This window comes from Candoia aspera, chromosome 17, assembly GCF_035149785.1.
Source record: "Candoia aspera isolate rCanAsp1 chromosome 17, rCanAsp1.hap2, whole genome shotgun sequence".
NCBI classification, from domain to species: Eukaryota; Metazoa; Chordata; class Lepidosauria; order Squamata; family Boidae; genus Candoia; species Candoia aspera.
The window spans coordinates 854,067-1,126,664 of record NC_086169.1 but is presented as its reverse complement, the minus strand read 5'-3'; the positions used below and the strand labels follow the sequence as shown (position 1 = coordinate 1,126,664).

At 52.6% G+C, this 272,598-nt stretch overlaps 17 protein-coding genes and 1 long non-coding RNA gene across 26 annotated transcripts; 8 read left to right on the top strand and 10 right to left on the bottom strand.

Moving 5' to 3' along the window:
• The first annotated feature begins 16,473 nt into the window (after positions 1–16,473).
• LOC134506446 (hepatocyte nuclear factor 6-like) lies at positions 16,474–27,629 on the top strand. Its single transcript, XM_063316653.1, has 2 exons — positions 16,474–17,431; positions 27,331–27,629. The coding sequence occupies exons 1-2, from the start codon at positions 16,474–16,476 to the stop codon at positions 27,627–27,629; spliced, it is 1,257 nt and encodes a 418-aa protein (XP_063172723.1).
• A 6,498-nt stretch (positions 27,630–34,127) lies between these two features.
• Positions 34,128–40,431, bottom strand: GOLPH3L (golgi phosphoprotein 3 like). The gene is made up of 5 exons (XM_063316900.1): positions 40,359–40,431; positions 39,031–39,310; positions 36,137–36,268; positions 35,930–36,044; positions 34,128–35,148 (listed from the first exon to the last, which is right to left on the bottom strand). Exons 2-5 carry the CDS (start codon positions 39,211–39,213, stop codon positions 34,721–34,723), a joined length of 858 nt encoding a protein of 285 aa, XP_063172970.1. The 5' UTR covers positions 39,214–39,310; positions 40,359–40,431; the 3' UTR covers positions 34,128–34,720.
• A 1,538-nt stretch (positions 40,432–41,969) lies between these two features.
• HORMAD1 (HORMA domain containing 1) lies at positions 41,970–51,359 on the bottom strand. Its single transcript, XM_063316995.1, has 14 exons — positions 50,811–51,359; positions 50,580–50,724; positions 49,853–49,916; positions 48,925–48,961; positions 48,795–48,815; positions 48,679–48,705; positions 48,005–48,072; positions 46,846–46,991; positions 46,498–46,742; positions 46,255–46,321; positions 45,569–45,642; positions 45,033–45,116; positions 43,426–43,506; positions 41,970–42,176 (listed from the first exon to the last, which is right to left on the bottom strand). The coding sequence occupies exons 1-14, from the start codon at positions 50,841–50,843 to the stop codon at positions 42,096–42,098; spliced, it is 1,173 nt and encodes a 390-aa protein (XP_063173065.1). The 5' UTR covers positions 50,844–51,359; the 3' UTR covers positions 41,970–42,095.
• Positions 51,360–52,662: 1,303 nt separating this feature from the next.
• LOC134506566 (cathepsin S-like) lies at positions 52,663–58,248 on the bottom strand. The gene is made up of 8 exons (XM_063316803.1): positions 58,120–58,248; positions 56,855–56,987; positions 56,623–56,745; positions 55,857–56,012; positions 55,555–55,779; positions 54,421–54,586; positions 54,137–54,242; positions 52,663–53,423 (listed from the first exon to the last, which is right to left on the bottom strand). Exons 1-8 carry the CDS (start codon positions 58,125–58,127, stop codon positions 53,324–53,326), a joined length of 1,017 nt encoding a protein of 338 aa, XP_063172873.1. The 5' UTR covers positions 58,128–58,248; the 3' UTR covers positions 52,663–53,323.
• Positions 58,249–60,693: 2,445 nt separating this feature from the next.
• On the bottom strand, positions 60,694–67,617 carry CTSK (cathepsin K). The gene is made up of 8 exons (XM_063317213.1): positions 67,528–67,617; positions 65,848–65,980; positions 65,104–65,226; positions 63,750–63,905; positions 62,679–62,897; positions 62,052–62,217; positions 61,656–61,761; positions 60,694–60,950 (listed from the first exon to the last, which is right to left on the bottom strand). Exons 2-8 carry the CDS (start codon positions 65,977–65,979, stop codon positions 60,851–60,853), a joined length of 1,002 nt encoding a protein of 333 aa, XP_063173283.1. The 5' UTR covers position 65,980; positions 67,528–67,617; the 3' UTR covers positions 60,694–60,850.
• A 4,456-nt stretch (positions 67,618–72,073) lies between these two features.
• ARNT (aryl hydrocarbon receptor nuclear translocator) lies at positions 72,074–89,703 on the bottom strand. The gene is made up of 22 exons (XM_063317214.1): positions 89,620–89,703; positions 86,405–86,510; positions 86,214–86,258; positions 85,424–85,468; positions 84,043–84,087; positions 81,816–82,029; positions 81,334–81,547; positions 81,122–81,221; positions 80,699–80,764; positions 79,924–80,009; positions 79,663–79,739; positions 79,378–79,512; positions 78,125–78,199; positions 77,515–77,666; positions 76,545–76,655; positions 76,348–76,423; positions 76,142–76,265; positions 75,927–76,026; positions 74,943–75,102; positions 74,357–74,516; positions 73,648–73,781; positions 72,074–73,232 (listed from the first exon to the last, which is right to left on the bottom strand). Exons 1-22 carry the CDS (start codon positions 89,642–89,644, stop codon positions 73,143–73,145), a joined length of 2,340 nt encoding a protein of 779 aa, XP_063173284.1. The 5' UTR covers positions 89,645–89,703; the 3' UTR covers positions 72,074–73,142.
• A 3,202-nt stretch (positions 89,704–92,905) lies between these two features.
• Positions 92,906–110,421, top strand: SETDB1 (SET domain bifurcated histone lysine methyltransferase 1). Of its 2 annotated transcripts, none has more exons than XM_063316611.1 (22): positions 92,906–93,038; positions 94,277–94,502; positions 94,860–95,020; positions 95,450–95,487; positions 95,982–96,081; positions 96,797–96,925; positions 97,075–97,276; positions 97,853–97,926; positions 98,882–99,072; positions 99,417–99,546; positions 100,182–100,320; positions 101,326–101,487; positions 101,960–102,562; positions 103,475–103,591; positions 103,885–104,054; positions 105,252–105,871; positions 106,485–106,510; positions 106,993–107,125; positions 108,272–108,437; positions 108,994–109,196; positions 109,432–109,520; positions 110,081–110,421. In XM_063316611.1, exons 2-22 carry the CDS (start codon positions 94,288–94,290, stop codon positions 110,196–110,198), a joined length of 3,786 nt encoding a protein of 1,261 aa, XP_063172681.1. In that variant the 5' UTR covers positions 92,906–93,038; positions 94,277–94,287; the 3' UTR covers positions 110,199–110,421. The 2 variants fall into 2 exon arrangements, with proteins under 2 accessions (XP_063172681.1, XP_063172680.1); XM_063316610.1 differs by having other exon boundaries at positions 101,957–102,562.
• Positions 110,422–111,286: 865 nt separating this feature from the next.
• CERS2 (ceramide synthase 2) lies at positions 111,287–195,282 on the bottom strand. Of its 3 annotated transcripts, none has more exons than XM_063317139.1 (11): positions 195,263–195,282; positions 124,045–124,218; positions 118,497–118,614; positions 117,868–117,986; positions 116,899–116,956; positions 116,725–116,775; positions 115,991–116,083; positions 115,290–115,418; positions 114,547–114,653; positions 113,783–113,936; positions 111,287–113,051 (listed from the first exon to the last, which is right to left on the bottom strand). In XM_063317139.1, exons 2-11 carry the CDS (start codon positions 124,215–124,217, stop codon positions 112,884–112,886), a joined length of 1,170 nt encoding a protein of 389 aa, XP_063173209.1. In that variant the 5' UTR covers position 124,218; positions 195,263–195,282; the 3' UTR covers positions 111,287–112,883. The 3 variants fall into 3 exon arrangements, with proteins under 3 accessions (XP_063173209.1, XP_063173207.1, XP_063173208.1); XM_063317137.1 differs by lacking the exon at positions 195,263–195,282 and adding an exon at positions 135,084–135,399; XM_063317138.1 differs by lacking the exon at positions 195,263–195,282 and adding an exon at positions 134,386–134,487.
• LOC134506796 (uncharacterized) lies at positions 134,565–137,632 on the top strand. The gene is made up of 2 exons (XR_010068830.1): positions 134,565–134,648; positions 136,566–137,632. It is a non-coding gene; the product is annotated as an uncharacterized LOC134506796 (long non-coding RNA).
• Positions 140,069–146,892, top strand: ANXA9 (annexin A9). Its single transcript, XM_063316691.1, has 12 exons — positions 140,069–140,173; positions 140,843–140,939; positions 141,443–141,537; positions 141,842–141,955; positions 142,426–142,510; positions 143,363–143,442; positions 143,660–143,719; positions 144,042–144,141; positions 144,552–144,647; positions 145,288–145,346; positions 145,818–145,940; positions 146,438–146,892. The coding sequence occupies exons 1-12, from the start codon at positions 140,108–140,110 to the stop codon at positions 146,498–146,500; spliced, it is 1,038 nt and encodes a 345-aa protein (XP_063172761.1). The 5' UTR covers positions 140,069–140,107; the 3' UTR covers positions 146,501–146,892.
• On the bottom strand, positions 147,211–152,257 carry MINDY1 (MINDY lysine 48 deubiquitinase 1). Its single transcript, XM_063316769.1, has 9 exons — positions 151,700–152,257; positions 151,534–151,591; positions 151,200–151,264; positions 150,875–151,033; positions 149,965–150,067; positions 149,573–149,715; positions 148,804–148,983; positions 148,310–148,444; positions 147,211–148,192 (listed from the first exon to the last, which is right to left on the bottom strand). The coding sequence occupies exons 1-9, from the start codon at positions 152,198–152,200 to the stop codon at positions 148,112–148,114; spliced, it is 1,425 nt and encodes a 474-aa protein (XP_063172839.1). The 5' UTR covers positions 152,201–152,257; the 3' UTR covers positions 147,211–148,111.
• On the top strand, positions 156,134–168,575 carry PRUNE1 (prune exopolyphosphatase 1). Of its 2 annotated transcripts, XM_063317135.1 has the most exons (9): positions 156,134–156,333; positions 159,355–159,462; positions 159,772–159,876; positions 160,420–160,625; positions 160,976–161,160; positions 161,292–161,450; positions 161,860–161,954; positions 162,754–162,912; positions 167,373–168,575. In XM_063317135.1, exons 1-9 carry the CDS (start codon positions 156,295–156,297, stop codon positions 167,844–167,846), a joined length of 1,530 nt encoding a protein of 509 aa, XP_063173205.1. In that variant the 5' UTR covers positions 156,134–156,294; the 3' UTR covers positions 167,847–168,575. The 2 variants fall into 2 exon arrangements, with proteins under 2 accessions (XP_063173205.1, XP_063173206.1); XM_063317136.1 differs by lacking the exon at positions 159,355–159,462 and having other exon boundaries at positions 156,138–156,333.
• BNIPL (BCL2 interacting protein like) lies at positions 172,907–180,105 on the top strand. The gene is made up of 9 exons (XM_063316640.1): positions 172,907–173,030; positions 173,505–173,563; positions 173,697–173,906; positions 174,068–174,247; positions 174,383–174,485; positions 175,204–175,335; positions 176,114–176,200; positions 176,305–176,403; positions 179,756–180,105. Exons 1-9 carry the CDS (start codon positions 172,972–172,974, stop codon positions 179,766–179,768), a joined length of 942 nt encoding a protein of 313 aa, XP_063172710.1. The 5' UTR covers positions 172,907–172,971; the 3' UTR covers positions 179,769–180,105.
• On the bottom strand, positions 180,627–195,221 carry CDC42SE1 (CDC42 small effector 1). 2 transcript variants are annotated; one of them, XM_063317143.1, is made up of 5 exons: positions 195,029–195,221; positions 185,059–185,324; positions 184,772–184,882; positions 183,312–183,413; positions 180,627–182,900 (listed from the first exon to the last, which is right to left on the bottom strand). In XM_063317143.1, the coding sequence occupies exons 2-4, from the start codon at positions 185,182–185,184 to the stop codon at positions 183,342–183,344; spliced, it is 309 nt and encodes a 102-aa protein (XP_063173213.1). In that variant the 5' UTR covers positions 185,185–185,324; positions 195,029–195,221; the 3' UTR covers positions 180,627–182,900; positions 183,312–183,341. The 2 variants fall into 2 exon arrangements, with proteins under 2 accessions (XP_063173213.1, XP_063173212.1); XM_063317142.1 differs by lacking the exon at positions 195,029–195,221 and having other exon boundaries at positions 184,772–184,879; positions 185,059–185,273.
• A 2,138-nt stretch (positions 195,283–197,420) lies between the features above and the next one.
• Positions 197,421–200,082, top strand: MLLT11 (MLLT11 transcription factor 7 cofactor). 3 transcript variants are annotated; one of them, XR_010068811.1, is made up of 2 exons: positions 197,421–197,700; positions 199,249–199,323. XR_010068811.1 is itself a non-coding variant. In XM_063316635.1 (2 exons), exon 2 carries the CDS (start codon positions 199,598–199,600, stop codon positions 199,874–199,876), a length of 279 nt encoding a protein of 92 aa, XP_063172705.1. In that variant the 5' UTR covers positions 197,437–197,700; positions 199,592–199,597; the 3' UTR covers positions 199,877–200,082. The 3 variants fall into 3 exon arrangements, 2 of the variants coding, with proteins under 2 accessions (XP_063172705.1, XP_063172706.1); XM_063316635.1 differs by lacking the exon at positions 199,249–199,323 and adding an exon at positions 199,592–200,082 and having other exon boundaries at positions 197,437–197,700; XM_063316636.1 differs by lacking the exon at positions 197,421–197,700 and adding an exon at positions 199,592–200,082 and having other exon boundaries at positions 199,231–199,352.
• Positions 200,083–203,372: 3,290 nt separating this feature from the next.
• Positions 203,373–208,061, top strand: GABPB2 (GA binding protein transcription factor subunit beta 2). Its single transcript, XM_063316850.1, has 9 exons — positions 203,373–203,433; positions 203,534–203,673; positions 203,893–204,060; positions 204,199–204,393; positions 204,889–205,034; positions 205,188–205,300; positions 205,680–205,862; positions 206,416–206,570; positions 207,062–208,061. Exons 2-9 carry the CDS (start codon positions 203,566–203,568, stop codon positions 207,284–207,286), a joined length of 1,293 nt encoding a protein of 430 aa, XP_063172920.1. The 5' UTR covers positions 203,373–203,433; positions 203,534–203,565; the 3' UTR covers positions 207,287–208,061.
• Positions 208,062–209,570: 1,509 nt separating this feature from the next.
• LOC134506680 (cortexin-3-like) lies at positions 209,571–210,111 on the bottom strand. Its single transcript, XM_063316957.1, has one exon. It carries the CDS (start codon positions 209,938–209,940, stop codon positions 209,707–209,709), a length of 234 nt encoding a protein of 77 aa, XP_063173027.1. The 5' UTR covers positions 209,941–210,111; the 3' UTR covers positions 209,571–209,706.
• A 5,449-nt stretch (positions 210,112–215,560) lies between these two features.
• SEMA6C (semaphorin 6C) lies at positions 215,561–260,132 on the bottom strand. 2 transcript variants are annotated; one of them, XM_063317132.1, is made up of 19 exons: positions 259,815–260,132; positions 239,199–239,360; positions 238,742–238,856; positions 238,013–238,070; positions 237,185–237,241; positions 236,997–237,098; positions 236,750–236,840; positions 236,131–236,253; positions 235,907–235,995; positions 235,124–235,341; positions 234,816–234,947; positions 233,909–234,064; positions 233,316–233,489; positions 230,930–231,067; positions 230,276–230,353; positions 229,395–229,450; positions 228,813–228,863; positions 226,593–226,739; positions 215,561–218,124 (listed from the first exon to the last, which is right to left on the bottom strand). In XM_063317132.1, the coding sequence occupies exons 2-19, from the start codon at positions 239,296–239,298 to the stop codon at positions 216,896–216,898; spliced, it is 3,114 nt and encodes a 1,037-aa protein (XP_063173202.1). In that variant the 5' UTR covers positions 239,299–239,360; positions 259,815–260,132; the 3' UTR covers positions 215,561–216,895. The 2 variants fall into 2 exon arrangements, with proteins under 2 accessions (XP_063173202.1, XP_063173203.1); XM_063317133.1 differs by lacking the exon at positions 226,593–226,739 and having other exon boundaries at positions 259,815–260,131.
• Between the last annotated feature and the right edge of the window lie 12,466 nt (positions 260,133–272,598).

Sequence of the window (272,598 nt, the reverse complement as noted above, 5' to 3'; positions counted from 1 at the left end):
CCAGCTGAGGAAGACCGATTCCCCGCCAGCACGCTAAGCCACGGCCTTGAATAAACCACAGTCATTCGGGTTCAACCAACATGGTGCCCTGCATGGCAGGCTACAAATCGCCAGAGTGGGGGATTCCTCATCACGATGGGCCAAAGCTCAACAAACAAATGCTCTAAGCTTGGCTTCTCTATCCAGCCAACCCTGTGGAGTAGAGCAGCCGAATGTTCAAAAACAGGGACTAGACTCTTGAATGTCTCACCAGCTCGCTCACAAAGATCTCAAGGCAGCTCTGGGCAATAAGAGAGAGGCGGGGTGGACCTCAGCAAGGAGAAGGCTTAGGGAAGGGAAGGGGGAAATGGCAAAAACGGCCCCCAGAGTGGAGAGAAAGAAACCAGAGATGCCTGAAGAGGCTCCTGGTTCGAACGCCAGGTCTGAGCTCCCCTCAGGCATCTCTGAAGAGCTGGCAGATCCCTCTCTGATGGGCACAGACGCTTGCAGTTTGTAGCATATCTACAATGATTGGCACCACCGAGCCGAATGTGGGTGATCTCGAGATAAGCGAGGTCACCTAGTTAGTAATTGGATGGGAGACCACTAGGAAATCCTTTGCTGCAGACATACTTCCCAGAGGAAAGTGACAGGAAAAAACACTTCTGTATTCTTGCATGGAAAATGCAGCAAGGTCTCCACTAAGTTAGCAGTTGTTGAGGCTGAACTCCAAGTCGGCTTTGCGTTTTGGGTCTCTCTCACGTGTGTGTTGAACTGACTCAGTCATAGGGTGACTGCTATTTCTCACCTCAGCAACGCAGGGCTCCTTTATTTATTGGCTGGCTACCGTGCTTCTATCCTTCCCCATTCCAACTGCACCAGGCCATTTCAGGTGCAGGGACCTCGGTCATCCTAGCGAAGCTGCTGAGTCCCTCCCAGGCAACGTTTCCCATTCCCTGAAATGAAAGAAATTGCTCCTTCCACCCAGGCTGAGGATGCTGCCCCAAATATTTTGAAGGAAGTAAAAGAAGAAGGAGAGATTAGTACTCCGAGAGCATCGTAAGCCACTAGGAACTTCCCCAGAAAAGCGGATTTTTGTTGCATCATTTATGTGGTGCTTGCATTTGAATTCAAGACGTTTATTTGCAAAGACGACGAGGAGCTGCCATGTTGCCCTTTCAAAGGAAGGCCACTGGTAGTATGCTAGGACTTTCTCACTGCTGAGAGAGGAGGGTCCCGCGGGCTTCTTACCTTCCACCGCACCATCTTTTCAAGAAAGAAAGAAAAATCCTGTTTTCCACCATCGTTTGCCAGGTCACGGCAAAAACAGCCACGCCACCGTAGAAAAACGTGGGTTCCCGTTTATGGACTGTGGCTTAGGAACAGCCGGAAGGTGGTCCTGTGTCAAACAAGGCCAACCCCATTTCCAAAACAGATGAGCGATGGGGGGCCACCCCGGAGAGGGTCGTGAAGGAAGAGAAGGCGCATTTGAGTCCCCTGCAAGATATGGCCCGAGGCCCCGATCTCCTACTGGCTCGCAAAGTAGGGGTCAACAGCAGCTGACTTCAAAACACTTGTCGCTGCAGGCCAGCTCCGCAGAAGAACAGTGGCCAACTCTGCAAGGCTGTGGTGGCACGGACAAGACCCTGGATATCGGTCCCTCTGGATGGCTTCTGGTGCCCCCTGGGGCAAAACCTGCTCACCCCCCCATCCCCACCCCCCCGGCCGGCCAGCTCTGCGTGAGCCCAACCCCTCTCCCTCCCATCCGGGCGGACCAGAAAGCGAGACCCCCTCCAAGATTGATATGGAAATGGGCCCATCGCTGCTGTCCATTTATTATCTCTGCAATCGATAGGGCCAGTCCTTGGAGCCGGCCGGGGTCAGATACGGTTGCCTTGGATACTGCAGCATCGGCGGGCAGCTGATTGGGCGGCACGCGGGAGAAGCAGAGGTCACTCCAACTGGGATTTGGGTGGAGAAGAGAGAGGCAGCGCCATGAATGGGAGGGGGATCCGGGAATGGCCCAGGGAGGTCCACCGAATCGCAGCCAGCTGCCCGAAGGGTCGAAGAAGCCAACACCTGGCAGAGGTATCCAGGAGCTGGGGGAGGGAGGCACGCAATGAGAAGGGCCGGCCAGGGCTGCAGAAATGCCACCTTTCCAGGACGCTGCGGGTGGCCCAGGATGGAGCTGGGCAGGGGCCACCCCAGCTCGCACACTAACCCTCCTGCTTGCCTTTCGGGTGCCTCCGGTGGGTTTCCCCTGGTCCAGGGTGGGAAACCTGGGCCATTGCCAGGAACAGCTTTTTCACAAGAGGCTCAGGCAGCCCTGAAGGCGATTCAAAAAGCGTGAAATGGAAGCGGAAGTTCAGAGAACACCTTAGATCTCTTTACCGGGCACGGTCCTGGGAACGGTGAGGAATTTCCAGCTGGCCCAGTGGGATGGATCAGGGGCGAAGGAAGCGGGATGCTGTTCTGCTGGCAGGGCAGAATTCACCTCGATAACTCCCCACCCCATGAAGGAGGGACAGACAATGGCAGGGTCGGGTTTTGGTGTTCAAATGGAGAAGTCCTTTGGCGGGGTTTAGCCCGTCCTTTGGAGATGGGAGAAATGCCCCCATCATGAGCTACGGGAGGCCAGCAAGCCAACTCAGAGTCCTCATGGTGAGATAACTATCATGGGTCCGCCCCAAGGAAAGGTAGCTGGATGTTGTAGTCCAACCACCGGAGACAGGGAGAAGGTCCAAAAAGCAGGGGGAAAGGTGTCCACACATCACACAGAAGGAGGAGGAAGGAAGGGAATTCATTCCTGAAGGCCAAAATGAGGCTGAAAACAGAAGTAGCCTTCTGGATATTCTCTTTCTGTTAGTGGCCAATCGCTCGTGCAAATACAAGAGAATTCGGTGCACGCTAATCACAGATTCCAGGGTGTCCTGGCACCAAAACACACTCAATTCTTAAACTGAAACTATGTCACCAAAAGGCAAAACACACAAATAGGCCTGTACGCTTCAGCATCGGAGCAGGTTTCCTGGGCTTTTAAAGAACCCCTGCCGAGCAGGGCCACCACGCCTCCGGCGGCCTCTGGAAATGCACCCCTAAAACAGAGAGAAGCCAGCTGACACTCGCCCCTCTCTGGGCCAAAAGTCGTCAGGAGAAGGAAGCGAGCGAGGCCGGAGTGATGAATCTCCCTAAATTTCCACTCTGGAAATGCTCATATCTGGTTTAGGGAATAATTAAATTGGATTGTCAAATGAACTGATCAGGCGTATTTGTTTTCATTAGCTGATCGGGCGAAGGGGGGGAAACGGAATCGCTTCCCGAGGGGCGGGCAGGAAGAGGCGAAGGGAAAATCTGGGGAGCCGGAGCAGGCAAGGATCCTCTCGCCTGTCTGTCTTGATTGAACCTATTAATTAGGCAGCTTCCCATTAATAGGACTGCGAGCCAGCAAGGACTGGACAAAGAGAACGGCTGGAGGCTGGTGTTCTGCATGAAGCACATGGGCCTCCCCTTCGGGTCGCCCCTCGGCTAATCCAGGGAGAGATTAGGAGAAATTAATCACATTTTTAACTCTCTGCATGTGTGTTGTTGTTTTAAACAAAACTCAAGGGAAGTGCTGTATAGGCAGTGTCTAGAAACAAAACAGGTTCAGGACTGAAGTTTTCCATGCCTGCAGCACCCCATAAATGCCAGCTGGGATGATGGGAAGGGTGGCGGATGAAAGAGGACACGGGGAAGCACGCAGCCGTGGGAGGCACACACCCACAAAAGTCTCTGAGATGGTGACGTTAATTTTTCCATTTGCACTCCCTGCTTTCCAGCCCCGCCATGATTACCCTTCCGCCCACTGTTCAACCCTTCTGAGCTAAGGGTGGCCTATCAGTCTGCAAGTGCCTTGTCTGGGGGCCACACGTAGGTGGGACCGAGCAGGAAATGGTGGTGGGCAAAACAGGAAGGGTTCAAGATTTCAAACCCGGGCATTGTTACTCTCATAACCCCTCGATTCGGTCTCCCCCACCAAATTTCATAATCATTTACCAACATTTAGGAGGCCAGCTATAAAAGGATATTCTCCTCGCAGGTCATTGGCCTGAAACCGTCTCCATAACTGAGGCTGGATCTGCCAGCCCTCTGAGTTCCAGATTCAGACGCCGAGGCTGGATTAGGGCAAGCAAAAATGTCCACTTTCAACCAGCAACTGGTGCTGCAGAGGCCGAAAACGGATTTATTTCCACCCCGTTTCTAACTCTAACCGCCACGGTGGTAGTTTTGGAAACTTTTGAGTTGGGATTCAAACGGGCTTAATTTGGTAGCTTTCCTATCTCTGGCTTTTCAACCCTACCTACCGAGGGGGCGGCCTGTTTCCAAAACCTCATTCGGGGCTCGTAAAATATGGGGAATGCATCCCATTGATTTCCTTTGATGATCCACCTCGACAGCCGCGCGGGTGCGTTTGATGATGTCCTCCTTAACAGCCCAATCACAGTGTATCTACATGCAATTTCATAAATTTCCTGGCAGAGTTTTGCATTCGCAATCCCTTCAGATTGAGAGTTAATTGATAGAAAAAAGTGATTGATTTGGGGATGGGGGGACACACCTCTTCCTTGCTCTCTCTCCTGCCTCTCAGACAGCTGAATCTGCAACTGGAGAGTAATTGCTGCATTCCGCATCCAGCCATCGATACACCGAGGCCCAACTTAATCTGTCTTGAAAGGTGAAAAGAGAGGTCTTTTTATTTGCTGCAACAATAATAAACCTTTGGAGAAGACCTGTTCCTCTAGATTATCTGTGAACCAGCGTTCAGAAATAGAAAGCAAGCTTTCCAATATCGTCTTCCCATCTCTTGTTCAGTGCTTAAAATTACCTCTTTGATTTCTCAAAAAGCGGAGGAAACGTCACACGCAAACAGATGCCATGTCTTTTTTCAGTTTTTTTTTTTTCCAGGAACCTAAAACACAAAGACACATACAAAAATATGTTTTAGTGTCAGAATTAGAGGCAATATCTTTCTACGAACCCAACCGGTTTTAAACTTTCTTCTTTTGATGATTAATGCCTTTAGCTCAGACGGAATCAGGAGGGAGGAGAATCTTGACATTGTTTTCTTAAAAGCAATGTCGATGATTGTGGGATGGGGGAACTTGAGTAAGGGGATTTGCAGCACTGCAAGTGGAAACCTATCCTGTTTCTTTGTTCTGGTACCCACCTCTGAATTTGGTGTTTTGGAGTGGGAGAGCCGAGTGAGAAAATCTAAGTTGCATGCAGATAGCTAACTATTTTCTCTCCGGGATCTCATTTGATTTTATTAGTTTATTCATTGTTTTGGAAGTGTGTTTTAGTATTTGCAATGTGCTGGATGTGTTCATCCTTCGTTCCTTGATAGATATACCAGCCACCCCAGGAAGATTTTAACTCCTAAAGCTGGCCTAGAGATAATTAAAGAGAGATTTATGTTAAAAAAAAACCCCAACCCTAACATATTGCTTCTTGTATGGTTTGTTAAATATGCAGATGCCCTCTTTCTTGCATGCACAATAATATCCATGCTTCTGGGCACAAACAAGAGAAAAATGCATGTATGTTTTCAGTGTGCCAGGTGAAAGGAAGGGAAAAGGGCATCAGACTTTGTTTAGAAATCCATCCAGTATGGATTCTTGTGGACAAGGATTAGCGTTCTTTTTATATAGCGATCAATAAAGAGAAAGACAGATCAATATGGGAAAACAAAAGCTATTGGGAGTGGGGATGGAGGTGGGAAAGGCTTACTTGCTTGCCAGTTAATCAAAAAAATTTTTTATTTTAAAGCAAGTTGCATTAAGAAGCCTGTTTGAATCCTCTTTTCCATTTGACAATTAGAAAATCATTCACCGTAATACTCAGATCTTTTGACTACTGCCTGTTCATGCATTAGACATGCTTACTCTGAAGTAATTTTTATAAATTCAATGAGCCTTCATCCTCCTGCTCTGGGTTTCAGATTATAATTTGGTTTTCTCCTCCAAGCAGTGATCTTTACAAATAAAATAAAATAATAACATAAAATAAATTGAGAGCATAACGTCCGCTAGATATTTGTGTGCATGTGTGCTGAAAAAAAATATGAATGCACTAGAATAAATTCATCCTGGCTTTGGGTTTTATAAGGCCTTCTCTCCCTCCTTCTCTCTCTCCCTCTTTCTCTCTCTCTGTCTTTCTCTCTCTCTCTCTCACACCCCCCCTGTTTCTTCCTACCATAAATAATAAACCTGCGCTTGCAGCCAGAAAAATAAAAGAAGAGTGGAGTTTTACAGGTCCAGAGTGACAAGTCCACAAAATTTATGGCTACACTAAAATGTGAAGGCGCCACAGAAATCTTGGAGTGTTTGGGAGAGGCAAAGGAACAAAAAAAAAAAAAAAAAAGGAAGGAAGGAAGGAAGGAAGGAAGGAAGGAAGGAAGGAAGGAAGGAAGGAAGGAAGGAAAAAACCCTGAGATTTTTCAAGAGCCCTAAGACTCAGTTTCACCCAAAGCTGGGGAAGGAAAAAGAACAAATTATTTATACAGGTACATTTAAACGCAAAATCATTCACCAAATCCTCTGGATTTCTATTTTTCTCACTGCTTTTCCCCCCTCCCACCCTCCCCCCCTTTCCGCCTGTCAGGCAACGGCAAATACAGGAATTTAATTCAATTTCACCATCTTCCGCTTCCCTTTATCTGCAAAGTAAACTTCATTGGGGGCAGTCTCCTGGGAATACGTCAAATAACGTTAATCAGGTTAAAAAATTCCCTCTGCATCTCCTGCGCCCACCCTGCCGCGTGCGCGTGTGTGAGCGTGTTTCACAGCCCTATTTATAGCTCCCCAAAGGTTAAGGGGGTTGTGAAAAATTCCTCCTGTGCGTGTGAATGATTCGCTCTCCGTGTCGCTAATGTAATGGGGACGGGGGGGGGTCAGAAAAAGTGAAGGAAGAAGCAACTTTTGAGGAATAGCGCGGGGCCAAAGATCTGGGTCTCTGCAAGGAGAAAAATCGGCGTGGCACTGAAGGAGGGGATGGCTCCTCTGCTCCACCCTCTTTTCAGCAAAGAATTCAGATTATTTTAGTTAAGGCGGGGAGGAAAGCAGACGCCTCTGGGGATCCCAGTTTGGGGAAGGTCCCCCCCCCCCCCGCTCCCCGGCCAAATATTGAAACTCATTCGCTCCGTGGGAAGCTAGATCCAAACAGCCGATCACTTTTATTCCCCCATCCGTGCGATCCACTTTCAAGAGGGGGCTGCCTAGCTCGGCCTGGCTTTCCCTGGCGACCCCCTCGGGGCAGAGTCTGGGATTGGGGAGGGGGCGGGGGGGGGAGAGACGTCGGCCTTTCGCTTGCAACCTCTTTCCAAGCAAAGTGCGGGGCGGGGGCGCCAGCTTTTGAGCCTGTATTTTCTCCTTCGCGGGCGAGGGGGGGCGGCCAGGGGCGCTCGGCCCTGGGTGCAACGGGAGGAAAGGAAAGAGGCGGCTCCGGGGCGCGCCCTCCGCGGAGGAGGGAGCTGCCCAAGCGGGCTGGCCGGCTCCGGGTGGCCGGCCGATTTCCGCGCCTGGCGCAGCGCTCCATTCTCAAAGCCGGTTCCTCGCCGGCTCTTTTGCGTCCGTTTTGCGTCTCTGTCGCCCGATTGTGGTCTCAGCGGGGCAGAGTCTGTCCCGCTTCCCCTCGGCCGCCTCCTCCGCCTCGAACGGGCGCTGCCAAAATTAATCCCAACACTCTTCCGCCCCCACTCCCCGGCCCTCTTTCTGCCCCGCTCAGCCGACAAACCCCCCCGCCCCCCCGCCATCCCCTTCCCTTCCCCGTTTCCTGCAGGGAGGGGCGGCCTTTTCCACGGAGCACAAACAGCTCGGGGGTTCAGGCCTCCCCGCGGCCGGAGGAGAAACCCGGGGGCCAGCGCTGGCCTGGCGCGACCGGAGGGCCTCCCCGCAGGCGCCAATTCCACAGGTCCCCTCATCCCCGGCAGCAGGAGGCAGCTGCCACCTGTTGGTTTCCCGCCCGCCAGGCGCAGAAAGCGCGGCCGCCGAGCAGATGCCTAATCTTCACCACATTTGCCGCCCAGGGAAAGCGGTTCAAAGAGGTGGCCAGCAGGGTTTTTCAAACCAGACCCCCCGCCCCCCCCCGCGGGCGCTCCCTCCGCGTCCCGGGTTGCCAAGTGTCCAGCCCATCCTGCTCCAACGTGCTCTTCTGCCTTGGAAATCCCCCCCTCTCTCTTGCGCGCAAGCCGAACGTCCGGAAAGGGGGACGCCGTTTCACTCTCCGGGTGTTCCCCAAATCTCCCCAAATTCCGCCCTCTCCTCCGCCACCCTCCCCCCTCCCCCCCTCCAATCCAAACCAGGAATAACTTTTCCTACGAGGGATTGCAAAACCCGGAAACACGGACGAGAGAAAATTCAGATTATCCCAGACCTCGCGCGAAAGATCTCGCTTGGTTTTCTTTCTGCCGGCCTGAACTCAACCCCGCAGGGGGGAGGAGGAGCGCCTCCCTTCTCCCCTCCCAAACCGGAGGTGTCCCCTCCACGCAGGACCCCCCTCCCTCGGCCCCTCCCTGCCTGCCTTCCCTCCCTGCAAGGCGCCGCTTCGCCTGCGGGCCGCAGAGCCCCGACTCGGGGACCTGCTGCAACTGCTCCCGGTGACTCCCAACCTTCAGAAATGTAAAATGTATTTTTTTTCCCTTATAAGGGGATGGAAGGGGAGCCTTCGGATGCCACCGATTTTTGCCCCGAGAGAATGAACTGCGCGTTTCTCCCCCAAAAAGAATTCGGAACAGGAATTCGGAATTTACAATTAGGGAGGGAATAACAGTACAGCCGCTTCCTGAATTCGTCCTGTGTGATGTATGTGTATGTTGTACGTGTGTGAATCACACACACACACACAAACATATCACATACACGCGCGCGCACATCTCGGGAAATGTCTTTCTCCCACACAGGCAAAATCTTTGTATGCCACCTAGGCTCACCTAGGTGAGACAAGTGGCTGTATAAATAAAATAAAATAAAATAAAATATAATCAGAAATAAAACAATCAGAAACCCCGTGCAATTGCACGCCCGCCTCTCTCCCACCTTCTCCTGGGTATCTGCTACACCCTAGGTCCTACTCTAAATTATCATAAGTGACACCAGCTCTCTTACACACGCGCGTGCACAAACACAGCATTCCTTCTCTCTTCCGGTATTCAGGTATCCTTTTCAGAAACAGATCTGCCAGAGCGCCTCCTGAGTGCTGGGGGGGCGGGGGGGGCTAGTATTTGCACAACCAAGATCCCTAGGAATGAGGTAAAACTACCTCCTTGGAGTTACAACTAGTCGGGTGTCCCGTCCCCTCCCTTAATTTTTAAAGCCTCTTCTTTGGATTCCTAGGAAATTTTTGAGGTTGCCCTGAGGGTTTTTTTTTGGGGGGGGGGAGGTGAGTGAGGTGAGAAGTACCAGGACTTCTAAACAGGAAGATAATTTTAATAGCAATAAAAATAAGGCTGCCAAGCTCCTCCTAACCTTAACCTGAGGATATTCTTCCGGGAAGCGAGACATTTCCTCAGCTTTCCTTTACACATTCGTTTTCATCTCCCTGTCTGCTAAAACTCCTCCATCCCTGAGAAGGATAAAAAAATAGATGTTACTACTCCATCCTAATAATTCTAATAGATAAATAATAAATCATATCCCCCCACCCCCAAGGAATCCCAGAATAGAAGCAGGGTGGGTTAGAACATTGCCTTGCTGGCGTTTCATTGGCAACTTCCCTTCCCTTCAGCTTCCCTAAAGAGGAAAAAGATTAAATTTATATAATGCAATTTCCATGTTGTTAAAAAGGGCCCATCCCATCCTATTGCATTAAAGGTGTCTTTATTCCCTCGCCGTGAAAGATGGGAGCGGGGGAGAATCCATATTTCTTAGTCCGCTTTCTAGCCGACAGAGAACAGGGGAAATCAAGCTTATATGTGCGTGCTTAAAAATCAAGACCATTTTGTGCCTTTTAAGGTTGGGAAACGTATTGAAATCTATGCAGCCAAAGGTCCACGGCTTCTGCCAAATAGGAAATTGATCAATAAAAGACAATTAATCAACCAAATGGTGTTTTAAACTCCTTCCAAGGGGGGACGTGGGTGGGTGGGTGTTTGTGTATGAAGATAAAATATCCGACTGATGTGACAAGGGTGTTGAAAGACTTATGGCAAAAATTCTAGGAAGGCGGGAGGGTTGCAAATCGCAAATTAAGTTAAACTGGAATATGGACTCTAACAACATTATTCTCAAGTTGTTCAACAGCATTTTTGTAAAGTTTGCAGCCACTAAAAATGAGGAGGGGGTTGGGGAATCCTTTTGGTTGTTCATTTAAACACACACACACTGCCAGAGTTTCACCACAGACTGACTCTACATTTTTAAACATCTGCATCATTAAACATTTTTTTTTAAACCGAGGGCTTTAAAAACTCCTAGCTCTGAATATTTTTAGACGGGAGGGGGTTCCTTTCATTTTTTAAAAAAATGCCTCCTTCATTCAGAGATGCAGTTTATTCGGAGCGTAAGCGAAAAGGGTGTGCTTTTCGACTGTTCTCTCTTGGTGTGGGTCCTGCAAGTGGACAGCGGTAGAACTGTGTCTTATATTTGTCCGGAGAGATCCAGTATATTTAAGAAAAATGTACGGTTCCTACTTGTGGCAAAGTTAACCTTGAGAACATTTCAGCAGAAGCTGGGGCAAGGCTTGTCTTAATGATATTTAATCCTGGGCGAATTATCTTCTTCTTCCACTCCATCAGAAAAGTAGGTCTGATACTGTTTGCAGACGAGGACCGGTGCAAGTATTTCCTAATATCCTGTTACGTTGTTTTTTTTAATCTGCCAGTCCAGGCACAATTTTATTTCACTAAATTCAGCCTTTGGAAATACAGTTATTTCCAAGTTAGCTGACTTGTTTAAAGAGGAGGAAAATACGGTGATTTTCCCCTGCTCCAACTTTTCTATTAAATTCTACATATTTTAAGAAGGGATCAAACGGAGCCATTTCAGCACCGAAACGCCCGGACAGCTCCTTCGAAAAAGAAACCTTTGTTTTTCATTGCAGTTGAAAAAGATTTGTAGGGGTTTTTTTCCCCCTCTTCTTGAATTTCCAACAGATTCCTGCGAAATATTGATTAATTGGCATGGAGCAGGCTGTTGTGAGCCATTTGTGGTCAAAAGATCTCTAAAAACAACCCAACTTGTGTTTAATTATTATTCACCTCCGAAAGTCCTTTATTCCTAAATTCTCAGTCTACAGGATTTATTTATTATTTATTTATTATTCAAATTTAATTACCGCCTATCTCCCCCAAAGAGGGACTCTGGGCGGTTTACAATAAAATTTAGAACTGAATGGACTTTCTGTCTCCAACTTCACTCCCATTTCAGGGTTTATCATCAATGTTATCGTTATTACTATTCTTTTTACAAAGAGGATCCCCGCTCCTGATCATTCAGGTTTCTGTGAAAGCCTCAGTGGCTTCCTTGCTTGAAGAAGGTTTTATATATTTAGTGAATATTGCAACAGAGCTAGATTTTTGGCCAGGATGAGACTCAAGTTTCTAGGTTCCTGTGCCAAGGAGCATACAAATTAATTAAAAGGTGCAGCAGGCACGGAAGGAGAAGCCAGGGAATATCCTTTTTCTCTGAACCAGGATCAAACATTTTGGTTACCGATACAAAATGCTGCTTAAGATTCATTTTTTTCAAAAATGCCAGGTTACCCCCTACGTGCACCTATACAGATGTAGCGTCTTCCACTGCCTATGTAATCAGCGTAGAAGGAAATAAATTCATTTTTTAAAAAGATGTTTGAAGTCTTTTGACTCAGCAAATAGGATCGCAATAAGCCACCCTAACAAAAATTAAGTGGGCAGTGAGGTGGCAGTATATTAAGAAAGAACCTCAACATCAAGCTCTGAATGTAGGCCAGTACCTTAATGTAAAGCCTGCAGTGTCTCAGTGACTTTGGGCTAAATCAGCCTCAAAGCTGGCATCCATTGCCACTTAGCTACAAGCTGATGCTTTTATATATAACCAAGGACAGCATTTCGAGGAGGAAGCCTCAGGAAGCTGGTTACAAGAACAGTAGCCATGTTTGGCCTGGGTGTTTCTTTCTTAAGATGCTAGTCCTCAGCTTAACCACCCAAAAGGAGGATGCTGACACTATCACAACTTGGAGCAATTCCAAATCCTCAAAAAACCTCCCATTTCTCTCTATAATGCATTTGAGTTTAATTGGAAAGATGTCCCTGTATTACGGCATTTTTGTTTTGCCCGGCTCGTCCAAATGCTACATTTTTAAACATCTGCTTTTAGGATTTAATGGCTCAGAATTTCACATGATGAATATTTAAAGAGTTTGGGCTTGTTTTCCACTTTGATTTAGCTATTATGTTTCTGTGGTTTTTGTATTTTCTGATGCTATGTTGCTATGAACTCATTACGTTCCTGTGGCAGGAACCACCTTAAGAGGGCAGTATATAAATACTGAAAATATATATAAAATGTGCAGAATATAGCCAACCTCCCCAAATCACTCCTCCTTTTCAAGGCAATTAGCTGTGTTTCAGAACGAGATTCCTACCCCCAGCATTCATCCAGCCTCAGATACGTGACTTTTTTTTTTCATGCCTAAGCCAAAGTAGTTAAATTTGGAAACCCTTAACCATCAGCCTGGAGCTTAACAAAACACCGTCATGAAATCGTAAGAGAGATTGACTGCCCTGCACCAGGCATCACCCCTCAAGAAGCACTTCTGCACAAATGTTGTGGAGATAATCTCTCTGCTCAAAGCTGGAGCAGAGTATTTTTTAACCAAGAGCCTTGTGTAACCAGAAAGTTGCCAACTTCCCATAGTTCAGTTGTTTCTTTTTCCTTTCTTTTATTTTAAAAAAAGGGGGTTTTAAAAGAGAAAAGTGACCAAAAATTGGTGATTATTCATTGGCAACCCTTGGGCAGACATAAATTTTGCAATTCGTAAAGAGACAGAAGGCGGGGAGGCCAGAAAGAGCTGCCCCTTTGCACAACAGACAGGGGATTTTTTTCTGGCTTGGTTATGTGCCTGATCCTTCAGACTGCAGCCCAAGAAGGAAGTGGTTATGTTTTCCCGACGTCTAATGGCTTTGTTTTTGAAAGTCTGGGTTCTCACAAACTCCTTTTTCTTTTCACTGTCTCCCAAGGACTGTTTAGCTGCACTTTCCTCCCCACTGACTCCCCTCCTCACTTTCCGATATTTTGAAATTGAAATATTGAATCTTGAAATTTCGAAGAATAGTTTGAAATTGAAATATTGAAATTTTGCAAATGGGCTGCCTCCCAAAGCAGGGAGGCAGCCCATTTGCAAAAAGACCTGTGAATGGCTCACCTGTGCTTACCTGTGTGACAAAGGGCAGCTGCAAGCCGGAAGGAAGGAACATGCAGGAACGGAAGCTCAGAGGACGCTGTTCCTCCTCTGGCGCTGAATATCCAGGCCCTTGAACTGTGTCCAGAAAACAAGAGGCAGCTTGGGAGACCAAAGGAGCCTTTCTGACCTCTTTCCGTATCCGTGGGGGCCCAGACACTCCAGCAGTTGGAGAGAAGGACCAGCTTTGCAAAAAGGCCAGGTCAGGCTCCTTGGCCTCAACTCCCCTTCTTCTCAGGCCTGTTGCTGGCAAAAAATTTAGAGGGCATCTGGGTTTCTCGGATGCTGCTTCTGTTCATCAGATCCTAATCTATCCAGCATGGGATCATCAATGCTCTCCAGGGAAGATGTGTCCCCCGCAAGCTGCACGGCACAGCCTCTGCCTTGTGATGGCTTCTCGATTTCTGATCAGCCCGACCTCTGAGGGATCCACCCTGAGGAATCTAGAAATCTAGCCGTTCACCTAGAAGGGAGTCCCAAATAGCTCTGGATACCAGGGTCATCATTTTTCCAGGAAAATTCAGATTTTTGCTATGGAAAGGAAAGGGGCAGGGTGGCGTTAGGCTCCTGTCTTGCATCTGGGAAGTTTTCTTAGTCCAACGAAGTTGTCATAGCGTTGATGGGCAAGACATCCCTTGTTAAGATATTTGCAAGGATCTTGTGGGGCATCACAACAAGGAAAAAGTCCTCAGAAAAATTGGAAGGAGGAGAAGTCTTTTTTATCCCGTGTAAACATTGAACAGATCATGAAATTACTAAGTGGTGACTTTAAGTGGGAACTGAAGCACAAGTTGTCAGTGCTTCAGTTTTCTTGCATTTCTCTAACTGGACTGTCTTTTCTGTCTGGGAACCTGCCGATTCTTTTCCTCTTTCTCCATCATTCCCACAGACAATCTTCACCCAAAGCGAATGAGGGAGGCCCTTGTTTACAGGGTAAAGAAAGGTGGGAAGTGCCAAGGCAATGTTTCGGCATGGACACAATTTAAATACATTTTCCCTCAAGCTTATGTTTATGAACAATAAACTCAGGCTAGGATGCAAGTGAATGGGCCAGAATTGGAGGAAAATAAATTACTACAGAATCTTGAGAAATAAAATAAATATTGGTCATTTTTTAAAAAAAGCCTCTGATTTTCTTTTTTCAAACCTTTAGCCCACTGTTCCCTGCCGGGAATGAGACTACGGAGAAATCTGTTTCGCCCTCTCTGCCGGTATCAGAATAAATGAAATTCAGAATAAAGGAAGTAAAGAGCACCCTCAGATATAACTGACAGCCATGGTGTCAGTTGGTGCATTGGTTTGAACAACCAATTCCAGGCAAAGATTAGAAGGTGGATCAGGCCCGTCAGGAGAGGACAAGCTGATGGTGAAATGTAGATATAGACAGGCAACACCCCCGAGCCAGCCTTGGCTGAACTTGAAAAAATGAAGCTGGATCAGTAAATCCAGCTACTCCTGGATGGGAGGCCAAAAGGAGATCCTACAGCTGTAGGCTAGACAAGGAAGTCAGAGAGAAATCTTGAAAGATGACAATGGCCAAGCACTTCTGATGGGTGGATGGATGGATGGAAATAACTAATGAAAATCCATTGTTAATCTCTGCCTTCTCTGCTATATGTCCCCATCCTCTATTGAAAACCTTTTGACTTTTTAACGGCGTCCAGCTTCGGACACGCCGAGTAAGCTTCCAGTCAAGGCAAGTCAACAGACATTATAGATCTCTAATGGCATATCTATAAATGTCTCTTTTCCTCCCCCCCACCCCGCTTTCTTTCCATGCACTGCAGCCTGCTGCCCCCCCCCCCACACCCCCGTATTCCTTTCCCACCCACCCCAGATCCAGGGCCAACTGGGTTAAATCCGATTGGCTTCTGATTGCAATCCGGCAGATTTTTTAGGCTGGTGACGTGGAAAAAGCAGGCAAGCAAAGGGTTTAGGCTGCATGGAATCAATATCAGTGCCTTCAGGGCTTGAAAGAAGAAAGGTGGGGGGGTGCTGGAGAGGAGAGCAACGGGGGGGGGAGGATTGAGATTGACACACTCACACACACAGACACACAGACACACACACACAAAGAGGAGGTTAGGCAAAGCTGGATGGACTTAAAGAAATAAAAATTAAATGGACATCAGCAGCAGCAGCAGCAGCAGCAGGGAGAAAGAGGCTGGGAATTGATGCATCTTTGCCCGCCCAGACGCTCGCCAGCCAGTTGTGGGAAGATCTCAAAAGTGGGACTGTTTCTGGCTGGGAGGGGGGAGAAGCTTCTTTCTCTCTTTCTGCTTCTCTCTCGGATCAAGGGAGGGAGTTTTTGTCGGTCTCCCTGGGGTTTCTATCTCAAAGACGCCCCTTCAAGCCGGCGAGGAAGGTAGAGGAGACTGGTTCGGTGCCCAGAGTAAAAATAGCATTTCTCCTTTCTCTCTCATCCAACAGTCCTATATGCCTCTAAAAGGACAAAATGCAACAATAGGTAAGCCACCTCCTTTTTTTGTGGGTGTGGAGAGAGAGAGTGTGTGTGTGTCTGTGTGTTGCGTGCCTAGGGGAAATGGTTTGGACTTTGCATCGAAAATGGCAAAATTTTCTCGCCTCCCCCTCGGCTGCCCCTTGAGCTTTCCTCTCTCTCACCCAGCCCACTTTGGGCAGGGGGTGTTTTGCATGCAAAGGAGGGTAGGGTGAGCCCCCCCCCCCGCGCTTTAGTCGAGGGCAGGGTCAAGGAGCCTTTGGAGATGGCTTGGCTTGGAACGGAGGGCTCCCAAAACAGGTATTTCCCTGTCTGAGGAGTGCATAAACACCAATGGAAGTTTGGTCCATGTCGGTCTAATGTGGCCTGACGAAATTTCAGTGCGTGAAAAGAGGAGGAGGAGGAGGAGGAGGAGGGGGAGGATTGGCTGTGTCTGTCTGTCTTTCTCATCTCTCTCTCTTTGTCCCCCAACTCTCTCTGAAGGAACGAAGCCAAGATCAGGCTTCCCAACCGGGACCAGGTGCTCCTCCGTCTCGACCTCTTCCTCCGCCCACTGCCTCGCTTGCTTCAGCGATTGAGGCCGAATTGCCCGCGGAGAAGATGACTGCCTAGGAGGTGGGACCATGAACGTCCAGCTGAGCTTGGAGAATGGTGGGGAGATGGCCGTTCAGGGGCAGGATTTCATGCACAGCGACTCGCGTCCCCTGCACTCTGCACTGCAGAGGCCCTCTCTGGTGGCCTCGGTGCTGGAAGGCAGCGAGTGCCACCGGGCAGAGCACACCCTGGCCGCCGCCCTGCACCCTGGACTCGGTTTTGGGGGGGACTCGCCCACAGCCGGCGCGGGGAACAGCTACACCACTCTGACTCCCCTGCAGCCCCTGCATGAGAAGTTCCAGCACCAGAACCACCACCACCACCACCACCACCAGTGTCTGCCGATGGGCAACGTCATTGGGAGCTTCACCCTCATGAGGGAAGACAGGGGGCTGGGCACCGGTGGGCACTTTTACAGCCCGTACCACCACAAAGATCTGGGCATGGGCCAGAGCTTGTCTTCCCTGCCCAGTCCGCAACTGGTCCCCATGCACAATTACCCGGGGGCCTCCGTCACTCCCCTGGGCAGCGAGAAAATGGTGATCGGCAACGGCTTCGAGGGCCACTCCGCCGCCATGTTTGGCCGCATGGACCAGCACTTCCAAAGAGAAATGTCTCCCACCCAGAACTCCACCATGGCCTCTCCCAACCCCATGAGCCAAACCCCCTACGGCCACCCACGGCCGGAGATGAATTCCCGGCCCAACCCGCCCATCGCCACCCAGACCACGGTGCTCTCCAGCCAGCTGGAGGAGATCAACACCAAGGAGGTGGCCCAGCGCATCATCGCAGAGCTCAAGAGGTACAGCATTCCCCAGGCCATCTTTGCGCAGCGCGTCCTCTGCCGGTCCCAAGGCACTCTGTCTGACCTCCTGAGGAACCCCAAGCCCTGGAGCAAACTCAAGTCCGGCAGGGAGACGTTCAAGAGGATGTGGCGATGGCTTCAAGAGCCCGAGTTCCAGAGGATGGCAGCTTTAAGGTTAGAAGGTAAGATAATATTTCCTTAGCTGGGATCGAGGTGGGAACCATACAAGGGATTTCGGATGCCTGTGACCTGGGCCTGCTTCCTCAGAAGTACAACCACTGCAGGCCCCAAGACCGGCTTCTGAGTAGACAGACCGGGCGTTGGGGTGCATTGACCTCGGGCTCCTGATGCGTGATTTGTTGGGAACGTGCTATTAATTACTTCTAAGGGAAGGTAGTGCAAAAGGGTTAGGGGCACGGGGGGGGGGTGTCTTAAGGACCACCGCTGACCCTGTTAGGGGTCTGCACAAGCCAACATCTGGTATTCCTCCAGCCTCAGATCAATAGTGAACATTCGTCTACTAGGACTGGAACGTCAGAATTAAAATCTAGGCCAATGTCCCTCCAAGGCCTGACCCAGTTTTGTCCTTTCAACAACCTTGTGGGACAGGCCAGCTCCAAGAAGAAGTCAATACCGTGGTGGGTGGGTATGTAAACCCTGGTGCGAGTCCGTTCTGCACACCGCGGGTTCCCACCAACCTTCTGCAAGGCCACCCACCTGCCAGCCTTTTGTCAAGGTCAGGAAGAAAAAGGTCATGCAAAGCCAAAGATTTCATGCTGCGGCAGACCTATGCCAAAAAGTTCCCCCCCCCTCACTGACACACAGGGCTCCTTCACCAGAAAACAGAGAGGCAAGGGAAGGGGTTTTTTACAAACTTAACCCTTGCAAACTGAATTAAAAGGAAAAAAAAACCCTAGCGGGAAAGAGGCGTTAAGGCAATGTCTTGAAATTGTTAAGCCTTGAACACTGGGATATAAAACGAACAGTCCCTTTCTTGGATGCATGAGGCTCAAGTCATATGAATCTCGACGGATCAGGGTTTTTTATTTTTTGACATAGGGGTTTCTCGTGTCTATAACGCAAAAAACCATTCTCTGGATTATTTATAGATATATCGGTTTTGGTTTTCCTTGTCTGGTTCCACGTTTCTTTTGAACCTGTTTTCCTAAGGGTTCGCCTAAATGTCCTCTGCTTAAACTTGCCCCCCCAAAATTTTTCCTCAGCTTTCTTTGTTGTTAAAAAAAACAACAACCCTGTCTGTGTTGCATATGATACTTGGTTCAACAGCCCTGTTTGGAATTAAGATTTTCCCTTTTGTGTTCCTAAAGATGGAGGCTAATGGGTTTAAGGTTGCTTCCTTGTTTCTAAAGGACGATATTTAAGATATTTAACCGTGGTATAAGAAGGGAAAACTGACATAGCGTTCTGACGCTGATTTTCAAGATTTAGCCTACAATCGGGGTCAGATACTTTAAGCTTCTAAATCACCGAACTGCTTTTAAACTTAAGGCATCTCACTTTTGAGTATTTCTTCTCTGTGGTCACCTTGGTAAGCTGATCAGCATTCTGGAAAGTTTCAGTTTCGTAAGACAATAGATAACAAGGGATGCAATTTAGAAATGAAACCTTTAGATTCCAAAATTTGAATTTGTACAGGTTTGTTTTTTTTTCCTCCCAGCATAAACTGTGCTCCAGGGGGGGAAAAAAAAAGGCTAAAGGGATTGAGGCTTTTAGCTGACCAAAAAAATAAAAAAATTAAAAGCTGAAGCGCAGGGGAGACGTTTCGAAAGCTGGCTCCAAAGAGCCTCCATGTGCAGAAATAGTCTATCTCTGAACAGCAGTTCCCGAGGCAAGGTGGAAAGTGGTAACTGATGGCAGACTAGAGGTATCTCACGCTGCATCCCAGTTCCTATCCAGCATAATTTTTGTGAGGTTGCCAAACCAGCCAAAGGAAAAGGCCTTGCGGTTCTCTTTGCGCCAGCTACTGGAGCCCAGCTGGCTTCTTAAAGAGGACAATAGGAGCCACGGAGGACCACAGACCCGGGGATGCCCCACGGCACCGAATGACGCCAGCTCTGTGGCTGGGCCTGCATTCCCCCAAGGCTGGCAGGTCCGTCCGTGTCTCCTACTGACCCAAAACCTCAACCCAACAGGGGCTCCCAGTCCTTAGCACAGCTATTCTGATGATTATTTATAAAAATAATGAGGCCGGGGTAGTCAGTAAACAAACAAACAAGCAAGCAAATAAATAAATAAATAAATAAAACATTGCCAGCACGGTGATCGTCCTATCAAAGCAGGACCATAAACCAAGGGTTGGTGCCCTGCTGATCCCGGACTTGATGGGAAATTAAAAGGTAGACCCAACCAGACCAACGTCACACTTAGCTCTCTTGCTTTCAACCGATTCCTTCAAAGAGAGCTCTCCAAGAGAGACACGGAGGTTGCCTTGACCGAGCAAGGAAGAACTCTGTTCCGATGGCGGAATACAAAAACATCCGTCTCTGATGAGTTCCTGCAAGAGGGAAAAATGAAATTTAAAAACTCGGAATGCGGTTGTACCGCCGTAGCTTTGCAAGGCAGAATGGGCCCGACCCAAGGCCGCCCTGTTAGCGTGAGCCTTAATGCCAAGAGCGGATCTGAATTCAGATCTCCCAGATCCAGCCTGGTTTTGGAACCCCCCATGGGCCACAAAGGCCCCTCCAGGTCGTTGCGTTACAGCTCCAACCATCCTTTGCTGGGGGCGATACGGCAACGGGAGTTCAGAACTAAAGTATCCGAAAGAGGCCCCTTCCTCTACCCCCTTCTCAGCCCTCCTTCCTGTTTTTGCCAGGGCTAGGCCATGCAGGGTGACCTGTCCAGAGACCACGTCGCGCATGCTGGAATCATCCCCGTGCAAAGATTAGAGAGAGCACAGAGGATCCACCTGCTTGCTGGTGGATTCAAGCACGTGGATCAACTAGATCACATTCCCACCTGCTCTCATGCAGCAGGGAGTTCCAAAGTCTCCTTTGGAAGGGGGTTTCCTGGCCAGAAAAAGCAGTAAAATTACACCTCGGTAATTGCAAGAGGTGGAATTTTGTGGTGGTAATTGATGTTGTGGATTTCCTGGCAGGCTGACTTGGGAGGAAGTCCCACTGAATTCAGTGCAGCTGGCTTCTGATTTGGAAACTATAGGGCTGTCCCTTGATCTTCCTCTTTTCCAGAAAAAGAAAGGACATGGGATGGGATGGGATGCTTTTTAAAACATCTGTTCCTTTGCTGAATTAGGCATGCTTCCCCCCCACACACCCCAAAGGCACTAGTGTTTATTTCCAAATTCATGTTAAGGTAATATCTTCCTTTGGCCAACTGAGAGCAAATCAAGCCAAATTTTTCAGTTTTTAAACAAAAGGAAAAGCTTAAAGAACTCCAAAGCTCACAGTCTGCAAAACTTCTGTTGGGATTTTAAAAGGCTAGTGCTTGTAGGTGTATTTGAGGCTTTTCCCCCCACCACTCCACACAAGTGACATTTGTTTTTTTGAATGTCAAGTGCCCATTCCCCCTTTTTTCTGCCTTTCACCTCCACAAACGCCGGGGACTGGCAGCGATTCATTTCAAGCTTCAGAATGATCCCTGAAGCATCGCCATCTGGTGCAGGTCCAACGGGAAGCCCGAAACACGATGCTTTTAACTTTGGTCCAGGTCAAATCGACAGGATCCAGGGAGCTGTGCAGTTGTGCTAATCCGTATTCATTCCAAGAAGCATCATCCAGTTGCCTAGCTTTATTTCTGAGTTAAGAGTCCCTGGCATCAAAGAGATGTCATACCTTTGGCTTGATTTACTCTAGAAATGGACGACATCAACAAGTAAGAAGATTCAGAGCAAGCAGCTACTACTGCTTATTCTGCGTCAACAAAGATATTGGAACAGGAGCTGAGCACCGCTAAGACCTCATTGTTAGCTCACGGCCCACTTCTGAACCGATCAAAAAGGACTGAATTTAAAATGCAAATTGAACGGGCCTGTTACAGAATCCTCCAGAGCGGTACTTGCTTCCATTTGAATTATTGTGAGCACATACACCTCAAAGATGGCTTAGCCTATGGGGCGAAAAGCAGAGTCTGGGAAGGCTACCTTGCACAGATTAAAATAGCTAAAATTGTCTCCTGACAATTTAAACTTGGGGATGCCATTATCACTTTGCCACACTTAGAGAAGGAAGATTCCCAGCGACTTTGACTGGACTTGCTTTGGGGGGAAAATGGGTCTTGCTTTTGAGTAATTAGCTGGGGCTGACTGAAGTCTAATCTATCCAGTCCCATTCTACAGATGACTATTTTAAAATTTCAGTGAATGGAAACGTGGGGTCATAACTGAGTGGCAGGAAGGCTGTTAAGAGGCTAATCTACGAACTCCATTAATGAGATTAATTGGGGTGGGTGGGAAATACTCTGCTTCTGAACCACAGGGGCAGGGTGGTCTGCCCAAGGATGCCTGAGGCTATGTTTTGAACCAGGTTGCAAATGTGCAAATGGGCACAAAGGTCAACGTGGGCTGTTGGCAAGGGGCCACCTCGGTTAGCAGAAGCCAACTTTAAGGCAAAGGATGAAAAACCCCTTCCTGAAGACAACCGTCTCCGATTCAAGGGATTTCTTTTGTTTCCCTCTCCGTGGCAATGCATCTAGTGGGGAAAGAAGTGGGGTGTGGAAGGGAAAAACCCCTCCCTTCTCTTCCAGACTGCCCTCAACCTACTGAAGATCTTCGTGTAAGAGCATCATTGATTTTTCTGAAGCAGAGCTACCAAGCAGTGAACTCCCCAGAATCCCTTCTGTTGTTCCCTTGGGCGTTCTGTTTCAAACAGAACATTGATTTTTTTTTGTGGGGGGGAGATGAGGTTTCAATTGCCCCCAAAGTGCCCCTTCTTGGTTTCAACCCTGTGGGGGGATTTTCCCCCCACCAGCAAAGGAAAGAAAGAGCGGGTGAGCTTAAATTCCCAGATGCTGCAGCACCCATTTGACCCAATTCTTGCTTGCAAAAAAATGGGGAAAAAAATAACAACCAAACATGCAAGTCGTTTTTATATTTCACCACTTCCTCTGCCACAAGTACATGGCTGAACGTGGACATGATTCTGCCTAAACGGAGGATTATCTAGGAAGCCCCATTCATCTGGGAAAAATTGTTTTTAAAAAAGGAATAAACTGAGCTGGGGAAGAGATGAATGAGGTCCTTGATTTCCAGGTGTCTTTTTTTTTTAAAAAAAAAAATCAGAATCAAGCTCGGTCTCCCTGCCCAAATGAAAAATTCCACAAAAGAACAGGGGGAAAGCATTTGCTGAGTTAGAGGCAGCCAAACTTGGTCCAGACACAATTAAAACTAAGCCAGGAGACTGAGACCAATCTGAACCAATAATAAATGGAAGATATTTTGATTGTTAGTGGTGGCGACTCGATGGGCCTTCCAGCGTTTAAAGATGCACGGGCGAAGACTGGGTCTAAGCCATCAGTAAACACAGGTGCACCGTGGTGGAGGATTTCCTAATTCGTCCTCTGGGCTCAACGCTCCTAGAAAAACCTAATGCATAATTTACCTGATAATTTTAGGCATGCTCTGAAGGACGAGAAAAGCAGGCGATGGAGGGCTTTCTGTTTTGAATGAAGCAGCTAGGACGCCCACCTTTTCTGCACGCCAAGGAATAATCTATCCCCTCAGTGCCCACGCAGAGTGGCCAACTCCATCGGACCACCCCAGGATAGATAAGAATACAAGTAATACATTAAAGAGAACCAGCACTTGCACCGAGGGATTTTGAGAAGCTGCACCTCTGCAGCGGGGCTCCTTCCTGCCCCCCGCAAAAGGAATTCTCCCCTTTCTGAAAGCTTCTGCCCAGCCCCTCTGTTTTCCCGAGCTCCAGGGCCATCGATCCTGCCCTGCAAGGGTTAACGCAAAACTGGCTGTTCTTTGCAGCCATATAGTTGGGATCTGATCAATATTTTCTATCAGCGTGCAGCCACAGCAGCGTAGCAAAGGCAGCGAGTTGGGGGGCGGGGGGAGAGCCCTGCTTGGGGAAGAGCTGGAGAGCAAAACAGGGCTTGTCACGTTTCACAGCCACAAGACAGGAGCATAGATCAGAACTTTGGAAGAAAAACCCCACCGCTTCGGCGCAGGGCGATGGTTACTACAATTTGGAAAAATCTGCATCTTCCTTTCTTTCCGCTGAGGAATATTGACCCCGCTTTCCCTCTAGGCGATCCTTGGCCTCTGACAGCAGGGCAGATTTCCTGCACACAAAACCGTCCTATGCATTAAGGTGATTAAAAAACAGCAGTTAATTGGATGTCTCTCTGGCTCAATTCAACCCACGTTTTACAACAAAAAGTAGGCAAAGTCGCTCACCGAAAACAGAAAGTGCCAAGCGGTTATCTATTTATACAGGGCCATGTGCGCATATCTGTATTTATAACAGTAATCACCATCCGCTAGAAATTAGGGTGCTTTAAAAAAACATAAAGAACGAGACAATAACCAAATTAAAACAGATCACTTGTGCAAAATTAGCCAGAAAGTTTAGGAGTCCTTTCCATCAAGGTAGAAAAAGAGGGACCCCACTGGAAAAGGGGATTTCCAAAAATCCTGGTGCCAACACCAAAAAGGCCCACCTCCTGATCATGCACACAGATGTGGCTCAGCCTGGTTTCTGAAGCCAATCTCTCTCCTTTCAGCCTTCTGCAAACGGGCCACCATCTTATGCGCAAAGCTGTTCGAATTCAGAAATGCCTAAAACAGCAGCGACAGGGAAAATGGTTTTATGGCAGTCTAACGTCAACCCAAACAGCAAGCGGCGACAAGACCAAACAGCACGCCATTTAGGACAGGGGCTTAGACCCCCTTGGGGTTGGGTGCACACACCACAGTGCGATTTTCAGCACAATGGGAGGAAATTCGCAAATGCCTGGGAAGCAACTCCATCCATTATATTTGAATGGAATTAGTCATGAAGCTTAAGTTAAATCTATTCTAGTTTTTATCCCGATCCTGCCCGATTTTTTTTTTTTAAAATTCTGGCTTTAGCTACCTTTTTGGAACGCAGCTGTCTTATCCCAGCCCTTCAAAGCCAAACTGTGGAACAAAGGAAGCTGTGCAGAGATTCAGACGTCCAAATCGCAACCAGGGTTGCTGTTGCGAAGAACATAAAATGCAAGGGGGATGCGTGCCTCCCAAGACCTTTGACACAAATTTCTACATTTACTTCAACATCCTTTCTCTGCTGGAGCAGAGAAATCTACCCTAACCCTAAACTTTTGAAATTTAGGGTTTTCCCTACTTCCCAGTACCCCCGCTATAAAAGCTGAAATTTCTAAGCCAGCTTCAAACATGCTCCTGGCAACTTCCTCATTCAAGTAAAAGGCTTGTTCTTTACAAAAGGTTTTAACACTGGGTGATCAAATCTTAGCTCATTAAACATAAAACAGCGACCCACAGTCTGCTTATAATTTAGGTTTGCAAAAATTACCTCTTGTTCTAATACTGTATCGCACCCAAGCGGTCGTTTCTTCACTCCCTAGCTATGGCTTATGTAGCTATGCGTTATTTTGATGTTCACATCCACCCGCGTGTCAAGAGAAATAGTCAGGGAACGACCTGCAAGGCCTGGCAACAGACGAGAAAAACAATGACCTATTTAGTCAGAATTTGGCAGGATGCTGCTTTGTAGAGTGTGGAATGACTTGATCGTGGTCCAGCTACAACCTGGCTTCACACACACCATCCTAAGCCTTGATGAGGTTGGTTGGGTTGGGTTGATCATGTTGTGTGAATTGGGGCACTTCAATAAACCAGTTAATCAATCAATCACTGAGTGGGGCATACCAGCTCAAGAAGGCCCAGTTACTTTCCTTGGCAATTATTTTCGGAAAACTAAGTGGGGTTCCCATGATCCAGCCAGAAACACAGAAGATCTCTGTTTACAAGTACATACAGTATTGTTTCCCTTGATATTTCAAAATTGTTGCCCTCTTTTCCTTCAGTGTTTGAAGCCTTACTAAGCCTCATCTCAGAAGGAGGTGTCTTAACTGTAATTTTTGGCTCACTTTGCTTCTCTCCAAATACTGTATATTCTTCATTAATTTAACGCCTTGCTTCTTTCGGAATATATAAACCTACCACCACCACCACCACCACCCCATGCATATTAAAAGAATTGGATTTTCCAACTCAGCATTGTAGGAGGAGAGCTGTGTTAGTCTACAGTGGCCAAAAAAAAAAAAAAACAGGAGTCCAAACAAATTTTAGCTCACAAAAACTTACGCCTTCTAATAAAATGTGTTTGTCGGAAAAGCAGCTATCGGACTCCTGGTTTTTTATCAGGAGGGTTTCTAAGAGGCCCCAACGTTGCATGCCAGCTGGTCAAACTCCTTTTCTCCAGCTAGGGTTAAAATGGCACCATCAGTAAGAAGGCGGTGCCAAGTTTAGGGCTTGCCCAAACGCCCCTTGCAGAGCTGCTGAAAAACCGGCCGCGTCAAAAGGTCCAGCTCCCCAGTCCTGTCCTGCAAGCTTCTGAATTTGCTGGAGGGAGAGGGTGAAGGACGGATAAAAAGACTTCGGGCTGTCCTTTGAAGGAACGAACGGGCAGCCCCGCCCAGTAAGCAGGGCTCCCTCCGGATGCCAAAATGGGTTTCTTGCTGGGGAAAGCTACCCGATTCAACGGTGCCAAGAAAGGTTGGCTTTCTGGGAGGCAAGAGAGGCGGCGGAGGATTCCAGTCACCAGAGGTATTGATTTGGCATTAAATGTCTTGCTCCCCTCTCTGTCCTCCTCCACCCTGCCATTAAACAGAGGCGTAAAAGCAGAGAGCGGTGCAGTTGTGTGCTTTAAGGTCATCCTCAGGCTAAAGAGCAAACTTTTATTTTTGATTCCTTGGGCTTCAAGTCAAGACTCATTCCAAGGGAGGGAAGCAAAACAGAGGGATATATAATAAACACACACACACACGTACATGCACCTACATTTAAAGAAATATAGATACACACACAGAGATCGAACACTCAGCCACGGCACTAAGGTGTGGCTGGATCGGGGCCTGTTGTTGCAACTTCCTAGCTCATAAAATTGTTAGGTCGGTGCCACGTGGTACGGTCTTCGCAGCCCAAATCAGAGGGGTCGGAGGGGGGGATAACCTTCTCTCTTCTACAGACCCCCGTCTCCCCCCCGAGCCGTATCAGTGCAAGTTAGCCCCAGCATCTCTGATGTATTTTCACAGCAGCCAAGTTATTTTGGCCCAGAAAGTTAAAAAAAAAACTCACCAGCTGGCAGTTCAGACATAATAGCTGAGGAAATTGGGTGTCTCCTAAAAGACCTACCCAAATGGCAAAGTTGCCCAAGTTAAAAAAAAAAAAAAAGCTCTTTTGTGCCAGCAAAGAAATGCATTTGACCCCAACCTGGCTACTCCACCTTCAGCTCAAAAGATGAACAGGAGCCCAGCCGCATTACCCCCACACCCCGATAACGCAGAAACCTTCTTTGTGGCTATAGAAAGGAGACGGGATGATGGCTGGGGCGGAGGATGATCTCGGGATGCCTCTTTTTGCTCCATGAAACCTCCACCGAGAGGGGCAGTCTATCGGAATGCCAGTGAGACATGGAGCCTGGCAGCCTCACTTGAAGGCTTCGCGGGGCACTGGCCTTACCTCCCATTCAGCTGAACGTCCAGGAGCCTGGGGAGGGAGCCAAGCTCTGGAGGACAGGTGCAGGTGAGGAACTTGGGAATGCTACATGCAATGGTCCTTAGTCCGTCTAGCATGGCCCTCTGCCAAGGTTTCCAAGCCTGGTGACTCCAGATAGTCTCTTCACCTGTCTTCGGCACAGGGGATCGAACTAGGAATTCTGCAATCATGGTGGGAATAATAATAAATAATAATGATAATAATAATAATAGAGCGTGGGGCAGAGAGGCAAGCTGATCATCTGTCAAGGCAAAAGGCCATCCGCAGTGCAATTAGCATTTTTGTCCTGATTCAGAGCTGGCTTTCTGCCCCTTCGGGGCCCAGGCTGCACAACTAACGGCTTCTTGTCGTCCCCCCCTCCCCGCCTGTCCCCCCCAGCCTGCAAAAGAAAAGAGCAAGACCAAAGCAAAGTGGACCGGAACCACGTCCCAAAACGCCACCGGCTGGTCTTCACGGACATCCAGCGCCGCACCTTGCATGCCATCTTCCATGAGAACCAACGCCCGTCCAAGGACCTCCAGATCACCATCGCCCAGCAGCTCGGCCTGGAGCTGTCCACCGTTAGCAACTTCTTCATGAACGCTCGGCGGCGAAGTCTGGACAAGTGGATGGAGGAAGGGCGGTCCCCCTCCTCTGGGCCGACCCCGTCCTCGGCCGTCACCTGCACCAAAGCGTGACGGCCGAACGTCCCCCTTTCTTGCACCAAAGACGGAAGGCGAGCACTTCAGCCAGGCAGGCGTTAGAACGGCCAAAGGAGAAGGGACTTCAGTTCTGAATCCTGCTCTGGAGTTATGGCCCCCCTGAGACTTTAGCCCCGGCCCTAGGCGAGGGGGGGCCCCTTCCTCAACCAGACTCCCTGACGGCTCCAGAAGGACCTTGAGAAGGACAGCCCAGGCCACCGCCAAGAACTTCTGGTTCCATTGTTTCATTCCACAAGCTGTCCTGGGTGTCCGAACGGGGGTGCGATGCCACCTAGTGGTCCAAAGCAGGGGAAAGAGGGGAGGGGGAGGAATGCCCAGAACGGGACCCTCGGTTTCCTTCCACCTGGGGGAAGGAGAAAAGCCCTACCCTTTGGAGCAGATGTCCTCAAACCATCCCAAAGCGGGCCATCTCCTTCTAAACCCTCGGTCCCAAATACCGCTCAACGCGGGTGGGTTTAGCCAAATCCCTCAGCCCCGATTAGGTCCATGAAGCGTAAATGACTGAGACCCCCCCCCAATTCTCTCACGGGTTCAAGCAAGTTTCCGAGTTATGGAGAGCAACTCTTGCAAGCAGGACCAGTTTTAATCCAGGTTTCTTGCCCAGGACTCCTCCGCCCTTTTTTCTAAGCCACTGCAGGACAGACAGCAATTCAAAATGAGCACAAGTTCCACCCCCCCACCCCCACCCCCCGTGCAGAGATCCACCAATGGCTAATTTCGCATCCTGGACACCCCCCTGCCCACCCTCCCTTCCCAAGCATCTTTGGGCTGCCTGCTTATTTTCTGACTCCCCTCCCGGACCTGATTTGAAAGGGGCCAGAACGCAAAGCGGCCCTCTAGGCCAGAATATTTGTGATGGAGACGGCCAACTGGGCAGGAAACAGGAAGAGAAAAATCTGGCTTGCCTCCTCCGGGCCATCAGCAGCACTTAATTTGCAGGAAGAAGCAGGTGCAATTGTTCATGATGCGGAAAACAGGACACTGCCCCTATCCATAGAGCACTCAGGCACCTTTCTCCTTTACCGTTTTAAATGTATTTAAAGTGCCGTCGAGTTCAGCGCTCTTCCCTGTGACGGCTGGCAGTGGCCACTTTCCCATCGGGCCCCAAAGATCGTGCGGCTCTTCCCAGGACAGTCTTGTCACCCATTTCATTTCATCCCGCCTCGCCCCCCTCCTCTTCCCACGGCCTTGCTGGTCCCAGCCCGCCCCAAATGCAGCTTGAGAAAGGGCACCCGGCAGAAGGAAGCTGCTCAAGAGCATTTCTGGACGGACCCACCTCCGCCTCGCCCCCGCCCTTTCCTCTGAGCTTTGCGGCAGGCAGGCAGAAGGGCCCAACTCGGGAAGTAAGCCCGTTGGGTGGGGGGGTGGCCAACTGCCCCAAAATCTGGCCTCTGAAGCAAGGATGCGCTCCTTTATCAACTTTTGCAAATGGAGACCCCCTTCCGGATTCTATCTTAGCGTAGTTTGGTTCCCGACCCTTTTCTGTTTCAGCTTGGGCCGGGGTCTTCTTCCAGCCAGATTTGGAAAGGGGGGGCCGCCTGGCAGCAGGAACGAGGGAAAAGAGGGTGTGTTGGGGGGGCCGCACTTATCACGAGGGAGAAGGTAGTGCTGTCTAGGGAGGAGGCTCCATTTTAGGTCCTGAATTTCTAGCCCAGCTCTCCCCACCTTCCAAAAAATCAAACAAAACCCCCCTTTCGGGTGGCAGCGGGTAAAATGCCAACTCTGAGCCGACATGCTTCGAAATCGCCTCCCAAAGCCCCAACCTTTGCTGTGCGGAAAATAGACCAATTACCCGAGAAGTCGTTAGGAAGAGCTAACAGGAAGAAACAGCTTGCAGGGAGCAGACCTGGGCAGCCCCCAAGATCCTTTTCAGCCGTGTAATTCTGTGGCTTGATGGCCTTTTTCAGGCTGCGAAGCAAATCTCTCTCCTGGGGGGCACACCTCATCCTAACGGGAGCCTCTCCCCAGTTTTTCCGAAGGAAAACCACCGGGATCCAGCAGCACCCCCTTGATTCTAGTAAAGCTAGCCGAACCTCACGGGTTGTGCTTGTAAATTCCCTTCAGCAACTTTTTGTTGGTCATTACTCTTATTTAAAGAGAGGTGCTTGCCACTGCAGCGGTAAATGGACAAAAAGCCTTCACAGCAAAGCCATGTTATATGTTGGCAGTGCCTCTCGAGATGGGCCTAGGAGCGAGGAGGGACAAACAAGGCTGGCATCCTTCCTCTGCCCTAAAACATATGTGCAACCCACAAAGGCCACTGAAAAACACGCTTCAGTGGCAGGGGCTAAATGCTAGAACGCCACTTCACTGGGAGATGGGAAGCAGGGATCCTGTAACATTGGGGAAGCCCTTTTGCTCCCCCACCCACCCAGGGCTGTACCAATGCAAATTATTCACTGCCCGCCTTGGAAATCTGCCTTTGTAGAAGTGCCGTAGCCGGCTCGGCTTTTACTGGGTCTGTGGCCAAAGTCGTGATCTATGCAGAGGACACCGCCTTGGCTACCTGTGGCCCTTCTCCCTGCCCCTGCCGTCGCCTCCTCTTCCTCCCCTTCCATTCCTATTGGGTGTTCCCCATGTCCAAAACGGTCTCAAAATTACCGAAAAATCAAAAAAAGAAATTCTACCTCACTTTCTCTCTTGCACCAAACGATACCAAAGACGGTTTGTTTTCATTTTGCAAAAGAAGTATTTTGTGCGCCTGCGTGGGTGTGTCGGTGTTTGAGGATGCGTGGATGGGTGCGTGCGTTGTAGTATATATTCCTCTCTATTTTTAATTTTTTGAATTTTTTGCATGGCTTCTCTAAGTACTCGGTTTGCGTCAGAACTCTCAGCTTGCTCTGGGCAGAGAGGGCACTAAACAGAAACGGCCTTCCTGTTTAGTGGGGGGTCTGGAAAACCCAATTTCTCCCAATGTGCTTCCCCCCCCCTTTCCTGCCACCGTGTTCCAGGTGGGAGCTAAGATAATGCACTTTAGTGATTGAGCTGTTGGGACAGAAGTTTTGAAGGCCCCTTCTGAACATGTCCTGAGCCACAAAGTGAACAAACAGGAAAAAGAAAAGAAAGGGGGGGAAATGTGGGGGTGCATTGCTTGCCAATTCCAAATAGAAGTTAATGGAACTGGGGGGGGGGGAGATATACTCCCACCTTCTTAGAGGCTGATAGGTTTCCTTTGCTTACTTTTCACTCTGCTGACACTGTATTTTTAAAATGTTCTAGTTTTTTTTTTTTTTAATGCTCTGGCCAATTAAGCAGGTCTCTAAAACTTCCAAGTTTTTTTTTCCCATACAGGTTGACTGCCTGCTACTTACAACAGGCAGACCCTGTTCGTACCAGCAATCAACATTAATCATTACATTTTCACCCTACAGTTTTACCAAAGAAGGGGTTGAGGTGACTCACAATAATAAAATATTGTTCAAATGCAAAGTAACCATGCAGAAATAGAGATTTAAAAAATCCATAGATTTTTTAATCATTCAGGTACTAACCGACCATGCATTTTCCAAATGAATAAACGAGTGGCTAGTATTTATTTCTGACTGGAGCCCACTCGCTTTTCAAAGTCGTTAGGATAACATTCCCATATAAGTGTTACCATCTTGAACACGTCTCACTTTTTAAAAATTATTTTCTCACTTGGCTCTGGTCTCCCAGGAATTATGGTTGAGATATGCATTCCTCATCTAGAAAACTCCAAAATCTGCATGCCTTGCCAAATTGGAACAAAGCAGAAGACAAGAGAGATCAATCTGACAGTGGGGGAAAAACAACAGAGCCCTTGCCTCACTTCTTCAAGCATAGATGCAGCTGGGTTCACAAACCCTAATTTGGTTTGTTTCGTTTGGTGTAGGGTGCTGTGTGAACCCATCCAGGATGGCTTAATTTCTATGCAAACCAAGCTATTAAGGCTTGTTTAAAAAACCATGAATACAAATCCCAGCTTAGCATTTGCTTAAGCACAACACTGCTTGCTCACTCTCAAAAGAAACAAATCTTTGGCACCATAAATTCTGCTGGAACAAAAAGTTAAAAAAAAAAATTGTTAGCACCCGTCAATATGACCTTAACTATCAAAGACTCAAATCAAAAGGGGAAGAAAAAATATATGTATTTCTTACCCTTATATTTAAAATGTATTTTAAAAAATGGGTTACTTCTAAAATCTCACGGTTTGTCAGGCGGGCAAGTCCATTCAAACCAATTTCAGCCCCGCAGAAAAGCAGGGCCTTTTCGCCGAAGTGTTAGGCTCTGCTGAGATTTCTTTTCACCTGCCTCAAACGCACGTCGTAGCTTGTGACATCTGCAGCAATGAGACCTGGGAGCTAACAAACCAGCCTCTCACCTGTTTGACAGGTGGAAGGTGTGGCAAGGAAGGATAATAGATGGCTTTAAGGAAATACTTTGCTAAACTCCAGAAATTAGTTCCAAAGTCCTTGTGCTTCTTCAAAGAACCCGCCTGGTAGCAACAGGTCCTGGAAAGACGTCTGTACCTAACCGTACAATTCAGCTCTGATTTCCTAGCATGAATCTGCTGCCTTATCAGTAACTATTGTTCGCTTGTCACACATTCTATGTTTTCTGCAGAAACCAAAGCTTTACAACGTTGCAGGCGTAAAAATTAAAGACCGCCACGAAAAGCCATTGGCGCCTGGGCTTGGACCAAGCTCACGCCAGTGAGACCCCTCCGTGGGTTAGGCGTTTCTCTCCGTCAGCCCTCACACACGTTCCTTAGCCTGTTAAGTATTTTAAACGCATCTGGAAACCCTTTCAGCCTGGGAAGACCATTAAACAGAACCAGAAATAATTATTTGTATTACCAAATTCAGACCCTCAATAGGAATAGCAGTTCAAAAAGAGAAAAAAAAAATCCACTGCTTCTGCCCAATTTAGGTTCTACTGCAAGATCAGGCTGCTTACTTTTAAAATGGATCGCTCTTCCTGTGCTTTAAGTACGGCTGGACGGGCAGAGGTAAATAGGAAAACCTTTTCTACAGGATAAGGGATCGTTAAAAAAAAAAAAGGCCTACCCTATCATTCAAAGGTGGATATATTCCCCATAAAAGACGCCCCTTTCTCTTCACTCTCTGGCCAGTGTAAGCTGAGTGATGTGGTCATGTTTTAAATCAAAGCAGTGCATTACTATCTATTAATAAATTGAATGTTTCTTCTTTGTTTGTCAACCGTGCTAACTTAAAAGAAAAACCAAAGTCTTTTTTGCCTGTAAACAAGAAAACGAAAGGACCAGAAAAAAAAAAGAAAAGAGTTGAAAAAAGCTGTACATTTTATACCAAAGTTTTTCTTCTTGGATACCTCATCCTGTAGCTGTTTGTGGTGAAATGTTATTCACAGAAAGTAAACATCCTTAAACTGAAGCACAGTGGGGCTCTCTACTTCGTGCGCAAGGACAGTGGGGAGGCTGTGGGAAAGTGGGGTGCGTTTTCTGGTTGGTTGGTTGGTTGGTTTTTAAAAAGGCAAACTTTGATGTCAAAGGCATCTCAGAAGGGCGCGAAGGAAACCAGCACCACACAAAATGAGCGACCGGTTCTAAGCACCAGGGATTCTCGCTCACTCACCCGCCCAGCCTCCGCAGCCCTTTGCTCTTCCCGTCCGGCCAGAAGGATCTTCTGAATTTTCCCCTCCAAATTTCTTCTTCCATCTATGGCATTTAAGGAAATGTTCAGCAGGCTTTAAAATCTACTTAAATGGCCTTAAATTGATCCAGTTTGTATGTCAGAAACCTCCAGTGATTCTCTAACTTAACCAAAAAAAAAAAAAAAAATTGCAGGGAACACAATCCACAACTTTCAAAGGAGGGGAAAGAGTTTAATAGCAAGGTGGTGGCCTCCACACCTCTCAAAACCCTGAAACACTGCAGATTCAGGCACTGAGAAACCAAGGCCTAACTTGAGTATTGCAGCTTCATAGGGTCAGTCCTCCCTAGCGGCACAGCTACCCTAAACACACCTCTGTGATCTGTGAACTCATGGCGAGGCATTAAACTAAAGTACACTGAGTTGTGAGCAGAACCACAAGCGTTAAGGTACAATTTTATGCAAGTCTGGAATTTGGCTTCCATTTCGTTACCTTCAGGTTTCTAGTCCTCAAGGTTGTGAAAATACGCTCAGAAGGACACCATCAAGGCCAATGGACATCTTAAAAGTCTCACAAAATAGCTGAAGAAAATATGATTTTTCTCACGGGCTTCCACTGTCCCTCCCACTTCCAGGAGAAAAAAAATTGTACAAAGGAGGAAATTATGCTAATCTAACCAGCTTGTATAACGTATGCTGGCTTGAGAATTCAGTGGTGGTCAGTACAGGTGTTCAGGGTTGAATCAGACACACTTTGATCTCACTGAAGCGCACATTAATGGTTATACCAGTGGAAATCGGCCTGGAGTGTCGTTGCTAATTACAAATATTCCCTCCACAACCTTTAGGTTCAAAAAACACAAACAAAACACACGAGAGATTGCATAGACACCTGTGGTGTAATGGTCTTTTCTAAACAAACACAAGAAGAACAGCACAATAAAAAAGCAGAGGAACTGTGATTGAAAAACGAGGCAAGACAACAACCGAGGTCGGAATCGTGAGGTTAAAAAGTAGAAAGGAAGGCAACGATCGAGCACGCTGAAATTAATTCCTCCCCGATGCGGCAAAAAGAGGAGGATTTGAACTCAGAGGAAAAGTGGGGGGGGGGGCAGAGGGAGAGAACGACTGTTCAATCCTTTTGCACCAGACACAGGCCCTCCTTCATTTTAACTCGGGATCTAGGAAAGAAATCAGCCCGGGATCAGGGGGAAGAGCAAGGCGCAAACTTCTTGGCTCATTCCCAGATCCAAAGAAGAGGATGTGATGGCGGCAGTGGCGGTGAAGGTAGGGCTGTCCCTGTAACAGAGTGAGCTCACCGGGCCCAGCGTCAGTGGCCGGCGGTGGCCATGGCAAGCCGAAGTCCCCGAAGGCTCTTGCTCGGGAACTCGGGAAGATTCCAGCAAGCAAAAGCCTCGCTCCCGGAGGAAAACAGCTGAACCCCTTGGAAACGCTTCGCTCAGCCGGGAGGATTTAGGACTTGTTGAAGGCTGCCAACACAGCCCAGATCATCTCTGTGCCCCCTGCCTTGGCAGCCTCCGCCTCAGGGTCCCTATCCACCAGATCCTTGGACCTATTCATAGCCACATCGTACTTCTCATCCACCAGGCTGGCAAAGACGCTTTCCATGACGTCCGAGGCGTGGGCCAGGACCAGCAGCGCCAAAGTCCTCCGGTCCATGCGGTGGGGGTCGTTGACCCACCTGTCGAGGACGCTCTCCTGGAGCCTCTTCACCAGGCGCTGCTTCTCCGTGGTGTTCGTGACCGGGTGGGTGGTCATGTCGAAGAGGAGGAAGTTCTGCTTCTCGGTGGTCAGGATGCCCTTCTCCACGAGGTTCTTGGCAATCCGCTCACGGACGTTGCGGAGCTGGTACTGCAGCTTGAAAGGGTTCCAGGTTTCGCCTGCGAGGGAGGGAACCATTTTTAGCCAGGGTTTTCCCCTCTGCCGGGACCCAAAAGCTCACTTTGCAGGCAAACGGGAAGAAAGCCGGCCACAGCTTTGGGCCGGCCAGCCTGAAACTGTTTCCTCTGCTTTCCTCTCTTAAGTCCTAGATTTTGGAGGAGGAGAACTCCAAAATACGTGCATTTTTATCTGGGAGCTGCCACAAGTTGATTCCTCTGTCGCCTCTGGGTAACGTCGCACCCAACACTTGGGACAAAGCTTAAAAGCTGACTGGGAGCTCATCAAAATGAGACAACGGCCAGAATCCTAACCTGATTTCTTCCTTTTGGGCTGAGGAGCCTAGCAGCCACTGCAGCTTCTAAGCCATTATTTATGGTTTAGCGTGTCTGTGAACCTAGCCAATGCTGGCTTCTTCAACCGTTTAATAATTCGCCCGGTCTTCATTCTGGCCAAATCTACACATTGTACTAAACCATAATGGGGTTGCTTGGTTTTCTGCTGTTTTGATTTGGACTGTTGTGCTTCGAGCCCAGGATTTACAGCTGAGCGGGCTTTGGCCCATTCCAATTTACTCGACAAAACCGGGGCTCCTTGCGAAGTGTGACCCCAACCACAGGAACCGGCAGGGCCAGTGACGTACGTATGTTACCTGCACAGCTGCTTCCACACATTCCTCAGGGGCAGCTGCATGGTGGGCACCTTGCATCAGGCCACAGAATCAGCTGCAGTCAGAGAGGCGAAGACGGCAGCCACGCAACGCAGCCGTCCCCTCTCCCTTACCTGTGAGCAATTCAATCCAGGTCTGCACCGTCTCGGCTGGCTCGGTGGCTTTGAGATGGCGGAGTGTCTCATCAAGGAGGACGTCCCCAGTCGGGGCATCGGACTTTACGAGGACCTAATGGGAGAGGAAAAGGGGGCCCGTGCACTGAAGAGGTGGACTTCAGAAAGCCCTTAAGGGTGTGGGGAAACGGAGAAGGAAAACCCTACCTTTCGATCCAGCAGCCGTTTTTTCCTCATGGACTGTGGCTCAAGCTGTATCCTTCCTCGCATGGCTAGCTCAATGAGGATGCCGCCTCGCAGCCCCGAGGAAATGCAGTCATTCCAGAAAGATGTGTAGCCCTGAAAGGAAGAAGGAAGCAGAGGTCCACGGAGGGAGCTCAGCAGTTCCAAACGCACACACCCAGGCTTCCGTGTTTTACCACAGGCCCTGCCGGCCCTGCCAGGTTTTACCCACAGACGAGGACTCCCCAGCACATTTAGCAAAATCGTTATACATCTTGATACAGAAACGCATCCACCCTTGGTTGTCAATTTAATAAGGTGAGGAAAAGGCCGGACACCGGTTATTGATAAAAGGGTGTAAAAATAGAGAGCGGCATCTAACAAAATTGCCATTAGATTCAGGGGGGGAAGCGGTTTTCAGAAAACGTGCATTGACTAGGACAACAGTGTCTATAAGCCCAGAGTTTAAATTCAAGATATTAAGTCTTGCCACTTCGGCAGTCTGAATTCAGGGTAATATTTTACAACCTGCATTCTTGCATCAGGCAAGTGTGAAACAAAAATCAGAAGTATTGCTCTAATCTGCTAACTTTTTTGGGGGGGGGCTGGTAATTCCAACATACTATACTTCCCAGTAAATTATGATAGTGACTAAGATCTCTGTAACTATGCCTAGCAACCAAGTATGCTGGCCATAATTACTTGCTTTTTTAAAAAGCCCCAGCTATGTCAATAATACATTTCTTTAGATTACTACTTCCAACTTTGACAGCACAGATATAAGGCATATACTGGAAACAATACCGTACTTCATTCTGGCCGGGAACCTCTGGCTGACTAGTCTGACAGAAACTACTCATAAGAAAAACCAACAGAGATTAGAGTTCCTGTGTGACCAGGATACACCCATGAATTACCAGCCCAAATTTCTCAAATGTGTGAACATTTCTAAGACACCAACTTCCTTTTCCTTCTCAATATCCAATTAAATCATTACGCAGTTCCTGAAAGTAATGGGGAGGGGGAATGGGACTTTAACAACAATCTGCAGTTTTTAAATGATGTAAAACATTTAAATATGTAGAACTCGGTGTTACCTTGAAAATGTTTACTCAGTTTATTCAATGTTATGATACTTATAAATCTCTGGTCTATTTAGTCTGTGCTTTCCCTACTTTTTTCTTTTTCTTTATTTTGCGTCTCTTCTTTTTCCTAAAGCATTTATTAAAAAGAATAAAAGGAAAAGAAAGTGGACTTTTCTACCACTGTCGCAACGTAGCAAGTCCAGCTTCTGTCTTAAGATTTGAGATGATTTCCTCTTGACTCCACATCAGGCCGAACACAACTTTACTACCCATCCTACCCTCTAAGACTTCTGACCGCAATACAGAGATTTCTGCTACACCTTTTTTACCAGGAAGAGAGGCATTTTAAAACCCAGCTGGAGGTCTTTGGAATCTTGTCCTTAATTTTGTTTAAAGTACAGTAAAAAGGTGTTTATCCCACCAATTGTTTGGTGATTTAATCAGGAGTGTGGTTTTCCCTAATGTAAAAAAATCCAGGCATTCGTTCTACAGTCATGCAGCTCAGAAAGGCCCAGTTCTCCATTCAGTCAATTACAATTAGCTTACAAGGAGATCCCGGATGGGAGCTACATCCGGCAACCATTAGTAGAGATCCAAAGGCTTAACGAGCCATCAAGAAAAGCCAGCACCGATTTCTCCCTGAACAAAACCGGTAACGTGCCATGCGTGTTCGGTGTCACCAGGGAAAAGTGGGAAATGAAGCTCCTGAGAGAAAGTCACAGAACAGGTGCAGCTGGAATTACGATGCCGTAAGTTAATTTAAACTGTGTCCCCAAAGGGCAAGGAGTTACGTACATAACATACCAAGGTTAACTTGCTGCTTTGTTACGAACAGCCTCCAAGTATAACTTACGGAAGCAGCAGCAGCATTTTAGCACTTTAATCTGTGATGTTTCAGTTGCGGATCCCCAGAATTAATCATGGGAGCTTCTCGACCAAGAAAGACATGGGCACTGATTTTCTATTGTTCCTCTGTGGAGGAGAGCCAAGCTGGCACAGACTGCTGGTCCCTGGTTTTTCATTAAATTGGGTTCTATTTGTTGAGAACTCAATCAAGATAAAGCTTCTCTTCTCCTGCCCATGGCATTAAATTAACATTTCAGGGCTTAACGTTACATTTTTGACTGATCAAGCCAAGAATACATTCGTGGCTTGGTATCTTGATCAGTTAAGCTCGTGTGGCACAGCAATGCCCAACAATATTCTTGGAAAGCGTTGTTTCCCCCACACCGCTTCTTAATCCCCAACTTTTCTAACCAGGAGAAAGATATTAGACTTGATGTTGGCAAAAAAACTTGGCAAACTGGTTTACTGGTAAAAAGAAAAGTGCCAGAGGGATTAGTTTACCCCTGGCTCAAAATGCAAACTGCCCATCGTAATAAACCCCACCCCTTTGTAAAGCATTGTTAAAATCCCAGCTGAATCACCGATGACCTTTGCTGAAAAGGAACTAGTATCCGACACTGCATTTGAATTTTCCTTCTGAGGACTCAACTTGATTTAATCTTTCTGTCCCCCTTAATACAGCGTTGCAAATGTTGTTTTCCTGACCGCTGCCGTTGAGGCTTTGTTTGTTCAGGCAACTTGTTTCGGTTGTGATGAGTTGTTACCAAATTGAATCACTGTTGAGGATGTTTCTGAATAGGTTTTGTTGCTTAGAAGGCGCCAAGAGACAAATCTGACTGCCGTGCACTGCCAGGGGCCCGGGGCGATCTCGCCAGAAAAAGGGATGACGCAGACCGTTTTTGCAGGAACCGCTCTGAATAGGAAAGGGCCAAAAATGAGGGATCCTACCTCTTTATCCTTCAGTCCCAAAAGCAAGATCTCTTCCATGAGGGTGAGGCGGATCTCTTTGGAGTCTCCCGGGTCTTCCTCGCCCAAAGTCTTGTCCACCAGGGCATCTTCGTCACCCTCCCCCCGCCTGTCCGCATCCTGTCCAGCGTCCACGCGTCTCCCTCGGCGGATCAACGTGGTCATGGCTCCTCTGCTGCCTCTGGAACCCAAACCGGAACGTCGCTGTGCAAACAGCCGCAGGTTGTGCCATCCGGGCCCGCCCGCCGGGCCTCTCGACAGCCTGTGTGAGAAACCCGTCAAATCCCAGGCAGCCTCCAGCAAGCAACGCCCCGACAGGTGACGGGCCTGCCCACACTTGACCTCCTCCCCACCGCCTAGAGTGGCTTCCAAGCACACCAGGAAGTGCCCAACGGAGACGCTCTTCCCTCTCACCGGACTCCGCAGCCTTCAAGAACCCACTCCTCTTTGGTGCTAAACCACTGTTTGCTCAACCATGATTTAGTGAATCAACCACAACAGGTAGCTGGGACAGCAAACAAGGACGAAAGGGACTTGAAAACAATAGCCCACCCATTTTGTAAAGCAACAGACAGGTTTTAGTTGATCAGCCTCCCTAGGGTTGTTTGCGAGCAGGATCTGAACTTGGTCTCCATGGGATCCGGATGCGTTGGGACCACCGTTCCCAGAATTCCTATGCCGGTGGGAATTCTGGGAGCTGCAGTACCAATATAATCCGAAGGCTATTCCCCCTCCCCCTTTTTAAACGCTGACCACGCAAGAGATGCTGTTTCAAACATCTAGCAGAGATACCAGATTAAAGCTGGAAAGGGCTATACAGGATTCTAGTCCCTGCCGAGTAACCATTTCGCCAAAGATCCCAATGCAAAAAAATAAAACCCTTCCCAGCCGGGCTTTCAGGGCAAACATAACGGAAGAGCGGGGTTTTTAAAGCTGTTCGAGGTCTGCGGGGCAGGCAGGATCCACGTCAGCAGCACCGGGGCTCGTTCCGTGCGCGTTTCCCCGGGGGAAAGGCGGATCTGCGGCCTAACCTGGAACCCGCGGGAGCCCGGCTGCCGCGGGCGATAGAGGAGGAGGAGGAGCAGCCGGGGCGGGGGCGGGGGCGCTCGGGCGCTGGAAACGGCGGCCTCGCTCCCGCGCCCCCGACCGAAGGCGGAAACCAGGCTGCGGGGATCCGTCCCCAAGGCGAACCACCGCGCCCGCCACCCGGGAAGCGGCCCCTCGCCAGGCGGCCCCCCCTCTATTTCCGCGGCGGGTTCTTCGTTCCGGGGGGGCGGAAGAGGAGCCCGCCCGCCGCCGCCGTCGCCTACCTGCGGTCCCGGCCCCGCTGCCCGCCCGCTGCTCGGCCGCCTCCCTGCTCCCGGGCAGCCGCAGCCCTCGGGCGGAGCGGAGCGGACCTCGCTTCCGGGTTCACCTGCGGAGAGAGGCGGGGAGAAGGGATGACCCGCCGCCGCCGCCCCCCCCGTCGCAGTCGCATCGGCTTCCTGGTGTCCCCGGGAAACGTATCCTGCTGGCCGCGGCAGGGCCAATGAGGGCGGCGGCGGCCCGGAGGAGCGCCAATGGGCTGCGAGGGGAGGCGGGGCTTCCCTCTCCCTGCCCCCCCCCCCCGCCGGCAGCCAGCGAAGTCGCCAAGGGGACACGATTCCCGGCCCGGGAAGGGTGGGGCGAGCCCGCCTGATTGACGGGCGAGGCGGCCAATGGCGGTGCGGAGAGTGGCTTTCTCGCCGACCCGCGGGGGGGGTGGCGGGGGGCTTGCGAAGGGGCGGGGCGGGCGAGGCTCAAAGAAATGCTCTCTCCGAAGCCCCCCCCCGCGGCTTCGTCTAACGCCGGTAAAAGGCAGCGGAGACCGCCGAGGCGCGGCGGCCCCTGCTCGGCCGTCTCGGGAAGGCCCGGCCCGGCCGTCGCGGCGGGCAGACCTAGGGCCCCAAGGGCTCCGTGGAGCCTCCAGCTGCAGGGGCAGTCCCCCTCACTGTCCGATCCCCGGCAGGGCTGCCGCGCCGGCGGGAGGGACGCGGCCGAAACCGAATTCGGCCGGGCCTTGGGCGGCCTGCTGGGGTCTAACCCTGAACCCGCGAAACCTACGCCGCGGCCGAGGCGGCGGCTCCACCGGCCCCCCGCGGGCGCACCTGGCGGGGCAGAGGCCGAGCGGCCGCCCTGAGGAGAAAAGGCGGGATTGGGCCGCCCCGGCCCGCGAGCCCAACCGGGGCGCGGGGGGCCTTCCCGCTCGTTCGAGCCCCGGCTGTTTTCGAAGCGGAGGGCCGGCGCTGCTGCGGGAGGAGGGCGCTGGCCCGCGGGTCCCTTGTCCGCCGAGCTCCGGCCCGCTGCAGTTGCCTCCTCCCGTCCCGAAGACCCGGACGCTGGTCCGGGCCAGGCAGTTCGTCGGAAGCCCCCCTCCCGCGCCGCGGCCTGCCCGCGCCGGGCCCCTCCTTCCCGGAGCCCCTGGCGACCGTCTGCGCGGATTCGGGGCACGGGCGAACGGGGCGCTTCCGGCGTTTCGCCCGGCCGCAAGGAGGGGCCCGCTTGCCGGCCGATCGCCCCAAGTCCCCCCCCCCCAAAGGCGAGGCAGCGCCGAAGCTTCGTGTCGGCCGCGCGGCGCCCGGCTCCCCGCCGCTCCGGGGCGATCCGAGGGGGCGGGACTGCCTCGACCCCAACCTGGCGCCCGCCGGCTCCTGGCCTTAGAGGTCCCCGCCCGGCCCGGCGTGGCGTCCCGGGAGAGGCCGGGCGCTCGGTCGGCGAAAGCCGCGGAGAGCGAGGGGCTCCGTCCCCCTCCGTCCCCCTGCCCCCGCTTCGCCGGGCGCGGCGGGACCCCCGGGGCCTGGACGGCGCTAAGCGCGGCGCGCCCCGCCCCCTCGTTGCCCGCCCGGCCGCCTCCCCGCATCAGCGGCGCCCCTCCTCGGCGGCGAATGAAGACAGGAGCCGAATCGCCCTTGACGGCCTCAGCCCTTTAAAGCGAGCTCCACCTCGACGTCCGTGCGGCTTCGTTGCGTGCGTGTTCTGTCTCGAACTGCGACCCTCGGGGAGAAGCCGGCGGGGGGCGAGCGGTGCGCCTAGAGCCGCTCCTCAGGCTCGCTGATCTTCGCCCGCTTGGTCCCGCAGCCGCGGCTGGGAGCGAAGTCCAGGCGGGGGACCTGCACGGAAAGCGACGGGGCTCTCCTGAGATGTTCCTCGCCCGCCCCATCCCGGGACCGGCCGTTTGCGCAGGATGCGTCTGCTGCCCCCCCCGGAGGCGCCTGGCTACAGCCGGGCGGGGGGGCCTTGAGCAAGCCGGGCAGCGGACGGGGACCCGCGGTGGCTTTGGGCGGAAGGCTCGACGGCTGACGAGGCAGAGCCAACACGGCCGCGATCCCGTCAGATCACGGAAGAGTGGCCGGCTTTGCTCCGGCAGGCCCGGGGGCCCGGAGCGTTGGCCCACTGAAGGCCTGGCGGCAAGTGCCGTGGTAGCACAGGCTCCGGCGGGGTCCCGCACTTCTTTGGGGGTAACCCGTCTGCCATCGGACCAGGAGCCCCGGGAGCAGCCGCACGCATGCACCCGGGAGTGCGGGCGCCTGACGCCCCGCTGAGGCGGGGTGGTGGTGATGAAGGGCCCGGAAATGCTCTTCGCCTGCGGCGCGCACCCTGCGAGCTTGCTGAACTTGCGGGGTGGGGGCGGGGGGCTCGTTCTTTGGTAAACGTGGAGACTGGCGTGAGGTCCGTAAAAACATCCCAGGGGTTACCCCGAGCAGGTGTCTCCAGCCAACCCATTTCAGAGCCAGGGCGCGAGTTCAATACACGTGCGTTGGTTTGGTCAGGAATTAAGCCCCACTGAGGTTGACGGAGGCGGCGGTGGGGTGGGTGCCGTTGTCCAGAGCAGGCTGACACCCCGCCGGCACCCCTTCGGGACGAGGGGCAGGGAGGGTGCTGGGACCGTTTGTTATTGCGCGAAGATGCACGTGGCGCTGGCCTATGCCTGCCATCCCGCCCCCCACCCGGTACGATGCACAAATGCGCGGCTGTTCACCACAGAGCAAGGCCCGGAGCCGTGCTCCACGCCATCGTGTTGACTCTGCCCCATCCCTGGCAGGGTCCGTGTCAACAGCCCCAACTCGGCTCGCTTATTTCCCAGAATGAGTTTATTCCTACGGCTGTGCTCCAGTGCACGGTTCCCCAGGAGTAAGGGTGACCGAAGTGCTGCCAGGCAAACACGCACGGGCTCTAACGGGACGGGCAACCGGGAACACGTGTCGTCCCGCCAGCCACCTCCCTCGGCTAAGCTAGCTCAGCTTCCAAGGCCGAAGCCGTCATTCTGAAAAGATCGGACTTTCCATCTGTTCTGTGAAAGTCCTGTTCTGGGGGGGCTCGCTGCGTCCTGCCTAAGCGTACGACGACGTAATCACTTACTGGCTGCTCCACTTCCGAGCTACTCCTCTTCTGGGCTTCGGGAGGCCCTGCTGCTCCCCGCTTTATGCTCCCGGCGTCACCCTGGCCAGAGACAGAGGCACCGTTAGGCTCGGAGAGGGGCCTGCGGGCAGCTATGAAGAAGCTCGCTGGGCCTCTGCGGGCTGTTTCTCTCCCGCCGCTTGTGTTAAAAAATTAATGAGGGGCTCTCTAAGAGTGGCGACGGTGAGGGCAAGCCGTGGCTTGGTCCTGACGACATGGTGATTTACTTCCCCTGCTGTACATGCTAAAGGGCATCTCTTAAGTTGCTGATTCTGGCAGAATCTCTCCCATAATGCTTCTAGATGGATAATTTTGTATCAGTCAGGCATCCGGCTGGTGCAAAGGGTTTTTTGTTTGTAGCACTTTGTATGATGGATGAGAGAATCTGTTAAAATTCAGGCTGACCCAAAGGTTCTTCCTAGAATGTTTTCTGCTGGAAACTGGGGATTCGGGGCAGTAGCTTTTAGAAAACCTGCCTCCCCGCTGACCTCCGCTCCTGCCGTGTACCCTGAATCCGAGGAAGGTGGCACCGTTTCTGTTCGCCTTGCCGAGCGTCAAGGGCGAGAGCCGGACGCCTTCCTTGGTCTGATATGACTTTGTGCTTTGTCATTAAACCGTCCGTGGGAAGGCAGGCTTTCCTGGCCTGGCTCCAGGGCCCAGCAGCAGCATTTCCGGGCCAGAAGAGCTGCTGGGCGCTGCTACCTAACTGCACTCCTTTTGGATCCGAGCCGTCCAAATTGAAAGCATAAACTATATAACAGTGGCTGTAAAATAACAGGGATTTTTTTTTCCCCTATTAAAAATGTATTTAACTATCGGGCTCTTTTTAAACTGGGCTACTCACCAGGGGCTGAGCTTGATTCAAGGCAGTCTTTGCCTTTACCTCAGTTCGAGTTATAGCCACTAACCCTTGTTCTTGACTAAATTATCCAGCGTTTTACTTTTAAAAATATTCAAGTAACATTTGAGTTACTGCTGAAGTGTGTGAAAAGCAGGGAAGAACACCACATGGTGGTACGGCCCCTGGAGGATGAAACGCGACTTAAGCATCTTGGTTCGGGGCGTTTGTGTCCATCACACCAGGCGGCTGCCTGTCCAGCCTCGATCGTCTCTGTGCACGTGGAAAACCCCAACCGTTTAATAGGCATTCCCCTTCCCCATCCCACCTTGGTCCAGGAAACCAAGGGTTTCCTGTATGTCCCCAGGGTTCAGTATGACACTGTTGATGGAATGCTCTGGGCTGGGATGTGAAGAACGGCTCATGCAACTTAGCACGCGGCCTTAAGGAATTCACAAGAAAAGATCGGTGTGAGGAGAAGATCACGTCCTGGATGGCTCCCAACATTTGTTATGGGAATTAGCATGTTCATTAACAACTAATTGGTAACAAAGTCAACTCCAGCTATGGTAACAGTAACTAAATGGAGATGCCAGAAAAGTAACTTAGATTCAAGGTAATAAATTAAGAACTGCTAGTACTGCAAATCAATGCTATGCATGCCTGAATGACTGTCAGGCTGATCTTTTAAAAGAATGCACATTTATCCTTCTAAGAATAAAACACTCACTGTATAACACTGAAATCTTTTTCCGCTTCGGGTCTTGCCCTCAGTGACTTCAAGTTCCGATGTCTTGTTTATTAAATGATCCACCTAAAAACAGTTAAACAGCCAAACGGTTAATTGCTGAACAACCTTTCTGCTTTGGTCAGGCTCGATAGATCGGGTACCGTAAGCAAGTTTAAGAGCAGGGATCACAGATTTTCTGTCCATAAAAAAGGCTTGTTTCCCCTTGCCTGTGCGATACAATCCTCAGCTTGGCTGAGTTCAAACACTAAATACAGTTTTGTTCGTAAGCTTCAGTTGGGCTGTCTGATGTTTTGTTCCTTAAAACGCGTTTGCCACACAGCAAATAAAACAACATTCAATTAATTAAAAGTTGAGAAGCTGCCCCAGCGTGGCATGGTTGGGGAAACAGATTTGTAATGGCACAGGCAGCAGCTGGGGTAGGCAGCCCGCTCCTGCATTGCACGTAGCAGAACCAGCTTTCCTCCTCGGCCCTGTGGGAAGAGGGGGATGTCGGAAAAGAAAACAGAGCTTTGTACCTTAGAATTACCGATGGTACCGTTCTGGCGTTCCTCTGTTACTCTTCCTTCATCTTTGCAAATTAGATTTTGTTCTGTGAAGGGTTATGCAAGTCTTCAGGAAACTGAATAAACAATAAACTTTTGAACTGCCTTAATACACTTTCAGAGTTAGACTGACAGTAGTAGTCCCAACTGGTCTCTGTGCACGAAGCAGAGCCCACGACGGAGAGGCTGCACTGTGGCAGCGTTGCTCCTCTCCGTTTCCCAAGGCTAGTAAAGTACACGGGATACCTTAATGTCACCCTGTCTACGTGTTTAGTCTGTGAAAAACCCATCCCAACTTAATCTGCACCATCCAGAGTCACACACGTGAGATGGGCAACTATATAGACGGAAACAAATAAACAAACTTTATTGTGATGAAATGTAAGCAAAATGCTTTCCAGCCAGAAGGACTTTTAATAGGATCAGAATTTTACCCCTTATAACATTTGTATCATCTTTCGGGAGGTGAAAAGAAGTAACAAGTATTTGTTTCACTATCTTTTTTAATCTCATGCTTATTCGTCAAACTTACTAAATGGTTAACCTGTCCATTAAAAGCACAAAGTTCACAACTTCATGAGATGTGCAGAAAAGGTAGGGCAACTGCGATGAATCCCCCAGTTGTTTTGATACAAAAGAAAATTCTGTGCAATTTGTACCTCTGGGGTGCAGCTTCCTGTTTGCATTCTTCTGCTCTCCTGTTTTATTTTCTGCAATAAAATCTTCCTGTGTGAAGTACACAAACAAAAATATCTTCAGACTGAATTGTTTTGACATTTTTAAAGATGGGCAGTGCGAATGATGCCGTTGCGACCCATAACATAACACAACACAACACAACATCCCATCATAATACTGGTTCCTTCAAGCATAAGCATACAAATAAATTCCAACGTTCTTACATCCATTTTCTGGTTGTGGCCTTCATGGAAGTGCCAGCCCTGTGCGGAACCAAGGGAGGGGTCCTCCTTTAGGATGGCTTTATCGACGCGCTCCATGCGATCCTTCTCGGTTGTCACTTTCACTTTCAGCATATGAAAAGGGGTGGGAACTTCCCCAACATTGAGGTGCATTGGCTCCCCCTCAAACGCCATCCCTTCACAATCGCCCTCTTTGAATCCTGGGGGCTGGTAGTCAGCCGGGGTCACTGAAAAGAAAATGATCCGTGTTCTGTGGTGAGCAACATTACTTGGCCGGCCATGAGTTTGACACATCTAACCCATTAGACAACATTAAGATTTTAAGGGTACCTTCATCATAATAGAACAGCTTCATCGTCAGGCAGACGTTATCAGGCAGTGGTCCCAGATTCTGCATCAGGATATAAATCTTCCGGATGAGCAGGATACTTGCTTTCTTAGTATCAGCGCATGTGATGCTCGATTGACTCTCCTGACTTTTTTTTTAGGAAAGCACAAAATAGCCAAAGTTGTATGACGCAGGCCAGATCGTTCATCACCACCACCCCCGCAACAAAAGGATGCTGCTGACGTTTTCGCTTCCTTCCCAAGGCCAGTCTGTTCACTCACCCTGCTCAGCTCTATCAAAGCCCTTCCTTTGCCTCCCAGCTGTTTCTGCAAATAAGTGTTCCCCGCTGCATTTGAAAGAGAGCGCAGCAGGGCCCGCAAAATGGGACACCTTCTTGACAAGGCGGTTTAGGGAAATTAGACACAGTGTGGGGGGGACAGAGATGTTTATAACATTATGCAAGATGTGGATAAAGTACGGAGAATTGTTTGTCGCTCTTGAATGGGGCGTCATCCAATGCAAATTGACTGGCAGTGATTCAGGACACACCAAAGGCAGGATGTTTTCACAGAATGCCGGGATTAATTTATGACAATTGCTCCATATGATGTGGCGTTGTTCTTTCCACTCGCTTAAATAGCTTTAAAAGGGAATTAGTCAGATTCATCACGGAAGATAAATCCATCAGTGAGGACAAACCATGATGGCTGGATGGAACCTAAAAGGTCAAAGGCCACATGGTCATGAATGCCAATTGTGGGGAGTAGGAAGAGGGGACGGTTGCATCCACGCTCTCGTTCCGACAGCCTCGGGAAGCAAAATGCTGGACTCAATTCATCTTTGTATGATCGGTTAGGGGGTCTTCTTAACTCTGGAAGGTAAGTCTACGTTTGCATTTTTAGTATTTGTGCAGAGTTTGGGAGCTGATAAAAGATGTCTTTGATAACATTTGTTGCAACCACCCTCTTTAGAAACTTTGTAACAAGCAAACGTTTAGTGAGCAGTTGTTATGAAACAAATGTGCGTTTCCCTTGTTCACACACAGGCCCGGGTTAAAGTTCTCTTTCCGAAATCAAAAAATATATTCCTCCACACCTTGCTAGGACAAATAGCTAGAGAAATGTCTTACTGAAGTTCTTGATGGTTAAAATAAGCTCATACCTTCTGAAATCCACTGATGGTCCTTTGTCTGTGTATTTGAACTTAAACTGGTAACATTCTGTAACCGTCTAAACACAAAATGTAGCAGTTATTTATCTCGCATTAAGAGGGAGACCTGTGAGTGAAATGACAGGATCAAACCTATTTGGCCATGCCAAGAAATAAATTTCAAAGCATCCTCCACAGAATCCATTTGGGAAACAGTGTTCTGCTCGGATAAGTCAAAAAGTAAGAGGCTTCCCAGTGCTCCAGCTAAAACTATAAGGATGAAAAAAAGAGATACTCTTAAATACATTATGAGAGTATAATATAATACAGAGGTAGGGTAACCCCTAGTGGGTTGCGGCTTTGTCATTTTCTGTGTCAAGAAAAGTACTTTTGGTAAAGAGAAAGGAATTATTTTGTTCCCAAATAACAGAAGAGCTAGCTCAATTCCTTCTAGCTGCAATGGTAAGGGTTTCTACTGGAGGCCTCCTTTCGTCTTGGCCAAAGTCCCTCTTAGATTCCATGCAAAGATCTAAGTATCCACCTTTATCAAAAGGTCCTTTGCAGTAAATGCCTTTATAAGAACTTCAATAGGCATTTTGATCTATTTGATACCAACAGATATTCCTCCTCCGACACAGCCTCCAATCACAAAGCTGTGAACGTAAGAAATGTCACGAAGGACATACCTGGGGGTCCTCCTGATTGGTGTAGACCTGAATTCAATGACAAACAGCAGAATGAAAACCAAGCAAAGGTTCCTTTGTAGATGAAATCGTACCGAAGCGATCTTTGCCAAACTTACTGCTAAGACGATTAATCTGAGCTGTTTAAAAGACAAGCAAGACGGACATAGGTATGAGGAGGATTTTCATACCTTTATGCATAAAGCTGAGACTGCTGCCCCTTAAGGACAAAATCACATTGCAACTCACATATTTCTTCTGCAGGGCGTCGTAACATCCTAGCATCCTGTAAAAAAAAAAAAAATCCAACGAGACTGTGGGTTTAGACTCAGTTTTGGCGGGCATTGGGAAAGACTTGGTTTGACGTGTGTTTACTGAAACAGGAAGCGCCCAACAGTACCAGGTGACAGAGCTCTTTCCATACAGTGTTTGGGACGGTTTGCCAATGCATTTGGTTAGGAGACCCAATTGCACCCACGCAAAGTATAACCATTGATTTAATTGAAAAGACGCCTCTTCTACAAGACGATTTGTTTAATCTGTACGCCGCCCAGCTCCCAGCGGTTCTGCTGCCCGGAGCATTCCTCTCCTCCCGGCTGATCAAGTCCACCAATGCCTTCATCTCCATTCCTGACACTGCCCCAGATCTCGGGGGCTTTGCCCTCCCATCTCCTCTGCTTCTGCCAGATGCATCCCAGCCTGTCAGCCCTGGGCCTCCAACCACGCTAGATAAACAAGGGCAGCCTTTTCCCCCAGGCGGCCTCCCCCTTTGTCCTTTGCTGGCCCAGAAACCAGAGCTGGTTTCAGGAGGCCTCCGTGACCTTCCATCTCTTATTTCCCTGGTTCCCGCTTTCTCCTTCCGTCTCTGGCCACCATGCTAGGGCACGCAACCGTCACGAATGCTCACTGAAGTGCACCAAGGAGATCTGGCCTGCACTTCCCATCACCTCGTCTGCCGCCAGGTTGGTCCTCGACTTCCTCCCTCATCTCTTCTCCATTAAAAGCCTGCGGGGCGGCAACCTGTCCTTCTAAGCTTCGAAAAGCACAGGTGGCAGGTTATAAATATGAACAGGACGAATCAGGGAAGCCCGGGCGTTTGCAGAAGCGCCGCTCATTTTCTGCCAGCCACCCCTGCCAGAGGACGCCAAGCAGGTGGACGCGGCAGAGCGGGACGTACCATTTCACTAGCTGGCTGGAACCAGGGCAGTTTTTATCTTCCTTCAGGATCTTCACGCAGAGATCTTGAAAGACACAAGCAAACCGCCTGTGAGGAAAGCTGAGCCACAGCCATCATTAACTGCAATTAATTTTTTTATCGGCTGATCTCAAGCAGCGCCGCTTGGCTTCTGTGGAATCTGAGAAGTCGATTGTCTGCTTTGACGGCTGTCGTGGGGGGGATAAGCAAGCGGGAGGCAAATGACATCACACTCCCGACATCATTGCGCAGTGACATCATTGGGCGATGGCATCATTGCGCAGTGACATCCATGAACCCCTTGCCCGCTCTGATGGCTGTCATGGGGGCAAGCAAGCGGGAGGCAAATGACATCACACTCCCAACATCATTGCGCAGTGACATCATTGGGCGATGGCATCATTGCGCAGTGACATCCATGAACCCCTTGCCCGCTCTGATGGCTGTCATAGGTGCAAGCAAGCGGGAGGCAAATGACAGCTGACATCATTGGGCGGTGACGTCATCGCGCAGTGACATCCATGGAGCGGTGACATCATCGGGCGACGTCATGCCCCCCCCCCCCGGTGACGGCGAAGGCCTTCTGCCCCAAGGCCCGCCACCTTCTCCAGGGCCTCTTCCGGAGCCTCCGCGTTGCCCAGGGTCTCCCGCGTCCCCCGTGTGCTCCGAAGCCCTTTCCCGGAGGGCTCCTCCGCGGAGAAGGCAGTACCGTCCAAGTAGCGCGTCCCGTAGGCCCGTTCCGGGAAGAGGCCCCGCAGGTACGTGATGCAGGAGACGGAGACGGCCAGCAGCCGTTTCACCAGGACCAGCGATTGCTGCTCCGTCGCCGCTCGGGCGGGGAACAGCGCCGCGCCCTGGAAGAGAGAGGCGGCCGTCGTCTTCCCGGCCGAGCGCCCCGGCTCGCGGCCCCGCGGCCCGGCCTTCAGACCCCCAAGCCTACCAGGGAAGGCCTTTGCCGCTGCGCGGTCGCCATTCTCTCCTCGCCCGCGGTGCTGCGGCCCTGCGAGGAAGGAGCTTGGTTAGTCCCGCAGGACCCGGGCGAGCGGCGGGGGCGGCGGCCCGTTCCCGCGACGCCCGCGAGCGCGGCTCCAGCCGCCGAGCCGCGAGGGGGGACGCGGCGGTCAAGGAGAGCCAGCTCGGAGGGGAGCGGCTCGGCGCCCCGGGACTCGGTGGCCGGGAGACGCCACACTGGCAGGGCGCGGACCGCCGGCTCCTCCCCGCGGGAGCCCAGCGCGGCTGCCGTGGGAAAAGCCAGCTCGCGGCGCGCGCCAGCTGGGTCCCCGCGGCCCTCCGGGCCTTCCTCCGCTTGTCCTGCCCTTCCATTCCCGAGGGAAAGGGGAGGCTCGGCCACCGGGCTGGGGAGCCAAGAGGGGTCGTCGCCACCTCGGGTGCCCTGAGCCAGGTCCAAGATGGCGGCCGAGCGGCGGTGGATCAAAAGCGGGGCCGGGACCGGGGCCAGAGCCAGGCTGGGGGGCCTTCCAGGCCCCGTCACGCTCTTCGGGCCCAGCAGCCACGGCGGACGCGGGACAGAAGCGATCTGAATGCCTGGCTGGGGAGGCCTGGAGAAATATCGCAATGGAGCAGTGAAATAAAGAAGTAACACGTCTTTTCCAAAAAGGACATTGAAAAGCGGGGGAGAACGCACACCGCGAGGGGGGAAATGGCCACCTCCGGCTGCTCCCTCTCAGGCGCGCGGCCCGTTTTCGCCTTTCCCGCCTTTTCCCCTCAGGCGGCCCAGCGGCCGCCCCTTCCCCCGCCCCTCCCCCTTCCCGCCTTTTTTCAAAGCAGGCTGCTGCGGGGACCCCAGTGACGTCACGTGGGATGATGTCATCGCGCCTATGACGTCATCCACCCCCCTGTTCTCTTGGAATCTCTCTCTCTCTCTCTCTCTCTCTGGGGGCAAGGGAGAACAATCTGTCGATGATTTTTAGCCATCATGTATTTAAACGCATCGGCCACCCATCTCCAGTGTTGGTGTGTGTGTTTATTGATTGGATAGATTTATAGAGCCGCCCGTCTCGCATATGTGACTCTTAATAGAAATGTTTAACGATAATTGTAAAGGCTTCCTTGCAAACCAGAATGCAGCCTTTGCCAGCCATCCCCTTCCAGATGGGTTGGGACTACAAAACCCATCTCCACCCCAATCAGCATGGTCAATGGACTGGGGAGGATGGGTTGTCGAACCCCCAGCATCCTCCTAGCTTAAGGAAGTGGGGGGGGGGGAGAATAAGGCCACGATGTTGGATTACAATTTCCATCATTCACGATGGGGATAATGGTTAACGTGCCATTTTTTTCAGGGCCGGGGCAGAATTATGCTCTTTTCTATCCCCTCTGTTCTCCTTTTTTTCTTCCTTTCTTAAATTGAACCACCATGCAATCAACAAACACATCAACTGGGTTTTCACATCGCACCAAGCCACGCTCTTAGAAAAAAAACCAAGCCAATTCAATTATGCTTCCCCGATTGGTGTGAACCCAATCCATGGCTTGGAAGCCACGGTTTATGGCTTAGCATGTCATGCCAAGCCATCCTAATGTGGGCTTATGCAGCAAATGATGATGAAACAAACCATGGTTTAGTGCGACATGGGATCTTTTTGGCATGCCTGGATACAGAGGGAAGGGAAATAGTGGCTCAGTTTGAGTTTGTGAGCACAATAAAGAAAAAAAGTCAAATGGGCACCCTTTCAAAATTGGGAGGTGCTAAAAATGGCAAAATCCCTGTTTTGGGTGGCTGCCTACTCTCAATGGTAAGAAAGGAAAAATGGGGGGGGGGGAACCATGTCTGCAGTGCATTGCATTTAACAATCTTTAATAGAGCCCAGGGTTTAATCTGGGTTTTCGAATCAAGTTTCAATCAGGTTCAGAAAGGATCAAGCATAAGTTACAAGAAGAAAAGGCCACTGTTGATAAAATTCTTGCAAACCATGTCTCGTTCTGTGCAATGATTCTTTCCTCCATGAAAAGGTTCTTTCCTTCTTCACGTTAAACAAGACCAAAGTGCAATTGGGATGCGTCCAACTCTTTCCAGAATGTTTAAAGCCAAGCTTGAAAGATGTCTTTGCTTTGCACGCCTGAATGCAAATTCTTGACACTGCTTGTATTCCAACCTGTTTTCAGGTGGCCAGAATGGAAATCCTCGTCAATTACGCGGTGCTCTTTAGTTGTTCAAAGCAGATTGGCAGACATTCCCTTGTTAACCAATTAAGCCTGGCGGTGCCCTTGGGATCGTTAGCAAATACCGGACTAAACCCAGATAAACCCTCATTTGGGCTGCTTGTCTCAGATCTACCAGGTGGAGCCGAAGGAACTGCAGCATCTGGGTCTTCCCAAATGCAACAGTTGGATTTGTATATATATATCCATATATATTTAAGAGGCTAAGATTAGTTGCCTAATAGGACTCCTCAAGAGAAGAAAATATCCACTGCAAACTGGAGATGCCATCTAAATTCGTGGATAGGAGCAATAGCTGGCAACGCCGCAGCGATTTCCTTGATTTCTCGCAACTTTAATGTAGCCTTTGTTGCCAAAAGTGGTTCCCCAACTGTTGGAATAAAGGACAACACGGGAGGAAAATAATTAATATATGCTTTATGAATGTAACTTTCTTAAGTCCTGGGTCTAAATGAGGTTGTGGTGCTGTGGGTGGGGAGGAGGGGAATGCAACTGATATTCACCAGCTTACATGCCAACGATTTCTCTGGCATCTTTGGATGATTAGATGGTTTGATTGACACGTGGCAAAAATGGTTAAGATGCCGGTGGCAATCTAGCAAGGAACGGTGGCCTCTTGCAAGCTGGGTCTTCACAATACAGTAAGCCAAAAAAATAAAACAAATTACATTTTGGTTTAATGCAATGTGTGAACCTAGTCTGCATATCAGTGATGGGCAGAAAGTTACTTATTTCCGTGTATTTATTTTTAAAAAATAGTTTGGGTCCCCTTTTCTACCTGAGAAGCCCTTGAAACAGCTTATAAATCAACAGACCTGCAAAAACATTCCCCATTTTAATTAGAATGCATTTTTCCCTGTGCAAATGTGGATCTCACATCATGCAGAATCTCCCTCCTGCTCCCTTGCAAGCTGACAGGAGCAACCAAATATTCAGCTGTCCCTAAAATTAAGTCCTGGGGATGATGCTTGTTCGTAGAAGAGAATGCCTACACTGACATTTAAGACCAAAGCATCTTGAAACAGCTTTGCCTGGGCATTCGTCCTGGTTTGGCACCTGGAACTGCCCAAGGGCAGGGCGTACCTGTTCTTCAGAAGCCAGTAATCCATGCCATTCTCCGTTCCGTATCCAACAACAAGGACAGCGTGATTTAAATGCCGAGCGGTGCATCTGGGATCATTGTAAATGCCTAGTTGGAAAAGAGTTGGAATGACTTCTAGGTGCATATGGGGAACCTAAAACCAAGTTTTGCTCATGTAGGTCAACGAAAATGTAGAAAAACTATCAGATTACCACTAGCTTGTCACCTTGCATGCAAGCAGGCAGATTTCCTTTTCGGGCCATCTGTGTGAACATCAGGAACTCACCCTGCTTATATAGAAAGAATGTTGGCTGGTTGGCATCAATGGCAACTGACACCGGCCCAATCCTGGCTACAGCATCCTTCAGGAAGGTCTCATTTCCAGATGGAAGCAATACGTATTGAGAACAGGTAGCAGCCCGCGCAGCAGGATTATAGCGACATAGTCCGTCCTGGGGGAAGCAGGAAGAAGATAAAACTGGTTTTCCTCCTCAGTAAACCCACAGAATTGTGCTCCATTCAACCCCAGGGCTCCTTCCTCCGGCTTATTTCTTAAAGAACCCTTGTTTGCTTTGCTTTTGAAACCATAGTGTTCTTGAGATCATAGGTAATGGGAGGTGCTAAAATTTATTGTTGGGACACGGCCCAACCTCAGTGACTGCACGACATGAATGCATGCTGCGCTGGGAGTCTGGAAAAAAACAAGATTTTAACCGAAATAAAATAAATGTGCCTGAGATCACGGTGAGCATTTCTCCACCTCAATTTGGTCAGCAAAAACCTGATAAGGGGTAAATCGTTTTTTAAAAGCATGCTATTTTATTTTATTTTATTTTATTCGTATTTCAAAAAAAAAATTTTTTGATTTGTTTTGTTTTGTTTTGTTTATATTTCAAATTTCTGTCACTGCCCATCTCCCCCCAAAGGGGGACAATTTTCATAGTGGCAATACTGGATTGAAGAAATCTGTGAAAATATCACCGCTTATAGTTGATGGGTTGGTTCATTCATTCATTGATTAATTTAACTTCATGACACAGCTGCACCTTTCTTCGCTTTGAATGGTGCAGATGCCGTCTTGATAAAGCAGTGCTCCGTTTTACGTGCAGCTACTCATCCTCATTCTGAATGATTCCATTTTTTTTCTAACGCAGGATGCATAGACAGAAGCACCAATGGATCTGATGGCACAATCCTACACATTTACTCCAAAATAAGTGGCAAGGGCTCAACAGGGCGTATTTCTGTTTGTGTGCGTGGGACAGCAACTTCAGTTAACGAAGTCAGTGAAATGATTAAATGTGCCAGCTTTGGTTGCAACACTCCCCACTTCTTGCAAACCATCATGAAAGGAAACAAAAGAGGGACAGAGTTTAGAACAAGTTTGCAAACAGTTTCCTGCATAAAGAACCATACAAACCTTGGCTGTATATGGATAGTAAGTCTCCGAGTTGATGCCTTTATTATCTATGATATACTGGAAAGCAGCCGGCATGTAGCCTCCATTGCAGCCATGATTTCCGTAGAAACTGGAGCAGTCGACAAGATTCTGCGGGCTCAGCGACACCAGCTTTCCAGTCTTGCTTTTTAACTGTGCTTCCAGGGCACCAACTGCGCTAAAGGCCCAGCAGGCGCCACACGCATACTAAAAGACCGAGAGGACCAGAATCAGTGGCGAAAAATGTCCTGAACAGACCCGGGTACATTAAAAGACCTCCTCACCTGGTTTTTAACACTTGTGACAGATCCCTTCTCCCTCCAGTCTATGGAAGCAGGAATGCTGCCAGCGTCTAAGGTCGATTTGTGGGATGTAGAATTTTGGTTCCACCAGGACGGAATTTTCAAGCCCGTCAGCCGCAATGTGACTTCCTCGCTGGTCTGTATAAAGATCATATATACATTTATCAAGTTAGCTAAAAGAACAGTTTTTTTAAAAAGCTTGATTTCCCCCTCTTTTCCTGCAATACTTCAGAACAGGGTTGCGGCGTCCTTACGGTGCATCCATCCACAGGATGGAAGATCTGAAAGGGGACGTTGTTCCTTTGCACTTCAGTTTCCCGTTGTGTGAAAGGGTCTATCCACGGGGATCAGTGTGCAGATTCTTCAACTGTTTAATGCATTCAGTGAAAATAGCTTTGTAGTTCACTTTCGGATTTAAGAAAACAGACCCTTTCCTTGTTTGGACAGGAAATACTGGAAATTTTCCTTCAGGGAGCGAAGAGGAAGCTAGCAACATAAAGAAAGCTACGTTTCTCAAATTGAATTGGCTTGCATTTTTTTCCCCCCGATTGCAGAAGTCTCTCTCACTATGAAACATATCTGAATATTTTTTCTCCCCCTTAAGAAAATTCAATCCACTGTACCCTTTAATCTTTACCAACCACATTTTTAAAAATACGGTAGTATCATTTAGCCCTGTCCGACATGTAATATTCATAGTTACCAAGCATATTTAAATATAAATATTTATATAAATATAAATACTAACCATATCTCCTAAGTGATTCATGCCAAGCTCATAAGAATGCAGGCCCAGCGAATATTCGAGATTGTGCAAGGAGATAAATTGTATGTTCTTTTCCCAATTCATCCGGCGCTGATCCTCCTGATTCTAAGAATTAAAGCAGAAGTTGAAATTAGCCACCCCAGAAAACCTTCCTTATAAAGAGAATTGTTCATTTCTTATTTTATCTCCAGGAGCTGCTGCTTAGTGCCCTTACCTTATTCTGATATTCTTTGCCGTATTTTTTCTTCCACAGTTCCCAATACTTGTTCAGCTTGGGGTCCTCGTGCCACGTTTGGGCAGATGCGGCAACAACGCAGAGTGCCAACAGCCAAACGTACAGCTCCATCCTGTTGAGATGTAGGATTATTGGCCAAGATGGCTACTCAGATCTGAAATGACGAGGTAAGCTTGAGAGAAGACTGGCTTCCAACCACCACTGGTGTCCATGGCTAATAGGAACCCTAATGATGATCTATCGCGCTCTGTAATCACCCTGGATTTCTCGTCAGGACATGCCAGAAGAACTATTATTTAATTCTGATTGCCCAATTGCCAGGAAGTCATGGAAGGAGCCAATTAATTCAGTCTGAGTGGCGATTATTTATGCTTGTAAGAACATACCTTTCCGCCACGCAACAATGGCGTTCAGTTGAGAACTTTGTACAATCTTGGAGCGACAAGTCCTATTGCTCGTCACGGTCAAAGTACGGAAGACCTGCTATAACTCCCCAACACCGTTCCGATAAACCTACTCCGAAATATACTTTTCCAAATGCACACCACCACCACCGCCGCCAAAGGAATCTTCTTTTGCTTCTTACAAAGAATTCAGTGCGGTCCACGATACAGAGCATTGCCACACTTTTAACAGTGCAGCTGTGCTGGCTCACGGTGCAAGGGGGACAGAGAGATAAATAGAACGCTCAATGGAGAGACTGTACCGCAAATAAATAATACGTGTTTTTTTTAATGATATGGAACGGTTCTTATAAACCACATTTCTGCAAACTCTGGTGTTGAGTTGGAGGATACCATCCGGAACTAGGCTGCTTGGAAAACATGGAGCCTTCTTATCCCCAGTTTCTTAACCCTAATGCACCTTTTCTAAATTTACTTTTACCCCGCCTTTATTATTTTGGCGAATAACAAGGCGGCGAATTACGCTTTGCTAATCAAGCTTGTGTTTCACTTTTGCAAAAACTCATACACTAAAAACAGGACTCATTAAGAATACGTGCATTGTGTGAGTCATTTGTAAGTGAAAGTTCCTGGGCTGCGATTTCCTGTTGGACCAATGCTTGGGAGCAAACCCCTCGTCTACTGACTCGTTACATGGGAAGCACCTTACAAAAAAGACATCCGTGTGTTACCCAGAGAACACAGAGCCTGGAACCTAAAAGTTCACATTTGTAGAACAAGCAAGTTTCACTTTGCTAAGAGTGAAGAGGGACGCAGGGAAGAAAATGGCCTCGCTCCTACCTGAACATCTTTGGGCTGGCTGACTTTTCCAAAGGGGGGTCATCCAACTTCTGGCCCCTCGAATCCCCAAGAATTTTCTCTCGTCTGCAACTTCCCAGTTGCTCAGCAAAGTAGCAGCACACCAGTGCCAACAGAACACCACCAATTTATTACCCTTGTCACATGAGCCTCCCCCAAACAAGGAAACAGCTGTGATTTTCACTTTCATTCTAACCGTAAGTAATCCGGGTCCTCCCTGTTGCTGCTTGCCGGGTTTTGCCAGATCCTCCGCTCATTCTTTAAGGGGATGAAGCTTTGAAGGAGGTTTGCCTGAGATTTTGCCCACCTAGAGCAGGACCATCTGACCCTCATTTCGAAACCCCAGATGGCCGTGCATTGGCACATGGTTGGTGAGCATCATCCCACAACGTTATAGACTCTTTCTGGGTCTCCTCCTTGCAAAGTGTTAACGGGCCTCAGAGTAGATTTATCCCCGCCCCAAAGTCTAGGTAGAATCGAAGATATTTCTTGATCAAGGATATTCTCGCTCTGATTTCTGCTTGGCTGACTTTGTGGACTGGGCCCCTGTGTTTGCAAGCCACGGTTTGCACCTGGGTGTGTGGTGTGAACCTGACCAATCGTGATTGGTGCGATAAACTGCACTTAAGTGTTCGTGCGCAATCTGGAGCCTTAGTCGCTGGGGTGCAACAAGGGAAGAGCACTTCCAGGCCACGAGGCTAGAAGCCAACTGCCGTTGCAAGGAGGAGCAGGAGAATGGTGGTTTGTCACGCAAACCTTGCTTTCAGCAAAATTGAAACAGGAGCTACAGACTCGGACACACTCTTGGCCAAAGACAGTCCTGGCCAGGTCAGTAAGAAGGGCCAAAATCACAATTGCCCCAGGCCTTTCTGCACCTGTTAGTTGAAACTCAAACTTCCCTTTACTCGGAAGATATGGCAGCTGGTCTTCTAGCAAACACCAAAAGAAGAACAGAAAATAGGAACGGAATTAGCAACTAGATCCTCCCTCTGGCTGCAAAACCAAAAAGCAAACAAGGGGGTCCTGGCTGTGATCTAGAGAACTGTCTCTCAGGATGGGCAAATGCAGCATTTAAGGAGATCCTCCACTGGAGCAGGTGTACTTATTAGTCATGGAGGGATTTTGAAGGGGGAAAAAAAGCCACACTTAAGCAAAAATATCCTATTTTAGAGAACTAGCACAAATGAAAGAACTCCTCTTTCTTTGCACCTGGGGAGCCTTTCATCTTTCCTGGGGCAGGGGGCAAATTCCTTTATCCATTTCATCATTTTTGGTGCCCGCTGCTGGACCTGCCAACCCAGACTCACTTGCCTCCCAAACCTTGTGACCTCCATGATTTCCTCTTGCCGCAGATCCATCCATCCCTTTCCTCCACACAAACCATCCCTTGGGGGGTTGGAGGAATTGCCTGGGGTCTTGTGATTAGGGATCTGTGCTGCTGCGTGCCCTGGGATCTGCCTCATGCCGCCGTGCCCCACGGTGATAATCTTTGTGCTTTCTTGGGGTATGTCCTGGCATGCTCTTCCCCAAGCCTCATCCAGCTTACCCAAGTATCTTACCCTCCTCCATTTCATCCCTGCCTCCTCTAGTCCAACATGTCAGCAGCTAAACCAATTCCTTCCGCTCGTGTTCATCCGAAAAGGGGCTACCAGATTCCTGATTTGGGGGCTCACGCCTATTGCATATTGCAGTGATAACAGCAGCTAAGATGGGGTGCTTCATCATACTTTTTTCCGCCATTACTCCCTTTGTGTGGGGGTGAGTCAGTCTCCCTTTGTGTGGGGGTAATGAGGCAGATGACTTGTGAACAGGAGAAAAAAAAAATTAAAGTACTTCACTAAATTTCCTGGCACTTGCCTCTCATCCCGTGCCAATATTTTGCTTTTAAGTGAATTCTGTGCCTATTTGGACAATGGGCTTCTTCAGGGCAAGGTTTCTGCGTTGGTACAATCGAACGCAGGTATGTAAAAGCCGCTCCCCATTTTCTTAGGGGGGAGAGGACCCATGCATGTCCCAGGACCAGTCACCCCTTCCCCATATAACAACTTCCATTGCCGGAGAACATGCTTCCTCTTTCTCTGCTAATCGGAGTGTAGCCCCAAGGCTGGCTTCCTTGGCTGATGCCCCCAATTTCTAGCAGGGATCAAGATACATACATTCAGAGGAGGAGGACGATTGGCATCGGATACCCACATTCTGCAGCCCCGAATCCAGTTCCACCGAGAGGCTGGCACCCACACATTCAACCAAATTTGCAAATCTTATGAGAAATGGTGGGGAGGTGAAAGACTACCACCTCAGCTTAAGGGTTCTCCTATACCCTCCTCAAATTATTGATTAAAAGAGACAGCAGCGCACTTAGATGCCCCCCTCTCTCCCGCAGGCACCTCAATTCTTGCTTTGGAAGCCACGAAAATACTTCAAGACCAAGGTCCTTTTTGCGGGGGGCCGGTTACACCTGGGTTTTCCAATTCGCCATTAAGTCAAGGCCATGCCTCCTGGGAACACATTTCTCCAGTCTTTGCAAAGAACAAATTAAGCAACGTTTTGTGTAAAAAAAAAAACTGGAAGGAAATCTTTTTAATACGCGCTCAGCCCCACATATGAAGCAAAACAGCTCTTTTCTGTGTCATTGGTCCCTCTCGTCAGCTCGGGAGCCCAGCCGTTGGCCAGCCAAGGAGCAGGCTCTGGTACCAGATCAGGCCGCCACTGGTCACATCTTTGGGAAACTGGCTAAGTTGGCAATTCCACAGGCGTTGTCCATATTCCGGGCCATGAGGACATAGCCTTTGTCACCCCATTCTTCCCCCCAGCTGTGGGTGGAAAGTGAAAAAAAAGGGTTAGAATTAGAAGCCTTCGTTATACTTCTGCATTTGGACTTCTGGCTTCATGGTGGAAAGTGCAGCTGCTCCAAAATGCCAGTTAAGTGACACGTCCCTCATCTGCAGAGGTCACTTCACTGTTTTCCAGGAAGAATTCAAAAGGCCTCTTTTGAATTCTGCTTCTTGCCTGCCTCTGAATCACGGTCTCTGAACAGCATGCCACCCCAATGTGGCACTGCAGCTGCCCTCTTGCAAAAAACAATTCCCAGGAAAATCAAATTTGTTCGTTTGTTTGTTTATATTTCAAATTTCTGTCACCACCCATCTCCCCCAAAGAGGGACTCTGTAACTAGGCACGCTGCAAATTTAAAGAGCCCTCAAACTTCCAGAATATCCCGTCATTTGGGGAAACAGATATTTAAGGATCTGTCACAATGGATCCTGGGACAAACTGATTTCCATAACGGGCCTCCCGCCATGCCATTTTCCCTTGAAATATGAAGTTTTTACTTTTGACAAGAGCTAGCTTTCTCAGTGCATTTTTTCTTTTTTAATTTTGGGCAGGTGTTTTTTTTTTTTTACAGGGAGCAGCTGTTGCATTATGGTTGGTCTGTGGCTACCAACAGCAAAATATAGGGTTTTGTGCCCCAGAATATGATTCCTCACGTAAAGCTGGGGGAAAATATTGAGTGGTACCTGTTTTTCACGATCCAGTGCTTGGTGCCCTTTTGCGTTCCATAACCCACTGCCAGGACGGCGTGATTGATGTTACTAGCGTTGCAGTTTTCGTCGTAATACACACCTGAGAAAATCGGAAAGAGAAGTCAAATCCCTTTTTACTGCTGCTTCCTGAGCCAGGCCATGGTCATCTTTGGTGTGTGGTGGGATGAGGCTTCTCTTGACCTCTCAGGATGAGCGAAAGGAGGCCTTTCTCCCATGACAATGAATTAAGATCCTTGGATGGCAGAGAAGAACATGGACAGAAGCAAAAGGCAACCTATGGAAAATACACAGCTGGTTCAAGAGAAGAGGATTCCCACGTGCTTCCTCACCTCACCACGCTCTGGACTCCCAGCCTCCTTCCTGACTCACCTCGGCTGTAGAACTGGAAGGAGGGCAGACTGGCATCGATGCCCACGGATACGGGGCCGATCCGGGCTATGGCCCTTTTCAGAGCCCGCTCATTTCCTTCCGGGATCTCTCTGTAACCACGGCACTTGGCGGCCTTGCCAGTGGGGTTGTACATGCAATTTTCATCCTGCAGAGTGGGAAACGGGGTCGCACGTCAGCTTTTCTTTCCTCTAGCAACCAATACCCAAACGCTGCTTCCGTGTGCTTCAAGTCTCCCGGCTGTGGCGCGTTCCCTCTCCCAGCCAAGCCGTCTCCTCACCGACTGTTTGTCCAACTCCCCAAATCCTGCACCAGCATATTCTATTAATTGGGACGATCGGGCAGTTGCTCGGCCCCTTGGACAGTCTCAATCACAATACCGGGCCATTGTTTTTCCTATTTGCCCCCTCTGAGCAACGTGCCACCGACGTTTTAATTGCTCTCTATTTTGTCTACTTCAGTCACACGGTTGCACTTCTTAATACGCCCTCCTTTCTGAGCAGAGGGATATTTTACCTGGAGCTGCCAGCCATCTTGGGGACCCCCCTTTCCAGAAGGCCAGCAGCACAAGAGGCAGCCATGCTGGTTAAAATCGGAGAAGGACCGTACCTGGCCTATGTAGGGATAGGAATCATCCGAATCGATCCCCCGGTTCTCCTTCACGTACTCAAAGGCGTTGGTCATGTACCCCCCGCCGCAGCCGCTGTTGCTGGTGACGCAGTCGACCAGGTTTTGGGGGCTGAGGTTGAGCACTTTGCCCGTCTTCTTCTTCAGCTGCCCCTCCAGAGCGCCAGCCGAGCTAAACGCCCAGCAAGAACCACACTGACCCTGCCAACAGAAGAAGAACAGCTGCCAACGGCGGGGATAAACCCTGCACCTTCTTTCCAAGGGTGGGGGGGGCAGCTTGGTTTTTCTGTTTTTTCGTTTGCACAAGCACCGAGCAGAACGACTGGTCTCCAGTGGTGTTGCAGCTAAGAAAGCAATCCACCAAAGGTTTGAAAGGCTGGTGAAATTTTATTCTTTCCCCTTTCCTGGTCAGTTTGCTCTCCATCCTCCTCCTGGCTCCTCGCTGCATTTCGCTCTCTTAGTCTAAGCTGCTCGCTTGCTTCTTAGAAGTTTATTTTTATTTTACTTCCCTCCTACTGGGCATATACGATGCTCTCATCCCGTCCACAGTCGGGTTCTTTTGCCCCTGTGTAATTCCTGATCGCCCGGGATGTCCAGGGGAATGTCCTAATATATGTATCGGTTGCAAAATCTGGTTTGTTTGTTGGTTTATTATTCAAATTTTATTACCGCCCATCTCCCCCAAAAAGAGGGACTCTGGGCGGCTTACACTAAAATCAAGCTACAACCATAAACATTGAAATCCCATTAAAATCAAGCACATTACAAATATAAAATGCAATAAATAAATATAAAGCCCAAGCGGCTATAACATTCCAAGCTGGTGGGAGGGGCTCTAGGGTGCGAGCCACCCCCAAGAATGGTTCCCCACGTGTAACAATGGTTCTGGTTTGAACTCAGAAAGCACGCCTTGGCGAGCGGATATCGGGGTCCGTGACTTCAGCCCTAGCGAGGGCCAGTCCCCAAAAGGATTAGATGAACAAGGGAGTAAAGTGACAGAGATGCAACTGAAGTTTCATCCAACAAGCTTGAAAATAACCCAAGAGGCATTACCTGGTTTTTGACCGGGGTTACGTAGCCCTTCTTCCGGTAATCCACAGCATCAGGGACCTGCTTCTCCCAGTCGGGGATGTAAAGAGTCTCATTATTCTGGACACGGGATGGAGGCACTTTAAGCCCAGTCATGGTCTGGATGACCTCCTCGCTGGTCTGCAGAGGTGGGAAAGAGAAAGAGAGAGAAATGGGAATATGGTCAAGCAGAGTGTTGGAGGCTAATCTCCCATTTCCCCTTGATGAAGCAGGGAGCAACTGCTGCGTTCCAGTTCATTTTTGACTGCTTTTACATCCATTTTATCCCAAAATGACCTTCTCCAAATGGATCCCGCCACCCCCAGCCTGCTGGAAGGCCTGTGGTGGGAGAAGGCCACCAGGAAAGACAATCCTTAAAACAATACAAAGGGCCAATGTTCTGGAGACCCACGGTCCATATTTGTGAGTTTCTGTTTAATGCTTCTCTATGGTTGATCTACTCACATGCAAATGTGAGTAGATCAATAGGTACCGCTTCGGCGGGAAGGTAACGGCGTTCCGAGTCGTCATGCTGGCCACATGACCCGGAAGTGTCTATGACAACGCCGGCTCCAAGGCTTAGAAACGGAGATGAGCACCGCCCCCTAGAGTCGGACTCGACTGGACTTTACGTCAAGGGAAACCTTTACTTTACTATGGTTGGAAGACTAGGGAAAAGAAGGGCCAGATGGCACACATCTTGAGAGAGGGGGACAGAAAATGCAAATGAAGGGACCCAAACTTTTGAGCAGCAATAAGAAGGTATAATTAAGTGCACCAAGGCTGGATGGAAAATAAGAGTTTTAACAAGTGTGAGTCACAGCTTGGGAAATGCTGTCTTGAATGCATTGTAGTGTCGATGCCAAATGAGAGCAAATGCATTTTGGAAAGGAAGGAAGGAAGGAAGGAAGGAAGGAAGGAAGGAAGGAAGGAAGGAAGGAAGGAAGGAAGGAAGGAAGGAAGGAAGGAAGGAAGGAAGGAAGGAAGGAAGGAGAAAATCATCTGCTTCGAAATTGGCTCGGGCATCGCAACCAATAAATAGGAAAGTGCTGTGGATTTTCCACGTCAATGTGCTGAATTTCACAGCAACTCCCACTCTGGGCTTGAGCCAAGAAGTGATATGCCCAGATCAGATGGAGCCTTTTCAGTACATCTGTGAACCTGGTTTATTCTAGCGTGCAGCTGGCAGAGGAAAAGGGCAATGAGAAAACAAACCCCAGTCCTGCCACAGCTAGCACAGGGGCTTAATTTTAAATCTCCATGCAGCATCGTACCATTGAGCAAGCCACACCATTTTTCCCCATTTTGATTATTTAACAGAGGAACGGTCGCCTCTTACCAGGTCCCCCAGGTGGTTCATAGCCAACTCAAACGTGTGTCTTCCCAGGGAGAATTCCAGGTTATGGATGTTGATGTATCTCAGGTTTTTCTCCCATATGACCCTTCGGGGAACTTCTTCCATCTGTAAGATGCCCAGGGAAAGGGGAGGTTCAAAGATGCAACCTTCATCCACGTGGCAAGACCGTTGCCGGTCTTCCCGGCTTTGCGGGGAGCATTTCTGGGCCCGAAAATGCTGATCGCTTGAGGACGAAAACCCCAAATATTCTTTTGCTTGCCCAGGGGTTTGTGCAACACCCTTGACAGGCAGAAATACCAGATTTGATCTATAGCACCACTCTAGGTAGACTTGGGTAAGAGTTTGCAGGACGCCTCCAACTGCTGTTTTCCTCCCCCTGGCAGTTCTATAAATCAGAATTAGTCTTAGTCTTTTTAGACGGGATCCCCTGAGATTTCAGGCGGGGATCTTTTCCAGCCCAGCCAGGGGATGCTAAGAATTTCACTTGGACTTTCGGCCTGCGGTGCAGCCAAGCTGCTCCGTTAAAGCCTTTTGTCTAAATGTGATCTAAGAGTCTAGTCCTCGTCGTCCTGAATTATAGGGCCCACGGCTGGAATAGGAAATTAAGTCTGCCGACTGCTGCCGCCAGCTGGCTCTCTCAGAGGTCACAAAGAAGCCGGTAGCAAGTCTTGGACACAGGAGGAGTGAATCTGGGCTTCCCGGAGGCTTCCCGCTCCCTGTCCTTACCTTGCCACTGTACTCCTTCCTGTGGGTTTTCTTCCAAAGCTCCCACTGAGAGTCCAGCATTTTGTCTGGAGATGATGCCACCGCTGCCACGTTGGCCAGCACTGTGGCTAACAGAAGGATGACTGACCACATTCTGGAAGGAGCAAACGGGGGACACCATGGAGAAGTTCAGAGATCATGCCAACCACGGTTTACTGGGCAAGGGGTGTGAGGCACCAGTCAACTCCAAACCAATCACAGAGCCGCTTAATGCACGTGGACACGAAGCCGGGATCAGAGACTCAAGAGTAGGATGGGGCAGATCCTGAATGCGGACATTCCCAGTCAATTTGGGCTAGTTCCTGTTTTCTAGCCTAGCCTAATTCTTTCCCAATGAGCTCAGCAAGTCCTCATTTTTTCCCCTTTGCAACGCACAGAAGAAACTGCTGGGAACGCTCTATGGTGCTTTGCGTTAAAACAACGAGGCCTCTTGCGAGCAGGCAAGCTGAACTATTTCCCCAAACTCTGTGGCTCACAACATCCCTTCCCAGATCTAAAGAGGGAAAAATTTCCGTGTTAAAAGAAAAAAATTAAGAGGTTACATTGCCCAAAGGGAAACCGAGTGATTTAGGTGAAGCGTTTCCATGACACCGGGTTTCCTAAATGTTGTTGAAAGCTCCCATTTGGGCATCTCGCCCCTGCACGCCCCAGCCTTCTCTCTTCCCCCCCCCCCAATCCTTTTTTTCAAAAGGAGAACCACAGCTGGTTCCTGTTAGGAGAGACGCTTTGCCCTTCTCAGGAAAAAAGACATTCGTCCGCCAAGTCAGCAGAATAGAAACGTAAGCCACAAATTGGAAGCCAGAAATCAAAACTGTTGTCTCCAAATTTACTGCAAAGGGGGTAGGCAGTTGGGGAAATCTGCTGTCCAGACAGGACAAGAGGGTTTGTTTTCTGACATAAAATTCAATAGCTCCTCCCATCTCCTCTTTTCCAAACTTTTAACGGTGGAAAATTGTTCCCCAGTGTCACGTGAAAGATCACTCCCCCCCCCCCCTAAAAGCATGAAAACTCGACCGGTGCCAAAGTGGAATGGAGACAAGAACGCCTCTGAACGCTATCAGACAGAATTAGGAATTGAGAAAAGCAGAAAGGCGTCAAAGGATGCACCGCTATAGAGCCTTTTGACCTGTGGTTTACGCCTGATTTTAGACAATACTTTAGAACTTCTGAAACTCCTGCAGTCGGACCAGAGGACTCGACATCCGCCTCGCAGAAGCGGGGTGCTGGGTGGGGGCAGACTGGATGAATTCATTCTGCACCACACCTGAAACCAAACGGACTTAGGATCCAGCAAGGGGTCCTCATCTGGCCGCGAGTGCACCAAGGACTGGATCAATCCACCCAGCTCCCTTGAGAAGGATCTGGCTCGCATTTGGGGTGGGGGGCTAGAAAACGTTAAAAGCAACGGACAGCCCCGTTCAGCCTGAAACAGGCTGCACACTGAATTGTCACTAACTGTTCTCAAGGATCCCACCCACCACCAGGTCGTGCGCTCGGATAACCCAGCAAGGCCCCCAGCAGCTGAGACCATGGCTCGTGAGTGGCGAGGGCAGGTAATCTGAAAGCAGCCTGGCTGGGCTCCAAGGAAGATCCCCCCACCCTCTGGAAAGCACCCAGCCCTGAAACCCACCCCCTCCTTACCTTGCGTGCCCCAGGTATTGGTCTTTCCCCAGCAAATACGAGGTCCTGCCCCGCCGAGAGCAAAAAACCAAGGGCCTGGCTATTGCAGGAGCAGATACCCCTCGTGCGGTCAGCCCCCGAACAGGACAAATCCCAGCCAGCGGTTTGTTTTTATGCTGAGACGCTTTGGGGGGGGGGGGGAATCCAGCAGGCGATGGAAAATCTACAGCACTGATCTCATGCAAATTACACTCAGATCGGCAGGATGAGTGAGGCGGTGAGAAAGACGTCCTGGGGGGAGGCCCGGAAGGGGCACGCGAGAGGCTTTGGGGGAAGGGCTTGGCCCCCTCACATGATCCCCTGGCAAAATCACATCAGGCTGTTTCAGAGGGAACCGGAGGGGAGAGGAATCAGCCCGGGCCGACCTCCCACCTGAGGCTTGGCGGGATGCTCCACATTTACAGGCCAGGCTTTGCTTTCGGCACACCGCTCGCTTAAAATGCCCAGCAGCTTGCCCCGCCCGTTACCGTTATAAGGAACAGGAAAGGAGAACAGTGCCAACTTGAGAACTAAGGCATGCCAAGATGTAAAGCATCGCCATTTCCCACACTTGCAAGATCGTCTCCCTTCTTACGAAATCGCAGAACTTTTGAATCCTGTCTGACCTGCACCTATTAATGCTCAGCTTTATGTGCGCACCAAGCCAACAAATCCTTATTTAGGCACAATTTTTGAGGAGGGGGGATCGCGCTCAGGGAGCCTTGGGTAAGGATGGGGAATGGAGAAAGCGAGCCAATTTTCAAATGGGGCGGCGGCGGGGGGGAGCTTTCCTTTCCTTTCTCTTCGGAACCTTGGGTTGCTTTTGAACTTCTGTTCAAATGCTCTGTGAAAGATGCTTCAGGGACATCCTTATTTGATCTGTTTCCCTAATTTCCTCCTTACAAAGAAGGATCTGTATTTCCTTCTCGATCTGCAGGCTGTTTCTACGAAACACTTTTCCCTTTCAGCCCATGCACCAATTTCATCAGATTCTTTGCGGTTCTAAATAAGACCCGAGACTTTCTCTGATTTTGAATGCAGATTTTGGTTTATTCAACCCTTGAGCGGCTGGTTTTTCCCCACTGCCAAGTTTTGGATTCGATTATGGAGGACAGAGTGCAAGGGATTCTGCTTCTTAAGTTCTGTGGCCTGCAGAATTTGAGGGGCAAAAGACCTCCCTTCAGTTTCACTTGCAGAAAAGGATATTTCTCATGTCTCCCTCCAAGGGAGAATAAAGGATGGGATGGGGTTTCCAGCCAAGACAGAACACTGAAGCAGAGGAGGTTCACAGGTCCTGACATGATACTTATCCAGGAACCAAAAGTTATTTCATTTCTTGCCAGGTTGAAAAGAAACTTGGTTTCGGTTGGTTCAGTCAGACTGCTTTAGGACCTCACATGACGGGGTGAGCATGATTTGGCTGCATGACACGCCAGGTGCATACAAAATGCAGAACCGACTCAGTCGCTTAGGCCCAGCTTTAATTAGGCCAGCAGGATCTCGAAATAAACCTGTGAACCTCAACACAGACGCGTAGGATTCTTCTTCTTGCAAATGTTGGGTTACCAACCTCGGCAACATCGTCAGCGCTTTGACCGATGGGAGTGGGTTTTGCTGGCTTTTGCTGTGCGGCAGCCCATCCTACCTCTCTTGACCAGGGTTAGGGTCTCCGTGTTGGGAAATAAAAGGATGTTCTTCATGACTTCTACCAAGCGATAGTGGTAGGGAGGCACTGTTGGAGGTCTGGTTTGTGGATTAAAAAGACATTCAGCACTACAGCAAGGTCTTCCCTCCTGCATATCTGTAGCTTCAAAGAAAAAGCCGTTTTGCTCCATTCAAATCTTAGCCAGTTTTGCCCTAACTAAGCCTTATCACCCCTGTTTACAAATAAGATCAAGTTTGCAGACTGAAACCCCTCTCATCTCGGAAGGAATCTGGAACAATTTTAGCCATCCTTTGGCATTTCCAAAATACTAGCGGCCGTGTTAAATCTTTTGCGGGAAAAGCAACTAACAAATTTGCACTCCTTTCTTGTTCCATGTATTGAATGACCTGGAGTGTAAAAAAGACATAAAAAGAACAGTGCCTTTAGGTGGTGGTGACTTTCAAGGTGACCCAGGATTCTGAGTTGTTTTTCCTACGATGACTAAGGAAGCTGAGAAAACTTAAAAGGAAAAATAATGACGGGGAAGAGAAAAAAAATAAGTAAAAACATGTGACAAAGTCATGCGGTTCTGACTTTGGGGTGAAGATTTAGTTCACAAAACCCATTCCCAGAAAACTGCAATTCCTGACACAGCAGACGTGCAAGAGATCTGGATGTAATTTGGGGAGGGGGGGGAGCTTGCCAAAATCTTCTGCTGTTGCTCATCAGCTGATCCAAAAGTCTTCCAAGAAGGCGTTTCTCCGAACAGATTTCTGAATCAGAGCCAGTTTACCCTTTTAAGGCAGAGAACTCAAGTCAGAGCGACATTTACAACCACAGATAGTTTAATCATAAACAGTCAATCATGTGGCCTATTTTTCCCCATCCTTCTGGATATTCTATGAATGCAAACAGTGCAGCTTTTCCACAACCCGATTCTCGTTCCTGGCTGATAAAAAGCAGATTCTTTTTTTGCAGGCCGTGCAGATAAGCCTTTCCAACTAGTCAGAGACACGTCTGCAAAGAGAGCGCCCCAGAACTTACCCACGTGCGCCAGTACGCTTTAGGGGCTGCTGATGCCAGGACAGACTTCCCACAAAATGGGCTGTAACCGACACCCTTCACGGTCACAAGGCGTGGCAACAGCCATCAGCTTGCTGAGTCTTTTGAACGGGAAGAGACAATTGTACAGGGTGCAAGACATTACCTGTGACAGTGGGAGGTAAGAAAGCCCCTACGCGCAGCACAGTCTATCTTTAAATATAAGTTGCAACAAAGTATAGTGGAGTTGCAGCCAGTGTGTTCTGCTTGTGGGATTCCTGGACGTATCTCTTGAGCAGCAGGCAGCCAGGGAAGACACCCTCGCCTTGGATGCTCTTGAAAAATGGAACTAGCCCTGTTAGGCGTGTCAAACTTCTGTATCCAGCCACACTGCCTCATTAGGAACACGGGGAGGGGGCAGTTTAGCCCCTGCGCTAACTGCCAATGGATATTTCCTCTAATAGGTTATCTGGCCTTGTTCAGAAGTGGTCTAAACCAGGGTTTCTCAACCTCAACCCCTTTAAGAAGTCTGGACTTCAACTCCCAGAATTCCCCAGCCAGAACACCGGAAGAAGCAGAACCTAGAGAAATCACTCGGCTGCCAGGGCAGAGAGCTGCCAACAGGCCTTCTGCGCCACCCAAAGGCAGAGGAGGGATGGCAGGATTGCGGGTGGCTCATTTCCCAAAACAGGTGGGGGGTGATGTAAGGCAGTCATAGATCAGCGCGGTTCACCAGCAGCACCCAGTCAAGGAATGGGAGGGGCGGGCACAAAGGCGAACCCTGGGTGTGCCAGGAAGCTGCAACCCAACCATGCACCTTGGTCTTCAGGATGTGGTAAGCCATGCCTGGCCCCAGACAAACCCCACGAGGGCTTAGCTTCTAACAACTGCGGGTACGGATGTGGTCAAAGAATCTGACGGAGACGTTCTCAAGATGTTCTGGACCTGGATCCCTCACCCATCCCGTTCCGTCGCTCAGGAATCCCAGCAGCAAAAGCAGGGGCGAGCCAAACCACAGCAACGCCACATCTCCCTCCCCTCTCCACTAAGTTAAGGATCACATAAACTAAGGGCAGGGGAGAAAGTCTGGATCTAAACAGCAGCAGGGATAAGATTCGGTCTTGGGAACGAGGCTCAGCAGCCTCTGCTTACTCCTTGCGCCTGGAAACGGATGCCTAGCGGGGCCTTCCTCAGGCTGCGAGGGAGGGGGAGACCCAGCGGTACCCTCAGGAACCAGGAAAAGGCAGTCCCTTGCCACCGACGCTGCAGAGGCTTCACCCTTGAAAACAACACCGAACGTCACTTGTTTCACAGCACCGATTCTGCTTCCGCAGGTGAGGGCCCAGCGCAAAACCGTCGGAGATTGCGCCCAGGGAACTCTGAGCTGAGCCCCTCCGACACCGGGGCTAGGAACTTGTTCTGTCTCTTCCTGCTTTAATTTGGAAAGAAGAGGTTTTCCAGATCCACACCCAGGACGCAGGATCAAGTGCAGGGTCGCAGCCTCCCACCCCACCGCAGTTCTGAAAAGAGTAATCCGGCTCCCCCTTCTGCCCATTTCAAGAACTACATGACCCCCAGAGAGGTGCCTGCCCCCCCCCATCTTCCTGCTCACCCCCTAAAAAATGGGGAGGGGAGGAGGAATTTACAAGCTTTCAATAAAGGGAGGAGGGAAAAAAATCTTTCTTCTCCCCCTTGGAATGAAAGAAATAAACCAGCGTGCTTGGAAAAACCTGCTCCGGGGAAGAATAGTGCAAGCGTTTGCCTCTGCCGCTCATCGGGACAGCGAGACGAAGCAGGGAACCGCGCGAGGTTGGCGCGCTCAAGGAGGACAGACGCGGCGTGCTCTTTGTGCAATTTTTATGGCTTTTAAGTGTCCCCATCGTAAAGCGCATAAAGAAAAGGCCTTAGCGCAGACGGGGAGGGGGTCACTGGAAAGAAGCCCAGCCCACGTTAACCGTGCGGGTCGGAGGGTGGCCAGCGGGGTCTGGATGCGACTGGCGCTGAAAAGGGCAGGCCATTCCGACCCGCTTCCCTTGGCAGCCTCCGCAGTTGGACCAGAGTTCTCTTCGTTCCTTCGGAGAGTGGAAAAGCTGCTTGCAAAGTCGGGGCTCTAAACCTCATTTTCCCCACCAGCAAAACAGGGCCCGTGCTCCTCCTGGGCTCCTCGCTGTCGCCCGGGGTTGCCAATCGCTCCATCCCCAAAAGCCGGGCTTCCACGAAGGAGACTGCGCCCGCACATTCTCCAAGCGCAGCACACAGGAGTGGCAAGACGGAGGCGCGGAAAGGCAAGCGAGCCAACGAAGGGGCCGGAGGGGGAGGCGGCGGCGGCACGCGAGCCCTCCACCTTTCATTAATACTGCTTGTGAGAGGGGCAGGAGACACGCGTGTGCGAGCGTGCAAGGGAAGAAATACGGGGCAAGGCGTCCTTAGATACCCCCCGAGTTCACAAGTCACAAAAATCACATCAGGAGCAGCAGCATCTCGACAAAATTTGGCTCCCCAACGTGTATAAACGAGAATACAATGTAGGTATAAAAGATTATGTCACAGAATTAAAAACGAAACAAAAAGACGAAACGAAACAAAAAACCTGCCGAGCCTTTCCTTGGATGCAGGAGGGGAAAAATCCCATCCGCTCCTCCCTCCAGTTGCCTGAATCCCTCTCTGAGGTTCCGAGTTCCGTTGCAGGGCTGACGAGGAGGAAGTGTCTTATCCCGGGGCGTCCCCAGAGGCCGGGCGAGGAAGCTGAGTCCGAGACGGCCCCTCCTGCGACACCCCGACGCTTCTGTTCCCCCCGACGGGAAGACTTGGGCGCACTTTGAAAGGGGGCGGAAGGTGAAGAAGAGAGCCCGTGGCGCTCCCCACGCCGCCGCACCAAAAACTGCCCCTCACGGCAGGCTGCGTCCCTCTCTTACTCCGAAAAGGGAGGAAACATGTTCAGTTCAGGGAACTCCTCGTTGCTGTAGCTGGCGCCCTGCTCCCCCAGCATAGACAACATATCCTGGAAATCCAAGGAAAGTAACAAATGTTGACCAGAACGAAACCATCACGTGCATTGAAATCGGGATATGTTGCGACAGCAGCCAGGGTTAGCGGGATTAGCAGACCGATGCCCGGTGCGACACACGCTGTAAAAACGATCTGCGTTTTTCCAACCCACTCTTCTTTTTGGGGGGTCAAGCCCCTATAGGCCTTGTAGCACCAAAATATCTTTTTTTTCCTCCCAGAGGGCCCAGTGCAGATACGGTCTCTACCCTCGCATCTCTCTGACCTCCCCCTGCCCTGTGCCCAACACAGGGGCCACGGCGCCAACGGGAGAACAGCTCTGGGGGGAAAAAAGCAGAAAAGCCACCCAACCGCCCATCCCAGGCTGCTGAAAAGGAAGGAAGGATGTTGCTGAGCAGGGGCGGACTCACCGGGAAGACCTCCGGCTGGCTAGACGGCTGCTGGACGTGGGACTCGCCGGAGCTCTGCCACTGTGGCCAAACGCCGACGCCTTCTGCCGTCCGCGCCTGGAACGGGGCCGGACTCTGCCCGCTCTCCCCCGCCGCTGGGGAAGGAAGGAACCCAAGGAAGAGACAAAGGCTGTTTGGGCGCCTCACCAAGAGCCAGCTCTGGGTTGGGGAGGCTCCGCTAAAAGGCCCTCAGGATCCTTTCCAGCTCCCCACTGAAGATCTCTCAACAATGATCTGCTGAACGGGCCCTTTGAGGTTGGCTTGGTCAGGAAACTCTGCTTGACTGAGAAAGGCTATAGCAGTGTTCCTCAGCCTCGGCAACTTTCAGACGCCTGGACTTCAACTCCCAGACTTCCCCATGGCTGGCTGGGGAATTCTGGGAGTTGAAGTCCAGACGTCTGAAAGTTGCCGAGGCTGAGAAACACTGGGCTATAGGAACACCTGGCAATGTTTTCCACCCCCTCCCCCTTATAGGAAGAAAGCCATTTAATTTTCTAACACATTCTTGTTCTCTGGGGCTTAATTCTTTGAACAACGAGGCATCCGCTGATCAGGGTCTGGTAAGATTGAGCAGCATCAGTATCGGGAGGCCCGTGTCTAAATTTCTATCTACAGGCTGCACGAGGGTCCCGAGCCCGCTGGGGGCTCGAAGGGAAGCGGAAGGACTTACCGAAAGGGGCATTCCGGCCGGCGAGGTTTGGGTAGGGAGCCCCGGCCGGCGAGGCAGCGGAACCAGGATTTGGCATGGGGCTGAAGGAGGACGGCGTGGCCTGGAAGCCCCCCATGGCAAAAGAGGGCGGCCGAGTCTTCACAGGCTGGGAAGCTGCCGGCTGGAGAAGGCGAAGCACCAAACAGAAGAATTGACAAATGCAGCGAAGAGGAAAGAGAAGGGGTGTTTATCGCAAAGACTGGCACTTTCATCTCGAGTTACCTGCTTTCTGGTTTTTCACAAGGGAGGCAAAGGCCCTTGGGGGGGTGGAGAAGGGCCAAAACCAAAGCCCCAGAAATGGGGGGCTGCCTTAGGATGGAGCCTGTGCTCAGGAGAAAGCTCCCGGAGGATTTTTATGGGCCGGGACCCCTCCACCCCCAATCCCCGCTCTCTCCAGGGATGCTGCCAGTCAGGAGAGAAGCAGGTCAGAGGTGGGTCTTGACTTCTCAGCCAGCTGTCCCTTGTGTCCCAAGGCACCCTTTTTTGGGGGGGTGGAGGGGGCAGAGGGAGAAAGAAGAGCTGAAGGGAAGCCAGAACGCAAAGTTACTTGGGTGGTGAAAGGCGGGCGTGATCCCGAAGCCCAGGCGGTTCCAGAGACCTGACTGGGGCTGGCGTGGCGGGAGAGGTGAGCCAGGATGGGTCCAGCTGTGGTCGCGTGTGCCTGGCCAGGTGGGAGGATGTTCACAGGGGGCGCCAGGGTGCTGCTCCTAGAGCGGAAGAGCGACCCCAGTGAGGAGCCGAACGGAAGGAAAACCTGCCCCGGGGGGTCTGGAGGTCTGGTCCGCCAACAGCAGCTGCCTAGGGAGAAACCGCCCGGGAGCCCCTTTGTAATGGTTGCCTATTCTAAAACACCATCAGACTCATGAGCAGGAATTCAAAGATATCTGATTTATTAAAGAATAGTATGCAGGATCACAGAGAAAGCTGAGAATGATGAAAGCGCGCCAAATGCAAACTAAAAACCCTCGGTGCAAACCCTCCCCCCGTAGAATCTTCCCAAGCTCACAATCCCAGGTGCTCCTAACGGTTTCTGATGGTCCGCGGGAAAAGTCCTTGAGCAGAGCACATAACCCAAACACATTCCATTGAAATGAACAGAGATACAGAGCTTGGCACAAAGTCTCACAGCAGCTCCCTCCCAAACAGAAACACGCATCAGCACCATGGCTTGTGAAACCTTACGATGTATAAACTACATTGAAACAGTGAACATGACACCCTTTCTCGCCCATCCCAATATTCTCAGCCACTCGGGGTGGGGGATGTTACCGCCCCGCAGGAATGGCTGCTTCACCGTAAAAGGACAGCGCTCACATCAAAAGGCCGGCAGGCAAATGCCGAGCTTCCTCACTCAGCCTGAATCTGCAGAGCAGCCCAAGCCTGGTTTGGAAAATCATTCTTTTTCTATCCAGTCTGACCAACGGCCTGGTTCCCCCAAGCCCTAGCGAGCGCTGGGGGGAAAAACCAGGATGGAGGAGGGAGGAGCCCGCTGAAGTGTCCCAGAAGAAATCAGGGTGCCTCTGAGCCTTACCGGAAGCCCTCGGCAGGGCGTGAAGCTGCAAAGCTATTCCCCGGGGAGAAGAGGGACTGGCTGGTGGGCACCGAGCTGGCCGAAATGGGCTTGGCCTGGTCTGCAAAAGAGAAACCCCAAAAGCGGGGAACCAGGAAAGTTTTATACAGGCCTATTTTGGAAACCGTCCTGCTGAAGGGAGGCCCTGAGAACCAGGCTCCCCTTCGCCCCCGTACCTGGGCTGATGCTGCTGTAGATTTCACTGAAGCGAGGGTCCCGCTCCTGACCAAAGAGGGCCTCAGTCTTCTCCAGAGGCTTGCTGTGCTCTGGACCAGGGGCGCTCACAGCCTGAAGGGTGGCCTGGGGAGACAGCAGCCCGAAGGCTCGTCAGCTGCCCTTGCCTCCTGCCCACACTGGTGGCTGGTACCCTCAGTCCCATTACCTGCGGGTGGTCGTAGCCGGCTAAACTTTCTCTTCCGGGGACCACGTCAAGCTCTGCTGGCTGTGCCGGCTGCGGCCTAAAAGGCAGAGGCCCGGATCAGAAAATGGCCCTGTCCACCCCAGCCTAGGGCGTGGGCATGGAGCCAAGCAGGCCGAGCGGCCCGAGCCAGACCCTCGAAGCAGTCCTGTGGCTCTCACCTGGCCGCCAGGTGCCCCGGGCCCATCTCCAAAGGCAGGCTGACGCTGGGGCCCAGCTGGGGCCTCTGCATCGGGTTTGACCCGGCCGGGCGGGCCTCCTGGCTGGCGTTCCTGGAGGGTTGTTTGGAAGGAAGGGGAAGGAGAGCCATAAGAGGCAGGCAGGCAGGCAGCCCATTCGGGGCCAGGGACGAGTGCAGAGGGAGGGGGACGGAGGTTCTGTGCTCAGGAATTAAAACCCTCCCCTCCCCAAACCAGCTTCCACTGCTTTGCAAAGCAGGCAACGCTACCAACATTCGGAGACAGAAATTCCCCAACAGCCCCATCTGTGCCCTCGGAACAGCGGCTTTTCTCTTTCCAGAAAGAGCCTCGTGCGATTAAGAAGAACGGCCGGGAACTCTGGGAGGCAACGCGGCCACCCTCGGTGGGTCCAGAAGCCCCCCGTCGTCTCTCCCCCCCCCACCCTGGTGTGGGCACAGAGGCCTTCCTGCCCCTGGAGCATGAGATGGAGATGGGGACGGAGATGGGTTTGTTTCTTCTGAGACGGTGAAGGGTCCTAATTCTGGAGCGCTGCCTTGCCCCACACAAGGAATTTATTTTTTTCCCCAGCGGGCCAATCAACAGGAAGGTGGTAACCCTGGTTTTCCTGAGGGCCCCCCTCGCTCTACCTGAGCATCGCTCAAGCTGTGAAATGACAGGACTTCCCTCCCCGTGAGAAAGCACCCGCCCCCTTTCCCTGACATCACTGCAGGCTGGCCAATCGCAAACGGGCAGGGCGGGGCCTCGGCAGAGCTAGCAGGCAGCCGAGGCCCCCCTCTTCCTCCTTGGGGCGGGATTCGGCCGCATTTTGGGCCCCCGCTCTGCTGAAAAGGGCGCGGAGGGGAAAGGGGAGGTCGCAAAGCCCTGCTGGAGCCCCAGCCCCGTCGCCCTTCCTGAGGGGCAGGGAGGGCGGGGGGGCGCCCCGAGTACGTACTTCACGCTGGTGGTGGTGCAGATGATGTACTCGATCTCGTCCGAGTAGGGATTCTGGAAGGTGAAGGAGCTAGTCCGCATCCAGAGCCATTCCCGGTTCTTGGACCGGAAACGGAACATGATGGAGAGCACCTGGCCTTTCAGTTTCACCACCTGGAAAAACGGTTCGGACCCCATCAGCTGCAAAGCCCTGGAGGGGACCCCCACGTTCGGAAGGGCCAATGGGCCCTTCTGCTGGCACCCAAACTGGGGGGGGGGGAGGACGTGCCCTGCCGCCGGACCCTACGAAGATGGGGCCCAAGGAGACCACTGAACCTCTTAGACTGACAAGGCCCAGGGATCCACCTCCTCAAGGGACTTCTGGGCCCATTTTTGACAGGCTGCCTGGAGAGTGAGGATGGTTATGGGGTGGAATGCAGTGTTATGGACCCTTTGCAAGCCGCCGGCGCTCCCAAGCCCCTCTGGTCTAAGCTGGCAGCAGGGAGGGCCCCGGGCCTCGAAAAGCAGAAACGGAGAGCTCATTTCAAGAGCGTGCATTAGGCGGCCCCGACTCCAGCATCTGGGCATGGCTCGGCGGGCGCCTGACGTTGAGTTGCCGGGAAGTGGGCTACCTGCTGGAAACTGTCCCTCAGAAGCTGCTGGTCCTCAGGGTGGCAGAAGTCAACAATGTCCTTCCCCAAGAGCTCCTGGCACAGAAGAGAGGCACCAGTTGGAAGCCACCCCACCCACTTCCCAACCTCCAGGCTGAACAGCTGCTGCCGGAGCCGGGAGGGGTCTCTGCGGGGCCAGAAGCGGCCTTATTTTGTCTGAGTTGGCTCTGGGGATAGCGAAATGCCGCTTAAAATCTCACTGCCACCATGTCAAAGTGAGAAACCTCGATTCTCAGAAGCTCCTTTCTTACTGGGGAAAGGAGGGACCAAGTCAGGTCTTGGGTATATTCGAAGCCACTTGCATCCCGCCCCTTAATGCCACATCTCGGATTCATTCAGGGAAGTGGGGCGACCTGAGTCGAAGCAGGCATCCTCCCTTCCCTCTCTATCCTGGCATGCTGGCTGGGGAATTCTGGGAGTTGAAGTTCACCCATCTTAAAAGTGGCCACATTTGAAAAACGCTGCTTTAGAGCATTCTGGCTGCTGAAATAATTGATATTTGTATTGTGATTTATATTTTAGGGTTTTGTTACTGTGTTGTAAACCGCCCAGAGTCCCCCCTTGGGGGAGATGGGCGGTGACAGAAATTTGAAATATAAATAAATAAATAATGGTACTTAACGAACACATGTGTTGCTCGAGCGGCTGGAGAGTTTTTCCAGCCCTCCTCAGGTGAAATTAAATTTGGTCCCACCTTCAACCCATCCGTCTCTCGCGCATTTCCATGGTTGTTTCCGCCACCCTGCCAGACTCCCCGATCAAATGTTCCCAGAACATCTTTATCGGACTCGCATCCATCTTTGTAAAACCCGTGTCAGCAGACTGCGAGTCGCCAGCAGGGAGGGGGAGCTGGACTGGAGTGTGAATCATTTTGTTTGGGCTGGACGCTCTTTGCCCAAGGTCAGCGGGCCAAATACCGTTCAGGCCATCTGCTGGCATGGAAAGGGGAGCGCATACCTCTGTGGGTAGTGGGGGGGGATTAGAGGCTTTGTGATTTTAAACTGTAGAACACGCGGGAAATGCCATTCACAACTTTTACCTTGTATCCAACGCTACGCTTCATTAAACAGTTAAATAAGCAAAACGCTCGAGTGTTCTGGTCATTACACGCCCTCTGGCGTCCCTTCCTTGCAAACCTGGGATGCCTCAATTCTGAAGCAACCCAGGACCCTCCACCTTGGCTGAAAAGCACCTCCCCGGCTTGGGGGTCGTACCTGGGGCTTGTAGCCAACCGTGGCCATGCAGCGGTGGTCCACGAAGGTGAAGAGCCCGTCCGTGTTGTGTCGGGAGATGAACTCGGTGGGCTGACACACCGTGTTCATGTCCGTGCAGCTGGGTGAGCTCGTGACCTGGGGAGGAGGGGAGAAAGCCCAGGTGAAGGCCAGGGGCTTCCTGTCCTCCAGGCAGCCAATCATCCCCAGGAGCTTCGGAGAGCTCGGGGGACGAGCCAGGCACAGACGGGCACCGATTCTACCCTGAGAAGAAGGCAGCTGGCCTACCTGCAACCGGCCGATGGCAACCAGGCAAAATTTGCTTCCCTGTCCGGCATCTGGGTCGTCCTCAGGCAGCGAAATTCCTGGAAAGGAGGATTTGAATTCAAAACCACCTCTAGAGGCAACCGTTTGGGGTATTTTTCCCCCCCTTCGGGGTTTTTTAATCACCGCAGAATGTCAGAAACGAGGGGAGGAAGCCGGGGGGGCTGAAGCTCTGCTGAGCCACGAAAGGATTGTCAAGGCGAGAGAGAGGCTCGCGTGGGTTACCTGCTGGTGGCCAAGCTTTGATGTAGCCCGTGCAGTGGACAACCACGAAATGGGGTTCGCCCTCTTTGACAGTGCCCAGCCCGTTCCTAGAAGGAGAAGGAGAGGCTCGGTGAGGCTGCTGTTGTATAGGCCACACAGGGGGGAAATTTACAAAGAATTAAAAACCAACCGACCAACCAGCCGGTTCTGCTTCAGAGAAAGCAGCAATGTGGACACAGCTACCTCATCAAGGAGGGAGAAGAGGTCAAAACCCGTATCCTGGAATTGCCCCTTGCCCCCCGCCTTCTCTCAGAGGGGAAGACGGTCCTGCCACCAGGCCTGCATCTCATCCGCAGCCAGACGCCACAGCAGCTTTTTAACTCCTTAACTTCCAGCCAACGGCCCAGTTAGCTAGTGAGCCCTCCAGGCATGCAGACGGCGACCCGACCCTCATCCTCTTGGTCCGGCGTGCCCACTAAACTGGGGGGGGGGGTGCCCAAAGTCCCTCAAGTTGCAGGGAGGTGGGCGAGCACAAGCCACAGCCTGCACAGCCGCACGATCTAAAGCCCTTCTCCCGAAGCCTGGTGGCCAGGCTTTCCTTAAGGGAATCCCAGGAAGACGTTTGATTTGAAACGCCCTGAAAACCCATCTCTCTTTGCAACCGGCGCTTTAAGAGAAAAAGAGCCCCATTTGCTCTTTCCTCCTGCTGCTGTTGCATTCCGACAGATAGGCAGGCAGGCAGGCATTTTAATCCTGTTGTGGCTCCCCATCATCCCCCACCCTCCCCGTCAGTTACCTGCACCTATTCCTCATGAAGCTGAGGCGGTTCATGGAGATGGCATCAACTGCCGCATTCCCGCATCTGCAACACAAGGGACCAGGATAAAAAAAAAACTGATTTCAGCTTTCTGCCGGGACAAGGCGTTGCCCGCAGAGGCCTCCCCTAAATCGGCAGCTGCTGGCGGGCCCTTCCTCCAGAAGAGGCGTCCCAGAGAGCCAGAGTCACGCAAGCACTTTCCTTGTTCTGCCTGCTTTGCTCACCGAACGGCCCCTGCACCAGGCCCAAAAGCAGAGCCGTCCCAGCCTGCCGTGGCCAGGTGAGAAACCACGGTTAAAAGAAACTGCGGCTTAAGTGAAGCAGGCTGCATCCTTCGGCAAAACGAACGGACAAAGAAAAGAGTTCCTTCCACTTCCTCCCCAATGCATGCTTCGAACTTACCTCATCCGGCAGATGAAGGACCTGCGGGACCCCATGCACATCCTCATGGACTGCTGGCCCTCCTTCTTGACCGTCCCCGTCTTCAGATCGAGGATCCGGCCTGAGGGATCCAAGCCAGAAGGTGAGGGCGGGGGTGCTCCTGGCCAGCCCACGAAGAAGGCAAGCGGCGGGCGCTCCACGGCTTGTCCCGAGGCAGGGCTGGTGCAACGTACCGGTCAGCGCATTCTCCGAGGTGGACAGCTGTTCCCGCAGCTTCTCCACGTCGTCCGGGTGCACCTGATCGTAGAGGGTACTTCCGAACCACTCCGACTGGGGCTGGTTCAGGACGGGCGTCACCGAGTCGGAGATGTAGACCACCCGGCCCGTCTCACAGGAGACGATGAAGAGGAACCCGTCTGCGGCCTCCAGGATCAAGTGTTTGAGCTCCTGGGGAAAGGGACAGGTTGACGCGAGAGGGCAGGACATGCGCCGTGGCGTCCAGGACCCTCTGCGGAGGGCACGTAAGGCTGCAACTCTCCTGCCCGCTGGCCACCGCCTGGGCATGAGCTGCCGGTTAAAGGCAGAGCCGGGCAAATTCACCCGAGATCTGTTCCTTTGCCATCTGGCTCCTGACGCGGGAGACTAAAAAGTCACTACCGTCCAAAGCCATCCCTCGCCGTCCTCCCCCCAGGACAGAAACGCAGGGGACAAAGACCTGGTCGGTGAGGAACGAAGGTTTGTAGGCGCCGTCTGTGGAGGTGTTCCCGGTGCCCCGGAGAGACTTCATGTGGGAGACGGCCATGCGCAGAATGGTGAGCTTGTCCGGCTTGCGGGCCAGGGCGCTGCAGGTGGGCACCATGTCGGAGAGCTCCGTGATGTAGGCGGTCATCTTGTTCCGGCGCCGACGCTCGATCTCGCTGTGGTTCTCCCTGGGGGTGGAGAGCGAAGCAGAGAAAGGGAGGCGGGTTTCAAGAAGCTGCCGGGAGGGGGCCTGACGTGTGAGAGAGGGAGAGGCGATGGGCAGGAAGAGAGGAGGGCAGGAAAGGGGCCGGAAGTGATTAGGGCTCCGAAAGGAAGCACGTGCCGGGCATGCAGCGGAGAAAAAGCAGAAGGGCCTTCGAGGGAGAGCCGCGACCTTCCTGTTTGAAACAAAATGTGCCCGAGTGACAGGGAGCGATCGCCTTTGGGAAGCCCACAGAAAGGGCGTGGACACTCAAGGTCCAGCAGGGTCTGTCAAGCTTTGCTGGCTGGGGAATTCTGGGAGTTGAAGTCCACCCATCTTAAAGTGGCCAAGGTTGAGGAACACTGCTCTAGACACTCTGGGCAGGGGGAAAGCTAATAAAGGAGGATGTCCTGAGTAAGGATGGCGGGCAGGGGGCTCCCATCCAGACTGTCAAGCGCATGCGTAGCACTGAGGAATTGTTCAGCCATTCCAAGAGACACAGATCGGGACCGCCTTAACCCTTGGGGGTTATATGTCTGGGTTTTCCCACGCTTCTTCAGTTTGTTAGGATTCCTGTTAAGTACTAGCAATAAATACTAGAGACCAGTTCCTTGTCTCAGCGTGTTTCCTGGCTGTTAGGACAGAGGGGGACCTGCTGCTTTTCCTTGCATTTGCGTTGCAGATCATACCCACTGGGGCCTAGTTCCTTGCAAATGAATTCTAGAACGCTGAGGCACACAGCAGGGTAGGACCCTCCCAGCAAGAGAGCCCACTGAAAGAAGGATTGCTACAGTTTGGGGAGGGGAGAAAGAAACCCCAAACCAGCTTGGATTTCTCAGCGCAGAGATGCACTCCGACGGAAGCACGGCCCCAACCCCAACCCCTCCCAGAGCGAGATCCTCATTTCCAGCCGCAGATCTTTGTGGAAGCTCGCCGAGCGCCTGCCGCAGAGTCGCCACCCACCCCAAGCCTCGCCCCAGCTTTCCAACAAGGGAGGAAAGAAACGAGTTGAGAAAACCAGCACCTGGAAGCGTGGAACGGAAGATGGATCTGGGTGAAGGAAGAGAAGGTTGTCGGGCATCGCTTTGGTTTTTTTAAAGAAAAAACAGAGTTTAGGTTGCTCAATCCTTGCTGGAGGGCTAAGGTGTATTTGTGGAAATCTCCGCCTTCCCGGACAAGGCGTTCAGCCGGCTGGGGGGTTATGGGCTAGGGAGGCAAAGAGGCGGGGGAGATGGTGCTGGGGAGGAGAACATGGGAGTCCGGGGGCGCTCTACGTATCTGCCCTTGGCAGGCCACTGACGCTAAAACCTGGCCTTTAAAGAAGTTTGAAAAAAGCGGGGAAGAGGCCTAGAGAGACCCTAAAAGCGCTTCTTGCTCCTTCTAGAACACGCCTTTTAATCGAGAGGCTCTTTATTTTATAGCGAGACACTAGAATAACTCAAACGTTATTGTTTCACTTCGCGCTTTATTCTACGCCCAGACGGCACTTCGTGACGGAAGCTGCGGCTGGTCTGCCCCAGCTGGGAATGCCAGTTCCAGCCGGGGCATGCTCAGCCCAGCTCCCTGTTCAGAAATGGGGCCCAAAAGGCAACTTTCCGGGCAACGTCAGACGCCAGCAATTTAAAAGCACTTTTGCGGCGTTTCTGGCCTTGTCACCGACAGAGGCAGGACCCCCCTCGCCCGCGGAGCCCTTAAAGGGAGAAGTGGTGGCTTTAGTAAGACCCTGGAACCCCAACTAGCTTCAGCAACAGCCCAGCCCTGCCTGCCTCCCTTTCTGGCCCACCTGCCAGGGCTTCCCGTGCCCCTCGCCCAACCTACAACCACGAGACCGATTCCCCGAGACCTCTGTCCGCTTTCAAGCCCCCGATTAAGGAAGACAACGGGCAAGGTGGAGGAACGCTTTAGAGGTGGTGGGTGGGGAGCAGTAGAAGCAGGGGGTGCACAAACTGTGCTTCGCCATGCGTAGAGGGACAGAAGGCACATTTCTCTGTTCTCCTACCTGGCCAATCTTTCCTTATCCGCCGAGCTCTGCTCGTCATCAGACCTAGAAATAAAACGGGTGAGCTAAGCTAAAACCTAAGAGGGGGGTGGGGGGGGTTTCGCCTCACGGGGCAGGAAAGAGAAGCGGGGAGCAGCGCGGGGCACCCGGGCTATCTGCCCGGTTCTCCCCTAAAGAAGCCCAAAGAGAGGAGAGAGGACTTTGTCGGCATTACTGAGCAGCCGTCGAAAAGAGACCCTCGCTGAAGGGGCTTCCGAACCACACAGCAGAGGAAGAAGAGAGAGGTTGATAAAGGAGTGGAAGGGGGAGGGAGGGAGGGAGCATGGAAAGAGCCAGTTGTCCAAAGGAAGCGGCTTCTCAGCAACAGAGAAACCTGTCACGGGATGCGGTCGCTGAACCACGGAGCCAAGCTCTCCCCCACCCTGAAAGGCTGAACGCCCCTCCAGGCAGAAAAAGATACAAGCAGGGATCTTTCCAGCACAAAGCAGACCCCAGAACAGAAGCTGTCTGCCAAGATCCAGCCTCAGCCTTTTGAGTGCCAGGCACTCAGGTTAACACCTGCTAACGTAGAAATTTTATGCCTCTAATGCAGTGTTTCTCAACCTTAGCGACTTTAAGATGCGTGGACGCCAACTCCCAGAATTCCCCAGCCAGTCATTCTGGGAGTTGAAGTCCACGCATCTTAAAGTCGCTAAGGTTGAGAAAGACACTCTCATGGCTACAGCTAACCAAGTTTCAGTATTCTATTTTCACTCCAAGGGCCTGGCTGCAGCCTTGTTGCGTTTTCTGGGCGCCCCGAGGCCCTCAGATTTACATTTTGCTGCGTTATTTGCTGGGTGTTTCAATTACGATCTAGCAGATTAGACTAACAGGTGGCAAATTAATTACAGAAGATAAATAAAAATGTCAGTAACGTTCAAAATGCTTCACGGTGATTCGCAAGTCTAGCTGCAGCTACGCAGAAAACGGGGGAGGGGAACCCTCACCATTCTCAAAATCCCAAGTGATTTCCTGAAACTGACAAATGAGGAGGAAAAAGATTTGCAAGGAACTTTAGTTCAAGGTGCAAACAAATCATAAGCTGCAAAAACACACCAGGATATCCGTCGCCCCTCTCTTTCTCTACCAGTCAAATATTGAGATTAAAGCTTCCTGCAGGGTTTAAATTAACTCAGATTAAATCCAAGACCGGGATTATGCCAAGATGGTCTCCAGTGGGGACTTCTGCATTCCTATTTCAAAGCTGGTACTTTGCAAAGAATTGGGAAGAAGGCCAGCTGCCTGCTCACATCCAAACACACACAAATGCCATCCCTAGCTCTGCAAAACAGGTCCACGGGTCCCCCTGAAGCACTTCTCCTGGGCATGCACAAAGTTTTACCTGGCAAATCGCTCTTTGTCCGTGGAGAGCTGGTCATCATCACATCTAGGAAAACAACCAAGGGGAGGGGGAAGCATGTCAAATGAAAGGGTTTGAAACGGCCAATAGAGTGAATAAAATGCGAAAACCCTGAAGCAAACTGGGCACATTAAAAATCCCAGCTTCCTGCGATAACGTTCTTGAAACGTTAACTTTTCTCTTAATCAAGTTGCTCTTAAGAGTGCACACTGTTCTTTCTCTCCTGTGGTTTGACTAAAACTATTACCTACGAGAAAAGGGCTAAATTCAGAGATGGCAATTCCCCCCCATGCCCCCAGCATGGGTTTTCATTTTAAAGAAAATTTAATCCACCCACCCACTTCCTGCCACTATCTTCTCACGGGTCCAGTTCACACCATCCCCATCACTTGGGGAGGGGAGGGGCGGAGTTCAGAGGGTCACCCGAAAGGGACAAGAGGGTGGATTGGTTAACCCCCTGGCCAGGATGCCAGGAACAAAGGGACCTCCTAGAAAGGCCCTGCAAAGTGGGGGATTCTCTGGGGATACCACCTCTGTTTTATTTTTTACAGCCTTGTTTCTAGGAGAGGGAAAAACGGAAGGGGGCAGATTTATTTTAGCCTATCAGGGGTCCCTGTCCCACTTAAGCCACGTTCAAATGATTATTAGCTCTTCTCTTAAAAACTGTCCCCTCCCCCAAAATCCTCTCCAGGCTTCTGATGCACACATTGGCAACCTGTCCTGTCTCTGAGGTCCCCCCCCCCCATTCCTTGCCAATGGAAACCAAGCTCACCTGAGAAACTTGCTGTTCCCTTCGCCATCGTCATCAAAATCGAGCCTAAAGGGCAAGAACAACAGTGATTGCAGGTGAGGGGAAGTCTTTCCTGAATGAAGAGAAGGCCTGGCAAAGTTTGTGAATCGGGAGAGCTCTTCCTGGCCTACGTTACGGGGCCAAACCCCACCGTATCCTGGTTCCTAACTCACCCCGTCCTCCGCTTGTTGGTTCTCTGGGCGAGGCTCCCGCCCGGATGTGTGCCTGGTCCTGACGTTCCAGAAGCTGCTCCCAACGAAGGGGCATCCGATGCCATTTCTGGGAAGATGGAGAAACAGAAGAGTTTCAGAGGTGCTGGGCTGGCAGCCCGTCCTCCCCGCTAAGCCACAGGTAGACAGGAGCATCAGAGGGGATGCGCCTTCGAGAGGAGGGGGAAACTCAGCCACACCCGCGCATTCACAAACGCCAGGCCAGGAGCGCCAAATTTTCTAGTGCGCAGCTGCAACGGCACAGACTGTTTTGGCACGCTTGCTGGGGGGGGGGGCCTCCAACAATAATTCTCAGAAAAGAAACGCTTTTAAGGGGGAAGGACGGGAATGGAAGCTGAGCGGAAAGGAACAGTGCAGCACCGTTAGGATTTCCCCAGAGCCTCCCATTTTTACCAAGCGTTAAACCTCCTAGTTCCACGTTACAGACTTTATAGGCAGAAGACCCCAATCTGCTGCCTACGCATCCGTTCAGTCAATCGCACTAGGAGAAGAAATCACGAGAGACTTCTGGCTTATTGTTATCATGCCACCTCCGAAGCAAGACCTAACTTTTTTTATGATCCACTCGAGTCACGCCCATTCGTTTGGACTATGCAGATGAGGAAAAGAGTCTGCAAATAAATGCAATAAATGCAAAGAGTCTGACTGACCACAGCTTTCGCTAGAGACAACAGGTTGCTGCACTCCAGCTTGAATCTGAGGAAGAAAATGGATGCCACATGGAAAGAACAAAATACTGCATTGAGTTACGAAGCACAGATGGAAGAACTTTGCAGCGTCGAAACACAATTTGAACAGGGCACACTGCAGACTGCTTTGCTCATCAGAAAATATCCCCAGCGATGATTTAAAAGCTTGCTGCAGCGTTGCAAGGTTCCCCATGCAGAAGGCCCAGCCTAATTAATACCACAAGATTGTAAAAGCAAAGAAACAAGCCAGAAACCATCTGAAGTACTCTTAGAGGCTGCCCGCCCCCTTTTTTTAAACTGCTAAAAAGCTCATATTTATGCATAAAAGCCTGCAGAAACTGTCTGGAACCAGAAGAACACAGGTGATCCAACCCCAAGCTAAGTTCTTTCTTCTAGCGTCTGTAAACTGAAAAGCAATATTTTCCCACCAGAAGGATTTTGGGGGAGATGGGTGGTGACAGGAATTTGAAATATAAATAAACAAACAAACATTTCCTTCACTGGCAGTAAATACCTCCGTTGAATCCCCCCCATTGGGGGAAGGCAGAAGGAAAGAATACATCCTATTTTGTTAAGTTTAACAATGATAAACATTTGCAGGAGTGCTCCACTCAGTTCTTGGTTTCAAAACTGAAGCACAATGTGAAGCCAGAAGCATTTAGCTCAAGACTAGCAGTTTTACGGCATAACCCCTTGGTATAATCTGAAGAACCCTCAGGATCTTTGAAAATGAAATATATCTATATTTATTATTTTAGTATCCTGGCTGTTTACTTTGTAATTTTATACCTTGATGCTTTCAAAAGGCTAATTTTATTGTAAGCCACCCAGAGTCCCGCTTTTTGGGGGGAGATGGGCGGTGATAGAAATTTGGAAAATAAACAAGCAAATAAATAAACAAAATACAGAGGCGCCAGTCCCCCTGGCTGCAATCACACCAGCTTCCACACCAAGCTAAAAGACCCCTTTTTAAAAAAAACTACAAATCCTCAGTCAAACATGGGACTTTCAGTCTGCAGCTGACAAGATTTTAAGCTGTGGCTTCTTTTCCAGAACAAGTGTATTTGCAAAAGAGTCTGTTTCAAAAGCCAGACTACAAGAAACAAAACCTCTGGCGTCTGCCAAGCGATGACGTATTCAACCTAGGCATTTCCAAAATAATTCTGTACATAAAGAACGCTGAGGGAGTTATCTCACAAGGCTTTCTTGAAGGCTTTAATCACAAAAAGCTAAGCCAAAGTTCAGCGTATGTTAAAAACCCCATTTTAGTTCCAGCAACTCAGAGATTCAGAGATCCTTTCTTAGGTCCATCAAAAGTTTTGCTAAGCACGGAGGGTGAGTTACCAGTGAATTATGCTTCTGTTTGTGCTTCTAAGGTTCTCAAAAGTTTCTGAGAAAGGCAAAAGGCCTGGTGAGGGAAGCAGAAAATTTGGCTTCCTTTACAGATATACATGCGAAACGCAGCTCTCTCTAATTTCTCTCATTCCAGATGCTGGGCCAAAACAATCTCAACTTTGCTTCCAAGAGAAAAGTACCTCTTTAAGAGGCACTTTCTGCAAACTGTCTGGACATTCCATTATTCGCTGTACCCTGCGTGAAACAGCAACCGTACTGACTCCCAAACTGAACCACCTCTGGGGTGGGAGACAAACAGGCAGCTTCTGCAGTTGGGGCTTGCAAGGACAACATGATTTAATCGCACGGCCTTCCCTGGCAGGCCACCATCCGGAGGGACCAGGTGGCAACTTCTACTCTGGCCGAGAGGGATGGGAATTGGGATCCCCCATTGGGATAACGTGCAAAGATAAACTGGATCAAGGGAGTTTGGGGGACGCCACTTCCAGCCTGACCGTCCCTTTCCCGGGTCGCCTGCTGAACGTGGGCACCCTTGGCCCTTGTCCTGAGGGCCCCCCGGGGCTGGGGCCCCTTGGCCAGGCCCCCCGCCCCCCCAAGCAGCAAGGAGCCGGATCGCTCCCACCAGGCTTGGGGGCCGGCTGCGGGGAGCCTGGGCGGCAGGCGCTCCGGATCAGGCCCAGCTCCTCCGACCCCCCTTCAAGGGCAGCCCCGCACAGCAGCAGTCTAGCCCGGGCCACGGCTGTGCCTGTCCCCCGGCAGGGGCCACCGCTCCTGGGGCCCCGCCAGCGCCAGTGCCGGCCCCGGCGTGCTCAGCCGGCGGGGGCACGGCGGCTGGGGATCATGGGAGGCGTCTGGCAGGGCATCCGGAGGCCCCCAGCTTTGCTGGCGGGGGATGATGGAGCCGGAGCTCCCTCTAGCTGGGAGGGAGACGGCAGCCGTGGCTGGGGAGGATGGGAGGGGGAGTCTGGAAGAGCCACGGGCGCGCTGGCTGGGGAGGATGGGAGGGGGAGTCCCAGATGGGACGCAGCAGGTGGGGGGGACGTGCGCCTCCCACAGCCCCCTCCGGCCGCCCCCGCGACCGCCCCCCTCTTTCCCCGAGTCCCCCCGGCTCACCCTGCCCCGCGGCGGTGGTTGCCATGGCTGCACAGGCGGGCACCCCCCCGCCCAGACTCCGCGACCCCTCTCGCACGCCAGATCCAAGATGGCGTCGGCGGGCGAGCCCTGCTTGGGGCGTGGCCGAGGGGAGACGACAGAGGCAGCGCGCACGCCCATTGGCTCACCTTCCCCGTGGGGGTGTGGCCCGCCTCGCCGTCCCTGCGAAAGGGGGCGTGGCCCAGAAGTAGGGGAAAAGTGATTCCGCGGGACTCTCGAGTGGCGGGAAGGGGCGGGGCGAAGGTGACGTCATGGACCTGCTCGTGACGTTGCTTTAAAGGTATCCGCTCGGGGGCTTGTGGCGTGTCGTCACGGCGCCGTCATTTGGGGGCTGTCAGCGAATACGACTCCCATCATTCCCAGCCCACCTTTCACGTCGCTACAGCGCCCATCTTCCCCTGCCTAACCGTCTGGCTTTACCTGTTGGACTGCAACTTGCATTAGTGCCCTGCAACACCACCAGGCTAGAGCTGATCTCCTGGACGACAAACCCCATCATCCTGCGTCAATACGCCCGGTGCTGCCTGAGCGGGGAAGGGCCTGTGCTGCCCCCCAAGAGAAAGACAAGCCAGCTCTGCTCACGTGCCAAGGAAGGGGATCCTTTGGCCCGGCGAGGGGATGATGGGAGGTGTAGTCTAGCCCAAACTGAGGCCTCTCCCCCCCTCCGCCGTGGCTGGTCCTCAGACTGCAGACACCGCCGCCGACCCGCGTGTCGGAAGGTCCGGCAGGATGGCTCTGCCGCCTTTTCCTTCCGTCCAGTCGCCGCAGCAGCAGCAGCACACAAATTGCGATCCCAGACCGACTCAGAACAGCCGGGAAACCCCTGCCAGCCACATCCCGGACAGAGCAGGCAAGGTCCCGGGGCCAGAGAATGCCCTTTGCACATGCTCAGGAGCACAGCTTGAATTTCTCCATCCCGCTGGGCCTGCTCGAGAAACCCGGGCCCTCCTTGGACAGCAGTGGGGGAAAAAAACCAATTCCCCGGTGGACGGACCACCTCCAGTTCATTCCCTCCATAAGGGATCCCTTCTCTCCCTCCTCACGGGACGGCAGGAAACGCGATCCTGCCTCCCGCGTTGTGAAGTATTCATGATATTTCCAGGGGCAGCACAGAGAAGCCGGAGCAGCCCGGTGGACAAGGTAAGTTTTGCTGGCGTGGCGTGGAGCCAAAGCAGAGCGACCTGCCAGCTCTTCGGAAGTGCAAGGAACAGCTCTCTGGATTCCAGGCGTGGAGCAGTGGCTAACCCTGTGGACTGGATTGGATCCCTGCTCTTTCCAACGTGTGTGATCGCTGCCAGGGTTCCTCTAGCAAACCACCCTAATTTCTTGCAGCAGGGCCCCAATTCGCTTCTCTCTTTGGATCCTGAGCCTCAGGCTCAAATTTTCCCTCTGCCTGACGGAAACTTTCTGGCCCCGAGCAGACCGACGTGTCCAGGCCGTGGAGAGTCCCATGACAGAGCCCTTTGGAGACCTGGACAAAGGCATCTGCCTCGCCTTCCTCTCCCTGATGTGCATCTTCCTGCTGGTCATGATGGTGAGATGCGCCAGGCTGATCGTGGACCCCTACACGGCCATCCCCACCTCCACCTGGGAGGAGGAATCCCTGTGTAAAGATTGCCTATTCTAGAACACCATCAGACTCATGAGCAGGATCACAAAGATAGCTGACTTATTAAAGAACAGCGTGCAGGATCACAGAGAAAGCTGAGAATGATAAAAGCGCGCCAAATTCAAACTAAAAACCCTCGGTGCAAATGAGATCCCTCCCCCCGTAGACTCTTCCCAAGCTCACAATCCCAGGTGCTCCTAACGGCTTCTGATGGTCTGCGGGAAACGGCCTTGAACAGAGAAAACAACCCAAACTCGTTCCGTTGTCCTGATTTCACATACAGAGCTTGGCACAAGGTCTCACAGCAGCTCCCTCCCAAACAGAAACGCGCGTCAGCGCCATGGCATGTGAAACGTTACGATGTACAGTGCACATTGAAACAGTGAACATGACACCCTGGACTGACCGCTTGACCATGGCGGAAAGGACTGGGGGGGTGGAGAAATCAAGATCCCTAAGTGGGTTCTTACAAGTCTCTCCTGGGTTCATCATCACTCCGTGCGGCCTCCGCCCGCAGGAAACTCAGGGCAAAATTTACTAGATTCAGGAGCACTGGAGTCATTCACTTACAATCATCTTTTCCAGTGGGGAAAGCTGGTCACCTAAAAAAGTTAGATGGTGCTTGTCTGTGATAATCCACGGTTTATCAAGAATGGTCCCTCCGCTTTCTCTGCTGTCTTCCTCCTCTTCTGCTTCCTCAGCTGAGGCAGGCTTTTGTGGCCCATCATCTGCATGTATCCCACGCCCAAAGTACATGAGATTCTCCTCGCTGATCATCTTCTCCAGAGAGGCCTCAGCCTCGGTTTGGTCCAGGAGGGACCAAGTGGCTCTTGTCACCCTCTCCAAGGGCGCCGTAATTTGGCAGCGTTGCCTTCTTCCTTTTGCCCACTCCACTGGAAAGACTTTAACCGTCCTGACCATTTTCCTTCAAAACCTGCAAGTAAATTCTGCGCCTGCTGGGGCTGCTGGAGGTGGGGCGACGGGGGGCAGGGGATGAGCAGGGGACGGTAGGGTGGGAAAACACACCAGGCAGGGAGATGCTAAAATGCACGGCTTCTGTTCTGGGGCTGGGAGACGTGAGATGGAACAGCAAAAATGAATGATAAACTTCCTTTCCTCCGGCAACCTTCCATGGCACTCCACGTCTGCTGCCTTCTTTCTCTTCCGACCTTCTTTTCGTTGATAACTGAAGTTTTCTTTGTAAGTTACGGGATTCACGTATAAAAGCATTCACTGAACCACCCTCCGGACTTTGTTTCCTGTTCATTTGTGCGTCCTGTGACCCCAAGGACATTATAAGGTGTCAATATCTCCTCCCCGCCCAGGGGAGCCAAACAGCTCTGCCGAATTAAATTAAAACTTTCCTCTCTTTAAAGCGAGGCTACTGCCTTAAAAAAAAAAAAAAAAAAAGGCTGGGCATGCGTACTTTCTCCTCTTAGTAAGGGGCGGAGCTTCCCCGCGCTTTCATTCTTTCGCCTCGAAGGACTCTGCGGTGCGCCTGCGCGCTTCTCGCGGCCCGTCCTCTTCCCCGAGGCACATGCGCGATGGAGGAGCAGTCGAGTTTCCCTGCGGCCTCGCGCCCGCCTTCCCGAGGGCGCGTGCGCGCCACGGCGCCTGGCCTCGTCCGGGCACGAGCGACGTCCCGCCCCCGGAAGCACGTTGAATGGATTTCCCGTCCTTCTTAAACAGCCCCCTCCAGCCCCCCCAGCAAAGCCTAATTGGGTTCCAGGCAAAATAAGCCCCCCTCTTCTCCCGCCCCCGAGGGGGAGAGGTGAGTTTGGGGAGGGTCGTAGGTGGGGGGGCGGAAGTGGGGCCGGGGGGTCTGCTTTGAAAGGGGAGGGGTCGCAGGGAGGGGCTGCAGTTCAGGAAGGAGGTCCCCTGGGAGGGGGGGCAGAATGGGGAGCAGCTCCCCTGCCAGGGAGGGGTGGAAAAAGCTCAGGCTTGCCCCACCTGGCCCTGCTCCTCCGGGCTTGGACTACAGTACCCATTAGGCTCAGCCTGCATGGGCACAACCATCTCAGGGGGAGACCTAGCATATAACTAACCCTGGTTCGTTTTAATCTTGGTTAAGGGGGTTGTGGCTTTGGGTGTGCCAAGCCAAGGGACAGCCGGAGACGTTTGACCTGCTGGCCGGACTCCCTGTTGCTGCGGGACTCTTACCAGTAGAGCAGACCAACACGCGTGACTTACCTGCCGCTTCGTTTCTGGGGGCTGAGCAGCTTCCCGTGCTAAAAACAAAACTATAATAACAACAACAGCAACAACAACAATAATAATATAATTTACTACCTTCATATGCTGCCCGACGCCCAGCGACTCTGGACGGTTATTTATTTATTTATATTTCAAATTTCTGTCGCCGCCCATCTCCCCCAAGGGGGGACTCTTAAAACCTATCAGTCCAGCGTGCTGCTCTTCGGGGTCCTGAGATCTTACCCGTCCCCAGTTGTCTTAACAGAGAGCCAGCCGTTTATGGCTCTCCAAAAGTGCAGTAAGGAAGGGGTCATCCTGGGAAGGGGCCATATACATCTGTACCTTATCGTTTGTACGTGCTTGCGTACGTATCTAGCCTGTTCGTCTTCTCTTAAAGATGCTCAGACTTAAAACCATCCTATTCGTGGACAAAATAGAAAAATAATGGTGAACAAGCGGAAGGAAAAAAGGATAGAGGGGAGTCGATAGTTATAAGAATAGCTTACTTGGTAGCCAGAGGGCTTGGCATGGGTCTCTAGAGTTGAGACAGTAGAATACCTAGACGAGGGAGGTTTAGGAATACCTAAACGGGCGTTGCTGTGAAGGGCTGAGCAATGAGTGAATTTGCTGCCTTGTCCACAACCCTTTTGCGCCACACAGACTTTGCCTGTTAGCTTTTGTGGCCCGTATATCCCTCTCAGATGGTTGGCGAGGTCTGGATCAGATGCTAGAAGACAGCAGGAACCTCCACCCGGCTGGGACGGAAGCGGGTGTCAGCTGCCGGGTTTCGTTTGCTCTTCTTTTGAACCGTTCCAGGTTCTGCCACCATGGCAGAGTCCCAGGAGATAATCGAACTGCAGCGAGAGGTCATGGAAGAACTGGGCATCTCTCTGGAAGACCTCAAGCAGTTGATTGAAGAGGAGTTGGAGAAATCAGAGTGCATCAGGCAGCGGAAGGAGGAACTGGAACGCTTGGAGGAGTGCGTGAAGAAGAAAGAGGCTGAAGTGGCCCAGGTAGACCAACTCCTTGAGAACGCTGTGAAGTAAGTAGAGTGACTTGGGCTCTGGTGCGTCGTTACATTTCTAAAAAGCTAGCCACTCAGAGTGTAAGTGATCATGCCAAGTGGGGCGGGGGGATATTTCTAATTTCTAACTCTAAGGTCTTATCTTAGTTGCCTAAGCCTGATTCTTAACTCACCATAGGTGAGTAGCTATTTGTAAATCAGGCTGGTTCATCAAAGGCGTAACAGCTGAGAAAGCACACGTCCTGGATTAAACATTCCGATGCCTGTCAAAAATATTTGATCGAGCATTTCACGTTTTCTAGAAAGCTCGCATGACCCCTGACTTGCCGGTTCTGCCTTAACCGCCGAGCTCTTTCCCTTTCGGTTTCGTCCCAGGGCGGTGGATAAATGCGAAGTGTTGGTCAAAGATGTCTATGCCAACCTGGGCCTGGAATATCGAGAGACGGACTCAGATGAGGATAATGACTCTTGCAAACCGATGGAAGTGATTGAAATTCCTGATGAAGATGACGACGACATCATGAGCGTAGATTCAGGTTGGGGGCCCGTGGGATCAGCCAACGTCTGCTTGACTTTATATTCATAAGTTACTGTCTGACCAAGATAGCTTAGAAACCATTGGCTCACCGCTGTCCAAAGCACATTATTGGTTTTATTGAAGTGGACATGCTGGGTTTGGCCGCAGGAAACATCCACCGTATAGTGCTTTAAAAGCAAATAAGTGCCTTCTTTGCTTGCCCACTTAGTTTGTGACATTAGAACAGAGCAGCTGAGCGGAGATGCTGATGGTGGGTTGTCTTTGATGGGCTTTCATTGAATTGCAACTAAAAATGCAAACAGCAATCCGTATTCAAGTTAAAAATCGGGCAACCTATTTTAAACGTTTGGTTTTAAATTATGCTTCAATATGTTTTGCTGGCAAACACTGTTTTTTACATTATATATTTGTTTTTTTGCCATTGTAGCAGATACAAGTAACAAAATTGCAAAGGACCAGACACTGGTAAGTTTGTGGGACCGGAGTGGGGGGTGATAGCTCGAAACACTAGCCTGTTTGTTTCCTAGTTAGGGAGGATCGTGGGAATTTTAAACAGGTAAACTGAAGCCCAAATTCCAGGTGGGAAGGCATGAAACAGCCCTTCTCTCGGAAAGGAACTAGTCCTGTGGATGTAGCCAAGAAAGTGAGGCAAGGACTGTCCAGTCCCGAGCTGAAATCCTGCTTTTAACCAGCTCTTGCTTGCAAGCTTAGCAATTATTTTTCTGTAATGTGAAGAATAATATTGAGTATCCGGTGAGGGACATGGCAGATTGCAGACCTTGTCTTCTCCCTGCTGAGATTTAACCTGCCACCATCTAACAGCATTGGGAACTTCCAGTTAAACATCTCCACTTTTCTCTAAGATCTTGTCTGTCCCTAGCTTAATTCCTCTCAGCGTTTGCCTTTTTCAGTGAGGAAATCAAAAAGGCACTTTCCGACATACGTTTCCCTACCTGCAGCTCCGGGAAGCCATGGCGGCCATGCGGAAGTCTGCCCAGGATGTTCAAAAGTTCATGGATGCGGTTAATAAGAAGTCGGGCAGCCTGGATTCCCAGAGAGGTGCCTATGCAGTCGCCTGGGGGCAAAGCAGTCTCAGGGTCTCTTTGATACCCAGATATCCTTGGGAAAGACGTTGGTCTGAAATGGAGACCAATAATAAATCACATGATGCAGGACAGCATATATTTTTACGTACTCTTGATAGCAAACCCTGCAGCAGAATGAAGCCCCATCCTGGGAAGTCCTAATTCTGAAGTGCAGGTTTTGCCCCCCCACAACTCCACTTCTTTCTAACATACTTTTGAAATCATGAGGACTAGAAGCTAGCTTTAATTTTGGGTGGAAAAAAGGCAAAAGTAGAAATTGTTCTAAATTTTTACCCAGTTCTTGTGGCACTGGTGTAGCAGTTAAGGCACCTGGCTAGAAACTGGGAGACCGGGAGTTCTAGTCCTGCCTTAGGCGTGAAAGCCATCTGGGTGACCTTGGGCCAGACACTCTCTCTCAGCATTAGGAAGTACGTAATGGCAAACAACTTTCGAAATCTTGCCAAGAAAACTGCAGGAACTTGTCCAGGCAGCCTCTAGGAGTCAACGCTGACTCGAAGGCACCCCCCCCCAAAAATAGTTATGAGCACCGCCTCTGTCCCTTGCCATTCCCAGTGGCCTTATTGGCCTCTTTAGCACAGGTAGGGATTGTGGCTTCTGGGCTAGAAAGACCTAAGAGAAACAGGATCCCTGGATCCGCAGAGGGCAACTGGATTTATTTTTTCCAACAGGGTTACAGCAGGTCAGCCCAGGCTGTGAACTCACCCACGATGGCGACCTCACGGTCGGCGACCGCATTCTGGGCAAGAAGCGGACAAAGACCTGGCACAAGGGCACCTTGATTGCCATCCAGACAGTGGGTAAGGGCCCCTCAACCCCCCCCCCGAGCATCTTAGCAGGCCTGGCCGGCTCTCATACCATTGTGAAAAGACTCCTGGTAAACCGAAGTACATTTCTGCCCACAAGAAGTCTGCTTTAAATTAAAAACCAACATCCCTCTCTCGCCCAGGTCCTGGGAAGAAATACAAGGTGAAGTTCGACAACAAAGGGAAGAGCTTGCTGTCGGGCAATCACATCGCTTACGACCGCCACCCACCGGCTGACCGGCTGCACGTCGGGAGCCGCGTGGTGGCCAAGTACAAAGACGGCAACCAGGTGTGGCTGTACGCGGGAATCGTCGCCGAGATGCCCAACGTCAAGAATAAGATGAGGTCAGGGCCACGCTTTGCTGTGTTTTAAAAACAGCAGGGAAACAATTGCAAGTAGTCGTCAATTGGTGAAGACCAGGAATACCTGATCTAGAGCCAGTTTGGTCTAGTGGTTGAGGCAACGGGCTGGAAACCAGGAGACTGTGAGTTCTAGTCCCACCTTAGCCATGAAAGCCGGCTGGGTGACCCTGGGCCAGTCGCACGCTCTCAGCCCAACCCACCTCACAGGGTTGTTGTTGTGGGGAAAATAGGAGGAGGAAGGAGTATTAGGTACGTTCACCACCTTGGGTTATTTATAAAAATTATAAAGGCAGGACAGTAAATAAAATTAAATAAATAAATAAATACCTTAACGAGAGAGAGGTCCGCAACCTTACTCTGGGCTTATGAGACCAACCGAGGAAATGTCACAAGGAAAGAAAATCATTTGCAAGATTACTTTAAGTGGCTTGTATTCTGCGTTTGCTCCTGCTTGTCTTCACCACGTTTATGAAATGGGGGAGCCAACATTTCTCCGGTTCGAGTTCTCCAGATGTGCTGTAGACCGGGCTTAACTTTTCCTCTCTTTATCACTTCCAGGTTCCTGATCTTCTTTGATGACGGCTACGCCTCCTACGTAATTCAGCCGGAGCTTTATCTGATCTGCAGGCCTCGTGAGTAGAACTTCCCCTCCTGAATTCTAGCCGGAGAAGATGGGTTGGATGCCACCCGTTGCCTCTGTTCTAGTATCTTTGGCATTGTTTGGGACAAAGCTTGACTTCTTTTAACGGAGAAGCTGGTTTGCCCTAACCTGGTCAGTCTGTTACCAAAACAACAAAGAGGTGGAAGGCAACTCACCCACCACAAAGAGAGGGGCTTCTGGCCTGTTGCGTCACTGGGCAGGACAAAGAAGTGCAAGAATACGAAGTTTGATTTTGCTATAAATAGGGCTCGCACTTGATACACAGCAGTCCCTGGGATTCTTTCATAACGCCTTCCTTAGCTTTGCTGCAGTTTTGCCCAGCTGGCTGACAGAGGCCTGACCCCTTTGCTGTTCAGGAGTTTTACATGACTGCTTGTGACCAAGTTAGTCCAGAAGGCAGAGAATTGTTAACTGCCTGTTTCCTGGCCCTGCATTTCCTTCCCCTTTTGTCTTGATACTCTTATGCACCATTTTAAAACTGTCCTGTCAGTCTTAAAACTGGAAGGACCAGGTTCGTAGAATCCACGGAGCCTGGCTCCTTGCTAGTGCAAGAATCCAGGGGAAAGCTTCCCAGAGCGATGGCTGTCAAGCCTGTCCTTGGACACATCCAGCGAAGGGGAGGGTGCCAGCTGACTGGATGGTGGGCTCCCCTGTTGGTCTGCTCTTATTGTTAAGCAGCAGCGAATCAGACTCTCTCTTCCTGTAACCCATGTCTGTGATTTCATATCCTGCACTGTGATGTTGTCCCCACCTGATGCCTCTTCTCAAGGCAAAACAAGCCTTATTCCCTTAACGGTGGTTTCCTGTCTCCACTTGCATTGCTGAACCTGTCTGCACATCTCTCTCGATAACGCTGTGCCCAAAAAGATCTTTAGGTTCTCAAGGAAAAGTGCGCTGGGAATAACTGGTGGGTCTCCTTTGCACAGTCAAGAAATCCTGGGAGGACATCGAGGACGTCTCCTGTCGGGATTTTATAGAGGAATACGTCACCGCGTACCCAAATCGGCCGATGGTCTTGCTCAAGAGCGGCCAGCAGATCAAGACGGAGTGGGAGGGAACGTGGTGGAAGTCCCGGGTCGAGGAAGTGGACGGAAGTCTGGTCAAAATCCTCTTCCTGGTAGGAGCGGTTCAGGATTCGCTCTTCCTGGGTCTTCCTTAAATGCGGGGGCTTTCCGTGCAGGTTCACCAACCCCTGTAGCCCCTCCCCTCTTTCAGGCATGGCTCCACCCACCCTTGCCCCAACCATTTCCTCCCAGAAGCTGGCTTGGCCCCTCCAAGTTGGCAGCGTTGGGGCGTCCCCTCCGGGAGAGCAGGCGTATTGTTTCAGGGCTCAGCGTGGCCGAGAGACTAAAGGCCCAGATCCACCCATTGTGTGCCCCGATTCTCTGTGTCCTCCCTGCTGAGCCCAGCTTCCCGCATGGCCCAACCTGCTCGCTCGCTCTCTCTCTCTCTCGCTGCCAGGATGATAAGCGTTGCGAGTGGATCTACCGGGGCTCCACCCGCCTGGAGCCCATGTTCAGCATGAAGACGTCCACTGCATCCACCCACGACAAGAAACAGGGCGGGCAGATGAGGACACGCCCCAACGTGGGTACGTCAGCCTTAAAAAAAAATCATCCCTCCCACGGTCAAGCAGAGGTGTGGCTGGGGAGGGAAAGTCGGAGAGAGCCAAAGCCATAAAAGGGGGACTCTTTCCCCCCAGCAGCCTCAGGGCCACATTGCCCACGCACCCTCCCGCCCCGCTTTCAGAGCAGAACTCAACTCTGCGGAGGACGTAAATCTATGAAGAGTAGATCAGGAATGGCACGTGTTTCTCTAGATTTATTTATGCACCTTTGCCTTTGAGCGGACTTGACGCCAGGCAACCAGCTGGGCAGGCAGACGTGGCTTGCCCTTGCCTGCTAAGGCAGGACTAGATCCCAGATTTCTCCATCCCAGTCCATCACCTTAACCGCTAGACCAAAGGGTGTCGTTCCTTCAGCTGCAGTTAGCCAAGGCAACGCAGCACGGGGACAGAATGGCGAGCAAAATTAAACTGAGGAGCTGCAGCCTATACAACCTTCCACGCGTCCTACCTCAAGTTTCCAGGACTTTGGAAGGACCCTCCTTGATTTGGCACTAACCATGGAAGCTCCACTGTTCATTCCGTTCCCTTCCTTTGGACGTGACTGGCCGGCCTCTTGAAACCAAACAAGGGCCCCTCTCCTCACCCTGCCTCTCTTCCAGGGGCCGTGCGGACCAAGGGACCGGTGGTGCAGTACATCCACGACTTAACAGGAACCAGCCCTCAGCAGTTCAAGCCTGCAGAACCCCAGCTTCCCATCACAACGTCCCAGCCAGTTTCACCCCTGTTTGGGGAAACAGAGTAAGCTGCTGAGGAGAGTCCCTGTTTCTTGTGGGGAGGGCCCTCTGGACGGGTGCTGCTGATGGTGAGAATCCTCAAGCGAGCGAGAGTCTTTGCGGAGCCCCGGAAAGGGGGTTACGACCCATAAAGCAAGTTTTGCCATGAGTCTCCCCAGGTAGGGAAGGGGTGAACACACAGAACCTTGGAAACCGAACAAGTCAGCGTTCAGCCGCTCATTTATTAGTAGGGGTGTCTCCAAGACTGCTGGAATTTCCTTTTTCCCGGTATGCAAGACCAAAGAGCTGACCTTGAAATATCCATCCGCTTCTTGTTACTCCCATTTTGAAATACTCCCCTTTTTTCTCCACCTCCAGAGATCTTTTTACAGGTCTGAGGATAATTACAATTACAATTAACTGTAGCACCACACAGGCACACAGGCACACCTCCAACAGTATTGGTCACCCTTTCAGACCTTCGTGGACCCCGTTTTCCAGTTTGAGTCCAGTGTTGGGGCCGTCGGGCCTTGCAGAAGATTTCAGGAGATGTTAGCGAGTACTTCCCCTCTCCTGCTGCCTTCCAGAACAGTGGGACACCAGCTCCCATCCTCCCCAGCGAGCTGTGTTAGAGTTCTGGCTGGGTCTGCAGGAGGTTGACGAGTCCCCCAGCAGTTTCCTTTAAAAAGAACTAAAGTTACGAGGCTTGGTGTCTGGCACACGTGGATCTCCCACTTCCTGTGTCCAGCACCTCCCGTTAGGAGGGTGAGAGAGCCAGAATTGGGAATTGGGTCCTTCTGCAGGTTCAAAAAGAGGAAAAAGAGTTTGCTCTGGGATAGGAGAGTCCCTGTTATCAATTCCAACCTTGGTTTAATTTTTAACGCCAATTTGAGCTGCGTAGGTTTTTCGGTAGCATTTTCTACCCAGCGTTTTTACTCGACCTAGGCCACCCCGAGCAGTGGCCTAAACCAAAGGGCTGGTGACCGATTCAAGACCAAAATAAAAACCTCCCTTTTTTTCAATCCTGCAGCTCGGAGAGCCAGCTCGCTCAGGCCAAAAAACAGCAAGTGGCAAAGAAAAGCACCTCGTTCTTGCGCCCCGGCTCGGCAGGGTCGGGACTGTCGCCCCCCTCCTCCCCTGTCCTGAGCGAAACCCCGCCTGTGGGCCGGACAGGAGTGACCCAGCAGTTCAGGTGAGTGGCTGGGGCTGGAAAACCGGAAAAGCCCGGCCCTTTAAAGGCTGCTGTCTGCGTGGGGCAGCCCGGATATAACAAAGCATTCCCAGTGCCGGGGTCACAACTGAATAGGGCCCTTCCTGTCCCGGGACTCCATAGAGGTAATTCCCCTCATTCCTAAGGTTTAGGAGAGGGCACAGTCAAGGCGGCACCACCATGTCTAGGCGCGAAGAGTCGTCTGACCCAGAGGGGACCCTGGGAATTAGAGAAGGACACAGAAATCCTGAAGGGGGGACAAGACGGGACCGTCTGGTGGGAAGAGAGCCATGCTGGCCAGCATCAAGGGCTGGGGGTCGAGGACAGTGGCACCTCTCCCCGGCGTTGTCCAAGTCGCTCAGGCAGCCATCTTTAGTTGGCCAAAAGGGAGGGTGGCACCACTGAGGTCCCCACCGGCCTCGTGGCCCTGCCTGACCCCCCTCCCCTGCAGCAGGTTCTCTGGGCCCCAGCCCGGTGCAGGCCCCACCCTGCCCTTCCACGGCATGATGGACCGGGTCCCCAACGAGCCTCCCTACCGGGCCCCCGTGGAGAAGCTCTTCTACCTGCCCCACGTCTGCAGCTTCAAGTGCCTGACCCGGGTGCGGCCCGGCCACCGGGACCAGCACCGCAGCAGGAACCCCCTCCTCATCCCCCTGCTGTACGACTTCCGCCGCATGACGGCCCGCCGGCGAATCAACCGCAAGACGGGCTTCCACGTCATCTACAAGTCGCCCTGCGGGCTCTGCCTGCGCAGCATGGGCGAGATCGAGCGCTACCTCTTCGAGGCGGACTGCGACTTCCTCTCCCTGGAGATGTTCTGCCTGGACCCCTACGTCCTGGTGGACCGCAAGTTCCAGCCCTACAAGCCGTTCTACTACATCGCCGACATCACCAAGGGGAAGGAGGACGTCCCCCTGTCCTGCGTCAACGAGATAGACAGCACCCCCCCGCCCCAGGTGGCCTACAGCAAGGAGCGCATCCCGGGCAAGGGGGTCTACATCAACACCAGCTGGGAGTTCCTGGTGGGCTGTGACTGTGAGGACGGCTGCAGAGACAAGTGAGTCGCCGCGGCCCCCTCCTCTGAAGGGGCCTCCCCCCTTTCCCCAGCCCACTTGCGCAGCCCGCTCCTTGGTTCACCTCGAGGAGGAGAACCGGGGCACGGGGTCGACTTTCTTGCAACCAAGCCCGAGACGAGGGGCTTGCAGAAGACCCCGGTGGTCTGCCATGGGCCCAAACCGTGGCTTGGATTTTAAGCCAGGGGCGGCCCACTTTGCAGGGAGGCCCAGGGATCTGGCTCGTTCAGCCAGTTCCTGGTTTGTTTTCCCTACATGCTGGCTCAGGATCTCTTCTTCATGGAGCCCCCTTCCTTGTGGGGCTTCTGACCAGAGCAGGCAACACCCCTCCCGCAGAGCTGTTCCTCGGTTTTTTTTCTGTTCATACTGCTGGATACGCCAGGTTTACACGTTTTCATTATCCTTTATTGTAAACCGCCCAGGGTCCCCCGTTGGGGGAGATGGGCGGTGATATAAATTTAAACCAATAAATAAACAAGTAAAAATAAATAACAAAACATCTACAATAGTCACGCCATAAGCAGGGTAAAGGCTTGCAAATAATAATAATAATAATAATAATTATTATTATTATTATTATTATTATTATTATTATTATTGGAGCAGAGTCAGAACAAGGAATAATAGAAAGATGGCCTGTTAACTGTGAGAGACCCTCCAGAACAGCTCCACCTTCTGCTGTTTCTGGCCTCCAGGCAGGCCACATCTATCTGTGAAATGAACGCAGTGAAAATGTAGTGGTGAAAAGTAGCCATGAAATACTATGAAAACGAAGTGCAAGTAAGGCTGTCCTGCAGCCTCCCCCACTTAAAACGAAGTTGAGGGGGCAGGGGGCCACTGGGGCTTGACGTTGCCGCCGTTCCCCGCTGATGGGGCATCCCCACATCCTTTGACAGATCGAAATGCGCCTGCCACCAGCTGACAATCCAGGCCACGGCTTGTACCCCCGGCGGACAGATCAACTTCAATTCCGGGTACCAGCACAAGCGGCTGGAGGAGTGTCTCCCTACGGGGTGAGTGGGGCTCCGGGGGGGAGGAGGCGAGGTGCGAGCCAGGGTCCGTTCCCCACAAACCTGGCAGAGCCAGGAGGACAGAGTGGTCCGGACCAGGATCAAACCCTCAGTTTTGTCACTCCTGAATTCACAGCTGAGCAAAATGCAGCGCAACGAGTGATTTGCACTCCACGTGCTCGTCCCCCTCAATTTGAGCATCCTCCCTTTCCCCCGCGCAAAAGCGGTCTCGTTTTTTCCGGCGAGGAAGGCGGGGCCTCCCGGGGCCTCAGTGTGTGTCTCTCCCCACCCCCCAGAGTGTACGAGTGCAACAAGCGCTGCAAGTGCAACCCGAACATGTGCACGAACCGCCTGGTGCAACACGGCCTGCAGGTCCGGCTGCAGCTGTTCAAGACGCAGAACAAAGGGTGGGGCATCCGCTGCCTGGACGACATTGCCAAGGGCTCCTTTGTCTGCATCTACGCGGGTAAAGGCGGGCGCGTCAGGCTGTGGTTGCACAGGGGGAGCCCCCAACTCGTGCAGCGTGGCAGGCCGAGGCACTCCTGGCTTTTGGAGAGGGAGGGTGGCTCAGGAACCGTGCCCCTCTTGGCACACGGGCGGGCTGGGGTGCAATTTATTGGCTACCTGTTAGGACTCCGGAGGCTCTGGGTCAGCACCCATCGAAGCTGTTTTCCTCCCTTGTTTAAGGGTTAAACGCAGACCTGATTCGCCCTCGGGAGCAGCCACATCGTGGTTTGGCTCCAGAGTGGCCTGTTGGGCGGCCCAGCCAGAGGTGCCTTAACTGGCAAATTGTGGCTAATCGAGCCACCTTGTGTGTGAGCCACGTCTCCAAGTCCACTTGGAGCTGATTTGCGAGTCCAGCATTGATACAGGGAACATGAGGGGTGCAATTCCAACCCAGTAGTTCCTACCCAGGACCCCCCCACCCCCGACTGCTGAATTTCTAGACCAGACGGTGTTGGACATAAGGACTGATGGCGGGGAGGTGAGAACCACCAGTTCTCCGGCCGGCCGCAAATGTCAACACGGGGCACATGGGTTCTGAATTTTCCACGCCTCTCAAACGTAGAAAATTCAGCTCCTTGCTCCTGCATTTATCTTGGAGGGCAGCAGTACAGGTTGTCCTTGACTTATGACCACAGTTGGGACAGGAGCTTCTGTCACTTAGTGAGTCACGCCCAGTCTTATGACCTTTTCGCCACAGTCGTTAAGTGAATCCAGCTTCATTGGAAGTCAAAATCCATTTGACTTTGCTTGTTGGAAGTGGGCTGGGAAGGTCACAAATGGCGATCACGTGATCCCGGGACGCTGCAACCATTGTAAATACACACCAGTTGCCAAGCGCCTGAATTTTGATCACGTGACTGCAGGGATGCTGCGACGGTCATAAGCATGAGGACTGGTCGTAAGTCGGTTTTTCCAGCGCCTTCGTAACTCTGAACAGCCGTTAAACGATCGTAAGTCTTGGACTACCTGTACCTGCAGGGGAATTGGAGGGTCCTGCCTGACCGAGACGCAAATAAGGAGATAAGCCTTATCGTGACGCATGGTCCATAAAACAAACCATATCCTCTCTCTGGGCATAGCAAGCTGCTAGCCCTCATGGCTGGAGAACTCGGGGGAGGGAGAAGCGAGGAGCGCTCAGCCCCCGTGTCGCTTGCAGGGAAGATCCTGACGGACGATTTTGCGGACAAAGAGGGCCTGGAGATGGGTGACGAGTACTTCGCCAACCTGGACCACATTGAGAGCGTGGAGAACTCGAAGGAGGGCTACGAGAGCGAGGCCAAGTGCTCCTCCGACAGCAGCGGTGTCAACCTGAAGGACGACGAGGATGACAACTCCGGCTCGGAGGAGGCAGAGGAGTCCAATGAGGACAGCTCGGACGACAACTTCTGCAAGGACGAGGACTTCAGCACCAGCTCGGTCTGGCGCAGCTACGCCACCCGCCGGCAGACGCGGGGCCAGCGGGAGAATGGCCTCTCCGAGACGGCCTCCAAGGACTCCGGCCTGGCCCGGCAGGTTGGCCGCGAGGAGGCCCCCCCGTGCAAGCCGCCCCTCTCCGAGGAAACCCCCAAGAACAAGGTGGCCTCCTGGCTGAGCTCCAACGCCCTGTCCGACAGCTGCCATGACGGCGACAGCCGGTCCTCCTTCCGGATCCAGGAGGCGGCCGAGGCCAAGCCCCCCAAGGTGGAGACCAGCGAGGGCGAGCGGGTCGGTCCCCCCGGGCTCGCCAGCAAGGATGAGCTCGGCCCGGAGGGGGACCTGAAGCTGAAGAAGAAGGAGGTATGCTCCCTGTGCTGGAGGCTGCTCTTGGATGGGCGGGGGGGCGCTGGAAGGACCCCCCCCCCGGCTGCATCCGGCTATCAAGTTCCTGTCCTGCCTTCACAGTCCCCAAAGCAGCCGCCGAGCATGCCTAAAACAGCCCCCCCGCCTCGGGGTGGGTTTCTCTAAAAATGCCCACCTGCTGGTCTCAGAGGGGGGAACTCCCCCCCCCGGGGCCCTTTGGACAGTGATGTTAAATTTCAGCTGCAAGCGGAATGGGCCGAGCCACGGGCCCCGGCAGCCAATTGTGCAGAAAGTCCGAAGGGGACAGTTCAGGGGGCAGAAAGGCATCCCAGATGGTGGGCCCCTTGCTTCCCGGAGAATCCTGAGCGGGAAGCCGGTTTCGGAGGGAACGTGGGTGGCAGCGCCACGGGGAAGGCAGGTGGGCCTGGAGCAGGGCAGCCAGGCAGCCCCCTTCTCCTCTTGCAAACGGTCTTTTGGATCGACGGTTGCAAGGGCCGGTCTGCACCCCTCCGGGACCATCCGATGGGAGGCTCTAGCAGGCCAGGAGCAAGATCGGAACGAGAAAAGCCAAAACAGAGACTGGGCAATTCTCTCTTCTCTTTTTCCGTAGGACTCAGACGATCCGGGCAAAGCAACGTAAGTCTTTTCGGCATTTCCTGCAAAACTCAGGGGGGTGGGCAGACCTGCTTTAGCCTCTGGGAGAATAAAGCGGTCCTGGGCGTAAGACCGCTTCCCACGGCAGGGAAGGAGGCATTACTATTTTTCCAGCTTGGCCATTTCGAGGGGTCCCTGCAAGCAGAAAAGTGGTTCGTCAGGGAAAAGGGACCACCGTACCTGTCTGCTGACTGCCTTGCCAGGGACACACCCTTTCCTTGAAGCACCCAATAGATCTATTTTCTTCTGGCTGAGAAGAAACAGCCTTTGAAGTTCTGTCCCTCAAAACATCTCAGACTTGAGCTAATCACCCCTACAAAAGGACTGCCCTTCTGTAATTTTTGAAGGGGTCGAGAAACCATGGCCAAAAGCACTCTTCTTAGCATCCCGCGGGCAAGCGTCCAGGGCAGGGTACCGAAACAGCCTTGGCGCTAACCCCTGCTTATCCGTGCCCCGCTTCTTAGGCCAGGCAACCCAGGCAGGGTGTACGGCTACAACCCCAACCCGTCCATCCCAGAAGGGGTCCGACGGCCCCACAGCAAGACGGCCTCCCACCAGAGCCGAAGGCAACCCGAGACCCAGCAGGGATCCCCCGACGTAAGTTGGTGTGGCTTTTTGTGCCAGAGTTTGCCCTTGCCTGGGACATTTGAAGGTGGGGACCCAACTTGGTTGAACAGGAAGCATGATTTGGGAATGCAGGTAGTCCTCGACTTACGACCGTTTGTTTAACAGTGGTCCAAAGTTACGACAGCCTCAGAATGGGAGCTTTATGACCCATAGAGCACTTCCAAGCATTGCAAAACGTCACGCACAGTCACGTTTCAGGCACGTGGCAGCCGTCTTGCATTTACGACCAGGCGTAGCATCCCACGGTCACGCGATCGCGTTTCTTGCCCTTTTCTTGCCGTTTTTCTTGCCATTTTCTGGCAACAAACGCCCATTGGAGAAGCTGGATTTGCTTAACAACCATGGTGATTCGCTTAACGACCACCGTAAAAATGGTCATAAAATCGGGTCCGGTCACACGGTGACTCGACTTACAACCACAATTGCTTACGATGGAAGTTCCAGTCCCAGTCGTAGTCTTAAGTCGAGGACTACCTGTATGTCCAAGAATTTAGGGAAGGGCAGGAAAGAAACTTGAGAGGCCAGCTGAGCTATTCGACTAGGTAGCTCGAAGTCTCCATATCGGAGCCTCCACAAAATTGGGACTCGGGGCCTCTTTTACTCCTGGAGGGGCCGTCCCTTGACAGCCACCCTGTTTCATCTGGGGGGGAGCTTCCGATGCCGCTGTTCCCCTTTAGACCTTCCAGGACCCGGACGTTCTTTGTTTCTGGATCTCCAGTTGCAGCAGAAAATCGTCCCCTGAGGAAACCAAGGCCGTTGGCTTTGGGTCCTGCATTTAAAGGGAGCGAGCCCTGTTTGAGGCTGCCCCCCTGCTTCCCCGCCGCTAGAAGATTAATCCCTGTATGACGCACGGTGTCCTTGAAAGGGCGAGTAGGGGGCTCCCAAGGGTTTTGGCAGGCCCAGAAGAAAAGAAAGGGGTGCGGGGTGAATGTCGGAAGAGGCGTGTTTTCAGGGCTGAGCCGAGACCGGAACAGGACGGAAGGAAAGCCGGCAGGGATTTCGGCCAGGTGTCGGGAAGGGCCTCGAGCCCAACCCGGGGCTGGTCTGGGGGCACCAGGCATGCTGGTTCCTCGTGGGCGAAGGGGAACCATCGGGAACGTTTCTCTTCCTGGGCAGGACGTGCTGATGCTTTCCAGCAGCACTGAGAGCGAGGCGGACAACGGGCGGGCGACTTCGGGGCAGGCCCAGGGCAACGCTGACAGCGATGACATCCAGACCATCTCTTCTGGGTCGGAGGAAGACATGGCCACGGACGAGAAGAAGAACGCCTCTTCCGGGCTGGGTGAGGTCCGGCTGCGTCGGGGCGGGAGGGGCTAAGTGGGGCATGCCCTGAGGTAGAGTGCTCTCGGATGTGGAGGTTTCTTTTAGGCTAGGAGAGAATACTCCCACGTAGTTTTCTTAAACCCTGGAGAAGGTGCTGATGCTGGGGAGAGTGGAGGGCAAAAGGAAGAGGGGCCGACCAAGGGCAAGGTGGATGGGTGACGTTCTGGAGGTGACGGACTCGTCCCTGGGGGAGCCGGGGGTGTCGACGACCGACAGGAGGCTCTGGCGTGGGCTGGTCCATGGAGTCACGAAGAGTCCGAAGCGACCGGACGAATAAACAACAGTTTTCTTAACCGTGGCCACTTTAAGGCGGGTGGACTTCGACTCCCAGAATTCCCCAGCCAGCACCTGTGGCCAGGGAATTCTGGGAGTTGAAGTCCACCCGCCTTAAAGTGGCCAGGTTGAGAAGCCCTGCTCTGACGGGCGCCGGATCCCAACCTCCCGCCGCTACTCTGGGCAGCTGGGGGCGGAGGCCGCCTGGTTTCACAGGCCCCCCTTCCCTTGCATGCGGGCAGGACCAGCCAAGAGGCAGGTGGCCGTGAAGTCCACCCGGGGCTTCGCCTTGAAATCCACGCACGGCATCGCCATCAAGTCGACCAACCTGGCGTCCGGGGAAGGGGCAGCCCTCCGCAGGAACACGCGGCAGTTCTATGACGGGGAGGAGTCATGCTACATCATCGACGCCAAGCTGGAGGGCAACCTGGGGCGGTACCTCAACGTAAGAGCAGAAGAGCCTCTCCGCCCGGGGAGGCCGGGGGTCCCGGCCGGGGGTCCCCCTCCCCGGGGTTGGCCTGGATCGGGGCCCGTCCCCTTCCTGGATGGCTCCTGGTTGGTCCCCCGGGAGAGCCTCCCTCCCCCACCATGCCAGGGGCACAGGGCAAAGCGGCCCCCAGTCTTTTCGTGATCCTGACGCTTTGCCCTCCCGTAAACGTCCCTTGGCCTTGGCTCCCCAGCACAGCTGCAGCCCCAACCTCTTCGTCCAGAACGTCTTCGTGGACACGCACGACCTCCGCTTCCCCTGGGTGGCCTTCTTCGCGAGCAAGTGAGTGAGCCCCCCCAAAGCTGGGTCCCCCTCCTTCCCCGGATGGGCTTAAGGGCTCGGGGCATTTCTCCAGGGGATGCCCCAAGCCTCTAAAAGCAGCAGCTCTGAGCCTTCCCGCAGGGAACAATCCGCTGAATACAAGTTCTTTCGCCGTGAAATTGCTCCAAAGCGTCTACAAGCTCCCTGCCGGCTGGGAGGCACGACCTCGGAGGAAAACGGTAGGGGAGGGAGGAGGAAAAAAGCATCAAATCCTGGTATGAAATGTCTTCGCTGTCACCTTTAACAGGTCCGTGGCTTAGCAGGGCGGGCAGATTCTTCCTCCGCCAGCACAGAGCTCACGCGCCCATTTCACAGACAGGAGAACGGAGGCCGAGGCACCCGGTTTTCCGAAGGAATAGCCGAGAACTCCGATCCAGGCGGAGGGCTTCAGAAACCTGAACTCTCGTTTTTAGGCGCAGTCTCTCCCTCTTGCTCCGTCTGGCTTCAGAGGCCCCAGAAGAAGTTAAAAAGCAGTGTTTAAAAAATGGTAATAAAATAACGTGCCCGGTTTCCCCCTGCAGGAGGATCCGGGCCGGGACAGAGCTCACCTGGGATTACAACTACGAAGTCGGAAGCGTGGAGGGCAAGAAATTGTTGTGCTGTTGCGGTGCCATTGAATGCCGAGGCCGCCTGTTGTAAAAGCTGTTTTATTCCCCGTTGTGGGGAGACCTCTTTTTTCCAACAGAACGCCCCATTGGCAGAAAGGGGACTCTTACTGCCAGCCGCCACTTTTCACCCACACGATTCCTTGGATTTCCGTGGTTGTCTCTTCACTCCGCATATCCTGTTGGCCGCAGCAGGGACCATAGTGTTAATTTTGTGTTTGTAAAGGACTGTTTCCCCACCCCACCCCCCTTCCAAAATTCCCTTTGGATGTTGTAAAGCAATAAACAATACCCCGTCTTTATTAAAACAAGGGTTTTCTATCTGTTCACTGCATCTCTTTTTTTTTTTTTAAAGAGAGTTGGGCCTTGGGAGAATTTATCGGGAAAACTTTTGGCAGGTTTTCGATACCAGGGTAGGATGGGGAGGAGCAACCCTGCAGCTTTTCTTGCAGATGCAAAACTGAGGCCACTTGAAAGTTGATCTGAATTGGCCTTTGTGACTTAGTGACAACCTGTGAAATTTCATGGGGGGGGGTCCGTTGAGGATCAACAGCCGCATGACCCCCAAGGCAGAGCTGCTCTATGTCCACAAGCAACAGGATAGGAGGTGCTGCTTGTAACCGGGCTGTTAGGAATGGAGCCTCCCTGTTGAGGAGCAGCGTACCTTCAAATAAGCCAATGCTGCCCACTTTCCTCGTCCCTTCCAGACGCAAACTCCTTTACAAACCATGAAATCTTCCACCTTCTCATATTTTCAAAATTGCTTTTCAAAGCAATCACAGAAATTATTCCCACGGCCCTAGAAGGGCATAATACACTTATTTACGCAGAAGAGACGGGAAAATCCCTGCTCCCCATTTTTCCAACCCCTCCCTCCTTCCTCAAAGAACAATGGATATAAACACAAAGGGTATTTTTTAAAGAAGTTTATTAGTTTAATTGAAGTTTTAATATAATTAAACTTTATTTTAAAAAAACACACATTTTGGTCTGAAGATAGTGAATGGTCCTTTTGTACCCCTCCCCCTCCCAAATTAAACCAACCAAAAAGAAAATGCTGCCGTTTGAGCTGATCTGCTGGGCCAGAATCGTCTTTACCCATTCTGGCCAGCCTGGACCACTGATTTCCTTTGCATTCTTCCATTTCGGTAGCTGAAAATCCTACCTAATAAATTAAGTGTTAATCAGGATCTCGAGTTCATGGTACCTTTAACATTTAAAAGGCAGGATGGGAAAGGGTGCTTAGAGAAGACAAAAGGATGGGGAGGTGGGGGGGAATTAATTTCCCAGGAGAACCAACAAAATGAAAAAAATTGTGAACTACTGTGCATTGAGAAAATTAGCAACGGTGCAGAAAGGAAAGGAAATTAAACCTTGCTGGCCTTTAATGCCCAAGGGTGTTGTTGACCTACTGAATTTACCTGCTGACGCCCACCAGCCCCTCCAGGAAAATCCCCCCCAGGGGACACGCGTACCTGCTCTCCACTTTGACATCAGTGCCGAGCTCTTCAGACTGATCCTCCCACATTTAAGCCAGACGCTTCTTTCTTAAGCACTTCTGCTGTGTTTGCAACTACAAAAACCACGTGCAAGCGTGATCAGGTCTTGGGGAATGCGATTCGCCTGCCCCGTTACGTTTGGTGCAGCTAACAATGCTGGATTCTCACCCCCCCATCCATCCCCAAAGCAGGGGGGAATCATGGCTTGTCCAATACAGAGGTAATATCAAGAGAAAGAAAAGACTGGTGGAGAAGGAAGGCTTTGCAGCGCCAAGCAGCATTAAGGCAGGAGTGGGTCTTTCCTTCTCACAGAGTGTGTGAGAGAGACAAATTCCTATTTCAGCCGTGCTGGTTCTAGACACCATTCCCACTTCCCCAAATTTTGCAGCATCAAGGGGCAGAAGCATCATTGAGAAGAAGGTGCGCAGGAGAGAAAGTAGCAGAGGGCCAGCTTCCCACATCCCAGGCACTGACCAAAAAAAATGGGGATGGTTTCCACGTTCCTCGTGAAAAACCAGCCAGGCACAGCTCTCGGCCGGGAAGAGCTGAGCAACCTTGACATCCAGGTCAGCCAAAGAAATCCAACGTTTTCTGACCCACTGCGCACCACAGGCCTTTGGCACAGGAAGGAAGCGTCAATGAGGACTGGCAACTTGGATGATGTCTGCTTCTCGGGCATCTTGACGGGTGTGGAACGAGGCCCGGTGGCTGTGGGCGCCACAGGCGAGGGGAGAGATTTTTCTCCCGCTTCCTGCACTTCCTTGGATGTCAATTCGTATTTTGGGGCTCAGGATGAGGGAGGAAAAAGGGGAAAAACGAAAGATGGATAAGTTGCATCTTGGTTACCCCAACGTGATTTTTAAGGCAGTTTGGTGAGCAAAAAGGAGGAGGAAGAGGGGGTCTCAGTGGCAGGGACGCCTTCCAAGGGCGAGGATTTCTTCTAAGCCAAATTACAAGGTGGCAGGATCGCAGCGTCCCTCCCAAAAGGGGAACCATTTCAGCGAGGGGGGGAAGGCAGGGAGGAGCATTATCAAACAACCGTAGGCAGGGGGCATTCGTGCTGGAATTGAGGACGTCTTTCCTCATCCGGAGTTTTTGGCTTGGCCAGAAATCAAAATGTTCCCCCAGTCTCAGGTGGCGCATCTCACAACGGATTCGGGATGATTTGGGGCCGGAGAGAGACGGGCACAAGGGAAGAAAAATACGTGCAGGGAGCGGAATCATTCCATTTTCCGATGGTTATTGTTCAAGACAGAGTGCCCGTTGGTAAGAGGGCCGTTCTTGGTTCTTGTGACGGACCCAGCACCTGCAGCAGCTTTTTCTTCCTCCTCCCCCACCTCCTCGGAGTAATCCGTTTCATCCCGATCACTTCTCTCATCCTCCACTGTCTGCAGGGAGAAGGAAAGGGAGAGAGTGACCAACAGGCAGGGCCTTCTTGGTGGCAGCCCCCAGCTCTTTCTTCTTTTAACAGTAATTTTACGAAACATTACATTTATACGGATGAAAATGAATACAAACTAAAAGAAAAAGAAAAAAAATGGAGAGTGCAGAAAAAATAGGAAAAAAAATAGAGAAAGTAAGAATATAATCAAGAAAAAGAAAAGGAATATATAAAGAAATGACTTCCCCTTTCAATGCCTCGGAGGTTGATGTGGTCCCAAGCATTTTGTGCTGCTTTTTTTAAATATATAGTTCAAAGTTATTTAAAACCAAAAAAACAGGGCAATGGTTTTTAGCTTGCCAGTGAACCTCGTTGTAAGGATGAAATATTAAGTATGACAAATCAATAGTTAAAAAAAAAACCTTAACTGCTCTGTAAGGGAATGTAAAAATGACAGCCGTGGAGCAGCACCATTCTTTCCAACCAAAATTTCTATGAGGGTGGGAATTAAGTTTCTAGTCCTTGTGGCAGCAAAAGCAGACATCATTCTAGAGTGAGAATCCAATTCCTCTTAGACATTTGTGGTGCCAAATTTTTAGCAGCAAAGTCCTGTCTTCTGCTCATTGTGGAGGTGGGGGGTTCCCTTCCCAAATTTTGCATAAAGTTTCACCCAACTGCTTACTCATTTTCCACTACGTGAAGCAGCATGTAAGTAAATTCAAGAAACTTCCCACTTACCTTTCCAGTTAGGAATTTCTGGGCCATGCGAATGATGAGGTAGGCCCAGAATATGTGCAGGCACTGGAGAATCACCATCATGAGGTTGAAGAAGTAATAGCCAAAAAAGGGGGGATACATTTCTAAAGGATATATAATGGTGCAGTGCAGGACCCTAGACAAGGAACCAGAGAAATTATTAGTATTTTAAAAAACACCCCTCTTCCCCCCAAGAGCATTGACAGGCAGGGTTTGAACAGGGAAACTTTCCCAGCCTCTGCACAGAAATGTTTGATAAATGCCACCCCAGTTTCAAAGGGAGAATTAAAGTTTAAAAAGTAAGATGAGGTTCACATGTTGCTCAAAGTCCAAAACGTGGTTTGCTTGTAGCTTAGTGTAGTTTTTAAACTGTGGTTTATGGTTCAGGTCTTTGTGCAAGCTGAAGAATGACAAAGCCATCATTCATATTGTTCAGCTTTTCCTCTGCAATTTTTAGTAAGACTTTATATTAAAATTTTAGAAAAGGGCAAAATATTAGTTATTTATCTATCCTAACAAATGAAACACTGCCAGATAAGATAAAGTCAAGAGAATGCATTTGCAGGAAAACTGAATTCTGAAATTGATCGTATTTTGCAGAAAGAAAATGTCTGGGTGAGAATTCAATTTTCCGCATCTCGGTTTCCTTCTCCGCACCTTAGCCGTGATTTATGGCCGCTCCGTGCGATTTTACTTTTTTAATCGGTATGTACCATTTTTTTCAAAGAAGCCCGTGGAAACCTTACCAGAAGGGAAGGATGATTAAGCGGGTGATGATGAAGACCACAGCAAATACGATGAAAATATTGTTGCAAGTGTTCTTCCAGCCAGCGTAATTAAACATCTTGGCTGACTGCAGAGCGTGAAAACAAAGGGAATATCAACACGTAGCCACTTTCAATTCCTTTTATGCAAAGCAGAATTAGCTGGAGGCAAAATTCTACTCCTATTTTAAAGAGAGATCTAAGGGGATCCTTATGCTTCCATCCACAGTATGTCCTCTCACCTCCCAGATTTTGGGACTAGAAGCCCCGTAGCATCCCAGCCAACAAATTTACAGAGTTCCACACTTGCTTTTCTGGAAAGAAAAAAAGCTTGTGAAGATGAAACACACCCAAATCCTGCCCCTGAATATCCCACGCTAGATCTGGAGATCCAGACCGCTGTGCAGGAATGACAAGCTGGGATATTTGTCTCTGAGAACATTTGAGGCTTGTTTGCCAAACTAATGAACAGGAAAAAAAAACAGTTAAAATCTGGAAAAGAAGAAAAGGAAATGATGGGAAGGAAAAGAAACAGAAAGAAGGAAGAGAAAAAGGAGGAGGAGGGAAAGGAGAAGGAGAAGAAGAGGGGGAGGAGGAAGAGGGGGAAAGAAGAGGAGGATGGAAGAAGGAGGGGGAGGAAGAGGAGGAGGCAGGGGAGGCTGATTTGATGCAAAAGGGAGCCGCAAGATGGGGGCCCTGGATATTATCCCGGCCTGATTCCTCACCTCCAGCAGATAGTCAGACGAGTCATGCAAAGCCATGATGATGGTCCCCGCCCGGATATAATTGGTGAACCAGGAGAAACTGATCAAGACGATGGTGGCGACGTGATGGATCACCTGCTCTTTGAAATCCTGTCCATGAATGGAAGGAGAGAGAGAGATTGGAGGGGAGGGGAGGGGAGGGGAAGGGAAGGGAAGGGAAGGCCTCCCTCACCCCCAGACATGGGGACCGGAATGAAGAGCAATACGGGGTCTCTTCCTTCGACTAGCAAGGAAACAGCACACGAGGCTCGGAAGGTGACCCTCGTGGCTTTGGGGAGCGTTTGGAGAGCTGGTGTGGTTCCGCGCAATCCCAGGGCAGATTCACCACGGCCCCGCGGCTGAGGATCCAGCAAGGGAGCCTTCTGGAGCTGATCCAGAAGGAAAGCACACCACCCAGAGAAAGGCTAAAACCAAATGGTGCCTCCAGGCTGCTCTCTTCACAGTCCTCCTCCCAGGAAACTTGCAACGGGTTCCTGGAGGGGACGCGCTCATATCTCTGATGGACACCTTGCAAGGGCCTGTTTTGAGCACCGCTCAAGCCCGGGACCCCGGCCCACCTCTTTCCCCCATTTATGAACCTCCTGGAGGTAAATCCCTCCCTTTCAGCCCCCAAAACAGGTTTCTCTTCCCGCAAGTCCACAAGGTCCCCTGGGGGAGCTCACTTTCCGTTTCACATCCGAGGCAATGCTGAACAACAGGGACCAATAAAACGACAGCTCGATGATGTAGTACCAGTACTGGGAAGGAAGCAAGGCCTGGGGGGGAAGCCAGATTAGAACAGTGAGCCCGACCAGAAACAAGAAGCCATGGTTTGTTTTAACCTTGATCTGCCAAAGAAGCAACAACTGGCTTTAGAGCCAAGCCATAAACCGCAGCCCAGTTTCCCCAGCTAACTGGGTTATGCCTTAGCAGGCTGTGTCAACCCAGGAACACAGCAAGGGCTGACAACCGAGCCTCCCTCGCAGGGCTGTTGTGAAGACAGAAAGGGTGGAAGGGCTAAGTGGGCGATGCCTGCTGCCAGATGCCCAAGTTTTGTGGACAGTTTTGAAGAGCCTCCTTAAATCTGGCTTTGTCACACCTTAAAACCACGTTGAAATCCAGGCGGAGAATCATTGGGAAATGGGAAACGATCACTAAATCAGAGAAGATGGGGGGAAAAACTTACCTGGGATGGCCCCCACAAAGACCAAAATAATGGGTGCTTGAACCTTCTGGCGGGGGGTCCAGCCCCCGTTTTCAACCTCAGGTGCAAAATCCTGTAGTTGATTTGACGGGGCACCCGGTGTTGGAAGAATAATTTTGGGTCTTTCACATCAATGTCTCCGATTTGGGTTTGTTTATTGATTAAAAATACATGCAATACTTCCGAAGGGATTCTAGCAGAAAAGGTCCTCACCTGGACAGGGTAGCTGGCCCAGACCTGGCGAAGGTCGTAAAACCAAGGTTTCTGCAAGGAGACCCCCCCGCAAAGAGACAAGCTTGTTAGAAAGAAGACCCCGAAGAGGAGGAGAGAGTCACCGAGAGTGTAATAAATTAAGGAAAATTTTGGGGAGGAGGAAACGGTACTCACATCCACTATCACAGCCATGCCAGCAATGAAAGCAACAAGGTAAAAGGTGAATCTCCAACTGAAAAAAGGAAGCACAAAGTGTGTGGGTTGTTTTTTTTTCCCCCTCTGAGCAGATTCAAAAAAGAGTGCACCAAGCACGTCAAGACTGCCCCAGGCCGCGTGCAGAGTGCATCTCTCTGGCCTGTTTGGGGCCTCAGTCTGCTCCACACACATATAACCGTCTTTCAAGTTTTTACCTGTTCCAAATTGATCAAGGGGTTGGTCAAATTCTCATTTTATCATCAGCGCTTGGCAGAATTGTCAAATTATTTTTTAAAAATAAATGCTAGTGTGCCATCTCCTAGCTGGCCACCCAGGACCCCCAATTTTCTGTTTCCCCTCCTTCCCACAGCCAGCCTTGTAGCATCCTTGCCAACTCGGTCCCATTTCATTCTCTTTTTCTCCCTTTTGCAAACTCTGACCTTCTTGACATCTCCCCTCTCTGTGCAGCATCCTTTCCTCTATATATGATGAGCACACCCAATTTAGGCATCATTTAAAAATAAATCAGCATCTGGAGATTAGGAGGAAAAAGGATCCTGAAAACAAAACCCTCCGCATCTAGAAGGCTTTCCAGCAGAAAAATTGTGCCTAAGTCCCTGCTCCTAGAAAACAAGCATGTCAGGGGGGAACGCACCACTGTTTTCTGACCATAGTTTTCTATATGTGCTCAGGAGAGCTCTTTCATCAAGCAAAGCATACACCACTGCTCAGATGCTGTAAAACCTGGTGCAGGGGGCCCATTTTTTGGAGAACCCATTTTCCGTCTTTCTAATGTACATATTACTAGCTCCGTAGCAGATTTTAGAAGAGATGCAAATTAGGCAATATGCTGGGAAGGATTGGCCCACGGGCTGCAGTTGCTAACCCCCCTCCATGGAATTTCTGGAGAGGAAGGGCTGGTCGTTCAGGGGCGTGGGGCATATCTACCTGGCCTCCCGGAATTTCTTGAGCAAACTGGGTCGGTCCTGGTTCCGCCGCCGCCGAAACCAGCGCTCCACCTGCCGCGGGGTGCAGCCATTTTTTTTAGACAGCGCCTCAATATCAGCCTGCGGGGAGAAAGAAGAGGTGGGAGGACGATCAGGGTGGGGGGCTGCACAGGCAGGGATTAGCCAGCCCTTCCAGCAGGAAAAGTTTCAGAAGCTGGAAGGCCAAACCAGGATTTAACTTTGCTGATCCCTTGAGCTGCTAGATTACTCTGTGTGGGGTTCCCCTTTCTTTGGAAAAAGGAAAAAAAAGTGGCGCATTTCAAATCTAAAGAAACTGTTGCACATCCTTGGCTTGGAAGACCCCCTTTCTGGCCCCAGCTGTCCCGCGGTGGTGGATTTTGCCAAATTGATCCAACTCACTTGGCTGTTTTAGCGACCTCACTACAAAATCTGTAGTGTGTTTCAGCAGATCCCTCCCCCCCGCCGAGTTTTCTCGCTGGCTTTAGGCAACGCCTCCATTTGCGTCCTATCCAACCATTCCCAAACTGACAGTTGTCTCGGCTCCATCCGCAGAGCCAGCGGGCCGAACTCGGGAACTTTCCCGCGCAAATGCCACATTTGCGAAATTACCTTCTTGGGATGCTTGCAGGAAGAAGAATAGAACTTCTCTAGCGCTGGATTTGGCGTGGCTTTTAATCGGTTTTTTTCCTTGACGTTCAAAAGTCTAGCCAGCGGAGTGGCTATGTAGCTGAAGAACAAAAAAAGCAGTGGAAGAAAGGAGAGATATTCGTTCATTTATTATTCGAATTTCTATCACCGCCCATCTCCCCCCCGAAAAAGGGGGACTCTGGGCAGTTTAACAAGAAAAAAAGGAAGGAAGGAAGGAAGGAAGGAAGGAAGGGAGGGAGGGAGGGAGGGAGGGAGGAAGGAAGGAAGGAAGGAAGGAAGGAAGGAAGGAAGGAAGGGAATAAAGAAAGATGGATGGGAGGGAGGGAGGGAGAAGGATGGGAAGGAAGGAAGGAAGGAAGGAAGGAAGGAAGGAAGGAAGGAAGGAAGGAAGGAAGGAAGGAAGGAAGGAAGGAAGGGAGGGAATAAAGAAAGATGGATGGGAGGGAGGGAGAAGGATGGGAAGGAAGGAAGGAAGGAAGGAAGGAAGGAAGGAAGGAAGGAAGGAAGGAAGGAAGGAAGGAAGATGGATGGGAGGGAGGGAGGGAGGGAGGGAGGGAGGGAGAAGGAAGGAAGGAAGGAAGGAAGGAAGGAAGGAAGGAAGGAAGGGGCAGGGGAGGAAGGAACGGAGGGAGGGAGGGAGGGAGAAGATCCAAGACGGCAGAGCAGAGGCTCACTTTCCCTTGCAAATTAACAGTATTAATATGATCCATTCAAAAGGGTGGGGGGAGGAATCATACAGCGTTTCATCAACAAACTTTTAATACACACATTCAAATCCTCCGTAATAATTTTTTTTCAGTTCTTCTTTCTATTGGAGCCCAGTCGGTTTTAAGCGCAGCCAACGCAGGCAGAAGATTCTCCAACTGCAGCCTGGGGAAAACGTTGCCGTAGAAAGTGTGAATAGCATTCCTAAGCTGAGAAGAGCTTTCCTAAAATCCTTGAAGGAACTCCAGGCCCGCTGCACGAACGGTTCCCGCTAGGTGGCGCTAAAAAGCTGACCTGAAATTTTTTTAGGGATCCTGTAATCTGAAAAATTAGTACAGAAGTCACTATTTTTGCCTATCAAGCTCTGCGTTGCACACACTTGTGTTCCTGAAACGACAGCTGTTGGGTGACGCTTGCTTCTTAGCTGTACATTTAAAAATCCTATGAAGAAAAGATTAAACAGTGTCCTCACCTGCACAGTAAAGATCTCCATTTATCAGAAGCACAATTAATCGCCCTAACTAGCTGGCAAGAATAACGGCATCATTAAAATATGGAGAATAACTCACAGCCTGGAGTTCATGCTTGCTGGATCACAAGCCAGACATTTAAAGCATTGTTGGCACAAAGTTCCTTTTGGTCTCGTTATGCCAACCGCTTCCCCCCAAAGCGGGCAGAGGACTTTTTAAAAGCCCCCCTTCCAAATGATGAAGTTGGTAGCCACCTGTTCCTTTTGCCGGCTCCTTCACAATCTGTACCTCGTGCCCTGCAAATGATCCACAAAGATCTTGGCACAGAGGTATCGTCTCCACAGCTGGATCAGACTGTTCCAGGTTGCCAGATTTGGAATCATGCAGCTGGATTATTTTCACTCAAGCCTTCCAGAAAACAAAACACGCATCAACGCTACACACTAAGTTTGCTTCCTTGTGGATGCTTTTCCAGAGCCAATATTTGCCTCCCCATGAAAGGGATACCACTGGGGGGGGGGTTTGCTCTCTTTTTCCAAGGTCTCCGGATTTCATACCTCTTGGGAGACTGAATCCCATTCAGTTCAACTGAGGCCTCAGACATAGCAAGGTGCTGAGTGTTTAAAAAGCTGGTAATCCTTGAAAAAATTGCTTTCCTGAAATGGGGGGGGGGTCTAGAATCCCCACCCAAAGCTGCAGCTCTCCAGAGGTTCTGAGTCCAACTCTTATTACCTTCAGGCTGCAGACCAATTGGCAAGGGATGATGGGAGCTGTAGTCATCAAGAAAGCCCTGGGTGGCCTGTCTCGTTATACAGAATCTTTTGGGGTTTCCGAAAGATTCCCAGGCTTTTCACCAACGCCTTGCTTTGGGCAAAGGTGTTGGGATTGGCAATGTTCCCCAATTCCAAAGGGGGTGTGTGTGTGTGCGCACACGTGCATGCATGGCTTTGGGGCACTGTAGTTCTCACCCAGTTGCGGGTGCCAGTTTAGCATCGGGGCACTTCCACCGTCTTCCCCCTCCGTTCCGGCAGCTACCACTGCTTGCCTTTGCAACAAAGCTTGGTCTGTGCCCTTCATCCTCAGAGAAGGATGCTTCTGGGGAAGTGTGGGGGAGGCTGCGGGCCATCACATCCAAGAGCTCTTGCATCCTGGCACTTTGCCACGCTAACCCCTTTCTCACCCCGGCTGGCATAACCTGGATTCCTGCTTCTCCCAGCAGGGCAGGGCACAAAGCCTCCCTTATGGAGCTGCAGCTGGGCTCACCCTGATGCCAGTCTTCCTCGCTTCTCACCCCGGCCCCTCCCAAGCTCTCCTATGCTCAGATATGCCCGCCCTTCGCTTTACCCCCATGGAATGCAAGTCATGCCCTCGTCAGGGTTGCTGCATGCCTCCCACAGCCTGGCACAGAGGCATCGCTGCCCCAAGAATTGGCACACTTCTCTCCACTGCACTGGTGGATCAATCTTTGGGAGTTAGGCCCCTCTCCTCGCAGCCCCACACTCCCTCCCGAGTGCAGCCTCCTGTGTTCCCCTTGGCCAAAATCCGATTTGGGGTAGAAATACCTCAGAGGGGGAAAGCAGGCTTTGCCATCATAATTTTGGGCATCTCCCAGGCAGAAGCACCTGGCCTTTTAAAGGTGCTCTGCTGACAGCTCTGCCCTTATCACTGCCTCTTTGCAGAGCAAATCAGGTCCCCTCGAGGGCCGGAATCCGTGGGGCTGACCCACCCCAAGCAGGAGGGCTGAGCCAGGCGGAGAAGCTGCGGAGAAAGCTTCTTGGCTTTTGCCAAGGTTCCAAGTGGCAAACGCCTCGGCCTCTCAGCGACGTTGCGAGGGAGATTTTTGAAACACCTTTTCAAATCTACATGCCTTGGATTATTTACTTTGGCCCCCACCTTTCCTTTCCCAGAGTTTATTGCATAAATGCTTTGCAAATAGCTGGCTGTCTGCTCCCTGGAATGCGGCTGTATCACCTTTGATTGCCCCATCACAAAAGTACTTTTCTTTCCCCTCCCTTTAAAAAAAAAAAAAAGCCTGCAGTTTTGGGGGCCTTAAATTCCATCCGTGCTCTCAACTTGCTGGCTCTCTTGTCTAATTCTCCTGCTTCCTGCTGATCTCATCCTTATTCAGTATCTGTGTTACACCCCAAACAAGGGACTTGAACATCAGGACCTATAAAATGTTCAGAGAAATGCCTGGCACCTGTTTTGGGCCTGGTTTTCCTCCCTTCCTTAGAAACAGGAATCTTTCTCCCTTTTAAAATTTTGCTCTGGCAGTATAATTCTTCCCCCTGTGGAGTCCTTGGAGCCCTCTGAGTCTTGTTGTTTTCTTGCAGACGTTTCATTGCCAGACTCGGCAACATTTTCAGTGCAAAAAGGGAGTGGGCCTTGCTCTCAGTTTATAGACCGTGGCTTGCCCTGCTTGTGTTGGTGGGGGTGTTGCTCTCTCCTTGGGAGTTCCTTGATTGGGCTGTTGTTCGCTGCTTGGTTGATTGCCTGAGTTGATAGTTCCTTGATTGGGGCGTATTGTGCTGTTTGCTGGTTCATCTGGTGTTGATCCTAGTGCTGATTTTTGCATATCTGGGTGTCGATTGCTGGCAAGGGAGTGTCCTGGTCTTTTGGCTTTTCTCTTGTCTCTTTTGAATGGTGTGTAAATGTTGTTCGCCTCAATGTGTCTGTTGATGGCTGCTTGGTCTGAGTGCCAGGCTTCCAGGAATTCTCTGGCGTTTTTGGATTTGGCTGGGTTTAGGATGCTCACCGTTTCCCACTTGAAACTATGGTTGAGTCTGTCCATGTGTTGTGAGATTAAGGAGTTCTCATCGTGTCTTCTGGCTGCCAGTGGGTGTTCATGGATGTGCTCTGCTAGTTTTCTGCCTGCCTACATAGCGGCTGTTACAGTCTTTGCACTGTAAGTTGTAAATAACCCCTTCCCCCCGCCCTTCCTCCTCAGTTTTTGCAACATTCTGCTCTACAGGTTTGTTGGGAAAAAATACTTTGACACCCTCTGACAAAACACTCTGATCATTTAAATGCTATCGCAAGAATTCAGAGTTAATACAATTGCATTCCAGGAGATGTTAATCCCCATGAGACAGCTCCAGCAAGTGAGCCAAGCTGCATTGTCAAGAGAACATAGAGCTGTGACGCTGCATCTCAGCAAAACCCTGCAAGGTGGACACTGAAGTCACACCATGTGGCTGAGCCAAACCATCCTGGCAATGGCTACACACTAAACAACAGCTGCATTCACAGGGTATCCTCACACTCCAGTTCCCAGATCAAATGGTCCCAGTTTTCTGCATCTGCACAACACATTAAACTGGGTAGGGGCTCCATTTAGACAAAACAACAACAACAACTAGATTAAGACTAACCACACATCTCTCTCTTTACTTGATCAAGCAGCAAGCGCTTGAAATCAGACCACTCTTAAATTGAGATGTTAAGGCAAAAGGGGGGGGGGATAGATATTTCCAAGGATTTGGGGTATGTATGTGTGTGGGGGTGGGACTTCATTTATTCAGGTTAGCAAATCCCCTTGTGGAACCATGGCTGTTATGTTCCTAAAAAAGTTGATTGGTACCTCTGCAACTCAAAATACTCTGCCAGAGGGCAGGATTTGAAATTGCGGGTGGAAACTGCAGAAAAGCAAGATAAAACTAGATTTGGGAGGAGTTTCCCAGTTGTAGGATGAGGATAGGGAAGAAAAGCTGCTTTTTCTAGTAACATTTGAAAGAGTCGCAGAGAAACGCCCTTTCCCCTTTCACAACCCTCCCGGGGCCCCAAACAGAGCTCTGGATGAGAGTTAAGGGGCTGCCAAGCAATGAAATTTTTGGCCCACGGAAGCAAAGGAGGAGAGGATTCGGCGCAATGTCATCTCAGCCCTGTCCCACCAGGGTCCAAACCGTCCAAGGCCTTTTATTCCACTTGGCTCTCAGGCAGGGGCAGAATCTTTTCACAGTGGATCTCCCACGTCAGAGACACCATTCACACTCTTTCCTGCATCTTCGAAAAGCCCAGCAGGAGGCTGGACACACCTCTCTCGCCCTCGCTGGCAGTGGGGACGCACAGAACATTTGTGGGAGATATTTATGCCTTTTGGATCCCCCCCACCTGGCAGCACCAGCAGCCCTGACTGGGGAGCGGAAGGAAGAGATGGAACGGACCTCCCTCGTTCTCAGAAAATGGGATTATTGCTTTGCAAAATGCCCTGGTACGACCCTGCCACACGTGCCTTTTTTACCCCCAACCTGAGGCAGCAGGGGGGGGGGCACGGGGGGGACTTGCCCTGAAGCCTGGAGAGGGAAAAATCCCTCCTGCAGTCCAGGGATACTCACATTTCAAAGAAGTGCCTAATGATGAGGAAGACAAACCCCAGAGGGATGGTGAAGTAGAGGTGTGCAGTTTTGCTGTAGACTTGGTCTTCCCCATCCTCCAAGTCAGCCCAGGTCATGTTGGATGGCAACCAGAGCCGGTCCCACCAGAAGTAGTCATACAACATCTGAAACATCCTGCAGAGTCAAAACAAGCCCCAGTAAACATGGGCGATGGCCAGAGGGCGAAGGGAGGAAGCCAGCCGGCCCATTTGCCCCCCCCCCCAGGCTCGACCGCACTCCTTGGCTGCCCTGGTGGCCAGGAAAGGCTGGGACATGCCGTTGCTCTGGGCAAGGGGCAAAAAAATCAAAGCCAGGCCCTGAACTCTGAATGCATGCCCCGGGCAGCCATTATACATCAAAGGGATGGGAGAAAGGGTGGGGCGCCCCGCTACCTGTGAAAGCACCGTTGTTTAAAGGCACAGCAGGAGCAATCATGCCCTTGTGATGCCCGTGCCCGCCTGAAGGCTGCCATGGCCACAAAGCCCCTGGTCATGCCCCCTGCTGTGTCACAGGGATGGGGGGGCGTCTTGGAGAAGGAGCTTTTCAATCCCTGAGGCTAATGTCTGGATAGGAGACCACCAGGAGATCCCCGAAAGCCACCCACACCTGAATTGTCTCATGGGGATTGACACAGCTGTGTCTGTGAAGTCTCCCTGATCCAAGCCCAGTTCGATAATAATTGGCACCTCCAATGATTTTAATAATTTGATCTTTTTAACTTCCATTACATCTAAGACGAAGTGGGATACAGACATTAGCGACCATTTTGCCAAGGCTGCTCTGGATACTACGTTTCATCCATCCATTTATTTATTTTTAAGCTACACGTTGTATCTCCTTGCATGCTAACAAATGTTGCACAGCTAAACACGCTTTAAAAATGTATCAAAGGGGGAAAAATGTTTATATTATGGTGAACTCTGTTATTCCAATACAAAGTGAGTCAAGACATTCCCCCCACCCCAGCAACCTGCTTGTCTTTCAACAGTTCCCCTTCTCAATTCTTATGAAGACTCCCAGCTTGCTTTATATCCTTTAAGCCAGCCTAGTTCTTTAAAACCCAGATGGCAAAAAAAAAAAAAAAAGGAATGTAATTGCACTAAAAAATCGGGCTAATTCATATCTGAACAGGAGTCCCCAAGATATTGCAGGACTGTGGAGGAGGGAGGGGTGGGTCCCTGAAATCACCAGCAGCCGAATTCCACTCAAAATTAAACTTCCCCTTATACTGAGGCAACATTTTCAGGCAGGAGACCTTCTGGAAAGCAGGGTTGAGCCTAGTGTGTCCTTGGATGGGAGACCACCAGGAGATGCCAGGCCTTTAGGAGAAGTGCAAACAACCCCACACTGCTGGGGTTTGACTGGACTGCTTACTTTTTTGCACTACTGCCCAAACACGTGGACGGAAGAGGGAAACAAACATCAGTGCCCTGGCAGCTTCATCCAGACACGGCTGCTAAACCTTCTCTTCCATGTGATAGGCAAAGGTGTGGGCCCTGGACTCTGCTCCGGCCAGCATCAGCCTGCTTCTCTGACTCTCCCCTGGTGCAAGGACAGGGCACCTCCCTCACCTTTCGCAGGAAGGGGGACCAGCAAATTGAACCAGGCACACCCACACCAAGCATTCCCCACCTGATCTTTGCCCAGACTGTCTGCCAAAATGGGAGAAAGCCTTTTTTTAAAAAAATTTTTTTTAAGGGATTAAAAGATTGCCACAGAATGCAGTACCGGGGCTCAACCCTGTCTTCTAAATTTCTTTATTTTGCGTCACAGGCAGATTGCTTCCTCCTTGTTTTAAATGACTTCAGCAGCTGGCAATTGCTCTTTCTGATGAGGTTCCTTTCATTTATTTCCAGAAAGGTGGGTGCCCCCCTGCCGCAACCCATTTCAAGCTTCAAAAATGTTTGCTGTTTTATCTATATATTTCACTATTAAAAAAGGAAGAAACTTTTTTAAAGGGTGAAGGAATGGGACAAGCTGTGGTTAGTGCTGTTTTAAGCTATTTTATGGAAGATGCAGGATAGATCAGTAGTTCTCAACCTCAGCCGCTTTAAGCAGTGTGGAATTCAATTCCCAGAATTCCCCAGCCAGCATGCGCTGGCTGGGGAATTCTGGGAGTTGAAGTCCACACAGCTTAAAGCGGCTGAGGTTGAGACATACTGGTACAGATAGTAAAACAGGCAAATAAAACACCTTTCAGCTGCTCATGAAGGAAAGAGACAAACCCAAATCTAATAGGGAAATATATAGATAGAAAAGCAATCAACTGTAACACAACCAGTAACACAGCTACACACACATACACACGGTAGTGGTTATACAGCGAAGAAAAAAAGCCTAAATATAACTTGGTGATTAAAATAACCTGAAGGCAAGAAAAGAGAGTGGGGGAAAACGCCCAATTAACAAGAAAAAGAAGAGAGACAAAAGATCCAGATCATTTCCACCGGTATCTGTCTAAAGTGAATTCAGGCCTTAATTCAGGCCTTCCACCTGCGCCACATCAAAACACACCCCTTCGTCTTCTCATTGTTAGAATGTTGTGTTAAGTGGAAATTTTAGTTAAAATAAAATAAAAAATTAGTAAAAATTATAAAATTAAAATTTGAGAATTTGAGACTTTCCCAAACTAGGTAACAAGGTTGTAGCTTGAATGCACTGCTTAATAACAGCAGGACAATGTTTCTCTCAGTTTCCAAGAAACTGTCCTTTTGGCTATGCCCCCCAACCCAAATGGGACACCAAACTTGTCTAGGCATTTAATGTAACTTCTCTCCCCCCTTTTTCCCCCATCACCCCAATTTGTTTAGGAGAGGCGGAGCTCCAGATCACAGCCATAAAACCATGAAGGACAGTGAAAAGCTAAAATAAAAGACAGAAAAAGACACACTTGCTTAAAGGTGCACTTTTTAAGCTGAGGGGCCCTGATTGGAAATGGAAGAACAAACACATTTCAGCTGATGTGGGGGAAAAAACATCCATAAGTCACTTCTGGAGATAGGAATATCCCACAGTTTAGGGATCCTGATGAAAAAGACCCTCTCGTCTTACAGACTTTTGCCCGATGTCATTTCCGTAATAGGGGAAACATCAGGGGGGAAAAAACCCTCCAGCATATTCCAGCTAAGTGGTTTCATCTGCAGCTTTTAAAATCAATCTGAACACGTGCAAGGCTGAAAAGGAATTAAAAGGTTTGCTGGACAGCCCCAAGGCCAGACGGTATTTGGGGCACTTTAGATGCGAAATTCCACTGCCGAAGTTTGAGGTGTTTCAGGCGACCTGGAAGACGGGGGGAAAAAACCTGGACTATCCAGCCAATTCAGAGCTCAGCCCGTGGGAGGATTAAAAGAAGGAGAAGTGAGCCATGATTGATGGGGGCACCAACCTTGCAGAGACTTGGCAGATCAGACAGAATCTCAGCTCCGGTTCATTCACAGCAGCGTGGATTGCGCGGATAATACAATCCTTACAATGCATTATTGTGCAAACAATACAATCCTTCAATTTATTCGCTAGCCCGGCAGGACATCCAGAGGCTTGGACGCCACTTGCCGTGGCCAATGGGGAGGAGGCGTTCTGCCCCCCCCAGTTGAGAGCGACTCGCATTCTTTGCCGAAGTTTGAACCCCGGTTTGTGAACCCCCAGGTGCTTTCAGGACACAGGCGGGAGCCAAGTTCAGTTTGCAGCCTTATTCCCTCTCCCCCACCCCTTCTGCAGAAGCGGATGGCCACCCCAAGACCCCCAAGCTGAACAGGGCTTCCCAAAGCAGGGCGGGTCTGTGGGTTTCTTCACCCCTACCCGCCTCAAACCCAGAGAGGCGCATCTCGAACTCGCAAGCAGCAACATGAACGTTGAAAATTAAATCTCAAAGCTGTTCCAGGCCCAGATATCTGCTGGCACAAAATATCAGTTGTCCCTCCAGTTTCTTCCTTCTCATTTTAGAATCCAAAGAGGTTAAGAACCCCGCTTTCCCACTTTCGATAAGGAGCAAGCTATATATTATTGTCCTACTGTCTTTTATCAATGGTTCAAAGCAAGCCTGAAGTCAATAGCCGCCCGTCTCATTGAATATTGATTTGACGCTGAAACTGATGCTGATGATGTTACCAAGCTGGGTAATGAAATGTCCGCTAACAAACCACCAAGCTCAGAGAGCACTAAGGCCTCCACAATATTATTTATTTTATTCTATTTGGTGCCGCCTGACTCCAGAGTGACCCATGGCCGATAGAAATGTCCCATAAACAATGGGCAAGCGAACCCAGGTTAACACAGGGCTTGTCAAAATGCTCCTAAGAAATTTTGGCGTTCCTGCCTTGGAGACAAGTTCCTAGCCCTTATGAGGAGGGATTCCGGAAAGAACAGGCAGGTGGAATCTCAGGCGCAAAAAGAGAGGAAAGAAAAAAATTGCGGTCAGAGCTGAAAATTTCCAGGGATGCTCCACAGGTTTCCATAAGAGTATTCAGGAGGGAAAGAGATGATCAAAAATTGCCTACTTTAAACTCGCCCATCCTTTGATTTTGGCAAAGATCAAGATGCAGCTTTGAAACCATCAAAAGCAACGTAGGGTGGGACGTATTACTGAACCCTCGACGCTGTCTCTGACCAACCACCCCAGAGGTGATTTTACCCACCGGCAGTCACTCTCTGAGAATTAGCGATTGTGCCAATATAAAAATATACTCCAGATCAACTGATTTCTTTACCTAACTCAAAATTGTTAGTCTTGGTCTCTGAAGCCTTACCCAACTAGGTGTGGCTCCTTGCCTTTGGAACTCCCTGCCACTGGAAAAATCTGCCAGCAGCTTCTGTCTTGGCCCTCTTTTATCAGTCCTGGGCTACCAATGATGCCCTTGCCCGAATGCCAGCTACTAGCCACGTTGATGCTTGCGCACTGTAACCGCAAAGAGATGGGGAGATGGCGATTCCTCAGTAACACCAGAAACAAAGGATTTTGCAACTGGAGGGAGCTGAACCGAAACAAAGAATCGAGCAAGCACAAAAATTCACGGAGAGCTCAGTTAGTTGTGAAGGCCTCCAAGTGTCAGGGAACAAGCAACGCCCATTTGTTGGGAACGGCCCTGCGTGTTGGAAAGAAACTTGCAAAATAAGAATCCCCATTTAACTCTCTTGGGCCGGAAAGAAAAAGGAACTTTTTTAGAAAAATGATTTTGGAGACGTGGAAAAGCTCTCCTGAGGAAGGCAAAAATCCCCCCGTCTCGCCTTCCCAAGACCTGGCTCAGGTAGAGGCGTGTTTGCACCGTTTCTGCTTCACACCGAAGCAATCCAGCCAGTCCAGGGCTTTCGAGCAAGTGGGAGGAAAAAAAAAACAGAAAAACAAATGGAGGAACAGACGCCATCCTTCATGCCCCGTCTGGGGCCAATCCACTCTTGTCCTCTGAACTGAGATTGCACAGAAAACAGCTTCCTAAAAATTCACTACTCCCCCGTGGCACCCTTCAGGCATGTTGAGACTACAATAACTATAATTCCCAACCAGAGAGAGCGAGTGGGAGAGTGAGAGACCCATTCCCAACAAAGCTTGGGATTAATTAGAAAAAAGTTTCCTCTCCCCAGGCAGCTGTTTCAGAGAAGACAGGAGCACAGCACCCCTTAGCGGGAAGAGGCCTTCCTTTTCCATCCAACCCAAAATCACAAAAAACCCCAATTGTCGGAGATTACAGGCCAGGCTTCCCAGGTAAACCACCACCCCTTGAGGGAAGGACCGTTTTGGTTCCAGGAGTGGCAAGTGTGGTTATTCTGCGAATGCCAGGTCCCCGCACAAAGAGATTCGGCTGCAAAGCAGTCCAGGCCGAGGAAAAACGGGATTTCCGGGCTGGCATTCAAAAGCATTGGGGTGTGCTCAGAGACCCACGGTGGGCCCTGGATTTGGGGCTCAATGCAAACTGTAACCGCCCAGAGTCCCCTTTTCGGGAGAGATGGGCAGTGATAGAAATTTGAAAAATAAATAAAAATAAAATAAATAAAATAAAGTGGGGAGGGGGGAAACGGGAGGAAAACCACCCTTTTCCTCTTCTCTACCCCTCCTCACCTCGAGCCAAATCCTGCTGCTCAACTTTCAGGCTAAATCCAGCCAGGAAGCACCTCGGAGTGGAGCACGCAGGGTGCCCAAGTACTCCCGGACCCTGGAGCTGGCTCTCACCCAGGGAGGAAGAAACTCCGACCAGCAGCTGTGGGTGTCCGGATACTGCTCCGCTTCCAATCCAGCCGGTGTGGGCTCCACCCGGGGAATGCCAGGCAGGAACTGGAGTCCAGCCGCTCTCAACAGCCCAGCCAGCCAGGAACAACTGTCTGACACAACCGCACTATCAGTCCAACCTCAGGGGAGGGGAGGGGAGGCCTCCCACCCCTATCGCCGCCCGCCCCCTCTGTGGCCTGAGCAATCTCTGGTACTTTCCGCTGGCCGGCAAAGGCCCATCAGCTTGGAAAGTTCCAACAGATCTGGGGTGAGGCTCAAGGGAAGGAGCTTGGCCAGCACACCCAGGCTGGTCTCCTTGGCATCCTGGCTTCAGAATCAACACCTAGAAACACCGGACGGAGCAGCTGCCCAGGGAGGGTCTCTTTCTGTCTTCTTCTGGCTGGGGTTGTTTTTAGCTGGGGTGCAGCCAGTGAGAAAGACTTTCCCGACTGTAGGGGCTGGTGCTGCAATTGACTAAGGGCTCCCCCCACCCACCCCCAGCCTTTCATGCCAGAGGAAAGCAGAAGGCTGGGAAGACAAGGGGCACCAAATGTCATGAGGCTGCAGCCAGGCCCTTGGAGTGAAAACAGAATGTTGAGACTTGGTTGTAGCCATTAGAGCAGTGTTTCTCAACCTTGGTGACTTTCAGATGGGGGGACTTCAACTCCCAGAATTCCCCAGCCAGCACTGCTCTAGAGTCTTGCATTCTCCCCAAATTTGTCCACCCTTGGAAGAGGCTGGGCACCCCCAGTGAGGTTGGATCGCTAAAGCCCGCATTTCCCCCGGCTCAGGAAGACCACAAGCCCGTCGTCCTCAGGACCCGGGCAGGATACTGCATGTCCGGCCACTTTCAGTCAACAGGTTTAACCTGTGGATCAAATTAATGGATTTACCCAACCATCCACCAGGCTGACAGGAGAGGCCCACACAGCCCGCACCTGAGCAGTCAATGGCTGTGTGAAGGCAAGCGTGGCTGAGTGGGTTGGCCTTTCCCAACCCGGCAGATGAAGAGAAGTGTGGGAATTGTAATCCAACCTGCTCAGCAGACACCTGGTTGGGGCAGGCTGTTGTTAAATAACCGGGCCTTACCAGGGACCCAAAGAAAATTGTGCCCAGCCCAGCCCTCCATGTGCTGTTGCAAAGAACCTTGTGATGCTTTCCCACGGAGAATCAGCCATTTATGAAACGCCAAGAATTCACCAGATCCTCCTTGCCAAGCGCCCAGCACCCTGAAGCTAAGGGCACCCACAAGCCTCTCTCTGCCAAGGGAGACTGGCACGATCGTTCTTCCGCCAGATACCAAGGCACCCATCTTAGCCATTGTGAGGGACAGTCCTACGCGGAGGCCAGGCGGGTGATCCTTCTGAGAGTCTGCATCTGTGGTTCATGGCAAGGGCACCTCGGAGCAGATCTCTGCTCAGCTCCCCTGTTCCAGCTATTTTTAGCTGTTGGGAACGGGAGCTAAAGGCTCTGAGATAAGGGCCTGGTGCTTTGCTGGCTCCAACATTTTGGAGCATTAGAAGTTCTCAAAACGTGGCCCCACCCGGGGGCTGGTTTTTGACAACAGAGCAGGTGCCAAAGCAAAAGTAAAATAAAAGGGGTGCCGGGCTTTGATTCTTAGAACCAGCATCGCAGCAAAAAGGCTTGAAGACCTGCAAGGTTTAGCTTAAATGAAAACATCAGGTCCGGCGCTTCGGACTGGAAAGATTTCCCAAGGGAGCTGGCCACACCCTCCAAATGGGAGATGTGGAGCCAAGTTCGAATCTCCGCTGCTGCCAGTAATGCAGAAGGTGGCATTTCCAGGGAATGTTGGCCTTTGGGTCAGGTGAAGTTAAGAAGTTAAAAATCTGACATTGCTGATTTGAGGTGGCTGGGAGATGGATTTCAGTTTGGATTATGCTGGAGTAACACCTCCAGGGTCCTGGCTGGATGCAATTAAAGCATCTCTCAGTCCCCAGTGAGCCTGGCTCCTCTTTTTTTGTGCGTTAATATGACCCACAGCCACCCCTTCCTTACGCCCAATTTGGAGGCCTGGTAAACTACGGTTCCCCACCCTTTCTTTAGGCCTTGCACGTCAAATCCCAACCAGCAGCTGGTGGGGAAAATCTGCACACAAAACCAGGCTTTTTTTTAAAGTCCCCCTGCAAGCAGAAATCCCACAGCGCTGAGCCAAACGGTTATTCCCAGGGTCCCTGCTTTCTACCTGCAGGGCCTTTCAAATGAACACTGAATTCTGGAATCAACAGTGTGGCCTCCACCCTGGGCATTTGCTGAGCAGGGCTTAATGGCGATCGTTCGATAGAACCTCCCCATTCAGAGGCAGCCTAGCTTGGAAAGCCGCTGCTGATGGTGCCGCAGTCACAGCCCCCGCATCCTGCCTCACTGACCTCTGCCAGAATTGGGCTGCTGGGCTGCGGAGAGATCACCAAACAGCTTGAGGATGAAAAGCAAGGCAAAAATGCCGCTGGGCAGAATTTGTGGCCATTTCATGCCTTCAGGGGCCAGGTTTCGCTCGTCCTGCTTGGCGTGGCATGATCCTTCAGGTGGTGGTGAAAAAGAAGCTGGTTTGGCTCTTTATGGATGCAGGACCGGAGACAACTCGGATGCCGCGGTCCCCCTCATTGGAAACTGCCTATCTCAGGTGGTGGGAGCTGTCCTAGCAAGGCCCTTTCCCAACCAACATCCACAAAACTTCACCACAAGTAACCAATTACCCAGAACCGCACAATTCCCACAACTCGTTCAGCACAGATCAGCCATCTCCCGGTCTGACCACAAGAGCTGCAGGTGCCCAAATCAAGGAGGGTGGTTGGCTGGTCAAGCCCAAAGCAAAACGCCAATGCTGAAGTCCTTGGCACAATCAGCCATGCTGTGCTTCAAAACCACGCCAAGGATCTGAGCGAGCTACTTCTGCCCAGGTGTCTTCCTTTCTGCTGCCTCAAACAGCGACTTGCCTATCCTTTCCCTAACTCCGAGGATCTTTGTTTTCCCACCCTTTTAAAGCCAGAGGTTTCCAACGCCATCAGAGTTCAACGCAACAAGGGGCAAGGAGGGAGGGAGAGCCGCATAATGACCGGCAAAAAGATTTTTTTCTCTGCCTAGGCGGCGGGACTTTGCAAAAAGCCAGCGCAGAAGCGAGCGAGCAAGCCGGGCGCTGGATGTAGGCCTCAGGGGAAGCTGGGCACTTCCTGGATCTGAGCGGCGGGGGGAATCACACAGGAAAGGGAGTGCAAAAACCCGCTTCTCCAAGCCGGGGACTCCATTCCCGGGCGCGCATCTGGAGGCAGAGGAGCTGGAGGACCTCACCAAGGGGCGCCGAGGCGGATCCCAGCTTGAAGCAACAGACAGACCAGAACAGCCAGCCATTGTGGGCAGGATAATTTAAACGAGCGAAGGGGCGGGGCGAGCAAAACAGGCCACAGTGTGAGATTCTAAACACAGACCCGGGCAGAGACGCGTTGCACCGTTTGCAGAGTTTTCACTCTTTCCATGAGTAAAGGAGATGGAAGGCTCTTGCTCGGGCGAGTCGCCCCCCCCTTTTTCCCTTCCCAACCGGAATTAAGCCGCCCTCCGCAGAACGCGGTGGAAGTGGAAACGCGGCGGCGGCGGCGGACTGATCCCGGCCCGTTTCCCGATCCTCGGAGAAGGGCCCGGCCCGCGAGGAAGGGGCTTGTCCGAAGTCGCCCCCAACAGCCCTCAAACTTCCCTCATTTCAGCCACGCGGTGTGGCCCCCGGGTTGCTCCTGTGCAACGGGGCGGGGAAATAGGATCCCCCCCCGATCCCCAGCAGATCCCCTCCCAGGATAACTACCAGCCTGGCGAGGAGGGGGGAAAAGTCGCTGCCCGCCGCGGGCTCCGGAGAGGATCCGCTCGGCGGAAAGCAAGACGGGGCGCCTCGCCCCCAATCCGCGCTGAAAAGGAAAGTGGCTCGCCGCCCCCCCCAAAACACTTTTACTCGACCCAAGCCAGCCTTCCCCAATCCAAAGGGGAAAGGGGTTCAAAGGAGGTAAAGAAGAGGGGGGGTCAGTAATAGAGAGGAGGGGAAATGGAGAAACCGCCCCCGGGGGAGGCTGCCCGGCGCAAACCCGCAGGCAGGTTTTTACCTCGTTAGCGGCGAATCCGGGAAACGTTAGGAAGCGGAAGGAGAACGCGGGGAGGGGGCGGTGCAGCGCCAGCCCCCACGTGAAAATTAGTCACTGCGGTGGGGAGGCGAGGAGGGCAGAGGCGGCCGAAGTCCCGCCCCCTTTCCGAGGGGCAGCCTCGCGCGGCCAGCGGCCAACCCGGAAAAGGGGGTCGCTCCAGGCCTGGGGGGCTGCTGGCTCGACCTCGCGGCCCGCCAAGTCCTAACAGGCTTTGAACTGAAAAGGTGGGCCTGGGGCAGGTCCCTTAAGCCCCCTCTCCCGAAAAGCAAGGCGAGGTGGGTGGGGAGACCGGTGGGGAGACAGGGAGGGAGGGAGGGAGGGATCCGGGGGGGGGGTCGATGGCGCATTTCCACCCTCTTGGGCGGGGGCAGCCCATTCAGGCTGGCTGGATTGGCCGGGGTGGGTCTCAAAGCGAGACGAACGGGGAGGCGGCGGAGGGGCTGGCAGGCACGACCGGTGCCCGCTCCTTTCGCGAGGAGGCGCCCGAAACTTGCCAGGGGTGAAGCAACTTCCGCACTCCGCTTCCTGCGCCTCCGAACGCAAATGCAGCCAGCCCCGCGAGCGGGCGAGCCCGCCCGGCAGGGCAGGGTAGGGCAGGGCAGGCGACCCCCCTCCTCCGAAGGGGGGCCCCGCGGACCGGCCCCGGGGGTCGCGCTCACCTTGGGCGGCGGCGGCGGCGGAGCCCCCCGGGGCGCCTCGGGAGCGGGCGAAGAAGCGCTGCTTTCCCGCTTCGCGGCTCTCCTGCTTCTTCCTCGCCTTGATCTTTGGTCCTTCTTCTGCCAGGCGAGGGGGGAGCGCGGTAAAATAATACGGCCAAACGGGGGGGGGGGAGCAGAGAGAGAGAGAGGACTTTTTTTTTTAAAGAAGGCTTGGGAAAATGACGTTGCTCCCGAGGATCAGGTTAACAGCTCCAACCCGTGGCAAGAGAGCCATTTCTCCGGCGCCCGCCCCGCTTCCCGGCCAAGCCTTAGCAATCGACCGCTGAGCGAGGGAGCGCCGCCCGGCTGGACCGGGCGGGGCGGGGTGGGGAGGGGCGGAGGGAGCCGCTCCCCGCCTGGTGGGGCCGAGTCCAAGGGGTGGGGCTTGCATCTGGCTGCCCCCTCCCGCCTGAGTCATCCCTCCTGACGCGCCTTCTCACCAACGGGCCAGCAAGTGGGGGGAGCGGGTTGGGCTGTGCCCTGGAGGGGGGCGGAAGGCCCCTTCCCCTTTTATTCGTTTGGTTGGAGCCTGGGGGGGAGGAAAAAGAGAGGTTTCCTAAGGCGTAAAAAAAGGGGCATTTGGCGAGATCCGCATTGGACTGCCCCTGGAAGAGTAATCCTCATATACAGGAGGAGGAGGAGGAGGAGGATGGTCATGCAAAAGAAGGTTCCAGAGAAAGTTAGCTGAGACTGGCCAGGAGCTGGAAAAGCTGTTTACAGGCAGGGTCCCAAACTTCAGCACCGGCTCCTTTTGAAAGAGGCAGGGAAGATCAGAAGCAGGGCCTCCCCCCCCCTCCCACTGGCCTCTCCGAGCATCATCTGGCACAGCTGGGCCTGGTCTGAAGCCACCCTAGCCCATGGGCCCTGTTCCCCAAATCTGCACTTAAAATAAATTCGGGAAGAGATTTCAGGAGGAACCCTTCCAACCATCCACAGAACAAAATGCAAACAATCCGGGGAGAGATTTCCCCCCCCCCCAGCTAGGATTCCTGCCGGCCTCTGCAAGTTTCCCATCCTATTTAGGAAGCTGAGGGTATGGATTTCTTGAGCTTTCGGGGGGGGGGGGGATTATTTTTCCACTGAAAAAAACAACACTGCTCCCCCCCCCCGCCTTTTCCCAGTTTTTGAAACTCACTTTTTGGAAAAATAGGCCCAGCTCTGCAGATGCCAATCCCTCGGATACATCTGAGGGCATTTTTTCTTCCAGCCCCTGCTAAACTCTATCTCAACCCTGCTTGAAATTTGGACCTTTTCTGGACTCCACCTTTAGAAGGCTGAGCCCCTGGGAGGCTAATTATATTATCTTGAAAATAGTTAGAGGACTCATCTAAATAAAAAACCCTTTGCTCATAGGCGTGTGTGTGTATATTAAACTCCTTTGTATTTTTTGAGTTTATTTTTAAAGCGATTATATTTTTATTGTTTTATTTTTTGTTTTAAAAGCCCCTTTGCAAGGCTAACGTCTCCATGAAAAAAAAACATCATCACCAAGCAAGCAGGGACACAGAGAAAACAGGCAGAAGAAAAGGCTGAAACCCGGGCCACCTTCATGGCGCATTCTCACAGCTGGCTGAACCTGGGGCTCATTCTGGCAACCGATTTTGAACCGGCCCTGCCAGAAGATTAGCTTGGAGAAACCTGTGACAACAGACAATCTGGATTAGAAGCACCTTCAGACTTTTTCTGGCAACACCTCCCACATTTAGCCCTAATCATCCCAGTGATCCGCCTCCCTCTTTTCAGACTTATTTAGTCATCTGAATTAATTAAAAACTAATTAGAGCCATTGCTCTGTTTGGAAACATTCCAGGGCAAGTTGGTGCTGAAGAAACAGAGGCCAAGCAATCTATTCCACTTCCTGCACCGTAAAACAGGTTTTTCCCAGAGAATGCATTGTCAAAACCTTGACAGTCATTCACAGAAAATCCCCAGGAATTCCCTAAAGGAACAGTCTGCAGAATTCTAGGAGCAGGGCAGGAAGACTGCCTATGCAGACGTCATGGTTGCTCCAAGCTGTTTTGCTTCCTCGTGGCAGCCACGTGGAATCCCTGGAGCACAGTTCTCTGCCCCAAGGGGTTTGCAATATGGAAGGGAAGTGCCAAGCAGGTCTCAGCTCTGCAGGACGCCTCTGCCTGCTCTTTTACGAAACACCCCCGTTTGCAGCCGTTTTCCCTTGTTGCATGTAGGAATTTGCGCCATGCCTCATCCGGGACACAGAAAGGAATTCAGGGCAGAAATGCTACTGGGCGACCTCAGCAGCCAATCAGGGTTTTCCTCCAGGTGAGCCACAGATTCATGGATTTCCTGCATTAATCAGAGGAACGCTGTTTCCAGTGAAGGATGGTGGGATCTTCCTGCAGACCTGGGCTGTTGTTCTGGCCCTGTTCATAATCCTAGGAAGACTGCCACTGGACAGGAGGCTTGGCTGAGAGAGCTGCTGAACTGTCCCCATGGACATGAATTAAAAACATTAAAAATGTCCCCATGGTCTCATTAAAAACATTTAAAAAGAGAGACTGAATTGATTCTTCACATTTCCATCTAGGAACAGCACTCAAGGTGGAGGAAGGCCATACCTGTGGATGAAATAAATAAATAAAATGAAAAAGGGTCGATACAAAACCAGGTTAAGGAAGGAAGCGCAGGTAAAATGTGGAGATGCTATCAACAAGATTAATCCTCAAGGCGACCCCCACCCACTGGATCCAAAGCCAAATATTTTCATCTCGGGAGACGGGTGAATAATTCCGTCTCTCCCCCTGACCGATACAATCATCGATACAACTAATGCTTTGCTAGGAGCTGCCCACACACACGAGCCCACACGCAGAGTACAAGGCCGGAGTGCAATTCCAAAGGGCGGGGAGGTGCTGCCCTCTGGTGGCTTGGCCAGGCTACTGCGCCCTCAGGAAAAGTCCAGAGCTCAACCTGGCGCCCCCTGGTGGGAAACCTCGCAGCAGCCCAGCTTCCTCGCTCCTTTTTCCTTTCTACTGTACATGGCAAAACTGGGTTTAATTCTTAGGAAGCTTACTGGGGCCAACACAGAAGCAACCGGGCTCCTAGCAATAACCTTTGGGTTTGCGGGGGAGGGGGAGGGCTCTGCCCACGCCGGATCGAAGGCGCCCTGGACTCCAGGCAGCGGGCGGGAGACCGATATTCAAGGGCACGATTTAGGCTTTCGAGATTTGCCGTTCAATGCACGGCCAGAGAAACGGCGCAGGCGATTCCTTCCAAAAGAAGGGGAACATTGCCAGCATTTCTCAGGGGCAGGAGTCCCCCGTCTCAGCGGGGAGGGGTCTCCTCCCTCAACCATCCATCCAGGCGAATAGCCCCAGAGCCCTGGAGAACTGGGCAAACCAGGGGCTTGGAGGGCCCTCCCTTACGCCGGAGCATTTCCCGAAGCGCCCTCCCTTCGAAAGACTTTCTAATAAATAAACCAACCCGCAAAGGACCTCTTGAGGAGGCATCAGCGGCTAAGGAGAAAAAAGAATTTTTCTGCCCAGCCCAACCTGGAATTTTGCACAGGCGCCAGCCATACCGCTGCGGGTCACAAGGGCAAAACCCCGGCCTGCAAGGCTCTCCCCGAGAGATTGCGAGGTCTGCAATTCCGACGGCGCTCGGGAGGCCGGGCTGGAACCGCGTCCGGAGGGAGCGCGTGGGAAAGGCCGCCGGGCCTCGGACGCTCTCCTCCTTCCTCAGCAGAGAAACAGTTCAGGACTTCTGGGCGAAAGCAGGTCTCCAAATCCCCCTCTTCTTCCCGGACGGCCAGCTTTCCGTCTTCCAGCTGTCCCACTCCTCCCGGAACGGAAAAGACCCTCTTCCCCGGGGAAGCACAAAGGAGCGAATCTGGTCCGCTTCACTCCCGCAAAAGCGTATTTTTTGACCAGAAGAGAAGGGAACTGCGTCCAAAGCTCCTGCCCGGGTCCCGAAATGGGGGCCGAAAGAGCGAAGGCTCCTGCACGCGTCCTTTGGGAGAAGGGCCCTTCCGACGTTCCGAGCCCCGATCCCGGCTTGGAGTTCACCTTCCTGCGTTCCGGGAGGGAGGCGGCCCCCGCGCCGCAGCGCCCTTCCCTCCGGGCGAGGCGCGCTCCCCCGGGCGAGGGGGAACCCGGCCTCCTCCCGGGCGGCCGCGCGCATCTGCCCGCCCGCCCCAGAGCGGCAGGTGCGCTCCGCGGGGCGAAGAAACTGCTGAGCTGGCGGGGCGCCCCGCGCAAATTGGCGGCTTGGCTGGAGCGCGGCAGCCCGGACCGGTTCTTCCGCGGCTCGTATCGTTGGTTGGCTGCGGAGCCCCTCCCCGGGGGTGAGAGAGAGAGCCGCCGCCGCCGCCCACCCCGCCGCTGGGGCCGCGCACGGCCGGCCGAGCGTGGAGGAAGCAGCCGGGCCAGGTACGCGCCGGGCTCCCAGTGGGGCGCCGCAGCCGAGGCGGCCCCCTTTCCCGAGAGGTTCCTCGCCTCCGGCTTTGGGACCGGCGGCCCTTCCCTTCTGCTCCCCGGGAGGAGGGTCCGCTGAAGGAGGGAAAGCGGGCCACGGCGTCGGAAGAGGATTTGGAGACCGGGTTTCAGGGAGGAGTCCCCGAACGGATTCTGCCGAGAGAAACTCTTGAGACCTGGAAGCCGTCGGGATGGGCTCCTCGGAGTTCTTTTCTGATTATGTCACTTTTAGAAATTCTGCAGGGCTGACTTAGCCTGGGGTGGGTTTAGCAGCTCCAAATGAGGCTGGATCCCGCCCCTCTTCAAATTCCTCTTTAAAACCTACCTTCCTCTCTTCCATCTTTCGTCAGATGCCCTTTTGGCACTTCCCATATTAACTCCTTGCCTGTTTTTGTTTTTCTCCATTATTTAGCCTAGATTGAAAGGTTCTTGCAGGCCGAGACCTCCCTCCGTGGCCTGCCGAGGTTTCTACCCTTGCGAACCCTCTTCTTTGCAGATCTGCTTCAGGGCTGCAACCGGTGCTCTTTCCCACCGCGAGACCTTGGCCAGCTTGCGATGAACGGGCTGGAGAAGCGGTCCTTGGCCAGCGAAATTCTGGAGCAGCTGCCTCTGGCGAAAAAGGTGAGATGCCCCCCAATCTAACCCCCTCCTTTCGAGAAGGCAACGCAGACTAGTTGCTTATTTTGAGGCCACTGGCCTTCGCAAGCTGCTGCCCCCTATGGAGGAAGGCAGGAAGGAAAAGTCCCTAATGTAGACTGTGGCTTGGCTCAGCAGGTCATCCAGGTCCAGCTCTTTGGAACCGTGGGAATGTTCCTGCCCACGAGCGCATGAACAAATGCAAACCAAGAAGAGAGGGTAGCAGACGGACTCTGCAGTTAGCTTTCATGCAGTTTCAGAAGACCTAAAATACAATTGATGCCGCGTTGGGGGACGGTGAAACGGGTCGGGCGCAAAGCTGCAGAGGGAGAGACGATCAGCCAACCAACTCAAGCTTGAAGACAGATCCTGCAGGCTGGGGGGGGGGGTGGTTTCCCTCTTGAGTTTTTCAAGTTGCTTGCTGGGCTGTGCCTCCCCACAAACTGCCACCTTCTTCCCCCCTTTTCTTTCCTTCCTCAGACAGACGTAATTCTGCAAACGGCCAGAGGCGGCCAGTTGCCAACCCCAAACTTTATTCTTGCCAAGACTGTTTTATTGTTGCACTCGATGCTCCTTCCTCACGAAGAGCCATTTCTTGGCATCTCGACAGATGTGGGTCCTAACCACCATGTCTTTAACTTCTTCCTGCCCTAGACTGCCGTGTGGGGCACACTAGGGACGATTCGACCTCACCTGGGCTTTGATGCGGAGAAAGATGCCCAGACCTTCTTCGAGGCTGTCAGTGGCGAAGGTAACCCACTGCCCATTCCCTCTTGTGCTTTGAGTTTGAGTTTGCTTCCTATTCTGCATCTGTGCAACAGCCCTGCGAGGAGGCCTCTGAACCTAGGTCACAATTAAATCCCCCATCGGATCCAACAGATGTTTGTCTATCTATCTATCTATCAAATTTTCATCACTGCCCATCTCCCACCAAAGGGGGCCAGCCTTCCAGGGTGGAAGCCTGGATTCCAGGGAAGGAAAGTGGGAGATGAAGTCCCTCAAACAAAGCAGTTACTTTTAGGTGACCTGCCCAGAGAAATGTGGTTATTGGGGGGGATAAATGCCCACCAGCACAAACGTCCAATATTAATGATGATAATGAGGGCGATGCTTTAGGCCTTTGATATAGACGAATTGCGTGTGCAGATTTTGACTGTTCCTGGAGCAAAGCGACCTTGAGGGGCAGAAAGAGAGTTTGCAAACTCCTGGTTTGGAGGCCTCGCCTGAAACTGGGGGTCCTCGGTTTCCCCAAAGGTATCAAAAACGGAGTGGTCATCAACCTGCTGACCAACCGAAGCAACGAACACCGGCAGCAAATCGCTGAAGCGTTCCTCAACTTCACCCAACAGGTTGGGGGGGGTCAGCGGAGGGGGTGGGGTGGGGATTAGCGGCCCTTTCTGGGAAGGGAAAAGGGGCAAAGCAGTTACTCTGGGTTGGACTACTGCAATGTCCTAGCGCATGAGCAGCCCTTGAAGACTGTTCAGGTCCGTTTTGGCGGGGGGGCAGAGCCACCAAAGTATGGATTGCGCTAAAACAGAAGTGAGGTATCATCCCAGGGAGGAAAGGGCTGGACACCGGTCTCTTTCCTGGCCACAACCTGTTCTGCCAATGGTCCCGCTCCATCGGGCATCTCTGAGGCCTCTCTCTCCGCAGAGCCTGCTGAAAACGCTGGAGGCCGTGGTGTCCGGCCAGCTTGAGACCATTCTCATGGGGCTGCTCTGTCCAGCGGCTCAGTACGATGCCCACGAGATCAAGGCGGGTTTGCAGGTACCCCCCTCCAAACACGGGCACCCCATTTCTGCCAACAAACAATCCCCTGTTCTTAACACGACACATGACTGGGGCAGGTTTCACTTCCTGATTTTAAAATGAGAAGCGGGCGAATTGGTTGGGAGACACAGACCTTGAAGTCTCTCTCCCCACCCCCCCAGGAAACTTTCATAAACATAACCATTTTTTTTTTAATTCCCCCCCTTTTTTTTTTTTTAGTTTTTGGAGAGTTAGGATTATTTTTAAACTTCTAGGCTATTTTTAAGGGTGTTTTCCATGCAGCTTGCCAAGACAGAGCCACGCTTTAGACCAGCATCGTAATAAACCCAGGGAAGATTAGCCGTCATGGTATTTAAACCTGACCCAGCTAAAAATCCTTCACTTTGTCCAGATCACAAGTCCTGCCCAAAATGGACAGGGACCCCCTGCAAAGTGGACAGCTAATGCGGCTTACATTTCCTCTGCAGGGCCTGGAGGTGGAAACCCTGATTGAAATTGCCTCCACTCGAACAGCTCAACAGCTCCAGGAAATCTTGGATTATTATAAGCAGGGTAAAATATATATATATATATATATATATATACACCCCACCTTCCTATTTGTCTGCTTTTTAAGAGCATACAGGTTTTTATATATATATAAATGATATTAAAGGCAAAACTGAAATACTTTGGCCACATAATGAGAAGGCAGGACACCCTGGAGAAGATGCTGATGCCGGGGAGAGTGGAGGGCAAAAGGAAGAGGGGCCGACCAAGGGCAAGGTGGACGGATGATACTCTGGAGGTGATGGACTTGTCCCTGGGGGAGCTGGGGGTGGTGACGGCCACCAGGAAGCTCTGGTGCAGGCTGGTCCATGAAGCCACGAAGAGTCGGAAGCGACTAAATGAATAAACAACAACAATAAAAACCTGCATGCTCTTAAAAAGCAGACAAAGAGGAAGGTGGGGTTGGGGGAGAAAGTTGCCCAGTAAACTTGAAAGACCAAGAAAAGATGGAGCTGCCCCTCTTTTCGTGCCTGTGGAACTGACTGCAAAAGATACGATAGCGAGCTTAGGCTGTGTTTTAAAGCACTGTACATTATTTTTAGTTCACTGAAGTAGCATACACAGACACTCTAAACCTGTAGCTGCTAAGAAAAACCAAGAGATTGCTATTTGGTTAGCAGAAAAATAATGTATGCCCTAGACTTTTGGAAGGGATAATTCGTACGTGACTCATAACTCTTTTGAGGCACTTAGGAATCTCTCTCTCCTGCACTTACTACAGAGCCCCCTTGTGCAAGAGAAGTCCACCTCAGAGTGTTTTCTTGGGAAGGAAAAAAAGAGGGTGCTCTTCCCCGGAGCTAGCTGGCCAATGGACGGCTGAAACTCTGTCCTCCTTGCTTCCTCCATCTTATGCAGATTTCAAAACAGACTTGGAAATGGATATTGCTTCTGGAACCACTGGTGGCTTTAAAGACCTTCTAATCGCCTTGATCAAGGTAAACAACAACAACTGGGGTCCCTCCCATAACAGCCACAGAGGCCAAGACATTTTAAGTGATTTCACAAAATTCAGAGCAAAGGGCTTTACGCTCTGTGGCTTATCCTTTTCAGTCCAAAATGTTCTTCCAAATCAGCGCATGGTGCCGTTTAGGAAAATAATGTTTTGCAGCAGAACCCCTCCACTGACTTTCTCCCGTCTGGCCCTCTCCGCAGGGTAAGCGGGAATGCTATTCCGGGATTATCGATTATGCCTTGATACGGCAAGATTCGAAGGTGAGACGGGAAAGTTGGGGGTGTGTGACAGGAACATTTTAAAAATTTAATTTAAAAGTCGTTTGGGTTCTTCTCCGCATGGGAACAAGCGAGCTTTTGCAACGCAGGATCAGCACTCAATAGGCCTTTTGTGGAATGCAGCAAAAAAGAGGAGAAAATGGATTTATTGCAGTTGCCTATCGCTTCAAAACCCTTTAAAGTGGAGAAAGTAAAAAGTTGCACCTCGCTTCGGGGTCCCCGCTGGGTTGGCACGGGGCAGGCAGCTTGACTTCCCCTGGCACCCCTTCCCAGTGCCCACCAAAGGCCTCTGCTTCTCCGCCAGGCCCTCGCTGAGGCGGCCGCTGGTGGGGATGCGGGACAGGAGGAGGAGAGCGAGTGGATCCGGATCCTGACCCAGCGCAGCCCAGAACACCTGAAGAGAGGCAAGGCCCTTCCCGTACGCCCCTTGGAAGCCCAGCGGCTGCATTTTGCCACCTTGGCATCTCCGCACTGGCTAATGTGGCCACTATTTTGCCCCCCTGAAGCCACAGACTGGAAAGGAGAAAAGGAGAAAGGGCCCGGAGGATGGATAGAGCGTGACGGCTGCCCCCCTTTGGGAGTGCCCGGGCTGGCACCATCTCATGGGTGGGGGGGATGTTTGCCGCCTCAGGGCAGGACCAGGCACGAGGCTTCCTGCTGCAACCCAGACTGAGTCCCAGAAGGGGAGGATGCCGCATTCCCTGTTTCAAAGCTAAAGAAAAACTGGCAGGTCTTCGGTGCTTCCAAGGCACAACGGGGCTATCTTCCGCCGGTAATTGGAAAAACTTAACATTTCCCCTGGCCTTCCTCCCAGTGTTCAGCAGGTACCACAAGATGACGGGGACCCCGGTCGAGGAAACCATGGGGAAGCATTTCCAGGGCCACTTCCAGGAAGCAGGTTTAACGCTGGGTAGGTGCAACCGAGATGCGGGGCATGATCCACCTCGGGCAAGGGTGGCCCTGGAGTTTGAGAGGCTGGCGAACCCTCCCTTTTCAGTCTGGATGAAATTGGGGAGGGGGGATGAGCCTGGTTCTAGCAGAGCTTTCTGTGCATGCTCAGGAGCCTTCTCAACCTCCATTATTTGTTTTGCACAGCCCGGGATGAGGACACCTGAAAATCTGAGTGTCTTAGCTCCTGTAGTTGCATTTAAAAAGCCAAGTTGCTAGCCCTCTTGATGCTATTCTAATGTGTGTTATGAAACCTTATCTCTGAGTGGCAGAGAGTTGGAAGGCGGTTTAAATATACTGTCTCCTCCCCCCCACCCCCCAAACTAGCTAAGCAAGGTACAATTAGCACAAATCACACTTAGGGAATAGAAACTGCAAGCTGAGGAGCAAGTTTCAAACCAGCTCTGCTCAGCTTGACTGGCCTTCCTTCCCCTCTCTACGGGTGTGTGCCTTAACAGGCAGAAACCCAACTGGTGCAGCTGTGTTCCCTGCTGCATTCCAGGTTGGCACAGGAATTGCATTTCAGCCTGGGAATGAGAAGCGGGTAGAGTTGCTCTGAGTGGGGAAAAAAAGTATAATTATTTGAAAAATCTCTTTTGCAGCTTCCCTCCTGAGAAACACTCCCCTGTATTTTGCCACCAAGCTCTACCAAGCCATTAAGGTGAGGGTCCCTTCTTTGCGACAACCGTGGTGCCCCTCCGTTTCAAAATCCCGCCGCCCATTAGCCCCATCAGGGCTCCCCCAAAACCGTGGATGTCCCCCATCTTTGGCTTCCTGCCCACCTCCCTCCGGGTCCTGATCACCACAGGCAATCAGCTGAGCTGCTCCGGAAGGCGTGCCAGGGCCCTCTCTGGTGGAAAAGGGCCCCGCCGCCCTGCCCTCTTTAAACAGAGCCCTCCCTGAAATGGAAGCCCATCAACCTTCTTCTCAAGGAAAAGAGAAATGGAGTCTGTAGTCCTTTTTTGTGGAATTAGACTGAGAAAAATTGGGGGAAGTGTGCTAAAAGCGGAGTGCAACAGACAGGCAACTTTGGCCCTGGCTTTGCACACGGAGGTGCAGAAGGGAGGGATGCGGATGGTCTTCCAGCCTTCTAAAAGGCAATTTTCTCTTCCACACACCCCCTTTCTCCAAGGACGCAGGACGCAGCCCCCGGACTGTCGCTCGAATCATGATTTCCCGCAGCGAGACTGACCTTCTGAGCATCCGCACCGAGTTCAAGAGGCATTATGGGATCTCGCTCTATTCCCTCATTGGGGTAAAGCCCCCGATAGTATTGGGGGGCAAGGGGGTGGCCTGGCCCCAAGGGGGCAACCTGCAAAGGCCCCCGGGGGGGCATGAGACCATGGGATGGAATCCTTCCCAGCTCACCTGGTGGCCCCTCAAATTTATTCTCACGACATTCTTACAAAGTAGGCTGACCTCAAGTCCACTTCTTGGTTAAGGAAGGGGTCCCCCCAGCCCAACTTTATGCAGCCTTGTACATTCCCTATTTAACCACACTCATCAGGAACAGAACCTCCATCTGCAGGAACAGTGTATCTACGAGTTAGAGCTTAGGGGCAAGCAGAGGTGGGAAGGATGTGCCACTTGCCACCACAAAGGTGTCTGGAAGATACGGACAGGAGTGACGGGCAGGTTTAAGGGCTGGGGAACCCAAACTGTCTCCCCCGGGAATTAAGAGCCCCATCTTTCTTGGACTGGGCCCTTTATTTTCAAACAGGTTTGTCCCAAATTCTCCTTTCCCCCCGCCAGGCAGAAACAAAAGGCGATTACCAGGCGGCCTTGCTCAGCTTGTGCAAGGCAGAAGATCTGTGAAAGATGCTCCCTGCTGAGGACCCTCCCCATCCAGAGGCAGTCTACTTTGGAGGCCATCCAGCCCTTCCTTCCAGCAAAGCCGGCCTGATTTTAAAGAAGGGCAGAGATTTCAAAGGAGATCCAGAAAGGCAGCTGTGGAATTCAGGCTGACCGGTTGGGTCGGTTTCTGCCTTTCCCAGCCCCGCATCCTTCCGAAACTTTCCAACAGCCCGGCCCGGGTGGGGGAATTGAGAGAGAGCTGCATGTTTTATCAGTGTATGGTAGTTAAACAAGTCTTACCGCCAAAGTTTAGGAGGGGGAATAATAGCAAACAGCAAAGATATATAGAACTTCCAGGATCAGGCGCAATCTACCGCTGAATAGTAGCTGCCGGGAAACGCTTATGGGCTTCTCACAGGGCACCTCGTTGGCCAGTTTGGGAAACAGGACGCTCAAGTAGATACAGCTTTGGTCTGATGGCATTTTAGGGGGGTTAGGATATTCCTAGAAAAAGCCTTAATTGTATACCCCCCTCCAGCCCCCCTCCCCCCATCTCCCATCCTATTCCTTCTGCAAGGGGTCCCAGCCAATCAGCTAAGGTCCCATCCCACGCCCCTGGGCAACCCTGCAGGCATGCCAACCCTCTCTTCCTCTTTTTTCCAAAACCTGGTCCTCCACTTCCCTGGAACTTAATGCTGCTGGTAGAAATCAATTGATAAAAATAAAATCTCTCAGATAAATCTCTGCTGAAGCTAACTGGGTAGATTCCCTGGGGGTGAAAAGGAACGCCTCCCTTTAGCCCAGTACTGCTTTATTCAAATGTAAACATAGGCAGGCTTAACGGATTAAACCACTGATGATTAAGCGATGTAAGATTTAGTTCAGTCATAGCCCTCAAACCAGGGGGAAAAAAAGAGAACTGTTTTGGATCGTACAGGGGGTGTTTCTGCAGCGCCTCGGCTGCCCTTGAGAAGGCAAAAAAATAGGGTTTAAACGCGCAAAGCCCCCAAGGCAGCCAGTCCCTGCTTTGGGCAAAGGGACCCATTTTTTCCAGGCCGTGAAAACTGCACCGGTTGGATTGCTCCCGTTGCAACTCTGGAAACCGCCCCCTTGTCCGTGCGCACGGCTGCTCGGTGCCTCCGCTTCGGCAACGACCCGGCTCCGATCCGGGGTGTCCGTGAGGAGCGACCCCCTCATCCCGAAGGCTCAGCCGCTCCTGAGCAACAGCTCAGTTTTTCCCGAGGGAAGAGACCCCCATGTTAACAGCATCAGAGAGACAGGAGCCTCCCGCGGCCTCTGTGGGGAGATGGGCCCGGGAAGACACTCCCTCGTTGCCCCGTGCTCTCTCCCAAACGCGGCTTCTCCGGCTCCCCTCCGCACGCTGCCCTGATCCATCCAGCCCCCGCGGGCCGGGTGGGAGAAGCAGATCCGCAGTGGGGGAGACCCCAGGTTGTGGTTCTCTTGAAAGCGGGAGGGTTTCCCCCCTCCTCAAGCGTTTTTGGTTTCACAGGAGAGCCCTCTGCGCTGGCAGCTCATCCGAAGGGCACGCAATGGGGAGCGAACGGGGTGGCCTTCTCCGCCGCAGGATCTGGAAGGAAAGGGGGGCCCTCCCGGGACACCGGCGGGTCAGCCTCAGAGGACGACGCAGTCCGTCTCCGGTTTCTGCCTCTGTCTGCGTTCTCCAGCGGGGCGGGGGGTGGGTGGGCTTCGCCCCTAAAGCAAAGACAAGGGGGGCATTGGTGTGTGTGGGGAGAACGGCCTTCAAAGCAGGGCCAGGACACGAGGCCAGGAGGAGGCCAGCCTGGCAACAGGGCGGGGGGCTCGCCGTACCTGTGCCGGGCAGGGGGCGGGGGCGGGTGGCGGGGGCTGCTGGTATTCCTCCTGCTGCAACTGTTGTGCCAGCTCCAGGTCGCTCAGGGCAGGCCCGCCTTGCTGGCGTTGGAGAGACAAGGCAATCATGTAGTCCTGGCGGGGGGGAGAAAAAGCAGGGAGTGTCGGTCAGAAAGCCTGCCCCCATTTCCTATCCCCACCTCCGGCGTTAAATAGCGTCCCGAGGCAGGAGCGTCTGAGTCCGAATCTCGCCCAGCAGCAGCTGCTTGGCGAATGGCCACTATCAGCAGGTGGCTATCACCGCTGGCTACTCTGCTCCGAAATCTCCTTTTCTGCTCCTCCTGGCAACTGGGCCAGCCTTACGGCATCTGGAGGCTCATGGACAGCACCGAGAGCCCAAAAACGCACCCCAAGGCGGCCTTGCCCAATCCGAGCCCCTCCGGGTGCGGCACCCTGGGACCAATCCTCCCCAGGCGGGGGGCCCCGAGGCATACCTGATCCACCTGTCTCTGGTCGACGGGGGACCCCCCCGCGGCCTCCTTGCCCAGAGCGTGGCTGAGGTGGAATTCGGCGTCGCAGAAGCAACTGTCCCCGTCCACGTTGTGCAAGCTCTCCCACGTCACCTGGTCCTCATTCAGGAACCCCTGGTCCGTGACCAGCAGGTACAGGTGGCTCTGGAGCCGAGCCGCAGAGAAAGAACGAGGAAATTCAGTTAACAGGGTCAGTCGGGCGATTCCTTTTCAGCAGGAACACTTTTTCAGTAACAGAGGCTAAAGCAGTGTTTCTACACCTGATGTGTGGGCTTCAGCTCCCAGAATTCCCCAGCCAGCATGGCTGGCTGGGGAATCCTGGGAGCTGAAGTCCGCCATTTTAACATGGCCAAGGTCAAGAAACCCTGCTTTAAAGGTACCCGTTTGGGGAGGCAACGCAGGAGTGGGTGTTCCAACGACAGATTTTTATTTGCTTTTCCCCTACGTGCCCACATAATGCGACGCTCCACGTTTTCACCCCGATGATCACAAATCTAAAATAGCTCGGGTTTTCTCAGGATCCTCGGGCCTCTCCCTTTGTGTTTCCAAGCCTATCTCCACAAGAAGGGCCAGAAACGTGTTCTTTTTAAGAACCAAGCCGAGAAAGGATCGTTTCTCGGCCACGTTCATTTGTCAGATACAACCCGCACCAGACAGGCCTCAGGCCCTCGGCGTTTGCAGCGGCGACCGTAAATAATAACAACCCGGTTCTGATTTCTCCCGGGAGGAATACCTTGTGCTTGATCATGGTGCTGAAGTGGTTGTTTCGGAAAAAAACGCTCAGTTCGCCTTCTGTGACTGTGGACGTGAGCTCGCAGAGACCGTGGTAAGTGAGCTGGGAAGCCGTGGATTCCAAAAACTGCTCGGCTATCAGGCCTGGGCGGGGAAGGCGGGGAAGGAGAAGCAGGAATCCAGTTTGCAGAGGATGGCGGACACGCGTTGCGGCGGAGCTCCTGTTCCCAATTTCCGCCCCACCAACTTACTTAATGATGGGACGGCCCCTCTCGCGGAAAAGCCACCCAGGCGGAGACCGCCCTCGGACCTTTACTGCCTTCAGAGCCTTCGCAAGGCAGCCAGCCACCCGCTCTGCCCCTGGAGGGACCCCCCCCCTTGGAAAGCACTTACCGTCCGTCACTGAGTTCGGGTCGCTGGAGTGTTTGCAGCTGATAATCTTCTCCACCAGCTGGTTGTAGCTCAGCTTGCCGACAGCTCGAGCCACCCCGGGCGTCTGGGGACGAGAGAACAGAAATACCCACCCTAAAACCAGACTGCAGGGAGGACGGGGCGCTGGCGAGATGTTTAGCTTTCCGCGCTGCATTGCTACTTTTCAGGGTTCCGAATGCCTGGTCCTGTTCATGAGGACTAGTAGCTGTTTGTATATTGTTTTCTGCTACAGCCATTGAGGTTGCCATGGTAATTGAGTACTTCCTTAAGTATTGGCAGAGTGAAAAGGTCCAATTTAATTGTCCTCAGTTTGGGTGTTAATAGCTGCATTGCCTGGGGGAGGAACCTTGCCTGGACTTGCTTTAGTTTCCTTTTCCTTGCAGCACGGTCTTTCCCACTCTCAGCTCTGAGCGTGTGTGCATGCGCAAGCTTGAAAATGTTTTTGTACTTTAAATAAATTTATTTTTATAGAAATGCCTGGTGTGTGATTTTTCTGATCTCTCGGGCCAAATGCTTTCCAGCACTCCGCAAGAGTAGCCTGATTTTTTTCCCCTGCAGTGAAGACTGCCCTCCTATCCATCAGGGGTTAGTAATGCATCTTCCCAGCTGGCTAGGCCACCTTTCAAGCAGCAGATCAAGGGTTAACTATGCCAGAGTTTCTCAACCTCGGCCACGATGCGTGGACTTCAACTCCCAGAATTCCCCAGCCATCAATGGCTGGGGAATTCTGGGAGTTGAAGTCCACGCATCTTAACGTGGCCAAGGTTGAGAAACACCGATCTATGCCGACGCCTCCTGCCCCAATTCTGGCTGTTTGGTGCGATTTCAGCCAGCCACCCTCCACGCACCGCTGCCCCCCAACGCCGCTCACCTGAGGATCCACCAGCCACCCGTGATAAAGGGGGACATTCAGGAGGTCAAAAACGATGCACTCGGGGGTGTATTCGAAGTCGGAGACGCCGGTGAATCTCACGTTGACGTCCAGCCCTGTGGACAGCTTGGGAAGGACCATCATGGCGTCGTTGACGTTCTGTCCACCGAAGCAGGAAGACAAGACGACACCCTCTCAGAGAGGGAGAAGGAGAAAACGGGCCTGGAAAATTTGCCCCAAAGGGCCAGCAACGCTTTGGGGTCGGACACACTGACGGTGGCGGCCAGAAAGCGCCGCGAGGTAGAACCGAGGCAAGCAAACTCACCTGTTGGAAGTTGAGCTGGAGTGCCTCGGCTTGGCCTTGGGGCTTGATGGACAGGATGCAGTCCCCTACGAGCGGCACAAGGAGGGGGCCCTCAGTGAGGCGGCCTTGGGGCAGGGGGAGCCTCACCGGGAAAGGAGGGGGCCAACTGGTCCAGTCCGAAGCCCCTTCCGCCAGGGAGGTGGATATGGGAACACTGGCCAACCTCACAGGGTTGTTGCGGAGAGAGGCAAAAGGGGAGGCGTTGGAGGACAGTGGGCTCTCCGCGCCAGAAGCTGGGCAGTGACCACCCCCCTGCCCAGGGGTGGAGAAACACTGGCCGCGAGGGGCTCCTTACCAAGGTAAGCCATCAGCTCGTCTGACGTGACCATGTCCTTCTGCGCAGGCAGCTTCACCTGAGAGCAATGCCAACAGAGGATTTAGGGCAGAGCCCCCCAGGCTGACTGCCTCTGGAGCTACAGGCTCGGCTGACCCCTTCCCTACCCCCCACCCGTCCCCCTTACCTTCCACTGCAGAAAGAGGATGTTCATGATGGCCAGGAGCGGGCAGGGCCCGTTCTCGCTCTGCATGATGACCGGCGTCCTCTCCCCCTTCCAGCTGATCCACTTCACGCAGTAGAAGTCTGGCGGCTTGGGCGGACTGGCCGGGGAGGACCGTGGTTTGGGGGTGTCCTCGTAGGCGCTGCTGCTTGAGGGCACAGGGCTGGCGCTCTGCGGGGTTGGCAGAGAGGTGGGCTCCTCACTCAGGGACGGGGACCCCTCACGGAGGCCTCCTTCGGCGGCTTCGGCAGGCGGTGGGGAGAGCCGCCCGTTGTCTTTCTGCGCGAGGCTTTTGGCGTCGTCGTTGGCCAGGCGAGGTGGGGCCTCCTCTCTGTCCCCCGCAGGAGGGGCGGCCAGAGCCCCTTTCTCGCAGCCCACACCAGCATCTTCGGGCTCTGGGGCCCCGGACTCGGAGGCGTCCTTCTCCCCCTGAGCTTGCTCTGCGGCCGGCACGTCGGGCTCCATCAAGAAAGCTCCTCCGGCAGCTTCCCTTCGCCTTTGGCTTCTGAACTTCAAATTTTCCGCTACCAGGAAAACAAATTTGGGGGTTTTCCAAAAGGGGCTAGCTAGTCTTCTCTGGACGGGGGGGGGGGGGGGCGAAGAAGGCCCCTCAGCAACTTGCTTCTGGTCTCCTCAATCGATAGCGGGAACGTTAACACAGAAATTCTCCTTTCCAGCAGCGGAAAATGCTGAAACTTCACAGAAAAATTAAGCTGGCTCCTATGCTCCCCCTCAACGTCCCCCAAACATATTCCTTTCTGTTTTATAAAAATTGTGCATGGCACGAGAGCTTGGGGGCTGGTATGAGTCTTTTCTCCCTTGGTTAGGCAGCGATGAACATTGGATGCACCCCCTCCCTTATCTTATTTGGTTCTTTATCTCTCCACTGGGTTCCTGCTACTGTCATTTAACGTTCAGTCCTGCCATTGACCTTTTCTCCCCAACTTTAAACAAAATTGTTTAAAACCCGGAAATCCAATCTCTTGTTCCCCCTGCTTGAAAGAGTTCATCTGTACAGGGTCTGGACAAGGATCGACAGACAAACTTTTTAAAGAAAGGAAATCTTTCTTATTTCAGAAAAAGGAATGCAAAAGCTTTTTTTTTTTTAAATGCAGCGATCCTTACAATCAAAGAAATTTATGCTTGTAAAATAAAAACACCGAGGGTCGTATTTTAAAGCTTAAGCACAAAATGCAGATGCACCAAAGCTCCAGTGCCCTTCTCAGGGCCTTAATTTTTTTTTAACTGACTAGTAGAACGCATTCTGCTTTATTGACCTTAAATCTTCCTTTTTCGTCCTAGAAGCTAAGCAAAGAGCATGGAGGCAATTCCTATCTTTTTCGCCAGCTTTGAGTCTTCTCTTCTGCACACAGACATCCCAGTTTCATGGCCCAAAGTCGAGAGCTTTGTATTTGTGGAAAATGCAGGTGAGGGGTGGGATTTTAAAACCCATCCAGCCACGGGCCTGGCAAAAGAGTCAACGAAAGAAAGATGGTCAGAGAAGTGGGTTTTTCCCCTTCCCCTGCCTTGCTGCCTCTCTTCGCCCAGATTTTGCAAACATAACACCAAGTCTGTCTTCCTCAAGATAAAATGCTTTTCTTTCAGCTACTCATATTTCCCTCCAGCTGTGAATGGGATGACAGTCTCTCCTGGCCCGAAAACAACAGAGGACTTCAATGCAACCTGGGGTGCGCCCAGATGTTGCATGGCTGGGAGTGATAGCTGGGGTCAAGCACATCTGGAGGAACCCTTTGCTGGAGAAAAGGTATATCCAGTCCTGCAGTTTTCCAGTCTGCAATTACTCTGTGTGGGAAGAGCCCCGCCCCTTTTCCCTTTACAGCTAATACAGCACAGTGTTTTTGAAGTCTCTACCCATCAGACTTGAAACTGATACATCCTTTGGCAAAAGTTGATTTTTAAGTATTTAAATAACACATGACGGAAAAGAATATTTAAAAATAACTGAGATTGCACTCTCACTCGATGCTCTAACCCTCCACTGGTTCCTGAGGTCCACTTTGCAACCTTGCCCTGGCCAGGCAGAGGTGGAAAACATCTGTGCTCCACGCGCAAGGCCTATCGAGGCCTACTCCTTTCTGCCGCACAACTCTCTTGCACTCGTCAGTTCTGGTGTTGTAACAGACCGCTGCACGCTCGCCTGGAAACACAGGGCAGATGTCTGCCAGATGTTTATTTCAGTGGCCAAAGAGAAGCGCCCAAAGACAGGGCCGGATGGACCGGGGGCCATCCAGATGTTCCCCGGCCAACCACGTCTCACGGGGCCAACGGCAGGAGACACAGTGCAACATCTGGAGGACAAAGGAATCTACTGCACCCAGAAAGCAAACAGGAACAGTCACAGCCCGCATGGCCTGGCCGTGTTATTGAGTGTGCCAGGATTTACCTGCTGATAAATTAGCTTGTTTTGCAACCGAAAAGCTACCCAACAGGTCCTCTGACAAAACGCCTCCCTGCTTAAGCAACAGCCAGAAACTTTGGGGGGTGGGCAGGGAAGAGGGAGGCGCTGAAGCCCACCCTGAACGGGCAGCGTCCCAATAGCCGGGTAGCGTCTCTTGGCACCCTCTGTTCCCACAGCTCTGGGTCTCAAAATGTGGTCTACAACGTGCTAGATCAGGACTTCAACACCCATACTCCCCAGCCACGCAAAATAAGGGAAAGGGAGTCGCGGGGGGGTGAGATCCCAGCTCTACACAGCTGCAACTTCACTCTGCATCACCCACCTTAAAGGGTTAAGGTGTCACAAAGAGAGGAACCATAAACACTGATGTCAGGAACTAAGTCTAGGCTCCCATAATAAACAAAGGCAGGGGATTTCAGCTGAACGCCCCCCCCCCCCGCAAAAGCCTCTCCCTTACGTGGCTCCTCCCTGTTGCCAAGAGTTTGGGAACGTTTGCAGGACCGCGGGACCCGCGCACGAACTTTGTTTTCGAAGGAAACTCTCCGCCGCGCAGCGGAGACGTCGCCAGCGCTGCCTCTTGCCCAACCACCCGGGGCAAATCGCGCCGTTCCGCCGGGCGCTTCCTCTTCTGCTTTCGGGGGGTGGGCGGGAAAGGGCAACCCAGCCCCCAACCGCCCTGCCAGCTGCGCGTGGGCAACCCCCTCCCGGCCAGCCGCGCACGCCCCTCCTGCAGCCGCCCAAGCGGCAGAGCGCGGGGCGAGGGGCGCCCTCCTTGGTCGTGACCCGCCCGGTGCCAGGCAGGAGCATTCGGAAGGAGGGTGCCAGGCAGTGGCCGGAAAGGCGAGGCGGAGAGGCGGCACCGAACCCCTGGTCCAGAATCCCCCGTTCCAGCAGCGGGGCAGGGATTTCAAATGCGCCATACCTGCCTGGCATCGATGCCCGGTCCACGACGCTCTCCGCGCAGTTCGTGTTCTGGCCCGTCTGCTCCTCGGCTCCCTCCCTCCCCGCCCCCCGCGTCAGGCGCAGGCACGGCGGAGCGGATCCCCGGCTGGCAGAGAAAGAAAACCCATTTTCCACCGGAGGGGAATCAGCCCGCCCTCCCGTTCGCCTTCTGCAGAGACATCTATAGGAGGGGAGGATTCACCGCAGCGCCAGGGCGTCGTAGGGAGTCCGGGAAAAAAGGGGGGATGTTGGATGGAAGAAAGAAAAGGAAGGAAGGAAAGAAGGAAGGAAGGAAACTCTGTTGCACCTACTGGGTCAAACTTAAACAGAGTAGCAGCGAGGGGGAATTCTTGCAACCCACTGGAAGTGGCTTATTTTGGGTTCATTAAACACCCGTAAAACAGTTAAGTTTCTGGGTTAAACAGGAAGGATGATTTATCGCTTCTGGCAGCTGAGTGGGGAAACTGGGCGTGCTCAGCTTGCACGGAGCCGGTCCGGAGCCAGGAGGCGCCCCGCAGCGTTGCGAGGAAGGGCGGGGAGCTTTACCTGTTGAGCTTCAGGCGAAGACCCTCCGGAGGGGCGTTTTACGCGGGCAAGGCAGAGCGTCCGAAGCAGAATTCCGCCCAGGCGCCCCGAAAACTCTTTGCAAACTCGAACGACCCCAGGAAGCAGCGGGGGGGGCGGGTGCTGGGGGGGGTCCCGCAGACCCGCAGCCCCCGCCCGCCAGTCGTTTGTATTTCTCGCTTGCGCTTCTGCAAAAAAACGCCAGGACGGCAAAGCCCCCTCTGAAAATAGTATGAAAACGGCCGCAAATTTAGCGCTGCATAAAACACGAAGCGCGCTCGCCAGACACCTTCCTCCCTACCGCCCGCCCTGCAAGGTAGGCGAGCCGCCCTTCGCCGCGCTGACGTAGCCGGGGGAGCGCGTGCCTCGGCCACACCCTTCTCTACGCCGGCGGGGAAGGCGGCGCTGCCCGCGCCTGCGCAGAGGGGCGGGCGAAGCCCCGCCCTTCCGCCCGCGCGCCACCCAATGAGGCGCGGCTGTTCCGGCCCCTCCCGCCGCGGCGAAGGGGCGCCCAATGGCCGCCGTAAAGGGGCCGGGCCCGAGGCCGAGTAGACACGTGTCCCCGCACCGCCCGTTCACACGTACAACCGCGCGGTAGCCCCGCGGCGGGGAGGGAGCGAAGCTGTCCCCAGCTATGGAGAGCTTCCTGAGAGGCTGCAGGGCCGCCCTTCAGGTACCCCCGCGCGCCAAGGAGGACTACCAGCCCCATCGGCCTCAGAGGAGACGACTGCTCATTTCCTTCCCGGGCTTTGCTCACTCCCATCATCCCCAGCCACTCCAGGCACCTCCGCCTGGGCTAGACTCTGACTCCCATCATCCCCACCGCTACACCCTCCAAATAGACAGGTGGCTTTGGGGGTTCATAAACCCGTTGGTGGCTTGCTGCCGCGTGGACGCCCAACCATCCTGGTTTGCAAGCCAGGTTTACGCCACGCAGCACATAAGCCAGCATCCCCTGAGCCCCCCCCGGACTCTGAGCGGTTCCTGCCCCACAGGTCTGCATGGGTTGCAATGGCCCAGCTCTCGCACGGGGCTTTGGGGGGGACCAAAAAGCCCCCGTCTTTGGCCAGATGTTTTGCAACCCACTGACCGTGGTTTAAATAGTCGCGTCTCCGTAACTGGGCTGCCGAACGCCCGGCCCTTTGCCTGCGTTGTCCTGCTCTTCCTTCAGCAGGTTTTGCTCCAAACAGCCTCCAAAAAATGCTTTTCTGCCCGAGGCCGGACCTCTTTGACTTCTGAAACACTCACATTTTCCAAAAAAACCCCAAAAACCCAGGCCTCGTTCCATTCCTTCTTTCTGGCCATCAGCTCTCTTTGGCCTCCTTTCCTGGTCGGGAAAACGGGGGATGACGACATAATGGGGGGAACCATTGGGAGATTTCGAATGCAGCGTCCGGGTCCAACGCCTCTCCGTGCCGGTGGCCAGTTTTCCGTTTCATTTGCGGCAGTGTTGAGGGTGCTCTTGACATGAATGTGGCACTGAAAGGACTGGATTCGCTTAATGACTGTGACAAAAAAGTCTAAAAATCCGGCAAGGTCACGTGGTGCCTCACTTAACGACCACATCACTTAGCAGCCAAAGCTCTAGTCCCAATTGTGATTGTAAGTCGAGGACTACCTGTGGCCCAGTGGCATTGCAGCTTAACTCAAGCAGAAACGGAGAGAGGCGGGCCTTGAGCGAGAAAGTTTTTCTTTCCTCCAAAAACCAGCGCTTACGTGGGAGAGCGCTCGCTTGGCCCAGCCCTAGGATGACGGCCACTTCTGGATCCCATTTGCCGGCGTGCATGTGAATTTTCCCAAAATCCTCCAGTGTTCAGTGACGGGGGTTCTGGGGGTGTCCAAGGCGGATGTTGGGGCAACTGGATGAATTGCATTGATGGCACAGGGGGTGAGCCTTTGTTCTCCCTTCCAAAATGCAAGCACAACCCCCCTCCCCGGGTGCCCGTTTCCCCAGCCTGCAGTGTTTCGAAACCTGTCCCTGGGTGATTAAGCGTCTTGAGTTCTCTGCCCGGTGTGAGTCAGACGGTCCATCAGCCGCCTTGGATTGGGGTGATTCCTCTCCCGGTCTGCTTGGCAGACCTCTCTGGAGCAAAGGGCGTGTGGGTAGAACCACCCCTTGCTGGAGGGCGCGTTCCTGTGGAACTCCGGCCCACCAGATTCGGACAACTCGACCGGCTTCGGATGGCGTTTTTGGCCGTCCCTGTGGGCGCCCGGAGGGCATTTCGCAGAGATGTCCAGGACGTTTTGAAAACGTCACCCACGTTTGCTTGCTTAAAGAATTCCAGCCTGGGTGTCCCCGCCAGCCAGGGGGCTGGAGGTGATGGGAGTTGTAGTTCCCCCGCATCGGGAAGGATTCCAAGTTGGAGGAGGTGGTGTTAAATCAATCTCAGAGCTGGGAGAACAGAAATGGTGCCGGAAGTGTCTGGAGCAAAAGATTGTCCGAGGCAGCGTTTCTCAACCTAGCAACTTTAAGATGGGTGGACTTCAACTCCCAGAATTCCCCGGCCAGCAAAGCTGGGAGTCGAAGTCCGCACAGCTTAGAGCTGCCAAGGTCGAGAAACCCTGCTGTAGGGGTCTGCTTGGCATCAGGAGTCCAGCAGGGCAGGAGGGAGATGTCGCAAGGATTCTGGTCTTTGTTATTATGCTTCTGTTTTCTGAATTCTGCTTGGAAGGCGGGCAGGTTGGGATCCAACGTTAAGGCAGAAGAAACAAAAATCTGTGCGTGTGTGAAAGACTTGCTGAAATCTCTCCCTTCCGAGCTGGGGAGACCCACAGGGACACAGCAACTTTGTGGGGCAGACTGCAGAGAAAGCGTGACGTCCTTCTCGCTTCCGTTTGCTTTTCCAGGTGACTGCCAATCTGAATGATTCTGAAAGGGCAGCCATTTCTGCTGGGGGCCCTTGAAAGCCTTTTAGTGCTAATGCCCCATCTGTTTGGCTTTCTAATCCCCCCCTCTAATTTTAATTTCCCTTTTGCCCTCCAGCCACCTGCTGCTGCTTTTAAACGTTCTTTCCCCTAGCCACGTCCCACCTTTTAGGCCGGCCGGCTTTGATAGAACGTCAGGTTGTCTGGAGGTGGTTTATCAGCCAAATGCCTTCTGACATTTGGCTGGAGCTGGGAAACGGGAGCCTGTTTGCTTTTTTACGCTTCCCAAGTGGCTGGCAAAATGGATTTAAATGAGGGAGCTTCGCTAGGGCCATCATCTACTTCTCAACAACCATTTTACCCTTCCCTAATTTAAAAAAAATCCATGACTCTGCCTGAGTCATGAGAGCCGGCTGGGTGACCTGGGTCCCCCCCTCCCAGCCCAACTCACCTCACAGGGCTGTTGTTGTTGTGGGGGGGAAAAGAGGAGGAGGAAAGAGTATTAGGTATGTTCCCCACCTTGAGTTATTTATAAAAACAATCTAAAAAACAAATTCAGACATTTTCACTTGGGTTTTTCTTAGTTTAGCCTGTTCCCCTCTACTTCAACTTTGCTGGCTAGGAGGAGGATGGTAGAAATGTGCAGGGATGCCCCTGCGCCCACAGTTACCACACTCTGAAAGCTGGCATTGCTCCCCGTTTGCAGATGGTGACTCTGGCTGAGCAAGGAAGAGCAGGACTTAAGTGCTAAATTTCCCCACCAGTCCAGGGTCTGAGATCAGACCTCCGTGCTCTCGGTCGCGCTGAACAACTGTGGCTTTTATTTTAGGTCACCAAGAACACCCTCTTTTGCCCTGGGCTCCCTCGACAAACCCCTTCTCTGGAAGCTCTCTCTTTCCCACAGAGCAGGCCTGTGGCCGCACACGTGTCCCCGGGCGTAAGTACAGCATCAACCAGCAAATGGCAGGGCAGAGAGTCTGGGGGCCGGCCATGGGCCACGCAAACCCTGCAGTGCCACCGTGTAGGAAGAGTCCGTTGTGCAGAATCCAGCCTAGGAATCTGTCTTGCCGTTTCCACTGTGTTTCAAGGAGCCTCGTGGCTATAGCCACCATCGTTCTCAGGCAGCTGGTCGAGGATGATGGGAGCTGGAGTCCAGATCCAATGGGGGACGGGTTGGGCGCGGCTGGACAGACCCAGCGCTGGATTCTTTTCGGCTCCTGGCTTTTAACCTGTCCTCCTTTGGCAGGAACACATTCAGAGCAGAAAGGAAGTCCACGTGGTGCTCGGGAACGAGGCCTGCGATCTGGACTCTACGGTGTCCGCCTTGGTCCTTGCCTACATCTTGGCGAAGGTCAGCCATTTGCTTTGCTGCTCCGTGCGTTTCCCCCTCTGGGTGCTGATCTTGCGTGAGCCCCTTTGCCCCCCTGCTGGGCCCTGGGTCGCGCCCCAGCCATTTGCTTACGTCTCCCCCACGGCCCCTCCCTGTGCTGCTGCACCAGGCATGCTCTCCGCTGAGTTCAGCGTCGCACAACGAAAACAGGGTGCTGCGCAGGCGTTTAAACCTGTCGGCAGGATTCAGACCCGAGGGAGGGTCCAAGGAGGATGCAGAGACTGCCGCCCCCCTCCCCAGTGATTCGGCACGTGCTCATCTTTAGCTTTGAGACTGACGATTTGCACTGGACGTTTTTGTTTTCGCTAAACCTTTTGCGTGGCTGCCCATCGCACAGCAGCGATGTTCTCCTCCGCTAAGGCCTGTCTTTATGTCATTAAGGACGAGGAATTTATGCTTTGGGGTGTGATGCTCCCCGTGACGCTCCACTGACTGTAGCACGCTCCTTGCTGGGGCCCGGGTCCCCACGTGCAAGCTTCCACGATCCTTTTGTGATGCCCACAGACATCTCCAGACTCGAAGGCGGCCTTCGTTCCTGTCATCAACATCCCCCGTTTAGACTTCCCGCTACGTACAGAGAGCACCTTCCTTCTCCAGCAGCAACAGATCCCTGGGAATGCCCTTGTCTTCCGGGATGAGATCGATCTGGCTGGCTTGCACCGGGCGGGCCTGCTGTCCCTGACGCTGGTTGACCACCACGTCTTGCCAAGGTGGGCAGAACCGGGAGACATTACAGAAGGAAAGAGGCCGCTCAGCCCATCAGCGGCATCTCGGCTTCGCAGCCTCCTGTTTAAAGATGTAGGGAGCGATGCTGAAGAGCAGGGGGCAGATCTCCTGAGACCCCTGCTTGGGCCTTACCTTTCGGGGTCCGAGCGAGACCTGTCTTGAGATGACACCGTAGCGGGGTTTGGGTGCCATTTGGACCTGCAGGAACAAGACAGTCAGCTGCGTGCCATCCTCAAAATCTCAAAAATGACAGCCAACCGTACACACGCACCTTTTGGCTCCTGCCGGTGGCATGGAGGGTATTTATTGCGCGGCGTCTTTTTATCTTCCCCAGCAGGGACGCGGCGCTGGAGTCGGCTGTGGTCGAGGTGGTGGACCACCGCCCCCTGGAGAGGGAGAGGGCCCCTCCCTGCAGAGTCAAAGCCGAGCTGGTGGGCTCCTGTGCCACCCTGGTGACCGAAAGGATCCTGCTGGGGCCCGTGCACACTTTAGACAGCCAGGTGGCTGCTCTGCTGTACGGTGAGGGTGACAGCTTGCACCGATTCAAGCAAAATCTTACCCATTTGCAATCTGGAAGCTTGCAAGTAAATCTGGGGAGGCGACCTAGGAGGGAATGTCCTCTGAATTGACCTAGTTTTTTGCTGTGCTAGGAACAATCTTGCTGGACTGCGTGAACATGGCTGCCGAAGCGGGCAAAGTGACTCCGAAGGACAGTCATTACATTTCTCTTCTGGAATCGATGTTCCCCGAGCTGCAGCCAAGAAACGACGTCTTTGACGCCCTGCAGAGAGCCAAGTTTGATGTCTCAGGTACTCAGATGTCCTGGGTGGGACCCGTGAGGGGTGCTTCTTTTAAGACCCACGGCAAGGGGCATCTGTCAAGCTCAGACTGGAGGGTGCGTTGGCCGCAGGGGGCATTTGCTTCAGATCCGGGCCTGTTTTGGAATCTGACGGGAGGCATTAGAAGGGGAGGCCCTGCCGTGCCCATTCATTTTCCAAAAAGTAAAAAAAGCAAAAGTGATCCCGAGTGGACTAGCGGGGCTGAAGCGCAAATCTTTGCGTCCGTTGTGATGGTGTAAAGGAAGACCGCAATCCGCAAGGTTGTGATGACAGGAAAAAAACAATCACGGACAGGCCTTCGATAACCGGCTGTCGCTGTACTCCTCGCTTTGAAGGAATTCCAGACGCCTCCCACCAATGTGGGCTGTTGTTCCCGCAGGCCTCACCACGGAGCAGATGCTGCGGAAGGACCTCAAGAGCCTTGCCGGCAAGGGAACAGCGGTGGCCATCAGTGCCATATACGTCGCTCTTCGGGTGAGTGTGAGGTGTGCGCAGATACGGCTCCCCGTTACGCGACTCGAGCTTCATCTGTCAAGCTGGAGGACCGACTTGGACATGTGGCATCATGCCGTGCCTGTGTGTATGTAAATGAACAGTTGCAGGCTGGAAAGGTGGGCGTTCTCATGAACTAAAGTTGCTGGGAGTATCTTGAATGGCCGGGATTGTGGGTGCACATCCCGTCCATTCAAGATGTGCATGATCCAAAGGCCTCCCTAGCAGGGGGTGTAAATAAATGCATAAAAATCTGTGACGTTGGCAAAGCAAAGAGTTTGCCATTCCCAGGAGCAGAAACTGTTGGATTAGCAAGCCTAAATTTATCAATACCTGTACAGGTAGTCCTTGCTTAATGACCACAATTGGGACCAGAATTTCGGCTACTAAGTGAAGCTGTCCTTAAGAGAATCCGACCCAATTTTATGACCTTTTTTGCTGCTGCTGCTAAGCCAATCCTTGCAGGCGTTGAGCAGATCACGCGGTTCCCTGCTGATTTTACTTGCCAGAAGCCGTCTGGGAAGGTCAAAAATGGCAATCACGTGACCGCATGGTCATAAATGCAAACCAGTTGCCAAGCGCCCGAATTGTGATCACGTGACCACAAGGATGCAATGGTTGTAAGTGTGAGGACAGGTTGTAAGTCGGCTTTTCCAGCACCATCGTGAACCGTCACTAAACGAAAGGTTGTTAAGCGAGGACCACCTGTAACGGCAGGAAACCCTGCTTGCTTTTCATGCCGTTCTTAATCCACCCTTACTCTAAACGATCCTTCCTTCAGGATTTCTTGCACCGTCCTGGGCTGGAGCAGGACCTGGGTGCCTTCTGTCGCCAAAGGGGCTACGATGCGCTGATCGCCATGACCATCTCCTTCACTGAATGCAGCGAGCCATTCCGGCAGCTGGCGGTGTACGGGCAGCAGGCTGAGCTTCGGGCAGCGGTGAGAGCCTTTGCCGCAGGGACCCCTGTGGCAGTGCCCAGATCAGACCCTCGGAACTGGCAATTTTCAAGATTAGATTACGTGATCTACCACCAGCGGGGTTGATGTGATGTTCTACTCCCGAACCCATGTTGCTAAACCTCACTGGCTTTCCTTCTGCAACCCGCTTCACCCAAAGGCTTCCTAGCCGCCTTCTTCCCAAAACTTCGTGGTTCTGATTTCCCAGTTCGGATGAAACAGGAAACTGCAGACGAGCAGCGCCCTCCCAGGTTAATTGTGGCTTGCAGGAAGGAAGGAAAAGACCTGTGTGCGTCGTAGCTTAGCAAGCTGAGCTTGGCTCACGCAAATTGTGGGTTCCCACCTCGGCCCCTCCTGACACCAAAGTCGGGCACATGGCTGTGACGCGGGAGCCGACGCGAGCGGGGGAATGGTTTATGGCCGAAGGGGTGTGGGGGGTCAGGTGTGTTTATACCAGGTGTGAAGTTAAGACGCTTCTTGAAAAAAGTGCGGTTTATACGACACAGTAAAAATGGAAAGGGAAAATCAGATCCTGCCCTTGAAAAGCTTTCCCCTTGGTCTGGTCTCAGTGTTAGGGAGGAACGTTGAACGTTCCCCTTGCCTCCCGCCTGCCCCGTTTCTGCCCAGACCCCTCCGGTGGCGCCAGCTGGTGCAGACGCAACGCAACATCCTCCCTCCCTTGGAACGGAGCCTGTTTGCCAGGTTGCAAAGCTGAGAGGGACGTTCACGCAGGCGCCCCTGCCGAAGCATTTGTCACTCATTAACCACAGCCAAAGGTCCCTGAGATTGGCAGCTAACTGAGCAGGCAGGTGGGGAGGGGGAACAGCCTGGTAAGCGGTGGGGAGGGGGGGCGGTCAGAAACCAGAGTCATGATCATCCTTGCTGGACAGCAGCGTCTCCAGCCAGGCTGATGGGAGGTAAGCAAAATGTTGGTGGGGGGGGCTTCTGTATCCTCTTCCGCCACACCCACCCACCCCCTCCCCTTCTGTCATCCCCCTTCCCGTCTTTAAAGAAGCCTTCTCCCCCTAGTCAAAGGGGCGCCCGGGTTTTGCAGAAGGCTCCAAATTTCAGGAGCGGAGAGATGGATGGAGTCCATTTTAACCCTCCTCGGAGCCATTTGCCAGCTTGTTTGAATAATCCAACGCGCCCATTGCAATCCGGAGCGCGTCTGCTCTGGAGCAAAGCCGGGAGGGTGGAACAGGGCGTTTGCACGAGCGCGGGGGGGGACCGCAGCCGTTACCGCTCTCCCCACTTGCCCCTTTGCTTTTGAACGCCGTGCGAGCGCCCGAGGCATTGCCCGTGGCAATTTAAAGGGCAAAATCGAGGAAATGCTGCTGCTGCTGCTGCTGCTGCTGGTGGTGGTGGTGGTGGTGGTATCAAAGGTTCAGCTTCCAGTCTGGCCCAGTTCCATATTCCTTAATTTCTTTCTCTTTAAGCAAGCCAGCAGCTTCTGCTGAGGTGCGCCGTCACGAAAATGGGTTCAATGCAAAATTTGCAAGCAGCTTTCCTAGAAAACGCAGTCGGGGAAGATCATTTGCTCAGCTGACATTTATATATATATATATATATATATATAACATATATATTATATATATATATATATATAACAGATTTCTTTGCCGCCCAACTCATACGCGACGACTCAGGGTGGCTATGATAGGCAAACTGCCTTGCTGTTCCCGGTCTCTGGGTTGGTCTTGGAATTATTTGCCCACGGGCCTCACCAACGCCAGTCTTGTATTTGCTATCGTTTTTCCAGAAGCTGAAACTGGCAGTAGAATTGTCTCTGAAGCTTTCTGGTTCGCTGTTTTTTCATCCTTCTTTTCAAAACCAGCTTTTGTTCCACCTTGGCTTATTTACATTTTAATACGTGTGGCCAAGTGGATAAGTAATTGAAGGCTGGCCGCCACCCTGCTTAACGCAACTGTTCGCCGGTAGAAGTTCCAGTGGGTCGGCTGATGAGTTAATCTGCGTATGACTCAAGAGTCATGATGCTCCAGCAGAAAGCAGCCTTTTATTCTAAGCCCCGTTGGTGTTCTGTTGCAAAAACAAAGAGGACCTTCGTGGTGCCGGAAACATTAGCTGGTGAATTTATGGCATAGGTTTGCACGGTGCGCGCATGAACAGTTTTCCAATCCAATATATCAGATGCAGGGACCTGAGCTGCCTGGTTGCCTGCATATAATTCAGTCACCCCAAATAAATTCATCCTGTGGCTCTGCGAACTGTTGCTTTTGATTTAGTCTTGTCAGGCAAAAGCAAATCTTTTCCGCCTGTGTAGACGTTTGCTTTATCAAAACCTTCCCAGTAAGGAATCCAGCTGATCAGTCAGACCGTGGTGATACCTATCCTTTTAAACAGCAATGAGGAACTTCCAGCCTCGAGTTCAAACTGGAGCTTGGCAGCAAGCTTCCTGTGAGCCTTTTCAACTTGGAATTGTCCCAGTCTTCTAGAAACACGGAGACTAATTTGAATTAAAAATGGAGGTTTTTTTTTTTCCTATCTGTTGTATACCGGCAGAATGCCCAGCCTGGAAAAAAACCAGGCATGGTATAAAAGATCCAGTGTTCCTCACCCAAAAAACCTTTTTTCTGTCAAAATTATCTCCCTAGTTCCTGTCTGAAGGAAGTCCTGTGTTTAAATGTGTAGAACGTACGCTTAATCCAGTATTAAGGCACCGACTGAGGTTAAAAACACACCAGGCTGTTTGAAAAACGCCATATTGGTGAAGATACTTCAGTTTTCACACCGTAGCCAGCCGTAAGCCTGACAGGTAAAGGGCGCTAGCAAGAGAACAGTGAAAAAATGGTTTTCTCTCAGTCAAATGTCAGTGGTCTTCCTTGACCTTCTTTCGTAAGGCATCCTACCAAACTTTTGGGATCAAATACGTAGTAAATGAAGGTCTGAATAGCAAATCAAAGCGTCATCTCTTCAAACGCATCCCGTTTCCAAAGAAGTTAAGTTTGCCCATCGCTTTTTCCCTGCAGAACACAGACGGGTTGATTTTGAGTTGGGGCTGAACAAGGAAAGAGTGCTAACGAATGCATTTTTAGGGGCGCCCATTTTTGTTCAGCTGTTGCTGCCGCTGCCTGGCCTGTCGCACAGGTGCCAAAGGTGGATCCTTCCAGACACAGCTTTCCAGATGATTCCCGTTCAGCAGCCACTGTGTTTTTCTCACTGAACTCTAAACTAGCCCAACGGGGCGGTGAGGTTAAGGGAGCCTAATTCAGGTTAATGCTAACCAGGCTGCTCTGATCCAGGGAGATGGTGCGCATTGCAGAAGGAGCTTTTCCTGTTGAGCTGCGGGCGGAGTGTGGAAAGGGTCCCCCGGGGCTGGAGGTCGCCGCTTTGAAGCCTGGTGGGGGCCCTGGTGGGCAGAGGGCGCCTTTACGTGCGTGGCAAGTGGGCGGCTAAAGAGGGGCACCCGGCTGGGTCCTTCTGCGCCTCACTGGCGGGGCGGAGACCGACGAGGACGACCTGCCGGCCCAGATCCAGACTTTGCCCAGGCGGCTCCGTGCCAGCGGGGTGGTCACTTCACGGCTGGACTGGAACATGGCTCAATCCAGTCCTGCGCCAGGGAGCCCCAGAGCCGGGCGTAAAGGCAGACCGCTTTTCTTTTTCTTCTGCATCTCTGCCCCCACGGCTTCCTCCCCCTCCGAGAGTCTGGCGGGATTCAGTGGCCCCCGAGTACCAGCATGAGTCATCCCTGTCCCTTTTCTGCTCTAACTTCCCGCTTTTATGCAAAGGCTGAAAAAACACTCTCAAAGCGGAGAGCGGCGTGGAACAGAACCCGTCTTCTCCTCTCCCCCTTTGTGGCTGTCGCCATCTGGCCCAGGTGGGTGCTGGGGGGAGCTGGGGGGGGCGGAGCAGCAGGGGAGTCCCCCGGCCTCTCGCTAAACGGGTGGGGCACGAAGGGTTCAGCAAAAGCAGTGGGGGCCAGTTTGGGCAGGAAAGCATCTTCTGGATTCAGTTCGCTCTGACGTCTTCAGTCCTCTACAAAGGAGGATTTATTTATGTATTTATTTTAGAATAGAGGTTTATCTGGGAAAACACTGCCTCTCAAACATGATGGAGCCTCCGTGTTTAGGGACAGTCTTCCTTTAAACCCGTTTCCTGGACGCAAGAGCATCAGAAGGCGTTCGTTCGTGGTTTGCTGCTGGTCTCTTAGAGGCCCCCATTTGGTTAGTCAAGACTTCGGATCGTGTGTCGCCCAGAGAGTTTCCATTAGCCGTTCCCTTTCAGCGTGGAACTTCCACATTCAGAGTCACTCTACCTTTGACTAGCAGTTGAGAATAACCAGCAGGCTGTGCTTTCCAAACTGGGCTTAAAGTTTTCCGGATCGCCGTATGACCCCCAGGCTGGGGGTGAGGTGGGATGTGGGTCAGACCCACATTCAGAAGCGTTCCTGATGTTCAGCTGTTCTGGGTTTCTGTGTTTTTCAGGTCTGCCAAGCCTTGGAGCACTCTAGCAGCCCGCCCCTCAGCCTCTCCCACCTCGAGAGCCCGTGCCCCACCATCCGCGCCTACCACCAGGGTAACACCACCGCCTCCCGCAAGAAAGTCCTTCCGATCGTCCAAGAATTCCTGCGGCAGCGGGCTGGGCACGATCCTACCGGCCCCAGCATGCAGACAGATGTTTCTGGCGGCGGCCCCCCAACGAGGGTGGAGCCCCAAGGCGCGGGGAGCCGTGACGCGGACTGCAACGTGGCTGCGAAAGATCCCCCGAAGCCCCACTGCCCGGGGGAGGACTTGGCGGATGATGACACCCCCCTGCCGCCAACCCCGATGAACAGCCTGGTGGATGAGTGCCCCCTGCACCAGGGCCTCCCCAGGGTCTCCCCCGAGGCCATCTTCGAGAAGGTCACCCGCATGGCCACGGATCGCTCTCTGGCCAGCCGGAGCCCCACAAAGAAGTGATTCCGGGCCCACGCCGGGCACCTCTGAATTCAGGGGGTGGGCGTGGAGGGCCGGGAACCCCGTTCGTTTGGCTGAATTAATTGTATGACATGATCGGTGATTAATCCCCATTGCAGTGAGCAGAAAGGAAGGCTGGGGTGGGGGCTACCACCACTAAGGGTGGGGGTCAAGATTAAATTGACGACCCGCTGCACAATTGCAGAAGAGCACAGCGGGGCCGTTCTGATCCTCTGGGACAGAACTGGTGGGCGCAGCGTTCCCGCGCCCCAACCCCCTTTCCTTCTGCATCCTTCAAAACAGTTCCAGCTGATGATGAGGACAGGATATTGGGGTCCCCAGAAATGCTTTCCCTGGTTGTGGGGAGGGGGACTTAGTTCAAATGCTGTTTATGCAACAGTGACGCGCACTCAGACCCACCAAAAAATGTTCTGGAGCTGCATTTTTAAACTTTTTTTTTTTTTTGGCACAAGCCGAGTGTGTGAAAACCTCCCATTAACGGGGACTGAGTTCTGAGGGTGGATTTCAGAATGTCTCTATCAAATGGAGGACAAAGGGGGACCCTATGAAATGTAGAAAGCGCATGAAATGTAGAAAGCGCTGTTGCGCTCTCTAGATTGCAAACACGTGGTGGGAAGGCTCCAGCAGAGCATTTTCTGGTAGGCCGAGTAGAATGAGACTTGGGCTAATACCCCACTACTGAATAAAAGCACCCGTATCCTGTTACTTAAATATTTTGCTCTAAACTTGTAAAAGTTCCAGTTTTCATTCCTGGGCAGCTTTACAGCATTTTGCAGATTGCCAGGAAGGGTTTAATTGTTAACCGCTGTGCAAATAACGGCATTTTGTTAAGGTAGCTTCTAAGCGGTCCCTAGACAGAGGCTCCTTCGGGGCGCCAAAGCCACTCACCTCGCTTGCTTGCCTCCCTCTCTGCACTCCAGCCTTAATTTTACACCCCTTGGCAGCACCTGGGATACCCAGTTGGAGACAGTCATCTTCAGTGTTGCCCCCAGCTAAAGAGAAAAATAAAATGATGATAAAGCAACTCATAGACATGCAAACTGGTTGAGAAATGGATTTCCGATTGCTGGGAGCGGGTTGGCATTCTGTGGACGGTCCAGATCACTACCAGAAGGTAGAAACGGCGTCACATCGGCGTTAAGGTGTGATGGGAACAGAGGGCTTCGTATTGCCTGTCTCGCCCTATTTCTGCCACCCCGGAACTGAAGCCTTGGGCCCGAAACAGACCCCCGTCTCCTGCTCCTCTTCACCAAAGGTAGAATGCCTCTGAATCAGGATGTGCCGCTTGACCGCCGCTGTTGAATTTCTCCTTTTTGAATGTCTCCCATTTTCCTTTTAGGGGCTTTAAAATCGGGTACTGTCTCTATCTCCTGTAGCAGAGAGTTCCCCAGGGGAACAAGGCCTGGTGGGACGAACGGCTTTCAATCCTGCACCAGCTGCCCATCAGCTCCAGTAAGGCAAATGGGAGTTCAAGAAGTGGGGGAAATTTTTGCTTTGCCCAGCTTTTTGTCACAAATCTCTTGCCACCTTCATTCTTGCACCTGGAGCTGCGTAGGGAAGCCCCCCCCCCCCAAGCCCCACAACTCAGGCCAAATTCAGCTGGTAAAGCACAAAGTCTGTGTTCTTTCGTACAACCCGTACGCAAGTTAACCCCGTATCTGGGGATACCCAACATAAGCGCCAGGTCACAAAGGGAAAAGGAACCGCGGTTAACCCAACTTCGTTGTTAAGCGTGCCGTGCGAACCCAGGTAAAGTTTGCCAGAAACAAAACGTCGCAGCCCTCGGACCAGCTGGAAATGCCATTCCTCCCACCAGATTGTGGCTTCCTCTTTGGCTCCTTCATGCGTGTGCAGAAAAAACCGGGGTTCCTGCCCACCAGGGCACAGCCTGGCCACCATCAAGATCACCGAGTGAAAACAAGCAACTCCACCCAGAGGGTAAAATCCGTCTGCTCTGAGATACAGTTAACAGGGGCCTCAAAACAATACTTGCACAACCAGCGAACCCCACACCTACAGCTCGGTCCGTCAGCTAATTCGGCTACTGGCGCTGGCACCATCTCGCTCCCTTTGCCTACTCGCAACCCCTTCCGGCAAAACTTTTCAAATCTTTCCAAAGTCCTCCCGGTGCACTGGCTAGGATTCCCATCATCCCCAGCCAGCAGGCGGCTGCTCTCTCAGGCACTCTGCTTCGGCGTTAGGACCCAGCCTCTCTCCGCCAAGCTGCACGCAGCTTCTTTCCAAGCAGAAAAACCAGTTTGGGATGTGACTGCGGGCCATCCTTCCGCTGGTATGTCCAGGCCTCAGAGGTGGCTGTTCTACGTTTGGGCGTCCGTCACAAGCAGGGGAGGCTTGATCTCCTCCTGACGCCACAACCCCACATGGGCTCCTTCGGCACGACCCTTCCCGCTGAGAGGTGAGTCCCTTTGGGGTGGGGGGGACCCTGGAAGAGTTCCTGTTCCTAGACAGACAGGGGTGCCCTCTTTCCACTGGCCAGCGCTGGGCCAAACGAGTTCACAACTCCCCTGCGAGGCTGTAATTCCTCCCTAAGCCAGGACTCGTCACCCCCCTAGCCCTTCGGATGTTGATGGGAGTTGTAGTCCAACCACACCCGGAGGACAACCAGGTCCCCCCACCACCACCACGATCTTCTGCTTGATAATCCAGCAAGAACATATTCCTCTCTTGCCTTTTCATGAGAAAAAAGGCAGCTGTCCAGGTGAAACTCCCTTGAGACGTGACATAAATAAATAGGAGCCACATCGCTAAACCAGGGAAAACTACCTGTGCCCTGGTAGTTATGGAGTCTGCCTCTGCAAGCACGTCAACTTAAAAAAAAGAGAGGCTTGTGCCAGTAAATCTTATTTTTACCGCCATTTGCGCTGCTCTGGAATCTGTGGGATCTGCCTAAAGTAACAGTCTCCTTCGAGCCAAGCTGGGGACTTCACACTTGTAGTTTTTTTGAAGGGGAAATCACTTTGTCATTGTTACTTCTGGGGATTCTTCGTCCTTTTTTTGACTTTCCCAGTTTCACCTACAGCCAGAATCTCCTTGTGGCCTCCCATCCAAGTACAGATAACATCTAGCCCTGCTTAGCCTTCATTTTCATTTTCAGGTCCCGGGGATTGTTTTACATAGCACAGAAACTTTCCCCAGAGTCTGAATGCAGACACCAATGCGTAGGAGCCGAATTTGAAACGCAGGAAGTTTGATTCTCCTTCTGCAGGTATGAACGGCCATCCCCCGTTCATTAGCTTCGCCACACTTCGATTTCAAGTTTGGCTGCTGGGAAAACACCTTTACTTTATTGCGGGTTTTCATTTCAGCCCCTCCGGCCTTGGGTTGACCCTTGACATCCTGTTTACATTGGGCTCTCCCTGGGTCACAGGCGATGCTCAATGCGTCTCTGGAAGCTGGGTTGCATCCCTCAAATGGACTGGTATCATGTGAATTTAACATTCATAAACGTGGTTAGAGATCCCTGCTTTGTTTTCACTGCAGCGATCAAATTCACACACACCCCTTATTTTTTCAAGACGGGCTGTTTCACAACCGGGCAGGGCACCAATTTCCCAGCTGTTCAAGGCCCCTCTGACTTCCCATCGTCCACGGCCAGGAAAACTCCCCTACAGGTCTTGGCATTTGAAGGTAAACTGCTGCTGAAGCTGCAGGTTTTACATCCCATGGGAAAAACAGTGATTCTCCCTTCTGATCTCTCTCACTTCCTTCAAACCCACCCTGAATTAGGATGTTTATACCCCTTCGAATTGCGTCCCACCTGTGGGCGGGTACTCTCCTCTGTAATGCCCACCGGACAGACGCAGACACACCGCTCTTCCTCCGCCACGCCTTAATTTCAGGTTTCCAGCCCTGGCAACTCATTTTTGGTCTCATCTAGCAGGATAAGTTGTTTATGAAAGTTTAAACATCAAGTAAGCGAGGAATAGAGCTGCCAGGCATTCTAGCAGCTGCCTGGTAACGCTGGGAGAGGTGCCCACGGCCTGTGTCCAGCTTGTGAGTTTCCTGGAGGCAAAAGGCCAGACTTGGGGCCGGCTGCGCACTCCAGAAACGAAAACCTTCCCGGTGCTCCATTGGTTTTGTGTGTTTAAAGCACCAAGCCTCCAAGCCTTCCTTGGGCGGAACAGATTTCTCTCTCCTGGGTGTGCCAGGAACCCGGAAAACATCTGACAAACAGGCTGAAGGTTTAGCCAGAGGACCGTCCCCATTCCTTTCGCTCCAGCTCTTCACTGCCACTTCCAGCCACAGGCCCCCCTTTCGTCAAGATGGTCCTCCCCCCCACCCTGGCAGCATGGAGTAGAAGCAAAAATGGCTTCATGCAACGTCCAGGTGGGTCATGGGAGGAAGGCTGTGGGACAGGTGCCCAGCACACCTCCCTTTGCCCTGCAGAGGAGGGGCAGATTCACACCAGGGGAAGGGTGCGAGGAAGGGCCTTGAAAAAGAGTGGGGATCCGGCGTCCGGGACGCAGCAGGAGGAAGGGGAGGCTTAAGCAAGAATTCTTCCAGGCGCACACCCTGGCAAATCAGTCTTACTCCTGAGGAAACCCGCTCAGGAAGATGAGGCGTCATTTGTGCCAATCTGGGAAGTGGATTGGGTGCAAATATAGAAGGAAGGAAGGGTAGATTTTGGCTGGGCATTATGGGGAAGACCTTGAGGATACAAGGAAACAACCAACGCTTTGGATGGCGGACTCAGCCCTGCCGGAGATCACTGGCTGGGTAAGGGGAATGCTCTTCCTCTACTTCCTGTGCTGAGCAGGGGACAGATTAGATGACCTCCAGGACCCCTTCCAACCTCTGGTTGCAGTCACTCAGAGAGCACTTTCTGGTTGTCTTAATCCCTTTTCTGGGTTCAACCAGTACCTTGAGCCTCGACCTAACCCAGCAGGCTGGGCTTGCCAGCCCACAAAGCAGGCAGAAAACCAACTTGCCCACTTTAGGGTGTTGTATGAATGCATCTAGTAGGTCTTTACCAGTGGGAGCACAGCCTGCTATTCTGACACAGCATGCAGGAAACCGGTCGCTCTCCTACCTTTGCAGGCTTAAGAAGGAAGCCACAGAGGCGTTCTCACCCAGGGAGGGAGATGCAATGGGGAACATCCAAGACATGGAATTAAGGGAAGAATGGCAAGATGATGAATTCCCACGGTAAGGAGGAAGTTGAAATATGAACTGGAAAAAAAGGTCTTTCTGTTGTGGCAGTAAAATCCGTTGTGGCAGCAAAAATGTGGACTCCATGTTCAAGGGCAGTCTACCCTTGAACACCAGCAGCTAAAAATCCCTTGGATATGATCCAGCCAGAGATCTCGCTTTTCCTTCCAACTTCTGCTGTTTTTTCCATCCCCGGTAAACAAAACAGGGCATCTGAGGCTCCTGCAGGTGAAATTGGATGTTTAAATTGAAGCAATTTGCAAATCTTCCAAACTGTCTTCCATAATAAAAAAATTAAGAGCATTCCCTGCATGGGAGCGCTGTGAGATTCTATTCTGCAGATAAAATGGTCTTTACAGTTGTAAATCCAATGCTTTCATTCCATACCTCGATTTCTCCCCCAAGCCAAGGTTTCTGAGATCTGGGTTTAGTTCTGAAAACATCCCAATTCTTTCCTCTCTGGTTTTACAGGCCTTTGCCAGAGATCCCTGAGGAGGATTTGGAACCATCCAGTTCAGAAATGAGTCCAGGTAAGATTCAGGAAAATGCTGCTCTCCTGGTTACTTTGGTGGAACCTCCATGTTCAAGGCAGTCTACCTCTAACCACTCATCGAAAGAGACTGCCTTTACAATCCTTCCTGCTACTGGGTTCCTCCCCTGCAGTTGCCCTCAACACCCTGGAACTGTGTGGCCGGCGGCACATGAAGAAACGCCTCCAGGCCCCTGATCTTAGCGATGGTTCGGTGAAATCCGGGGAGCTCCCAGGAAGCACGCCCGATGGCAGCGTGGACATCAATCTGGACGAACTGGAGACGCCGTCCGAAAGCGAGTTACAAGAGGGCTTGGAGAACGGGCACGAATTTGAATGGGAAGGTGAGGCCCTGAGTTCGAGTTTCAAGAAGGCAGGACTTGGGCTCCTCTGGAGCCACTCTGCAGTTAGATCCCAGCTGACAGAGTTCAAATTTCTGCTGGGCCCTTCCTGGGCCAGGGATGATTTTATTTGATGCCTGTTTCCTGCCATACCCATCTCTCAGACGACCTGCCGCGGGCCCGGCGAGTAGAGGCCAACCTACCAGAGAAATTTTGCACCGGCCGCGTGGTGGACACTAAGGGTCCAGATGGACGGGTGTGGCGGATCTTCCTGGCAGATGAACAGGAGCACAAAGTGGATCTGAGCGCCATTGAACCTTACAAGAGGGTGATTTCCCATGGAGGTAATTTCATCCCCCAGGCAGGAGGGATACCTAAATTTGGAATGATTGTTCCTGGTTTGTCAAATAGGGTGACTCGGACCCTACTGAGCAAGGCTGCGGGGTCTTCTCACCCTCTGCCGTCCCTTCTTTTCCCAGGCTACTACGGCGAAGGCCTGAATGCCATTCTCGTCTTTGCTTCATGTTACTTACCAGAAAGCAGTGTCCCCAATTACTCCTACATCATGGAGAACCTGTTCAGGTAATTTCCATGTATCTGTTTACCTGGGCTGGAGAGAAGTTGGAGAGGCGCTCTTGAAAGGAGACTCTTACGTGGTTTCCAACAGGGGACAGCATTTTTTTTTTTTAATGTGCTTCCCGGCACTTGAATTAAAGAAAAGTAAAAAAATAAAAATAAGCCTTCGGGCTGATTAACTGGGGACATGGTTGAGAGGGCTTTCCTTCCGAAGTTCCTGAAAATACAAGTTGCACCATGCTGAAATTAATCCGTGGGACAATGCCCAACAGAGCGTAAAGACTTCCAACCTGGTACATCTGTACGTGTGCAGGGGTACTAACATTCCCTTCCCTCATCTGGTCTTTTAGGCTGTGGTTTCCTTTTAAAACAGCATGTGCACACCCACCTCAATCTTCGAAGATTTTTTTCCCCTGAATAGTGCAGAATTGGTCCAGGGCAAGGGTCTTCTTTCCTGCCTGACAGCATGGACACCACCCAATCGATGCTAAGCACAACCGCCTGCCGCTACAAATTTGCCATGTGCCTTCTTCCTCTCCATGAATTGAACCCTGAAAAGGGAATTAAGGCAGGGCTCTCTGTTGCTTTATATACGTCCAGAAACAGTTTGACAGCGCTCCAACTATTACCTGTCTGTTCTGGTGCTACTGGGGATAATAAAATTGGCTTTTCTGGAAGCTAAAACACAGGAAATGGATTGCAGGGGATGTTATCATTCCCTTAGGTTTATCGTAGGAACTCTGGAGCTGATGGTGGCCGAGAATTACACGCTGGTGTGTCTGAATGGCGCCACTTCGCGGAGCAGGTTCCCATCGTTTGCCTGGATCAAGCAGTGTTACCAGACAATCGACCGACGGTAAGAGGCGTGCCCGGGAGCATCTTCCTAATTAAAACAACCTGTTCCAAGAACCCCACCCAGCGTTTTCAGTTTTCCTGTAGTTGTACACAAATGAACACGGCTTTGGTCTAGGGTGTTTTGTTTTCTAAGCCGTAAAGGCTGCATTTTGCTTTTCAAATGTGTCTTTAGGGATTTGGGACAACAAGACAGGTTTTGCTTTGTTGCTTTTAATGGCCATTTGCAGGGTTTTAGCTGGTGGGGAGCAGAGAGCCTTGGCTGGGCTGGGGATAAACGGCACTTCAAAGCAAGGCTGGGTAGCTGAAAGATGCCCAGTTTGCTCACGGGCATTAAACAGAAGCACCGTTTATTTCCTCTGCAGTTCTGGATTCTTGAAGGTGAGACCTGTAGAAATGGGTGTGGGTGATTATTAATCTGCGTTGTCATCAAATGCACCTCATGACCTTTTTGCAATCCAGCCGCGCTGGGAGGGAATCTGTTTTTGGATGGAAATAGAGCAAAATGTTCTGTATGCTGGCAGAAACAATCTTTTATTTTTCACACGGCATTTCTTCCTTCTGCTTTCTCTGAGCGCTTCAGGGCCACAGACACGGTGAGGCTGAGCACGCAGTGGGGCACAATGAATCAAGTCCACGTAGAAAGCCAGATATCTTCAGTTTTACTCCACTATTCAACCGGTTTCTTCCCCCCCCCCCCAGAAATGGAGAAATATGCCAGGATTCCAACCTCGAAATCCTGTGGCATGAAGCTCCGCTGTTCCTTTGGGGTTTTCTTTCAGGCTTCGGAAGAATTTGAAGTCTTTGATCATTGTTCATCCCACATGGTACATCAAAGCACTGATGGGAGTGTTCAAACCTTTTATCAGGTATGTTGGCAGGGAATTCCCGTCAATTAAGACATTTCTGTTGCAGCCAGGAAGACTGCAACATGCACACCCACCCCTTACCACCCTTCTCTCGCTTTCTCCAGTTCCAAATTCAGCCAAAAGGTACAGTTTGTAGACAGCCTGGACGATCTGGCCCAGATGATCCCCTTGCAGCAGGTCCGCATCCCAGACTGTGTTCAGCAGTGAGTACCGTCTGTTTTGCCTATCCAACCACCTCCCCTCTCAAAAGACGCTCCGGCGCCTCCCTTGAGCCCAAACCCTCTACCTTGCAACCTCAGCCAGAGCGACAGCAAAATGGCCCTCTTCACATGCCCTGAGGAGACACTCAATAGCTGCAAAATATGAAGGATGTCTTCAGGAGCAGAAAATCCAGCAGCATCTGCTGAGCAACGATTGGGAACGGAATTTTGGTTGCTAGATGAAGCGGTCATTAAGCAAGTCTGACTTGATTTTACCACCATTTTTTGCAGTGGTTGTTAAGCGAATCACTGCCGGCGTCAAGCGAACCACATGGCCGTTAAGCAAATCACACAGTTCCCCGTTGATTGTGCTTGCCAGAAGCTGGCTGGGAAGGTTGGAAATGGCAATCCCATGACCACGGGATGCTGTGACAGTCATGTGGACTGGTTGCCAAGCATCCAAACCATGATCATGTGCCTGCTGTGACGGTCCTAAGTGTGAGGACTGGTCGTAAGTCAGTTTTTTCAGCACCATTGTAAGTCCGAACTATCCTGAACAGGTGGTTAAGCAAGAACTACCTGTATTCCAGCCAGGCTGCAGTCACGAGCAACTGCTGCCACTGTGGCTGGGGATGATGGAGGCCGGAGTCCAGCTGCTTCCAGCCCCTTCCTCTCATCTCCAAACGCTTTATGAGCAGAAAAACGAATTACCCATCTCCTGGTCTGTCTCCACACTGGTCCATTGGCCTTTCCCTGGCAGGCTGCCTGAGCCCGGCCGGCCCCGGTCCCTGGGGCCCCAAAAGCAGCCCCCCACCCCGGCTGGCTCTCTCTCGCTCCGGGGGCCCGTTCAGTGCTCCCCTCTGCCTTGCTGGGCGCTTGAAGGGCCAGAAGCGCCACCGGCCCGGTCCGGCCCCGGGACTGCGGAGAAATGCCCCCCCTCCCCGGCAATCGCCGGCCTCTTCCGAGGGGAGGGACGGGGCCGCCGCCTTTCGGCGGGGGGGGGGCGAGGCGCCGCCCGCGAGGTCAAGCCGACCCCCGCCTCGGGAGGAGGAGCCCCCTCCCGCCCGCCCGCCCCGGCGCGTCGCTGCTTCCGAGGGCGCCCCCCGCCGGACCCGAGGCGGGGCGGCCCGAGACCCCGCCCACGCACCCCCGGCCCGCCGGGCGGGACCCCGCGCGCGCCCGCGTTCCAGCCGCCCGTTGCCGGCCGGCGCGTTGCCTAGCGCCGCCGCCGCCGCCGCCCGCCCCGCCGGGTCGCTGCCGGAGAGGAGGCCAGGCGAGCGGGGCGCCGCGACTTCCCATGGCCCCCGGGCGCGCCCCGCCGGGGCTGGCGCTGGCGCTGGCGCTGGCGTGCTGGTGCCCGGCCGCGCCCGCCCAGCCGCCGGTGGCCGCCCCCGACGACGACGACGCGCTGGTCTCCGCCCCGCCCGAGCTGCTGGCGCTGGTGCCCGGCGCGGCGCGGGCCACGGTGTCGGCGGGCTACCTGGGCCCGGACCCGGCGGAGCAGCCCACCCGGGCGCTGCCGCTGCCGCTGCCCACCGCCGGCCCCTCCGCCGCCGCCACCCGCGGGGAGCTGGTGCTGATCGTGGGTGACACGCGCTACGCCTGGCAGGAGTGGAGCCAGTGGCACTGCAACTGCCGGGCGGGCAGCATGGCCCGCGTGCGCGACATCACCTACGCGGTGCCCGGCGTGCGCCTCGACCCGGCCCAGTTCGACGTGCTGCGCCTGCAGCGCGAGGTGTGCAGCTACGCCGTCTGCGCCTGCAGCCGCCGGAAGCGCGAGTGCGACCTGCTGGCGCTCGCCTGCGAGCTCGGGGAGATGCACCTCTGCGCCCTGCGCGACATCCAGCGGGACCAGGACGAGAAGCGGAGGAGCTTCTGGGCCCGGGTGCACGCGGGGCTGAAGCGCCTGTGGCGCCGCCTGAAGGAGGCCTTTCCGGCCAGCAAGAAGGTGCGGTGCCGGGGAGGTCCCGCTCCTTCTTAGCGGCACTTGGCACACGCTCAGAGGCACTGTCCCCTTCGCTAGGGCCTCCCTTGGCTGGGGAGCAAATCACCAGGCTTTTCAAAAGGCAGGGCAAACGCAGGAGGCGGCGGCTTCACCATCGATTCGGTCGGGGTGAAGACGGTGTCTGCCGACATGGGACAGGTCACCACAGGGCGATCTTTCTCCTGTAGTTAGTAACCCAGAAATTACCTTTGCTTAACACACTTAGCTTGGTTACTCGACCTGATTCCTGACGTCTGCCAAGACGCAGAATCGTAATCCAGCCAAGTGGGCCAAACCACGAAGAAGCAAACCAAAGTTTAATCTAACCAAGAGTCCGGAGGCCTCAAGTGACCCAGATAAGGGCTTGTGCGAACCCAAAGGATCTTTGCTGGGGATTCATTTGCCACCCTGAAATTCCCTTTCATGCCCAGCAATGAGCAAAATAGCGTGCGGTTTCTATCCTAGGATCGTATTTTTGTGGGTCTGCTGGCGACTGCCTTCCTCGGCCTTAAGATGCACTCTACAACTGTAATGCAATTTTTCCTAATTTAGGGTAAGCCTTTAAGCAACGGCCTCCTTTAGCTGCCACCAAACCTCCAGTAACCCATTTCAGAATGTTTCATTCCCCTTCTCCAATTCTAACATGCTGTGAGAGAGGGAAAAAGCGTTCTTTTTCTCCTCTTTCGCTAAGATATGCCCGCAGGCCTTTCATGAAGCCACCGTTTATTATATCTTGATTTTGGGGAGAAGCTACCATGCTCAAGTAACTGCCAAGCTATAAATCAGGGATGGCAAACTGGGTTCACACAAACGGTTCAACCAAAACGAACAAAATGCGTGTGGTGGATACCGCCCGGCCCTTCCAAGAAAAAGATTTGGTTTTCTGTCTGGGAAGGATAATAACAGATGTCAAAACCTGGCAACTGCTGAATCGACTCAGATACTTTCTTACTTGATGCGCTCTTTAGCTAACTGGTTGAGTTTTCCTTGACTGCGGGGGTTTTGCGTAGACCAAAAAGTGCTAGTAGGTTTTTAAACAACCCTGTTGGCTTTTGAGGGCATCACAGAACCATTCCCAACCCCATCCCACCCACTAATCCTTTCAATAGTAACTTTTGTCCCTTTTCAGATACTTGAAAAGTATTTGAATTAGGTAATTGCTATTTTGACGCTTTGGGCATGTGTTTTTCCTGCGACAAAATACCCGTTTCACCGACGTTTGTATGCCAAAAAGAAAAAAAAGGGCAGAGAAAGGGCGAAATGATAAATTTTTGAACCTCCTCTCTTCACCAACCTCAGGGAACAAGTCACAGCCTCCAAGCTGGGGAATCAGTTTCTTCTAACTTCTTTTTTTTATGTTTTCAGTCGAAGGCAGCTCAAGTGAAGAGCACTCACTGAGCCCCAGGTTCGAAAGACCCACAGCGGAGCAGGCTGACCGCGACGCCGATGGTGACCAGTCAATACCGCTCTTGAGACCCCCACCCTCTATTTTCTTTCCCCCCCTTACAAAGCAAATGACTTTATTTGCAAGAAATTAGAAGGGCCCTTCGTTTGGGCAAGAAAGCTGCCTTTTAGGACATGGCGTTTCTTTTCTCACCGACCTTCCTCTGCCCCCCGCCAGTGAACCTCAAGAAAAAGGAGTTTTAGCTTATCAGGCAAGAATCTTTCCACAGGAGGCCCCCGCTGTGCTATGAAAACTTAATAAAACGCTGATTCCTACAGCCATTTTCACATCCCTTCTGTTTGATCGAAGAGGCATCTGAGACCGTTGGACTGCACCTGCCATTCTCCTTGCCCGTGTGGCCACCTGCAGGGGCAGGGCCATCGGCTCCCCTTCAGTAGGCATTTCCAGTCCTTGTAATCAATGCCCTCTTTTGCTTCTAAGAAATAACCTGTTATTCTGCCTTGGCTCTAGCATCAGAAACATGACCCTTTAAAAAAAAATATCCTCTGTATTCTCCCTGTATCCTTTCCCTTGATCTGGTGTCCACATCCTTTGTTGCAAATTTGATTTATTCAACTATAGCCAGTAAAAACATTCTCTAGACACTGCCTAGATCTGCTGCTTGCGCTCGAAAGCAGCTCCTGTCCCTGATGAAATCCAAATACAGGAAGCAAAGACGATGGTAGCATTCGGTGTCGTGCACATTTCTGCTGTCCCACCTCCGGCAAAGAAGCAAGGTTACGAAGTACCGGCTCTCTGAATTCCTGTTAAACGCCCTCTCAAAAAGACAGATCGCTGTTCTCCTTTGCCATTTAATTTTGTTTTTCCAAGCATACGTTACACTCTGGAACACGGGGGAGAAACATTCAGGAAGATAACGAGAAAGAAGAAATAGATTACATAATTCTTCTGTTGCTCTAAGCCTAAAAAACATTAAAAAACAAACAAACAGACCAGCCCAATACAGCACTCCCTTCCCCCCAGATTTCAGTGTGTCAATTGCTGGTAACACTCCTTTTTAGAAAAACAAAGTAATATTCAAACAAGTTCTCTCCCTCCCTCCACACTCACACGATAGTTTTCTTGTTTGCAAAAAGAATAAAGATAACTTTCTGGCTAATAAAAGACAGTCGAACAGACCAGCTATTCTTCTTCCCAAAGCAATAATTTTTAACCCCAGACCAGCTGGGAAAAATAAACATGGCAAAAGTTCTACTTTTTAAAAAAAAACAAAAAAAACATTGACCCATCCGCTAAATTGTTGGCGGGAAAAAGAGATGCTCTCCAGGTAAGTTAAATTATAGATCCCCTCAGCCAACATATGGTAGGAATAATGGAAGTTGAAGTCCTCCAGCTTTGGAAGGCCAGAAGGTTAAAAATTCGGTAGCAAAACAGCTGCTCTGCTTGGAAATTTAACTTTTGCGTGGTCAGCACACGCAGGAAACGGGGAAAAAAACGGCACCTTTAATTTTACATCTACTGCCGTCTAGCAGCTCTAGGGCCAGGAAAAGGGGGGGGGGGAAACGTCAGAATTTCTTTATTTGCTTCTTAAGGTTTCTTCTCTGGAACTGACCCCTTGAGACCTGCTTGCAAGGAATGCAAGACCCACGAAGGAAAAGCAGAAAGCAAACTGGGCTGGGCGTGGCAGTGGAAATCAGCAGAGGATCCCCCTGCTCAGCCTGTGGCATCGTGCGGACTGCAAGTTTTGGAGAGAGTGCGGGGGGCCCCCGCCCTGGGCTGAGAAATCTTCCACAACCCCAGATGGGTGTCAGGATGCTGCAAAAGCTGACCCTGGACTTTGGAAAGTATTTTCTCCTCCCCCAGGCCGGACCAGTCTAAAGGTCCGTTCTGGCTCCTGCAGGTGGCTGTTTGAAAGTCAGGTCCTCAGCACGGGAACCAAGGAGTGAGCACCGGGAGAATCGCGGATTTCTATGGGGCAGCCTCCACCTTTTTTACAGAAGTCTCGCTGGAGAAGAGGACCATCCCATCCCAGGATCAAATGCCGCGGCAGGTGTGCGACCCTCGGACGAATGTCTCGGCACCAAACCTCCTGTTTCACCGTGGGATATTCTCTCCAATCGCCTTCTGCACGCTTACAGACAGGTGGCACTTCTCGCCTGGCGGGTGCAATTTTTGCTTCGGCCCCCGGCTGTTCCATCTACAGGGGCTTCCAAAGGGGGCCGAGAGGGAATTCCCGGCTGCCGTAGGTTTCTCGATGGAGCGCCGAGGCTTATCCCTCGATCCCAGGGTTCCTGCACGCTGCTGTGGGGGTGGATTTCTCTGGATCCCCATTTGCCGAAAGAGCAGGGAGGCGATTGATTTAGGAGAGGAAGTCGCGCAAGACCCCCCGCCTCGAGGAGAAAAATCCCAAGCTCCATATTGCTGTTTCGGTTCAGCTTGGTCCGCAGGGAACGCCGTTCCTGCCTCGTCGGAAGAATCGGTGCCCGCTGGCCAGCAACAGTAACGTCGCCAACCCTGATTCAGCACCGGCTGCCCGAGCCTGGAGGGCTGCAGGGAATCCAGAACCAGATTTGCCAGCCTCGGGGGCCGCACACATGGAGGGCGCCCAAAAGGCCTCGCGTTGTGGCCAGGATGCATCCTTAAGAATAGAATCCAGTGGACAAACCTCGGCAGAAACACGAATAATTTGGCCTATCTGGTTGCTCCTTCGGAGAAGGAACAGTCTACAAAGGAACCGAAACACACCGACTGATCATGTGTTGGCTGGGGAAGCATCGCTGGTCAGTTCCCTCTAGGAAACCCGCCCTTCTCTGCAAAGCTGTAACAGAACACAGGCCCCGCTCTGCTCACCAAGCGGGGTGGGTGCCGCTGAGCAGACAATTAAGCACAAGCCCAGCAGCTGGCCACGTGCAGAGTGGACTTATTTCGTGGCTGCTGCTCATACCCCAAAAAAAGGTAAGTTACGAAGTGACTCATGCGCTCAACGGTTTTGAGTTTGGCAACCTGTTTTCGACAAGACCGAACAGGAAATTCAGTGATGCAGATGTGCATTTCTTTCTTAATTTCTTTCTTCTTTTTTTACAGTTTTTTTTTCTTTTGTAATTAGTTAGCCTGTAAGAAGAAAGAGAGGAGGGTAAACATGAAATACTTCATAAACCGGCAACAAGAAATGATTACGAAAGGGGAAAACAACACATTTAAACAAGCCTCGCCACGCTGTTTCCCAGAGCATCATGGTCCTGAGGACTTGGAAGATCCTGCTGGAAGGGGAAGGGGAAAATCAAGGGGAAAAAAAATCAAGAAAAAATAAAAGAAATTAAAAATCAAGAAAATCTAACTTTCTGCGAATGGGAAAATCCTTCCTCTTGTCAGTGCCCAATTCCCCAGTGACCCAAACCTCTGGGCCTCCTCTTGCGAGCCAGATTTTCAGCATTGCTGCCAATCAAGTGGCTAGTCCTCACTGAGCAGCGGCCAACGGGGGAGTGCTCTGGAGCAGCTTTTGCAACCCAGTCAAACACTTACTCTGAAAGGGGCAGGGGAGGAACTCCACAGTTACAAAATGTGGGAATTGCTCCACGGTCGCTCTCGCCCGCACTTCGACCTCATTTCCTGGACTGCTCCTGACTGTGGGAAGAGTGAAGGAGAAACCAAAAGAAAATGAGGATCGTTCCTGGATCTCCGTGAGCACAGAAACTTTAAACCGGCCTCCCCGCCCTCGGAGATCCAGCATGTCAGGGAAATGTTTTCATTTCACCTGCTAGGGCATTCCTGGGATTACTGCCCCCTCCTCAGCCTCAGATGCACAGGCGCGCAAAGCCTCGTCTCACCGGATGAGGCCACCCAAACAGATCTTGTTAGTCTTCGGATGGGACATTCCAGAAGACCAGAATGGCCAGCCGCTTCGGCCCCATTGCCAAGAAAACCACCTCAGGGTGCCCGTGCCGTCATAGGAGCCGAGCTTGACTTGATGGGGTCTTTCCCTCGCCTTGTGCCCACCGCCCCTTCCTTTCGAAGCTGAGACCCCCAGTTCTTCCAGTCAGACCGATGCGCCGTGCGGTTGCTCAGGACCAACCATGAGCACAGAAGAAGGCCAGCCCCTTACATGGAGTTTGTTTAGGCCCAAGCGGGTCGCAGCATGTCTCAACTCAAGGGACCGCAAATATTCCAGCCATCTGCCAGAGCTCCCGGCTGTTCAATAAGCCAGCTTGCCGTCCCCAAGAAGTCCCCCCCGCCCGTCCTCCTCCCCTGAGGACAGCTCTTGAGGCTTCTCAGGTTTCAGAGCCAAGACGGAGGAATTTGTGCAATCGTTTTGGTTTGCGTGTGGGAGGTGATTCCAGGGCAGGGGAAGAAAGACTTAAATGTTAAAAAGGCAGTGCTTTCCGGGCGCTTCCCGAGGTGTCAAACGCTGCATGGAGCCCGATTAAGGACACGCAAAAGAATCTCGGCACGGAAGGCAAACACCCTGACCCCGAGCCAGCCACGTCGTGCGGCGGCAAAACAAGCAAATATGCTTTTTAGGTTGCGTTAATGGAATCTTGGACACTCTCCTTTCAGGAGGAGGTAGGAAAACCGGGCCGGCAGTGAAGGGAACGGGCCAGGGGAGGGCTGGGTTTGCAATGGCCCCAGCTAGCATTCCCTGAATGTGCTCTGCGGGAAGCATGGATCAGTTTAAGGGGCGTGTTGGATATTTTAGGGCAGCGTTCCTCAACCTTGGCCACTTGAAGTTGGGTGGACTTCAACTCCCAGAATTCCCCAGCCAGCCACTAACAAAAACCCAGGATCCTAGCCCACCGCCTCAGGCTCAGACCCTTCCCCACAAAGGGGCAGGCCTTGATCCACTGACTGATTTCTAAGGATCCTCAAGAACCTTAGCCGGGGCTGTTGGAAACAGTATTTTAACGCCCTCCCTGGTCTGGCGCTCATGGCTTGGGGGGGGGCGGACCCCCCTCTTTTTGGTCTGCAGACGGAGAGCGAAGCCGTACCACAGGGAGGCCTTCGTTCGCCATGTCGCCGGACCCGATGTGTGTGAGGTGGACAAAATTCATCGGCTCCCCGATCATGCTGCGGTCGATCCGCCGTCTTCTCTTCTGCTGCTGTGGGAGAGGGGGATCTGGTGAGGGGAGGGAGGCGGAAGGGAAGGTCCCGCACCCCAGCGAGGGTCCCCGTGCCCGGCATTTGCCACCTGCCGCCGTGACCGAAGCTCTGGGTTGGCAGGCCTAACCCGAGGTCGCCCGGCCCAAAAGTGCCAGCCGAGCCAAGCGGGACTCACCGGCTGCGGTTTCTCCACCACGCAGCACCCCAGCTTGTGCCAAAAATCACTCATGTTTACGGGCGCTTCCAGCTTCCTGCCTGGTGGATTCCCAGCTGCTGAGGACGGGCGGTTAGGAGCTCTCATCCATCGAGAGACGCCGCTTGGAGGGTGAAAGGGACCCAGCGGTGCCGCGTCCCGGGTGGTTTGGCGAGAGAAGGTGGCAAGCCCAGGGAGACTTTCAGATGGTGAGAAAGCCGCTTCTGATGCCGGCGGTTGATAAGCACCTTCAGAAGAAGGAGAGGACAATAGCAACATCAGAATAAAAATCGGAGGAAGGGAAGGAGACGGAGAGAAAAACGACAACATCCAATAAAAATTAGAGGAGAGGAGGAGGTGGAGGGAGGAGGAAGAAGAAAGCAAATAAAAATTAAGAGAGGAGGAAGGAGGAAGAGGTAGAAGAAGAATAAAAATCAGACGAGAGGAGGAGGGAGGAGGAAAAAGAAACAGCATCAAATACAAAGTAGAGGAGAGGAAGAGGAGGAGGGAGGAGGAAGAAACAGCATCAAATAAAAATTAGAGGAGAGGAGGAGGAGGAGGGAGGAGGAAGAAGAAACAGCATCAAATAAAAATTAGGAGCGGAGGAGGAGGGAGGAGGAAGAGGAAGAAGAAAATATTAACAATAACAACCACCACCAGGAGATGTCTTCTACACCCCTGGGGTAGGGGCGAGCTCACTGTTGCCACACCACACTTGTGATGGTCAAGAACCGGAGCAGGTCCCAGGAACCGGCCTTCTCCTTAACCCGACTGCTCCCCCTCCGCAGGCAGAAACGCCCAGAGGACGCTGCCCACGTTTGCCAACAGCTTCGGGGAAGATCCCGACCATCCTTCAGGTGGTCTGCTTTCGAAAGAAGGCCTCTCACCGCCCAGCCATCCGGCATGTGGCAAGGGTGCCTCGGTTTCCTCCGAGAAGGTGTGGGCCGAGCAGAGGGCTGGCGGGGAGGGGAGGAACTGTTTTTTTTTAATCATTCCAGATAACAGGAAACCACAACAAGTTTCCATAGAAGCAGACTAGAGGCAATTAAAAAAAAAAACCACTGCTTGCGCGCGCACACAGACACACAAGCACAAAGCTTCGACTTCCTCCTTTTGAATAACTTTGCCAAAAGACCAGGGAGGTCAACAGTTCGCACCTTCAGTTTCTTGAGCTTTTCTGGAAATGATGGGAATCCCAACTGGGAATTCCAGCCGGGTGGGCGCATAGAGAGAGATCTGGGAAGACAGGCGCTGCCTGCCTAGGCTGCTAAGATTGGAAGGGCCCCTTGAGGGCATAAAAACTGACCCCTGCTCAATAAACAAACACATCCTTTGCATCCCATTGGCTTCTGGTGACCCCACAGGACACAGCCACATTTTCCTAGCAGCAGGAGCAAAGTAGCTGGCCGAGGCCTTTCCCCCAAAGGCTTTTCCAACCCCCCAGCCCTGAGATTCCTGGTGGTCTCCCATCCAACCCTGCTTGGCCTTCCCAAGGTTAGCCATGATTCTTTCTGGGGCAAAAGGGGGCTTGCCTCCTGCTCTGCTCCCTGGGCCAAAGGGGAAGCAGTTAAAAGACAAGGACCGGGCAATGCGCATCCCGGCTTCTCCCGCCGGACGAGAGGACAGTTCTGAAGCTCAGGGGAACTTTCCTGCTTCGGAGGAGTTTTCCCATGGGGTCTTCCCGCACAGAGCAGGTCTGTTTTTCCAGCAGCTCGCCCGCCAGCTCCCACCCATAACTGCCGCCCCCCCCCATTTGATGCAAAAGGGAGGACGGGTGCACGGGATTGAGTTCGCGGGCAGACGGCCGCCCCGCCAGAAAAAGTGACTCAGCGGAACGGACGGCTGGCCTACTGGAGCAGAAAGAAGTTTGCAGAGACTTTTGCATTGTGCAGCCGAGGGTACCAAGCGCCACACTTGAGGAGGTTCGACTTTTTAAAATGACTTTTCTTACTGTTCACTTACAGCCTGAGAAGCATGCAAACTCAAGACACACTTGCGTCCGGGATCCGGGGTGGGCACGGATGGGAAGGCTGCTTCCCTGCAGAACTCCCTGCCCCAAGGTGGAATATCAGGCCGGCTGCCTTGGATGGATTTAGAAGCAGGCAAGCCCTTTGTTGTGGGGGCTAAATGGAGCCCCCTAATTCAGAGGCAGTCTACCGCAGAACGCTATCTGGAGAGAAGCATTCCAGTTCCCGTGTGTTATTATGTTCATAGTATCTGCTCAACAAGCTCAGAGCAGTGTCTAGGCTCCCTGTACAGTTATCCCCACAACAACCCTGTCAGGTAGGCTGGACTGACTGGGTACAGAGCACTTAGCATTGCACAAGGCCCTCTGCGACTCAGCACGAATGATTCGTTTTATTTACGTCCTTCCGATTGGTCTCAACCCTTATATGAAGCTGCCTTTCCGATTCAGGACTTCAGGATGGGGGACCAGGGGTTCTCAGGATGATGGGAGCTGTAGTCCAACATCTCATCAAATGGAACATGAGGGGAAAACACCCTCAGTCTTCCCTAGGTAAGCTTTCCCTCCCTTTGTATGCGCCGGTGAGTGCGAACGCTCCAGAGAAACCAGCGCAAGAAATTAAGGGCTGAAAGCTAAGAAATGCGGCCTTAATTCTGAAATAAATAGGAGAGCGCAGTGGAGCCCAGGAGAAATGGGCCAACTCAGGACAATGCTTCCTGGTGGAATTGGCACAGCAGGGCAGGCAGGGAATGTGGGCATGCGTGCCCGCGCCTGTGTAGATTGGCATGGTGCTCCTCCCTGCTTGCTTGACTTTGCAGCGACTTTCCTCCTCCTGCCCCCCCCTGCCTCCCCATCCCAGCAGGAGAGAAATAACCATTCTCAGTGTTCGGGGCAAAGGTGCGGAGGCAAGACCCGGCTTGCCCCGGCTTGGCTTCTCCCCAAGACATCGTTGGCACAGGAACTATGCCGGCTGAGTGCTCAGCCCGGCCTGACTCACCCCTGACTCATCCACCCACCTGGGCTAGCTGGAACTGCCGAGAAAGCCGGAAAACAGGGAAAGAAAATTCCCAGCTACTCCCCACCTTCCAGCTGGAGAGGGAAAGAGGAGGCGGGCAAAGTCCAAGCAGGCCTAACTGTGCTGCTGATGCAACGTGGGGGCCAAAGGTTGCATGCATCGATAAACGACCCCATCGTTCCAACCGTGTAAGAAGCACATGGCTTCAATCAGTCTGGGTGGCTTGGACTACAGGTCCTATCCTCCCCATGCAGGACTGGACCGTCGGATCAGCCGGAGAGAACCTGGGACAATCCACACATTTTTGGCAACCACACAAAAGTGGTTTTCTTTCATCTGGGATGTTTCTGCAACTACCCAATCTAACCTGCAGCCCTGGCATCTCCTGGTGGCATCCCGTCTGTGTACAAACCAGGGCCAACTCTGCTCTAACTGCCAAGCCTTCCCTCCAGGTGATTTCATGGACGCAGCGCCCGATTTCTCGCTTTTATCTTCTTCCACAATTTTTTTCAACTTTCATGAAAACGTCCTTCCCCTGAATTTAATCTCTCCAGACTTTTTGTACCCTTGACCAGCTCTTCCGCCATGAAGCAGCCCGCGTTTCCAAGGCAGCCCCAAACGTCTGTGGGACATGCCAATCCCTTTCCAAGAGGGGTCTCTGACAGGTGCACAAATGCAGAGTGAGCAAAGCTGTTCGGTCCTTAGGTTTGCCTTATTTTCTTCCCTGCTTTGCACAGGGTCACTGATCGGATGAAAACGGGAGGTGTGCAAACTCACGAGGGTGTCTCTGGGTGCAGCGCACACCTACTGGCACCGGGCCTGGAATCAGAGCACGCATGACAGGCCAAGCCTGCAAAAGTTTGCACGTCGTTTGGAAAGGAAGTGACGGTGCCCCCACGTGCAGCCAGAGAAAGGCTGCGATTTTTAGACAGATTGTCCTCTCTTTGGGTCACAAGGGCTAGAAACGTTAAATATCTTCGGGTGGGAAAACAAAAACACGCGCTCTTCTGGGGAAGGGGAAGGCCAGCTGCCGCCGTCTGCAAATCATTTTGAAACCGGAGGCGGGGGCATTCCTTGGGATAAAATGCTCTCGATGTTCATTCGGCTGGGCAACTCACAGCTCCTTAGGTGACCCAGGCGGAAAGGGGAGAAAAATGAAGGTTACTGATTTACCACGGAGACGTCCCAGAAAATGTAAATTTTGTGCCAGGTAAATTCCAGCATCTCTGACCCCAGCATTTCCTGGTGGTCTCCCATCTGGGTTCAGATTCCACTCCCATCACGAGGGTCAACAAGGCTTTCCGCCTCTGCCTGTGCCAGTCCCGCCACTCCATTTGTCCCGCGTTGTGTAAAAAGACGCAAGAAGGGAGAATCCTGTCCAAGTAGGCGGAGCGTAGAAGGGTTCTCCATGAAGAAGGCGCTTTTCGGCTTAAGGGTATCGTTCCCCTCGCAGCGAGGATGGCTCGGAGCGCCCAACCCCACTTTCTCCTCCCCAGTTGCTGTTGTTCGACGTGTGTGCGCGTACATTCCTTTGGAACCTGTGGCTGCAAAGACGTCATGTTGATAAATCCATTGTCTTTTTCAAAACCAAGCTCTTACTCAAGTCCAACCGACTGAGGCGTGTTGCAAAACAGACTTTCTTTGCTAATTTAGAGGGGAAAAAGCTTAGTCACCGGCAGCTCTGCTGAGATTCTGCAAATGATGCACCTGACTCCCATTTCGGGAGCGCTGAGGAGCCAGCTCTGTAAATGAAAGGGGTGGGGAAAGCTTCCCCAAGCTGGTGCTCCCAAACATCCAATGGGGATGACGGGGGCCGAAGCGCACTAGGAACGCCGGCACAGAGTGACTTCTTGGCGACAGAGGTGCCTCCCGAGAAAACCACCAGAGAAAGTTGGGCCAGGTGGTGACGGACGAGGTCAACTTGCGAGTGAGGAGCTCCACGTTGCATCTTCTGCAGGCCGCAGATCAGCGGTGGCCGTGGTGGGCTGCCCGCTCTCAGCCTGGCACGCAACACAGGTTGGGCGGCCAGACGAGGAAGCCTTGCACCGGGCGGAGAAGATGTTTCTGTTGCAACATGCGGGAGTCGCTCTGGAGAGAGCCCAAGGCGTGGGGTGGAACACACCCATTTTTGAAAAACGCATTTGCACCATAAAAACAAACAAACAAACAAACAAACAGAGGGCTGCGTGGGGTTTATTTTCCCCAGAGGTGCACCTGAACGCAGCTTCCTTCCCTGGTAGCTCAGCGCAGAGTTATTTTTTTCCCTCCCTCTCTGCTGGCTTTGTTTTCCTGAGATTTATAGACTGTTTTCCCAGGCCCATTGTGAGCGGTGCGCTCCCTTCCGAAGGCCATTTTTTTCCCACGGGCCGGACGCCAGCTCCAAAGCCTTCCAGGAAGCATCCGTACAAACCGATGCGCAAGCAGAGGGGAGCCTCCATGGCCGGAGAGAGTTCACCTGCAAACCACAGCCCTCCCAGCCTGCCTCTCCGTTGGCCTGGTGCAGAACGAAGGCCCAGCCACAAGGCGCAGAAGGGCATCCACAGGGATTTTCTGTCCTGGCTGCAAAAATGTCCGAGGCCTGGCCCGTAGGATGCAGCCGCCCAGCCTGGGCATCTCCGAGGCTTTCCCACCCCATGGGGAACAGAGCTGTGCCACCACCCCTTGCCAATGCCTCCTGTTTATTTCCCAGATGATTTAAACAATGCCAAGTTTCTCTGCCGGCATCCGCATGGAGAGGCCGGGCTCCCAATCGTCCCTCTGACGACGGGCAGGAGTCCAGGAAGTGCCCGGCCTCCCTCTCACTCAGATCATGTGTGCTGAACAAAAGGAGCCTTTGTTGCAAAGGCATGGATAGGAAGATACGCAGCTCAGAAGGAAAAGAGCCTTGAAACGCATCTGGCAGGGAGAGAATTTCCTTCTCACACAGAAGAAAGGATGGTTGGGCCGTCGGGCCCGCCTGTCGCGGGCAAGGGCATCTTTGCCTCCTGGTGATGTCATGGACACAGCCATGTTTCCTTAGCAGCAGCAGCAGCAGAGAAGCACTCTGCCTCTCCAAGGTATTTCCTCCAACTTCCAGGCGAGGTGCCACCTGTAGGATTTACTGGTGGTCTCCCATCCAAGCACAAAGCAGGTCCGACTCTGTTGAGTTTTCCGAGACAAGCTAAGGCAGACTAAGCCGGCAGTTGGCTGGAACTGTCAACATGACAAGCTATTTATCATGGCTTGTAAGTCACAGTGGCTGTGTTCACAGGAACCCAAAGCTCAGCACCATGCAAGCCCAACCGGGGCAGAATTCCTATTTTTTGCAGATGGTGGATGCAGAGAAGGTGGGCGTACGAATGCATGGGGGCCTCCTCCAGGAACGGCACTGAAGCACCCCAAATTCACCCAGCGGGCTTTAGCTTGTCATTTGCCCTCTGCAATGACGGGGACGCTTTCTGACAGTTGCCAGGGCGTGCGTGACGTGACTGAGTTAGGACCAATGTCTGAATGCTGCAAACCATGACACAGACCCTGAAGGTGGGTCCGCAGCGTCCCCCCACCCGACCACAAGGTCCTGACTGGAGAGGAACAGAGTGCCGAAACATTTCAAGGGCTCAGGGACTCCCAGGCGGATCCCATCAAGCTTCATTGAGGGGAGGGACATTGTCGAGTTGGCTGAGCCTGGAGAGAAAGGGATCACGACCCTTAGAAGAGCCAGGACCACAGAGGTCAACGAGACTGGGAATGCTTCTCATGTGGGTTCCTGTGGCCCAGTTCACGGCAGTGGGCTGGTGGTGACCGAAGCAACACATTTAAAGCCTCTTAGCTCCGTCCCTCTGGCCCCCCGCCCGCCCCCCAGGTTTTTCCCCACTGCTTTCCCCCCTTCCCGCTGCTGAGCTGCTCTCCACCCATTCTTGAGTCAGCATTAAAAACTGCACCAGCATGAAATGGGACGCCTCCCTCGCTGACCCATCCCGCCTTCTCGCCAAAGCCTGGCAGATTCGGCACCAACCACCTGGGCTCTCCTGGGACGGGGCTGGGGAAAGGGGGATGATTCTGCCTTAACCCCAGCCCTGACTCAGTGCTCCTGGGCTGAGGACCAGGCGATGACAGCGTCCCAGCAGACGGGGAAGGGGAGATGTTGCCAGATCGTGGGTCCCGCTTGGAGCACGCAAGGACGCAGCGTCCGTCTCTCCCTTGCTCCAAAGCTGCTACGGAGGAAACAGGGGTCCCTCTGATGAGACGCCCCCCATGACCCCGTGTCGGGAGTGCTGGAAAAAAAGCCAGGCTGAGACCCGAAGTCTTATCCTGGTTTAGAACATCAGGAAATCTGCAGCCATTGGAGCAACTCCGAAACGTGGCTATTCAGGGACGGGACCCGATTCTGCCCAGGAGGGCATATTATATTCCCAGGCTGGCCCCAGTCGTTTGGGAACTAGCCCAACAGAATGGCACAAGGGCTGGGGATGATGGGAGATGGACTTTCCAAGAGCCCTGGGTCAGGGAAGGGTAGGAAAACTCTGGTTCACCTTTCTGATGATTCTTCTATTTGCAGTTTGCCCCACTAAGTGGGAATCTATTTATAAGGCCGGCCGGCCCAGGAAAGGTCTCTCCAGCGATCCAGCCAAATTTGCCCCACGCACGAATCGGGGAAGGAATCAGCAACAATAATAAACAAACTTCCTGTTTAGAAGTGTGGCCTCTGATGTACAAATGCACAGCCATGGCCTGTAGCAGAGACCCCTGAGCCCTTTCACATGCATGTACACGCGTGTGAAGGAAGACCCTTTCACACTGGTGTGACAAAGCAGGGGTGGGACGCGGAGGAAGGAGTGGAGATAGGAAGGCAGTTGGAAGATTTGGGAAGATTTCCTCGAAAATTCACTGATATTCATTGGGATCTCAACACGCACACCCCCCAACACCAATGATGGCATTTGGGGAACAAACCTCCTCCTTGCAGTTTGGAGCACCCCTACTGCGTAACTCATTTTGTGGCACGTGGGAATCCACCCTAAGAACAGGGTTGGCCTCCATACAAGATTAGAAATGGTGTCTAACATGCGCCCCTCTTTTCAGACTGCGAACCTGCAGCTAGGAAGGTTTTTCACTTCGCTGCCACCCCCTGTGTGAAAGGCAGAGGTTTTTTTTATTAAAGAAAAAACACTTGCTCTGAGTTTAATGGTCTTATTTCCACAAGCAGGAGGCACAAGAGGTATTGTAAAATATCTTCCAGATGAGCCCAAAGTGAGCAGATGATGCTGCAGGCATTGTGTTGTTTTTTTAAATCCATTCTTTTCAAAATCAAATTTTCTAGGGACAGTTTCCATGTTCCCTCCCCACCCCTCTATTTTCAAGAACGCAGGAAAGCCACATGCTATCTAAAAAAAAAGAAGAAGTTTGATTGTGCAGGACTCAGGAGCACCTGCACGTCCATCAGGCCCTCCTAAAAGGCTGCAGAGGGACAGAAGCAGCGTTCCTGGGCAGAGGGTGGTGGGTGGGCTGCAGGGAGAGGCAATGTGCGACCCTGAGAACTTACAGCAAGGCTGGTTTTCTCTCTTTAAGCTGCCTGAACAATGGGGGTAGCCTCTGAGTCAGTGCAGTAAAAGGAAACGCAGGGGGCAGGGGTGGCAGCGTAAGGTTTAAGCAGAAAATTAAACTTCCTTAGGAGAGTTTGGATAGACGCTTTCTAAAAAGGCGAAGGGCAGATGTCTGGGGGAAGAAGATGGGGGGGGGTTTTCTGGGTATCGCTCCCCTAACACAATGTTGGCACTTCCTAATTACAAGAGAACACACACACCAGACATCATAATGATTATTTAACTTGTGGATATACTGCAAATCCTCATGGCTAGAGAGGAAAAGGTGGGTCCAAGGCAGTCGCTCCATTTCCCCAACCCAGTGTGTTCTGGATGGACCACAGGGCCCATCTTTCCCGTCCACTGGGGCCGAGGCCCCGGTGTGCCTTCCAGCGGTTAAGAAAGAGCAGGGGTGGGGGGTGAGGATTTCAACTCAGCAAGCCGCTTGGAAGTCCCTCTCCCCCACGCAGAAGTGGCTCAAAATTGGCCCCCGACCAAGCCGAGTTCAGTGGGGTGGGAAAAAAGCTTATCCGCTTATTAATTTTTTTAATGCTGCCACAATCACGTGGCGCTTGGCAGCAGGGAAAGTGTTCTAGAAGTTTTTTTGGCCACAAAGTCGTTTCTCGAGCCAAGCTGGGGTTCATTTTGCGAAAGTGCTGGTGGCCCCAGCTGGTCGGCAACATGGAGAGGGAAGTCCAGGCGTGGGTTTGAAAGAAGCGGGGAGGGGAGGCGGGGGGGGGGGGAGAGAAACCGCCTGATTTCCTGCTTTTTCCCGTCTCCCCAGTCCTTCAGCTGGTAGGTGTGAGCCCTTTTTCCCCTCCCGAAAGTGCCAGGGGGTAAAGAAACGAAGCATAGACCTTGACGGAGTCCCTCCCGACTTGAACCGTCTGTCTCCTTCCCGCCCCAAGAAGAAAGAAATTAAACGCCTGGTTAACACCCAAACCTCTTGCCCTGAATCAATGGAACTTTTCAAAAACAACCAACCAACCAACCAACCAACCAAACAAAGCCAGCCAGATGACAGACGCCATCCAAAAGCCAAGAAAAGAAAAGAGAGGGGGAGAGAGAGAGAAACTGCTTTCGAAAGTGAATTAAAACACCTTTCGGGCTAGTTCCGCCCGTCTGGCAAAACGTGTTTTACGAAAGAGACGGGGTTGGGAACGAGGGCCGGGAGACGTTTCAGGCGTGTGAGGGGAGATACCAGATCACCCCCAGTTTCGAAAGAGAGACACACACACAAGAAATAAGACTTTGGAGCTACAAAAGAGCTTTGCCCAAAGTCATTAGGAACTTTGAAGGACGAGGACCAAGGCAGAAAAAGCAGGCGAGGGGTCCCCTTCCTAGCCAGCCCGGCCCCGAGCTGATCCTGGCTGGCCTCTGAGAACCTGGGGGGGGGGCATCTCCCCTTACCTGCCCTTCTGGGGGTCGGTGTCCTGGGACGGCTCCCTTCTCCCTCCGCTGCGCCTCCTCCAAGCCCCCCAGCGAGCCAACATGGAAACTTTCCCTTCTGTGGGAAATGGAGCTGCCGTTCAGGTCCTCCACCCTGCTGCTCCTGGAACAAGGAGGAAACGCTCAAGGATTTCAACAGGCAGACCGAGGAACAGCCCCCAGCGATGATGATTCAACACGCGCCCGTCCCTGGACTCGCGGCGGCGGCGGCGGCGGCGGCGGCGGCCCAGCGCCAACTCTGGCCGCCTCTTGGCACTGCAGGGGCCCGGCCTCAGTGGCACAAGTGGAAAAACAAAAGCAGAAAGCAAGGAAAGAGGTGATGTTGCAAGCGGGTGGCGTTGGAGGGGAGGAAAGGGGCTGAAGGAAGCCTTCCCAGCTTTTTAGGCATTTGTCCTCCTCGCGCGCAGGAGCAGAGGGGACGACTCCCAGGGAACAGGAGGTCGGATTTAAGCACAATATTAATGGAACTGATGCACTGCATTGCCGGGGTACGTGAGACTCAGTGTGGGCCGGGGGAGAATTCGACTTTTCCTCTTTCTTGTGGCTTAGAACAGGCCTTGCCAAGGGGGCATCCAACCAACTTCGGATTCTGAGCCTCCAAGAACTTGGGCCACGCTACCGACCCGCGGAGGCGGCAAAAAGCGGCCTGTGTGACTCCAGAAAGACAAAGAGCCCTGTGGGATCAGGCCGGCATCTGGTCTCCTCCAGGGGCCAACCAGAGCCGAGAGGTCCGTGAATTCATTCAGTCCCCTTTCCAAGCCATCTGAGTGAGCAGCTGTCACCACCGTCTCGTGGCAGTGAATTCCAGTGGGTCATGACGCACAGCGCAGAGGAGGACCTGCCGGGCCAACGAGTTGTGAGCCATTTCCTTTTTTAAAATCACTTGAATTGGGAGTTGCCCTGGAAGACTGGAGGAACTGCGCTCCCTCCGTGCCATTGCGACCAAGGCGGTGCCCAAAAGGCTGAAGAAGGGACTCTGGCACTGGGGCAGGAAAGTCCCTTCCCCACCCAATTCTGGAGGCTCTAACAAGAGACCTCTTGTCTCCCTTTTGAAAAACCTCATTGCCATAACTAATAGTGCGCACAGCATCCGAGGGCCCTGGGGGATCTGGAAGAGATCCCTGGAGATCGTTTCTCATCCTCCCAGCTGGCTCCCTCCTATGCCACTGCAGAGTAGAACTAAATTCAACAAAGAACGTGGCCCTTGGGTTTTTGAGGGGCTGATGCTGGGGGCCCACCAGGCTGAAAATGCTGGGCTGCCAGCCCTTCCTCCTCTCTCTCTGCCACAGAACAGGGGAAAAAATGCAGCATTCTTATCACATTGTGCCCGAAGCTGCTGAAGCGAGGCGGTCTGCCTGCTTTCAAATATAAATGGCAGCTAATACTGGCTGGGAAATTCTGGGAGTTGAAGTCCACCCATCTTAAAGTTGCCGAGGTTGAGAAACAGCACCCTAGAAGGAAGATGATTTTTAAACGATGATGATGATTTTTAGACAACCTTTGGTTGCACAGAAAATTCAGGAGTCTTTTAACACTTCCTGTTTTCTTCCCAATCTGTCCAGCAGGAACAAGTGCATCCAAATTAATGTCCAAGTTTGTAGATGAGTTTGGGGCGGGAGGGGAGGCCTCACCAGAAAGGACGGAGCTGAGAAAACAGCCGCCCCTATTATTCAGCGCCCCCTCAAAGCCGTGATGACAGCATGGCCGAAAGATCTGCTGGCGCGTCAGGACACATCAGACCTGGCCACGCACAGACAGATGCCCGAGCGGCTTGCGTGCCGATTAAAAAGGCACCTCCCGTCCTCGCATGAGGCAAACCGAAGGAGGGTCCTGGGCAAGTTCAAAAGCATTTGAGGTTATTCCCCTTAGGAGGTGGGGGGAAAAAAACCCAACAGGGGAAAATGAGAAAAGGGGTGCAGGAGAGACTGAGTCATGAGAAGATAGATGTCGGGCGTGCCCACGTCTATAAGCTAGTGCATCTCTGGATTTAAATTGCTGGGTTCTCTTTTCACTGTTTGTGGGCTTCCTGGTAAAGATCCCCCCCCCCCAGATATTGAAGGTGGCAGGGAATTTCAAACGGATAGCAAGGAGTTCCACAGGCTAATTTTTCATTGGGAGAAGAAGGGCCTTCTCTGTTGGCCAGCCTTGACCTGCCTTGCACCAGGTGAGCCCCCCTCCCTTTGCGGGAGAGGCCGAACCGGCTGCCCCCCCCCATTCTCCCTAACCTCCCTCCAACGCTCTGTTTCCTGGAAGCGAAGGCTATTAACCCGGCAACCACATCTGAGCCGCCTTCTGCCCGAGGGTGGCCCTATGCCCCTCCAGTGCAGAACCCACACCTCAGACGTCCCCCCTCCCCAAAACCCCCATAGCACCCTCTCTTCCCTCTCTGGAAATAGCTCTTCCAGCTGATTCATTGGCTTAGCAGCTGGGGGGGGAGGACCCACGCACTGCTGAAATGCCTCTTCAGGAGGGGCTGCATTGCAGCAAGAGAGGAGAGAACGAGGGGGGACGGGCGCTCCTGGCAGGCCCCCGCCCAGCTGAAGGCAAACGCAGCTCCCTGGCAGCAGAGCGGCATCTTTTGCACCGAGGGGCAGCAACACCCGTGCTCTTTCTCAGATCCCGCCAGTAAGGAGGTAAGAGGGGGACAAATAGAGAGGGACAAACAAAGGGTTGGGTGCCAGGCGGGAGGGCTATTGTGCTATTATTTATATATTCCACTTTACAAGGGTTGAGCTCTCTGGAGCTCAAAAGCCCTCGGCTTCAGGAGATGCGATCCAATATTTTATTATTCTACCTGGGCCCATGATGCTGCATGGTATTTATTTCTAAATCACCTGATCGCCAGAAAACCTTGGCATAATGTGGTATTATTGTACATGAGCACATGATGCCATATGAAATTTGTTTCTAGCTTATTCCCAGCCAGAAAACCCTGGCCTAATGTGATTTTATACTGTATTGCATTGCATTGCATTGTACCAGCACACGATGCTAGACATACAGCATACTCATTTCTAAGTTTCCCTATATCCAGGAAATCCTGACACAATGTGATATTTCATTTCATGTCATTTTCCAATTTCTTAGCTGTCTTACAGCTCAAGCCTTTGTAAAACTGTATTACGCTGCATGATGTTACATGCTCTAGAGTTGCAAGGATTCTAAAATACCCTTTTTAAAATCTTGCCAGTTTCTTCCATCTTGTCAATTTCAGAGGGTGGGAACATAAATAAACCCGATGGCTGCATGAGACCCTTAATACACCTATTTTTTACCCCAAACATCAAAAGCAGTCCTCTTAATGGGCACTTTGTACAGCCTGGTCTTGTTTTCTCTCTCTAAAATGAGCCAGGGGAATGCAGCCGCATCTACCACAAAGGGGCAGGGTTTTCAAAATTTCAACCTTTCCCATCTCTTTTCTGTTTATTAAGCAGAGGGGTTCCACTCCTTAGTTTTAATATTGCCAAGTCATTCAGCCATCTCTCTACTACCAAGAGGGGGAAAAAAATTCTCCAGAAAGGTTGCCAGTGCGCAAATATATGAATGCAAATATGTCTCCCTCCTTACAGGCTTTTAAAGATGCTATATTTAAAGAGGGCAGATGTCTGAGTAATTTCACACATGCCACCAAGGTCTTTCACAGCCTGCGTGTCCTCGGTAAAATTAACCCAGCCCAGATTTTTCACAGCAGCTTGGAAAAGCCTTCAGTAAGGCCAGAGGGTGGTTCTGCATTTTAAAAGGGTTCCCTGAGGAAGAGTTAGGGGACAGAGATGGTGGTGGGGAGGGGTACCCCTTTGAAACTGGCAAAAGGAGTGGGAAAGGGGACCAGGCTGGCAAAGCAGTGACCCCAAAGAAGCAGATCTATACGGGGTGGGGTGGGGTGGGGTGCACACACATGCAAGGGGAGAGAGGAAGGGTCACTGCAGCAAAATGTGTCATGGAGCAAATGGCGTGCAGAGGGACCACCAAAAAGAGACCCACCCTGCGTACCAAGTCCAATTAATATGGAGGATGAAAGGAGGTGGGCGGAAAAGATGGGGCGGGGGTGGGCAAGGGGAAGGCGGGTGGGGGGTGAAGGCAAGGAAGAAGGAACACCCAAGGTGGGGCAGCTCGATTTTTGCCAGGGGACCAAAGGGCCCTTTTTAATATTTTCCCCTCGCTTTTCCTAACAGAGGGATAAGGCCCTGTGAGAACAAAAGAAAGACCGTTTTCTTTACCGCATATTTCAATCCTGCCTTTCCTCTGAGGAGCCATAGTCATTTCCCCTCCGCAGCAACCCTGCGAGGTAGGCCACCCAGCCAGTAAGCTGAGGGGAGATTCAAACTTGGCCCTCCCCGGTGTTTTTCCCATCCTGGGGCGCCATCCTTCCACCTGGGAGGAAGGCTCACCATTCCCTGGTCTACATGGTAGATATTTTTTCCCCCAATGCACAGATCAATCCAGAGTCTGTGGGTCACACAGGAGGGACCAGCACCAGGCCAGCCTTCTGCTAAATGCCCCCCTTCTCCCTGCTCTTCTTCCCAGGAAGAAATGAGGGACACGGTGAATTCCCAGTACGATTCCTTCCTTTACTGGAGAACGCCCATCCCAGAGCTGGACCTGTCCGAACTGGAGTGCCTGGGACTGGCCGACCTCGCCCTCTACAAGCCCAAGCAGGGCTTCAGCAGCCTCATGTCTGCCCAGCAGCAGCAGAAGCCAAGCCTGGGCGGCGCAGAAGATGAGGAGAGCACCCTTCTCCCGTTCAGCAGTTTTAATTTCTGGAGGGCCCCCATTGCAAGCATCAGCCCTGTAGATTTTGACCTCATCTGAAGCCCGGGCACGACAGCAGCATGACAGAAGCAGCTGGTTTTTTATTGCCCCCCCCAACGGCTCCCCCAACGGCATTCTTTCGGGTGGTATTCTCTCCTCCAGCAGACAGTTCCCCAAACTTTCCTGTGGTTTCTCTGTGCCCGTGTTCACACTTTCTTAAGCTTATGTTTCTTAATTGTTTGCCATAAAACAAGGTGACTGTTCAAGTTGGTTTGAATGTATTTGCCAAAAGACTGCATTCCCCCACAGATCCTCCCGGGTCCAGGAAGGCTAGGAATAAGCAGAGCTTTTGTTTTGGTCATAGAAGGAGCTCTAAAAGCATCATTCCCCTTTCTGTGCGTGTGGGACTGATCTGCCACCAGGGTTAGCAGCTGGCGTCTCTGTGCCCAAATCCAGCCTGCAAACATTTGGCCCATTCAGCAATTATAACTTTCCTCTGACCTAAAGTCTCCTCCCAGGAGGAAAACCACAGTTCTGCTTTAAGATAACCTCAAACTGAGAGGCCATGGGGGTGGGTGGAAGTTTTGTAGATCCTTCCCTAATTTTTCCTGGAAAAGGAGGGAAACGGCAGAGAAAGAGCAAAAGTCAATGAAAACTGGAGTGGGGATGTGCAAAGAAGGTTGTCCCTGTTACAGGGCAAAGAAACAGATCCAGGCGCAGAATACGTTGCAGAGCCAGATTCAAGATTAAAATAGTAAAACAAGTGTTTTGTGGGAGGGGTTCTGACATTCGTTTCACAAGGATCTGAAAGATACTGAAGATTGGTGAATCACACCCACCTCCTGCACACCCCAGCACAAGTTGGCAAAGTGCAGATGTGTGGATCTACAGGTCCCCTCACCTTCACAGCCAGCGGGCCCAATGTTGCTGGAGCTTAATACGTCAGGAGTCAGGGTAAAAAGTTAAAAAAAAAAAAGGATCTTGGAAGGGAGAACTGTTTGTATGTTCTGTAAAAGGGGAATTGTCCTTTTTCTTTTTCAGAGATGGGAAAATCAGTGGGTTTGCTTCCCCCCTTACCTAAATTGTCATGATTCACACACACCGATTCCTCCCAGAGTAATGCGCTCAAAGTTCAGCCCTGCCTTAAAATCAGAGTCAAGTCCAAATCCTAAGGGCCCTCTAAAGAGGCCAAGTTTGAAGTTCTTGGCCTCAAATCCAACCGTAAGCACCGGATTTTCCGTGGCAGCAAACAAGACTCAGGGTCACACCCATGACTTGGCTCCAGGAAGGCCCTTTGGTTCTCAGGCACGTGCGTGTTGCCACGGCTCATCTGTGCTTTAATATGCTCCCTTCACGCTTGACATATTTGGCGTGTTGTGCTTGGACAGAGTTGCTTCCATCTTGGCTTCAGGGTGGAAGAATGAAGGGAAGGGCTGGGCCACATGGGGGACGTGTCAGGCACAGTGTTTCTGGACCAGAGGATGCTGAATTGGGAGGATGGGTGTGCATATGCAGACCCCGGTCCTCCTCTCTTTCCTCCCCTGGCAAGGAATGAAAACCGCGTGGATTAAGGCTGCTCGGGCCACGTGAACAGGAGCGACCAGCCATCCTGGTGGGGAATGTAACCGAACGGCCGTACCCGCGCAGGCAAGGAGCCCCGTGCAGGCTCATCTGGGCTGCCGCGTGGGGCAAACCAGGCCCGTTGGCGGTGCCCGTGGGGGTGAAGGCAGGAGACTTGTTGAGCAGAGACACCACCGCAGGGACTTCTCGCACGGCTCCTCCGGTCCCTGGGCCGGCTGCGGCTGCTCACCCTGCCAATAAAAGCAAATAAAGAGATTCTGAGACCCACCGGGGGCAATTCTGCGGCAGGGGGCTGGCTGGGCGCAGCAGACAGGGCCTGACCCCGGAAAGGCTCCCGCAGAGAGGGGCATCCCTGCCCCAGCCCCAGCCTGCAGCTCCCGCAGCCAAGGATGATGGGAGTCATAGTCCAGTGCTTTGGGGGGAAGGGGCTTCATTGGGGGGCTCCCCGGGGCGAGGTGGAGATCCAGGATGAGGGTTCTTAGGCTTCCACCCATTTGACATTTGTGCCCCCCCCAAATGGGTACCCCCCCATACAATTAACACACACACACACGCGTGGAAACTTCAGGCAACTCAGGGCACCACTGGCGACATTTGGGGCCGGGCATAGGCGGTTGCCCGGATTAACGCCAGCGACGGACAAAACTGCCCCGCTGACGCCGGGAGGTTCCGCCAACGGACCAGAGGGGCGCCCGAGCATAGAGACGCCGAGGGAGGGAGCGCCTCCCACTCAGGGACGGAGAGATCGCGGCCGGCCCAGCCCTACCATGGAGAGGCGGAGGGGCAGAGCGTCCCCGCCGCGCCAAGCGACTTCCTTCCCACACCCGGAAGCGCGAGGCGTGTGTGTCACACCCTCAGGGCTCCCCCACCCCAGCCGGGCACAGGGACACTTCCGGGTCCGCCATTTTCTTCCCCGCGGCGGCGTTTGGGGGAGGGGCCTCGCCGTTTGAAAACAACAACAACACCCCCCAGTCAAAGCCCGCCGTTTCCTCCAGAGCGCGAAGATCCCCCCAAAGTAGGCCGATCTGGCCACGAGGAGGCCCCCCGCCGCCTCCCAGGGTGAGTTCGGGTCTGGGGGGAGGCAGTGACGGGCCCTGGAGAAAAGGCGCCCCCCAGGGGAGGGTTGGACTACAACGCCCATCGTCCTCGGATTATACTGCCCATGCTCCCCACCCCCTGGACTCCAGTGCCTCTCATCCCCACGCCTGGGCTACTGCACTTCCCATCGTCCACCGACCAGCAGAGCCAGAGGGACTGCGGCTCCCATCATCCCCAGACGGCAGGACCGGATGGGGATCCCTTTCGAGTGGCATGGCCACAAGACTACAACTCCCATCATGGGTCATGCTCCTTGGCTGTGCTCACACTACACGCCTTGCTGCACTCTTCAAGTTAACCTGGGTTGGAGTTAACCTGGGTGAGCTCGAGCATGGCTTGGGATCGTGGGCAGACCCAGCCCCTTCGCGAGCTCGGGGTCATGGCACGGTCCGAGCTCAAGCGGTCAGTCAGTTCAGTGGCCGAGTCAAGCGGTCAACCAGTGTTTTTCAAACTTGGCATCTTTAAGGTGGGTGGACTTCAACTCCCGGAATGCTGGCTGGGGAATTCTGGGAGTTGAACACCCACCTTAAAGTGGCCACGGTTGGAAAGCACTGCAGTAAACTCTGCGTTTGGCCTAAGGGGAAAAACACAAAATTTCGCCCCGTGATTGTGGCGAAGGCTGAGGCTGGCAGTCGCTTCAGAAAGCATCTGGTGAAGAAATGAGTGGGCTGGACGGAGCTCCTTCTTCCCTGGAGCGGGTTGGTGGGCCTGACCCTGCCTGGAATCGGAGCTTCTCCGCCACTTGCAGTCAAAGGGCACGGAAGTGGGACGTCACCACAACCCTTGAATGGGGCAATGGCTGGTTTGGCTGCCCACTGCTTTTCCATCCCGGATTCCCATCGCAGCCACTTATGATGTCCCTGCCTTCTCTGTTAAGGTTTTATGGAGAGGAGGACGCCACTCGGGGAGCAGAATGGCCTGGACGCCTCTTTCCTCCTGTGAGTAGAGCCAGGGCCTGAAAGGGAGGCAGGGGGGCATGCAGGCCCAGCACTGACCTCTTCCCCCCCATCCAAACCAGTGAGGCTTTTCTTCCCCCAGATTTTTGAAACCATCTGTTCCCATGTATAAAGATGTCGCTGGTGGACCTGGGGAAGAAGCTCCTGGAAGCAGCCCGCCAAGGCCAGGACGATGAAGTCAGGTTGCTAATGGCCAACGGAGCCCCGTTCACCACCGACTGGGTGGGTCCAGAGTGAAAAAGCCCACAAGGGGCGGAAGGCAGGGTGGGGGCAGCCGGACCGTCCCTTTCAGGACAGGAGACCAAAAGGGTTTATCTCTGACTCTCAAGCCGAATCCTCCCTCCTACAGAGAAAGGAAATGGAAGCAGCTCAGCACGGCTCCACAGGGCAAACTGGAGGGCTACCAAAGGATAATAACCTTCCCGCTTAATCATCCAACAGCTGGGAACGTCGCCCCTTCATCTCGCTGCTCAGTATGGCCATTATTTGACGGCAGAAGTTCTGCTTCGGGCCGGGATGAGTCGAGACGCTCGGACCAAGGTGGACCGGACGCCCCTCCATATGGCGGCTGCAGACGGCCACTGCCATATTGTCGAGCTCCTGGTCAGGGTAAGCAGGTGCTTCAGCTGGCATTCAGCTTTTCCCCGCCAGTCAGGGTCTTGCAGGCATGTGAAGGTCTTTACGGCCTTTCTTTCCTTTGCACTGCCAAAACGGTTCTGATCCAGCCGGTGGTGTCCCAATGTCCAGAATGGTGCCGACGTGAACGCCAAGGACATGCTGAAGATGACGGCCTTGCACTGGGCGGCTGAACACAACCACCGGGACATCATTGAGCTGCTCCTCAAGTGCGGGGCGGATGTTCACGCCTTCAGCAAGTTCGACAAGTCTGCTTTTGACATCGCTTTGGACAAGAATAATCCCGAAACTTTGCTGCTGCTGCAGGTGGGCCTGAAATCCCGTCTTCGGGCCTTGACTTTCTTTTGCGGCTAGAAATGCCCCTTCTTCCCGTTGTCTAGCGCTTGGATGGAGCTGTCATTTCTGGCTGAAACCATCCGTCTTCGGGATTCTGGCTTCAATTGCACCCAGCAGAGTAGGGTACCATTTGATGGCTTGCTGATGAAAAAAAGGCAGGGGAATGTAAGCCTCCTGCTGCTTTGGAGACCCAGAAAGGGCCTGCTCATTTCTGCCCCCCAGCAGCTTTTTGCAATCTCTCAGTCTTCAGCTCTCCTGGACTGCAACTTGCACCGTGTCTGAAAGGATGGCACTTGGTGTCCCAGACATCTGAAAAGCACCAGCTTGGGGGAGACTTTCTGCAGTGAACCTCAAGCACCCGTTTGAGTAGTTTTCACTGCGGCTTATTGCTGAGGTTGGCTTTGGCAGCAAAGGAGCTGTTTTTGGCATGTCTCCATGAGGCCCGAAAGACTTTCTCTTCCCCAGGAAGCGATGCAGAATCAGGTCAACCCAGAGAGCGCGCATGGCATCTCCAGCTCTGTGACGGTGGGCCAGCCCTTCATCCTGGCTTCGGGAGAACTGCTGAGCTTGGCCAGCATCATTTCTTTGGCGGACACCAAAGCAACCTCAGGTTGGGCCATTCTGCGACGCTTGGTTCCCCCCTCCAACCCTTGCTAACGGGCGAGGACATGGGCCCCCTTGTCTCCCTCTGCTGTGACACATGGGACTTCTGGAGCATCTTAACTTCTTTTTTTTTAATGCTCATCTCTCTCTTCCCTGCCCAACAATTCCATTGTTTCCACAGGGCAGTTTCCAAGCACAACCACCTCTGTTCTCGCTACCCTGGCAGCCATTGCAGAGGCCTCAGCTCCCCTTTCCAGTGCCAGCCAGATTCCTGGTACGTTCAAAAGCATCTTCAGGCTGGCAGAGGGAGCGCTGGTGCGTGGGACAAGGATGACCCTGGTGCACTGGTTCTGTCCCCTTAGAGGTTTTGGGGTCCAGCCTGAAACAAGCAGTGCTGAAGGAGGGCGCTCAAGAGCATCAGATCGGTAGAATAACACAGTTTTCCACTCTTAATGCCCCCGAGGGAAGAAGCAAGTCCTTAGCTTTTCTGCAGATGGCTTGCGTTTTATTTCCACCAGGAGGTCAAGCAGTATTTTTTAGAAAGCAGAGCCTGCCATTTTCCAGAAATGTTCAGCAGGGCCTTGGTCCGGATGGTCCTCAGGATCCTGATGTTGCACTGTTGCCGGGCTTCAATACTTCTTCCTTGATCACAGCTGTCTCGGAAGAAATTGTGGAAACCCACCCAGTGGATGCTTCCCTCCAGCAGGTGGTCAGTAGCGGCCAGCACATTCTTGCGGTCGTGACTGAGGGCGTCCCTCTGGGCCATCTCCGGACAGCTCTGCCGGCCACTCGCCTCGGGCAGCAGTTCATTGTCACGATGCCGAACAGGCAGCAAGGTAAGGGGGTGATGCAAAATAGCCTTCCTTGATCAGGCGTTGGCCAGATGTCTGGACTGCCTTATCCTTAAGGCCATGTTTCTCAACTTTGGGAACTTTCAGATGGATGGACTTCACCTCCCAGAATTCCCCAGCCAGCTTGGCTGGCTGGGGAATTCTGGGAGGTGAAGTCCATCCATCTGAAAGTCCCCAGGGTTGAGGAACACGCCTTTCAGCCTTGGCCGCTGTGGCCAGGGCCAACGGGGGCCGTAGTCTTTGACGCTGTATGCTGGGAGGTGGCAGGAAGAAGATGCCTTATTTTGGATACCATCCCTACTCTTTTTTTGGTGACAGCCAGCCCGCCAGCCTTCGGATTCTGCCTTTCTCAAAAGTTTGGGAGGGAGGGCTGGAAACAATCCACAAACCACTTAGGAATTTCCCTTTGTGGTAGTTTTCTGTCCTCTTTAATCGGCCCACGTTGCATCCAACTGCCCCCTGGCTTACTAAACTCCTCTACTAAGTCTCCCTATTTTAATGCCTGCCTTTTTTCCTTTGCCCCCGCCTTCGCTTGCAGTTCTGGCCATACTTGCTGGTCAGGACGCAGAAGGACCCACGCTCAAAACCCCGAGCGAGGATCGCCACGTGGCTGGAGCAGAGAAGCCGCCCCCCAAGAAAGTCAAGGTGAAACAGGAGGTGGATGGGAAGAAGGACGAGCAAGAAGGGGGAGAGGTAAAAACAGCCCCCCACCCACCGACGTTCACAGCTGTCCTCAAAGAGCCGGTGCCCCCCAGTGGTGCTGGACCTCAGCTCCTATAATCCCCAGCTGATAATCCAGACCTGCAGACTTGCACAGCTGGAGATGCAAAAGGGTGACTTTTCTCCACGGGCGAATTTGAGATTCAGGAGACCTGAACTGCAAGCCTTAGTCATGGTTCAGATGGCATGTCCAACCACCCCGTAGTCGGTTCGGTTTTGGCTTGGACCTGGTGTGAACCCAGCCATCGCAGGCTTGTCCACCAGGACTCGTGGCTCAGCGTCTTGTGCAGTCCTGCTCCGCTGTAGTTTAGAAAAACCGAGGTGCAACACCTCTTCCTTCCTAAACCAGAAATTCAAGGGTTTGTGCAGCACACTCCCCCCCACCCCTGCTGGGACCCACTCCTCTGAGTCCCTCTTTGCAGAATCTTCCCCCCGCCAGTGATAAAGTCACGACTGTTTCTTAGGATGGCCGTGAAAGAGATGCCCTGCGGCAGCAGCTCCGGGAGGCCAGTCGTCAGGCTTGGGAATTCCGAAGCCAGCTGCTGAAGAAAGAGCGGGAAGCGGAGCTTTGCCGCCAGAGGCTGGAAGCCATGGGCCAGCAGGAGGCAGGCACGAGAGAAGGGGCTGCCCTGGAGGAGATCGGCGCCATGTTCCCGGCTGATGTGGCCACCGAGGTGGTCACTTCCTAACCTCCAGGTGGTTGTTTTGCTGCGCTTGTTTAAAAAAAAAAGGCAACCAGAGATTTTCCCCAGGAAGACTGACGTGGGTATCGGGGAGCTGGGTCCTCGAGGCTGCCCACCCATCACCTACTCTGTGCAGGCCCATTCCGTGGGGTAGGAAGCCCACAGCGTCTCTGTTCCTTTCAGCAGAGGCTTTGAGACCAGCAAGGGTGCTAAAATGGATGGGTGCCCGGGCTCTGCTTGAACGCTCCCAGTGAAGGGGAGCGCCCCCCTCCAGCTGACTAGCTGCTCTTTGGTCAAAATCTGCCCTCTGATTTTGTCAAACCCTGTGTCCTCTCTCAGGGCTAGAAACTTGCTTGGAAGTTTTATTTTTCAAGGCAAACCGAAATCAGAAGTTTTGGTTTGGCACCTTCCTTTCCTGCCAGCCAAAGAATGCAAAACTGACTTTTGCATCTTGTTTCTCAGCCTTCTGGGATCTGCCTCCCTCTTCTGCTGGCATGAAGGGTGCTTTCCCTGGTCTTCCCAGAGCTGAAACTCAGATTTTGCAAGACCTTGCGAGCATTCGCTGGGGCCATGCAGAAAACCCCCGTGCCACCCTTGGCATTCGATCCCGGGAGAAGCCTGCTTTAGAAAGCAGCTGGGCCTGCAGACCAAAGCTTGCTTGACGGACTGGGCTGGAGGTGGGTGGAGAAAGTTGTGCCTTACTGGTCCTTGAAGAGGCAGGGACTTGCAGGGGGTGGCGTCCCCCCAACCCCTTGCCAGCTACAAATGTTGCCCCCTCTTTTATGGCAGTGAAAGATTCCAAAAAACATCCAATAAACTCTTTCTGCTTTTTGAATAGCGTTCTGTATTTTCTGTTTTAGGGCCTAAAACGTTTCACAACATGTGCCCATCTCTTTCCCTTCCCCCTGATTTTTTTTTTTTTTTCAGGGGGGTGGACTGTTTGGTTGATAGAAGGCCGAGGGTAGCTGCGTCTTGTCCCTTCCTAAGACACAGAATTAAGCCAGCGAGGTCTCCTTTGCTCCACCCAAGTAGGTGACCTCAATGGGCCAGGATTGTGTCCCAAGACCACCACCGATTGTTTAGGGCCATCCCTCTCGTTCCCCAGATGTAAAGAGCAGGTATATGGAGTTTCTAAAGGCTCGCTTTTGAGGCAGAAAATTTAGAAGAATATCCTGAAACAACACCGTGCGTTTATTTTAGCGCTGGAGGGGAACTTGTTGTCCCAAATGCGAGACGAACAGAGGAAAGGAAAGGAAAGGAAAGAGAAGAGAGAAAAGCATAAGTATCACAGAGGGTTGTTTACAGCAGATGGAAACTTGAAGGACGTTGGGGGAGAAAGTGGCCGTAAGTGTGAGGACCTGCCACAAGTCACTTTTTCCAGTGCCGTCGTAACTTCGAACGGTTGCTAAACAAATAGTCATAAGTTGAGGACTACCTGTAGTGCCCCCCATAACTGGCGGGGGGATCTTCAGGAAGCAGGAAGGCAGAGGTGGGGACTCTGAAGTCATTCTGTTTTTTGAGTGGGCGGAAAGCTGTTGGAAGCCCCGAGTAAGGACTCGGGCACACTCCCTCTTCGACCCCAGCTCAAGAGCAGATCCTGCTTCTGTCATGCAACATTTTGCAGCATTTCTCACTTGCAAGGCATCATCAACCCTCCACAGCCTGGTTAATTCTAAAACTACCCAGGGCACGACAGCTGGTCTTCTTGCTTTTCCAATTTGCAGGGTGTGGGCATGTGAGATGCCAGCCAGGGGCCAAACCGCCAAGCTGGTGGACAGTCCTCCAGGGTCATAGAAGTTACAGGGCAGAGTATCTTCACGTGCCAAATCCTGGTCTGGGTAAAGCCAGGGGGGTTCTCTGCTTCTGTAGGGCAGTGTTTCCCAACCGCTGGCTGGGGAATTCTGGGAGTTAAGTCGCTGAGGTTGAGAAACATCTGGAGGGAATGGAGGGGCGTCAGTGACTGTGGTGCGATCACCCTGGATCATCAGAGTTCCTTGCAGGCTAGCATGCAGCGTCAAAAACTTCAGGCAGCGGCTTGCGTTTTTTGCTTCCGTCTGAAAAGCCCTCCACGTCCAGCAAGGAAAGCTCCGTCGTGTCTAACCAGAGGAGGCCCCCTTGGCCAGCAGTCGGGGCACCATCTTGTGGCAGCGGGTTCCACAGATGGGTTTGGCTTTGCTGGAGCATCGTTTCCCGTGGCCTGTTCCTAATCCGGCCACCGCGCTCTGACCAAGCGCCTCGGTCCGCTCCTCTAAGATGCCCCCTGGTTCCCAGGTGAACCTCTGCTTTACGCCCACCATCCCGGCACAAAAGCATAGCCTGTCATCTCTGCTGTGCCCAGGCAGATAGACTGCCCCCGCTCATGGAGGCTCAACCAAGGCACCAGGACCCAAGCTTGGGCTTGGCACCGCTGCCGCCTTTCCCGCCCATCAGGCCAGGCGGTAGTCCAATGTGTCTTTTTCCACGTAATCAGTCCACGTGGACGAAGGCATGCTCCGGTAGGGATCCAGGAGGATGCGGAAGCAGCGGGTGATCAGCACCGCCAGAAAGACGAAGAGGAAGAAAACAAACACGAAGGTGGCCTTCTGTTCCAGGGTTAGGGTGGGGTCGGGCCGGATGGCGCTGGCCAGGGCTGGCAGGGAGCTGCCCAGGCCGGTGGCCATGGGGACGAGGACCCTGAGTGGCCGGCCGTGTCCACAGCGCTGCCTGGAAGGGGACCAAGGCCCTGTTAGCAATGGCGTTTCACAGGCAGCTCTGCACCAGCTTAAGTTGAGGGGGCCTGAAAAAATTCAGGGTGGGGTCTCTCCCTGAACCAAGCCTGGGAGCTGTTTGTGGCTGGGTCCATTCCTACCCCTGCAAACCACAGTTTATGAACAAGATCTTGGTCTGCACACCGTGTTGGGCCACCCCTGTAGTGGCATCTCCCAAACGTGCTTTGTTTTATCCGGTTCAATCCCCAACCCATCGTGGGGGTGAGAGTTTAGGAAAGGCTCTTAGGCTACCTTCCTCCCACATCCTCTCCCCAGGGGAAAACACTTTTTTTTTAGTTGCTGCTGTTCCAACGCTGCCCTAAAGGTTTTAAAATAATAAAAAAAACCTTTTGCAGAGGAGGATATTAATAATGCAATACCGAACTGCAAACGGAATGACATTTTCAGGGCAGCGAGCCTCAGAAGCAAAATGGGAGGTGGTGCATATCCTAGGTGCTGGGGGTGTCCCATAGCCGTCACTGATGCGGGGCCCTTCCTGTCAAAGGCACCCGTCCCACCCTTCGACCGGCGCCGCCCAACTCCCAGCAACTCCCATTCAGCTCCGTGGAGACCTGTGGAAAGAAAACGGGAGATCTCACCTGGGCAAAAGCCAAGCCAGTCCCTAGCAACAACTGGTAGATGGCACCTTCCTTGCCCAGCCGTTCCTAGGAAATCAGGGCTGGGTGGGATCAGCACACCAGCCATCGCCCGGAGCTTCCTGCATCTTCCTCACTGATGGACAGTGGCATACGGAGGCAGGCAGCAGATGAACTGGGCGAAGTCAGCCCTTCGCCCCACACAGGATTGGGTCAGGGAGAGAGTTCTGGAGGGGGTGCAGTTCCTCTCTTGGTGGTGGTGGCGGCGGCTGGTTCCTCTGGTGCCCACACGTCCCTGGCCAAAGGGCCCAAGATGCTTCATAGCTGTTGCCCGTGGCAACCGGTTTCTATGGAGATGACGGAGCAAACTCCTTGCATGCTGGACCAGGCAGGAGCGAGGATGCTGGGAACATGGGATGCGTGGCAGCAGGGGCTTCCTACCCAAGACTAAACTTGGGGGGGGGGCATCGGGGTGAGAGAAAAATGGCTGCAGGGCTTGCTCTGAGCTGCCCAGAGGAAGCGAATAATGGCTAAACCCTAACCCTGGATTAAGAAAACAACTGCAGTGTCCAAGTGACACGTCTTGCCAACCGCACGATGGCAAGACCGCACAATGCAATTTACCAAAATTTACCAGAAAAATGGGGAGTTGTGGTTGTGAATCTTCCTCCCCACCCCCCACCCCACAAAAAACAAGAGGATAGAGTTTGGTGGGATTTGGCCTCCAATCGGTGGCATCGGGGACTTTGTATTATGGGCTGCAAAAGGGTGCAGCCGTCTTTTGCCAACCACAGTCTCAACTGGAAAGATCTGAGGTTGGCATTTTCCCTTTACTGGCAGAACTGTGCTTCCAGGTCTCGAAAAGGCAGGCCAGGACCTGTCGTGAACCTGTGTAGGTTGAAAGAAACCGTTTAGCAGAAAATAAGCCTCTCTGGTCCCACCCAGCTTTTTAGTCGCTTTTCATGACCAGCCCAGGTTCATGCATCTTTGGTCAAAGGCCGGACACGAGAAAATGGGGCCCTGCGTTGCTGACACACCCCTGAGTTTGCATCCCTTGTGGCTGTTCCCAAGGATGGAGCAACGTGCTGGAAATAGAAGACCCCAGACCCTTCCATCTCTCCCCCGCGGACCTTGTTTGTGCCTGTCACTGTGGCTGTCTGTCACTGTCAAGTGTGTGATTCCCAAGGAAGCCACCAGGTGGCACTGCCAGGCCATGTTTCTTCTTTTGGAGCTTTTGAGCATGCACAGATTTCTCAGCAGTTGAGGGAGAAGGAAAGGGGACCCCCAATTTCCTCATTTTTAAAAAATTCTCAGCAAAAGGTGCCTCTCTCTCATATCCTTTTAAAAAAATTGATGCACAGTTAAAGATTCAAAGGCATTTGGACACCTCCCTTCAGGCCCTTTTCAAGGAATGTTTAAAGAGAGTTATTTATTTGGGGCGGGGGGGGATCAGAACCAGGCCCGCATGAGACATACGCAGCCACAGTTTGGGGGTGGGGGATGTGGCGAAGATGGAGCCAATGAATGGGGTCTGGTTTCAGAGGCCGTCCTCAGGGAAACCACCAGCTGCATCTGGTCCAGTTCCTGGATTAAACCGAAGTTCTGGGAAGATTTGATGGCCGGATTTCCTTTACTAATAAGAAGTCAGTGAAGCTATGAAGCCATTTATTCATCATACTGAAACCCTCAAATAATTGGCACCCCTGAATCTTTTCAGGGTGGCCCTGGCACCAATAAAACGGAAGGAGGGGGCCCTCCGGTGAATCAGGCGGCAGGATTCAACTTGAGCGCCTGAGAAGACTTGAGGAACTTCAGGAAAGTTCTTGTCTCTTCCTTTTGCTGCACCCAGAAGTTCCTGGACTCAGAGGCTTTCCCAGCTTTGGGTAGGGCGAGGCCCTCTCTGGTCCAGCGTCCTGCTTGAACAACAGCTGGCCAGATGTTGTCCCAGAAGAACTCCGTAACTTTTCCTTTGCTGTTTGCCACCCAACATGCTACCGATACAAGTGAAGGGAGGCCGAGCGTTTCTGGCGGAAGCAGGATGCTGTTTTCATTTCTAAGGAACGGCCTTTTTTCTCTCCTCGCCCCCCCCCCCCGCCGCACAGCCCTGATTGGCAAGCCCCCAGGTCATCAACCACCATCTCCAGGCCTCTTTCTCTATAAAGAGAGGAGAGAGAAACATCTGGCACCTCGCTTGTATGAAAGGGCTAACTTGGCATTTTCCTTCCCCAATTCTGCAGGAAGCCGGGGCTGTGTTGCTTCAGAACAGGATCTAAAGCTGAATGCTGATCGCGCAACATGGCTAGCTGAGAGGCTGGGGGTTTGGCCAGCCAGCACCGCTTCTCCCCCATCCCGTCCCAGCTTTGGAAATTAATTGAAATTGCCTTTTGCTCTGCAGCACCCGGACGAAGGCGGGAGGCAAATTTAATGGTCCCCACTGGATGGTAATTGCCAAGCAAAGAAAATCTCTCCTAGGTAATTTCCCACAAAATCCGCCGAGCTGTTTGGGCAAATGGCCTCTTTTCTCCTCTTCCAACACAGAGTCTGCAGCTGCTGGGCATTGGGTGCCATCGCTGCTCTTTCGAGGGGTCTTCAAAGGGGCCTGGCCCCATGCAGACTGGGAGCTCTCCCAGACTTCATGGGAGGAAAAGTAATCTTGCGAGGGGTGCCACAACCCCTGGCATCCCAGCAACGTTTGGGGAATTGGGATGTTGCTACCCATCACCCGCTCACATCCCCTGCCCAAAATGTGGGAGTTTCTGCACATCGACCGGGGATGCTCAGCCTTGATTCGGCCCAAGAGTTACACATTGGCTCTCCATATTGCCTCTTTTGGAACCCTCTCCAAATCTGTAATCAGAAGCACCTCCCCCTTTTTGCTCAGCATGTAACTTTCCCAGCTGTGCTGCAACACCGGAGTTCGGTCATAACACCCAGTTAAATGGTTTAAACAGCTGCATCAGCTAAGAATTGCCTTGCTTCTCTATCTTAGCCGCTTCTTGGAAAGACAGTCCCCTCAGTGCGCCGGACTACAATTCCCAGGGTTTTCTCCGAAGCCGGGGGGTGGCAGCCAGCCGACTGGAGGACCCCTCCATTCCTTCTGACCTCAGCTTCGGCAGATGTGGCCGGCGCGGAAGCAATTCACCAGCAAGGCCCTTGGTTGTTCTAACCACAATTTGGAAACTTAAAAAAACAATAATAATATATCATGATTTAAACAGTGAGCTCATCCCTGGCAGGGCTCAGGTGTTTCTTTGGGGGTGGGGGCAGTTTTCCCACCAGCCACCTGCCCAGTTTGGGGAGGGGGAGTCTGTGAACATGAAGCAGGAGGAAGAGACGGGTCCCCAACGGACCTTCTGCTTTAGCAATCAAACCATCAAAACAAACCAAGAATGATTTGGGGGGGGGGGGGATGGCCCAGATGTCTAGCAGACAGAGGAAGGCCTGAGAGCAGAGAGGGACTTAAGGCTGCAGGAATCTGCCAGATGTTCTGGGAAACTGAATGGGCAGAAGTAGCTGAAAGGGTCCCCCCTTGGTGCATCATCCTCCGGCCCTTCTGGATGGCCCTCGTTGGCACGGTCAGTGATCACACAGGATGGGCAGTGTAGTCCAGACACCTGGGTGAGGGGCAAGGGGTGCTCAAGGCCCTACATTTCTGTGGAAGGGGCAGGAAGCGAGGTGCTGGAGAAAGACAGATATTCCCCCCACCACACAAGAAAGGAAATGGTTCTTGATGGTAGGAAACGCAAGCTGGAAAAAAAATCACTGCTTTTTAGGAACACCCCTTCAGTCATCTAGGTGGACTGCTGCATTGAACAACGGGAAGAACCCCATGTGCAGGAGCACTCTATCTTAGAAGTACCAAGCCACCGGATGCGTTCCAAAAAAAAAGTTTGGAGCCTCCATTCCCTGATGTCCAGAGTGCAGGTGGTCCTCATTTAGGGACACTTGGGACTGGCAACTTGGTTGTTAAGTGAAGCAGTCGCTACATGAAACTGTGACTCTGCTTATGATCTGACTTCAGCTTTCCTTTGCTTTACAGACCTGCGAAGGTCGTCAATGCGAAGACTGGCCGCAAAGTTACTTTTGTATCACCGTTGTAACTGTGAATGGTCGCTAAATGAGGCAGTCGCTACACAAGAACTACCTGTAAACCCCAGATATTTACACCACTGGCCTTCTTCCCACAACGTCTGCCTGCAACTCCAATCATCCAGGCCAGGCCATCTGGAGTGAGGGCAACTGACCCCAAGCCCAGGCCAAGCAGGGCCTTCTCTGCCAGAAAGACCACAGTAGCCGCTGGTCATTGATCGTTCTTCGTGACTGAACTAGGTGAGGGGTTTTTTTTTACTTCTCTTATATGAAGTTAAACAATGAAATATACACATATATTAATACTTTATGTACATTTAAAAAAAAAGTGCTCCAAGAAGATGCCAAAATTCCACACACACTCACCCCCCCCTCCCATCCTGTGCATGTGATAAAAAACAGAAACAGCTTTGCAGCCCTCGGATCTCCCTGTTTGGATGGCACTTGGCAAAAGGGGTTGGTTTGCAGATTCACCCCTCCTCGCTTTCTCTTCCTCCTCTTTGGTTGACCTCAAATTTTGGAGAGGAGCAGATTTAGGGACTAATGGCCTTTGCGACTACAATATTAAAAGGATTCTCTCCCCCCACCCCTTCTTGTTTTATACATTTTTAAAAAGAGAGGCATTTACTTTTTTTTTTCTTTTTGCACACCAGCTGTGGAAAAACCACTATCTGACATTGGGCACGTTGGAAAACATCCATACATTTCCTTTCCCGCTCATGGAGGTGGGAGGGAATCTTGGAAACAAGTTTACAAAAACTTTTTGTGGACTAGCACCTTGCGCGAGCTGATTTTAAAAGCTGGGTAGTATTCCAAAGCAAGCCAACCAAGAATCGAGGAGCAGGCGGAGATGAACCAAGTTGGTCAGTGTTAAAACTCTGCCGGACGGGGAGTAACTTGAGAAGGAAAATACGGGGACCTCCCTCGATGGACGTAATTTGGCCTTCATCAAATTCTCCCAGCCATCGAATGGAACGGCAGCAGCTCTTCCCTGGGGCGTTTTTAGAAAAAGAGGGTGGCCAAAACAGGGTGAAAGGAAGAGAGCTTTGAGGGCAGTTTTCCAGAATGAGGTCAGATCCCTGCTGAGTTTCAGGCTGCAAAGTCTTAAAGTCAGCAGGAGGGAAAGGCCACGAGTTCGAGTGCCAAGAGCCCGCGTAACGTGGCTCGCTTGGAAGTCTCTTCACATTTCCCAGAAGGCCCCACACCGAAGGGGGCCGTATCCTGCTCTTTTGGGAGAAGCACACACGCACAAATAGCCAAAGTGCTACACAGACAGGCCGGGTCCACCCTTCCCCACTGCTACGCAAACACGGTTCTCTAACCCCATGAAAGGTGCGGGCGGACCAGCCCGGCACGGGCTCAGTTCTTTCGGGGTTGGTCCGCTGAGGAGCCGAGCATCACTCTCCGCTTTGGAGAGCCCACCTGGTCTCCGGAAATGCCCCTTGCTTTCTGGGCGGATGCCATCGGGGCTCGACGAATCCTCAATGAAACCCTCCCCGACCCATTTTGCCCCACTCCGACAGCGTGAAATCCACCCTTCGAACCCTCAAGTCTTTCCAAAACGACAACATTGAGTTTCTAGTCCTTGTGCCAAACGGGGAATGAAAACAAGACCGTTTAGAGGATGGCACTGGGAGAGAGGAAGAAGGGCCCCCGGGGCCCCTACAGGGCTCCTGTTCCTGGCCAGCTGCTTGAATGCATCTCTGCTTTCCCTGGTGGGTTTGTGCCCGCGGCGCTTTTGCCAGCCTTTGGAAGCAAAATTCTGTGCCCGTTCGCAGGGCGTGAGCCGGGGCCCGGGCAGCCTCGGTTGAGCGAGAGATGCTTTGCATAAGGAATGGGTGAGCGTGGACTTTGCCAAGGCCGCCACCTGCAAGGCCCTCACCCGTGAGGTAGGGAGGAATGGCCAGCTTTGCTCAGGGGCCACTCGGGGCACCTGGACGGGCCAAAGAGGCTTCCAGAAGCATCTTGCGGGAAGAGAGGGAGGGAGGGAGGGAGGGGCAGAAACCAGGCGTCCCTCTCGCCCAGCCCCACCTGCCCCACCAGCGGGGGACCTTCCCTCTCACAAGGCACACTGGGATTGATAGTCCCTGGAGGTGGGCATCCTTGGGCACGGGCAGAGCGACAGGCTCAGAGCTCCCCGGCTCCGGGTTCAAGTGACAAGCAAGCCTCTCCTTCCGCGGGGCTCAATAGTTGAAGGGGCCAGAGGGCTGGGCGGGCGGAGAGGAAGGCTGGAAGAGAGGCTGGGCGGCCGTGCCCGGCTTCATCAGGGAGACAGACCGCTTGAGGCCGCCATGGCTGGGCAGCGGCACCTGGTCCCCATAGCTGTGTTGCCTGGCCAGGAAGATGGCGTGGGGGCCCTCCGGGGGCAGGGAGGTCCCCGTGGAGTGCACGCGGGTGAGGAGGGCTGGGGGCAGCCTCCCTGCCTGACCCAGGCTGGGCTGGTGCAGCAGCAGCCCCCCGCCAGCGCCCCCGAGGTTCACGAGCTTTGGGGCGGCACAGAGGGAATGTCTGTGGGCAGCTGGCCGGCCCCCTTTGTCCGGGCAGGCCAGCGAGGGTGTGTCTGGGGGCACGTCCAGCCGCCGAGGCAGCGTGGAGGCGCTGTAATACGGGGCACTCTCCAGGTTGGGGACCTTGGGCTGCACCTGGTTGGCAAAAGCCACGGCCGGCGACAGGAAGGCGGGGGGCACACAGGCTGGCCCCTTTTGGGGGGAGCCACCGGCCCCGTGGAGGTGCTTCAGCAGCTCTTCCAGGGTGGTGACCTCCACGCCTTTGGGCAGGCAGCACTGGGGCGGCCGCGCCAGGACCCGCTCCGAGTTAGGGATCTTCTTCTCGTCCAGGTAGCCCGCCAGGGGGGCATCATAGCCGTGCAGGCGGCCAGGGACCCCCCCTGGGCCGGGGAAGGGGAAGGCGTTGGGGGCCGGCGGGTGGAAGGGCAGCGCCTTCCCCTGAGCGTCCTTGGCGTTGTTGAAGTTCTGGTTTTTCTCCCACTGGTTCCGGATGGCCGTCATGCCCTTCGTCGGCAGCTCGGGCGTCGACTCCGGCGTGGGCAAGCCGGAGAGCTCTGGGTGCTCCCGGACCCCGGCCTTGGCCCCGGCGCTGGGCAGCTCCTTCTCGCCGGGCAGCAGCGTGGCGTAGAGCTGGGTGGCAGCAGCCTCCATCCGCCCCTCCTTGGCCTGGCCCTCCAGCAGCGTGTTCATCTTCGCCAGGCTGCGCAGCGAGAGTGGGCGCTGGATCCCGCCCTCCGGGTCCTTGCCGGGCCGTTTGGCCCTCTGGAAGCTGTGGCTGCAGTAGCAGGAGACAAGCAGGCCGGACAGGAAAGCGCCCAGGATGAAGGCCACAAAGACGCAGCCGATGAGGAAGGTGAAGTGGACCGACCCGGCGGCGTCTCTCGCTTCTGGCTCCTGCCTCACCCCTAGACCGTAGCGGAGAGAGGAGAGAGTCAGGGGGGCAGGGGGCACCCTCCTCCCACGCAGACAGAACGGCTCAACCGTGCCCCCCAGCCGGTTTCGGTTCCACTCGAGAAAGGACCTCCAGAACTGCCCGAGTCATGCGGGGATCGCCCACTGTTCCACCGAGCCCCACTTTCTGGGGCTTGGCCGCTCTTGACCACCAGCACGGACCCCGCATGGAAGGATGAATGGAGGACAAGGGATGGCAGTGAGGTGGGGAGGTTAGTAGGAATCAAAGCAGTTTGGGAAGACGGCAGAGACCCAGCCCGAGGAACAGGCAACCAGGATGGCACGGAAGGGCCAACCAGGTCCCACGGCCCTCGCTGCACCCCAAAGCATGAGGGGCCAGGAAGCCTTGGGACAGGAGTGGTACGGCCCTCACCCCCATGCAAGCGAGCAAGCCTTGGCTTGCCCTGTCTCTGCAAGGGCGCAACCCTCTCGGAGAAGCGACATCGCCATGCCCTGAGTCTGCGGAGAACGTTTTCTGGATCCGTCTGCGACTGCAACGGACCGGCACCAGAGGAGAGGAGACGGGCAAAGCCTCATCCTGGAGGTGCGCAGGTGCATGTGCGCACACACAGAGCAAGGCAGGGAGGCTTGGATCGTTCAGCCTGGCACCTGGCACCCTCCCAGGCAGGTCAAGGGCTCTCCGGTTCCTAAGCCAAGGAGAAATTCATCCCGGGAGGATAAAACGAAGAAGGCGGAACGGCCATAAAACTCTGTTGTTGATTAAAAATACCTTACAGAGGTTTTTGGTCTTTTTTTTAAAGCACCTGTAAATGAGTCTGTTTTTTTAAAAATAGCGTAAATGGTACAATTACATAATAAGGAGACTCAATTAAAAGAAGCAGGCTGCAAGGGTACCAAAATAGAGCCATCATTTATGCCGCACTTTTAATGCTCCAGAATAATAGAGTTCTGTTTCATTAGAAGAAAATCTTTATTTTCAGTGTGCCCTGTATCAAATTAAACTGGCTTACCTAACCCTTCCCGGCCCAGCCAGGGAAAGATCTACAGATTTAACATTAATGCAGATCCTTCACGGCTAATTTGGTTACATAGACTTTTAGAGGGGGAAAAGGCTGATGATTTTTATTCATCGTTTCTTTGACCCAAATCTCACATTCTATTAATTGCCATCAGCACCTTTAAGATCCAGCCCTAGCAACTTAATCATTTTTATCAGTTAAACTCATTTCTCTCTTTCGCTGTGTTAAACCGCTTTCTGAGTCACTGAGATAAAAAAGGGTAATTGTGCAATATGTATAAAAACCCACGGCCGTGTTCACGGAACCTGATCGGCTGAGTCGGATAAAGACTTAGTGACCACATTCACACAACTTGTTAACCTTGGTTTGTTTTATTGTGGCTTGGTGTGTAGGCACCAGTCCAGCCCATCTGGTGAGCTGATAGCTGAAAGGGTCCTGTGAACGCAGAAAATGGGTTAGTCCAGCAACCAGGTTAAGCGTGTCGTGTGAACATAAAGGGAACGCATAAGCTTGCGTGAGGGTGGAAGACCGCTTATGGGTAAGAACGAGTGTGCCAGAGAGCACACGTCAAAGAGCTGGTGAGCAGGACTTTTTTGCACATGCTTTCAATTAAAACAGAAAGAGGCCAGCTGCTTTTGGCTGAGGCGGTGCGTGGCTTGCTTGCCAATGTGGAAAAAGAATAAAACGGGGAGGGGGGCCGGGACACGGTGAACTGGAGACAAGGACAAGTAGGAAAACAGAGAAAGGGGGCTACGGAGCAAGCCAAGATCAAGGAGCTGAAATGCGAGGAAAAGAAGAAATATTGGGACGCACAGCGGCTGGATCGGCCTCCCTCGATCCCTTATCCGTCCCCTCGAACTCCCTCTGTGCATCCGTTCACACACGCTTTTGGAAAGAGGCCTCCGTGCCTTGGGGCCAACTCTTCTGTGCCTGCCCATGCCTAGTGTGGGGCTGCCGTTTGGACGCCAGGCAGGATCAAGGGCAGGAGTGTGTCTGCCCTCTTCCGTGGCTGAGGATGCCCCTTGGTCTCAGCCCCAGAGGACAAACCCCACTTGGGCTTCCGACAGGCAGAGAGGTGGGCAGAAGAGGACGGAGGGGTGTGTGTGTGTGCCAAGCAGGCCAGAAAGCAGAGGGAGCTTGGGGGTGCCCGTCCAAATGCTCTGTGTAAACCCCGAGGGTGGCACCTGGTGGTAGGAAGGAAAGATCTGCCCGCCGGTCTTCTGAAATAGAGGTGCCAGGAGGAAGGTCCCGGAAAAGGCGGAGGCACAGGGTGGCAGCTTTTACGCTGCTGCCCTGGCAGAGAAGGTGGCAAAGAGAGAGCCCCCACCCCCCCGTTCCGCCCAAGGGGCCGTGGCTGGCATGGGAGCAGCTCGCGGCAGCCAAAGGACCCCATTCTAACCCAGAGAGGCAGCCCAGCGAATTCCGGTTTGGTGTTGGTGTGCCCGTTCCTTGCCCATAATTTTGCAACCCAGAATTGCTTGCAGTTTGTGCATAGCAAATGTCAGCAGAAAAGGCGGCTTCTCCATCCTGCCTTGAAACGCTCTAGAAAAATAAGCCATCAATCACCCCAGTTCTCCTGCCAGCCCCCCACCCTTCTGACATCTGGAACATGCGTGTGCAAGTGGCAGAAGCACAAGGGCGGGGAGGGAAGCATGAGCAAGGAATCTGATCCATGCAACTGATGCCAGCCTGAAAGCAGGTTGCAGAGAAGTGGGTGAGGGTTAATCCCAACAGGCCATGGGTCGCTCGGGATCAGCCACAGGTCTTCGAGGGCTCACCCGTGCTGCCAGTGAGGCTGGTTGGCATCCAGAAAGACACCTTGAGGTCTCTGGGAAAAATCCACCCCCGCCCCCGAGAGTTGCACTGTGAAACATGGAACCTCCCTGTTCAGTGCAGCCTACCTCAAAGTACCACTTTGCTGGGAAACCCCAGTGGGATGAAGCAATGGCTGTGATTTCTGGGGTCTTTTGGGACAGGGGCTGAAGATCCATGTGTGATCTGGCTGTTGCTATTCTGTTCTCGGACCTGCTCAAACCTGCCTTTGTGCCAGACCCCCACCCACCCAAATTTTGAATCCTGCCTTTTATTCCAGGAAATTGGCTTTTCCAACTGGGATTTTAAAGACTTTTAAGTGGATACGTAAGCTTAAATCGTTATACAGATTCTTCAGGAGGCAGACAAGATGACTTGGTATCCCCATACCGCTAAGAACTTGCCACAATTTGTTATGGTCCACACAGTCAAAGGCTTTAGAATAGTCAATAAAACAGAAATAGATGTTTTTCTGAAACTCCCTGGCTTTTTCCATTATCCAGCGGATATTGGCAATTTGGTCCCTAGTTCCTCTGCCTTTTCTAAACCCAGCTTGTACATCTGGCAATTCTCGCTCCATGAACTGCTGAAGTCTACCTTGCAGGATCTTGAGCATTACCTTACTGGCATGTGAAATGAGTGCCACTGTTCGATAGTTTGAACATTCTTTAGTGTTTCCCTTTTTTGGTATGGAGATAGTTGATTTTTTCCAGTCTGATGGCCATTCTTGTGTTCTCCAAATTTGCTGGCATATAGCATGCATTACCTTGACAGCATCATCTTGCAAGATTTTGAACAGTTCAGCTGGGATGCCGTCGTCTCCTGCTGCCTTGTTATTAGCAATGCTTCTTAAGGCCCACTCAACCTCACTCTTCAGGATATCTGGCTCTAGCTCACCGACCACACCGTCAAAGCTATCCCCGATATTGTTATCCTTCCTATACAGGTCTTCTGTATATTCTTGCCACCTTTTCTTGATCTCTTCTTCTTCTGTTAGGTCCTTGCCATCTTTGTTTTTGATCATACCCATTTTGGCCTGGAATTTACCTCCAATGTTTCTAATTTTCTGGAAGAGGTCTCTTGTCCTTCCTATTCTATTGTCTTCTTCCACTTCCGTGCATTGCTTGTTTAAAAATAATTCCTTATCTCTTCTGGCTAACCTCTGGAATTTTGCATTTAATTGGGCATATCTCCCCCTATCACTGTTGCCTTCTGCTTTCCTTCTTTCTTGGGCTACTTCTAGTGTCTCAGCAGACAGCCATTTTGCCTTCTTGGTTTTCTCTTTCTTTGGGATGTATTTTGTGGCTGCCTCCTGAACAATGTTGCGGACTTCTGTCCATAGTTCTTCCGGGACCCTATCTACTAAGTCCAGTCCCTTAAATCGATTCTTCACCTCCACTGCATATTCCTTAGGAATATTAGTGAGCTCATATCTAGCTGATCTGTGGGTCTTCCCTAATCTCTTTAGTCTGATCCTAAATTGTGCAAGAAGTTCGTGATCTGAACTACAGTCAGCTCCAGGTCTTGTTTTTACCGACTGTATAGATGTCCACCACCTTTGGCTGCAAAGGATGTAGTCAATCTGATTTCGGTGTTGTCCATCTGGTGAAGTCCACGTATAAAGCCGTCTCTTAGGTTGCTGGAAGAGAGTGTTTGTGATGCAGAGTGAATTGTCTTGGCAAAATCCTATCAGCCTGTGTCCTGCTTCATTTTGTTCTCCCAGGCCATACTTACCTGTAATTCGAGGTGTCATTTGACTGCCCACCTTAGCATTCCAGTCTCCCGTGATGAAAATAACATCTCTTTTAGGCGTGTTGTCCAGTAGGTGCTGCAGATCCTCATAGAACTGCTCTACTTCAGCTTCTTCAGCATCTGCGGTTGGGGCGTCTATTTGGATCACTGTGATGTTAGATGGCTTGCCCTGAATTCGAATTGAGATCATTCTGTCGTTTTTTGGATTGTATCCAAGCACTGCTTTAACCACTTTACTATTAATTATGAAGGCTACTCCATTTCGTCTGTGGTCCTCTTGTCCACAGTAGTAGATCTGGTGGTCATTTGATGTGAAGTGGCCCATTCCAGTCCATTTCAGTTCACTGACGCCCAAAATGTCTATCTTTAATCTGGACATCTCACCAATAACCACATCCAATTTGCCCTGGCTCATAGATCTTACATTCCAGGTTCCAATGGTGTGTTGATCCTTAGAACATCGGATTCGCCGTTCACCGCCGCACCTTCGGCCGCTAGCCGTCCTTTCGGCTTTGAGCTAGCTGCGTCATCACGTCTGGGGCTAGTTGAGCTCATCCTCTGTTCCTCCCCAGTAGCATTTTGACCATCTTCCGACCTGGGAGTCTCATCTTCCAATGGTATACCGACATATCTCTGCTTGTACTGATCCATTTAGTTTTCATGGCAAGAATACTGGGGTGGGTTACCATTACCTTCCCCAGGGGTCGCATTTAGTCTGACCTCTCTGTCATGACCTTCCCGTCTTGGGTGGCCCTTCACGGTTTAGCTCATGGCATCATTGAGGTGCTCAGGCTCCAGCACCATGGCAAGGTAACGATCCTTTGCTGAAGTTTAGAAAAATAGTCCTGGGGAAAAGCAAGAAGATTTTTAAACCCCATGATCAAAAGGCTCGAGGTTGGCGTTCCCGCTTAAAAAAAGAACGAAAAGAGGGAGGAAGGGTAAATATAGAGCATCTCAGACCATTAGCCACGAATTTGGCTAGCATCTGGAGATCGACTGCCTCTAAAGCGGGAGTCTCCATTTAAGCGATCAGGAGTCAAAGCCCTCAGATGACCCCAGTTTCGCCCTTTCTCCTCTGCATCCAACCGCTTTCTGAAGCCTGGCGTGGTCACAAAAAGGGTTTCTGGTCCTCAAAGAGGGAAGCAATCCCATTTGAAGGCCCCCCTGCTTGGCTTTTGCACAGCGTCAGACACGTGGACGATGCTCTGTAAATAACTAAAAAAATTTACTTTTCTTCGTGTGTGGGATGCTCCTCTCTTGCAGAAGGAGGGAGAGTTCGGCAATATATTAAGGTCAAGATCTATTTGCAGCCGTTCTCAACGAAAGCAAACCGGGGAGCCTTTTCTATTTTTTTTTAAAGAAAAGTTTCCTTTCGAAAATATTAACACCGTTCTCTTATCAACTCTGACTAGTGCGGAAGCCCAGTCCGAAAAGGCTGTACACGGGTCATTTCTGCCCCTCTCGACTCACACCGTTTCCGAACCCAACAATGCCCGCACTGTTTTTTTTCCGCTTGCAACTGAGACTTGGAACCGACTCAGATTTCCAGCAAACTGCAAACATTTGCACAATCTGTCTGGAAACTCACTTTCTGGGGGGCGTTTTGTTTTTCAGGTTTTTCAGTAATCTTTTGTTTCTCCGGCCTATGCCTTTTGGGGCACTTCTGTTATGACCAGGCATCTCCGTTCTCATTCCGCTGCAATGATTCCAGAATGGGCGCCAAGGGTCTAAGCTGGATTTGTTTGGGAAAAGGTTTTGCCCCTGGAAAATGGGCCCTTCTGGTGGATGGGGAATCGTAGTCCCATACATCCGGACACCTTCAAACGGCCAACAGAAGCAATCCGCTTTTTCATATTTCAACTGTTAAATACATTTTCATTCAGCAAGCCCTTTTTCCCAAGGCTTGTTCAAGGCTGCTTTTGTGTATGTTGGGGTGGGGGGGGGCAAGAGATGGGGAGATTTTGTTTGGGGGGTGGCTCTACTCTTGCACTCAAGGCCAGAAAAAATGGGTAGCTTGCAAGTTTTCCTCCAGCTCTGCAGACATTTCATTGACTGTCGAATGTTTTATCTCCATTGCAAGGCAATAAAAGGGCTTTAAAAAATCGGGGGTGGGGGGGAGGAGATCAGGAAGGAAAGAGGGAGAGAGACCAGCTTTATCTTGCCTGCCACAGCTTCCCTAGTTTCTAGACAAAGCAAAGTCTGGGGATTTTTTTTTTCCACAAGAGAGTCTAAAGCAGCACATTTCCAACGCACAAACCATGCACAGGGCTCGCTTCTGGGACAAGACAGCTGCAGGTTCTCGGTGGGATGCAAAAAACCTCCAGACCTGTTTAACCAGAACATGCCTACACCGTCTTCCTGGAGCAGCTACCCTGGAGATGAAATGGGTTTCAAGTCCTATCCGGAGCAAGTTCCATCCTAAATGGTGGAGGATGATGGGAGCTGTAATCCCAAACACGTAGAAGGCAGGTCTCTGCCAACCCAGAGATCTCTTTCTAAGCTTCATAGTCGAGCAAGTGAAACTTTGGAAATCTACGCAAGAGGGTTGAAGGGAAGGTTATGGAACCAAAACAGGGTGCCCTGGTTTTGATTTTCATTTCCCAACATAAGCTTCTAGTCCTCAAGGAGGTGGGCAGCTGAGCCTGTCTGTGGTCCTTGGGGAAACCTCTGAGCATGCACAGAGCAACCTGGCCTTGAATTGGTTACAGAGTCCATGCCTAACTAGGTCTGACAGAACGGACGAGCCTCAGCATTCATCCTGCTGGTCTGTTCATTCCTAAATTGAAGCATAATATCTATCTGTCCCTTTTTTGGAAGGGGGGGTCTGTGCTGGCAGAAAAATGCACCATGATTTTGCACTGTCCCGGCAACTGTCTGGGGATGCTGGGAAAAAAAATGAGATTTCCAGCTTTTGGGCTCCGCATGCCCAAGAGCAATGCCCACATTGCATGCCCATTATGTCTATTTCCCCAACCAGCCCTGCTGTTAAGAGCCATCCCCACCCGTTTGCTCTCCTGTGCAGGCCAGGCTTCCCACCCCCTCCTTGCCATGGTATAGTTTTTTTCCCTCCTGTCCCTGGCTTTTTCTGGCACAAATATGGCTTCCTTTGCCCCACGTGCCAACCCTGCCAGGAATGGGGAAAATGTGGACCATCCCGCTTCGTGTCCAAGACAATCCTAGAGCAAAATTATTCCGATGTCCGCTTCAAAAGCCAGAAACACTCCGGGTGCATTCGAAAGATTGCTAAAATGCTTGAAGGGGGTGAGGGTGAGGGGACAACATCCTGGCCAGAGCAGCAAGGGAAAAACACGGACCCCGCCGGAGTCATGACCGGAGCCACGGAAAGCCAGCGCAGACGGTGAAAATCACAACAGGAACCCGCAACGTGGGCTGGCACAATCTGGCTACTGCAGCCCGAGGTTTGAATTTCAGGCCTTATAGTGAGGACAGTGCCCCCCTGCCCCCCATGCTCTTGGGTTACCACCCCCTGATTCTTAGCCATGCTGGCAGTGGATGGTGGGATCTGTAGTCCCACCAAGGGAGGAAGAGATAAAGGCCTGGGTTGTTCCTGCCCATGCAATGTTTCTCCCCTCAACTTCATCTGAAATAGCACCCTGCTGGGTCCTTCCTGCTCAGATGGGGGCCTCTTCTGACCCCGGACCCACATGCCTGCAGAGATGCCAGAAGGCCCCTCTGGGGGGGTCCACCCCATTGCACATGCAGCGCGTGGGTCCAACGGTGCGCAGCCTCACTCGCATGCCCCGACGTTCCGGGTTGCAGGTTACCCTCTGCCCGCTGCCCCCCTCCACCGCCTCGAGTTAGTGGCCCCGTGCAGGCAAGTGTTATTGGGGGGTCACAGAAGAGGAGCACCTTCTTACCCTGCGTGCTCACAGCCACGTGGAGGGTGAAACAGGGGTCCCCCGCAGCGGGGGCTGGGTGGGCGCCAGGAGCCAAGCTAGCAGAGGGGGCCCCCGTGGGCGCCTCTGAGGAGAGCCCGGAGATGGTTGGGGCAGTCTGCAGCTCTCCTGTGTCAGCGGCGACAAACACACCATCAGGTTTCCATCTGCCTTCCCTCCCCGAGCAAAAGGTGGATTGGGCGAAGGCCTCCCTACATCTCTAACAACAGCCCTGCAGGGCAGGCTAAGATGGAGAGAGACGGAGAAAGTGAGGGGGCTTACACCCACGCCTGCAAGTTTCTAGGCCTAAAGAGGGACTCGAACCCAAGTCTCTCTGCTCCATCCCACTCGGGGGTGGGGGGGATATATCTGTGAGAAAGCATGCCACTTCTAAATGGAGGGTACGGATGGCCAAACAACCATTTGGCTGAAAAGCAAGTCCGGCCATTTGCTGCCAGCACCAACTGGGAGACGAGCAGCGCCTGATTGACCTGGAAGGCTGAACCGGGGGCCTGCTCCATGCTCGAAGCCTCCCCTAACCCTGGTTTCTCCGTTGAGCTTTGCAACTGCCAGCCACCCCGAGCTGCCTGCGTGTCGGCCAGCCCCACCAACGCCATGCCCGGCCCCCGCCCAGAGCTCCTTCCAGGCGGGCAGCTTTGGCATCTCCTCATGGGGAGCAGAAGATAAGCGATGGAGGGTTGCAAGGATGGGGGGAGGACGGGGGCGGGCAATGCTCCAGAAGATCCCATCCACCTGAGCTGATCCCAGAAGATCCCATCCACCTGATCCCAGGAGCTGAGAGGAAACGCAGAGGGAAGATGGAAAGAGCATTTCGGGGTCAAGAGAAATACCCTGCTCTTCCTCCCCAACAAGAGGCCTCTGTTCTGTGCCCCTTCCCTTCCTTTTGCCCCATAACAATAGCCTCCCCCCCACCTCAGTCTCCCTCCCCCCCAATTCAATCAAGAGATTTTGCTCCCCTGCTGTGTAATTAATGGAGCTGCTTTGGATTTAATTTCCTTCCTTCCAACGGATTAGCTTCACAGTGGCCCAATTTGGAGGATGCTGGAGGGCGCGGGAAGCGAAGGGAAGGGAAGGGCCCCCTCCAGCATTCCTGGCTGGGGGAGAGGGGGCTGGCCACCTCTTATTCCCCAGCAGGACGCTGCTCAAAAAGCTCGGCTTCTGGGTCCTCCCAAACCGTGCGTCCGGCTTGCTGCCCCTTTGCAACATCACGGCAAAGGGGGAGCATTCAGGGCCCAAACTGATTTATTCCCACCTTCCCCAACCTGCTGCCCCCCACACCCTGTAGCGTTCTCAGAATAGACCATTCACGGGGGACCTGCCAACGGATGGACAGCACCCCTGTTTACATCAACCCCAACTCTTAGCCCCATTTCTGCAAAATCTTTGCTGGAAGGCGGGGGTAGAGAAAGACAAGATACCCCCTCTGGAGCACGACAGGGCCCCCTTCTTGGAGGTTTCTTTGCAGAGATTCTCCCCTCCCCTGAGAGTCTCCAAGCCCACCCCAAATATTTATGGGTCTGTCATCCTCTTTTGCTGCATGTCCCTTTCCCCATCAAGGGAAGGTGTCTGTCCTGCCCCCTCTCGAAAGACACGTTTCATGTGGGGCACCCAAAAGTATCTTCAGCCTTCGATTGCTGAGACACCTTTCGAGAGGGGGCTTAGTTTGGGTTCCCCAGTGGGGTCAAAGAAGGCTCCTTTGCCAGCCAAAGAGTTGCAACGTCTGGATTTGCGGGATCACCCACCTTGGCCTGAACAGCAGCCCACCAGTTCCTCTGGCAATGCTTGAAAACTTTACAGGGGTCTTTCAGAGGGGACCCTACCCACCCTGGCACTGGGGGATGAAGCCAAGCTGGGAAGCTGGGAGGAACTTAACTCACCTGTCTGATACAGCTGCTTATGTCAGTCAGTGTCTGTTTATCCGTCCCCCCATGCAATGCACCATTTAGGGCAGTGTTTCTCAAACTTGGGAACTTTAAGATGGGTGGACTTCAACTCCCAGAATTCCCCAGCCTGGCTGGGGAATTCTGGGAGTTGAAGTCCACCCATCTTAAAGTGCCCAAGTTTGAGAAACACTGATTTAAGGGATGGGGGAGGCGGCTGAAAAGCAGGAAGATGTGATGGAAGGAAGGAAATGAATGGGGAAGAAGGGAAATCTGGAAAAGGATGCAGGGGGATACTGACCATATGCCGAGTCACTGAGGCTGTCGTGTTCCCCTGTGGACATCGCGCCGTCTGGAACAGAAAGGGGGAGGTGAGGGGCAGAAGCCGAAAATACCTGGCTTGGCCAAGGGGGCGCAGCTGGCGAGCAGAGAGCAGCCAGGTTGCCCGACACAGGGGCAACACCGTCTTTCCCCGGAATGTCACAGCAACAGAGTTAAAGATGCTGTCCTGTTGTGGCCCCAAGGATGCACCGCTTCTCTGTCTGAACGACCGACCGCGGCCAGGATCCCTCAGAGGATCGTGCCCGAACTGAGACCGCCTTAAAACTGGGCTCTTTAATTCCCCAGGAAATTCCCAAGAACTTTCCTCTCGGTGGGTCGCCCCTCCAACTTTTCCTCCAGGCCGAACGGGCCAACCCGGCTATTTGCTGCCTGCCCGTGCACATTGAGCCAGAAAGGGCGAAGGTGGTTTGGGGCATTTAGCAACCGTGGCGGGCAGCCACCACGCTCGCCCTGCCGTTGGGCTCGACGAAGCTGGTTTTTGGAGCCACCCCTGGATCCAAACCCCCCCCCCCCAGTTTCTGCTTCCCCAAAAACCGCGCACCTTGACAATTCACTGAGTGCCTGGCTGCGTTTTCAACGTCTTGCTCAAATCCGCTTCTGTGGGGAAACGGGAGGGAAGCGAAAGGAGACATTGTCAAAGGAGCAGCCGCAAATTAATCGGTTGGGCAGCATCCAGGACAAGGGAGAAAAAAGGAAATTAACGTTCGTGCATGCAAAGGGCCCAGAAGGGACGCCCTTCTCTGCCGGCTTGAGAACAGAGGAGCCGGGGCTGAGTGCAGGCCGCAGGGTGGGCAAATTGCACCTGGGGGGAAGACTGGGTGAAGATGGGGTGGGGCGAGGTAGTTTATCTATCTATCATCTATCTATCTATCTATCTATCTATCTATCTATCTATCTATCTATCTATCATCTATCAAATCTCTCACCGCCCATCTCCTCCCACCAGAGGGACTCTGGGCGGTTTACAATGAAGTAATCAATAAAACAATAAATACACAATATAATTAATATATAAAAACAGGATATATAAAAATGTGATTACAAGTAGACAATAAATATAAATAAAAATATTGTTGGAAGGAAGACCCCAAAAGAGAGAGAAACCCTCTTCATGCACACCCCAAGCCCCTCTGCTTTTTTTTTTTTAAACGGATCTTTATAAAAGCAAATTGAAAAGCGCGTTTCTAGTCCTCATGGCGAGAAAGGAAGAGGGGGACAAAGCCAGTCAAGGAAGCTCCAACCCGGTTCCAACTTTTGGTTTCCAAATTCCAGGCAGGGTAAGGAATGGAAACAGCTGTTTCATTTCAGGTGTTTTTTTTTTCCTTTAAAGCTGTTTTTCCAGCATGAGTTCAAAAAGAGAAATAGAAGTGAGTGTGATCGCAAATGTTTTTTTTTTAAATAAATGCAACGTGTTTGGCTGACCTGATTTCGTTGTTGAAGTCTGCACAAGTCCCGGAGGGCAGCCAGACACAGTAGGGATCCCGGGAAGCGAGGCAGCTCCTGCAACGAGAGGCAGGGAGGAGGGGAAATGCCTGCACCCCCCCAAAACTGGGTGGAGAAATCTGCTCCACAGGGTTGTGGTGAGCATCAACCCCCACGTTTCTCAGAGGATGGACTGGGAAGATCAAGCCCCTCTGAGAGGGGGAGAAGGGCTTGGTTCCTAGCTATCGGTCACAATGGAGCCTCCAGGGGGAGAGGCAGTCTATCCCGGAACACCACCAAGTTCTTTCTCTGAACTCTGAAGTCTAGAAACAGCAGCCACCATTTGGCATATTCCAGACCACAGGAATATCCCATCTCTGACCCCACCTTGGCTAAAATATCTGGATTCGGTACAGCTGAAGATGCTCTGCTGACTTTAATCCCTTTGCCTGGAGCAGGACAACCTGACTAACTGGACCGTAATATTATTTTCCAGGAAAAGCAGTTCCCAGGGAGGGATGTGGGGGCCCCGTGGCTCCCCCGCAGACTACGACCCCCCCCCCCGCAGCACCAACGGCCACCCTTCCCAGGATCCCACCACCCACCCATGGCCAGCACAGCAGAAAGGGATCTCGGTGCCCTCGGCCTTCCTACCTCCGGCAGGTGCCGTGGGACCCACAGCGGCTGAGGGGCATCCGCACCACGCAGCCGGAGAAGGCCACATAGAGGGCGTGGTTTGCCTTGTCCAATTCCAAGCCCAGGACCTGCCGATCCTCACACTTCACGCTACACCTGTGCAGGAAAGGCAGAGAATGGTGCAGGTGAATTCTCCCACTTTTGCCAACTTTTGATTGATTGTGTCCGTGCGAGTGTCTGCCCAGCACACGGCAGTGAGAAAACTAGCATTAAAAAATAAAATCTATCCATCCATCATCCATCATCTGTCATCCATCTCTCATCTATCAATCTATCTCCTATCTATCTATCTATCTATCTATCTATCTATCTATCATCTATCTATCTATCTATCTCTTCTATCATCCATCCATCCATTTAAGATTGGCAACAGCTTCAGTGCCAATCTGAACCTGTGGGTCGAAATCAGTGTCTTCCAACAGAGCAGTGGGTGGATTGCAAGAAGTATCTGAAAACAAACACACCAAAACCCTAGCGAACAAAGATATAAGGGGCAGATTTTTTTAAAATAACAAGATAGAGACATTTTTGCCAGTTAAATAAAAGCTTCTCTCATTTTGCCCCAGTAGCGCCTGCTGACAATATTCAGCTCCTTTTCAGCTCTTAACAAGAGACAAAGATTTGGGGGCCTGGTTGTTACAAAAGTAAAAAAATGGTCATACTTTATGGCAGGTGATCTATCGCCTTTCCAGCAGAAGATATACCAATACAAAGATTACATGAAAACAGGCCAGAAAGTGAAGCCATTCATCACGCTGCAAAAAGCAACATACTGAGACCAGCAACATAACTATCTGTAGCTGGAATAAGCGAACAATTATGAAGTATAAATTATATCACGTTCGGTCTGATTCGGGCAAAACATTCTGCCAAGCCTCCCACAGAGCCAAGCTCAGCTCCAACGTTCTTCAGCCACGTGTCCTCTCCATTTTCTTGGGAGCCACACAGAAGTTTGCAATCGTTTTTTTCCAAGGTTTTTTTCCCCCCAAGTTCGCAGCCTGGCTGAGCCTCGCGTCTCGGGAGTTCTCGTGGCCGGCTTCTCTGGATCAGCCCAGATGGCTTAGATGGTCCTGCTGTTAACTGCTTAGCTGTGTTAAGAGTTACATCTTCACTGGCCCTTGCGGGAAGCAAAGTTTCAGAAAAATGCAGCCCTGATGTGCATTTTGGAAAGTTTGCAAGCAAGAGATAGACAAAGCCCTTTTTTTCTCCAGACACCAAGTGTCCAGAAGGACATTCTCTTGATTCTTGACCTCAGACCAAGCAAGGACGGATTCAGTCAGATTTGGGGATCTGGCCTGCAGGAATGGCAACTGCAGATTTTAAAGGAGGACCATTAAGGGAAAAAAAACCCTGCCAGTTCAAGAAGCTGATGAGCCTTCCCTGCATAGGGGGAGCAAAGCAGCGTCATGTCATTTCACATCGAGAGCACCTGCAAATGATGTTAACACTGAAAAGCAGGAGGGGGGGCAATGCAAATTGCACTCCAGTGTGGGAGGAAGGGGGCTGACTGCAGCGGCGGGGGAGGCGAGGCGAGGGGAGCCGTTCCAAAGAAGGGACAACTAATTTCAGGCAGACCTAATTTCAAGCAACTCAAAAGCGGAATGAAAACAGATTTGGATGGGAACGTCATTCTCTCTCCATCTCCCCAATCTTTGGGACGAACAGGTCCAGCTGCTTGCGTGTGTGTCTTTTAAATAAACTGCAGGAACCATTGATCCAGAGACAAAAGGGCAGGGCCCGCTGACACCTAGGAGAAAATGGGCCTTTTTTGCACCCAGAAGAGCAACACTGGGGCCTTCCTTCTCAACCGCTGGGATGGAATTCAATTTAATGTTTTCCGTTGCCCTTTGGCCATATTGACACTACACTTCTCATGCCCAGTGGTTTTTCCCCCCCTTCTTGTTTTGACACCTTTAAGGAAGGACGGGGGTGGGGGGGAGTGTTGGGGCTGGGCCCCCTTCAGGGAGACCAAGCACCATATGGGCTTTGTGCAAAGTGCCAGGTGGGAGCACAGGCCGTGCCCAGCTCCCGGGAAAGGAAAGGCAGGTGTCTATTAGGAAAGGCGGCAGCGGAGATAAAGAAACCTGTCAGGGGAAGATGGTGTCTGTGCCGCTGCTGGAGGAAACAGGGTGTGAAAGGAGATGAATTTTGAAAAGTAGAGCAGAGTGGAAAATGAGCAGCTTGTCACCGAAGGGGCACAGGACTGACAAGGAGTGGAGACCGGCGTTCCGCCCTGATTCCTATTTACCGTTTTTTAATGGCCAGTCCGGAAGTGTAGCGTTATCGAGCCGAGACAGCGGAACCCGATTCGCCCCGGCCCTCGCTGCCCACCAAGGGGACCTACCGGGACGGCTGGTAGACCGAGACCTCTTCCAGGAGAAGGGTCTCCACAGTGTGGTTCTCGGCAGGGCGGGAAAGGACCTTCAGCACTGAGCCGTCCTCCGAGCCCAGGAACAGGACGGTGCGGTTCCGGAAGGGGCCCGCGGAGGTGTCCACCACCAGGCGGGTCAGCCGGTACCTGAGTGGGAGAGAGAGACATGACACGGTGAAGGCCCTTCGCGCCCAACCGTCCCGTTGCAAATCTGGGCTCTCGCGTTGAGAAAGGCTTGAAGTTAATCTCTGGATCTGGGCCTCCCGATGCACCCAGACAGGGAGAGGCGGCCCGGTTTGCAAAGGGCAGGTGAAGTGGATGAAAATAGACTGTGATCTCTCCCCTGCCAATGATTCTAACCAGCACAAGGCTCCCGCAACCCTCCAAAATGGACTGTTTGATCTACTCTCCAGGGGAAAAGCGGAGCTGGGGGTGGTTTTCAAGGCCATCTCAGCCACTTCTCTTTCTCCCCCTGGCTCCACGGTTGATCCGTGCCCAAAGGGAGCTGAAGCTGCTTGCAAATCTTCTGCCAAGCTGGCAGCCGTGCCAAGACGACGCGCTCCTACCTGCTGGAGGTCTTGGTGAACCAGGGGTGCTCGGCAACAGAGGGCACGGCTTCATCCAGGAGAGGGTAGGATTTGATGAAGCTCAGCGTGGCGTCAGGAAAATCGTTGGAGGTTCGGTAAGCGGAGGCTTTGCCAACTCCAGCACAGCAGCCGGGTCTGCAGAGGAAGAGGAACCCCAAAGATGATGGGGGAGAGATGGCGGAGCGTAGGGAGCATGGTATGCAGCTTTCCTGCCTGCGGGCTTTGAAACATAGCCTTGAGATGCTGAGGACTAGAAGCTTTGTTCTGGCTGCGAATATACTCAAAGGTAAGCATACTTTGAATTTTTTTACAAACTAAGCCAATAGGCTTCTCAGCATCTTTTCACAAGACCTCAGGGCCAGAAACTCAGAGGTTTAAACATCTCTTCCTGATCTTAGGGGCTAGAAACTTGATTCAAGGGTTTGTTCTGAAACACAACCTGTAAGCCCAGAGGAGGAAGGGTGTGATGATCCTGGTCCTTGATATCAATTTAGAAGTTCTTAATCACAAGCCATTGTAGGATAGGAAAGAAATCTTTATTAATACGAAGTGAGCAGGTTTGGTTCAAAGATCAAACTGGGGAAAAGCCCGTCAAACTACTGGTACAAAAGCCCCTTCACCCCTCCCTACTCTAGAAGCTTTTCTACACTCATCTACAGCAGCTGCGTATTCTTCTAACAGCTACTGATAGGCAGGTTCACTTGGCCTTGGAGCAGAGGCCCCGCCGTCTCCACCAGCTTACGAATTGCATTCCTAATTTCTACTGCAAGTACCTTGGCTAGCTAACCCCTACAGACCCCATTATTCGATGGCTGGATTCCACATCCTGACAAAGGGGAAGCGTGATTTGAATGTAACAGGCCTGGGGAAAAGTTGTTTTCAATACCTGGGCTTTGGGACCCTGTCCTCGGAGATGGGCGTCCAACCAGCATCCGCATTTTTCTGCTCTTTGAATTTCCCGTTGAACACCCGCTCCACTTCATCCATGTAAAAGGCGCAGACAGCCGAACCAGTGATGCTGGGTCAAACCCAAAGCGGTCAAAATTATACGGGGGACTCAAAAACCCCCTCAGGATCTAAGCTGTGCCCTTCGCAGCTCAGGTCCTGCCAGGCAGAGTGTAAAGGGGCTTGTTCACACCCGCACGAGAAAGACTGCAGCCCTCGGCGGGAGGGCTGAGCCTCTGAGCTGGTTACCTGTTGGACTGGGTGGCGAAGACCCCAAAGACGGCTGGCCGTCTGTCCACCTGGGTGACCTCAGTGACGGCCTGGAGGACGTCGAAGTAGAAGAAGGCATCCCCGGGGACCGAGCAGTTGAGCCGGGCTTTCAAGAACGACGTCCAGTACTTCTCCAGCACCCGAGGGGACCCGCCCATGTCGTTCTTGCAGACCCTTCCCACGCGGGAAAAGATCACCTGGGATTTTCAGAGGGAAATACGGGAGATTAAACCCCTTCCCTGGAGACTCTTGCAGACCCCCTGCCGTTTCAGGCCTCACAGCCAGAGAAGAAAACATGCAAAGCAAAACCTCCATGTACAGGACCAGTGTGCTCAGAGTCCCAACCCAAGAACTCTCTCCAGCATGAAAAGAGAATTAGCCAAGGCACAAAGGAGAGAGGGCAATCTGTGGCTGTTAAGACACATAGGCCACGTGTTTTTCCCCAACAGAAGTCCCCTTAATAAAGTTCCTTAAAAAAAAAAAAGACACACAGTCCACGTGGAGCCTCCACAAACAGAGGCAGTCTCTCTTAATGCCGCAAACAGAAGTGGGGGAACCTTTCTGGAGACTGAGGGCCCCATCTATGGTTCTGCTGTCCGATGCCCCCTTGATCAACCCAGGGTACATTTGCACAACTAACTTTAATCCTGCTGCATTTGCATGGATTGGAAAAAAAAAATAGGGGAAAAGAGGAATTCCCCCGGTCACTACCCGACGGCTGTTCCACAGGGCCCCCTCCAGGGTGGCGACGAGGGCACTCACCCGTCCCAGCGTGGTATACTCCATGGAGATCTCACGGAAGAAGAAATAGACATACTCCTTGTATTCCAGAGCGTGAATGAAATGAGGTTCTGGGGCGGGGGGGAGAAAACAGCAGTGAAAAAGACGAGCATGTTTGGGACAGGGAAGGCCTGATGGTCTCTGAGCATGTGCAAAGAACCAGAGAGGGTGGGAGCCACTCAGGGGATGCCCCGACGCCTCCTCACCCCGTAGCCACTTGGAATCGTATTTGACCGTCCGCAGCACGGGGCTCCGCTCGCCCAAACTCCGATAAATGACCGCATCGCTGGCTTGGAAGTCGGCCACGGTGGCGGAGTACAGATTCCCTTCTGGAAAGGGGGCAAAGAGGAGAAAATCTGCAGGGCTGCCTGGGTCCAGGGGCCACAACATCCAGGACAAGCTTCCCCATCAGAAGGGAAGCCGAAGCAGGAACAACTAGCAAAATAGGGGGGTTCCCGCTGCAGGCACCTCTCTTCCAAATCCTTCATCCGGTCCTGCCTCCCATTTTTCCAGCTTCTGTTCCAAACGCCGTGATTCATTTCTCGGGCGCCGCCCCTGAATTTTGCCCTTTCTCCTCCTGCTCATCTTGACCCCTGCCAACACCTTCCCTTGTTCGTTGATCATCCCCTAATTATTTCTTTATTTAAATAATTTCTACGGCTGCCCATCTGTGCTTCAAACCCAGCAGCTGAAACCGTTCTGGCCTGATCCAGAGTTTAGGACGACTTTAAGCAGACACAAAAGTGATTTTTCTCTGCCCCCCACCAAAGGTCTTTGAAATGGCACCGGAGTAGAGAAATGCGGGTTTTTCCAAGCCAAACCTACCCACAAAGAGGGCAACGTTGGTCTGCTTGGCATCGAAGGGGCACCGCGCCTGCCCATTCAGCTCTTCTCCTTCCTCCTGAAAGTTGCTGATCTGGGGGCCGAGGGGAAGGGTGGGGGTCAATCGAAGCCCGTCTCTAAAGCCAAAAAGCACCCTAGAGCCTCGGGGGAGACCAAAAGCCCCCCTGGCATTGCCAGGAGAGCTGATGGGGTGGCTGGTGGGTCCCCAAAGACCCTTGCTCAATTCTACCTTGTACATCCGGCACACCGGGTGGAAGGCGTTGGTGCCACAGGCCAGGAGCTTCTGGTTGTCCTTGGGCACCAAGACTTTGATGTAGTTGTAACATTCCTCCTGCAGTTGGAACAAAAAGGTCGGTCCCAATGCCTGGGGATGGGCGAGGGCGCAGAGGCGGTAACCACCGGGCTGACCGTGCTTACCCGAAGCTTCCCACGCATGGCACAATTCTCCACACCCTGTGTCCTCCAGGCGAGATGCTGCAAACGGAAGGCAGAGGCGTCAGAGCGAGGCGGAGAAGCTTGGATCTCCGATTGCAGGTGGCCATGCTTGCCACAGAGACCCGTTTGGAGGTGAGATTTAATGCAAAGGATCTCTAAGCTGCCCACGAAAGGATCCCAGCAGCCTCAGAGAATGGCATTTTCCAATCTAGTCGGGTGGCCCAAATCTTGACTTCTGCTGGTTTTTTGGAATGACCTGAAGCCCACCATCAGCTGCCTTCCAGGACCAGCTAAACCAGGTTTAAATTAGTTGGCTTCAATCTGACATTCCCCCAATATGACGGATTACAACTTTGCAACCAAAGGGGCCAGTGGGGAGGATGGTGTTTGTAGTCCCGCGAGAGCTTAAGAGGCCGAGGTCGGCCATCAACACCCAGGTGGCCGTCCGTATTTGTGGCCCTCCTGACTCAGCTCCGCCATGAAAAATGTCTGGGCAAAAGTGAATTCAAGGGAGAGAAAAAAAAGGAATGTGGGTCCATCTGGAAAAAGAGTATCTGGAAACATCGCACCGGGGCACCCACAAAGGAAAACGGTGCTCAGACGTGGGAATTATAGGAATAGCTCCCCTCCAACCTGCAGGCCAATTTTTCCTGTGGGTTAGGAAACAAATGTATCTGCTGGAGGCTAAACAGAAAAATAAATAAAAACAAAACGAAAGTTAGGAAAACATCTACAGGCTGGGAGAAAGGGAAAGGCGATGCTGGCCTCAAAACCTGGTGGTTTGATAAGCTGCAGGGAAATCCACCTCACCCTCTTCGGAGCGAAACTGTCTTTCGTCTGTCCAAGGTCAAAAGCGTAGACGTGGTCCCTAAGGTCCAGGAAGCATCAGGAGGGACAGAGGGAAGGAAGAGAAATCTATTAGATTTAACAGTTGCTGGAGAGGGAAAAACAGTTTTGCTTTAAACTTTTGAGCCAGGAGGACCCCATAGTTTTTAATCTCTGCACCCAGGTCTTCTGGGAAAGGAGAAGGAAGGACGGCCTACTGGAGAAAACCCATGGCTCTGGATGCTATTTTCCATTCATCTGCAAAATGCATAGTCCAAAAATCTTTAGCCTTTCATGCTCTTCTGTCCATCCCAAGGTCTAGCGAGGAATTCACCTTTCTCCTTGATTTTTCCGTTGTGCCTGTCTTTATTGACTTGCAACAAGCAAATTCACCTTTTGGCACCGCTTCCTGCCCCAGAAACTGGGATACGACATCCACCTGCTTGGCTAGCTGATCTCCTTGAATAAAGGAGTTATGCTTTGCAAATAAAGCTTTCCTCCCCCCACCCCTTTTTCCAGTGCACACGACGCATGTCCCTTGCATCGCAGCCTGGAAATCATGGAAAACAGAGCACAGAGCTCTTCCCAGCGGTCCACAGCCACGTTATAAGCTCCAAAAATTGCTGTCAGTGTGTTATTTTTAACATGAGCTCCAGGGAATGATAATTCGGGTTTCACGGCAAGCCCCTCCAAGGGACCCCTTCGCTCGCTTACCGGGCAGCGATGAAGAGGGTCTTGTTGATTTGCAACATGCTTTGGAAATCCAAGCCCAAAACAGCGGAGTCATTCTCTCCCGCCAAGCCATGGAAGGAGGGATACTGGCCAGTTTCTGGTTGGGGAGAAAATATTATAAAGAGCATCTCAAACAGGAGGGAAGGGTTGACTTGCAAATGAAGCAGGGCTTGGGTTTTCTCATGCAAATCTTTTTTCTGAGATAAAAGGGAGGGGTGGGCTATTTAAAACAGATCCAAAAGGTTGGTCTAAGGCAGTGTTTCTCAACCTCAGCAACTTTAAGACAGGTGGACTTCAACTCCCAGAATTCCCCAGCCAGCAGGGCTGGCTGGGGAATTCTGAGAGTTGAAGTCCCCCCCCGCCCGACTTAAAGTTGCCAAGGTGGAGACACACTGGTCCAAGGTTTGCAAACCTGCCCCAAGGAATCGGTTGTCCTCACCTGCCTCGCTGACGATGTGAAGCGGAGCCAAGTCTTTTGGAAAAGAAGCTGCGGATGCCAGGACGAGAAAGAAAGCAGGCAGGGGAGAAGTCAGGACCATCCTTTCCGGGGGCTGAGCGGTTCTGGGGCGGTGGGAGCCTAGGAGTCGAACATGCTCCCGCCCTGCAAGAGAGGCCCAAGAGGAGGACTGCATTGCAAACACCGTGGGAGAAGGACTAGCAAAGAAAGGCCCCTTCCGACCTCTTACGGGGGCCCTTTCTTCAGCCCCGGGGCCTTCTCCGTGGTAGCTCCAGAACCAGGAATTCTTTCGCTCAGAAACTACCAGTCTGCTCCGCAGATCCACCTCCCGTCCGATGCAGCAGCCAGCCTTCCCCAACCCAGATACTCCAGAATCTTTGGACTGTCGCTCCCATCATCCGCAGTCAGCCCGGCCACCCTGCTGGGCACGATGGGATGGAAGTCCCAGAGATTTGGAGGGCGCTGGGTTGGGGGGAAGAGCAGATGAAAAGCAACTTTCCTCCGCCTTTGTCCCTCTAGTTCCCCCGGAAAACCCTCCAGGAGGGTGGAGGGTCTTCCGTCCCACTGGGTCCCCCCTTTCGCTGAAATAAACATGCCGCCAAAGCTGACTCGCTGTGAGACGGTTTTAAAAGTGCAGCCTCCGACCATCTCCGACGGGAGCATTTCTTCAAGGATTTCTCCCCCCTCCAGCCGCAATTAGCTAGCCTCCCTTCCTTGGGGGGGGCAGAGGGGGCAGAGGCACTGACGTCAGAAAGGAGGGCATGCAGGGCACTCTGACGTGCGCCAGTTGCTCCTTTGGGCAACTGCAGGTATTCTTCCGAGGGTTGCCTGGCAGACCCTGGGCCTTGGGGATGTTTTCGGGGGGGGGAGAAATTTCAGGGGGGGTGCTGGGCACACAGCGGCGCTTTGGGTTTGCAAGGAAAAGGCCAGGCGTGCCACGAGAAATCCGGTGGGGCAGCCGGTTCCTTCTGCAGCTCAATTAAGCGGCTGGATTTTGGCTAAGCTCAACGTGTCCCTGGTCTGGATGTCTCAGCTCCCTGCCTGCGGCACAGGAGCACTGCTGGGGTGAAGAAGTTGGCAAGAAAGCAAGCTGGAGACCAATGCAAATGGGGCAGAATCATTCCAGCACTGCCATAAACCAGGTGGTTTTCTTTTGGCACCACAATAAGCGAGGGGCAGGCCTGGGAAACAGTAGCCTCAAGTGGACCTTGGTTAATACTTGGATGGGAGACCACTAGGAGAGCCAAGTGGTAGGTAGGATGAAACACATCCTGGCAAGAAAATGATGTGGGTGGGTCAGGGAGACTTAATGACTTAATCCGAAACCCAAATCTTGAGCTTTCCACCCCTCCCACGTGATCGCCTGGATGGGCTCAGTGCCAGGCAAGAACAGATGCATTTCCCCCCTTTGAAAAGTGAGATGTGCCTATCTCATGAGGCTGTTGGGAAACCAAGGAGGCCCATGTGCCAACGGGATGGGCAGAGAGGGATCGGATGCTGGGAAGGAAGCAAAACAGGATTTCCAGTATCCTGAACCGCCGTTCAGGGGAGGGGAGGCAAGGCCAGGGTCTATAAATAGCCGGACAGGAGACACGCGTTTTGGCCATGGATGGCAATGAAAGGGCCCTGCGATATTTATGGCGGCACGTTCATCTGGTCCAAGAAGGGGATTAGCCTAATTGCCAGGCGGGTTTCGGAAAGGAAAGGGCAAACGAATCACCAATAAAGAATAGGAGGCACGGCTGACTTTTCAAGCGCAAGCAAAATCAAGACCCAGACCAGTTCCTAGTCCTCATGACCAAGCGGCTTTCTAGCCCTCCTGCCCCATGCCAGGTCCCCCCCCCACCGTGCCGTCGCCGGTTTGTGCAAGCAAGCGGTCCAACACGGTGCATTCGCACGGGCTAGGCTGCCTTTCTTGCTCTGCTTTTAACACATCACACGCACATCTGCATCGCATCAACGGATTTGCATGTGAACACGTCCTTCGTCTCCTTTTCGCCCCCTTTCTCTCCAGACTGCCATCTTCCCCAAGTGAGCCACAAGGTGAGACGAGTTCAGGGCTGGATTGGTTTACACTTGTTAAGCTGAACTCTCCAGCGGGTGTATAATTAGAAGCAAGATCCTGGCGGGGGAATTGGTTTCATAATAATTCCATATTGGTATTTTTATCTCATCTACAGGAGCTCGGGGAATAGGCTGCTGGCTACGAGGGGGGAAACGGGGTGGCTCTGTCCGCCTGGAGCGTTGCGTTCCCCCGTTGCAAGGAAATGGATGCTTCCCCCTGAGCGGTTCCGGGTGGCAGAAAACCTCAGAGTCTGCGTCCTGGGGGTCAGAGAGCAGATTGCAGGGAGGGCAGGGGCCAGGTGGTCCCTCTTCAGCAGTGCTTTTCAACCTTGGCACCTTTAAGATGGGTGGACTTCGACTCCCAGAATTCCCCAGGCAGCATGCATGGACTTCAACTCCCAGAATTCCCCAGGCAGCATGCATGGACTTCAACTCCCAGAATTCCCCAGCCAACATGCTGGCTGGGGACTTCTGCGAGTTGAAGTCTACCCAACTTAAAGGTGCCAAGGTTGAAAAACTTGTCTGCCTTCTGTGTGCCTATCTGTCTGTCTGTTTCCATCTTCCTATCTATCTATCAATCATCTATCTGGGCTCTTTTAACCTCTTGGATTTTATACTTATTTATATTGTATTTTATATTTGTAAATTGTTTTTATAGGATCTTAATTGTTTATTATTATAGTTTTAATTTTATTGTAAACCACCCAGAGTCCCTCTTTTGTGGGAGATGGGCAGTGGCAAAACTTGAATAATAAATAAATAAATAAACAAACAAACAAACAAACAAACAAATAAATAAATAAATAAATAAACAAACAAACAAACAAACAAACAAATAAATAAATAAATAAATCTCCATCCATCCATCCATCCATCCATCCATCCATCCATCCATCCATCATCTATCTGACTATCATCTGTCTTCTATCTCTGTATCCATCCATCATCTGCCTATCTATCTTCCCATCCATCCATGTGCTGCACCTCCAGGTGTGGGTGAGTTCAAGCCCAGTCAAACAGGGGCAGGTGGGGGGGCAGTCTGGAAACGAGGGCATAAAATCGGTCCCAGCTTTTTCAACGTGCCTGGAGGAAGGCTGCAGGTTGGGGCCTGGAGCAGGTGGGGAGGCAGCCGGGCGGGGGGGCAGTTTGGACCCTGCTTTTCTTCAGGGGAAGCAGGTGGGGAAGGGGGGCCAGGCTGCCGAGACCCCCATTTCTGCGATTCTGGCACCTTTGTTCCCTTGCTTGAAACTCAAGCAAGTTTGGGGAGCTGCCAAGCCCAGAGCAAGATGCCGTGCGAAAGGGAGGGACCCGTGTTACAGCGAGAAGCTGCTGCCGCATCAGCACTTCCCAAGCCATCTGCCGGGAGCGGCTCTGTCACTATAAATACAACTCACACGCCGCGGCTCAGCTCGCCAAGCGTTTTTATCCTGGAATCTCATCGCAGACCAGCCGAGTGGCTTCGCTGTCTTGCCAGATGCTAAATGTTCAGCCAGCCGCCAGGTAAAATTTTTAGCGGGGCTCGGCTCCTGTCAGATCTCAATGGGTGTCGGGACCCCAGCTTGCCATTCTCTGAGCTGCGACGCCCCTCCAAGGTGCTAGTCCTCATGGCGACCAGAGTGCACGCACCGCACAAGATGCAAGAGGTTCAAATTGGGCCTGTTTCCCGTGGGTGCGTTTGAGCTGGAGACAGCTGAATAATGTGAAAAAACCCACAGCAGGGGAGAGTTGCCTTTTTTTTTTTTTAAACCTTGCCTTCTGGCTACCCAAAAAATACCTCGCATTTCCTCTGTCATCATTTTAAGCGGCTGATCCAGAATAATGAGAATTCCCTGGGCCTTGGAACCATCGGAGCTTTTTCCAGCGGCCCAGATAAACGAGGATTTGGTCTGATATTTGCGAGGGCCTTTTGCATCGCCAGATGTCGTAGGGAGCGGCTGTTGGCCCTTCGCTCACCAAAGCTTTCCTTTGTTCTGCTCAGGTTGTTCCCTGTCCGCCATCTCATGAGCACCGGGATGCTGCAAAAAACCCCTTTGGTGATGCTGGGCCAAACTCTCCAAGGAAACCTGTCCAGGCATGGGTCTGAGTGGCAGCACTGGGGTGGCGCGAGGGGCCCGGTAGAACCTTGGCACAATGATGCCCACAGTTGCATCGCGGAGGTGACTTTTTTGCAGTGTTTTACCCATGCCACTCTGCTCTGTACAAGGAGGGGAGGTCATCCGAGGGGAAAACAGTTCAGGGGAAGAGCCCAGCAGTGGCCGGTGGCGCCTGCTTCAGGCCCAGAAGTGCCTTTTTAAAAACTTCTCCCCAGCTGCAAAACTGGCGGGTCCTTTCCGATTTCAACGGCTGCCGCAGGGCACAGAAGATCCCTCTCCGGGCTTCCTCTCAACATCCTCCTTTCCCTAAACCGAAGCATTGCGTTTTCCGGATCCTTCGCCGCCTCCTCTGGTCCCAGAGGTCCCATTATCCCCTGGCAGAGCCTCAACAGCGTAGAGACGGCAGCTTTTAATTAGGAAGCAAACGGGGTGACCAGCTGAGGACTTCGGAGGGAAAGGAGAGGAAAGCGAAGCAGGGGTGCCAAAGCTCAGGGGTTTTGAGTTTTTTTTTTTTTGAGCTCTCCAACCCCAGCATTTAAAAGGGGAAGAGGGAGGGGGAGGCCCCTTCTGTTTGCCCTCCCCACCTACAGGTAGACTCCCCCTGGACATGGAGGTTCCATTCTGAGGTCTCAGAACAGCAGGCAACCTCCACACTGGGGCTTCCATTCTTAGGAAGGGACTCAGTGGCCTTTTCCCCTCGAATGCATATTTTATAAATCAGATCCCTCCAGTGTGATAAGAAGCAGCATGGACCCACCAAAATGACTTCAGGGTGGGGGGCAGAGGGAGAAAATTGGGGGCCTGCGGGTGTTCTTCCAAAGGCGGGTGGCAGCTCACAGGAGGAGGGATGAGCACCTGCTGGCGTGCACACCCAGCCTTGCCTCGCGCCTAGCAAAATCCCGGTATCAAAATCTCATTACTAGAGACTTACAGACCCGTCTGCTTATTACCGAAAGATGTTTCCCTCCGCCTGGGCTCTGGATGGAGTGTTTTGGTTTTTCCACTCCAGAGCTTTCTTTTCAAGCGAAAGAAGAAGGCTGCCCCACGGAGACTGGCCCCCACCTGCCCTGGCGATGGAGATGCTGCAGGAAGAAGTCTGCATGGTGCTGATGCTGGCCGTTTCATGTTGAGAAGGATCCTAGTCCTCATGAAGGGGAAGGAAGCTGCCCCAGATAAACCCCTTTCAAAATAATTGGTTTGCCCCCCTCTGTTTACAAAGACCTAATAGATAGATGTCATTGTGAGTTATGGTTTGCTTGAACCAATAAGCCTGCAATCAATCAAATCTCCCTGTCTTTCTTACTTATTACGGTTTTTAGCCAACGGAATAAACCTGCAAGTTTCTAGGCATCAACGTTTTGCCGGATTTAGGCACCAGGGGTTCCAAAAACGGAGCCTCGCTCAGAACCTCGATCCCCTCATTTACCCTTCGAGTACATGGCTCACCTTTGCAATTGCTCCCAACTGACCAGAACAAAAAGTTGGGCGAATTTCTGCAGAAGGCAGGCAAAACCTTCTTCCAGACTCCGACAGGGAGAGAAATTGCTGCATGGAGTGTGCAGAAATGGCTTGTGAAAATCACAGACATTCTCCTAGTTCTTGGGGGGGGGGGGGAGGTAGAAACTGAGGACCCTTCGTTTTTGTTTCCAGTATCTTTAACCGCCCTTCTGCAAACTGCAGAATCCTGCCAGGCACGCCATTCTCTCCTTCTCTTGGCAACCCTGCCATCGGCACGCGCTACCGGAAACTACAATCAGCAGGAAAGGTGGGGGCTTGCATACAGATGTAGGACTGGCTGGCCCAGCACCCGGGCTCAGAAGCAATGCTTTATTATTTCCAGGGGGGGGGGTGTTCTTTGTCCCACCAGCCAGCCCCCCTGGCTTGGTGCCAGCCCATTCGGGGAGGCTTTAGGGTGCCTCGCAGCATGCTAACCAAGCCGAGAAAGAGCAAATCAGTGGGGTCCCCTTTGGCATAATTTGTGTCGGCTTATAACTGCACCCACCATCGCTTTAAAAGATGCCCTTTGGAGATTGGGAAAGCAAGCGGGCACTGGAGGTTTTTTTACAAAACTAAAGGTGCCCTGAGTCTGAAGCCATGAACAAGCCATGGGGGGGATGTGCCATCCAAGCCGGTCACCAAGGAAACGCCTTGCCAATGAAAAAGGGGCATCTCTTGGGTGAAATGGGGGCACAGGCCCAGAATTATTTTTGAACAGGCTTCCAATCTTCCCTGAATGGATATGAACGTGGAATAAACACAGCAGCCCAGAGAGTTTGCTACTTGGAGAAATTTGGACCCATCCAAAGCTACCGGTGGGCTTCCTGGCCACCTTGGATTTGAACCCAGTGCTCACCACGCTTTCTATGGACCACCCCTGTAAAGTGTGTTAGTTGTCTGTGCAATGTTTATTTTATCCGTTCTTTACTAAAGCCCCCTTCTTTGACCTTTGCAACAACTTTGGGAGGTAGGCCTACGAGGGAAGCTCTGTGGTCAGGAGGAAGAGTGGGTGGTCCCTGGGCCCAATCCAACCCTTTCGCGGTGACATCTCTTTAAAGCACAGGAATCACCTCTGAGCCATCTTCCGCTTATAAGGCTTGGACCAAAAATGGTCAGAAATCGGATGCTGAATTTTGGAGCAAACCAAGTTTCCTCAAGAGGTTCTCTAAGGTCCCCATCTACCTGCTGCATCTCCAAGCCAGGAATATCTGGATCAGGTGGAGGGCTAATGCCATGCCCCTGGGCACGCCAAATGACCAGAAAAATCCCTGTTTGGTTTGCTCCTATGCTTCAAAGGGGCTTGATCTGCAGAAATCAGTATGGGGTTGGGGGAAACTGGATGGGACCAACGGATTTATCACTGGCAAAACAAAACTGCAGGAACAGATATGAAAGCTGGCAGCCTTAACTTCAAAATACAGGGCCATCCTCCTGCCATGTCAGCTGCCGACTGAGTGTGCTTGGCTGAAGGAGTTAAAAGTCCGTCTCCCTTCCCCTGACATCCCAGAAAGCTGATGGACAAAGATCTTTCTCCCTTAACGTGGAGGACTGTGCCGCGCGCAGTAGAACCCAAAAATAGACAATGTAATTAAATGAAATATTATGCCAATTAAAATCCGAAGCCAACTTCTACCCCAGCATCTCATTCTTACCCGGGGCCACCTCAATATAAATTTAATATATTACTGCTCATCAACTGAACATTATATTCCAGTGCCTCCAATCGACGACAGGCTAATTTTAGCAGCTGCTCCAGCTGCCTTGTGCTTTTCCAGAAAGAGAGAAAAAGAAAAGCGGGGTGGGGTGTGTGGAGAGGAGGGAAATGGTGTGGGAAAAGAAGGGGGGAATTCCAGAAAATTGAGTTGCAAGGCAGCGGGCAAGATGCTGGCAGAGGGTTTTATCTGAGCCATAAAAAAATCAGGGCCAGAGGTTCTCCCCAGGCTTGGAGGCCATTTGGAGCCTTTGTTGTTCCCCTTAAGCAGAAGAGGGTTCTAGTCCTCATGAACTGAACGGGGAGGGGGGGAATTATAGAAATGCCCAGATCTTCCTACGATATTGAAATCCAGAAAGTAAAATGGAGGACAGCAGGCTGGGACACCCCCCACCCCTTTCTGGAGATGCAAACTGGGGGCTTAAATGGTACGATGATTTAGAGCGGGGGGTGTAAAATTTGCACTCCACAGTGGCAGCCGAGCCCCCCCCCCCACCTGCCTCCCTGAGCTCCTGTGCTTTGGCACTTGCCTCGGAAATTAAACTATTAATAATTCAGGCCCCGTTGCCGTTATAAATTCAGAGTCCCGCAGGAGTCATCCATGCAGCAAGCCGAGACGGGGGTTAGGCACAGAAGCGTGTGGGGATTTTTTTGCCAAGGGCGGGGAGAAGGAAAGAGAGCCCAAAGCATTTATATTTTCTTCTCTTGGAGACCAAAAAAAGTAAGGGAAAGATGCCTTTAAAAAATATCCTCCAATGCAAGAGGAAAGACAAAGTTTTAAAAAGACAGGGAAGGAGCAACAGAGTGGAGCCTCTGCACTCAGTGCATGGTCAGGGGCCCTTTTGTTTAGTATGCTGAGCACGGGCAGAGCCCCCTTGGGGCAGCTCACCCCAGGCACCCCGTCTGCCTTTGGGAATATTAGTGGAAGCCACAGAGTGAACAGAGGCAAAATAATTAAGTCTCTCCCGAGTTGAACCCAAGTCTTGGCGACTTCCCAGATGTCTCTACATCATTTTGTGTGCGGCAACATGGAAGCCGTTTGCTCCTTCCGCTCCAAAGTCTGCTTGGACCCTCTGCTTTGCCCCAGTGATTCAGCCAAGTCCCCCCACCCCCGGGGGGCCCCCAGAGGAATCCTCCATGCCGCAAAAGACGCTTCATCTCTAACCCCAACCCAACCACAGGACGGAAGCCTTCGGAGTAGGGTTAAACAACCCGGCTGCTGGGCCTCTGGTGGAGAGACACGGGTCTTGTCTGCCAGGAATCATCTTTTGCTCTGGAAAATGAAGGAAAAGACCACAAGGGCTTCAGGTTTTCCTGTGGGATAATCTGGCTCTAATAAAGGTGCAAAGATGCTCACAAGGCCTCCTTCCCCCGGGGTGGTTAGGGGAGCTGGGAAATTTAAGCGAAGGCTTAAGAGGGATCTCCCTTCCCTGCAGCTCCGGTTTGGGACCAAACCAGCTGATCTGATGCAAAAAGGAAGGCTGCCTTTCAGGAGGCGGAAAGCAGTCTCTGGTTAAAGAAGCGTGGCTTGTTTTACAGGTGGGAACCACAGGCGTCGGAGGATCTCTCCAGCTACACGCACCCCGTTGCTGGATTTATATGCCCCTTTCCCCCTCAAGAGCAAGGCTCGAGGCAGCTAACCAAAGTCGGAAGGCAGGAAGAACGACCACAGCACCCCTCCTTGGAAGCAGCTCGGCCCCCGGTAGCCAGGCCCTGCTCTGGCCACGTTTCCGGAGAGCTGTAAAACTCCAGATGGGCATCTGGGGACGGGGAAGGTTAGGTGACCCCGAATGACAGACTGGCTGGTTAGAACCGTCTCAACAGAACTGGGGTTTCGCTCCTCCGATGCTGATACTGCAAGCCACTCGGCCTCTGCAGATCCAGCCGCCTAGAAGCTGAGGCAATTAAGAAGTAAGTAAAACAACGTTAACCGCGCAGGTTGAGTCTCTCCACCCTGCAAGTTGGACCAGTTTCTGTGCCAGAAGCCTGTCAGAATGAACCACCAGAGGAGGCAAAAGTTTTGGCGGGCTCCGAGGGCACCCCCAGAATAGGATGCCCCTGGCACTTACTCCCAGGAAATTTGCAATTATCTCCCTCCACCCTCCTTGCCAGATCACAGAGTGCTTTGCTTGCTCGTTTTAGCCTTCTGTGTTTTGGGACAGGAGTTTTGTTGTTTCCTCTTCCCTCATCGCTCCGCCTTCCTCCTATGCCACGCCTTTCTTAGAGTGTGTGCCTGGTTTTTATTCCTCTCTAACCTCCTCCTCCTGTGCCTTTCCTCGACCATCCAGAAGCAATTGGGTTCAAAGGGAGAATGCCGTCCCTTCCAACTGCTGCCCAAGTGCAACGGCGTCCAGATGCTTTTGCTGTGATGTTTCGCCGAGTGAAATACTCTACCCAAAGAATTCCAGCCATCCCTCGAGACAGCTCCCTGCGCAAAGGTATCACGCTAGACTAAGATGTCAAATGAGTTGAACAGCCCTGCCACAAAGCTACGACAGACAGGCCACGCTCCAATTTGGAATTCATTTCCCCCTTCTAGTTTTTAAGGAAGCTGGAATCCAGGAAAAGGAGTGCAAGAATTGAAGTGCCCCATTGGTCAAAAAACTTGGCTTTGGCGAGGAGGAGGAGTAAAACTGATTTTTTCTCTTTCTTGAAGCACAAAGATTGACTCCAGAAGCCAAAAGGCCCTGGGGGTCCAAGCCAGGAGGAGGAGGAAGGGGGAATGCTCCAGGCATTTGCTCTTCGACAGAAGATAAAGCCACCCCAGATTTCCCAGGGGAGAGGGAGCATGACACTTGGCTATTTATCCAAGACTTGAAGAGAAATGGGGGCTACTGAGAGGAGGGCTGGAGCCAGCCTTGCAAACGGCCTTCCTTTTGGAGAAAGCGGGGGGGGAAGCGTGGAGCAGCTTTGGGTCCCCCTTCTCCTTGGGCAGGCGGGTCAACATGGAGGACCATGGCCTTGAGGGCCGGACCGGCTCCTCGGCTGGCCCGCCAGCAGCAGAGACAACAGCAGCCACGGAGATGGGAAGCGGCCCGCCCAGAGACCCCCGGGTGCCCCCACTTACATACGGCACGGGCTGAAGGTCCCGGGTTGGACGGAAGAAGAGGCAGGATCTGTCGCCGATTGTCCGGCTCCATTTAAAAAAGATCCAGCTTACGCATCCCATTTCTCCCAGCTGGCAAAGAAACAGTGCCCCAGAACCTGCAGAGGTAGAAACTGGCAAGGACCTGGTCAGTTTCACTGGCAAGCAGAAAGAAAGTGGAGGAAAGTGAAAGTGGCACAGATGTCCCCTTGGGCTTGGGTTGAGAAGTCATGGGGAATATTGCCTTGCCAGAAAAGATGTATATTCTCTCTCTCTCTCTCTCTCTCTCTCACACACACACACACCAGGCAATACAAATGCAGCCTCCTGATCGTGCATAGAGTTTTAAGGATAACTTGAGCTATCCTTCTAATCGGGACAGATCCCTATAGAAGTTTGCCACTGTCTTCTTCCAAGAAGTTTTTTCAGCTTCCCAGCCAAGAGTACATCTCCGAGATTTCCTAGTGGCCTCCCATCCAAGTGGACCCCGATGAGCTTTTCAAGACCAGCCAAGGAAGGTAGCGATTAAATATGAGAGCTCATGCTACGAATTAGTATGAACTCTCAGCAGGACTCATGCCGTTTCCTGAAATGCCACGGGGGAGATAAACTTCTCGCCCAACTTCAGCTCCTCTGAGGACACGCAGAGTTTCAGTCTCTGTGCGCTGTAAAATGGGGACGCTTCCCCTTCCCTTCCCACCCTGGTGTGCCTCGCCGCGCAAAGGGAGAGGATTTTTCTCCCCCACTCACATGCAACCCCGGCTCTCACTGAAACCCCAAATAAAAATCAGAGGGGAAAAAACCTGCAGCAGGAACGTTATCCGCGCCCTGGCGAGGGCCCAGAGCTGGGCGCATGCCAGGAACGCCACCCCGGAAGGGAGCTGGAGAACGGAGGGCCGGCTTGTAGCGGGGAGAAAGCGATGGGCGATTCTGCAGCAGTGGTGATTGCAGTGCGCAGGCGACCCGGGGCTGCACCGAGGCGTCTGGATTACGCGCTCCACTCCGCGCCCCGGGAAAGCTCGGCCGCTCCTGGCAAGCCGTCCCTCCATTAGCCGCTCGGCCGTCCAAACGGAGGCAGCCGGGTGGAAAAATGCAGAGGTTAAGAAAACACGCACATAAACATCCCTGGATTAAAACAAACACGCCGTTGTGCCTGCCGCCTCGCTGACGAAGGATCAGGAAGCTGCAAGATCATTTTGTGGATTCATAGGCTCAGGAATGATTTCTTATTTAGGATATACTTTTGCAAGACTTCTCTCTCCTTCCTCCTTCCTTCCTTCTTTCCTTCCTTCTCCCTCTCCTTTCTTCCTTCTCCCTCTCTCCCTCCCTCCTCCTTCCTTCCTTCCTTCTCCCTCTCCTTCCTCCCTCCCTCCTCCTTCCTTCTCCCTCTCTCCCTCCCTCCTCCTTCCTTCCTTCCTTCTCCCTCTCCTTCCTCCCTCCCTCCTCCTCCCTTCTCCCTCTCCTTCCTTCTCCCTCTCTCCCTCCTTCCTTCTCCCTCTCTCCCTCCCTCCCTCCCTCCTCCTTCCTTCCTTCCTTCTCCCTCTCCTCTCCTCTCCTCTCCTCTCCTCTCCTTCCCACCCACAGATAGGATCCAAATTCTCCCTGCCTCAGGGCCCTACAGGGAGGACACCCCCCCAACAGCTTTCCACACAGCCAACTAACTCCCTCTCTCCTTCTCTCTCTCCCCGATATCACGGGGTAAAAGAGAGTATCATGAGACGAAGCCCTTGCACGCAGCCGTCCATTTCCACGCGCCACCACCCTCAGCCTCCTGTCCCTCGATTTGGTGGCCTATTTCCTCCTGCCCTCCCAGAGGACGAAGGGCCACCTCCAGCCCCAGAAGGCCTTCTCTGCCCAGAACTCCTGCAGATCTCGGGATCAAAATGAGATTCAGGAGGGGAAAAGAAAAGCCGCTTTGTCCCAGCCCCGAAACATGGCTTGATCAGGGTCTCCCCTCGACGTGGTTTGGAGACAAGGCTCTCGAGTCGCAGGAGGACCCAGCTTCAACTTTGCGACCTGTAAGAGAGCTTCCAAATCTTTAAATCGTTCCATTGCCTTTGGAAAAAACGAAGAGGACCACGCTGTCCATGCTCGACACCGGACCTTCAGTAAGGGCAGGACTTGATCTCAGCTGCCACTTTCAAGTCCCCAGAGTGGAGATCTTTGCATGCTGCAAATGAGCCTGATTCGTACACTGATCCCTGGCTCAGATGATCTCCCTCCCTGCTCCCAAGAAGCATCAGAAAGGACTGGAGGCTACCCTGGATGTCAAGTGGGAATCCATCTAGGGAACCGGGAACCTGAAAGCAGATGTTTTACCATGAACCAATGAGCCTTTTCTAAAAAGATAGAACCAAGATGCTAGTCCTCTTCGTTCTGGGTAAAGACTGGGTGAATGGCAGCAAGGCTTTTGTTCCTTGCATTCGGACCATGCAATGCTCCAGACTAGCATCTTCCCTGGTGTGCCAAAATTACCACGCCACAATTCCCAGCCACCTGGCGTCAGTGTTCTGGGAAGTGCAGGCCCAACAGGTTTTCGAGGGAGGACAGATTTGGCAAGAGATGAGCCCGTGCCTTCTGCATCTTTATTTTATTCGGGGAAAACTTGAGCCCAACCCTGAGGTGCTAGACATCCGAATGCAGGAAAGGGAGGCACAGCGGTGCTTTACAAACCAGGGGGCTCACCGATTCAGGACCGAAGTAAGACATCCCAGAATTTGAGCCCACTTAATCTGCGCAGCACCCGGCCTCGCTTGCGTCAGCCTAACGCGGCTGCCCTTGCCCAGCATTGATTCATCTGTTCGCTTGACAAATGGCATCTTTTTCCCAGCCGGCGGACAGGGCTGACGCTGGGAACCAACAACGGTGATTAATACCCAGCCAGACGTTAATTTGATTCCCTTTGAATATGGGCTATGGTTCAATAACCTCCTTTGGCAATGGCTGGGTTGTGTGTGTGTGTGAGTGTGTGTGTGTGCGTCTTTACTTCCTCCCTGCTGCCAAACATAAAGATCAAAATTTGCACTTGGTTTAACCCGCGGCCTGTTTTTCACAGCAGAAAGCTTAGCTCTCCAGAGAAGGACCAGACAAGAAGGAAAAGATCATCTTTCAGAAACCAGCAATTCACATCCCGTATCAGCTCTTCCCGATCTAGTTAGTTCTTGGATGGGAGACCACAAGGAAATCTCAGTTCTATAGACTAGGCTTGGAAAGGAAAAAACAAAACAAAACAACCCCTTGTCCCACTTTGGTGCAACTCCAGGGTCACCCACTCACTAAAGATCCCCTGCAGAAACTGGGGGGTGGGGTAGGGGAGGAAGCAAGAAGGGAATACAAGGGAGGTGATAAATTATAGCAGTTGCACTGAAGTTGCAAGGAAGATGGTGCTGGAGAACCTCCAAAGACCTTGCTGGCTAAGGATTATGGGCCCTGAAGTCCAAACTGGGGAAGGCTGTCCTTGAATCTGCCTGCTCAACCTTCTTCCTCCTCTGATTTTTAAAAAACAATTCTTTTCCAAACACCCACCTTCCCCAAAACAACAGGAGCAAATTCAGCCATAATAGAAGCCTAATTGAGACATATTCTTTAAAAAAAAAAGACAGGTGCCCAGCTTTAACAGATAAAGAAGGCCCAGATGAGCTGATTGCAAAGCAATAACTTTTTGGGAAGGCTAACATTTGCTTAGAAGCAGAAATTGGCTGGGAGCTGTTTGGCATCGCTCACCGAGCATTCTTCCCAGGATCCAGAACTTCTGGAAGCCCGATGCTGTGTGGACACTAATCAGTCTCCTCAATCCTGGCTTGTGGAATAAACTATCATTCACGCCACACACTAACCAGCAAGCCACACTTTCGCTTGGCACGTTGTGTGAATCCAGCCTGAACCAGGAGGAGATGGTCACAGCTTAGCCAGAGCTGATCTCTTCGGAAAAGCTGCCGCAGGTCTCCAGCCTCCGTCCATTTTTAGCGCCTTGGCTAATCCCGTTTTAATTTTGTTTCCAGCCAATTGAACAATCCAGCCTACAAGGGCATCTTTTCACTTGACCTGCCCCAGAAAGGGGAAGTATTTGCTAACACAGATTCCCTTTTCTCTTGCAAAGCAAAAAGGATAGATAAGAAAGAGACAAAGCAAGCCCACTGGGGCAAAGGAAGGCCAGCAAGGGCAAGGTAAACAAAACAATATTAAAAGTGAAATCAAGGACTCAGGAGAACAATCCACAACTCCATTAAAAATAGCTCAGTTTCTCTCCAGATCTGCAGTACTACTCCAATTTGCCTCCCCTGCAGTAAACAATTTGGTGCTTTGCATATTGTGGCTTCAGTCAGAACCACGAGGACTGGAACCTTCCGTCCGGCTTCAGACTATGCCAAGCCACAGGGAGGTCTCTTCTGTTCAGCACCAGCTGGGCCTCAGGGCAAATGCCACTGGTTTTGCTCCAGGGTGACCCACCTTTAGCCGCTTCACACAACCGTCAAGCCATAAACTTCAGTTTAGAGTGACAAATGGCAGGCTCCGTGCAGAACAAGGTGCCCCAAACACGCAGGACGTTTTTGGTGTTGGGCAAGCCCCGTTTAGCCTGGAAGAGCAGAAGCAGAGAAGAGCTGGGTGTGCACCCTGGGCTAGAGCGACATCCTGGCCAACTTCAGCAAGCTGCCCTTCGGGGAACAGCCAGCAGTTCGTCCGACGTCCTGCCTCCAGCAAGGCTGTGCAGATCCCTGGGGGCAGCCGCCCCAGGGTCGTGGGAAGAGCACATTTTGGCAGCAGTGACTGGCTGGCCGCCCTCCCACCCACGGCCGCAGTGACCCCCGGGCCCTGCCCAGCATCCCTCTGCCGAGCTGAGGAGGGCCATTCTGGGAACCTTCGCACCCGAGGCTCAACATCCTACGTCCTGCCGGCTTCCAAGTGTGGGAACGACGGGTCCGGAGGAATCACACGCAACACGAGGCTCCCTCGGGCCGCTTGCTCATCCGGGGACCTCCCGTTGCAGTGGGACCGCATTTCCCAACGTCCCCGAATTCCCAGCTCTGGGAAACAGAGAGGGCAGAACAGGGAAGTGGAGCCCAGAGGGGGGGCTCCGGGTGAAACGCAAAGGTCCCCAGGCCCATTCACCCGGATTCTCCCCGGAGCCAGATCCTCTTGTTTAAGGCCAGGGGACTCCTTGAGGATCCTCAATCACCCAAAACTCAAAGGGTCAGAGTCCCAACCCGCTAACCCTTAGCCGGCCTGATCTACCTAGTAAGGCCCTTGTGAAGGTAAAGGGGCAGGAAGGGCCATGTGTGCAATCGCAAGCATCTTTGGGAAAGGCAAAATGAAAAGGGTTAGGGTTGCTCTCTCTTTGGCGCCCCCACCCAAGGATTACCCCAAGGTCTCCTTTCCCTAATCCGTTCTCCTCCAGATGTTTGTGACCCTGTCCCCCACCATCCCCAGCAAGCACGGCTAGGCCAGACCAGGCTTGATGAGAGCCAAAAGTGACCTCAACGTCCCAGTTGTGGGACTGACCCCCCCACACCTCCAATTTTGATTTCCAGGCAAAGAAAAGCCTTTTTGTCCAGAGCTCCAGAGTTGACTCAGCCCAAACGGAGCTGGAAATTTCCTTCAAAGCCGAAGAGCCTCTTCAGTGTCATTTGCACAAGAGAAGGGGGGGGGGAAATCTCTTAATGGCCTCTTTTCCCTAATGAGATGTGCTATTTTTGCTGGTCCACAGAGAGCCCTGTGTGGCTGGAGAAAATTCGAGGAAAAAAGGGAAACAAGAATCAGGGCAAAGGAAATAGTCTAGAGGTCATTTCCAAGAAACACGAGGCTGGACTTGAGAAAGCCGGTCGTTTTATGAGCAGCCCTTATCAATCAAGAACTGGACATCGGGGCTGGTGACCGGCCAATGGCCAGTGATTAAGCGGAGTATTTCCTTGACCAAGACGGTTCTGCAGGGCTGGGGGGCTCAGCGCAGATGGGAGGGCAATTTTCCAGGAATTGAGGGACTCAGATGATGACACAAAGGATGGCAGAGCTCTACCATCTGCCAACTTCGGGTCTCCGCTATTCTGAGAACGTTTAGAGGAGAATCCCAGCATGCAAGGAGGGGGAAGGAACTTAGAGATCATCTAGCCCAACCCCTGGGCAGGACAGGAATCTGGTCAAACCGCCCCAGTGACCCAGCTGGCCACCGAGTTTGAATCCCACCCTTATGGCTAAAAAGAGGGTCCTCCCAACAGCTGAGAGGAAGTGCGAGACAATTCACCGATGGAACTCATGGCCACAAGATGACCCTAAGCAAAGAGGAGGGGCTTCTGGGCTACCTCAGTGCCCTAAAATCATTGGAGAGGTCCTTGTTGTTCCCCCCTCCAGGCACTTGGGAGCATTGAGAAGATCCTCCCGCCTGCCCAGTGTCCAGTCACCCCCAACTTTGGGAAAGAGCCCAGCCTCCCAAGGGGGGGAGGTCCGCCATGCAGAATTGGTGTAGCTTCACACCGCCCCGATGAAACCAGGCAGTTGGGCCCGAGTCAGCCAACCAGGCTGAAATCAACCAGGGCCTGGCCCGGCCTGCAATCTAGCCAGAGCTAAACCAGAGTGGGGGACCTTGAGTTAAACCAGAGTGGACCTTGAGTGCTCCCCCATCTGACATCCAAGAACCGATGCTTGCTGGCCGCTTGCTGGCCAGTGAGGAGACCTGCCGGGGTCGCTCTTCTCCTCCTCTTTCCTGCTAATCCCCCTTTAAATCATCGCCCACCAGAATAAAGTCACCCGAAGGAGGCAGGAAGGGAGGCTGAGGCCCCCTGTGAGGCCAGATCACTCCCCATCTTTTCTTCCAGGCGCAACCAAGGCATCAGTGAATTCAGGTTTAGGAGGGATTGAACGCCGAAGGGGGAGGGCCATTGCACTCTCCCCCACCCCCGCAAGCTGGCAGAAAGCTTAGCTCCCCCCCAGCCCCCTCCTCGCTTCCCGGTGGGAGAAGCGTCTGGCTTGATTAGCAATTAACGGTGCAGAAATCTGCTGTCACCTGCGAACAGGGCAGCTGGAACAGAGGGGCTGACAGCGCTGGGCACTGGCATGGCACGCTTTCCTTCTGCCCCTTCTGAGACCCCCCCTGCCCGGTTGCAGGGTCCCACCATCTCTGGAGGGCTGGAAAAGCCCCACCTGGACCTCCAGCGCCACCACCGGGCAGGGACTGGACCTGCACAGCCTAAACCATGGCTTGTCCTCAGCACTGGGCAAGCCACAGTGATCTGGCCGGCACATCATGCTAAACTATGGTTTAAACAAACTTTGTGGAATACGCAAATCATGATGGGCTGCGTCTGTACGACCAGCTCACAAAAATCACCACCACTGGCTTCGTGCTGCACACAAAGCCCCAAACCAAGTTTGGGTTGGCACCAGGCGTGGTCCTCACCTTGCGTGAAGCCCTGGTGTGGTTTGTTTACCACTGGCTTTGCAAGTGGCAGAACCTGGTTTGTTCTCAAAACACTGGTCAGTTTCACCACCTCCCAATTCCTCTGGATTTTTCCCCCTTCAAGGCTTCAAGGAACTCCCTTAAATAACCTTTTAAAAAGTTCAGCCCTTCAGGTCTCCATGTTTGCTGAGCATGCGATTCTGGAGGGGCACAGCGTCGACTAGAGGGGGGAAAACCACCTTCCCAGACCATTTCCTGTGCCAATTTTTCCATGCACAGGAGACAGATGTGTTTTCACAAAACTTTCCTCTGTTGTTTTCAGCTTTTGTGGGGGGAGGGGGGGGAGGGAATGGGCCAAGGGGCATAATGTTCCCTGGTGTCATAGCACCGTTTTGTGGTCCTGTTAGAAGTGTTTTGCCCAGCCACCCTGTGCTGGCCACACTGCCCAGGCAACAGCTTGACCACCAGGCAACGGGATGTGGGGATGCGAAGCAAAGCCATATTTTCCTCCTTGCCTTGTTCGACTCACAAGCAAACCCATCCAGCTGAACTAAGTTCCTTTTCCACTCAGGATGAAGACTGATAATCTGGGCTCCCTCCCGCACCTTCATCTCATCCCATGAGCTTCCCTCCCACCCAGTCCCCCTTGCAGAAAATGTTTCTTTGCAGCCAGGCCTACCCTAAAGGGCCGTTGTGAGGCGAAAGCGCATCTCGGACTTCTTTGCAGTCCAGAAAAACATTAAAAGGGACCAGGATTTGGGTGTTGTTTTTCAGGGGAACAAAAATGGGAAGAGGACCCACGGAGTGATACTTGAACACAGTAAGTATTAATTAGCATTTTGGGGCAATCCCAGATCTGGTCCATAACTGATTCCCAAGTGCCTTACGACAAGTCTGCAAGGTAGGCCTTCATGACGAACCACATGATACGGAGGACGGGATAATGCTGAGAAAAACAGATTATTCTAAAGCAAGGAACAACAAGGAATGAACTCCCGAGCCAAAATTAACCAGAACATCTGGCAGTTAATAAGAGAGACGAAACACACTCTGTCCATGTTCAGGAGCAGGCTGTACAACTTGGAGACAGAGACCCCAATCAGCTCCATAATCTCTTGGGCTGAACCAATAAAGAAATCCAAAGTTTCCGAGGAACCACCCAGCCGAAGATCATTCCAACTGGACAGGCTGAGGCCCAGATACGAGGAACAGGTTGCAGCCGTGGGGTGAAGCTGACACACAATTCCAAAAGGGATCCTTGCTGGTCTCCAAACGCCCCCCCATGCAACCTTGAGCTGGTTTGTTTAAATTTGGCTTATTCTCCAAAGCTCCCTCTTAACTGCTCCCTGCAATCTGCCCTCTTGATTTCCATCCAATCCACAGCATTAGCCTGGTTCCAGCTTTTTCCTTCCTCTTGAAGTTTCCTCCTTTCTCAATATTATTTTAACGCAATGCAAAGCTAATACATCCAGAGCGCCACAGGCCCTCCAGAACCTTTCCAAGTCCGGCTTGACCCAAAGGCCCTTCCAGGAAAGTCACTCGATGCAGCTGTCCCTGTGCAACGTGGAGCTGGAGTAAAAACGAATATTAACAGGATTTGGCTAATCCAAGCAGTCAGCTGCTCCTCCTCTGGGCGGACAACACCGAGCAGCTCCCTCCTGCTGTTCTCAGCCCAAGTTGGGTTACAATATTCCAGCTGTTGCAGTCTGGGCTGCACTTAATTATTTCAAAACAAGAGCCAAGGACTGGCTTGGGAATCTTCCTTTTTTAAATTATTTTCAGAGGGCCACAGGATGGAAGTGAACTCTCCCAGGGGGGCCTTTCCCACCCAGCAGATTCTCATAAGCAGCAGAGATTTCTCCCCACCAAACACCAAGTCCCCTCTCTGCTTACTGTTATTTCCACACACTGCCCCCCCCCACAAAAAAAGCTTGGCAGGGATTCAGACACACCAGCTCTGCTCTCTGGTTGTTTGTTTCTTCTTAAAGGCGATTTTTCTCCTGCTTTTCGAGGTTTTCAAAGTTTGGACTTATTTTTTTTTAAGGGAGGATTAAGTGGAACCTACTTTGTGGGAATGAAACAAGGACGGGTGATGATGATGGTGATGATGGGATGATCAATCTGGGGGCTGGGAGGAAAAAGGACTTCCAAAAGGAAGAGTCAGGCTGTTCTTTGCAGTAAAAACCAGCGTGTCTGTCCCAAGAAGACCCCTCCATGACAAAATGCAAAGGAGGCAGGAAGGAGGGGGGAAGAGAATAGAGCTAACTCTATTCTAACACCACCTGGCTTCTGACCTTCCCAAATGGGGGACTACAATTCCCATCGCCCCTCAGCTAGCCTGGCCCAGGCCCCTCGCTCCCGGGGGAGGATGCTGGGCGTTGCAGCCCCGCGCCTGCGAAGGGCGCCAGGTTGGAGGAGGAGGAGCCGAGCCGAGCTTCTTTCGCTCCCCGCAATTCGGCTTCTTTTCTCGCTTCGGGGGCAGCGAAAGCTCCTGGACTTCCCTGGCGGGCCGGGAAGCCTGGGGGCTCTCCCCCCGGGTGGGGGCAAGCGGGGGCTGCGAGGGAGGACCGCCCGGCTCGGAGCAGCGAATGCCTGCTGCGCCTTCGGGAGCCCCGGGGGGGAAGCGGGAGGTGCGGCGACGCCGGGCTGGGAGGGGAGGGGGGAAAGGAGGGCAGTGACCCCCGGCCGCCCCCCAGCGCACACGCGACCCCCACCCCGACGCCCGCGAGAGACACAAAGCGCCGCGCGCCCGTCTTACCTCGGGGCTCCGCTCGCCTCTGCGGAGGAAGACGCCCGCTCGCCCGCCGGGGCTGTCCGGTCCGGACCGGGCGGCGGAGGGAGGGGGCCTGCGGGGGTGCGCGGGGCTGCGGGGGCCAGGCGGCCGCCGCCCGCCCCCCGCTCCGGGGAAAGCCTCCCCTCCCAGAACCGGGAGACGCGGAGCCGCCGGGACCGCGCGGCCAAGTGGCGGGGCAGCCTCGCTCCGGCCCGCCTGGCTCCGGGCGGCGGGGAGGGGCGGGCAGGGGCCAGCCAGCCAGCCAGCCCGCCCGCGGCGGGAACGGCTCCGGAACAAAGCCGCGGCGGCCGAGCCCGGCCGAGCCCAGCCGAGCCTGGCAGCTCCGCGCCGAGCCCTGGCGGCCCTGCTCCAATCCGGCGCGCGGCTCCGCCCCCGCCCCCGCCCCTCCGAGCGCTCCTCGCGAGGGGGCGGCCGGGCCGCGTGGAGGGGCGCCTCGGGGGGGGGCTCTGCGCGCGGGGGCGGCTCCGGGCAGGGGGCGGCCGGCTGGGCTGGGCGAACCGGCGCACTTCGGGAGCCCCGAGCGCCTCTGGCGAGCGAGCGCGGCCGCGCGCGTCCCCGCTACCCCCGAGAAAGGAACGACGGACGGCCCTGCACGGTTGGCCAGTCAGGGGGTCCCGACGAAAGCTGGGAGGGGGGGTGGGAGAGATGCGGGCGTTCCCGGACTGAGCCTGAACCGCTGCCGGTCTGGCCCGTTGGTGAGGCTCGGGTCCCCGTCTCCATCATCCCCGGCCTGCCGGGTCCGAGGAGGCGACGCAGCCTCTCCAACTCAGGAAGGCTGTGCCGGGGGCAAGGGGGGCAGCCTTGCAGCTGGCCCACAGGATGCGACCCGCAGGGAGGGAGGGGCGCTGCGGGGCTTCGTCGCTCCACATCTGGTTGAGCCAGAAAGATTGAGGGGGGGCATCCGGGAGCCTTGAAGCAGCTGAAACTGGCAGACGGTCCGAGCTGAGCCTCCCCTCTGCAGCTGTCACCTGCTGGCTGCTGGGCACCACCGCTCCCATCATCCCCTGACCGCGGGCCCCGCGACCCCAATCCAAAAGCACTCCAACGTCGCTGGCCTGGGGCTGTGCGGGAAAGAGGCTGCCTGCCAGCGGGGGGGGTGGGGGCGTGGGGGGGCTTCGGGTCCAGGCGTGCGTTTGGAAGCCCCAGCAGCCCCACCTGAAGCCTGGGGGCGGGGGCTAAATTCGGGCCCCTTTGCAGTTGCTGAAGGGGGGGGGCAAAACGTCTCTGCAGCCCTTTGCTCCCCGGCCCTCTCCCTGCCGAGAGAGCCACAGCAGCAGAAAGCGATTTTTAAGAGCCTGCCCTGATGCAAAGAAGAAGAAGAAGAAACACGAAATCTCCAGAGAAAACTTTAGAACGGAAGCCGGAGCTGGCTTGCACACGTCCCCGGCCTTTCCCTGCAAAACGGGCAGCAGCCGGGTCCCCTGAAGGCGCTCAGCCCGCGACTGAGTTAGCCCGTTTTGCCGAGCGTGTGCGCGCGTGGCGGCTGCACGGCCCACTGGACCCTCGCCGCTCGAGAGAGCGGGCCCGGCGCGCGCCCGGAGGAGCGCAACAAAGCGGCCACCGGAAGCACCCGGGCGGCCGTGGCTGTGGCGAAAGGCCGTCCTGCCTCGGTTTCCCCTCCGGGGTAAGGGATGCGGCCCCGCCGGGAGAGCCTCGGTGGGCAGACGAGCCACCCAGAGGGCGTCCTCCCACGGGGCTGGGGCGTGCGGGGAGAGCTGATGGCGGAAAATCAGAAATAAAAGCGTCCTGGGCGTAGAAGCAATATCCACACACTGCAAGGGGGACACGTGGGCAGGAAAACGAAAGTGCATCTAGGTTTCCAGCAGAACTTTGGGCCGTTGGAGGGGGTGCAAAAACTGGGGGGGTCGTTTGTCCTTTCAGTGGCTGGCTGTGTTTTTTCTCGGCCCCATCCACTCGTTTTCTGAGACTCTCTTTCTGGGAATGGCTTCGTTCGTGGCGAGCCCCTTTGATGTTTTCCGTAAATGAAAAGCGAGTGGCGCGGAAACAGCGCCCTGAACGGAAAAGGCTGCTAACAGGACGGGGGGCGGCGGCTCCCTGCGGGACGGGCCCCTCCTTTCGTCCAGGCTCATTAGCCGCTGCCAGCGGATCCATTAGTGAGACGGGTAATTAAGCGTGGAAAGGGAAGGCCCTCGGAACAGCTGCTTCCTGGAGGGAGGGGCCGATGCCCGCGGAGCATCACACGCCGCCAGGGTGTGGCGAGGGACGTGGGGGGGATTTGCACGGAGGACGCCCGTTAAAACATTTCTCTGCATGCAGAGCAGAGAAGGGGACGTGGCGGAGCCTGCCAAGGGCTAAAATTATTGGGGGGTGGGGGGAGGAGGACAACACCTTTTCCATATTGATTGATTTCCTCCGTTTCCTCCATTCTGCAACCATTTTCCATTATGGGCTTGGGTTTTGAGGGATTGGGCTCCCCTTCCCCTCCCCAGAAGAGGCTTCACCATCCTTCCCGGGGCAGTTGAATACTAAGCGCTGCCCCCCTACCCCAAGTTCTCCAGGCCAAATTTCTCAAAGTGTTAGAGCATCCTGTGATTTTCCAAGGAGCTGACAGGACGGCAAGAAAGGGGGAGAGTGATGGCTGGGGCCCCACCTTCCCCCGCAGAAGGCTGATATTTTTAAAAATGAGATTTGGAAAGGGAGGGGGGCCTGCAGAAAGGCTGGGCCATTCCCGCAGGCAGGTTCCAGCATCCGCAGCCCACCAGATGTTGTGCCCGGCACAGACACGTGGCTGGGTGGCCTCCAGGGACGGACAGAATAGCAGTCGAAGGGCAAAGCCCAGATCCCAGCGTTGAGAGGCGATCAGATGGATCCCCTCCGCCAACCCTCCCCAGCCTTCCAGCTGTGTTGGACTTCAACTCCCAGGATTCCAAGCTAGCATGCTGGGAGTTGAAGTCTGGGAGGGGGTTGGCTAGGAATTCTGGGGGCTGAAGTCCAGTCCTTTGGAGAGCATGGGGTGGGGGTCAGGCAAACTCAGCCTTGGTCCTCACCTGGCCTAGATTGGGGAGGGGGCAACAGGGAAGTGGGGTGGGGGGAGGAGATGTTGGGGATTGTCTTGACAACTTCCTGGCCTGTCCCTCTGCGCTGCAGATGTGGAGTCCCTTTTCCTAGACTCTTCTCTGGCAGCTGCCAATCCCCAAGCTGCAACTTGGGGTCCCCCGATGGGAGGAGATGGGCGGGGACAAATTGGATAAACAAAATAAATAAATAAAATAAACTTGCAGAATTATAATCGGAGGAAACGCTTGTCGGCACGCAAGCCCGGACTCGCTGTTCATGGGGTGTCTCGGCCCACCCAACGTTCTCCTCCCCTCCACCTGCAGTTTCGACAGCCGGATGCTTCCAGGCCTGGAAAGCTGGAGACGACAGAGAGGTGGAATGGGAAATTCTGAGAAGCCTTTCAGGTACAAGAGGAGGAACCGGTTTTGCCCTTGGTGGGAAACCCCCCCCCCCCGTCATGAGCACTGATGGCGAGCAGGAGGGGGCCCCTATCCAGGGGGGGAAACGCAGGCGTAGTACTGAGGAGTTAAGCAGCCATTCAAAGAGACACAGGTCAGACCCGCCTTGACTTTGGGGTTTATCTGTCTGGGTTTTTCCCACGCTTCTCCAGTTTGTTAGGATTTTCTGTCTAACGTAGCAGTAATAAAACACTAGAGACCTATTCCTCGTCTCAGCGTGGTTCCTGGCTGTTAGGACACCGCCAGTCTGGCTCAGGAGCAGACACTTCCCAAGGGCACCCCTTTCCAAGCTGTTGTGGACCCCGAAACCACAGCTGCTTGCTAGGCCTGGGTTCACCTGACACATTAAACCAGTGTTTCTCAGCCTTGGCAAGTTTAAGAGGTGTGGACTCCAACTCCCAGAATTCCCCAGCAAGTCCACACCTCTTAAACTTGCCAAGGTTGAGAAACACTGCATTAAACCCTCAACTTTAAGAGATGCACTCACAAAGAACCAGTCAATGCCCTCCTCCCAAGACATCCATGCAAGCTCATCCTTGGGCCCCAGTTGTTTTCGTGTCAACCAGCCCCCCCCTTTCCCACTTTCCTTCTGCTTGGAGATTTCCTCCATCTGTTTGTTCCTGTCCACTTCCTCCCCCCCCCCCAAAATCTGGTCTCCTTCTCCCTAATCTCCTCCTTTCACTCCTCCTTTCTCCCCCCCCCACCCCCAACAAGGAAGTATGGATCCACACCGTGCCACGAATACCAATTGGGTTCTTCCAAAGCAGATTAAGCTTCCCCATTTATTTATTGACCTCTTTCAGGCCCGGCGTAAATCTTTCATCTGCAATGGATGTCTGCCAGGTGCAGGACATGCTGCCGGCCCACGCTGGGGAGCGGCGGTACCCGAGTGGGAATAGGGTGGAAGACCATGAAGACGAGGTTGTAAAAGGGATTTGGGTAGCTGGTGTCTCTTTGCTACTTCCGATTATTAGTGGATTGTTGGATTAGGCCAAAAGCTTCCTTGATTCTCCTCTTATGGATGGGCTGCCAAAGGGAAGTGATTCCTATGCAGAGCACCAGGTGTTTCCATCCAAGTCCATTTCCTGCATCTTTGGATTAGACTGGGGGAAAATTCCTTTTGCCCACTTAAAAGAACATTTTCTGGTCCCCCACGGGCTGCGTAGAGGGGAAAGGTTAAAAAATAAAACCTGGATGGCCTGCTTGGGGCCACCCTCTTTTTCTGCAGCTGCTCAAGAGTCCTGCCACTCTCAGTCTCCGGCCCAGAAGGAAAACTTAACTTGCCTTTTCTTGGGTCTGCCTAATTCGGGATAAGCCACCCATTTTCCCCTGGGGGGACTTTGGGGTTCACTGAGCTCTGGACCCAGAAAGGGCCAGGTTTCCAATTTCCCATAGGCTTTGAACAACACCCTCAAGGGTGTGGATGATCAGGGCCAACCTCATATTGCACCTAATCTTAATAGGACGTATAAAAGTTCAGGCCGTAAATTGGATTTGGTTGGATTTGAAGATGACCCAGCATCTTCCCCATCAGCATCAGGCTTTCAGAGGTAGACTGCACCTAAACGTGGAGTTTCTGTTAGTTATCCAGACTAAAACACTGAATAAACCTATTTCTATTCCTTTTCTTCTTAAGTTATCCGAATTAGCTGCCATCACCTTTGGGCCAGCAAGTCATATCCTAGGAGGTCTCTGCTGGGTTTTTTCTTCAACCCGCACGATCTACCATCGTCCCATTTGGGCCAGGGTGATTCGTGGCCTGTGGGGGTCCACTGGAGCTGCCCAAGGTTGCCAGAACTGGGAATTTGGTGGCAAGAGTAGGATGCCCTTGAAAAACGGGGGACGTTCCCTTCTTCTGCAAAAGGAAACAAAGCTGCTGCCCCCTGCATCATGACCCACACGGGGTGTGCGCATGTGTGTGCGCGCGCCTGCTTTCATTAGCAAATTATCAGCACAATGAAGACAACAGCTAGGGCACCCAACAAGGCCTGCAGATGTGAGATGGAGTGCTCTTCCTCCCTCTCTGTCGGATTCCACACCCCAGAAAAAGCAATTAATTGCCTTTCAAATGCACTGAAAGAGGGAAGAGAAAAAGGGCAGGAGAAATTTTTAACTTTTGCACGTCCATGCAAAGCTGAACACAACCGGCCAAGCAGGGGTGGCAAACCGGTGCTTGCTCGCTGATCTGGGTGCCGGGGCTGCACACCTCTGAGCTTGTAAAGAGTGCGTCTTTCGGCCCTGAAACCGCTCCCTGGATTGAGGTGCAACAAACAGCATTTGGAGTCTCTTCCCCCCCTGGAAAAAGGGTGCTTTGTTTTCGTGGCCATTTCCCGCCTGACTTGCATTGTGAGAGGGGGAGGCGCTCAGTGCTGTCGAAGACACCCCGGAGGAAATTCAGCAAGGAGGCCGCCAGGGTTTGGGAGAAGGGAACAAAAAGTCTGGGCCTTTTTGGGGAAATGTTTTGCCCGCCTCCTAGACAAAGGATGGGAGAGGGATGAGGGCCAGCCGCATTGTTCTCTCGCGGAGGGGAAAGCGTTCCGCTGGGTAAACGAATGAACGATAATGCATTTTCCCCACCTGCACGAAATGCATCGCGCAATCCCATCAGCACCAGGAAATTGCTTCTCGGCTGGTGGCCGCCACGGAGCATTCTGGGTGCCAGGGACGTTTTTCGGCAATTCCACCTTCCCTGACCCTCCAGATCCCAGAGTGATGGGGTGAAGCCGCGAGGAAGCAGGAGGGCTGTCAGCCAACCCCCCCCCAGATCAATGCTTTCGTCCCCTGCCTAACATCAAGACCAGCTCCTTCTTCTCCAGCACAGTGTCCTGTCGGCTCCCATCTTCTCCAGCCTCACCACTGGAACAAGGGGATGGGGGGGGCAGAGCAGCAAAATCTGGCACAGCTGGAGGGACAGGCCAGGAAAGGCTGCAGTGGCTGCAGATCCCAAAACGTTTGTTTGTTCAAGAGGCCCGCCTGCATTTCGCCCTGGCCGCAGTGGGGAGAAAGCGCGTGGCGTCCGCAGGAGGGCCAGGCCACGGGGCAGAGCACGTCCAGATTTAGCTTTAATGCAAATTTTGCGTCTCTTGCCTCAAATCTGGGGAAGGCCAGTTTGTGGGGCTGCCTTGAGGAGGAGGAGGGAAGGCAAGAAGGCGAGGATCAGATGGATGGGAGACTTTTGCATAAATCTTGTGAGTTTGCCTCCAGCCCGAGGGTGGGCAGCTGTTTCTCTCCTTTCCTTCCACAGCCTCTTACGTTTTCCGAAGGGGAAGCCAGCCAGCCAGTCCTGCTGTTGCAGCAAAAGCGCGGAGGAGGGTTGTGACCTCTTAAAAACTACACACATGTGTTTTGGCTTGGAATCTTGCCCCGAAAGGCCACTTTTCATATGTATATATGGTGGGTTGGCTATCAGGGGGAAACTGTTAAAGGAGAGGGCAGGAGGAAATGAAATGCAGCATGATAAATACCTACTGGCAGTGGCCATTCACAAAACGGGGGGTGGGGGGGGAGGCAGGGCAGGTATTCTGGCCACGCCAGCCGATTAGCAGAAATGGTGCAATCAGGAACAACGGTCTTGGTTGACTCCATCAACCATCAGAGATAAGGTCCTTTTTATAACGTTTCCCAGCTTGGTGCAATGCTGGAAGAACAGGTTGCTGCCCACAAGCCACACTTCCAGTCCTTAATTAAGGGTGCCACGTTTGGTTTTAACAGGGTGAGGCAAGAGGGGCCATTTGGGCTGGCAAAGCGTCTTTCTGAAATGCCCCTCTCCCCACTCCAGAATTTGGGGCAAGGGGAGATGGAGGGAATTTATTTATTTATTTATTTATGGCTGGCCAAGGCTTGCTGTGAACGCTGGCAGGCGGGCAGGAGAGAGGTAAATCGAGGCTTGCAGTTTAATTCAGCAAGGGAGGAGGAGGGCCCAACCTGCCTCAGAGGCAGAACTGGTTCGCCAATTTAAGCACAGGAGGGAGGCAGCAGGGGTATGATCCACCTCCCCGTCTCCCTGGCTAATTTGGGCCCCAAAACCCCACCCCACAGAGCAGCAAAGGAGCAGCACCCGGCCTGTTCGCGACCTGCCTGGGCACGTCGCGCCAGGCAGGGTCCCCTGTGTTGGCCTCCAACCCACACAGCTGGGCATGTCACATGGGCACCTGTGCCCAACTCTGGTTCATTTTTCCTGAAGAAGAGGGGCCACCTCCTCAACTGGGGGGGGGGGCATCCCTGGCACATCCCTGGACTCTCAAAACCAGGGAGGTTTTGCTGCGTGGCCAAAGGCCACCAGGATAGCCGTGCCAGAGGGCAGAGATGATTTTCACAGATTTGGGCATTTCAATGTACTTTCATCAGATGAGAGAACTGGGCTGTTTTTTTTGCGGGGGGGAGGGATAAGGATCGGAGGCAGAAATGGGTCTGAATGGGGAAAGTGAGAAAGGGGGCAAAATCAAGCTGGAAAGATTTACCCGTTTTTCTCTAAAACAATGAGGACTTGAACCTTAACTTTTTCTGAGGAATAGCCCTAGCAAGCAGCTATCATTTTGAGGTCATGAATCTCCAGCTTGTCTCCAAATGAACTCCTATAACTTGCTTAAATGCTCCCTCCTGGTTGGTCAAGGAGGGGCTGTTGCACCCCCACCCCCCCGGACAAACACCCCTCGTCAGACATTTGCATTTCCATTCCGGCGTCAATGAATTTCCTTGCCTTTTGGACAAACAGCAGAGTAAGAAAAGCATAATTTAAAGCCAGCGGCCAGGAAGATGTTGCACCACTTTTTTTTAAAACGTTTAACTCTAAATATTTGGCTGTTTCAAGAAAAAAGGAGAGCCGGGGAAAAAAGGAGAAATCCGATCTCTGGCAGGAGCTGGTGATAATAGCATCACTTATTTATAAAGGGGTCCCTCGGATGGAGATAATTAAAAAGTTGGCCGTCGTCTTGCAGGAATTAATCATCCCCAAACGACAGGGATGCTTTTTGGTACCGGAAATAGCAAGAATCATCACTGGGGGAGCAGGGGGGGCAGCCTGGTGATTCGCTGGAGTTCATAGATAATCTCCTTTCATTTCTGGAAGGTTGCGTGTTTGAAGATTAGGAGGCATTAGCCCTCTTAAATTAATAACTCCGTGGCAAAGGGGCAGCCGGGAGGGGGGTCCGCTGATCCGCCTGCAGGGACAGCTGTGGCCCACAGCCCGCCATTGCTCAAAACCATGGTATCTGCACAACCGTGGCTTGAACCTGCTTGCTATCAAACCGCCAATCAGGTTTATCCAGTTCGCCAAACCATGGCTTGCTTGACCTCAGTGCGTTGAGTGCAAAACGGGTGGGGTTTGCACTCTGGGCTAACCATGGTTTAAACCCCAGCGGTTGGGATTCGAGCTTGCTGCGGTGTGCGAAGGCTGCCTAGAGAAGTCCGAGGGAGAACCTCGTCTGCACCCCGTCTTCTCAAGTCTCACGGACTTAGCCAACTCGCTGCTGAGGATCTGTTTCGTATCGGGAAGGTCCTGGGTCCAAGTCTGGTCTGAGCTGCCGCTCCTCTAATCCTGAGCAAGAGATTTGAGAAGAGTGAAATGCATTTACTTGTTTGTCCGCAAAGATGGAAGCCTGGTGGTCTGTGCCACATCTGGCATTGAAGGAACCTCCGAAAGAATTGCGCTGAAAGGGTTTGGGAAAGAAACAAGCCCGCACGCACACACACACACGCACACACACCCGTGTGGCTGCACAAACACCCCCCACCCCCCTGAACACATTTCTTCTGCGTTCCTGCCCCCTCGCCCCCGCAAACAATACTCAGATTTCTTAGCCTTCTGCCGTGGAAGGAGCAATTTTCCTTCCCTTGTGTGTCAGAGAACAATAGCAGGCCTTCCTGCACAACCACCAACACCCCGACCCACGCCCTTTTGCCATTATGCCCATCCATCACGCTCACACAGTCAGAGGCAGGGACAATTAGCAGGGTGCCAGCACCATCTGCAGCACGCAGCTGTCTCGGGCAGGCCTCCGGGGAGCGGAGGGGGCGCCTCGCAGTCAGAAGGGGGGCAGCCGGCCCAGCTGGGAGAAAGGCCAAAGTCACGGCCAGCGGCAAAAGGGGGATGCCTCTGGTCAGATTTCTTTGCCTACAAAAAAGTGTGTGCAATTCCAAGGATTACAGCTTCAGTTCTTCACCCAAGGGTCCCAAGCACAGCACTTGAGACGTGCTCAGGAGTCCGCTGTTCTCTCGAGGCTGGATTCTCGTCCTGCTGGGGCCAGCAGGCTTGAGAATGGGGGGGGGGGGCCCTTCAAGTGAGCTTTTCAAATTTGCATGCTGGCTGGGGAATTCTGGGAGTTGAAGTCCACCCATCTTAAAGGTGCCAAGTTTGAGAAACCCAGATCTAGATGATCCGTGAATCAAGATAAAAGGCAGATGGGGAAAAGTCGGGGTCAACATTTTCACATCCTTCGGTGCTTATTTGCTGATTAAAAAAAAAATGACTATATAGCTCCGTTCTTACTAACATGCAGTGTATGAAAGACTTAATTCTGAGTCCCCAAAGCAGGTAATAAAATTATCTTCCCACGACGGCTTAGGAGCTAGAATTAAAAGGAAAGAAGAAAAACAAGGTGAATTTTCACAGGCAAACCTATTTAATGTGAAAAGGGGTTTCAAGGGGAAAAAATCCTCTAAGACCCCTCCCCAACCAACATTGCTTTTCCATCTTTGCTTGTTAGGCCCAACCCATCAGGGAACACATGGGCAGGATGTTGACCTATCAGCATGGCCTAGCCAGTCAGGGAACACCACCAAGTCACATCAGAGTGAGGGTCGATAATATTTCAAAGCCAAATCCGAACAAGGGCGCCCCTTCTTGCCCTCCCTCTGAATGGGCTCCGTTTGGGCTTCTTTGCACAGAAATAGGTTGTTGTAGATCAAGAGTTTGCTTTGCTTTGCACCCTCGCTTTAGCCCAGCTCCCCTGGGCGTGAGAAGCGAGCTCAGCTTCTCTTTTGTACCGTGGCTTCCTTGACGGGCGGGACAGCTCGATACCCTCCTCTGTTTTAACAAGGATTATGATCTATTTTTAGGGTGGAGCAAAAGCAGTCCACTTTAGCACCCTTGAATCAGAGAGTGCAAAAGACATAAAGTGCATCCTGCACCTTGGAAAGGCGTCTCCGGCCTCTTGCACAATTCCTTTCAGCCTTTAACGCTTCCAGAAACCTGCAGCCCGCCCTTTGGAAGCGTGAGAAAAGAGGAATTTAATCTGGGGGTGGGGTGGGGGGACAAAGAGCCAACCCTGGGAGATGCAAGTGGTAGCAGAGGATGTGCAGAGGCAACTACCCACAAGAGGGGAAACACCGTGCTTCTCTGCAGGGGCTGTTCCCGAAAATAAAGTCCCGCCAATCCGTAATCCTAGCAACACCGAGCTGGATCCAATGTCTGTTCAGCACATTCTGGGGAAACCAATGACTTTTATGGCCCTTTTCACAAGATCTTATTTCATTTTGAAAAGGACAGGCACACTGCTCTGGACCCACACCGGTTGTAAACCGCAGCCTGATGCCAGGAGGAAACTTTTCTTCTCCGAGTTTCTGAAACAAGGCGCAGAAATGTTAAGGATCGAATCGGGAGTTAGGTGAAATACGCAGTGTTCAGAGTCCAGTCCCAGGAAGGGGCGTCTGAAATCTTCCAACCTGATCTCCAAAATTAACTAACAAATGGATTGATCTTGCGCCTTCCTCTCCTCCCAGCGTTCCCTTCTCCTCCTAAAGACGGGGCGCTCCCGTTCCCAGAGCAAGGAGATGCTGATTGTCCCCATCTCGCTCTGCTTTGAAAGGAAGTGCCAGGTTTTTCACCCTTGACGAGCACCAGAATAAAGGTGGTGATTTATTTTTACTTGTCTTGGTGGTGAGCCAGAGGCACACACGCCTGCACATGCCTGCACCCACATGCGCACACCAGCGATTTAGCCAACCAGCCGGAAAAACAGCCAATACCAGTGTCGGGAGGGGGCCCGGATCCCAGGGGGATGGGCTCTTCCAGCTGCCGGGGCACGTCGTCGCTCCTCGAACAGATGCAGGCGAACGCCGAGGCAGGCAAGGCCCAGCCGGGGAAGGAGAGAGGCGGGGAAGCCGCCACCCAAACCAATGGTTGCCACAGCCATATCCCTCACAGAATGACATGCCAAGGAATGCACAATGGCTGCAGTTGTTCAGGAAAAGAAATTGTAAAACTGGAAACAGAGCCAGTCTGGGCCTTCTGTCACTTGCAGTTCATTATTATTTGCTGAATGGCTGTTGGCTATTTCTTTATTCATTTCGGCCCTGGCGATGTGGAAGGTCACCCAGCGCTTTACGGAGGTGAAACAATTCCACTTTTCTTCCGGATGGAAAACCAACATTGTTGGGCTTTGCTTCAGAGGTTCCTATTTGAAAAGGGGTGGGGGGAGACCTGGCTACGCTACCCCGTCCAGCAAACAGGGGGGTGGGGTGGGGTGGGGTGACGACAACGTGCTTAGAAGTGGATTTTGCATTAATTGCTCGGGAAAACTCTCGAACAATGGAAGCAGCAGGGACGGAAGGCTGAGAGGTTCCTGCTGCTTGGATTTCAGGAAAGGGCCCCGCAGGGATGTGACAGAAAGCTTGAGTTAGAATTGCATCTGGCTAAAGGCCAGCCCGCAAACCTGGCCCGAATCCTCCTTGACGGAGCTATTTCTCGGCCTCCCCAAAGCGGGTCCATCTAGGTGGACAGCAGTCCTGCGCAGCTGGAGAGCATCCCCATCTTTGCCAAGATGCCCGTGGAAAGGCAGGAATTAAAACACAAGGTCAGCCTGCTGGGTAGGGAAAGAGGGCCATCTCTTCCAGGAAGGACATATTGCCCAGGTGGGAGACCCCAAGCTTGCCACGATGCAGCTGTGCCCAAACCTGCCCAGTATGTATGCGCAGACATGGACACAGGGACACGCACCCCGGGCCCCTCTGGCCACAGGACTGGCTTGGCCACAGCGCCTGTGAAGTCACACCGCGGGTGAGTTCAGGAGCCAGGCTGAAGCAGTTTTTGTGCAAACAGCCCCGGGGTGCTGGTCTCTGGAACACTCCTTTCAAAGAAATGGCACCCAAGAGGCTTTTTCAGCAAATTGGACAGGAAGGGATGGAAAAGTACACGCTCCCTCTCTCTCCGACACACGCACATGTATGTAATGTGCACACACATCCAGACAGATGGACAGACGGGGAGAAGGGCTTTCCAGCCATCCACAGATTCTGAAGCTTCCCCAGGACAGGATGGGCAAGGCAGGGGGTGG

Coding starts and splice junctions, on each gene's coding strand:
- LOC134506446 (XM_063316653.1), top strand. CDS start 16,474: ATGAACGTCCAGCTGAGCTTGGAGAATGGTGGGGAGATGGCCGTTCAG. Junction 17,432..27,330: donor GGCAGCTTTAAGGTTAGAAG/GTAAGATAATAT, acceptor TGTCCCCCCCAG/CCTGCAAAAGAAAAGAGCAA.
- GOLPH3L (XM_063316900.1), bottom strand. CDS start 39,213: ATGACCACGTTGATCCGCCGAGGGAGACGCGTGGACGCTGGACAGGAT. Junction 36,045..36,136: donor AACGGCTGCTGGATCGAAAG/GTAGGGTTTTCC, acceptor CTCTCCCATTAG/GTCCTCGTAAAGTCCGATGC. Junction 35,149..35,929: donor CTGGATTGAATTGCTCACAG/GTAAGGGAGAGG, acceptor CCTCCCTCGCAG/GCGAAACCTGGAACCCTTTC.
- HORMAD1 (XM_063316995.1), bottom strand. CDS start 50,843: ATGGCGACCGCGCAGCGGCAAAGGCCTTCCCTG. Junction 48,816..48,924: donor ACGCCCTGCAGAAGAAATAT/GTGAGTTGCAAT, acceptor TCTTTTAAACAG/CTCAGATTAATCGTCTTAGC. Junction 46,992..48,004: donor CCATCAGTGGATTTCAGAAG/GTATGAGCTTAT, acceptor CTAAAAAAAAAG/TCAGGAGAGTCAATCGAGCA.
- LOC134506566 (XM_063316803.1), bottom strand. Junction 56,746..56,854: donor GCAAAGAATATCAGAATAAG/GTAAGGGCACTA, acceptor TTTAATTCTTAG/AATCAGGAGGATCAGCGCCG. Junction 56,013..56,622: donor TGAATCACTTAGGAGATATG/GTTAGTATTTAT, acceptor ATCTTTATACAG/ACCAGCGAGGAAGTCACATT.
- CTSK (XM_063317213.1), bottom strand. CDS start 65,979: ATGTGGTCAGTCATCCTTCTGTTAGCCACAGTGCTGGCCAACGTGGCA. Junction 63,906..65,103: donor TGAACCACCTGGGGGACCTG/GTAAGAGGCGAC, acceptor CCACCTCTGCAG/ACCAGCGAGGAGGTCATCCA. Junction 60,951..61,655: donor CACTGGATCGTGAAAAACAG/GTACCACTCAAT, acceptor TTCCACCCACAG/CTGGGGGGAAGAATGGGGTG.
- ARNT (XM_063317214.1), bottom strand. CDS start 89,644: ATGGCAACCACCGCCGCGGGGCAGG. Junction 76,027..76,141: donor CTACAGCAGCATCAGCCCAG/GTACGGGGGCGA, acceptor TCTCTTTTGCAG/ACCAGGCCAAGCCCATTTCG. Junction 73,782..74,356: donor CGGCCGGAATGCCCCTTTCG/GTAAGTCCTTCC, acceptor TTCCTTCCCCAG/CGGCGGGGGAGAGCGGGCAG.
- SETDB1 (XM_063316610.1), top strand. CDS start 94,288: ATGGCAGAGTCCCAGGAGATAATCGAACTGCAGCGAGAGGTCATGGAA. Junction 100,321..101,325: donor CCCCTGTTTGGGGAAACAGA/GTAAGCTGCTGA, acceptor TCAATCCTGCAG/CTCGGAGAGCCAGCTCGCTC. Junction 106,511..106,992: donor GACGATCCGGGCAAAGCAAC/GTAAGTCTTTTC, acceptor CCCGCTTCTTAG/GCCAGGCAACCCAGGCAGGG.
- CERS2 (XM_063317139.1), bottom strand. CDS start 124,217: ATGTTTCAGATGTTGTATGACTACTTCTGGTGGGACCGGCTCTGGTTG. Junction 116,084..116,724: donor GGGCCAGCTACCCTGTCCAG/GTGAGGACCTTT, acceptor CTTCCCCCCCAG/GCCTTGCTTCCTTCCCAGTA. Junction 113,052..113,782: donor AGAAATTCCTAACTGGAAAG/GTAAGTGGGAAG, acceptor TTCTCCCTGCAG/ACAGTGGAGGATGAGAGAAG.
- ANXA9 (XM_063316691.1), top strand. CDS start 140,108: ATGAACGGGCTGGAGAAGCGGTCCTTGGCCAGCGAAATTCTGGAGCAG. Junction 143,720..144,041: donor TGATACGGCAAGATTCGAAG/GTGAGACGGGAA, acceptor CTTCTCCGCCAG/GCCCTCGCTGAGGCGGCCGC. Junction 145,941..146,437: donor CGCTCTATTCCCTCATTGGG/GTAAAGCCCCCG, acceptor TCCCCCCGCCAG/GCAGAAACAAAAGGCGATTA.
- MINDY1 (XM_063316769.1), bottom strand. CDS start 152,200: ATGGAGCCCGACGTGCCGGCCGCAGAGCAAGCTCAGGGGGAGAAGGAC. Junction 151,592..151,699: donor TCCTCTTTCTGCAGTGGAAG/GTAAGGGGGACG, acceptor CATTGCTCTCAG/GTGAAGCTGCCTGCGCAGAA. Junction 151,034..151,199: donor TCCAGCTCAACTTCCAACAG/GTGAGTTTGCTT, acceptor TTCGGTGGACAG/AACGTCAACGACGCCATGAT.
- PRUNE1 (XM_063317135.1), top strand. CDS start 156,295: ATGGAGAGCTTCCTGAGAGGCTGCAGGGCCGCCCTTCAG. Junction 159,877..160,419: donor TTGCCTACATCTTGGCGAAG/GTCAGCCATTTG, acceptor TGATGCCCACAG/ACATCTCCAGACTCGAAGGC. Junction 161,451..161,859: donor AGCCAAGTTTGATGTCTCAG/GTACTCAGATGT, acceptor TTGTTCCCGCAG/GCCTCACCACGGAGCAGATG.
- BNIPL (XM_063316640.1), top strand. CDS start 172,972: ATGGGGAACATCCAAGACATGGAATTAAGGGAAGAATGGCAAGATGAT. Junction 173,031..173,504: donor CAAGATGATGAATTCCCACG/GTAAGGAGGAAG, acceptor CTGGTTTTACAG/GCCTTTGCCAGAGATCCCTG. Junction 176,201..176,304: donor GTGTTCAAACCTTTTATCAG/GTATGTTGGCAG, acceptor CGCTTTCTCCAG/TTCCAAATTCAGCCAAAAGG.
- CDC42SE1 (XM_063317143.1), bottom strand. CDS start 185,184: ATGAGAGCTCCTAACCGCCCGTCCTCAGCAGCTGGGAATCCACCAGGC. Junction 184,883..185,058: donor TGGTGGAGAAACCGCAGCCG/GTGAGTCCCGCT, acceptor CCTCTCCCACAG/CAGCAGAAGAGAAGACGGCG. Junction 183,414..184,771: donor CGAACGAAGGCCTCCCTGTG/GTACGGCTTCGC, acceptor CTCTTCCCACAG/TCAGGAGCAGTCCAGGAAAT.
- MLLT11 (XM_063316635.1), top strand. CDS start 199,598: ATGAGGGACACGGTGAATTCCCAGTACGATTCCTTCCTTTACTGGAGA.
- GABPB2 (XM_063316850.1), top strand. CDS start 203,566: ATGTCGCTGGTGGACCTGGGGAAGAAGCTCCTGGAAGCAGCCCGCCAA. Junction 204,061..204,198: donor TTGTCGAGCTCCTGGTCAGG/GTAAGCAGGTGC, acceptor CCCAATGTCCAG/AATGGTGCCGACGTGAACGC. Junction 205,301..205,679: donor CAGTGCCAGCCAGATTCCTG/GTACGTTCAAAA, acceptor CCTTGATCACAG/CTGTCTCGGAAGAAATTGTG.
- LOC134506680 (XM_063316957.1), bottom strand. CDS start 209,940: ATGGCCACCGGCCTGGGCAGCTCCCTGCCAGCCCTGGCCAGCGCCATC.
- SEMA6C (XM_063317132.1), bottom strand. CDS start 239,298: ATGGTCCTGACTTCTCCCCTGCCTGCTTTCTTTCTCGTCCTGGCATCC. Junction 233,490..233,908: donor TTCACCAAGACCTCCAGCAG/GTAGGAGCGCGT, acceptor TCTCCCACTCAG/GTACCGGCTGACCCGCCTGG. Junction 218,125..226,592: donor CGTGGCTGTGAGCACGCAGG/GTAAGAAGGTGC, acceptor GCTACGGTCTAG/GGGTGAGGCAGGAGCCAGAA.